Source organism: Pantherophis guttatus, chromosome 7 (assembly GCF_059756535.1).
Source record: "Pantherophis guttatus breed Tessera chromosome 7, ASM5975653v1, whole genome shotgun sequence".
NCBI classification, from domain to species: Eukaryota; Metazoa; Chordata; class Lepidosauria; order Squamata; family Colubridae; genus Pantherophis; species Pantherophis guttatus.
In genome coordinates, this window is record NC_142069.1 from 12,205,665 (window position 1) to 12,494,022 (window position 288,358).

Genomic DNA, 288,358 nt, shown 5'->3' on the forward strand with positions numbered 1-288,358 from the left:
CATTTATTAAAGGAGTAGAGAAATTTGTCCTCTGATTCTATCTTTTTACAACAGAAAAGAAGAGATTTAGAGGAACAGTTGCCAGTTCGAACAATGAAAATTGGGACAGTCCAGCAACTCTTACAGCAGATGATCCCGAAGTGTTCTTCATTCCTGAAGGATTTACAGTCACCTGAAAGTACTTTGATGCCTGAGTGCTCCCCTCCCCATTTCATTGAGACCCACTCTCATCATCAATTGCCCAAGTAGGCGAGTTTTTGAATAATTCATCACTTGTAATCTGTGGTGGAATTTCCAGGTGAAGTGGAAGATGGAGTTAAGAGACTGGCAACTTGGAGAGAGTGATGGAGTGATGGAGACCTGACCCCCTCTAAAATCCCTGAAGTCCTTATCTGGTTGTTCCCAAGAGAGTGAAGTTAGTCTGGTGAGATTCTTGTAAATAGGCAGGAAGCAATCAAGAAACTTCTCTGATCAGCTCACAGTGTTGTTCTGGTTCCTTGTGCTTCACAAATGACACAATATCCTCTATTGAAAATACTCTGAATCTCTCCAACAACTCATTGCACCCCACTCATTGCATTATGTATAGCTAATGGTAAAATGGCTCTAGGATCACATTCTTTGAATGGTTGAGATATCACCAAATAATTGCTGAAAGTAAGTGGAAAAGCAAAATCAGTAGCCAATGGATTGAACAGACCACAAGCAATAAAGCATTATTCTGAGAATCTGATTTAATGGCATCTGGTGAGGGTGATGAGACATTACAGCCCTTTGATCTAGAACCCCAAGAGCTAGAACCCTAGAAAAATGATACTTTAGATCCCTTGATCTAGAACCGGAACCTTCCCCCCTATCCCTAATCCTAACTCAAAAGAGCCTTTGCAACCGCATTAATGGGAATTCTTGGTGGAGCTCAAGTTGTTAAATAATTATCATATGATGTTACTATATTGAGATTAGTATATTATATTAAGATTAGTATATTATATTAAGTATATTAAGAGGTTAGGATTCTAATGAGCCCTGGAGCATATTATGATAAGCTTGCTTTGGAAGATATTATGCCTGTCATAACATTAATAATGTACATTCTGAAATATTGGGAAAAAATAAATGAGAAAAATATCATTCAAAATGTGCTGTGGTGTTTAGGCAGTTCTGTATAATAATCGTTGCAAAAATTAAAAATCTTCTGACCACAGGAAAGCTTACAGTGCAATTTTACACACATATTACCCCACATATATATCCTAAACACACACACACACACACACACACACACACACACACACACACACACATATTTCATATAGATTTTACTCAGTATGATTTTGGATCTAATTGCTGAAATGCAAAGAATGCACATAGAGAGAGTGATACATTAGCTGGATCAAATCATGGCCTTGTGATTATATCAAAGAAATACCTTTTGGTTGTATTCCGGTTAAGGTAGTATATTTTAAGCATTTATACTTTACAACGTGTCCCACATTTCTGCCTCAAACGTCAAGATTTTTAAAAAGAAATCTCAAACTGGCTCTATTGAGAGGAACAAGAACAGAATATAACTGGTATGTATTGAACCTTTTTATCATAGCAACATAGAGCTGGAAGACCTTAGAGGCCATCGGCTACACCTCCTGGCTCAGTGCAGGAGCCACTGAAGCATGAGTGGCAGATGACCAAGTAGCCACTGTTTTAATGGAGAACTCAACAGTTCATATGACAGCTTGTTCCACTGGCTGACAACTGATAACACTCAGGAAATTCCTCCTGACATCTAGCTTGAAGCTATTTCCTTGGAGCAAAAACCCACTGGAGCAGCAGAGAACAGGTTCTTCCGTGCAACAGATTTTCAGATATCTGAGCTTTAGATTTACTCAGCATGCCCAGGAATAGGTCTAATGATCCACAGTGAGAGCCGTTTCATCAAAACTTTAATGACTCCATTGACCTTTAGTCCACATTTGCTGCAGGAACATTTCTCTTTGCAGGATTTCCAAACCTCATCTGTCCCCACTGTTCTTCATTTCCTCTCATTTGTTTTGCTCTCGATCCATTCATTTCCCAAGAAGAAGAAGAGAAGAAAAATAAATTCAAGTCTTTGTTTTTCGCTTAATGCTCTTGGGAGCATCCGGTGAATAGTAAGATTATGCAAATCAGCCAAAGTCTATTCTGAATTCAGGATTCTATTCAATGGCCTAATTAATTTGATTCAAATTTGTGATTCTGCTAGAATTTGCTCTCTGACCTGAAATGGCTTTGCAGTTCGAATGGCAGATCAGCTGAATTCAAAACCTGGGATAGGTTGTAAAGATCTACACAAACTCAACTGAGCTTTTCCACTGACTTGAATACACCTGCCTCAGTGCAATAATTCCATTCAATTGCTCAGTTGGACGTAAGACATCAATTTGATTATTTGACTCAAAGAGTCAACGTGAAGGAGATATTTCAAACAAATCTCCTTGGAATCCAATTTATGAGTAGAATATTCACACAACTCTAATAAATAAGTAGTAACAGTGATTTGGGGCAGCAGCGAGGTCCTTTATGAAATATGACCTGAGGATTTTTTTTTTTTTTTTGGTTTATGCAATCCCTGGCACCAACAGATATTTCCATTTTTACAGGGGATGCAATTTTACTGATAGTATTGCAAAATACTCCGGTGCTATGATATTTCCATAGTGTATCAAAACTGATTGTTGCCAGAACCATGGAATACACTATTTTCCAACTTCATTCCCACAACACAAGTCATATCTCTGCTTCTAATGTACAGCATACTCCGACTTCTGCTACATTACATTTCTAATTTAAAACTGTGAATCACAGTTGGATTTTCACACTCATCACATGGATTGTTTTGCTGAAATTACTCCATAAATCAAAGGAATGTACCAAAATAGCTTGAATGGGTCTCCTGGTTTCTTAATGCTGGCATGTCAGGCATAACTGATTCATTCCTTAGGATGCCCTAGAGAACCGTAAAATCCGAAAGGAAAGAGAATGACTGTTTACAACTGCACAACATTATTTTTAAAAGGAAAAAAAAAAAAGATTGGCCGTAAGGAAGGGGTGAGCAACGAATAAAAAGCTCAATGAACATTCCTTCTTATATGATGTCTGACATATAATTAATATTTTCTCCCCAAGATAGCATTTACTGTAGGCGTACAGTACTCATTTAATAACCCCAAACAACTGTAGTTATAGTTTTGCTCTCTCTTTCTGTACTTTCTGTACATCAAAATAAGGGCATTCTTGTGTCCTTGCAACAATCATCACCTTAAACTGAGAATTATTTAAACTGAGAGTACTGCTTCTGCTTTACACCCATTTTTTAAATGCCTCTTTGCTCTTTCAGTTTAGCCTCAGTGTTAGTATACTGAATTTAATAGCTGGAACAGCAAAGTGTACAATAGGCCAGAACACACAGTTGTGGTTGACTAGTTAGGGAGTGCTGACTCATGCATGAGGCAATCTACGCTGTGATTGGTTGCTGCAAGTATAAAGGGGGAGTTTCCCTTTTTTCCCCGCCTTTTTCTTCTGTGTTCTGTATATTCTTTGATTTACCTCATGATGTTTCTCTGTTCTTGACTATCTTGTGTTCTTCCTTTTCTGGATGATGAGAGAGGCTGCTATAAATTTAAACATTAAATATATTGATATTTATATAAAGGACGATAAGTTTGGCTTCATCTGGACAGCTGCTGCGCAATTTCTTTAACACTCTGCAATAGCTCATTTTGCACAGGTTCAAAGCAGTAGTGGGATTCAAATCTTGGCGCTACCAATTTGCTATTGGGAGTGTGCGGGCGGGTGTGCTTGCTTGCTTTGCGAGTGCGCAGCACTTCTGCGCATGCGCAGCAGGTTCTGTGCATGTGCAGAGCATTTTTGATGACGTCTGGGTGGGTGGGCGGAGCCTCTCGCCGCTGCTAGCAGTTCGCCCAAACCGGGGTGAACCGGTAGCAACCCACCCCTGGTTCAAAGATAAAACCTTCTCTTTCTCTTCAGAAAGGAGCCATGTAGTCAAGCTTGAAGTGTATTTATTTATGCTTTTATGAATTAAATACAAAAAGAAGAAGAAGAAAATAGTGCATGAAGTTATAAAAGAAAATATCTATAGAAATAAGAAGAAAAAATATACAGGGCATATATATATATTTATATATATATATATATTTATTCGCAAATAAATATAGAGGCAGTGCTTGACATACTCCATTTATTTATCAACTGTTTGAAGTTACAACGGCACTGAAAAAAGAGATTTATGAGCAGTTCTCAAACTTATGACCGTTGCAGCATTCCCACAATCAAATGATCAAAATGTGGGCGCTTGGCAACTGACATGGATTTACAAAGGTTGCAGCATCCGGGATCATGTGATAGTCATTTGTGACCTTCCTATCAGCTTCCTACAAGCAAAATCAGTAGGGGAAGCTGGATTTGCTTAATGACCACATTATTCACTTAACAACAGGGATTTGCTTAACAGTTATGGCAAAAGGTCGTAAAATTGGGTGCGATTCATTTAAAAACTGCCTGTCAGACCTGCCTCAACTGAGCCTCTAAGTAAGAATGAAACAACAAAAATCTGGTCCCAATTGTGGTCATAAGTCAAGGATTACTTATACCAATAGCACCTGAAGGCCAGACAAGGAATAATGGATGGAAAGTGATCAAGGAGAGTGAGAACAATCAACCAAAGAAACAACTTGCCTTCAGAAGTTGTGAGAACTTCATCATTGGAAGCTTTCAAGAAGAGGTTGGAGTGCCATCTGTCAAAAATGGTGTAGGGTCTCCTGCTTGGGTGGGGGTTGGACTAGATGACCTACAAGGTCCCTTCCAACTCTGTTTATATATATAAGATCCAGGGGTGGGTTCTACTTACCTTTACTACCAGTTCGCATCGGGGCCGCGCGCATGCGCAGAAGCGTTTTGATGACGTTGTGGTCGGTGGGCGGAGCCTCCCGCCAGTTTACTTACCAATTCTATACAACCAGTGCGAACCGGGGGTAACCCACCACTGATAAGATCTGTATATAATGTATCTGTATAAGCATTTCAATGAATTGTGACCTTATTTCATTATTATTGCCCATTAGCTAATCTATGGTGATATGCAATTTATTTGTTAATTGCTAATTGTTAAAATCATTGTGTGGTTGGGGGTATGCATTTATTTTTCCAATGCTGAAGAGTAAGTATTTTAGCCATAAATAGGGCAGGAAGAATCTATTTTCTTTAGAAGTGAAGTTCCACAGAGTAGGAATATACTTCAAAAACAGGTGAACATCTGGGAATAATCAATCTTGTCTGAAATTTGGGTTAATACTTCTAGCTTCCTTTCAAAATGGAACAAGCACTGTATTATATTGTAGTGAATCTTAAATATAAAGAGCTGTTTCATTCTGAAATGCATTATGTCTTAGCCAGGGGTGGGTTCTACTTACTTTTACTAACCGGTTCGGAATGGGATTGTGTACACAGATTGCATGCGCAGATCGCCGATGATGACATCCGGGGCAGTGGGCGGGGCCTCCCGCCAGTTTTACTACTGGTAAAACTGTACCAGTTTTACTTGCGAACCGGTCCAAACTGGGGGCAACCCACCACTGCTCTTAGCACTGGGTGGATATCCTTCCCAATTTTTTAAAAATGCCCCAAATCTCATTACATCATTAATTTCCCCAAGATTTCAGTAAGATTACTAATAAAATTTTAGCCTCAGGAGATTTTCGCATTCTTGCTTGAGATCCTGGGAGAGATCAGGTAAGACAACATCCTGGGTGGACCACCTATCTTTTGAATGGTGAGTGGTGAATATCAACTATTACCAGTAGGAAAAAGCTGGGAGGTTTTCTTTATTAACTTGTTGTGCAAAAGAGCCTCAGATGATCAAGAGCCAATCATCCCAAAGGCATCTGATAGAATAAAATACCATCTGGGATTTACAGTCTATCATTTGCAGATAGTTGTTTTTCCCCATCCTCATCTGAGTCGATGGAGCCATGACTGGTTCTTGTAGACTTCTTTCAAGGACTGGTAGTCCTTGACTTATGATCGGTGGTTTAGTAACCATTTGAAGTTACAACAGACCTATTTTGGAGCTACTATGACTCAGATTTGAGGTTCTGATATTTGCACCTCACACCAATCACATGACCAAACTTTGGGTGCTCGGTAACATATCTGCATTTACGGCCGCTTGCAGCATCCTGCGGTCATGTGACTATGTTTTATGACAGTTTTGCTGAAAATTGGCATTTCCAGTTTTTGGCAAAACCATATACCTAGTGAACCAGTGATCCACATGTGTAGATTTCAAGCTAACTATTTTGTTGCATTCTGCCTATAATACAGGAATCTTCCCAGACAACCTTTCCTTGGGAACAAATAGATAACGTTTGATGGAGTTTAGGGGAAATCAGTCCTGGATTTCTTATGTCTGTCCAATGATTCAGGGCTAATTTTTGTGCTTGATTCCTCTTCGTTGCCTGGAAGAGCATTTCTCAGCCCATTGGTTTGCTTTAACAATGATGCAGGGGTGAAATGCTCCCGGTTCGGACCGGATTGCCCGATCTGGTAGTGATGGTGGTGGGTGGTTCGGAGAACCTGTAGCAAAAATCCCTCCCCACCCCCATGCCCAGCTGAGCCGTGCAATCATCAGAGGCTTTTTATTTTATTTTTAAAAGCATTTTTTCTACAACCTCTTCAGCCAAAAAAATGCTTTTAAAAGTAAAAAAAAAAGCCTCTGCCAATCAGGCAAGTCAGCTGGGATCATCAGAGGCTTTTTTTTTTAAAAAGAAAAGCCTCTGCCGATTAGACAAGTCAGCTGGGATCGTCAGAGTCTTTTTTTTTAAAAGCCTCTGCTGATCAGGCAAGTCAGCTGGGATCATCAGAGTCTTTTTTTAAAAAAAGAAAAGCCTCTGCCAATCAGGCAAGTCAGCTGGGATCATCAGAAGCTTTTAAAAAAAAGAAAAGCCTCTGCCGATCAGGCAAGTCAGCTGGGATCGTCAGAGGCTTTTAAAAGCATTTTTTTTACAACCGCTTTGGCTGAAGAAGTTGTAGAAAAAATGGTTTTAAAAGTAAAAAGTAAAAAAAAAAAAGTTGGCCACGCCCACTCAGTCATATTAACCCCCCCAAGCCACGCCCACAGAACTGGTAGTAACAAATTATACTTTTCACCACTGCAATGATGGTGTTCACTTAATGATTACCACAAAAAAGGTTGTATCACATAACTAACCTGTTTTATGACTGTCATGACTTATATCTATGATGGAAAAGCTCCATTATGGTCATAATTCAAGGACTATCTATCTGTTTGGCCACCTGAATTTATTTCTCTGAATATTTTTTCATTTTGACTCTGATTTTAAGATTGCTGTGATGATACATTTACGTTACAGTAGTAAGGTTTTGATCAGTGATCTTTTTAGAAAATTCCAAGCAATGCTAGGTCTACGTATTGCAGTGCAGGGCTCTAGCAAAGCTTTTTGTTGAGTTCAGTGCTGAGAAGGACGTCTCTGTCTGGTATTCAACACAGCTTTTATGATATTTCATTGCTTTTTAATAGCTGGGTATCAATTTCTGCTGAGTAAAGTGTCATCAGCATTCCCCTTAAGAGGTACTGCAGTCAGCATTCAGATAGCGCTTGGCATATATCTCTCCTATACACCTTCAGGGTGTCATTGTTTGCTTGCTTCAAATTAATATTTATTTATTCCTAAATGTTTCTAGCGAAAGCCACATTGTAAATCTGGACTATGAGAGAATGGAAGAACCAACCGCATCAATAACAAGGAATATATGACTACATATTATACCCCTTACAGTACTTTGTTTTGTGATTTTCTATAGGGGTAACTCTTTGGTTAAAATAATGCTTTCAGGAGAACGCTGGGCAAATGCCAGATTTGCTTAGTGAGAGTTGCTAGTTACTCCAACACTTTGTTCCTGCAGTTGCCAGCCAGACGTCTGAGAATTCACATCAGGACAGAAGCACAAAAGCACACTCGTTGGTATTCCTAGCAGACTGCCATTCAGAAACAGGTAGCCGAAGATCTTGGATGATAAAATATAGTCATGGTGACTAGTAATGACTGCCTAAACTATTGAAACCAATTAAATTAAATTGAATAAAATAAAATAAAATAAAATAAAATAAAGTCTTTAGCATCTTCTCAGACTGATAGGATGCTAGAACATATTGATGAGTAAGTTTATAGATGTGCAAATTTTCTCAGTCAAGGCTTTGGAAACCTATTAGAATTCCCAACTATCCCATGTTCTTCTTTGTTTGCAAAGAAAAATGACTTGTATATATTGTCAGATTGATGGTGCTTTTAGCAATGGTGAGAGGGGGAAAGGGAAGTCATCAGTTTGTCCAATGCCATTGGATCAGCTATTAAAGATGTGGGAAGTATGTTTGGAAGAATCCTACACATCATACGTCTACTAGATTAAATAAAAATCAAACTTAGATCCCTCATTCTGGAAGAGACTAATTTTCTAGATCCATAACAAGCAAGAAATCGGTTTGGTTGTTCTGATGGATGATCTGTTAAGGGGCTCTGGGGAGCAATTTGCTCCTGCTCATGATCCTCTACCCTGTTCTGTAAAGAAAAGAGCAACAAGTATTAGGGTGTTGGAGGCTAAAACATATGAAGAATAGTTGCAGGAAGTGGGTATATCTAGTTCACGGGTATTGAACTCGATCACATCTCGTGACGTATCGTGACATTTTTTTCCCTTTGTGGAGCCGGGGTGGACGTGGCCTGCGTGTGACGCATCCAGCCTGTGGGCCTCCAGTTTGACACTCCTGAGCCAGTTTAATGAAAAGAAGGACTAGAGGTGATATCAGTGGTGGGATTCAGCCAGTTCGCACCACTTCGGGAGAACCGGTTGTTAACTTTCTGAGCAGTTTGGCAAACTGGTTGTTGGAAGAAATCATTAGGGCAGAGATCCGGTTGTTAAATTACTTGAATCCCACTCCAGGAGAAGGATACCACAAAATCTCCATTCCCTTCCTTCCTCGGGGGAAAGATATTGCAAAATTTCCATTCCCACCCCACTTTGGGGCCAGCCAGAGGTGGTATTTGCCAGTTCTCTGAACTACTCAAAAGTTCCGCTACTGGTTCTCCAGAACCTGTTAGAACCTGCTGGATTTCACCCCTGGGTGACAGGTAGTTGAAGGGGAAGAAATGGCAGAACCTGGGGGCGGAATCAAAAGAGTGATCAGCCTAGAATCTCTACATAGCCACAAGCAAACGAAGTCCAACCTCCCTTGAATTCTGTTGGCCTTATCTTACTCCTAATAGGTCCCAACCATTAGTTAAGATTTCTGTGCATAGACATGAGTGGCAATAAATCAGTTTAACTGGATCTTCCTGTGTGGACCTGATCTTTCTCACCTGACGCTAGTTCTTTATCCTTTTCAACCCATGATTGGGAGACAGATAATAATAATTTTCTTTCTGAAGCTGTTATACTTTGTCTTTCCTGCAGTATAGAAAAAGAGGCCCATTTGTCATACCCCTACAAGGTTGGCAGCATTTGTTTATTGCATGGAGATTCATATTTTGATTTTTTGTTGGTGGATAAAATGGGAAATGTGCTTGAATCCATGTGCTGGATTGTACATCTGTAAAAAGTAAGAAGCTAATCCCTTGTGCATTCCTGGACACCTAGATGAAGTTTTCTTGGCAACAGTAAGGCTGTGGATTGCCCCTGCATTCTTCTGAGATGTTTGATTCTTTCCAATCTAGCAAATTACTCTCGAATTCACTGGCGATATTCCATCCAAATACTAATTAAACCTAACCGTGCTTAGCTTCTGAGCCCAGAAGAGGTTCCTGCCAAATCATAACACTTCATTTTTATTTTCCACCTTGTTTTTCACAGTGCTAATTCTAATTGTGGAGACTTTGCATTTGAATGTGTCAGAATGTGGGACTGCAGTTAATATCCCTGGAGATTGGGAATCAATTACACTTAGAAATGGAATTGTACTAAAACTGTATACACAGGAATGATCTTTTAAGAAAATTAAATAAAAACCTTAATTGCAAATCCATTCAAATGAGAAAAAAGAAAAGATTTAAAAAAAAAAAGTCATTCTCCACAATGGCAAAATAGCAATTTGGAACGGAATTGCATGAACTCAGGAGTTCATGTTTTTATTTGTTAAGAAAATGTACATGCCTGGCCAACTCAAGGTAACTCTGGGTGGCTTACAGAAATAAGACCTAAAATACAAAACCTAATAGCACCCCCGACCCCAAACCTCCCTAGTGACAACAATCAAAACCGTCCAGGCCTGCTAGCTAAACCATGTCTCCAGGGCCTTTTGAAAGAATGTCAAGATGCAGAGATGATGTTCCACAAGGAGGAAGCCATCATAGAGAAGGCCCTTCATTTTGTGGATCTTTTTGTAGTTCTATCTCTGATCTCTTATATTCTTCTTCTAATGTCCTCTGGTTTTGTTTCTTCTTTCTGTTTAGTTTTGCACTGTATGTTATAGCTAAACCTCTAATATACGCCTTGATTGTGTCCCATACAGTTTGTAGTGACGTTTCTTCTTTTCTATTCTCTTTAAAGCAAAAGTCTAGTTCTCTTTTCATGAATGGAATGCATTCTTTTCCTTTTAATATTTCTTGCTTCAATGTCCATCTCGGTATTCTCTTTTGTCCTTTCCATATAACTTTTATTGGGTTGTGATCCGCCCAGTTACCTATTTCTATACATATTTCTTGAACATTTGCTTTCAGTTCCGCTGTCATCCATATCATATCCATTCTTGACCAGGTCATGTGTCTATTTGAATAAAATGAATATTGATTTTCTTTGGGATGCATTTCTCGCCAAATGTCTTATTTATTTATTATTTATTATTTATATTTCTGTGCTGCTCAGTCTCCAAGAACTCTGGGTGGCTTACACCAAAGACAATATACTAAATAGCATATTGCCCCCAACAATCTGGGTCCTCATTTTACCCACCTCGGAAGGATGGAAGGCTGAGTCAACCTTGAGCCAGTGAGATTTGATCCGCTGATCTGCTGAACTAGCAGTCAGCTGAAGAAGCTGCAGTACTCCACTCTAACCACTGCGCCACCTCGGCGCAGTGTCTTGGGTGTCTTGTTCTTCTGCCATTCTAAAAAAGGTCTTAGGGAGTATTTTCCTTACTTTTTTGTTTACCTTTCTAGTTTTATAGTCCATTTCCGCATCCACGATTGCATTAAAATCTCCTAAGATGCATATATTATCATACTATTAGTTTTTGTCTATTAGTTTTTTGTGAAGTTTCCTGTAAAAATCCTCTTGATTAACATTTCGTGCATATATTGCTACCCAAAGTATCGGCTTTTTATTCATCATTATTTCCACCATCAAAATTCTCCCTTCCTCATCCATAAAGATTTCTTTAGCATTTATTGTCTCTTTTATATATAGAGCTATCCCCCTTTTCTTTTGCATTGATACAGAAGTGTATAACTCCCCAAGTTTGGTGTATTCCAATACTTTCAAATGTTGTTTTTTTATGTGAACTTCTTGCAGACAGATTATATCTAATTTTAATTTTTCTAGTCTATGAAAGGTCCGTTTTCTTTTTATTGCCGAATTCAGTCCATTTATGTTGATTGATATTAGTTTAGCTTCTTCCTCCATGATTATTTGTAGATGGGATTTACCGTTCTAGTCATTCTTATTTCTCTTGGTTCTTTTGCTCTTGCCCCCTCTCTTATTGCTATTTCCTCTCGATCTCTTTTATCTTCTTCTTGATGTGTATACCTCTCTTCCATCTCTTCTTCTTGTTGTTTTGTCTCTCCTTTGTCGCTTATACTCGTTTCCTCTGGCAGTCCAAAATATTGCTCATAAAATTGTTCTGCTTTTTCTATAGAACCCAGCCTGTGCCTTTGTTCCATCCAGGTCACCAATATTCCCTCCAGGATCAGCCATCTAAAATTTACTCCATGCTTCATTAACATACCCTGTCTCCCCACTATGGAGGGTTGGGTAGATGTAACTGTGATAAGACCATTTCATTGGCTAGATGATAGGAACAGTGCCATAGGCTTCATCAGTCAGTTACAGTGCAAAAGGTACTACAAACAATCCTTAGGGTTGTGAGTAGAGCTTGAGAAGGCTTGTGCTTAAAACTGTGGAATGATGATTCTGGCCCATCCAAGTAGAACATGAACTAAGTCCATGTTTTTCAAGCTTTGAGATATATGAACTTCAACTCTTCTGGGCCAGAAACCTGATCACTCCTTTCTGTGTCTCACAGGGCTTGGAGAATGCACGTTTTCTCCAAAATCCATATCTGGTTCTTCCAATGTTCAGCAGAGCCTAACATGTAGCTATCTCCAAGCTATGAATTTCTTTTTCTGTACACAGCCACAACAACTGGATGACACCGATTCATACTTTCTAGCATATATTTTGGGCTTTACCTTTTAAATGAATCCTACACTTTCATGCTTGTATTTATCAACTCCTCTCCTTGAGAACAGATGACTTTCATTCAGATTTATTAGATACTTCCCTTCGTATCCTTTACATTTAATATTGATCTCCACTGCCCTTCATATCAGTTGAGGCTTTCACATAACAAGAGTCCACTGGAGTTAGGAGGCAAATAAATTTAAATAATAATACTATTTAGCAAGATAAGGAAAATGTTAACTAGCTTATCAGCTACCTACAGCATCCTGCTTGGAAACAAGAATAGGATTGATTAGATCCCACACATTTTGGGTCTATATGTCACAAATGCTGCCCATGTCCAGACTGGAGAAATTACTTTGCAAGTCAATGTATTTAAATCCCACCAACATGGAGGTACAGACAGTATAATGATGGACTCTTTTTTTTTTTTACAACTAAACATGAGATTATTCATCGGCTAGCATTCACCTGCGGCTGGAATAGCATAAAGGGAAGACCAAAATGCCTAGAGTTGGTCAGGAGGAGGAGCATTCAAAACTGAAGTTCTCCTGTACTTCTGCCTTTGATGGCTATTTAATGATGTCTGTCTCATGAACTCTAATTATAATTTTAGGAGAAGGAGTGGCAGAACCTGGTGGTGAACTATGGTGGCTACATGGAGATTCTAGGCTAGCCCCTCTTTTAACTCCACCCCCTCTTAAAATTATGGAACTCAGGAAACCTTGAAAGAAAATTCCTGCGTGTCTGCTTTCAAACTTTGTGATTTCCCCATTGCAACTACACAAAGCTTTCCTTTAGATTTCCCCACCACCACCACATCAAACCCTCTTGGCTCTGGATCACGTTCCTTGCTACTGCTTTCAGCTGTGCTTCTAAATAACTAGCTGAAGCTTCAAAGAAACGGCATCTGTATTTAAAATCCAATTTTGTTAATTCATTTAGAGAGCACATTACAACACTCAAGAGTTTTTTTTGTTGGATGAGAAATCTACAGCTGAGAAAATACTGCCCATGATTTCCCCTCCTTTGAATACTTTTTGGGAGTTCTCAGATAGGTTTGATTCAGTGTATTCCCAACTCTAACTAGAGATTGCCTTGAGGAGAATAACGTTTCTGCATACAGATTTATGAAGGTATCTTTGGGTTGTACAGAGGCTGCTATGTATATATGAAAGGAAATGTGTCATTTTTTATTTAAAAAAAAACCCTCCTTATAATTATTTACTTATTAAATCTATGGCCTCCTTTAGGTCCCAAGAAAGTTTAGTATGGAAATCACATAATATTCCTATATAGAGCAATGCACTTAGACATTATGTTGCCTGACCTGGTTGGTTTTAATTTAGCCAAGAGCCTTCTCTGTGTTGGCCCCCTTTCTTATGTTCCAAACTGAGGCCTCCCTGGCTTATCTTTTATTCATTTGTATACAAAAAAGGGTCCAACAAAGAAAGCTCTGCGTTTGTTTTTAGCTAGGAACCTATTTATAGAATGGAATGGAATGGAATGGAATGGAATAGAATAGAATAGAATAGAATAGAATAGAATAGAATAGAATAGAATAGAATAGAATAGAATAGAACAGAATAGAATAGAATAGAATTTTTTATTGGCCAAGTGTGATTGGACACACAAGGAATTTGTCTTTGGTGCATACGCTCTCAGTGTACATAAGGAGAATAAAATACATTCACCAAGAATAAAAAGATTCAACACAGTGATAGTCAAGGTTACTAATAAGCTATCAAATCATACTAGGAAACAAATAAAAACAATATAAATTGAAAGATACAAACAACATGGTTATAGTAATAAGTGGGAAGAGATACTATAGATACTAGTACGGAAGAATAATAGTAATATAGACTTAGTAAATTATTTGACAGTGTTGTGGGAACTAGTTATTAAGCAGAGTGATGGCCCTCGGGAAAAAAACTGTCCTTGTGTCTAGTTGTTCTGGTGTGCAGTGCCCTATAGCGTCGTTTTGAGGGTAGAAGTTGAAACAATTTATGTCCAGGATATGAGGGGTCTGTAGATATTTTCATATTTTATGAGTTCCATATCATGTGATCAGGCTAGTTCATATATTGAATGCATTGCATAATCACATATAAGGTTGTTGAAATAACATTAACACTTTGACTAACATGTCTTTCCCTTATTCCGTACAATATATTGCAACATGTTGGTTCATTCTACTATATTGCAGCCATCTCCCAAATTAGAGTAAATTTAGAAAGGCCTGGTCACTAATTAATTTCCTACCGTGCCTTCAAACTAAATATTGTAGTTCTCCATTTATCTGGGGCAGAAAGCTGCCTATTGCTTTGATTGCAGCAGCTCGCCCAGTGGAAACTCACTTTTTTAAAATCATTTGATTGCTCTTGATGCTAGACTGTGAACATCTGCATTTATGAACTGGGGTGTCCCACGTGAGAAACATGGTGTTGGTGGCCATATTACATTTCTATTTCTGGTGGTCACTCTGTGATAGCTGAGTCAGCTCTTCCTGCAAATGATGAATAGGCATGCATAAACCAGATGTTTTGTTTTTAAATTCAGCAAGCATTTAGCCCTATGAATGGAACAGCTGCAACTCATTGCCGTCATGCTGAAGTCTCTGGATTTCAAAGGAAGCGAGTCTGCCTGACTTGCTTGGGCTGTTAGCAACATCAGAAGAGGGATGTGCCACATCTTTCTTGCGTATGTATTTTTGAATTCTGTGCTCACTTCTAATAGAAGTGGGTGGGCTAAATGCTAAATTTAACTTCATGTAAAGGTAAAGGTTCCCCTCACACATATGTGCGAGTCGTTCCCGACTCTAGGAGGCGGTGCTCATCTCCCTTTCAAAGCCGAAGAGCCAGCGCTGTCCAAAGACATCTCCGTAGTCATATGGCCGCCATGACTAAACGCCATAGGCGCACGGAATGCTGTTTCCTTCCCACCAAAGATGGTCCCTATTTTTCTACTTGCATTTTTTATGTGCTTTCAAACTGCTAGGCTGGCAGAAGCTGGGACAAGTATTTATTTATTTATTTATTAGTCATATTTCTATGCCGCCCACTCTCCAAGGACTCTGGGCAGCTTACACCAAAGACAGTATACTAAATAGCATATTGCCCCCTAACAATCTGGGTCCTCATTTTACCCACTTTGGAAGGATGGAAGGCTGAGTCAACCTGGAGCCGGTGAGTTTTGATCCGCTGATCTGCTGAACTAGCAGTCAGCTGAAGTAGCTGCAGTACTGCACTCTAATCACTGCGCCACCTCGGGAGCTCACCCCATTATCCAGCACTAGTTATTCGAACCGCTGAACTGCCAACCTTTCGTTTGACAAGCTCAGCGTCTTAGCCACTGAGCCACTGAGTCCCTTATGTATGTACTTCAGGTATGTAATTTCATATATGTATATTTAAACATTCACATCAATGTAATGCAATTCTTATGGTTTCATATAGTCATGAAAAGCTCTCACCGTTTGTGGCATTAAACATTACAATCTGATCGCCATTTTGTACATCCAGGTTTTCGGAGGCCATGTAGGTCCCAGGGACTTCAGCACTGGATGCATCATCCCCATCCCACCAAATTGTTTATTTCATAATGCATAATAGAGATGGGAACACCTGCTCTCCTATTTCCATCTCTATGCTGCTGCTTCTAGTTCTGTGATGAAATGGAGTCCCAGGAGGGAAAGGCTGCCTCTGAGAGGGCAAAGAGTAGGGGAGCAGGAAGACAGCTAAGACGGCCCCTCCCTACCTGTTCACAAAGTACATCTATGGTTATGCATATAGTTGCTTTAGTCTGGCAAGAATCTGTCTGTAGGTAAACAACAATAAAGAAACTACTCAGAAGTAACTCCTGGTGTCATTCTTGGTTCTTGGAGCCTGACAAGTCCTTGACTTATGATCACAGTTGGATCAGAACTTCCATTGCTAAGCAAGGTGGCTGTTAAGTGAGTCACACCCAATATTATGACTTTTGCCATGGTTCTTAAGCAAATCATTGTAATTCTCATGTGATAATTAAGCAAATTTGGCTTCCCCTCCCCCCTTGACTTTGTTTGTCAATAGCTGGCTGGGAAAGTTGTAAATGGCAGTCGCATGACCCAAGCATCCTAAATACATGCAGTTGCCGAAAGCCTAATTTTTTTTTTAAAAAAAGTTTTTAATTAAATATACAGTTAAAAACATTGGACGCCAAAAGCCTAAATTTTGATTACATGACTGTGGGGATGCAGTGACAGTTGTAAGTGCCAGGAGAAGTCATAAATCACTTTTTTCAAGGCTGTTGTAACTTCAAATCGTTTCCTAAACAAATGGTTGTAAATCAAGGTCTACCTGGACATAAAAAGTTTACAATTGGAACAGGGGTGGGTTCTACTTACCTTTACTACCGGTTTGCAATGGGGCCGCGCGCGCACACCCTCTTCTGTGCAAGCGCAGAAGCTTCTGAGCATGCGCAGACGCATTTCCATGACGTCAGGGTCAGTGGGCGGAGCCTCCCGCCAGTTTTACTACCGGTTCTATAGGCAACCCACCACTGAATTGGAATAACCAAAGGTCTCTCTCTTTCATAATAATTATCCACAGTATTGTTTTCAAAGGCTCTGAAAAGTTCTGTACCTTTAAGTATACAGATATTTAGAATGAAAATTGTTGTTAAGTCTTTTATTTCCTGCCTATGATTCATAGTTCTCTTTCCCTTTTATTCAACTGTTGTCCTTTTTGTGAACTGATTTTTAAAAACTCTTTTGAAGAGTTTTTAAATAAATAAATAAATATCATGCTATATTTTTGATAAATAAAGTGAGTGGCAGGTGGGCTTCCTCTGGTCTAGATTGAAGAATTGACTGGGAATGTGATGGGTGCTAACTAAATAGGAAACTATGGTAATATTGCACACCTCTACATCTGAAACACATACAGGCAATCCAAGTTATGCTTACTTACAAGCAAGTTATTTTGAAGTTAATAGTCTAGATACTTCAATAAGGGCTGCAATAATAAAACCCTAATAAATATTCAGTATTGCAGAACAACATTCAACTTCCGAAGAATTCTTTTCAAGATGGTATATTATAGAATCACCAGGTACATCAGCACATCCTAGAAATTGGACAGATGGGTGATACTTGGCTTTATTATGATTCGCCCATAATCATCCAGATGTTTAGATTGGATTGTAATTTTATCTATATATTGGTCCTGGGAAATGCAAATGTTTAATAAAAGTAACCTTGATAGAATCAAGATCACGTGAAGTTCGAGTACCACTTTACAAAGTCTTAGTAAAACCAGTGGCGGGTTGCTACCGGTTCGCCCCGAATCTGGCGAACCGGTAGTGGTGGTGGCGGGAGGCTCCGCCCACCTGCCCAGACATCTCTGCGCATGTGCAGAAGCTTCTGTACATGCGCAGAAGCGTTGCGCATATGCACGAGTGCACGCGCACCCACGAGTGAACCGGTAGCGACGGGATTTGAAACCCACTACTGAGTAAGACCACACTTGGTATACTGCATCCAGTTCTGGCTACCACAATATAAAAAAGATGTTGAGACTCTGGAAAGAAATGCAAAGAAGAGCAATCAGAATGATTAGGGGGCTGAAGGTTAAAACATCCAAAGAACAGTTACAGGAATTGGTTATGCCTAGTCTAGTGAAAAGAAGGACTAGGAGAGACATGATAGCAATGTTCCAATACTTGAAGGACTCCTACAAAGATGAGGGGGTCAAACTATTTTCCAAAGCTCCAGAAGGCAAGGCAAGAAACAATGGATGGAAACTAATTAAGAAGAGAAACAACCTAGAACTAAGGAGAAAATTCCTAATGGTAAAATAAGAGTAGTAAACTAAGAGAATAGCTTGCCTTTAGAAGTTGTGCCTCTTCGACCAGAAACTTATTTATTAGGAATATTGACAAAATTCTACAAAAAAGAAATACAATATTTAATAATACACATTCTTACAGCAGCCAGAATTACTTTCGCACAAATGTGGAAATGTGGCAACCAGAAGAGAGAACAATACAAAAAACATTGGAATGTGAGGAGATGGACAGACTTACCAAAGAAATTCAAGAAAAAGAAGACTCAGATTACTATTTGATTTGGCAAAAATGGTACGATTGGTTAGAGAAAAAGAAGACAAAATAAGGGAATACTACTCAAGGACACAAAAATGAGGAACCAAAATTAATATCATTACATAAATATCGTTATATAATGAAGTATATAGATAGATAGATAGATAGATAGATAGATAGATAGATAGATGGATGTAGGTCTTTGGTTATTCAGGTTTTCTCCCGCGTAAAATTGGAGGTGTCTTGGCAACGTTTCGAACGTTGCCAAGACACCTCCAATTTTACGCGGGAGAAAACCCAAATAACCAAAGACCTACATACAAACACCCGCGAAAACCTCAGAAAACAAATATAGATATATGGATATACAAATTACCAATGTAGCTCCATTCACAAAGTTCAAGTTGCATGACTTGATTTTAGTGTACAGTTTGTTTATGTACAGTTTGTTTTTATGTGTGTATGTTTGTATAGGTATGTTTGTTTATCGTTAATAAAATTAATAAAAAAAAGAAGAAGAAGTTGCTCCATCACTGGAGGCTTCCAAAACGAGACTGGACAGCCATTTGTCTGAAATGGTATAGGATCTCCTGTTTGAGCAAGGGACTGGACTAGCAGGCTTCCAAGGTCCCTTCCAACATTATTATTCTATGTTCTATGTTTTGTTGCAAATGAAGCTACCTTTTGCAATTAACTGATAATGATTTTGTCAATGCCAATGGGGTTTAAGTGGTGCTATTACATTATTATGATTTGTTGCACAGTCAGTCAGAAGTTTAGATTGGATTTGGCATCTTTTTCCACTTAATTGAGTCCTTCCCAAGGAGTTTGGATAGGCAGATATTGTTGTTTAAGGACATCAAAGGTTTTGTCCTAGGATGTAAGCTATACTAATTAAAGCTGCCTTTTGCAATTGACTGATGGTGATTTTGAAAATGCTGATGGTGTTCAAGTGATACTGCAGATGTTTTGGGATTGCACCCAAGGTGCCTATCACTATTTGTACTACCTTTGCTTTCTTTTGTCAATTACTATATTATTATTATGGTTGGTTGCACAGTCAGCCAAATGTTTAGACTGAATTTGGCATTTTTGTCAACCTATTATTATTATTTATATTTATTATCTTTACCTTATTCCCAAAGACTCTTTAGAGAAAATCAGCACTGATTAGAACCTACTTCTATAAAATCAAATGATTTCTATTAAAAATAAGTCCACAATCACCAGATTCCTCTAGCTTGGGTTTTATATTCCATAAATATAAAACAAGTCTTGTATCTTATTCTTAAACCAAGTTTATGGTTTGTTTTAAACACATACCCATTTTCTCCAATTAACTATGATTAACAAATTGCACAAAAAAGAAAAAAAAGAACAATTTTCTGCCTAATACAAAGAATGTTTAATGTCAATTTTCTCTCCAAATGAAAGTAGAATATATTTAGAGTTTTTTGGTTAGAGAAATGCACTTTCAAGGGAACCTATGTTGCAATTATTCCATAGTGGAGCATATTTTTATGGGACTCTTTTCAGAAGTAGGTAGTTGAAATTAACTGAGTCCTGCAAATTGCACTGTCCTGGTTAACAATTTGTAGCTTGAATTAATAAGGCCTTATCTTCTGTTATGTGAACAGTAAACTGTCAAATGGAGACACTTATGTGTAAAGTGATTTGGCTTAAAGAATCTATCTTTGCTTCTGCTTTGTCTCCATTTGGCAAAAGAAAAGTTATTTCCAGCTTGGGTTCCAGATTTATGAACAGGTTTGAGAGCACATATGGGATCTGGAACTGCCATTAATAAACTTTGGCTAGTATTGAATGTATTATGCAATTTGCCAAATTGTTTCCAAGATGCATTAATCTAGGGAAATTAAAAAATTAGCCAAGGTTTAGCTATCAAGCAGTACATCCTTCCCCAATTTAGCATCCTTTAATTGCAACTTGTTGGTGCTCTCTGAGCTTGGTTGTTTGTTTACCCAACTTGGTAACTTCACCAATGAGAGTAAGTGTGGGGTTTGCCGCCTGTTTATAAACAATAAGTTACTCTGCCAGTGTTGATAGGGGTTTGGTTTCCTTTTTGGTAGTTGCTTTTATCAGCATATTGTTTGTTGACTGATTGTCTGGTATTAATCCCTGCTTATCTGAATATTGGCTGCTGGAGGGGATGTGTTCTAATCTTTTTGTTTCCTTCCAGGGTATTTTATTGTCTCTTTTGAATTCTATGTAAATGGGGTCTATCTGTATGTATCTATTGATGGCTGATTTGTCTGAATGCCAAGTTTCAAGGAATACCCTAAAGTTTTTTATTTGCCTTGGTCTAAAATGCTAATAATGTCTCAGTTGAAATTGTGGTTGTCTTGTCTATGCATTATAAGATTAAGGAGTCTTTGTCATGTCTTCCAACTGCTAATTGGCATTTGTGGATGTGCTATGTTATTCTTTTGCCTGTCCACTCTACATGGCAGCTCTTACTAGTTGGCTCAGGTACCAAGGAATTCTGTTGAAACACACCTGGATGGTGCTAACTTAAGCAATGCTGAAGGGATGGTTTTGAACTTCTCTCTGTTGTGGGTTTGCTGCTATTTCTAGGAACATTGAGGAAAATCACAGAGACCAGAGTCGATGAAAGATCCTTTATCCCAAATTAAGGACATCCACAGAGGGCCAAGTTAGGGTAGTTAATGATACAAGCTCTAACCCAGTGTTTCTCAACCTTGGAAGCTTGAAGATGGGTGGACTTCAACTCCCAGAATCTTCGGCGAAGAGGCTGTAAAAAAAATGCTTTTAAAAGCCTCTGACGATCCCAGTTGAGCCACGTGATCATCAGAGGCCTTTTTTTTTTACTTTTAAAAGCATTTTTTCTGCCGAAGAGGTTGTAGAAAAAATGCTTTTAAAAATAATAAAAAAAAGCCTCTGATGATTGCACAGCTCAGCTGGGCAATGGGGGGAGGGGGGAGGGATTTTTGCTACCGGTTCTCCAAACCACCCGCCTCCATCGCTACCGGATCGGGTGATCCGGTTGGAACCAGGAGCATTTCACCCCTGGATGGCACCCTTTCTCTTGAGGTTCAAAAAAACCTCTTAAAACTTGGCTTTGATTCCAGGACTGGAGTTTACCTATTTGGGGGGGGAAGGGCTGTTGTGATGTTTTTTTAATGACTTTAAAATCTGGTGGTGGTGGGAAGTTGCCTATACTTTTAATTGAATTAATTCAGTATTAGATTTTATAAGGCACCCCAAGTCTGCTGGAGTGGGTGGCTATCCTAAATTGAATGGAATAAAATAAATGAGAAAGAAACACCGTTAATATAAAAAAGGGGAACTTAGTAAGTCCTACATCATTGTGTATTTATCGCTTGATTGGATTTCTGGTATATCCACACAGGGAAATGTATCTCTTGTGTATTTCCGCCATGGGGTAATATTCAACTGTGGAAGCTGCTCCTCATCTTCAGTTCCAAATGCTCAGTCAAGCAAAAAGCTTTATCAATCTTGGTTGTTTTTACTCTCCTCCTGATTTGGTTGGTGTTCACAGAAGTGTAGCAAATTACTAGGATAACATTCTTCCTTTGTTCGAGTGGCCTGCATGCTTTTGCTTCTGTTGTGCTCCACAGTCAAGACGCAAACAACCTCAGGATAAACAGTTTCTGATTGGCTTAAAGGTCAGGCACTGAGTGACAATAAAGAGGGACAAAGATGAAAGGAGATGAAAGGAGTTCTGTGCAAAAGGCATTTCATCTAAAGTCATCCAAATGTCCGTGCACGGACCTACACAACACATTTAAAAATACGTCATTGGGACAGTTATTTTCTTTAAAGCGCATCCTTGAGAGGTTGTTGAAACTCGTTTCCCAGCAACTAGACCTTTATAGGGATGCGGTGGCTCAGTGCCTAAGATGCTGAGCTTGTCAATCGAAAGGTCGGCAGTTCAACGGTTCGAATCCCTAGTGCTGCGTAACGGAGTGAGCTCCTGTTCCTTGTCCCAGCTTCTTCCAACCTAGCAGTTCAAAAGCACGTAAAAAAATGCAAGTAGAAAAATAGGGACCGCTGGTGGGAAGGTAACAGCGTTCCGTGCGCCTTTGGCGTTTAGTCATGCCGGCCACGTGACCACAGAGATGTCTTCGGACAGCGCTGTCTCTTCGACTTTGAAACAGAGATGAGCACTGCCCCGTAGAGTCGGGAATGACTAGCTCATATGTGCGAGGGGAAGCTTTACCTTTACCTTAGGCCCTTGAACACTCACTGAAGTCAATGGGGTTTATTTCTATAGTACAGAATTGCAAGTAACTAAAACAGTTGGTTTCTTAGGAATGAAACCCTACATTCTGCTTTGTCTCATTCCAGCACTTCTTTCTCTCCTGCTCCATCAATGAATGGAGTTTGTACTCCCCGCTGCCTTTCAAAAAGAGAGGAGGCACCAAGGGTTGCCATTAAGGAAAGGAAAGTGAATATTGCAGCAATCTGTGTCCTGAATTTTCCTCTGCTGGCTTCCAGCTGTCAGCTAATGGCTTGGCTTTATTCATTTTTTTTTTTTTTTTTTGGCAGCCTAAATGGATAGCAACTCTCAGGAAATATGTGAGGTGTTACAAGCTTTGGCTTTGGGAATCAGCTTCCAGTATAGCAAAAGAGCAGAAGCAACTTCCTATAATCAACTGTTTATGGCTCTGACGCTGAAGAAGTTCTAAAGACTCATTTATGACTGTGTGGAATGTGTATATGTGTGTATTTATTTATGGGGGAAAGGTTAGGAGTATTTTTCCCCAAGATTCATAGCAATTTGGACCAAACAGTGAAACAATATATTATTTTCTGTGCCTCTGAAAGCCCAGATCTGTGAAGAGAAACCTTCATACATATATGAATAGCAAAGAAAAAGAAAATCCTACTACGGATTATTACACATATGTCTGCTTTAATTTGGTTTTGACAGTCTTGATGGATGAATTTAGAATTTCCAGACACAGATTTTTTTTTTCAAATGTCTATTTATTTAGAGATTTTCACAAACAGCTACATAAAATCCCAAGAAATTGGCATGAGATTTTCTGATTTTGCTGAAAAAGCTGCTCCTGGATTAAGACGCTATGGTTCTATTATTAAAGGCAGGATTTAGAGTCAGAATTGCTGCTTTGGGAACTTAATGCTTGTTATGACAACTCAGTAGTAAGTGCCATTGAAAGTGCTTGTTTTCATATTGGAGAGCATAGATTTTGTTCCCAAGAACCCATCAAAAGAAATGCAGCAGGAACTAATGGCCTCAAAGAACTGGCCACCAGAACATCACTCAATCTTAGGGCTATTGTTGTGACTCAGGCCCAAGTAAGTAGTAGGAAAATCAGTCCATGAAAAAACAAACAAACTTTATTCGAACAGCTGAGAATTACTTCATTCCCAGCGTCTTTCAACTAAATTAAAGCAAATTCCTCCCAACACAAATTCCTCAGTCCTATCGCAAACCTTAGTCCAATTAGGCAAACTGCCAAAGGCCTTTCTTGGCAAACGTTCAGAAGTCCCAGATACAAAAATAAATACAAGACGTAGACGACGAAGAAGACAAAGCTACCAACGTTGTTTTCCGGCAAAGCCCAAAGACCATAGCTGGTCTGTTTTAAGCCTTATGGGAGGGGCCAATCATCTCATGGCCCTACTCCAGAGTTGCCCTCTTTGCTTGAGCTGCTCTTGCCTTCTGGCAGCTCTTCTCATGCGTGCATTAGGAACAGGCTCCTCCTGTTCCTCTGCCTCACTCCTATCAGTCTCTGGAGGCTCTGGAGTCTGCACCTCACTCCCCGATGGCCCTGGCCCCATCTCTGCCTCTGACGCAGAGCCCTCATCCGGGCGTTCCCCAGCCTCCAGGACTGGCCCATGTTCTTCCTCAGCCTCATCGCTATCCGACTCCGCTGCCAGCTCCGCAGGCTGCTGGCAGACCATAACAGCTATTATATCTAGGCTCAGGGGTGGGATTCAGCTTATTCAGACCAATTCGGGTGAACCGGTAGGTCCGATGATTAGCTGAGAGCGAACCGGTTCGCTCCAATGATCAGGTGGGCCTGCCTGCCTGCCCCTGTGCTATACTGACCTAGATTTCCTTTGTTTGAAGCCCAGCTGATAGGCGTGGCAGAGCGGATTGCCGCGCCTCAGCTGTTTTACTCACCAAGGCTGCAGTAGAAGGTAAGTTTTAGAGCTGTTTTCGAACACACCGCATGTGAGCTCAGTGAACCGGTTGTTACATCGGTTGAATCCCACCACTGTCTAGGCTGCAAAGATCCAAATGACCACTAGATGGTAGCCAAGAGGTCCAGAAAAGCCTATTAATTTGTTGCCCTCTAGTGGCCATTCGTATTTGAGCAGGCCAGATAATGATTTCAAGCCTTCAATATTACAAGAGCCGGGATCTGGATTGCAAGTGTTGAGATGGAGAAAATCTCTATGATATGCTCACCCCCCCCCCAACAATAATCTTTGGAGCAGAAAGGAAAGTTGGACCAGAAAGTTAAAGTTCTGGACTTCAGTGAGGCAGAATCAGTCCTCACTATTCTTGATATTGCTCCTGAAGTCATAGCCATGCTGCTCAAGCAAATGAAACAGGGGTTAACCACTGCCACCTTCAAGGCAGGTGAAACGATTCTCTCCCACAAAAGAAGGGATTACTAAACCCAACGACACACCCTTTCTCGAGAGATATTGATCAGCCAGGAGCGGCATGGATCCAGAATATAGATGCAGAACTCACCGCGTCAAACAACCGTCCACTTCCTCAGTACTTCTGGTCTTTGACCTTGTGAGTTTTGCACCTTTGTTCTGGAACTGGGCTGAAACTCGTTCCCAGATAACCAAGCAAGATCATGCTCTGGTCACTTGCATAGGACTTGCCCAGCCAGAATCAAACTCGGAATGAATCTGAACAACTTTGACAGATGCCTAGAATAGCAGCTCCCAAGGCCCTTCTTGCTAAGAAGGGATCTGTTCACTTAAAATAGGGTCACTGGCAAGTTTTCTGCAGAACCACTAAGAGCAGAGAAGTCCACTTGGTGCTCATATTGCCATAAATAAGACTTAATAGAGCCTTTCACTATGTCTGATCAGATTCACTCTTTATCTTCCTTCAGCAGCACTCAAGGTGTCTCTTTCATAGTTTCATCCAATTCTTTTGTAAACCAGGGATTCTTCCACAGGATCCACCTTCACTGAGTCTCCATAGCTGCAATCTGATCCAAGGTCCTTGTTTCATGCCCATTTTAATCCCTAAGGTAGGGGTGTCAAACTTGCGACCCATGGACCAGATGCATCACACCCTGGCCACGCCCAGTTTAGCAAAGGGGAAATGTGATGAAGCCATGATGACGCGAGTTTGACACACACCCCCTGCCCTAAAGTCAGGGGTGAAATTCAAAATTTTTCCCTACTGGTTCTGTGGGCGTGGCTTGGTGGGCATGGCAGGGGAAGGATATTGCAAAATCTCCATTCCCACTCCACTTTGGGGCCAGCCAGAGGTGGTATTTGCCGGTTCTCCGAACTACTCAAAATTTCGGCTACCGGTTCTCCAGAACCTGTTAGAACCTGCTGGATTTCACCCCTGGCTAAGGCCTTGGCCAAACTGTGCACCAGAACCTTGGGAAAGACCTCCTCAGTTGCCTGGGTTGTCTAATCAAATGGATCCTTACTCTTTGCAGCTGGAGATGGGGGAATTCCAGAGTGAGGAGGAAGTGATTTATCCATGACAAGAGTTAACATGACGTTAACATCCTCCCAACCCCAGAACATATCACCGCTGCTCCAAGAGAAAAAAACAGCTGTAGCATTGGACCTCTGCTGGGAGTTGGGCCTTCAATAAACTGGACCAGGTCCATGGTTGTTATTGTAACCATGAACTCCCAGATCAGGAACCTCTCTGACTCTGGGGCCCAGAAAAAGCAGGTTAAAGTCCCCCACTATCATCTTTCTTGGAAATTCCACAAACCTTGAGGGACTCAAGCAAGAGAAGTTGCTACACTGCAGGGAGTTAGGCAAACTAACAGTCTCAATTGATATTTATGGCCCAATTTCATAAACAAGGCCTCACATCTGGTTATATTTGGGGTAATGCCCCTGAAGCTCATCAGAGACTCCAAGGTGATGTCATCCACACACCTGTCCCTAATTGGGAGTTGTATCTCAGGCCACACTCAAAACCAGGAGAGAAGTATTTTCCCTTCTGTTTTTAACCAGATTTCAGTAATGCATACAGATAAGCCCTCTCCTCCAAGATTAAATTTGGACCTAGCAAGTATTTTGTGTTCCAAACTTTAAATCAGAGATGTTCACAGGTGGGAGTGTCAACTGTGTCAAAATGGTGACTGTGACTAGAGTGGTTGAAATCTTGTCCCCATATGTGTTGCAAGCAATGGATGTAAAAACAGGCAGGGCTTCCATCTTTCAATTGTATCCAGCATTTTGATGCTGTTGACTCTTCCATCTTCATGGACGCCACTTCTCTGAACCTTGAATTTGGATTGATAAATTGACAAATTTCATCTGGAAGAGCTTCTACCAGTTTAATGACCTTGGATTATTAAGATAAATAGATAGATAGAATTCTTTATTGGCCAAGTGTGATTGGACACACAAGAAATTTGTCTTTGGTGCATATGCGCTCAGTGTACATAAAAAGACAAAATACATTCATCAAGAATCATAAGATACAACACTTAATGATAGTCATAGGGTACAAATAAGCAATCGAATCATACTAGGAAACAATCAATATAAATCGTAAGGATGCAAGCAACAAAGTTATAGTCATACAGTCATAAGTGAGAGGAGATGGGTCATAGGAACAATGAGAAGATTAATAGTAGTGCGGCCTTAGTGAATAGTTTGACAGTGTTGAGGGAATTATTTGTTTAGCAGAATGATGGCATTTAGGGAAAAACTGTCCTTGTGTCTAGTTGTTCTGGAGTGCAGTGCTCTATAGTGTCATTTTGAGGGTAGGAGTTGAAACAGTTTATGTCCAGGATGCGAGGGGTCTGTAAATATTTTCGCAGCCCTCTTTTTGACTCATGTAGTATAGAGGTCCTCAATGGAAGGCAGGTTGGTAGCCATTGTTTTTTCTGCAGTTCTAATTATCCTCTGAAGTCTATGTCTGTCTTGTTGGGTTGCAGAACCAAACCAGACAGTTATAGAGGTGCAGATGACAGACTCAATAATTCCTCTGTAGAATTTATTAACAATTTATTAAAGCTTTGGGAACTGGTGCAAAACCTGAATCTTTTCATCTGTATCCTGAACATAAATCTATTGTTTTTAACTATCTTCTAATGGTCTTCAGAAGATCAGAAGCAAACTGAGAAGGAAGTTCTTAAGAAGCTCACCAGGAGATCTCAATCTCTTGGGAGAGACAACTTCTAGGACAGGAGAGAGCAAACTAAATATGGTAGTCCTTGACTTATGACCACATTTGAGAACCCAATTTTTTTTGTTCCTAAGCGAGACAGTGATTTTTGTCCCATTTTATGACCTTTCTTACAGTTAAGTGAATCACTGCAGTTTTTAAATTAATAACATGGTTGCTAAATGAATCCCCATTGATTTTGCTTATCAATGCGGGCTGCCAAAGGTGATTGCATGACCCCAGGATACTGCAAGCATCATAAATTTGAGTCAGCTGCCAAGCGTCTAAATTTTGATTATGTGACCGTGGGGTTGCTGCAACAGTCATAAGTATGAAAAACCCTCATCTTTTCCCCAGTGCCTTTGTAACTTCAAATGGTCACTGCTGTAAGTTGAGCAGAGGTGGTATTCAGCCGGTTCGGATCGGTTCGACCGAACCGGTAGCAGAAATCGTGGGCCCACCCCAGCTCTATGCCATCCTATTTAGGCATGTTTTGAGGCCAGGCGCATGCATGGAAGGCACGCATGTGAGCAAGGCACATGTGCGGAAGGCCGGGCGCATGTATGGAAGGCAGGCGCACGCATGAACCGTGTGTGCGCGCGATGAGCCAGTAGTAACAAAATTTGAAACCCACCGCTGAAGTTGAGGATTACCTGTACAGGGAAACTTGATGCTAGAAATTGTAGAGAATATTCGTTGTTCAGGTTTGTCCGCCAAGCTTGCTGCTTGGCTTCCAGATGTTTTGTTACCAAACTAGGTAACAAATTTGGTAATGAAATAATCCAGGAGCCAAGCAGCAAGCTTGGAGGACAAACCTCTGCCTAAAACTTGATGCTCTTGAACATCTTGGAGTCTTTTCAGAGCAACTGCTGGAAACCCTTTCCTGACATATCGTGACAGGGAGCAAATGAAATGAAAAGCATAGTTGATGGCTTAAAATAGGCTTTAATTGTTTGAAGAAAAAAAAAGGAAAGTCCTCCAAACTGCAGAAGCCCAAGGAAAACAACATTCTGGCTGTGCTTTTTACATGTGGCTTGGCTTCTCCCCCTCGTTTCCTTGGCCGCCATTCCCCTCCGAAAATAATAGCTATCCCAACCAAGTCAAAGACTAGACTCCATGAAACCTGGAATGTTCTAATATGTTTTGTTTGCTTTGGGCTTAACGCAGGGGTGAAATCCAGCAGCTTCTAACAGGTTCTGGGGAGCGGAAATTTTGAATAGTTCGGAGAACCGGCAAATACCACCTCTGGCAAGCCCCAGAGTGGGGTGGGAATGGAGATTTTGCAGTATCCTTCCCCTGCCACGCCCACCAAGCCATGCCCATAGAACCAGTAGGGAAATTTTTGGATTTCACCCCTGGCTTAACGTGTTGAGGGAAACCTGCTATTATGGTTTGCAAACTTAGTGTCACGGACAACGGCGGGATCATAGGTTTTAATCAGAGTTATGAAAGAAACACTGTGGTGTTACGATGCGTTTTCCAATCCTTTCATTCGCATGCGGAATACCACGGTGCACATATAAAAGGGGCAGAGACAGGGGTGAAATCCAGCAGGTTCTGACAGGTTCTGGAGAACCGGTAGTGGAAATTTTGAGTAGTTTGGAGAACCGGTAAATACCATCTCTGGCTGGTCCCAGAGTGGGGTGGAAATGGAGATTTTGCAGCATCCTTCCCTTGACACGCCCACCAAACCACACCACACCCACAAAGCCACGCCCACAGAACCAGTAGTAAAAAAATTTAAATTTCACCACTGGGCAGAGGTTGTGTTGTAACAAGATGATGCCCAGTGACACCCTTCTTTTCTTATAACAGAAGTATATTTTATGGATTCAGGCAATAGTGGTTGATTAAACAGTCACAATGAAACAAACCGTGGTTTAAGTGTGCTTGATAAACTCAACTTTTTGGTTTTCATCCAAGCTGACGCAGCCACATTTCCCTTGTCTGTTAAATTGTGCACCAGGCCGCCTCCAAAATTCCCTACACACTCTTCACTGCTTGCACAGCTGTGCTTAATTTATGTACATAATTTGGGTTGGGATCTCAAAAGGAAGAGGATATGGGAATAAAATATCAAAGTGACGGAGAATTTGTAAAAACTATTTTTTCTGTTGGTGGGACTAAAATGGCTCACAGACAGGTTCTGATGGTGTGTAATTGGCTCAGAGGAAGTCAGAGTGGTTTAATGGATGGAGAACTGGGAAAGATCATATATTTTAATGTGCAACAGATTTACGTTTCCAAATTTATATACATTTTGAGTCTTCGAAAGTGAAAAGATCTAGGGAAGAACGTTAGGATTGTAACATGTGGTGTTCCTTGGGAAAAACTGCGGTTACACTGAATATCTGGCTCTTAAAACGCTCTCAAATGGGTAGAAATGAAAGAGTAATATAGTTGAAACGGACGGTTTCTGGCAAAAAACGGTCATACGAATGCACCGATTTGCTTAACGACTGTGGTGTTCACTTAATAACCACCATTAAAAATGTCATAAAATTGGGTCAATCTTATGGATGTCTCAACTTACAACTGTCATGACTTACCACAGAAATTCTGGGCTACATTATGGTCATAAATTGAGGACTACCTGTAATTTTTGGAGACTATTCTTAGTAAAATGTCATGCACAAAGAGCAGTTGGCAATGTTGATATAATGAAGAGAGCAGCTGGAAAAAGTTCCATGTTCCATCTACTGAGGAGGAGATGAAATGGCAGATAATATCACGGTGTCCCTGGTAAACATGGATTATCTATCTATCTATCTATCTATCTATCTATCTATCTATCTATCTATTTTCCACCTTTATTATTTTTACAAATAACTCAAGGCAGCAAACCAGTTGAAATCCAGCAAATTCTGACAGGTTCCGGTAGCGGAAATTTTGAGCAGTTCGGAGAACCGGCAAATACCACCTCTCACTGGCCCCAGAGTGAGGTGGGAATGGAGATTTTACAGTATCCTTCCCTCTGGAATGGGGAGGGAATGGGGATTTTGCAATATTCTTCCCCTGCCACGCCCACCAAGCTGCACCCACCAAGCTCACCAAGCCATGCCAACAGAACCATAGTAAAAAAAATTGAATTTCACCACTGCGGCAAACATATCCAACACGTCTTCATTGTCCTATTATCCCTACAACACCAACCCTGTGAGGTGTGTTGGGCTGAGAGAGAGAGAGAGAGTGACTGGCTCAAAGTCACCCCAGGTGTTTTTTCATGGCTAAGGCAGAACTTGAACTCACAATCTTCTACTTCCTAGATTATGAATGTGGATCCTTGTCAACTGCCCCCCACTTGCTTTGAGATTATGAAGTATGAAGTCCCAAGAAGCCGCTGACTGGTGGAAAGGTGAAGGTGTTAACTCTGTAAATTCTGAAAGTTCTTAACCCTGGGAGAATAAGATCAAAAAAGAGGTTTATCATAAGAGGAAAACTGTTGAGAAATTGCAGACGAGATGTGGACTCGGTATTAATTAAAGAAGGCATCGCTATAAATTAGAGCAGGGGTGGGCTATGAAGTGCAGCCTCTTTAGGCCAATAGACATAGTTTAGTTTAGTTTAGTTTAGTTTAGTTTAGTTTAGTTTAGTTTAGTTTAGTTTAGTTTAGTTTAGTTTAGTTTAGTCAACAAATGAGGAAAAAATAATAAAAATTAAATCAAAGTGGCGTGCTGCAGATCTCATAGGTCAGGATATTACAGCGGGTGGGACAGCGGTGAAATCCAATTTTTTTTACTACTGGTTCTGTGGGCGTGGCTTGGTGGGCATGGCTTGGTGGGTGTGGCAGGGGAAGGATACTGCAAAATCTCCATTCCCACCCCACTCTGGGGCCAGCCAGAGGTGGTATTTGCTGGTTCTCCAAACTACTCAAAATTTCCGCTACCGGTTCTCCCGAACCTGTCAGAACCTGCTGGATTTCACCCCTGGGGTGGGGTCCAGGAAACAGCCTTCTCTGCCATTGCAACTGCCTTTTGGAATATCTTGCCTCCCCCCAGCCAAAAAAAGTGAGGTCAGCTCCCATCCTCCTGACCTTTCAGAAGAATTTAAAGACACTGTCATTTGACTTGGGGCGCCAACGGAGGGGATTCATGCTGTGCTAATGGAGGGGCTTCGTGATGGTTGATTGATTACCAATAGATCCGCGCCTCTCCTCCTCTCATCATACAGGTAGTCCTCAACTTATTGACCACAATTGAGCCCAACATTTCTGTTGCTAAGTGAGACATTTGTTAAGTCAGTTTTGTCCCTCTCTTGCCACAGTTGTTAAGTGACTCACCGCAGGTGTTAAGTTAGTAAGTTGGTTGTTCAGTGAATCACTGCAATTGTTAAGTAAGTAACATGGTTGTTAAGTGAATCTGGCTTCCCCCTTGACTTGGCTGGTCAGAAGGTCGCAAAAGGGGATCACATGACTTGGGACACGGTAACCATCATAAATAGGAGTCTGTTGCCAAGCGTCTGAATCAGTAGTGGTTTTCACTTACCTTCGCTATCGGTTCGGAACTGTGAGAGTCTGTGCACGCATGCTTGCTTCGCTCGCGGCCCTTCTGTGCATGTGGAGAGCGTCCGTGATGATGTCCAGACAGGTGGGTGGAGCGTCCCGCCGCCACCACTACTGGTTCGCCCGATCCGGGGCGAACCGGTATAAACCCACCACTGGTCTGAATTTTGATCACATGATGATGGGCATGCTGCAATGGTTGTAAGTGTGAAAAAGCCACTTTTTTCGGTGCCATAACTTCGAATGGTCACTAAATGAACTGTCGTAAATCGAGGACTACCATCCAGTATTCCCTTCCTCCATCTTTTTAGTTAGGTTGATTCTGTTGTATTTGTATTATTTTTGGATTAATCTATTGTATTTATATTATTATAAACTATACACGTTACCATGCGACAAAGTGGGCGGCTAATAAATTTTGTACAAATAAATAATAAGTAAATAAATAAATCCAATGGGAAAGGAGACAAAATGATCCTCCTTGAGTAAGAAGACCCCAAACTGGAAGAAAAAAAAGAAAAAAACCCTCATAAATTTTGTTCAGTCTATGCCTGACCGGATAACGCTGCCAAACAAATGGTGCAGGTTGACATATCATTTGCATTTGTACATTTTGAAGAAGCTCCTATGACTCAAATAAGTATATAATTAATTTCATCACAGTGGGCAGAACCATGATCGGTTAGCTTTGTGCTGGCTTAACCTGTCCTGGTGCCAAGTCTTTGAAGAGAATTTGAAGGCTCTTGCTCGTCTTTCTTATGTCATTTCTTTCCAAATTAGGCAGATCTTCGGAGAGAAGAGGCTATCAATGAGATCTTCAGAATGACAGCTGTCTTCCGTAAAGGGCGATCTGTGTCCAGTGTATCTTGTTTACTTGGTTGAAAAATATGCTGTCTTTATTGATGCTGACACTGACTTTGAATCCACATTGTGTACTAAATTGTGGGCCAATGTATCATTGTAAATTGTTTCACGTACAGCTATAATTCCTGTATGTGGAAGACAAAGCTCTGGTTAGAGAATGCTCTTTTGTGCAGGTGTGGGTATGTATCAGTGGTGGGTTTCAAATTTTTTTACTACCGGTTCTGTGGGCGTGGCGTGGCTTGGTGGGCGTGGCAGGGGAAGGATACTGTAAAATCTCCATTCCCTTCCCAATCCAGGGGAAGGTTACTGCAAAATCCCCATTTCCTCCCGATCAACGGGGACTTGGGAGGCAGAGAACAGATGGGGGCGGGGCCAGTCAGAATTTTTACTACCGGTTCTCCGAACTACTCAAAATTTCTGCTACTGGTTCTCCAGAACTGGTCAGAACCTGCTGAAACCCACCTCTGGTGTGTATGCATGGGTTTGTATGTGTGTGTGTTATTCTAAGACTCACAAAAGCATGACACCATCATGGTGGTGTCACTGGAGCTGAAAGGATTGACATTTTTGGACTCTTGACACGGGAGTTTGGTAAAGTTTGGGGAAAAAAGGGGGCAGGCAACAGATTGCCCGCCCCCAACAGAAACAAAGGAATGAATACACAGACAAACAGTCAACACAACAGACACAATAGCATTTTGCACTGAGACATATATCACTTCATAGTGCTTTACAGCCTTCTCTAAGTGGTTTACAGAGTCAGCATATTGCCCCCAACAATCTGGGTCCTCATTTTACCGACCTCGGAAGGATGGAAGGCTGAGTCAATCTTGAGCCCTGTCAGGATCGAACTGCTGGCAGTCGGCAAAATTAGCCTGCAGTACTGCATTCTAACCTCTGTGCCACCACGGCTCTTCCACACTTACATATATTTTTTCTGATTAATATACCTAAGAATGCCACATGGCATGTCTTGATCTATGAACTCATTCCAAACATAGAATCCTGACACTGTTAGGAGTTATGTTGATATATACTAAATATTTGAGCCATATTTTATTTTTGTGTGGGCTTTCATCTTTGAAATAGCTACGATTTGACTCGAGACACATCAATCCGATCATAGCTTTTTATGGGGTCAACCAAATCCCAATTCTCTCTTTTCCCCCAGTTTCATGCAACTCTATTTTCCCCTAGGTTTGGGCAGTGCCCCTCTTAAAAATGAGAATCTGCTGGGAAGAGGACTGAGTCCCGAAGAAAGTCCAAGTGAACTTTTGCAAAAGAAGAGAGTACAACTGTGCAAATTTTAATTTTCCTTCATAGGTTGCACATTTGAAAACAATAATTACATCTGCAAATTTGGCTTAGCCCAATCATTTGAAGGCAGCTGAGAAAATAGACATATAATTGACTTCCTCCTTCCTTTACAGGGATCCTGCCTTGTGCTTAGTAGCAGACAGATGTTGCTTAGGCAGGATTTGGGTAAACCTACCACTTCCATTCCTGGCAAATAGATGGGGAAGAAATGGAGGTAGTGACAGATTTTATTTTCCTGGGCTCCAAGATCACCTCAGATGGGGACTGCAGTCAAGAAATTAAAAGACGCTTGCTCCTGGGGAGGAAAGCTATGGCAAACATAGGCAGCATTCTAAAAAGCAGAGACATCACCCTGCCAACAAAAGTGCATATAGTCAAGGCTATGGTTTTCCCAGTTGCAATGTATGGCTGTGAAACCTGGACCATAAGGAAGGCTGAGTGCCAAAGAATTGAGGCCTTTGAACTCTGGTGCTGGAGAAGACTCCTGCGAGTCCCTTGGAATGCAAGGTGATCAAACCGGTCAGTCCTAGAGGAGATCAACCCTGACTGCTCTTTAAAAGGCCAGATCCTGAAGAGGAAACTCAAATACTTTGGCCACCTAATGAGAAGGAAGGACTCACTGGAGAAGAGCCTAATGCTGGGAACGATTGAGGGCAAAAGAAGGAGGGGACAACAGAGAACGAGGTGGCAGGATGGAGTCACTGAAGCAGTCGGCGTGAAATTAAATGGACTCCAGAGGATGGTAGAGGACAGGAAGGCCTGGAGGAACATTGTCCATGGGGTCGCGATGGGTCAGACATGACTTTGCAACTAACAACAGCCACCACTTCCATTTTTTTTTTAAATGAATGCCAGTGTTTACTTCTGTGGCTGCCTGAACAGGTCTTGGCAAAGTGTTCAGATGTGGTTTGTTTCCTCCTCCTCCTCCTTTTTCTTCTTTCTTTCTTCTTTCTTGACTGGCCAAGGTCACCCAGCTGCTTTCATGCCTAAAGTGGGTCTGGAACTCCTTGTGATTGGAGTCTCCTTGTTTCTAGCCTGAGGTTTTAACAACTACACTAAACTGGCTTTTCTTGTATAATTATAAATATTTATTGCAACCATCCCGAAGGTCCCTGAATAAGCAACTCTGAAAGTCTGACATCTTTCCCTAGCAAGATTTTATAAAAATGAAGAGAAGGGAAAGAAGCAAGGGTGTCATGAAAGAAGGCCGCCAGTTCCAGCTGGGAATTGGCAATGTCAAATCAAGATGGAGATTATAATTAAATACATTAATCAGTTGAATGCATAGGTAGTCCTCTACTTACAACAGTTCATTTAGTGGCTGAAGTTACAGCAGCACTGAAAAAGTGACTAATGACTGGTTTTTTCACACTTATGACTGTTGCAACATCTCCATGGTCACATGATCAAAATTTAGATGCTTGTCAACTGGCTCGTATTTTATGACGGGAAGCCAGATTCACTTAACAACCATGTCATAAAATGGGGGAAATTTCATTTAATAACTCTCTTGCTTAGCAATGGAAGTTTTGGGCTCCATTGTGATCATAAGTCAAGGACTACCTGTAACTAGGGAAGCTTCCTGGGCAACTACAGGGACTTAAGGATGTACCTCAAGTCAGGAGCAGTCGTGGGATTCAGCCGGTTCTGTCCAGTTTGGATGAACCGGTAGTAGCGACTGTGGGAGGCTCCGTCCACCCGCCCGGATGTAATGTGCGAGCAACTGCGCATGCACGGAATGCCGTGTGCATGCGCAAAGGTGGCGAGTGTGAATGAAGCGCACACACGCGTGCTCACATTTGCGAACCGGTAGGGAAGGTAAGTGAATCCCACCTCTGGTCAGGAGGACTGAAGAATCATCTCAGAGGCTGCCTTTGGGGACAAGTCAGTGAAGCCAATTTGGATAGTATTACCTAACAGTGGGAAATCATGTACTCAAACTATAGAGGGCACAGGTGGGAAGGCATTGGGCAGTATTCTCAAGACCTGCCTGTCATAGGTAATGGCAACAACCTTGGCTAATAAAAAAAAACTAAGCTAGGCAATCCCAAGGCTAATGAGCAAAACAATAACAACCACAACTAGCAAGCTACTCCTGCAATGTTGCCACAAACACAACATGGATATTTTAGGAAAATCAATCAGAATTGAAGTCAACTCGAGGGAGCCTTTCAGATCTTTTCTCTTAGCTACCGTATTTTTCGGAGTATAAGACGCACCTTTCCTCCCCCCAAAAGTGGGTGAAAATCTGGGTGCGTCTTATACTCTGAATGTAGCCCCGCCCAGCCTCATAAACAGAGATTTCAGAGGCTGAAAGAAGCCTCTGAAAGAAGCTTCAGAAAAAAGGCCTCAGAAACGAAGCTTCAGAAAAAAAAGCCTCCAAACAGAGCTTCAGAAAAAAAGCCTCTGAAAGGCTTTTATCTAAAATAATATGGCAAGCAACAAAAGAAGAATCAGTAAAGGTTCTAACCAAACTATGTTAACAAATCTGAAGAATGACACAATAACCAACAGAGCGGAAGAGGTACATACCAATACCAAAGAAAGGAGATTGAACAGAGTACAGATAGTCCTTCAGAATAAAAGCCTCTGAAAGAAGTTTCATAAAAAAGCCTTTTTTTCTAAAACTCTGTTTTGGAGGCTTTCAGAGGCAGAAAAAAAAGCAAGGCACAGAGCTCACAACCAATGAACCTGTTGCTAAAATTCACCTCTGGAAACAGCTGATTGGGGGTATTCAGGGAGGCGGATCGACCCACCAATCAGCTTTTTTCTTATTTTCCTCCCCCAAAACTAAGGTGCGTCTTATACTCCGAAAAGTACAGTAAATAATACTTGTGGAAGCCACCTTAAAGAGTAGCTTAGTGTTTCAATCGGTAGGCAAGTCTTGGTTGGCATTACAGATAACTGAACGACTCTGGCAATAACACAGAACTAGAAAACCAGCTGAAAACCATGGAGATAATGGACAGATTGGCTAGACAGGCCAATTGTTGGGGATGGAGGGTTGAAGAAAGATATGTGGGGGAAAAATATTTTGCTCCTCTAAAATACTAGTTAGGATGATTCTTTCTGAAATCAACTTTCCAGAAAGCAGATGAGAATTATTTAATTTCATGAGTTGCTCTCGAGTCAGTTGAGGGAAGTAGCTGAGTTTTATGTTTTGCTGTTGGAAATATTCTTTGAGGTGAAAGAAGGGAAAGTGGCAGGCCTGCTGTGTACCCTTAATTTTTAAAGAGACAGGCAATGTTGTAAGTGCAGCCTCTTTGTAGCAGATACTCTGTTTTCCAGCAGTTGTGAGACAGCGTTTAAATCAAGGAGAATATGTTTAAATGATGAGCCTTGGGAGGGGGGGAAAAACGGCAAAGAGAAACAGTTATCAGGGGGTTGCTTTGGATGCGATCAGTAGCACCAGCACAACTGCTGTGCATCTCTTTCATTTTTTTGCTGCAACAATATTATTTTTATCTGGGGTCTCTTTGACTGCCAAGTTGCAAAACACTCCATTAACGCAACAGCAGCCATTCGTACTTGATTTCAAAGAAAAGAAAGTCAACATTTCATTGTCAAAACGGAGAATCTTTTATTGCTAAACCCCAGGCAAAGACATTGGCAGATATAAAGTAAATATGAGAGGTCACCAGAAGTTCAGCCAAGATTTTGTTTAGCTCAGGGGTCAGCAACCTGCGGCTCTGGAGCCGCATGTGGCTCTTTCACCTCTCTGCTGTGGCTCCCTGTCACTCAAAATATGCATCACAACCGCCAATGTGCGACACCCGTCGGCACGCAATTTATTGAGCTTTTCAACCCCCGGTAGGCCAACCATGGATAAATCCAAGAAAAGAAAAGTTTCAGAAGAAAACAGAATGTTTAATTCAACTACATATGCTAATTTTGTGGCTGCTCAAGAAATAGTCAGGCACGGGAAGGGTTTTGTGGCTCCCGGTGTTTTCTTTTCTGTGGGAAATGGGTCCAAATGGCTCTTTGAGTGTTTAAGGTTACAGACCCCTGATTTAGCTTCATAAGCAAAAGATCACTTCTCATAATAAAAGTTGACCTGGGGCCTGCAGGTCACCCAGTGGCTCATAAATGATGGTGTCCACTTCCCGGCTTGCTTCTTTTCAGACTGACTTCTTTCCAAGTTTGCATGCAAAATGAAGATTCAGAATTTGTTATCATGTTCTGTCTGGGACAACTCGCCGCAGCCTAACTTGCTACAGCCAACTCGACATGGCCAACTCACTCTGGCCAACTCACCACATGACAACTTGCCATGGCCAGAACACCGTGGGACAAGAGTTATACTAATAGTGAAGAAATAACAACCGTAATAACACAAGGGCTATCAATAGATTCAAACTCAATAATTCGCTCTAATCTTGATTGTAGGAAATATGACTTCTGCAATAGAGTAGTAAATGTCTGGAACACTCTACCTGATTTGTTGTTAGTCTCGCTAACCCCTATAACTTTAACCTTAAACTGTCTATCGTGGACCTTTCACGTTTCTTAAGAGGTCCCTAAGGGGGCGTGCATAAGCGCACCAGCGTGCCTACCATCCCTGTCCTACTGTTCCCATGTATATGTACTCATTTAATGTGTTTATGGCTATGTTTTGCTTATTTACTGTATATCCTTTTATTTGTGCCAATTTTTTTTCATGTCTATGTCTGTACTGTTACTTGTTTCCTTGTACTTGTTGATGAATGAATGAATGAATGAATGAATGAATGAATGAATGAATGAATAAATAAATTGTGGGAAAGAATAATTAAAGAAAAGTTCCCAAAGTACTTGGAGACCGCTTCTAGACTTTATGGATTGAGGTGGAAACTTTGATTTTGGATTTTATTGATTAAAGTGATTTGTCATTATAGAAATGGCTAGTTTATCCTATTATGAAAAAGTAAAAAGCCGAGGTTCGATGTTAATGCTTTATTCTACTGCAACAGAGGGAGTCAGAAGTCAACACCTTTTTTCCCCTTTCCCCCCTCTCTTCCTCACTTCTCTTTTCCCCTTCCCTTCCACTGTGTCCTACTATTTGCTTTTGTATTTTATTCTTTAAACTACCGTATTTTTCAGAATATAAGACGCACCGGAGTATAAGATGCAGCTTAGTTTTTGGGGAGGAAAATAGAGGGGAAAAAAATCTGCCTACCAGGTATTCATCTGGCTAGCGTCCTTAGTCTGGTCAGCTTCAGCACATTAGTTTGCTGGTTTTTTATCCCCTGCTTGGGGATAAAAAAACAGCTTCTAAGGCACAGCTGAGAGGAAGCAGCAATGAGAAAAGCAGGCAAAGCACGGGGGGGGGGGAGAGATTGCTTCACTCGGCTAGCGCCTAGTTAGGACTGAAAAAAACCTTCTAAAGAACAGCTGAGAGTTGGAGCAAAGCATGGAGATCACTTCACTCGCTAGTGCCTTGTTAAAGCACAGAGGAGAGTTGAGGGAGCAGGCAAAGCTGGGAAGATCGCTCGCTAGCGCCTCGTTAGTGCCTCGTTAGGGCTGAAAAAAAAGCTTTGAAAAAGCTACATTTGGAGTATAAGACGCACCCAAATTTTCAGCCTCTTTTAGGAGGGGAAAAGGTGTGTCTTATACTCCGAAAAATATGGTAATAAAAATGCAAAAATGGAGAAAGAATGCCAAAGGAGGGGCAAAAAGAAATGTGAATGACAAAAATTAAAATTATTTTTGAAATTATTTTAAATAATTAAACTGAATTATTGAATTGTCCTGCAGCAAGTTGTCCCACGGCAAGTTGGTCCTTGGGAAATTGGCCGCCATGAATTCTCCCATTCTGACTGCAGGAGGAGGCAATCGAGAAGGATGCTTGGTACATTGGGAATGTTGAGAAGATTTCCCCGTGAATTTTCAAAAATATTTTGAAGCTGGTGAGATGTCTCCTTGGTATCTGATTTCACCTTCACCAATCTTGGATGTCCTCTATGTTTTCACCTTGCCTTTGCCAGAATGACATATTTTAAATCAAGCACTGGGTTGTAGCCCACCATAACTTTGACTAACATACCTATGCTGAGCCAGAGCAAGAGGACCAAGCCAGCTTCTATTAATAGCTATGTTTTCAGAATTAAAAAAAAAAATCTTAAAATAAGGGTGTGTTGCAGTAGAGACATTCAAATTTTTTCCCTACCGGTTCTGTGGGCGTAGCTTGGTGGGGGGCCTTGTGACTAAGTGGGCATGGCCAACTCAATGTCACTCATGGCCATGCCCACTCAGTCACATGACCCCCCCCCCACCAAGCCATGCCCACAGAACCCGGTAGGAAAAAAAATGTGTGTATGAACACAAGAAGGGCTCATAGCAGAGGTGGGTTTCAGCACGTTCTGACCAGTTCTGGAGAACCATAGCGGAAATTTTGAGTAGTTCGGCGAACTGGTAGTAAAAATTCTGACTGGCCCCGCCCCCATCTATTCTCTGCCTCCCAAGTTCCAGCTGATCGGGAGGAAATGGGGATTTTACAGTATTCTTCCCCTGGAGTGGGGAGGGAATGGAGATTTTACAGTATCCTTCCGCTGCTACACCCACCAAACCATGCCCACCAAGCATGCCACACCCACCAAGCCACACCCACAGAACCGGTAGTAAAAAATTTTGAAACCTACCACTGGCTCATAGTGAATGCTATGGCAGGGAGAATCCAAAGTTTTCTCTCTCCATTCACAGCGGAGCTGCTGCAGCCTGTCCCTTTAAGGTACTTCGACCCCCAGGAGGGAGGGGGCCAGAGGGGGACCATAAAGGGAGCAGCAGCTTCGCTGTGAATGGAGGGAGAAAAGTCTCACCCTATAGGGCAGGGGTGGATGGGCGGGTCGAGCTGCCGGAAGGGATGAGCGGTGACCGGGCAACAGCGGGGCCAATCGGGGAGGAGGGAGTTTACTGGTTCGGCGAACCGATTCAAATCGTCCCTACCGGTTCGCCCGAGCCAGTTCAAGCCAGTCAAAATTCACCCCTGGTGTTCTGATGGTAACAGGTGCCAAGGTAAGGGTCAATGGCATGCTAGTATTGACAGGCATCTTTTAGCCAGTCTCTGGTGTATTCGGTTATAATTGCTACTTTCATCCGTTCCTTCGTTAGTCCATCTCTGGATGCTACTTTTTCATTAAACAGGTGTCATGCAGGCTTCGTACATGCCTATCATCTTTTATCCTGAGATCCCCTGGGATAAAATTGGTGGTTCGGGTCATGTTTTGTATAAACATGGAAAGTAATTTGGTTCATGGATTGAAATAAGGGTTGCAATTTATTTCCAGGCAAGGAGAAGTCCATGCTTTCTTTCCGGAGATGGCATTGTAAGATTTTCTTCCTTTTTGTCTGTAGCTTTCAATGCCTCATCGTAAGGAACTTAAGAATGTGCTGCTACCTAATAGTGGTCATATAGAAGTAAAGGTAAAGGTAAAGGTTCCCCTCGCATAGTCGTTCCTGACTCTAGGGGGCGATGCTCATCTCTGTTTCAAAGCCGAAGAGCCAGTGCTGTCCAAAGACGTCTCCATGGTCATGTGGCTGGCATGACTCAATGCCAAAGGTGCATGGAACGCTGTTTCCTTCCCACCAAAGGCGGTCCCTATTTTTCTACTTGCATTTTTTACGTGCTTTCGAACTGCTAGGTTGGCAGAAGCTGGGACAATTAATGGGAGTTCACCCCGTTACGCGGCACTAGGGATTCGAACCGCTGAACTGCCAACCTTTCGATCAAGAAGCTCAGCATCTTAGCCACTGAGTCACTGCGTCCCTTTTCATATAGAAGTAGGCCCCTTCTATTTGGCAACAGTTCTCCAGAATCTCCAGTGTTACTACCTTATATCTTTGACTGGAGTTTAAACTTGAAACCTTCTGCATATATAACATGCATACTTCAGAGTTAATGACGGATAAACGTATGTCATCAAACACCCACTCCTATTACTCCCCCACCCAGGGCTCCAATAACACAGACAACCATTAGATGGCAGTCAAGAGATACAGAAATCTAAATTCTTTACTGTCCAAATGTCTTGTTTTTGTAAAAAATGACGGCTGTAGCCTTGTGCTGCTGTCATGCAAGCTCCGCCCCTTTGGGCATGGATGTGATGTCACTGTGCATGTACAAAGGACTTGCATCAGGATGGTGCAATGCTGCCCTTCAACTCTGTTTTTTTTAATTCTGGGAGGTGTTTATTCCTCACTTAAAGATTAACTAAAGAGAAAACGTTATTTGCCTTAGGACCCAATATCAATGGTTCTGAATAAATACCATTGATTACAGCAAGCAAATGACAGAGTTTATTGCTTGAAGAAATTCTAGTGGTAAGGGTCTAACCCTACAGTAGTGGCCAAAATTAACAGCTAACAGTAAGACTTGGAAGGGACCTTAGAGGTCATCTGGTCCAACCAACTGCTCACGCAGGAGACCTGTACTAGGGATTCGAACCGCCGAACTGCCAACCTTTCTGATCGACAAGGTCAGTGTCTTAGCCACTGAGCCACCTAGTCATATATATTGTGGAAACCTTTTGGGGAAAGTGTATTTTTGAGGTTTGATGGCTAATAACACCACTTTTTGGGGGGAGTTTTAAGATTATCATATTCCTCTGCTAGAATGGCCTGTGAATAGTCCAGACGTTAACCTAATTGAAAATCTATGGAGCTGACTAAAGAAACTTGCTAGTCAGAAGCGACCCAACAATAAAACCTAGTTAATAGAAGCAATCATTCAATCTTGGTTTCACAGGATAACAGCTGTAGAACTAAAAGACTTGGTTCACTCCATGGGAAGACATGGTAAGGCCATAATTCATGCTGAAGGTTACCCAACTAAGTATTAACTGACACGCTGATAATTTCTGTATATCTCGTTTTTTTCTACGTGTTTCACTTTTCTTCTTTATAATAGCAAATCCTTCATAAAAGTTATTGCATTATATTCTTAATTAAATAATCTTTCCATTGGAATATAATTTTATCTGGGAGTCCTCCTGGATATGCAGCTGTCCTTGGAGGAACATCTGACGGCTGTAGCCAGGGGGACCTTTTGTCAGGTTCGCCTGATTTGCCAGTTGCGACCCTTTCTTGATCAGGATTCCATGTGCACAGTCACTCATGCCCTCGTCACCTCTCGCCTGGACTACTGCAACGCTCTCTACATGGGGCTCCCCTTGAAGAGCACCCGGAGGCTCCAACTGGTCCAGAATGCGGCCACGTGGGTAATTACGGGAGCTGCATGGCGCTCCCACATAACACCGCTCCTGCGCGAGCTGCACTGGCTCCCAGTGGTCTGCCGGGTGCGCTTCAAGGTGTTGGTTACCACCTTTAAAGCGCTCCATGGCATAGGACCTAGTTATCTTCGAGACCGCCTGCTGCTACCGACGGCCTCCCATCGACCTGTGCGCTCCCACAGAGAGGGCCTCCTCGGGGTGCCATCAGCCAAACAATGTAGGCTGGTGACCCCCAGGGGGAGGGCCTTCTCTGTGGGGGCACCTACCCTATGGAACCAGCTGCCCCCAGAGATAAGGAGAATCCAAGACCTTGGTGCCTTCCGCCGTGCCCTTAAAACTTTCTTTTTTCATCAAGCCGAGCTGGCTTAACATATTTTTAAATTTTAAATTTTTAATTGGTTTGTCATTTTAAACTGGGGCCAAATTAATATATATTCTTTTAATTGTTCTTAATGTTTGTATTGTATGTTTTTATCTGGCTGTACACTGCCCTGAGTCCCTTGGGAGAAGGTGCGGTATATAAATTTGAAATAAAATAAAAATAAAAAATAAAATTTTTTATGGTACTATTCCAAAAAAAGTGGTGTTATTAGCTAGTTTTAGAAAATACACTTTTCCCAAAAGATTCCCACAATTTTGGCCACTACTGTATGGCTTACTAGAGAGTTCATTCTGCATTGGAGGTTGTGGTCATGTAAATTAGAGATTTTTAAGGTTCAAAGTATACCCAACATTCTTGCTACCACTCCTAAGTGCTGTCCCCTGTCTGATTGGCATGGAGTGAAGAAAAAGGGAGAAGGGTCATCATATCTAGCTTACAAAAGGTTCCACTGCTTCTACAATTCCTAAATTCATGATCTTGCTCACTACCCAAATCTTTAGTGGTTTACCATAAAAAACCTAAAAGCTCATTTCCTTTAAAACCTAAAAGCTCATTTTCTTTTAATCAATCAAATCAACAACAACTATAATAATAATATAATAAAATCTGTTTTAAAAGACATGCTTCTAAGGTCTTATTCGCAGAGGGTATATTCCAAAGAATTAAGTGGTTACAGCTCTCAATCATGAGAAACAAATTAATGTAATTTGAAGACAAGTCTTTCAGTGGTGGATTTCAATTTTTTTTACTACCAGTTCTGTGGGCGTGGCTTGGTGGGCGTGGCGTGGCTTGGTGGACGTGGCTTGGTGGGCGTGGCAGTGGAAGGGTACTGTAAAATCTCCATTCCCTCCCCACTCCAGGGGAAGGTTACTGCAAAATCCCCATTTCCTCCCGATCAACTGGAACTCGGGAGGCAGAGAATATATGGGGGCGGGGCCAGGCAGAGATGGTATTTACCAGTTTTCTGAACTACTCAAAATTTCCGCTACCGGTTCTCCAGAATTGGTCAGAACCTGCTGAAACCCACCTCTGAATTCTTCTCAGAGAGGCTCACTGGGAGGAGAGTGCATACAGGAATCTTCTGTCAAGTAGCTGGGACCTATTGCCTATTTTAAAGGTGATAGCCAGCCTTATATATTTCATGCAGAAGCAGGTGGCACCGGCCCTGTTAACAAGGTCCCCACAGACAGATTCAGAGCAAGTGATTTAATACAACAAAACTTAGAGTGGTGCCCATGTTCTTTTTTCTTTTGCCACTACCTTGAGAGCACACGCCTTCTCTTTCCAGTCCAATGATCTCATGTTTCTTCTTGCTGCTTGACATTAAGAGCTCTAGGTCTATAAAACAGCCACCATTTTTAAGGAGACCTTTGCATTTGGGACAGGTCACGTGAACTGAAAGATTGGGGGGGGGGTGAGTTGGAGGGGAGAACAATGGGGGAAGAGGATGCATTTTGCTTACTTATTTATTTCTTTTATTATTTCTGCTACGGAATGCAAGTAAATATATGTCAAGGTTATATTATGCCTACAGTATGTAAGAGGAAGGAGAGGGAGACTGAAGTTATGAGTGAGTGCCTAGGAATCAAGACTAGAATAGAATAGAATAACAGAGTTGGAAGGGACCTTAGAGGTCTTCTAGTCCAACCCCCTGCTTAGGCAGAAAACTCTACACCACTTCAGACAAATGTTTTTCCAACCTCTTCTTAAAAACTTCCAGTGTTGGAGCATTCACAACTTCTGGAGGCAAGTTGTTCCACTCATTAATTGTTCTGTCAGGAAATTTCTCCTTAGTTCTAGGTTTTTTTTTTTATTTATTTATATGCCGCCCTTCTCCGGAGACTCAGGGCGGCTTACAATGTGCTCAGCAATAGCCTTCATCCTTTTGTATATTTATACAAAGTCAGCTTATTGCCCCCACAACTGGGTCCTCAATTTACCTACCTTAGAAAGGATGGAAGGCTGAGTCAACCTTGAGCCTTAGTTAGTTTCCACTTATTGCTTCTTGTCCTGCCCTCAGGTGCTTTGGAGAATAAGTTGACTCCCTCTTCTTTGTGGCAGCCCCTGAGATATTGGAACACTGCTATTATGTCTCCTCTAGTCCTTTTTCTCATCAAACAAGACATACCCAGTTCAGGGGTGGGTTCTAAATTTTTTTACTACTGGTTCTGTGGGCGTGGCTTATTTTGTGGGTGTGGCTTGGAGGTGATGTGACTAGGTCGGCGTGGCTAGCTGATCAGAGTCATTTCTGGAAGGTCCTCACACTTACGACCAGTCCTCGCACTTACGACCCAACTCATTTGTTTGCTTTTAACACTGATCAGCTGTAGGACGGCCCTTTGAAGTCCCGTGGCAAGAGTTTAAACAGTTTTTTCCCTCTAGTCATCAGCTAGGACTCAGGAGGCAGCAATAGACTGGGGGTGGGACCAAATAAAAGGTAAGAATAACGTGGGTGGGTGGGCGGGGGGGGGAGAACCGGTTCGGTGACGTCATATCGTCACCGCTACCGGCTCAGCCAAACCGAACCGAACCGGGAGGAACCCACCACTGACCCAGTTCCTGCAACTGTTCTTCATATGTTTTAGCCTCCAGTCCCCTCATCATCTTGGTTGCTCTTCTCTGCACTCTTTCTAGGGTCTCCACATCTTTTTTACATCATGGCGACCAAAACTGAATGCAGCATCAAGAAGATCAAGTGTGATTCATAGATGAGCAGTTGGAGAAACTGTGTTTTCACCCTTGCCCTGTTGGAGAGACTGATCAGCCATCAAAGGATTGATACAGGTGCAACCCCTTTGGCAAGGTAGGATGTAAACAAGGAGGACCCTCTGGTGGAAAAATGCCTGGAGATACAAAGGGAGAGGCCAGTGTTTTAGGAACACGTTGCTCACATTTTGAGTTTCCTGAAGCTATTACAATTTAAAGAAAAAAGTGGCATAGAACTGACTGCTCAAAGGGCTTGAAGATGTCCCTGGTGAGACATATGAGAACAAAATGTTCTGCCTCTGGTATGATCCATTTTGTCCTTGCTCTTGTTTCTATTTCAAGAATACCTCTTGACTGCAAATGGGCTTCTCAAGCTTTTGTAGAAAATATTTTGTTTTTAAAAAATGGCAACAGCAACCTACAGCTACATAGGAAACTGTGGACACCTATCTGAGCAGGGATAGCAATGACTGTTGGGAAGGGAAAGAGAAAAGCAACTGTGTGAAGATAAATCCATGGATTTGGAATTGATTAGGGTGCTCCCTACAGCTACTTTGCAAGAACATCTGTTAACCCGTTCTCACAATGCCAAAATTCTATCCCTAAAAGTTTGAGAACGCGTAGGATGTTACTTCTAGGAAAGGAAAATTCTGGGCTTTTTTCTTTTCTAGCAGCCAGCAAGCTTTTCCTGCTAGGTGGGAGACCTATATAGATCTATTTCCAGCTCGTTTGCTTTCATCAGTAGGCCACACCCACATCTTATGTATCCTCCCTGTAAAGGTATAGTATCTATTTTCTTACTTCTTCGTAGGGTTTATGTGTGTTTTTCCTCTAGCCAGGTTTTCCCTACGTAACCAAGGTTTTTCTGCAGCCCCAGCTCAGTAGAATCACATCCACTCGATTCTGGGCTTTTTTCTTTTCTAGGCTGCTAGAAAAACCTTGGTTACGTAGGGAAAACCTGGCTAGAGGATATATATATATATATATATCCCTTGGCAAATGGCTGTCTGTATTTTGAGCGAAAATAGTATGTACCATATTTTTGGGAGTATAAGATGCACCTTTCCCCCCCAAAAAAGAGGGTGAAAATCTGGGTGCGTCTTATACTCCGAATGTAGCCCTGCCCAGCTTCTCAAACGGAGGTTTCAGAGGCTGAAAAAAGCATCAGAAATGAAGCTTCAGAAAAAAAAAAACCCAAACAGAGCTTCAGAGGCTTTTTTTCTGAAGCTGTTTCGGAGGCTTTCAGAGACAGGGGGAAAAAAAGCAAAAAAAAAAAAGCAAGGCACAGAGCTCACAACCAAGGAAACTGTTGCTAAAATTTACCTCTGGGGACAGCTGATTTGGAGTATTCCGGGAATTGGATCCACCTGCCAATCAGCTTTTTTCTTATTTTCCTCCCCAAAAACTAAGGTGTGTCTTATACTCCGATGCGTCTTATACTCCAAAAAATACAGTTAGTCCAGGGTTGGCTCTCTTATTGATCAGGCAAATTCCACATTATTTTCCTCAATTTTCCCCCATAAGCAAGTATTCCTGATCCTAAACCAATAGCTCTCCATCGCAGGAAGAAAAAAAAAACAAAACAACCCACCTCCCTCAACTAGGCAGATAATGTTCATTACTTCTAACAGAAATCTTAATTATACTGTCACCACTCGAGACTCCCTTGAAATAAGCTATTGCTTCACATCATTGGTGCCAAACTTGACCTAATTTGCATTGTGATTAGATTCTCTCTCCCTCCCCTTTTCCCCATTTTCAATCTTATATGGCACTTGCAGAAATGCGCGGAGATTCATAATGCCAGATTAGCTGAAAATTATGTCACTACCAAATAGGACAAAACGGGCTCTGGATAAGTCACGATGAGCTTCTGATCATCGAAGTAGGACGGCGGCTCGGAAGGTAAGATGAAGGGTATCCTTGCTCCCGGGCAGGACGACAATTCGGTAAGAAGACAGACAGTGTTAGGAAAAACCTTGGCAATGCGGCTGTCACCCATTGCAGGGAAAATGAAGTTGTCCTCGCTTGAACAAGCTGTCACTCTCTGCCTGAGGCATTGACAGGTACCTCTGTTAAGTTGCTTCACAGGGGCCGTTCTTCAGAGGGTGCCTGCATTGCTTGCACTGAGCAAAAGAAAAAAAAGTTGGCTGCTGGTATCGCAGGAAAAAGATCCGGGGGAAAAATCAATCTCTTCCAAGAAAAAAAAAATGACAGACAGGTTAGCAGCATTAAACGTAGCAATTAGTTGCTGCAAAAGAAGTACAGATAGTTCCAGGGGTGGGCTTCAAAAACTTTAGCAAGGGGTTCTTTGCCTGGTTGCTAGGTGGCTATGGTGGGCGTGATCTATTTGGCTTCCTGCATCATGGTAGCGGGGGGGGGGGCGTTTTTGCCCTCCCTGGGCTCCAGAGGCTTTCCTCAAGGGCAAAAACGGCCTCCCCAGGCTTCGGAGGCCCTCTGGAGGCCAGGAATGGGCCCGTTTCCAGCCTTCCTGAATTTCCGGTAGGCCCATTTTTCGCCCTCCCTCCCTGAGCCTCTGTGCATGCCCTGCATTTACCTGCATCCAAAACGGGCCGCGTGGGGACTCCTGGGAGGGGAGGGGAGGTGGTGAGAGGAGCCAGCCAGGAGTGGGATTTGGGGGTCCTCCGAACTGCACAGAATCTTAGCTAGAGGTTCTCACGAACCCCTGCGAACCCCCAGCAGACCACCCCTGGGTACTCCTCAATTTACAACAATTCATTCAGTGACCATTCAAAGCTACTAGGGCAGTGATGGCGAACCTTTTTGCTGTTGCGTGCCAAAAGTGGGGGGAGTGCGGGGGGCTTGTGTGCGTGCGTGCCCACACCCATAATTCAATGCACCCCGCCCCCCCTTGCATGCATGCACAACACCCTGCTTTTGGCACGTGATGGCCTGGTGGGCCCAGTAGGCCTGTTTTTTGCCCTCCCCAGGCTCCATAGCCTTTCTAAGAATCTGGGGAAGGCAAAAACGGCCTTCCCCACCCCCCTGGAGGCCCTCTGGAGGCCAGAAACAGCCTGTTTCCTGACTTCCGGTGGGCCCGGAAGGCCCGAAAATCAGCTGGTGCACACCGAAGCTGAACTAGGGCAACGCTCGTGTGCCCACTGATATGGCTCCGTGTGCCAACTGATATGGCTCCGTGTGCCACCTGTGGCACGCGTGCCATAGGTTCACCATCATGGTACTAGGGGATTGAAAAAAGTGACATAATTATTTTTTTACACTTACAACCATTCACGCATCTCCAGGGTCATGTGATCAAAATTCAGATGCTTGGCATCTGACTCCTATTTATGACGGTTGCAGTGTCTCTGGGTCATGCGATCCGCTTTTGCAACTTTCTGACAAGCCGAGTCAATGGGGAAGCCATTGGGGAAACCAATATTACTAACTTAACAATTGGAGCGATTCACTTAACAACCGTGGCAAGAAAGTTGTAAAATGGGGCAAAACTCACTTAACAAACATTTCGCTTAGGAACAAAAATTTGGGGTTCGATTGTGGTCATAAGTTGAGAAATACCGGCAAAGGAGTCATCAGACTAGGAAGGAGTTCTCCATTGTGAGGGGTCCTTGGTGCTCTCTGAGCTTGGTTGTTTCCTTGCAGATATTTCATTACCCAAAGCAGGTAATATCATCATGAAAATTGATGATGTTACCTACTTGGGGAAAGAAACGCCTGCAAGAAAACAACCAAGCTCAGAGAGCAGTAACGATCCCTCCTTTCAACCTTAGAGCTACAAATATTCTCCTTTATTGTTTCTCCATTATTCTCAGGCCAACATTGGAGATTTGCGATCAGCTGCTAGGTGCTCTTAACTCGAAGGGGCACTTGGCCTACTACAAAACATGAATAGGCAAACTGGTTAAAGAAGTTCACCACATTTCTCGAAATCCCTCAGGCTCCTTGACATCTTCAGGACTGTCCTCAGGGTGCAGTCTAAAAACTCAGAATTGTGGCTGCAACAGTGCAAACCAAGCTGTACCCATTTCTTAATGCATTTGTGCCAGTGGGGGGTTTCAATTTTTTTTACTATCAGTTCTGTGGGTGTGGCTTGGTGGGCGTGGCATGGCTTGGTGGGCGTGGCAGGGGAAGGATACTGCAAAATCTCCATTCTCTCCCCAATCCAGGGAAAGGTTACTGCAAAATCCCCATTTCCTCCCGATTAGCTGGGATTTGGGAGGCAGAGAATAGATGGGGGAGGGGCCAGTCAGAATTTTTACTACCGGTTCTCTGAACTACTCAAAATTTCTGCTATCGGTTCTCCAGAACTGGTCAGAACCTGCTGAAACCCACCTCTGATTTGTATGTAATCATCCACTCTTACAACTAATCTGGTTGTGATCACATCCTGAGGGAACTCCTATATCTCCAGATGGGAGACCACTGAGAAAAACTAGGGGCATAGATTAGATTGGGAATTTGAAAGAAATATCCCAGAATGGATATGGAAAACCTCTTTCATGTGTTTCCTAGAAAACTACAGGTCTGCTAGTCATTAGGAATGGAGGTTGATTCAAACTTTGCTTACAGAAATCCCAGGTTTAACCCTGGCTATCTCAGTCAACAGGAATTGTAAACTGATGCCTGTCAGAGCAGGCAATACTGACCTAGATAGCTAAAAAGTCATTTATATGTTAGTTTCTTCCCACACATGAATGAAGACAAGCAGTAAAATTGTGTGAAGATTAGGATTCTCTTCCGGATTCTTTCCAGTTGACTTGACCTTCTGTTGGCATATTTTTAGCCAGTATAGTCTAACATACTGGGGTGATAAAAGCTAATTTTGAGTACAGGATAATATGGAAATAATTTGGAACCTGATTTTCATTTTGCAGAGGACATGTTGAGAAGGAGCTAAGGGATACCGAGCCTCTCCCGACCCCATATTGTCTCATTAAGTCCCAGTTTCATGGTCCCTAGTCTCTCCATTCACATCATTTTTCATTTTAAGTGTTTTTATTAAATATACAGTTAAAAACGTTGGATATAGTGCGACTTTTCTGGTTCAAACATTTCCATCAAGTTTTACCGTGCAACAAATACAATTCATATTCGATATATAAATATGTACAATCTATCAAAATTCAGACACATAAATTTCTTTGTCTGTGAAAATTACTTTCAATATCAATACAATTCCCACCTTTACTTTACTTTTACTTTTATTTGATTTATATACCGCCCTACTCCCGAAGGACTCAGGGCGGTGAACAGCCAACAATAAAATTCATACATACAAAATTTAAAAAGCAGAATTAAAATCAAATTAAATAGTTTTGGCCCAGACAATTAAAACCCCAATCAATTTAAAATCAATTTTAAAATTTGAATATATAAAATACTAAAAAATATTAAAAATTAAAAATTATTTTATAAAAGAGGGAGAAAATTAGGCCAGGCCTGCCTGGTGAAATAAAAATGTCTTTAGAGCGCGGTGGAAGGTGCGCAGATCCGGGATCCTCCGTATCTCCGGGGGGAGCTCGTTGCAGATAGTAGGTGCTCCCACAGAGAAGGCTCTCCCCCTGGGGGCCGCCAGTCGGCATTGTTTGGCCGACGGCACCCGGAGGAGCCCCTCTCTATGGGAGGGTACTGGCTGGTGGGAGGCTATTGGTGGTAGTAGGCGGTCCCGTAAGTACCCAGGTCCTGAGCCATGGAGTGCTTTAAAGGTGGTAACCAAAACCTTGAAGCACACCCGGAAGACCACCAGGAGCCAGTGCAGCTCGCGCAGGAGGGGTGTTACATGGGAATGCCAAGTCGCTCCCATTACCACCCACGAGGCCGCACTCTGCACCAATTGGAGCCTCCGGGTGCTCCTCAAGGGGAGCCCCATGTAGAGAGCGTTACAATAGTCTAGGCGGGAGATGACGAGGGCATGAGTGACCGTGCGTAAGGATCACATAATACTAACATAATAATTTTCCAACTCTCAACTTATCAATATTTCTTTATCCCGACATTCCTCCTCTCTAACCATTGATACATTTTATTCCAGATTTCATGATATTCCGTTTCACCTTTGTCTTTGAGTTCTAGAGTCAGCCTGTCCTTTTCTGTGCAAGTCAGTATTTTGTTTATTATCTCTTCTTCAGGGGTGTGTGTGTCTCTTTACTTTTCCAATTTTGCGCGAAGACTAGTCTTGCTGCCGTTAGTATATGCAACATTAAATATATTGTCATTCACATCACTTTTCAATGTCCCAGAATTGGCTAGTGGCTTCTAGTTGCTAATAATCATTTCCAAAGGACACGAGATGATGGTTAGCAATTCTGATTCATAAAAGGGCATTAAATGGAGAGATCAGAGGTTTACTCTGATTTCCAACATATTTATAATTACATTTAAGGAAATCTTATTTCGCATTTTGAATAAAGAAATTATCTGCATTTTTTCTGTATTATGGTCTCTTGAGGGTTTACTGAGATTCTGAAATTTAAAAAGTATGCTATAAAACCAGTATTTATAAAGTGCATATAAAATTATTTGTTACTTAGATTTCTAAAGACACAAAGAGCGAGAGAGAGAAGGAGAGAGAGAGAGAAATTCTGTGGTGAGAATTCTAGGAACTACTGATTTAACTCATAAATAATAAAAAAAAGATCTTTTTATCCCTAAACTGAATAGAATTCATTCATAGAAATGTATCTGAATCTCTTGCCAATTATATTATAATATATTCCAACTTCCCTTACAGCCTGCTATACAATATTGAAACATTCTGCAGTGAACTGATTCTTAACTACTTTTTAAAAGACGTATTGTAGATCATCTTTAGGGATTTTTAAATTGCAAGAGACCTACATCTCGATCTTTTTAAGAAACCTATATTATTCAGACATCCAGAATAGCTTGGATTGTCTTGTCTCTGTGGTTGGGAGGCGTGAATTTAACTTTCCTCCCCCCTCATTTTTTATGTAAGCCATTTTCAACAAAGGTAAATTGAAAAATGATTTACTTAATCAAATGTACTTGATGTCAAGAATGCACTGGTGAAGATATATATATATATATATCAGTTCAGTGTGTATATATATATATATATACACACACATATATACACACTGAACTGGTATATCTCACATAGTTAAGCTTTATGTTCCTTTCACCTGCCGGAATAAAATTTTTGAAGAGCTAGATTTTAGATTTTTAGCTTGTTAGACTACATTGTACTCAATAAAGCATCCTACTAAATAATGTACATGAAATTAGAAAGAGAAGTTAACAGGATTCCTATCTACTGTACATCTCTGTATGTTTGTGTGGGTGTGTGAAGAAACAGGCTGTTGTTGTTTTAAAAATAACCTGATATAATCACAGTTTATGAAGTAATAACTCTTTGGCACTAAATACAAGGAAATCTGGAAAGCAGAGGAGAATCGCTGATTTGTTGCATAATCACTATCAAACTGAAAAGGATTTATGTTTCCATCTTTCTTTTCCCTGATCAAACTCCTGTTGTTATGTCTCCTATGGGCACCTGAATGATGCTCTCTTCTGCTGACATCACAGCAAATTTTGTGAAGCTTAGGGAGCCATTTAAGGAAGAAACTGAACCAGGGGTGGGCTCCTGGGGGTTCGGCAGGGTTCAGGCGATCCTCTAGCCAAGGATCGCCAGGGTTCGGCGAACCCCCAAATGCCACCCCTGGCTGGCCATGCTCACCCCACCCTGCCCCTCCCAGGAGTCTCCACGCGGCCCGTTCATCATTCCAGGTAAGTTCAGGGGCCATGCAGAGGGCAAAAAACGGGCCTACCAGAGGTTCCAGAAATCTGGAAATGGGACTGTTTCCGGCTTCTGGAGGGCCTCTGGACCCTGAGGGAAGCAGTTTTCGCCCTCCCGGAGCCTCAAGGAAAGCCTCCGGAGCCTGGGGAGGGAAAAAAACACCCACCCTCCTGCTATGGTGCAGGTGGCTGACTAGGCCATGCCCACCATGGCCATGCCCATCCAGCAACAGGGCAGCGAACCCATTGCTAAAGGATCTGAAGCCCACCCCTGAACTGATCCCCGTCTCAGGCAGAATATAACCAGGGACAAAGATCGGAAAGTAATGCCTTGCCTTCTGCAAGGAGAATCTGTAATCTCATAACTTTCCTGGGTTAACTAGGAAATGGCAAATTCAAAATGTTTGGAAAGGAAACAGATACCGGTAGAGGGTATCAGTTGGAGAGAAAACCGAAGGTTGGTGTTGCCTGAAATGAAGTATTTCACAGCTAGAAAAGACTTTCCCAAGACCGATTAGAATTCTAGATGTATTGGGACTACGGTCCTTTTGGTGAGCTGGCTGGAATTTATGAATGGATCAGGGGTGAAATGCTCCCGGTTTGGACCGGATCGCCCGATCCGGTAGCGATGGATGTGGGTGGTTCGGAGAACCGGTAGCAAAAATCCTTGCCCCCGCCCCCCATGCCCAGCTGAGCCGCACGATCATCAGAGGCTTTTTTTCTTTTAAATGCCTCTGACGATCCAAGGTCTGACGATCCCAGCTGAGTTGCCTGATCATCAGAGGGTTTTTAAAAAACCCTCTGACGATCAGGCAACTCAGCTGGGATCGTCAGAGCCTTTTGAAAGCATTTTTTTACAACCTGTTTGCCGAAGAGGTTGTAAAAAAAATGGTTTTAAAAGTAAAAAAAAAAAATGGCCATGCCCACCCAGCCACATTACCCCCCCACCCCCACCAAGCCACGTCCACAGAACCAGTAGTAACAAATTTTAGATTTCACCACTGGAATGGATCACCCATGTTGGAGAAGGTTGGGCTAGAAAAGAAACTTGACTAAGTGTTTAGAAGCTGAGCTTGGGAAAGGAGAGAAGAAAGTTTGATATCAGAGTGAATTCCCACCCCCACCCCCACTCTAATATCTACATGAGGCTTTGTACCACAGAGGCTATGATCCTGGCTCAGTTTTGTCTACGAAATGAACAAACTAACTGAAAGAATGCTAATTTAGTTGTAGATCGTATCGATCGCATAACATGGAGCCTTTGGTGATCTCTGCATTTGATTTGCTTGTAGACATTTTATTACCTGACTCGATAACACCATCAATGGCCCTGATGAGGTTACGTAGTTGGGTAATGAAATGTCTGCAGGCAAACCTCTGCAAACAGGGAAATGAGACAATGTAAAAGCCATATAAAAACCACCACAAACTACATAAAATTCACAATCAAGGTAATCCCGTTCATCAAAACAAATCAGTATAACGACTGCAGCAGCTCTGTCATATGACTGGGTCCTCATGTCCCTTGGGAAAGCTGTATCTTCAGGGTTGGCTTTGTGAAAAGCCAACAGAGACAGGGTCAACCTGACCTCTGGGGAAGGATGATGATTCACAGGGCAGGTACCAGAACAGAGAAACCTCTCTTCCTGCTTCCTGCATGGCGACACTCCCCAGCTGATGGGACTCAAAGTATTTGCCTCCTGCTGGACCTGATTGAATGGGTAAATGTAACCGGGGAGAGGTGATCCCACATTTCACAAAGAAGAGGGGATTAACCAGAGGTGGTATTCAGCCGGTTCTGAAGAACCGGTAGCGGAAATTATGAGTAGTTCAGAGAACCAGCAAATACCACCTCTGACTGGCCCCACCCCCATCTATTCGCTGCCTCCCAAGTCCCAGCTGATTGAGTCCCAGCTGATCGGCTGGGTCTTCTTTTGTTGCCCTGCACATGGAGCTGGACAACAAATTAGTGGGGTGGGGTGGAAATGGAGATTTTACAGTATCCTTCCCCTGGAGTGGGGTGGAAATGGAGATTTTACAGTATCCTTCCCCCTGGAGTGGAGTGGAAATGGAGATTTTACAGTATCCTTCCCCTGGAGCTGGGTGGAAATGGAGATTTTACAGTATCCTTCCCTTGGAGCGGAGTGGAAATGGAGATTTTACAGTATCCTTCCCCCTGGAGTGGGGTGGGAATGGAGATTTTACAGTATCCTTCCCCCTGGAGTGGGGTGGAAATGGAGATTTTGCAGTATCCTTCCTCTGCCACGCCCGCCACGCCCACCAAGCCATGCCCACAGAACTGGTAGTAAAAAAATTTGAATCCCACCACTGGGATTAATTTATTCTCCAAAGTACCAGAGGGCAGAACAAGAAGCAATGGGTGGAAGCTTGTTAAAAAGAGATTGCACCTAGAAGTAAGGAGAAATTTTGTGACAGTGAGATCAATTAACCAATCGAATAGTTTGTCTCCTGAGATTGCTCCATCACTGGAGGTTTTCAAAAACAGACCCGACAACAATTTGACCAGAATGGTATAAGGCTCCTGTGCTGAGCAAGAGGTTGGACTACAAGGCCTCCAAAGTCCCTTCCAACTCTTGATTCTATGCTTTTAAAAGGAATGGCTCTGTTTTGTCCTTAGTGTGACCCCTTTTAAATCTTTCAGGGGAATGAAAGTGAGAGAAAACAGCAGGGTGTATTTTTTTCTTTCAAAAGCATCCTTTGGAAGGAAGCTTGCTGCTTGAATAGCTCTTCAAATATCCCGAGGAACCTTACAGGACAGTTAAAGCTGAGTTTCCTGCCAAATATATTTTCCTGAGAGGTAAATTAAAACAGCATGCATGTCATTTCTTTGGTGGCAAGTCTTTTCTCTGCCAATACAATGCCTGGCATTATCGGACACACCATATCAAAACTAGAAAGGATTTAAAACTTGTTCATGAAGATTTTATGACTGATCTTCGCATATTTTGACCATTAATCAGTCCAGCATTTCTCTTGGGGGGGCCTTGGGACCTGCAAGCATGTGCAACTATGCAATACGGTGAGCTGGTCCAAGGATCTAGAAGAATAAAGGGTCCTGACTTAGGCCCCAAATTAATGCAGGCTTGGTTTTATGGTTAATGTATTTCTAAAATCCTTAATTGTCATTGGAAATTGGAAGTCCTTTTGCATGATTTTAAATAGATTTAAGGAAGACCTATACTTAACAATATATGGCAGGACCAATGTGGGCACCTGATTCAGCATTTACGATTTGAAGCTCTGGTTTTCCTGTCATTCATTCATTCATTCATTCATTCATTCATTCATTCATTCATTCATTCATTCATTTATTTATTTATTTATTTATTTATTTATTTATTTATTTATTTATTTAAATTTATATACCGCCCTTCTCCCGAAGGACTCAGGGCAGTGTACAGCCAAAAATAAAAACATAAAAATATAAAATTTAAAACAATTTAAAAGTATATTAAACAAATTTGGCCCATATTGATTAACCCCCCCCCCTTTTTTAAAAAAAACGAATTAAAAACAATTAAAAGAGCTACGCCAGCCCGGCTTGCTGGAATAGAAAAGTTTTGAGGGCACGGCGGAAGGTGCGTAGATCCGGGATCCTTCGTATCTCCGGGGGCAGTTCGTTCCAAAGGGCAGGTGCCCCCACAAAGAAGGCTCTCCCCCTGGGGGCCGCCAGTCGACATTGTTTGAATGCACATACTTTTTTTTTTTTTTTTGCAAGAGAAAGCAGCAGATGCGTTTATCAAACTCTGGCTATGCCATTTGGAGATGAATGAGTCAACGGCTATATCTGTAGCTCCCAGTTGTCAGCTGTGTTGAGAAAGAGGACCAGTTGCATGCACGAGGCATGTTAAATCATTTCTGGCATTTCAAGAGGGACTCTGAAGCTGAAAGCATTTACTCCTTACACCACAGGGGAGCATCAACCAATGAAGCAAACAAGGAAAAGAAGTATATATATATTTTTTAGCATCAAGGCACTGGAAAATCGCTACGAAGAGATACCTAACTCCATGTACATCCTTGGTACTTAATGTTTCACTCCAGATCTTGATTAATAACAGACGGGACTAGAACAACTTGTCCATAGCACTGGGGTTGTTAGACATGGAAAGGTACATTATGCAATTTCACTTGCGGTTAGGCTACCTTGACTCAAAAAGAAAACCCTGAAATGAGCTACTTATTTTTCAGACTATAAGACGCACCAGTGTATAAGAGACGCCAAGATTTCGAAGAGGTAAATAAGACAAAAAAAATTTGCCCTCCCCGGCCCCCAGGAGCACTCTGCAGGCCTCACAAACCTTCTGTGCACCCCATTTTTTGCCTGTTTTTGCAAAAAACGGAGCGCGCAGAGGGTTTGGGAGGCCTGCAGAGTGCTCCTGGGGGCTGGGGAGGGCAAAAATCCTGGGATGAGCGGGGCAGGGCTTGGGGAGGCCAAAAATGGCCGTATTCGGTGTATAAGACGCACCAACATTTCCACCCTCTTTTTAGGAGAGAAAAAAGTGCATTTTATATTCTGAAAAATACGGTATTTTGAAGGAAAATGTGTCATTAGCATTTTGTAGCATATTCTTGGATATACAGGCAGTCCTTGGCTTACAACCAATTTTTTTAGTGATCGTTCAAAGTTACAACAGCATTGAAAAAAAGTGACTTATGGCTGTTTTTCACACTTATGACCATTGCAGCATGGTCACGTGGTCAAAATTTGGACGCTTGACAACTGGTTCATGGTTAGGATAGTTGCAGTGTCCCCCGGGTCATGTGATCACTTTTTGCGACTTTCTGAGAAGCCAAGTCAACGGGGAAGCCATTGATTAACTTAGCAACTGTAGTGACTCGCTTAATGACTATGGCAAGGAAGGTCATAAAAATGGTCAAATTCTCACTTAACAACTGTCTTGCTTAGCGATGGAAATTTTGGGCTCAGTTGTGATTGTAAGTCGAGGACTATCTCTATTACAGGGAACCAGCTGAGATGTCAACCCTGAAGCTGACCTGACCGGAGCCATATTGGAGCTTCAGGGTTGCCACACTGGAGCTGAGGGATAGGGAGGGGGTGGGGATTAGAGATAGAGGAGTTTGTGTAGCCAAAATAATATACTTTCTCTTGAGAACTAAGGACATTCTCACACCTGGCTTGAGGAAGGAGGATGACTAGACAGCGTCTTGATTGGACCACTTGACTGATTGTTTGAGGTTTGAGGAAAAACGTTCTCTTTTAACTAGGTGAAAACTGCGGGAACCTTTAGAGTCGGTTTTCCCCAAATATGTGCCAATATGATTTTTTCCAATAAAGCTATCCTTTGAGGAATCTACCTGCCTCGGAGTTTTGCTTGCTATGGATGTATTACTTGGAACCCTGACATGAGATAGATTAAGTCTCAGGTTCTGCTGTGTCATGCCTTCAATGCCCATATTTGAGCAATTATGATTTTCTGTGGGGACTCTTAATGGAGTGGTATATTACAACTCCATGACTTGCGATAGGCTTGGATTTCAACTTCCATCACTTCAGTCCAGGGGTGGGTTCTACTTATCTTTACTACTGGTTTGTAATGGGGCTGCACGCATGCGCTTGCTTCACTCGCGCACATGAGCTTCTGAGCATGTGCATCTTGATGACGTCGGGGTCGGTGGGTGGAGCCTCCCACCAGTTTTACTACCAGTTCTATAGAACCGGTCCAAACTGGGGGCAATCCACTACTGCTTCAGTCCATGTGACTGGAGATGATGAATATTGAAGTACAAAATCTTTGGAGGAGTCTCATACTGAGAAAATCAGTATTAGAGCTTTTTCAGTCCAGGTTTTCCAAAAGGGAGAATGATTATTAAATCTAAACTTTCTGGGATAGCTCTTCCAGATATAATGGAAGTCTTCATAGCCCCTTCCAACAAAATTATTTAAAAAGGAGATCCGGTTTGGTTGGAAAGGAGTATAAATGCATTTTATTATGCAGCGGATGTTGCCAACTATATTTTTACAGCTTCAAGGGACTTGCATATTTATTCAAACTGTCTGCTGATGACCTTCAAAAATGAGCAAAGGTTTTTTGTTTTTTTTTAAGTCTTTAAAATAGGGCAATATGCATCAAGCCACTTATGAGATGGAAAAAAAAAACAGAAGTACTCTTTAGCTATTTCATTATTTCAGAAAAGTAATTGCAGGTTTTATATAACAAATTATAGCTTGCTTTGCCTGAGTTCTAAGCAAGTAGCATGTTATCTCGGTACCATCAACTCTAGAAAAATGGGCAGTATTATTGTTATTGTTGTTGTTGTTGTTGTTGTTGTTGTTGTTGTTATTATTATTATTATTATTATTATTATACATCTCACATTGATGCACCCAAAGGTCTTATATTGAGATCACTTGTAAATCTATTGCCTAAATTGCATTTGAGTTAGAAAAATTCATCTGTTATCTGTGGATTTGATAAGATCAGATTTGGAGTTCCAGGAATGACTCCATTTTCTGGATCAAAAGAAGAATTTGAAAAGGGGAATTCCACGTTCCCGTATTTTAGCATGCAAAAAATTAGTGATGGCTATTTGTGTATCTTTTTCACTTCCGCCACGTATTTGAGTTTGACCTATGTGCACCCCCTTTATATTTCCCTTCCATTAAATTAAGGCCACTGTTTTAAATATTATGCTTAAACGAATGCAGATTTTAGGTCTCTTCCATACCTTTCCTTTTGTACCAGTCCTTGTCCCTATACTGTCATCTCTCTTCTGCAGCTATTAATTTCTGGCTCAGCTAAAGTGCAGGAGAAAATGCCATGAATATAGTTTTAGAGCATTAATTAACTGTTTTTTTTATTGGTATGAACTTTTGCCTTACCTCAATTCACAGCTCTCCGTTCTCCCTGCTGAAGGATAGTAAGTAGATGCATTACTGCAGATGTGAAAAAAGAACACTTATATTTGTTATTTTCCGATTATGATATGCTAGTTTTTTTTAAAAAAAATGATTACTTTAATAACGGGACCTTGAGTTAAGCTGAGAATTTTGAAATTGGAATATTTGTTTGAATGATTGATAAATGCTAAGGAAAAGTGTGCATTCTAATATTCTCTTTTTCATTTGCCTCAAATGCAGATTAGAATAGGCTCAGGAAGGCAGCCTTTACTTGTATGGCTTAAATGGTTTGACAAAGTTCTTATGCAAAAAAAAAAAAAAGGTTTCTAGTGAAGTATTAAGTATTACCTCAGGTTTTTTTAACATTTGATTTAAAATAAATTTTTCATCTTCGTTTTGTTCCTTTACAGCCTGATGACTGCTCTTTAATGTGCTAGGAATATTTTGCTATAGTAGCAGTGAATTCAAATTAACTCTAATTATTTCCTAGTTCCCATGCATAGCTGCCAACATTGTATATGGATAATATTTATTGGTACTCAGCAACCCTAAACATTTTGAAACATTTTGTTCCTATGCTGGATTTCTTCTTAGTGATCAATACAGATAGTCCTTAAGTAATGATCATTCATCAGCGACTATTTAAAATTACAACGCACTGAACAAGTATATTTACTACTATTCCTCGAAGCTGTAGCTGTCACAGCAGCCCCTAGGTCGTGTGATTGCAATTCGGCACTTGGCAACTGGCTTGGATTTACGACAGTTGTAGCATCCTGTGGCCATTGGCATTTGTGATCTTCCCTGCTGGTTTACCACAAGCGGTCAATGGATAAGTGGCAGGAAAAGCCCCAAGTTGCTACCAAAACCAGCTTTTCTTTTCAAAAATAGTTTTTAAGAACATAAACTCGGGGATTTATAGTACTAGAAAGAACCACCAAATGTAATTACTGTTCAGGGTAGGAATCCAAATTAAAACATCCCAGATAGAGGGCTATATAGCCTTCGCTTGAACAAATATCCCCTTTTCAACCAAGCAATATAAAAAGCATAACAACAATAGAATAGAATAGAATAGAAAAGAAAAGAATAAAATAGAACAGAACAGAACAGAACAGAACAGAACAGAACAGAACAGAAGCAGCAAAACACAAAAATAATATAAACTTTACAATCAAAAATAATTCAGACTGGTATATACATATACAACTATCAAGAATCTTTGTTAGGACTGCAAGGAAAAAAACCTTTTAGTTGCATTTTTAAAAACATGTATGTTTTTAATATAATGTAGAACGCCTACCAGCTACTATGAAATACGTAGTTCATAATTTCAAAAGGTGAAGCCATTAATCTCTTCCAAAATGAGTAGAAGGTACATGAAAATATTCTTTAGGTTGCAGACATGTAATCTATCTTTGATATATATACAGTATATCAAAAATGTTTTCTGACAAGTGTCCAATTAATAAAACACTAAAGGATTAGATGGTTTCATAAGTATTTAAAGTAGCCACTTGCTTTCAGCTCCTGGGCAATTATTTGGCATTCAGAATGGAAAAATAAAAAACGAAAAAGAATTAGCTAGTGGTTGTAATTGAAACGTTTTGCTGATCAAAAGCAAACTTTGATTATAGAAGGGAAAAGTTCTGATAAAATCCAGAAGTATGTTATTTATTCCATTCTTATTCTTACAAGGATAGGTTGAGAAAAAAATTCACCCAGCCACAATTAAAAAGTGAAGGCACTAGGTTGTATTGTACATGCCAATGTTGCCTCTAGCAAGATTTAAACTGTCTCACTTTTTTCAGTCGTGCTGATTTCTTGCCAACATGTCTTCTCAAAGCCTCATTTACATGTCATGCAGAAACTTTCTAATGCCTTCTGCCTTTTCACTCGCAAACACACTGAATTGCCTGAGAATTGCCTTCCTAAAGTACCATCTACAGCTTGCACTTTGCCCAGTACAGCCAGAAGAGCTGTAATGGATCCATTGTTCCCAGTTGTGATGGACATTTTGCCAGGAAGCAGGGTGCCAATTGGGGTGGAAAGAAAGTTGGCATCTTGCAGATAGTTCCAGGAACCACACAAGCGTTTTGAAGTGCCTCAAAGGGAGACTAGTATAGATCTATTTCAAGCTTTTTAGCTTTCATCAGCTAGCCATACCCTTACTCGGATTCGAACTTGGGCTTCCTGCATGTTAGGCAGTTGAATTAACCTTCTGAGCCACAAGTTCTCCTCCCTTCATCAGCTTGAACCAGGGGAAAGATTAAGTGTTTTTCTATCGAGACATGTGGTCTATCCCAACATGTGGGAGGGGGCATTCTGCTTCCTTTCGCCTTTCAGCTCCAATCCAGGAGCCCTCAAGCAGTCGCATTCACGACAAACCATTTTATACCAAATTTATATTTTGCTGATAACGAAATAAAGGGAGACTAGTATAGATCTATCTCAAGCTTTTTAGCTTTCATCAGCTAGCCACAAGTTCGAACTTGGGCTTCCTGCATGTTAGGCAGTTGAATTAACCTTCTGAGCCACAAGTTCTGCCAAAATATAAATTTGGTATAAAATGGTTTGTCGTGAATGCGACTGCTTGAGGGCTCCTGGATTGGAGCTGAAAGGCGAAAGGGAACAGAATGCCCCCTCCCACATGTTGGGGTTGAGCTTTAGAAAGGGCAAAAACACATGGAGGCCCAGAAACAGATATAGTTTCATCTTGCACTTACCTATAGAGGAAACAAAGATCAGTATCAGAGGGAAAAAGAATTATAATCACTGATCATAGGAAATTGCGGTTTGTGTCTCTCTGTGTGAACTGGTGGAATGTCTGAGCTTCCTTACTAAATTATACTTCAAATAAACTTCTAAAGCTTCACTTCATCATACTAATAAGCAACAAGCTATTCTCTGATGACCCAGAGCTGAAAGCTCCCTGTGATCTCCTTTCTGCTTAGTATTCCCCATGTCTTCCAATTTGTTCTAATGATATAATTTGTTCGTAATTTGTATCCTGATATAAGAACATGAAAGAACAGAAATGTACGTTCTCACAGAATTTCCAGATCCCGTTGAGGCCCTTGTTGATCCTGGAATGGAGAAACTGACCAGCCATCTTATCTATCACTTGTTTGCTTTCTGACTTCCTTCCTGGGTCAGTAAAATGAGGACTCAGATTGCTGGGGGAAATATGCTGACTCTGTAAACTGCTTAGAGAGTGCTGTAAAGCACTAGGAAGCAGTGTATAAGTAAAAGTGCAGAGTGGGACTGTTCGCCTTGTACTCTTGGCTGCGCCTGCTTGGCCACCAGGCTTCCGCCTCCGGCCATTCACTCCTAATGTTTCTCCTCAGCTGACATGCCCCTAGCTGTTCGTCCCAATGGGCCCCAACCCCTCCGTCCCAGACGCTTCGGCGCAGCCCATTGGACAACATACTGTTTGACAACATACTGCTTTTAGCCCCCCAGGACACTTAGCTGCCAGCCAATCTGGCTGCCAATGCTGGCAGCCAGAAGCCGCCATGGCCGGGGCGAACAGCTAGAGGCGTGTCAGCCGAGGAGAAACATTAGGAGTGAATGGCCGGAGGTGGAATCCTGGTGGCCAAGCAGGTGTGGCCAAGGGTACAAGGCGAACAGTCTTAAACCTATTAAAGTGCTATTGCTACCTCATGAATTTTAAATTCCTTGGTAATGCCGTACCTGCATTGCAACAATCCAGGTGAGCATTGGATTACAATAAAGACAGACGGAATACATTGTCTTCACTGCCATTGAGCGATCATCTTGAGTGTTGTACATTATATGTCTAAAGTTTCTATAAAACCATCCATGAATAATGTAATCGTTTAAATATTCATTTTTAGATATTTCATTGATGTGAATGGTTTCTCTCTTTCTCTGCGACACCAGTCACCAGGGGTGGCATGCACAGAGTGTCAAAAATGGGATGTGATGACATTTGGGCGGGTGGGCAGAGCCTCCCACAGCTGCCACTACCGATTCACCCAAACCGGATTGAACTGGCTGAATACCACCACTGCCACTCACACATTTTACTTTGGCTTCTTTTAAGGATCTTTTTCTTGACCTTATTAGTCTCCCAGTTCCAAGCATTCTTCTAAATGCTTCCTTTCTTTCCTGGGCTAGTTGCAAATCAGCATTAATTGGCATTAATTGGAAGAAGGAGAAATGTAGCAATGAAACATTTGTCCTAATTATCAGAGGCCCACAGGAATACAATTATCTGTTTGAGATTTATTTCGGTTCCACTAATTACTTTTTTAAAAAAGGCACCATAAGAAACAAAGCTATTTTCACCAAGATTACCTGAACTGAAGCTCGTTTTACATGCTAGTGGTAAGACACTCCGGCTTCTATCCCTATTAACCTTCCCTGGAATTGCTATTCATTCTAGATTCGGTTTATATGAAAAATCCAGATTCTTTATTTTCTTTTTACAACCCTGTAATCCCTTAATTTGGGATAGAGTCGGAGCGACTGAATGGAGCTGAGCATTTGCTGGCCGGATGCTCATACTCCTACATGGAGTTTGCAGCAGATATTTTCTCTTTGCGCCCTGAGACAGAAACATCTGTCACTTCCTGGGATTGAACTCTCAACCTCCCGAGTGGGAGGTGTATGTCTTCACCACTAGGCCACCACGCTACTTGGAAGAATCCAGACTGTATCATTGTATAATGGTAGTATTTACTGATTTTCCTCCCAGATTAGATTGGTATTCTATTCTATTCTATTATTATTATTAATGCTATACATGCAGCACTGTCGCACCAGAAATTTTTTGAAGTTTTACACCTTTAAATGAAAATCTATGCAGAGATTCTGCCTATTTTTATTTCTTTCTGTTCAGCATGACTGGAGATTAGTGACAGATAAGCCTTTAGTTAATCATCCGTGGTCCTCTTATGTAGGGTGCTACAGTTATTAGAACCTTTGAATTATTATTTTTGCTTTTTCAAAAGAAAAAAGTCGTGGGAAATCAGTAATTAAAATGAACTCCAACCCTTAGAACAAAATGACTAATTAAAGACTACGCTTTAGTAATCCCCCAGACACACTCATCAGAAAGGATTTTTCTTTTCTTTCCTTTTTCCTTTTCTTTTTTAAAGCAGTACTGGTAAGAAGGAACTTACTTAATATTAGTGGGGAAAGTTTGCTGATCAAGAACATAGCTGAAAACATTATTAGAGAAAAGGTTTTGACAGCTGAAATAAAAGTTAGTCTTTTGGGTTACAAAGGATGTTCCCAGGTCAAATGTTCCATGAAGTAGGAATTTTGCGAACGGAACGGAACAAACAGAATAGTCTTTAGCAGGCTTGTTTATGTTTCTTAACCTACCTCCTCTTTACTAATTACCATAAAGAATTACCTGGAAACCCATTTAGGGTCTCATTTATTTGTCACTGTAAAATGAAGGATCGCTGGTGTCAAATGAAACAAATCATTTGAACTAGCTCCTTGCTTTTTATTCTCAGCAGTCCTTTTCCAATGTACTTAATTGTGTCTGTAAGGGAGAAGGGTATTGCAATACCAAAAGCAGTTTAATTGATAGAGTTGATTAATCCTCGGAAAGTTACATTTAATCCAGAACAATTATGTAAAATTATTTACTCCCCTGCCACCCCACCCAATGCCTCTGCAATGAGTCTTCTTCCTCAGCCCCTTCAAAATGCTAAATAGAAAGAGCAATTAATAATAATTTTAAACTATGGGCCAAATTTAATTATTTTAAATCTATTTTTAATCGTACTTTATGTATGAATGTTTTATTTTGGCTGTTCACCGCCCTGAGTCCGAAAGGAGAAGGGTGGTATAGAAATCTGAATAATAAATAAATAAATAAATAAATAAATAAATAAATAAATAAATAATAAAAAAAGCAAGCAAGTGTTCAGTTACAGAACATGGTGATTTGAGGATCTTTTAATGTTTTAGACAAATATCTCGTTTTGTTGAAGGATATTCTTGTTGTTTTCTGATGACTTAATATTATGAGACATCATCTACTCCTTGTCAAGGGGATGCTCAAAACTTTGCAGGGGGGGGGGGGCTAAGGATTTCTTCATGGTTTTTAATGATATTTTCACTGAAATTCAGTCTGACCTCAATATTGAGATTGGATAACCGTTCGAAGAGGGTTTCCTGTTTGATCAGGGGATGGACTATAAGACCTCCAAGGCCCTTTCCAACTCTGTTATTCTATCAGCTTGAATTGTCATAGCAGCCTGTTGTCTGGGCGACCCAAGTCCTTGTTCTTCTCTTTGTTTTGCATCCAAATTGTGCTATTTATATTTCTCTGAGTCGTATTTTTCTCCTACCTGTATTCTTGCCAATCATTACAGTGTCCTGGTATTCATGAAGGTTACCGGTATATATTGCTGGTGCTGACACATCATGCCCTGTACATGGACTCAATCATTTCAAAGACCTTTGAGTGGCTAATGTGTGTGATCTTTTTATCAGGTCAGGCATAACTGGTTTCTCAGCCTACTAGAATAGCCATGACATTTGAGAGCCTTTTCACCTGGCTCTGTTTCTTTGAAATCAGCTTCTACCATGGTTACACTTGGGAGTCAGATCTCTTTTAAAGGCACTAAAAATTCTTCCACCTCCCCTAGGTCCCTATGAATTTTTTAAAATTAGAATAGAATAGAATAGAATTTTTATTGGCCAAGTGTGATTGGACACACAAGGAATTTGTCTTGGTGCATACGCTCTCAGTGTACATAAAAGAAAAGATACGTTCATCAAGAATTCATCGAGCCTGGATAGCTCTGCAAACAAGGCACCGTAATTTAACACCAGCTGTCTGCAATTAAAATAAGTTCGAATCTTGCCAGGCTCAAGGTTGACTCAGCCTTCCATCCTTTCTAAGGTAGGTAAATTGAGGACCCAGTTTGTGGGGGCAATAAGCTGACTTTGTATAAAATATACAAAAGTATGAAGGCTATTGCTTAACGCACTGTAAGCCGCCTTGAGTCTCCGGAGAAGGGCGGCATATAAATCAAATTAAAAAAAAAAGAATCATAAGGTACAACACTTAATGATAGTCATAGGGAACAAATAAGCAATCAGGAAACAATATCAATATAAATCGTAAGGATACCAGCACAAGGTTACAGTCATACAGTCATAAATGGGAGGAGATGGGTGATAGTAACAATGAGAAGATTAATAGTAGTGCAGACTTAGTAAATAGTTTGACAGTGTTGAGGGAATTATTAGTTTAGCAGAGTGATGGCGTTGGGGAAAAAACTGTTCTTGTGTCTAGTTGTTCTGGTGTGCGGTGCTCTATAGCATCGTTTTGAGGGTAGGAATTGAAACAGTTTATGTTCAGGATGCGAGAGGTCTGTAAATATTTTCACAGCCCTCTTTTTGACTCGTACAATATACAGGTCCTCAATGGAAGGCAGGTTGGTAGCCATTGTTTTTTCTTCAGTTCTAATTATCCTCTGAAGTCTGTGTCTGTTTTGTTGGGTTGCAGAACCAAACCAGACAGTTATCGAGGTGCAGATGACAGACTCAATAATTCCTCTGTAGAACTGGATCAGCAGCTCCTTAATAAATTACATATTAATCTGAATGTATAAGTGTCGACAATATCATGTGCTACACGCCTTTTGTTTTAGAGATTCCTTATTTTGTATTATGAGGTCAGGACTGCTTATGTTAAATTATTAATTGTTTTATCCTAAGCTTATACTGCGCTTAGTTATAATCGCATGATCAATTGATAGTAGTATTCCTGACAAAGTTTATCAGGATAGTGCATGCTTTCCAAACTGTTGCGTGTCTGGCCAAGGAAGAAGGAATGATGTTGCAAGTGTTGTCTATGGAGATTCTCAATCATCCAGGTAGTGGTTGTCCCAAAAGTGCTTTTCCGAAATGCAACTGGGGTTTCTTGGGGTTGTTGTGGCTCTGTTGCCTGACCCTGGGCTATCGACAGATGCAGACTCTGAGAGTGAGGAAGAGGAGTTGGCAAGGCCTCCCTCTCCAGGACTCTCCTCTCTGGCAATGCCTCCGGAGGACACCGAAGGCCAAAAGATAGGCTCAGAGCCAAGCACGTCCCCGCAGCCACAGGTGGACAGTGACGAAGGAGATAAGTGCTGGCTGGACCCTCGGCAGAGGCGCAGGGAGAAGCGTGCGCAGCAGAGGAGAAGGCGTGCCAGAGATTAGCTGAGTCACTGGACCACACCCCACAGGGTATAAATGTGAGTGTGGTGGCCAGTTCAGTTTGTGATGAGCAAAAACTAGAAATAATCCATGATCTCTGCGTTACTGGACTTCTGCCTGCCTTGTTGGACTGCATTTGGACTAATCCTTGTATTGTTGAAACTCTGCCTGCTTTATCAGAATGCTTGCAGTCTAATCTTTGTTTTGTGTGAGTAAAGTCTGAATTGGCAGCTAGCCACTGGGTTGCTGCCAGCTTTATCTTCAAAGATTTTGTCGTGTAGCTTATTAACTCCGGGCCGTCCGTGGGGGTGCGTGTGTGGGACGGGGACAGAACAGGGGTTTTTTCTTTGAAATCTATTCGCTTCTCATTCAAGAAGCTTTTTCTTGCTCATTCTTTCCCAGTGCAAGACTAATGGTACACTAGGTACTTCCTGGAGAAAGCGAGCAAGGCTTGTTTATTCGAGGAACAATGTTTGACTCAGTTATTGTGGTGTGCTGCTAGAATGATCTGGGTGGAAGCTAACCTGGGTGATTATGGGAACAGGACTACTAGAAGTCTTTATTGCCATGCAGCAGTTCCTAAACAGACCTTTAACTTCAAGTTGATTTGATATTTACGTGCAGGATTGATTATAAAGCCCCAGACAAAATTATTGCAGAGCGTGTTTTGTTCCAGTTATGGTAAGGCAACAAGTAAATCCATTATGTGGATGATTAAAGGAGCAAAAGAAAAATATATAGTATACAGTATATATTTTAGAAAGCATTCATTTCACTGTGCCTCAGGAAAGACGCTGATAAGAGTTTCTGCTTCCACAGAGGGCAGGAGTTGGCTGAGAGTACAGTTGCAGGAGTGAGAGACAGAATAACAGAATTGGAAGGGACCTTAGAGCAGGGGTGAAATGTAAAATTTCTTACTACCGGTTCTGTGGGTGTGGCTTGGTGGTGGTGGGGGTAATGTGACTGGGTGGGCGTGACCAACTTTTTAAAAAAAAAACTTTTTAAGCATTTTTTTCTAATGCTTTGAAAAGCCTCTGCCGATCAGGCAACTCAGCTGGGATCGTCGGAGACGTTTCAAAACATTTTTTTTACCACCTCTTCGGCCAAGAGGTTGCAGAAAAAAATGCTTTGAAAAGCCTCTGATGATCCCAGCTGAGCCACGCGATCATCAGAGGGTTTTTTTTTTAACTTTTAAAAGCATTTTTTCATTGGAAGAGATTGTAGAAAAAATGCTTTTAAAAGTAAAAAAAAAAAAAGCCTCTGATGATTGTGTGGCTCAGCTGGGCATGGGGGGGGCGGGCGGTGCAGGGATTTTTGCTACCAGTTCTCCGAACCACCTGCTGCCATCACTACCGGATCAGGCGATCTGGTCCGAACTGGGAGCATTTCACCCCTGCCTTAGAGGTCTTCTAGTCCAAACTCTTGCCTAAGCAGGAAACTCTATACCAGTGATAGCTAACCTTTTTGTTGTCACATGCCAAAAGTGCCCCCGTGCTGCACCCATAATACAATGTGCATCCCCCCACACATGTGTGTGACCCCCCATGCTCCCCATGCTGTGTATGTGCACATGACCCCCCCACCCCATTTTGGGCCTAGCAGGCCTCCCTGCAGCCTCCTGGGACAAAAAACGGGCCACGCAGCCTGTTTTTGGTCCCAGGAGGCTGCAGGGAGGCCTGCTAGGCCCAAAATCGGCCGTGGGGGGCACACTGCACTGTCCACTGCTCCCCCTGTACATGCGCACATCACCCGCTGTCCCCCATGCATGCATACATGACCCCCCGGGTATTCACGCGCATCTCCTGCATGCGCCCCGCCCCCTGCACATGCATGGCAGAGACCTGAAAATCAGCTGGCTGGTGGGAGGCGCATGCGCGTGCAGGGTGGGCGATGGCTCACGTGCCCACAGAGAGGGCTCCACGTGCCACTTGTGGTACACGTGCCATAGGTTCGCCATCACAGCTCTATACCAGTTCAGACAGATGGTTGTCCAATCTCTTCTTAAAGGCCTCCAGTGATGGAGCACCCACAATTTCTAGAGGCAACACACAGGAAAGGGTTTCCTCTTTTTCTCAGATTAAGCATGGATCTTTCACCTTTCTGGCACCTTTCCTCCTTGTTCTCCCTCGCTTCCTTGCTTGTTGGATGACATTGCTGCTGGCCCAAGCAGCAGTAGCAGCAGCAGCAACAACAAGAATTTACTATCACATCTGGCTCTGTTCTGTCCCAGCTACGGATCCCAAAGAACACAGCACACACAAACTCTGAACAAAACTTAGTTTACTCAAATAATGCAGTTTTAGCAAATTCGCTTTAATACAGCTGAAGAAGAACTAGCAGAATAAAATGCAGAGAATTTCTCTGCCTGGCACTAGAATAAACACACCTAAGGAAGGAGTACTATGAACACACTGAAAATGATTACTTATTGTATTTGGCTAGGAATATCAAAGCATTTGTTGAAGACAGCTTTCAAGGGAAATTAAGTGATCTTTTAGGCAGCAATTCCATTTCTAACATATGCTCACATTTCAAAACATTGTAATCTTCAAGAAACAATTAATATGTCTGCTGCAAATCCAAGACAGCATTTTCAAGAGAATAAATGAAAGCCGCACACAGGAAAATAAATTTTGAATGAAAATTATTATACTCTCTTGGCTTCTTAATTCCTCCTTAACAAGATAGAAAATAAATGCCATACCCCCAGATTTATTCACATGCCTGAAAGGAGAGGATGGGAAATAATAAACTGTAATCATTTGGGATCTCAAGGAACAACACTTAGAAACATTTTGTAAAATGGTACTGAAGGCACACACTGAATTTAGAAAAGAATGTTTGAATTAAAGAAGAAAGGATGGAGTATTTTGATGCAAACAATAACTTTTGATTGATGATGTCCTCTGATTTTAGATAAAATACTCCTTCCCTAAAGATGTGGAAGACTGTTCCCTTCTAAAATAGTTGTGTAGCAAAATGCTACACAACTATTGGGCACCGTTATTTTATGAAAAAACTATTTGCGGACATGCCGACAATCAAATATCAGTAGATTGTCCTGGGAATAATTGCTGATCAGCAGATGAATCGTCATCTACCTCTTTTTTTAAACCCAAGAAATGGAATTCTGCAATTCAAGCCTTTTCTTTATAATACTTGGGGAACTGGAATATCATTAAGTAGTTTCAGAATCAGCTCCAGTGATTCTCATAGTTGGCTGGAATGTACTGTAATGTACTGGTCAAGGGGGCTTGATTTTCTCCTGGATCTGCTGAGCTGAACACCTACTTCTTCTCAATTGGGAGAAGAACCTTCATGAGTCTTCTGCCCAGTCCTTCCCCAGAGACCAGGGCTTTGCCACCAACAGTCTACCCCCTCCTTCCCCTCTTTGATCTTAGGTGAAGCTGCCATTTGCAATCAGCTGAGTTTCTCGTTCCTGTTCTTGGACCTTGAGTGGACCTCTTGTCCCTCTGGTCTTCATGTCACTTCTTCCAGAGAAGCCATCTGTGGACCTTTCTTCTCCTTTCCCAACCAGGAACCAACAACTGCTCCCCATGCTTAACTTCTTTCTCCAGTTTTTTCTCTCCAGCCACTTCAATCATTCCGGGCAGACTTTATCTCTCCTTTCCTTCTCTCATCAATTTTTACGCTAGACCAGTGGAATGTTGCCCAGCAACTGAGGAGGGTGGGTGTCATTTTAGGAGTATAGACCCTATATACAAGATTGGGCCAATAGGACTCAAAATCTTCCTACAGTAGTCCTGGATAGAAGTTAGGTCAGCTCATTACACTTTGTGACACTGCAGCTGCCCTTCAAGACCAGAACTGATCTTCTTTTCCCCTTTTATTCACTCCAATGGCTGGGTTATGCCAGCAGAACAGCGGTTGCTCAAGCCCATATGCTACAATCTATAATTTCTCTAATTTGAGACATTCATCCTGATATCATGTGCATGAAAGTTTTATCAACTCAGTTCTGGGACCCGGTGAAAGCTTTCAGTGCAAAATGATTCTTCATGGAGTCCAGCAGAAAAGGGAAAGAGGAAGAGGAAGACTGGTTAACTTCTTCATGCTATTGCTTATCTGCCTGCAAGGAAGGTAATGTAGTTGCTGTTTGAGGATTTGGTTTGGCTATGGGCCCATGTGTTTATTGCACTCTGTGCATTTTCTTGCCTTTGGCTGGGTGATATGAGGGATATATCTTGCTTTCTTTGCAAGAGGCCCATTCTACCTACAGTAGCTGCACCCTGAACATCATTCTTGGAAATGCCTTCTTTAGCGAAACCAATCTAGTCTTACTTCTGCATGATTTACAGGCTAATTTTTGATCAGGAATTTGTGTGGACTAAAGATTTCTTGGTAAATCTCTTTTTCTGTGTTGGGGGTCTTTCCCCAGTGTTTGATTCATTGTAGACCTAATATGATACTCATGAATAGTTTATTTTATGCTTGTTTTATTTTTTGTAATTGTTTTTTCGTTTATGTTTTCTACATTCTAAGCTACCAGTATTTGAGTTTTCTGAAGAATGGGAACAGAGATGCACTCAGAAGAATCATTTTAAATTATAATAACTAAATTCAGTAGATTTCTCTCTACTTTAGTTTTTTTATTAAATATAAATGTGGATTTTTAAGCCTTCCTGAAAATATTGGCCCTATTCCCCGACAACTGAAATATTACATAATCCACATCACTTGCTGTTAATGTCATTCTTTCAACATCTGCAGTGTGCCTAGTGATATAAACTGTGCAGTGCGCTTGAGACATCCATAAGTGCAAAGTTGAATGCCAGTTCATGCTGCAATAATCCTATGAGTGTGCATATCCTCGAGGTCAATCATGCCACTCAATAAAAGCAATATTAGATACAATTCAATATTAATAACATATTGGGTTGTATAAAGAATCTGCTTCTATGTAGTTTAGATAATTATCAGCTAGTGGCATAGCTTAGTCATCAAACAGTATTTTTTTTTTTTTTTTAATTTCAGAGCCTAAGGCAGATGGGGGAAAATGAAAGTCTATGAACTTGCAGACAGGGATCCAGATGACTGGGAACTAAGAAATTACTAAAAATGTGTGATGACATATTTGATTGGATCGACCTTTTTTCCAGTAGAGAAGTATGCTAGATTTTAAATTACATGCTTTGACAAATGATTCAGAAAATCCCTTGTTTACCCTTCTTGATGTATGAAAGAATGTCAAAGGTCCAGAAGCTTTCTTTCTTCTTAATAAAAATTAGTTACAACCTTCAAAAGACTGAAGACCTTCTAGTTATTAATTTATTTACCATAAGTACAGTATAAGCTGCCCCAGTATATTAGGAGTCTGAGTGGCAAATAGTACAGTGTACAGTTAAAATTATAGTAACTCCAATACATTATTCTACACATAGTAACAGCAGCAAGAATTGTCTATGCTCAATGTTGGAAATTAGAAAATATACCAGCCAATGAGATACAAGATACTGGAGTGTGCTGAGATGTATAGGCTCACGTTAGAAATGAAAGGCAAGGAAGAAGCAGAGTTTTATGAGGTGTGGGATAAGAGGTATAACTGGTTAAAACAGAGAAATAAAAATGTATAGGAATAAATGTAAATACCTGTAAGAGACACATGACACAGTACTGTTAAAAATGTTTATTGTTATGTAATTTGAAAATAAAAAATAAAATTGTAAAAATAAAATAAAATTATAGTAAGTCCAAGGAAAGACAAAAAAATAAACACACAAAAGACATAATGACAAACTGGGGGGTGGGCTGGGGGTGTCTGCTGGAATAACATGAATTGAATTTACCTCATGAATATCTTGAAGGAGATGACCACTCACCTCTAGGGGTAACGAAGAGAAGGACTACCACTGATAAAGCCTCTTGTCTGTTCTACTCCTCGTGGACCTTATGGAGGAGAGGTGGGTTGGCTCAACAGGCCCTCTCTAGATGTCTGTATTAGCCAGCCACATACTAACTTACCAAAACATTGTCCAATATAATCCAGTATAGGGCCATGAAGGACTTTAAAATGATTGTTAGCCCAAAATTTGGAGTCTAGTGGCATAAGGTATTTATTGCGGTTAGAGGAATAGAGGATTCTTCTCGTAAAATATCTCTGGACTCTCTCGATTGTATTTATGTCCGATATGCAGTGCAGGTTCCAGACAGATGAGCTGTATTCAAGAATTGGTCTAGCAAATGTTTTGTATGCTCTAGTTAGTAGTACAACATTACCAGAGAAGCTACACATGATCAAATGCTTTGGCTACCTCCATGTTCTGCAAGTCAATCAGACATGAGTCTGCCAAAATATTGGTTAAAACCTCAATCATTCTCTGGAAACCAAGTGAATCCATTCAGTGCTGGAGTGGATCAAAGTATTGGATCTGCTACCCTTGTAGAAATTCAGAATACTGTAGCTGTGGTCTTTAGTTTGACAAGGAAGTGATTTGACCACAGCAAAGATCAATTATCTACAGTATATCACAGAAGTGAGTACATTTAATTTTGTTGTACCATGTGCTATGACAATAAACTAAACTAAACTAAATTAAACCCCCTCACATTTTGTAAATATTTAAGTATATCTTTTCATGTGACAACACTGAAGAAATGACACTTGGCTACAATGTAAAGTAGTGAGTGTACAGTTTGTATAACAATGTAAATATGCTGTCCCCTCAAAATAACGCAACTGAGTAGGTCGCTCAGTAGGTCGCTGATGTTATTGATAAAATGGGATCACTGCAGCATGAATATCATGACACTATACAGGATGATCTAGTTAAAAGAAATAATGGCTTATGGTTACATCAAAATATTATGGTTCCATTTGCCATTTTCTACAAAAATTTTAGTAAACATTACATCCTTGCACAATGTAACAAAAACTGTTTGCTTTTCCATATAGTATATGCTCTAATTTAACACTTATGAAAAAAGTATGTTTGTTTCTTTCTAATATCAACCATCCAGTTTTATTTTTTCCCTTAAGACTACAGTGTAATTGTTCTTGCATTCAAATCAATATCACCTCCTGGATGACTGTTTATGGGATTAACTAAAATAAAGTGTATATTGGCAATGAAATCCTGAGCATGCTTACTTAGAAATAAGTCTTACTGAGGTTGAAGTCTTACATAAATACATTTACATAAAATTGAAGCCTAAAACTAGCATTTTGCATGAACACAGAAATAATAATCTAAATCTGCTGCAGCTAAACTACTAATCACCTGTTTTTCTGATAGTTTTGAATCTAATAAATGGATTTCATTCTACAAAAGTATAATATAAGAATTAGTTCTGCCATAACATTCTATGCATTTTAAATGCACAGCATTTTCACATGTTTAAAAATATCTACATACAAATCATAGCACCTGGCTACAAATACAAAGCAGAATGCCAGAAATTTTGAGTTTTAAACAAAAGATCTAATAAAGCTAAGGGATCATCCACCGCTAAATATGAAAGTGGTGGAAAGTAAGAATTATTCTTGGGTTCTTGCTGCTGAACAAAAACTATTATGGTAGTGGTAGGATTTCACTGAATTCTGACATCTTTTCTCACACAGGTAGTTCTTGTTTAACATAATTCGGATGGGCAACTGTTGCTGAGCAACAGTCATAAAGCACGAACTACGTGATGTGCCAATTTATGATGGGAGTTACAGCACTTCTGGTAGCCATACATAGTAACAGAATCATACAAGTCTGAACATGCTTTTTCCTTCCCTTCATCTTTGTGTGAATTAGGGAGGGTTTATCTGAGGCATTTTCTCAAGTTTTGATTTTTTAAAGGGGCCCTAGTCCCTCTTACCTGACCATACTCTTGGCAAAGGATCTTCCCTGTCCTTCAAGGCCATTCCCTGTGCCAATAAAGGAGAATATTTGTAGCTCATAATTAAAATGAAGGTCTCAGCTTGGCTGTTTTCTTGCAGATGTTTCATTACTCAAACTGGATAACCCTCTTGGGCACTGATGATGTTACAAGTTTGGGTAATGAAACGCCTGCAAGAAAACAACCAAGCTCAGAGAGCATCAAGGACCCCTCATTCCCTGGGTCATCTAACCAATTCCCCCGATAAAAAAAGAGCCTGGAGAGTGGTAACAAATACTTGGCAACACCACCCTTCCCCCCCACCCCCACCCCCGAGGTCTCTTGCTCTTGCTACTGTCCTCAGGTTTTCTTCTGGTTTTGTAAATTGCCTGAGGCCTGCCCTGGAATTACCGAAAATAAGAACATTTAGTCTATTTTGCATACTAGCTATTATGCAGATTGGAGAGACCGTACAGGAAGTTATTTCGCTGGGAGGTGGGGAGAGAGAGAGAGAGAGAGAGAGAGAGAGAGAGAAGCAAGGGCAGCCGATTCAGAGACTTCTCAACGGCTCCAGCAAGTGTAGAGACGGAAAACGTTTGAGGGGGGCGGTGTTGAAGCGCGGCAAGGATGAAGGCATTCTGAGGCATTCCGGCTTCTCAAATGAAGATTTGATACTGTAATATCCCTTAGACGGGATATACATTTAACACAACAGAGGAAACGGGACGTCTTGAAACGCCGGTCTAATCACTCCCAATCGCCAGCGGAGCAAATCCGCCAGCGCGTTTAAAAAAACAAAACAAAAACAACCACCACCTTTCCTCACCGCGCTTCCTTCGCCGCCGGGCACGAGAAGGCATTCTCCTTCCCGCCCTTTTCACGGGCTGGCCAATCACGCCGAAGGGCGCGCGGGAAAACCGTTGGGCGAAGAACGGCACCCCGTGACGCCACAAGCCCCGCCCCCTTCCCCCGCGCGCTCGCTTGGGTTTTTTTTTTTTTCCCCCGTTTGAGCCAGGGCGGCAGCCTGAGGCTTTGGGGTCTGCGGGGAAAAGATCCCGATTTCCCCTGGCTGGACCGGGCGGGGAGGGGGGAATATGCCGCACAAAGAGCCGCTGACCCCATTGCAAGAGAGGAGTGAGGAGAAAAGCTCCACGAGGAACTGCCGGACACCATGGAGACCAGATATCCTTGCTCTCTTTCTGTCTCCCTCGCGCTTCCCGCGCGTGGCTGCTGAAGTGCCTTGAACCCTGTGGGTTTTAGAGGCTTTGCGGTCTGTGGAGACAGACGCGGCTTGGGCAAAAGCTGTTCCTATGAATTAGGACAGCCATTAGCGACTGGGTGAGATTTCAGTGCCCAAATTTTCCTTGTAAACTCAGGGAGTTCATCCTTGAACGGGAAGAAAGGACCTCCGCGTCTTCCTTGGCATTGAAACAAATACCAGAATAGAATAGAATAGAATAGAATAGAATAGAATAGAATAGAATAGAATAGAATTTTTTATTAGCCAAGTGTGATTGGACACACAAGGAATTTGTCTTGGCGCATACGCTCAGTGTACATAAAGAAAAATAAAATACATTCATCAAGAATCATAAGATGCAACACTTGATAGACATAGGGTACAAATAATCAGGAAACAATATCAATATAGATCATAAGGATATAAGCAACAAGGTTACAATCATACAGTCATAAGTGGGAGGAGATGAGTGATGTGAACGATGAAAAGATTAATAGTAGTGCAGATTTAGTAAATAGTTTGACAGTGTTGAGGGAATTATTTGTTTAGCAGAGTGGTGGCGTTCGGAAAAAACTGTCCTTGTGTCTAGTTGTTCTGGTGTGCAGTGCTCTATAGCGTCGTTTTGAGGGTAGGAGTTGAAACAATTTATGTCCAGGATGTGAGGGCTCTAAATATTTTCACAGCCCTCTTTTTGACTCGTACAATATACAGGTCCTCAATGGAAGGCAGGTTGGTAGCCATTGTTTTTTCTGCAGTTCTAATTATCCTCTGAAGTCTGTGTCTGTCTTGTTGGGTTGCAGAACCAAACCAGACAGTGATAAAGGTACAGATGACAGACTCAATAATTCCTCTGTAGAACTGGATCAGCAGCTATTTCTTGTCCTTTGGGAGACATACAAATAGTCCACGATTTACAACAGTTCATTTAGTGACCATTGGAAGTTACACCATCACTTTAAAAAGTGACATATGGCCATTTTTCACACTTACGACCGTTGCAGCATCCACACCATCACGTGGTCAAAATTCATGCTTGGCAACTGACTCATATTTATGAGCTTTCAATGAGGAAGCCAGATTCACTTAACAACCGTGTTAACAACTGCAGTGATTCACTTAACAAGTGTGGCAAGGAAGATCATAAAATGGGACAAAACTCACATAACAAATGTCTCACTTAGCAACAGAAATGTTGAGCTCAATTGTCATAAGTCAAAGACTACCTGTATTTCTCCCCTGTGCCATTATCCCTCTTTAACAGGAACAAACAACCTGCCAATCTTCCCTTTTGAAGAAGGAGCATTGGGCAGCCTGTTAAGTGAGTAACATTATCATCATGGTTGGTCACAGAATTATCCAGATGTTTAGACTGGATTTGGCTTTTCCCCCCCAGCTAGACCTTTCCAAGGACCTGTATTATTACAGATAGTCCTTGACTCACAACAGTTCATTTAGTGACTGTTCAAAGTTACAACAGCATTGAAAAAAGTAACATGACCATTTTTCACACTTACAACCATTGTAAGTAGGTCATGGGATCAAGGTCATGGACACTTGGCAACTGATTCATATTTATGACAGTTGCAGTGTCCAGGGGTCATGTGATCAACTTTTGACAAGCAAAATCAATGGGGAAGTCAGATTCACTTAACAATTGTGTTACTAACTTAACAGTTGCAGGGATTCACTTAACTGGGGCAAGAAAGATCGTAAAGGGCAAAATTTGGTTAACAGAAATTTTGGGCTCACTTGTGGTCGTAAATTGATGACTACTTGTACTATTATTAGATTTTAATGCTGCATTTCTTATATATAATGTTAACGTATATAATACTCCTTCCTCTTCTATTTCCCTCAAAACAACAACAACCATGTAAGGTGGGTTGGACTGAAAGTGATTAATTCAAAGTCACCTTTCTGCCTTTCATGCCTAAGGAATCATTTATTGCTCTGATCACAGAGTTTTTTTTTAGAAACTTCCAATTGGGGTGGTGGTGGTGGTGATACTTACATTCCTTGTCGCCATACTCTAAAACAGAGACTTAAATTTAATAATCAAATAAAAATCCTTGCAGTCTGAAATGGGAGGAGAAAAAGGAATTACTGTCTTCTAGATTATTTATTTATTTTAATTTTTTCTTCTACTACCTTTATTATTTTTATAACTAACTCAATGTGGTGAACATACCTAATACTCCTTATTTTCTCCACAACCCTGTGAGATAGATTGGGTTGAGAGAGAGAGTGATTGGCTCCAAGTCACCCATTTGACTTTCGTGCATAAGGCAAGACTAGAACTCATAAGTCTCCTGGTATCTTTACCACTAGACCAAACTGTCACTCTTATATTATGTCCATAATACATGCTTCAGGAAAAATAATCACCAACAAGTTTAAGAGTGCACTCCTGACTATATTATTTAGAATGTGTTAATTCAAACCTGGATTTTGGAATGAATCATTTGAATGTCATAGATTAATCCTGTGTATAAAGATGTATTTTTATGTAAAATGCATGGGTTTTGCTTCCCCTTTTCCAATCTATACTAACCATTGGCTCTCTAACCTTAACCTTTTTTTAAAATTTGGTTATGATTTTTAAGGCTCAGAGGTATAATTTGGTATGTATATTTCAGTTTGGCACCAAAGAAAAATGAGAAGTATGACTTATATTGATTTGTGATTCCCTTAACCAGCTTTTCATTTACATGGTTTTTAAGCATTGTCCACGACAGATTTAGAAAGGGAAAGATTAATTTGGAAAGTACCCTGGAACTTCTTAATAACTTTGACATTCCTTTTGATTATATTCATGTGAAATACATTTTTAAGGTGAGAAAAATATTATTTAACCATTTTAGAAGTAATACCAACATGATTTTATTTTTAAAGATAAATTTATAATATGCTACATATTTGCCAATTATCATATCCGTCAATTATCATTTGGGGCAGTGGCAATTATTTTGTGGGATGTATGATAATTAAATATCAGAAAGATATCATACATGGCACACTATGACACACTAAATAGCCATGGTAAATTGGTGAAATATCATGCAAGCAGTGGCCACAATTTAAGGTTATTAAATTATATTAGTTAATTTAACACAATAGCCTTATATATCCAATCATATATCCTAATTAGGTATCCCCAATTCAATTTTTTGCAAAAACTATCATAGAAGTACCCTGTTTGTATCAGGGCCATAGTGCTGAGAGAGAGTTGAGCAGTATATATTCAGTGAATACACTGAGGGCTTTAGGGCTTTCTTTGCTAGCCAAAAAAAGACTGGTGTTGTATTTTCTCTGGAGGGAAGTCATAATCCACCTTTCAAGAAACAGATTAATTTGTGAACTTTGCCTTTTTAAGTGTGGTTAACAGTGATATCAGCAAGTGGTCACTAAAGTAACAGTCTGTTGGTCTTTTCCACTATACAAGCCTCACTGCTTTAAAAAGAGAAATGCCTACTGAGTTGTTCTGTCAAAAGAGTTTGGAGGTTTCAGTATTTATAGATTGCTTACACTTCTGAGTACAAGTAGTCCTTGACATACAACTAAAATTCAGATCAGAATTTTGGTTGTAAGCAAAGCAAAGAGAATTGCACCTGATTTTACAACCTTTTTTTGGCCACAGTTAGGTGAATCATTGCACCTAAGAGAATTACATGGTCATTAAGTGAATCTGGCTGCATCCATTGACTTTGTTGGAAGCCAGTTGGGAAGGTTACAAATAACAATCAGATAACCCCAGGATGCTGCAACTGTTATAAATTCAAACAGAATACCAAGTGCCTGGATTTTGATCGCATGATCATGGTGATGCTGTGAAGGATATAAGTGCAAGGACTAGTCACAAGTCACATTTATTTCAGTACCCGTGTAACTTCAAACAGACACTAAATGAATGGTTGTAAGTCAAGGGCTACCTGTAACCAAAATTCCTCTAAGCTTCCTTTAAAACTTTACATATCTGAAATGATGACATTGCTAAAATAACTGAAGGAAAATTAATTAACCTTAAACTATTAAATATATTACTACTTGATAAAATTAAATAATTTAAAAATAATTTGAATGTTCTAAATTCTAAAATTCTCCTACAATTTTATTTGTAATATGTTCTGAAATAAAATATTCTGTTATGATATTGTAGAGCCATACTTTAGCTTACCTTCTGAAGCACATAAAAATATACAGTACATATACTGTATGTCCTTTTAAGGTTGGTTTTTTTTAACAAATCAAGGCCATATTTCTAGATAATAATAGATAGGAGCCCTGGTGGAGCAATGATTAGAGTACATTATTGCAGGCTAACTGCCCACAGTCTGGAGTTCAAGGCTCAGGACTCAGTTGAGGTCAGTAAACAAAGGATCCAGATTGTTGGGGACAATATGCTGACATTGTAAACCACCCAGAGAGTGCTATAAAACACTATGGGGCGGTAGATAAGTCTAAATGCTATTGCTAGATAATATAAGGAGTGCATTGTAGATATATGATTCATTTGTTTAAATGGCTAAATATAATCAAAATAGTTTGGGATGAATTTCTTAAAAACTGCTTTAGATTTTACTTGTCAGAACCCTTAAAAGTTATGACCTGGATCCAACCTAGTTAGGCTGAAAACAACAGATAGCTGTATTAAAGTATAATCGTCCATTCCTTGAGTCAGCAGAAAGTTATTCTAGCTTGTTTGCTGAATCTAATTCTGCCACAATAATGAGGCCAGTTTTGTCACAGTAAGGGAGTAAGGGAGTTGATTTCCCCTGTCACTGAATATCACTTGCTAGTGTGATAAAAACCAGAAATTACTTCTTTTAATGGGAAAGGGGCTGAGGGAGGAGGTGAATTTGAATGTAACAAATGACTAGATTCATGGGTTTAGGTACTGTTCAGAGTAAGACAACTGATTTGTGGGGTGGATGGGGCTGTCCTATTTAACAAGGTAGCCTTCTACCTTGCGGATCAAACAACGGCCTTTCACCTGAATGGTAAAGGTTGCCTGGCTAAATAGGAGAAGCCATCCTGCTTCTTTTTGCAATCCTCCCTGCTCCCTTGGTCACCAGAATGGAAATAAAGCAGAGAAAGGTCTTTAGCTGTAATATTTTTGATCGCCCATATCAAAGAGCTGGTGAGTAGTAGACTCCCAGATTGTCCTGCCACTTGGCCCAACTCTGCTATTGGGAGGAGGTACATCAGGAACATTAATAAGTCAACTTGTGTGTCCTTTAGTGCTTGTCAACTCCTGACACTTCACAAATTTCTCTCCATACCGGTCAGCTGTTTTTCAAACTATTTTTAAATATAGGATTGGTTCAGGACTGGGTGGGTGGGGTAGCAGGACAATCTGGGAGACAGATCTTAACTGCCTCTGATCCTATCTCTCTATAGGATTAGAAATCTATTGGATAAAGGGCCATCTGCCACCTTCCTTCGACCATAGATTTAATAAAAGCAAAAGAGAGATGGCTATTTACCATCTAAGTCTCCAATTACAGGCGGAGCAGAGAGGGGGAGTCAACTTTATCTACATAGACTTCAATCCCATTAAGCAGACTTATGCAATTGTAGATCTGGCAGGGAAAGACCTGTCTAATTCAAATTACAGTAATTTGCATTTATAGGCATGACAGGTAAATATTAGTAAAGTTTAATAAAATTTAATTTGAATATTAACAACTGTGGAGAGAGATGTGTCTTGAAGTGACAAACTTTGTATTCTATTGCACTTTAGTATATAGGAACCTCTACCATATGACTAGCTGTTGTTTGGGTTGAGCCAGGTCTCTGAACCAGGATTGACTAAAAGATTTAGCAGATTAAAAAAGAGACAAAGAATTGAACTTGACACCTGAACAGAGCAGAATGCTCTTGGAAATCTGTTCCTTGGGATTGGAAGTGTGTGTTTGTGTGTGTGTGCGTGCGTGCATGTGTGTGCGTGCATGTATGCTCACAGCAGCCTAAAGTGCCAACAAAAGTAGAGATATGTAAATTCTAAAGTCTAAAGAGGAAATAGTTCTTAAGATTTGAAATGAGAGCATTTGCCAAATACAGCAAGATGCCCATGCTAGGACTGAGGCATCTTTCCCATTTCAAATTTGAATAATGTGAACCTCTAAAAAGATGTTTAATTTTGTACAGTGATATCCATGAGGACTAGCTGAAATGTATTCAGCTGAGAAAACTAAACATTGCCTGAAAAGGAGTGATGCTATAATTTCTGGGTAACTTATAGTAGGATATACAATATTAGCATGAATGTAAAATATAAGTTACTTCTAGCTACAAATGGATATTTCTTAGAGTACCATGTGGATAATGTTCATTAGGTGTATATGAAAGGGATATACTATAGTACATATATAGTATATTATAATACAAATATATCTGAAATATATAAACAAGCTAAATAAACTTGGCTCTTTTTCCTTTTTTGCTTGCCATTAGTGTTAAAATCTCATGTACCAACACTGGACATAATCAATTGATATGATATCCTTGTGATTACTGTGGGTAAATAAATTAGAGATAACTGTCAGCCAGTAATCTTAACCTATGTGATGGGGATGTAATTGACTAGTGCACAAAATCTACTGATAGGCAACTTGTTGATAAGCAAAAAATGAAAAAAGAACTGCAAAGTTTTGCTAAATGCTTATAAAATAAAATATAAATATAAATAATTTAATAAATTGAAACATAAAAGCCAAACATAAGTTGAAGTAAGTGTTGGTCATCTTAGATGCTCACAAGTCTGCTTTATAGCAGACTATACTATTATTACTATACTACTTTACATCAGTATACATTGAAATAAAGCTGTTCAATGGCATGGAATACAAAATATCCCCTCTGCAGAAGCCCATTCCATAAAGATTGAGAAATGTCTAAAAAATGACTTGCTTTCTACTCTGTTTCTGTTTTGAAAAAAAAAAAATCACTATTTGGTTATTTGGCTGGTTATTGTTGCTGAACTAGTATTAAGTTATTGCTAGAGGATTTTTCTTACTTTAATTTTTAAGTTTATATGAACCTGTTTTTAAAAGACAAGATTGGGGAACCGAATTTGATTGAATTATTAAATCTAGCCTTCTACCTGAGTCCTCTAATTCAGAGGAGTCTACTTCGTGTGTCAATCTTCTCCAAGCAGTGAAGATAACTTGTGTTTGGTGAACTGGCCAGCTAGAAATTTTCTACATGAGCTTGGGTGAAGTGGTCTCTACTAACAATCTTACAAGATAATTATAAGATTGGGTGACAATAGCAGTAGAAAGAGAGATTGGTCTGTTGGACCATAATGCCTTCTTGGTTCAAGAAGTATCTAAGATGAGTAGCTGAATGTTTTTCAGCATTTTTCTTTTTCTATTAATGATATGTGTTGTATATATCTTATTATTTTTGTCTTTTAAACCAGACAAGTGATTCATTCAAGGCTGGAAATATTACTATAGAGGATTTTAGAAGAATATATCGTGCTATAGCACATAGATGTGAAATTCATGAGCTCTTCACAATCCACTCTCCAAACCACAGAATATTATCGTTACCAAATCTTGTTGATTTTCTTAGAAATGAACAGTTTCAGGATAATGCTGATGAAACAATTGCATCTCAACTTGTTGCAAAATTTGAGCCCATTGAAGAAGGTATGTTGTATTTTTAATTTCTGAATATCACATTTTTTTACCAAATGGAATTCAGTAATACTATACATCCTTTTAATATTTTCAAATGTGCACAATAATTTAGAAATAAAACATATTCTCAGGAATCTAATTTTCAAATATAAAAATATGGACCACCTTTAACATTGAAATATGAATTTATTAATACAAATCATTTCAAAGAGGGAATTGTTTTTCAGTTGTCATGCTAAAAATAATTCTTTTATCTGCTGACATTTCCTAATGGAATTGGGTGGGCGGGTGAAGAGGTGAATAATAAATTGTGTGATAATTTGTACTGCTTTCCAAAGTAGCTTTGGACAAAGATATCCTGCTTATCTGGTCATTCTTAAAGAAAAGGTCAATATGTCCATATAGGGATTTTTTTTCATTTAGTTTAAGCCTGTTGCTGCTGGAGTATAGTGTCCTTTCCTTCACTTGGTGGTTGGATTGAGAAATGATTGCTGCTGAGATTTTTACAATTCACAAATCTCCAATTCCCAATGAAATGCAGGGAATTTATTTATTTTTATTTATTTGTTCAACTTGTATGCTGCCTTTCTCTGAAGACTCAAGGCGGCTTACAATGCATTTAAAAACCATATATAAAAAAAACATTAAAAATTAAAGCATTAAAAACAATTAAAACCCATTCACACCATTCATGGCCGGATCTCGCCAGATCGCAACAGTGAGATCAACAGCCCCAGGCCTCCCCGAAAAGCCAGGTCTTCACCGCTTTTCGGAAGGCCAATAGGATGGGGATGGTCCGGATCTCAGGAGGTAACTGGTTCCAGAGAGCTGGGGCAGTCACAGAGAAGGCCCTCCCACGCGGGCCCGCCAGCCGGCATTGTTTAGCTGACGGGACCCGGAGGAGACCAACTCTGTGGGATCTTACCGGTCTCTGGGAGCTATGCGGTAGAAGGCAGTCTCAAAGATAACCTGGCCCTGAGCCATGTAGGGCTTTAAAGGTAATAACACCTTGAATTGTGACCGGAGACCAATAGGGAGCCAGTGCAGCTCGCAGAGAACTGGTGTAATGTGGGTGTACCTAGGTGCACCCACGACAGCTCGCGCTGCTGCGTTCTGGACCAACTGTAGTCTCCGAACACTTTTCAAGGGTAGTCCCATGTAGAGCGCGTTGCAATAATCTAACCATGAGGTGACAAGGGCATGAGTGACTGTGAGGAGAGCCTCCTGTTCCAAGTAGGGTCGCAATTGATGCACCAGGCGAACCTGTGCAAAGGTCTCCCTAGCCACAGCTGACAGATGTTGTTCTAATCTTAGCTGTGAGTCTATGAGGATACTCAAATTGCGAGCCCGTTCTGAGGGGGACAATTTCTCCCCCCCCCCCGAACCAAGGATGGACAATCAGCGCGAATCAGCAGATGCAAAAATGCGAACATTTTGCTGCCCGTATTGCCACTAAATAAGTCCTAATAAAGGCTCTTAAGAGTGTTCGGTCAGATTTGGAGTTACTGGTCCTCCAGCGTCGCTGGAATGCAGAGAATGAGGCTCTAAAATAAAAACTTGCTGAAATTGAGTCTGGTGAGAATACCATTTTATACATATTGCACTGAAAACTACACTGATTAAGGGTGTAAAGGGTTAACATTTCCATCTTTGCAATATTTACATCCTGAAGATATAAATGAGAAAATACGTTCTGGGGAAAAAAGTCTCTGGGCAATTTGCAACTTTATTCCTAATTTATTCTTCACTATTTGACATCTGTTGATACAGATTTCTCCCATTAATGATTAATTCAATTAAAAATTATTTATCCCACAATTAAATAAACAGTTGCCAGGTCACATAGACCAATAATCAGTACTTCATAGCCAATGGTTTAAAAAACCAGTGATATATTTACTTAGTCTAATATGATAATTCTTCTCATCTGCCTCTGGCTAAGATTTAAGTCAATATAACTATGATATGCTCAGACTGTAAACTGTGTAGCATGGAAAAAAAGTGATGATATCCAGTCTGCAATTGTAATTGAAAGCAGACTGTGCAAAAAAGTCTGAAAGGCAATAGAGAGTAAAATGAGAGATATAATCAAATGCTGGTAAATCTGAAAAAATCTAATTTTCATTAAATTTACATAGATTCATTCCCAAAAAGATTTAGAATTGCTAATAGAATTTTTAAAATGACCATACATGAATTATGTATGTAAAATTGTAGTATGTTCAAAGCTTGAATGCATTGCAGACTTTTACATTTGTACTTATTTTGAATAGTAATAAAGTAATCTGTGATAAATTTATAACAATAATATGACTTTACAGAAATAGAGCAAAAATAGCATTATCAAATAAAATCAAGAGCTCCAAAAAGGTGCAGATGTTAAAATGCTAATTATGAATTCTGTTAAAGACTTGACAGAATAAGATTATTTTAGCTTGGTATTATAAGAGAAATTAAGGTCCTCTGTACTTCGTCTCAGATTTCCCTCCTAACAATCGGGACAGGAAAAGTTAATTGAAAGAAAAGTCTTTTATAACTTCGATTAATAATATTTATTAGAAGGAAGTTTAAAAATTCCAGTGAGTATTCTACTCTTAAATGAGGCAGTAATATATAATATATAAACAACAGGGTACCTGTAGCAATGGTCACAGGCTTCAAAATGATGGGAATAATTGAGAGACTAAAACCTCATCCTTTTATGTGCCTGCAATGTTTGTGACATGCTTTAAAATAGGGGCAGACCTAAAACCTCATAAAAGGATACAGAAATACAGAGCATCTGTCTTGAAATTATGATTGCCTTGTATGATACTAATGCTGATGCGGATCACAGTCTGGAAAGATTTTTGTCTAACTCTTAAGTGTTAGATAAGTGATAACTCCATCAACAGTTATTTGGTTATTCCAAAAATAATTTTCTTACCTATATATGAAAATGAAATTGTTTCTGATCCATTTTGCTATACATTTCATGTCACACTATTTAGTTGTGGATATTGCATTTTAAAAAACTCAGTTTTGAAGAAAATCAAGACACACCCCGATAGACCAATACTGCATGCATTTAGTGTACATATATACACATACAGAGAAAAGATAGAAGGAACATCTTCCTGAAACAGATAAAAAAAATTCTTACTGATGCATTTTGGGTATTGCATAGAAATGTTGCAAGGAGAATAGAGATGAATTATTCACACTAGTCAGAAAGAGAATTAATGGTTGTGTCCTCATTTCTGTACCTGACATACACTTCATAAAAATTCAAGATGCAGATAAGATAGTGATGGCTGATTGGGTGCCATTCACACATACAACAAAATTAAACCTTGGGTATTTCAGGCTGTCTGTCCAACGGTCAAAGCTTCAATATCAGTGTTTCTTTGACCACAAATTTCCTAACTCTGTAATAACTAATTAATAAAAACACATGGAGTATTTCTTTGACCTCTAATTGATATTAATCTCTGGGTTGATTTTTTTTTTTAAAAAAAACATTTTAAAGTCCAAAACATGTTTGAACACAATATGTTTGGATTTTTGTTTGCTTCTTTGTTTTCAACTTGTGTATGAATGGCATCTAATCCTTTGTTACCAGCTACCAAAGGAGCAGGTTTACTGTATTTTTTTGGTACTTCCCACAGTTTGGGTCAGTCCATCTCTCTCTCTCTCACAGAGAGAGGGGTGATTTTATGGGGATAGATAGGAGAAGGCAACATTATGTACGCTGCCCTGAGTGTCTATACAATAGGCATAAGGTAAATCTAATAAATTAAGGTTGGAGGATATACTAATATGTGAACAATTTCAAATCAAGGAGCCAGGAAAAGAAGGAAAGAAAGGAATCTTTAGCTGCACTTGGGCTGAGATTTATGCATATTGTTATACCTTTCATAACACATGTATTAATCTTATAATCTTACTGATTAATGATAATACAAGAGTGAGAAAGAGGAGGAATTAAATGGAATAAAATAAAATAAGATGGAATTGAATGGGGTAGTGTTCATCAAGAAACACTGAATAATCCTCTTATTGGCTCTGAAAGTATAAATGACAGCTGTAATTAGTTTACTATTCTGAATTGATACAGCACTTAGGGAAAACAGGACTAGTCTCACTTATATAAGCCTACTTACCTGGAGTATTACACTGTGTGTATGTCATGCCATGTAGAAAATGATATGAAACATTTAGCTATTAATGAATGTGGCCATTAACACTTAGAACTAATTGAACTATCTATCTCCCCCCCTCCCTTTTACAACTTTAGTTTGTAGTTTGAGGCCACCCTTCATCAATATTCCTGGGTGGTATAAAATAGTGATTCTGAGAAAATAGTGATTCTGGGTGCCAGGCTGATGTTTTATTTGGATTTTGCTTTGTGTGATATTTTTTTATTCCTTGATATTGTTCAGATTTGCCTATTAGTGTATATGTTTGATTTTGTTTTATTGAAGTTGGATGTTCTCCAGAGTCCTTTGAGATTGGGGCAAGGCAAACTGAGGTAGAGAATAGTGGCCAAGCCATGAGCGCAGACCTGCAGAATTTTTCTAGATGAGGTGAAGCCTTGTGATTGGCTCCTGTACTCCAGTAGGCAGTTCTTCATAAGTAAGGTGGACTCTCTGGACAGTTTGCAGATACAAAGCTGGAATCCAAGAAAGAAAGAACAGGCTCACAGCTTCAGGCAGATGCTGCTTAAAGTACATTGAATTCATTCATTCCTCTTTCTAAAGAACATTAGAGTGAGACAATTTTTTCAGTGATAGGGATTTTCAGACCAGCAGAACACCTAAACTACCTACTCAGTGTACCTTCAACTTGCAGTATTAATGTAAAAGTAAAGAAATAATGATATGGATATAAAAAAATAATTAAAACTTTGCCAAGAAAGGAAACCAAGAAAGTTTAAAATAGATTACAGGAACTGTTGAATTTGGAATATTGTTTATAGAAGTACTTTTGAACTAATTAAATATAATAATATATTCCTATAAATATTATTTAAACTTGTTATAAAGGAGGATTGGATGATTTCCATAATTAAAGAGACAAAGAAACGGAGCTGTAAAATACCACATATAGAAGTATACAATGCTAAAGGGATTAAAAAGTTTAAGACTTAAGGAAAAAAGCCTCTCTTTATTGTCTATTTCGCATTTCTGGATTGAGAATTAAAAGACAAATGGTTACTATTAAAAAAGTCAGCAAAATAACAGGAGGAGATCATGGTTATATGCAAATAACAGAAAAAGGAATCGAGGCAGAGGTTCTACAAAATATATTTATAAACATGGGGAAGAATTTCATTAGTTATAGTATTAGTGACTGAGGTAAATGCAGCTGACTGCATCAAATAAAAGTGATCTGATTTCACTAGAAAAGAGAATAGAAAGATTTGCAAATATGGAAGAAAAAATGAACAAAAATTGAAATAATCTTCAGATGAATGGAGAAGTTAAACAGTTTAAAGAAAAAAATTGAAATTTTGGAAAATAAGACAGAAATGGAAATGGTAAAAGATTTGGATAATTTGGCACTACTGGAATTCAAGAGAAAGACTTTTTGTTTAGACTGAGAATAGCTCCAGAGGAACCTGGTGAAGATATTAGAGGCTTGTTAAAGCCTTATTAAACATTTTTGGAAGGAGACAAAGATAGGATGCAGAAGTGGACAAAGTATACAGAATTAATACAAGATATTTATTTATTTATTTATTTATTTATTTATTTATTTATTTATTTATTTATTTATTTATTATTAATTATATACCGCCCTTCTCCCGAAGGACTCAGGGCAGTGAACAGCCAAGATCAAATACATAAATATAAAAGTTAAAAACAATTTAAAACCAGATTAAATACTTTGGCCCACAATTAAAAGCATCCTATTAAAATCCAATTTAAAATTTAAAACCGTTAAAATTAGGCTAGCCCGGCTTGCTGGAATAACAAAGTCTTCAGGGCACGGCAGAAGGTGCGCAAGTCTGAGATCCTCCGTACCTCCGGGGGCAGCTCGTTCCAGAGGGCAGGAGCCCCCACTGAGAAGGCTCTCCCCCGGGGGGTCGCCAGTCAACATTGTCTGACCGACGGCACCCCAAGGAGCCCCGCCCTGTGGGAGCGTACTGGCCGGTGGGAGGCTGTCGGTAGCAGAAGGCGGTCCCGTAAGTACCCAGATCCTAAGTCATGGAGCGCTTTAAAGATGTTAATCAACACCTTGAATTACACCCGGAAGACAACTGGGAGCCAATGCATGGCCATGGTGGGTGTGGCCATGGTGGGCGTGACATGGAACCGAACCTCCACAGACATGGTTTTATAAACTTATAAAAATAGGGAGGCATATATTGCTGTGATTTTGTTTTTTTAATATTTACTTGATCTAGTTGATCACCTTATGAGAGAGAGACCAGATCAAGAAACTGACTCCATAGGAAGACTAGAACTATAAATTATTGACATAGGCTAGTGGCAGAATCCTGCAAGCCTGAAAGGTAAAACATTTTACTTTTCCTCCCTTTTATAACTTTCTGAGTCAAGGATGGCCACCTGCAGTACTCCGGAGGCCCCGTTTTGGGCCTGGAAGGCCTCCTGGGCCACGCTGGAGGCCAAAAGCGGTTGTGGGGGGGAGTGTGTCCCCACACCCCATTTTTGCTAGAAGAGGCGCTGTGGGCCAGTCCTTTGCTATTTCCAGACCGGCACTGTGGGCCAGATCTAAGCACCCCACGGGCCGGATCCAGCCCGTGGTCCTTGAGTTTGACTCCCCTGGCCTAGAGTCTTCCCTTGGGTGGCATATACATTTCATAATAAAAAATGAAATAAATTAAGAGCATATTTGTTACTATTTTAGGTTTCTGGTATAATAGTGAATGGATTGTGGCCTAGTGGTGAAGATGCTTGCCTCCCGCTCAGAAGGTTGAGAGTTTTAGATAGAGGCAATGTTTCTCTCTTAGGAAGCAAAGAAAAAAAATATCTGCTGTGAACTCTACATGGCATCAGGAAGGGCATCCGGCCAGTAAACACTCAGCTCTATCCAGTCACCCCAACTGCACCCTGAATTAAGGGATTACTGGGTTGTAAACAAGGAAGCTAAGTATAATAGTGTGTGAGCGTGTTTGTATATGTAGATTCTGAGTTTAGCTTGATTCCTAATAACTTCATGGACATGTCCACATAGTTTTTTTAAGTGACTTTGTCATTGCTGTCTCCCATATATTCCAGAAAATACTGCTTGAAACTCCCCATATTCGCTGTTCTGTAGCTTAGAAAAACATGTCAAAATCACTGAAATGCACTACAGTGCAGAAAAGCTAACCTTCTATCACTGCATGGCACTTTTATGAGAAAAAAATGCCTCAGCAATTAATTTTGCTAAATTAAATGCTAAAATTGCTAAATTATTCTCATGGCTAAATAGCATGAAACTGCATGTCTAGTCCATTTGCCAGGAGTGACTTATTGTATAGTAGTTGTTTTGCCAAGGATTTCTCAAGTGGAGATTTTGGTTTTAAAGTGCTCTGTTCAGAAAGAATTTGTGAACAGAAATTTAATGTAAACTCAATAAAACTTACAAGTCATTTTAGGAAGAAAATATATTACCTTATAAGCCTACAAGCATACAAATACATTATTTGTTTATATATTTGTGACTGTATTTATAGACTCCAAAGATGGGGAGAGAAAAATATATATTTTGAATTTTTTGGTATTAGATAATAAAGGTTGTGCATTAGCAAAAAATAAATTGTTTCTTGATTTGCTTTTATTATTTTTCTATTCCTTTTTTGCATTAAAAATAGTGGAATATACAATTTTTGTACACAAGGGATGTAATTAAGATCTCAATACAAATAATCATATCTCTGTGGCTAGAGCAGATTCATGTCTGGGTCTTTCACTTCGCAGAATTTGGTGGGTCATTGAGTAAACTAGATAAAAGCGAGATTCTGCTTACATAGTGGCAGTTTAAGTACAGTATCCCATAATTGCACGTGACCACATATGAGTTGTCTTTTGCATCTGGATGAGTATGCAAAGAGAGCCAAAAATGGATTCTGAAAAGGAGCATACTTGTGAAAGATAATAAGCAAGCCAGTCTCCTCTGATCTGGTGGTTATAAGAATTAAACTGTCCTCTTGCCTTAACCAACTGAAACAGTCTTTAATTGCTGTTTGCCTTCTTAACCTTTGCATTTGAAAGTAGTATACTTAGTCCTGTTGTCTTCTTAGCTTCTTAGCACTTAGCAACAATAGCATCCAATTTGTATAGTAGAGATCTTCTGGAACAGTAGTAACAGCATGCTTGTGGAGTACGGCAGTATAAGATGCAGTAGATAAAAACAGATCATATGCTGCATATACATTCTGCTTGGAATAGAAGGGTGTGATATGGTATATTGTCTTCAGGAATGTAGCCTATGTTCTGTTTAACATTTTGAAGTATGTATAACAATGAATGCAGTCATTTAATTAGTTGCAGCTTACTTGTCCTAGGGCAGTGATGGCGAAGTTTTTTAGCACCGAGTGCCAAAAGGATTGCGTGGAAACATTGCACATGCACGTGTGTTCATCAGGGCTGCACTCCAGAAAAGCCTAACTTCCGGGTTCTAGCACACATGCGCACCCATCGATTAGCTGGCCAGTGCGGATGTACACACTGTTTTTCAGCACTGCTGCACATGCGAAAGACAGCTGATCATCGCACGTGCATGCGCGCCAGAAATCCAGAAGACAAACAGGCAAGGCCATGTGTGCCGGGTGACATGGCTTTACGTGCCACTTTGGGCACGTGTGCCATAGGTTTGACATCACGGTCCTAGGGCCTTAGATGTAGGAAAGTTCCCTCCTTGAAAAATACAGTTACTCTTTCCTAAAGAACTTGTAGCCTAAGAAAGTTAGCCTTGGAAATAATTGGGATCAAAAGGGAAGAATAAAAATAAAGTATGCTTTGGGTGGAAATAAAGCCAGTCATGCACTTCATACCCTTAAGCCCTCATTTTATTTGTCCTTTTGCATCTTTTTAAAGAGTCCATTTTTATATCCTGAACCTCGTAAGTCCCAAATGCAAGATTAAATATATGAAACATATAAATAGAAGCATGTTATACACCTTTTTTAAAAAAAAATCCAATAGATAAATCCATGATAATTTTTTCTTATAAACTAAAGAAAGGAAAATATTAATATGCTACCAAACATATTTATTTGGAAAATCAGTCCTATTAACAGCAAATGTTTTTTATTTGTCTGCTCTTTTGCAGTATTGCATGATATTAATGTGACTAGAATTCCTTTCTTATGTAGAATAAATCTTTTTCCTATGAAACCTCAAATTTAACCCTGATCCTGGGAGGCTCGGACTCTCATGATAAAAATCCCTTGAGGGTTTATAAAATGGGTGTACATGCATAGAGTTGGACCAGAGTCTCTCTGTCCAGAGTCACTTTGTAGAGTGAAATGGGCACAAAATAAATTTAATAAATAAATAGATACGGCATTTATATTGCATTGGTTTTATATTGCGTCAGTATGTGCAATATGTGATAGAAAGGAGACAAAACAATCACAATGGTGCTAAACTGATTTTGTTTTGAAGGAAGCCTTTGAACAAGTTTGAGATTTGCTATTTCCTGAGGAAAAAAATTAAAGAGATTTAGGTGTCAAAAACAGAATGGGTGTTAAAATATTCAGTGACTAGGAAATCAAATCCTTTAAGTAAAGAACAATAATTGGGGGAAATAAGAGCTGCAGCATTGCTTTAGAATCAGAGGACAGAAGTCAGTTAAGGATAGGGTTTTAAACAGTGGTGGGCTGCTGCCGGTTCGGACCGGTTCAAGTGAACTGGTAGTTCTGACCAGGGCTGGCCCCACCCACCCGCCCTGGCATTATCACGTCCTATATAATTGCCAGATTTTTCAATGCCGTGCACATGCGCGGAAGGCACATGTGTGCATTTTCAGTTCCGGGTGAGCCGGTTGTTACAAGAGCAGCAGCCTACCCCTGGTTTTAAGTTTCATTGTGTTTGTAAAAATTAAGTAAAATGGATGAAACTTAAGACTAAAATTCTTAGTTGAGTCCTACTGAACTATTTTCTAGGCAAAATATGAATAGACATGCTCTCTGACTTGGAGATTGGCAAAATTGTATCTCCAGACCACAGAATCAAGTGCAGCCACGGTGCATCCATTTCCTCACAACCTCACTAAATTAAAAGAGGTAGAAATCTCATATGATCATGGTATCTTTTGTCATTTTCACAGTTTCAGATGAGACCTTGCAAGATGATGGTGCTTTATTTTGTTGGGCATCTAACTTATTGTATGAACAGTCCATACAATAGTGCCCAGGTGAACATTCTGAAAGGCTCCCCAGCATAGTATTAAGTCTTACATGTGGAAATGATGACAGGATTTATTGGTTTACAGTATATACTAAATGCACACACAAGTATGCAGCATAGTATGTTAGCTAATATCAAATGTAGTTTCTGATCTGAAACTGATAATATTGTATCAATTTGAACAGCAAACACTATTCTGAGAGAAATTCATTTATAGCATAACCTGAATAACTGTGGCAAAACAAAGAAACTGAGGGTGCATCAGCCAAAGCTCATGAAAGATATCACTCAATTACTGAGTTGATTAAGTTATATGAGCATATAAAATACATATCATATGTGATTCATTTAGTTTCAATTTCTCATCACTGAGTGCAAGAACAGTTTAGATTTTCATATGTGATCTGACATTCTATGTTACACTAATATATTTAGTCTGGAATATTTTCAGTTTGTGCTTAATTCTGTTTGTGTCCATGCTGGAGATATATATGTGTTTGTAATGTTCTGGCTTTCAGCAAAGAGAAATAAAGAGATGACATTTGAAGGATTTATAAGATATGTGAGCTCTGAGGACTGCGCGATATTTAAAAGTGAGCACAGAACTGTTTACCAGGATATGTCCCGTCCGCTATGTGAATACTTTATTTCATCCTCACACAACACCTACCTCATATCTGATCAGCTAATAGGGTCAAGTCACCTGTGGGGCTATGCAAGGTATTTGTATCCATTTTGAATCATTAGTTTAATATAATAAGTAGTTCAGTAGAACAGCTTCTTCTGTTTTCCTGAATCTCATTTTCAAAAGCATAAATTAAAACATCGTCAAAAAACCCACTGAAAACCACAAAAAGAAAGCAAAGTAGCTAGACTACAATTCAATATGACAGATAAATATTTTAGTGTTGCTATCAGGTTTTGATTTAAAGAGAAGAATATACATTTTCAAAATATAAATGCACCAAGGAAATCCATATAGCCTGTGCCAAAGCATGCTAGGGTAAAATGTTTACTTTGTGTAAATAGTCCACTGCATGATTTACAAACTCATTTCCCCATATTTATGTATATATATATATAAAGCGTTCAGAGTTTCTAAGATTTGCTAGAGCTATTTTGAGGCAGATCATTAAACATAATGAACAATAAGCATCAGAGAATAAAGGAGTGTGAGAACTTATAGTACTCTAGGGTTTCTCATTAGAGAACTAGAATTGTACCATGTTTTGTGCTATGCTTTCTCAGTTCCAGGAGTTCTTTAATTTATGTGGATCAATCCTGTGCACAGAAGGAAGGACCGAGAAACAGATCACAGAAGATTAGCAGCAAGAGGAAAGAACAAGCACTTTGATCAGACATTGAAAACCTAGAATTTTTAGGAGCCAGTATAAGAAACATATGTTAATAATTGAGACAGACTCCCAAGCGTACTAATTTCTTGGGCCTGGGAACAATATGTACAGAACATTTTTTCACTTAAGAGGAAGAAAAAAAATTAATCGAGCCTAGCTGAACTAGTAGTACCTACATGGATGCATCCATCTCATTTTCTTGGCAAGAATATGGAAGTTGCTTGTCATCTATTCTCATGCTAGCCTAGAACTTTTGCATTGAGATTTTAGGACAGTTTCTTCTGCAAATATTGATCAGGTCTGACAATGCTTAATTTTCTAAGGTAAGATATTGTCCTTCTGAAGTGTCCACTTTGTATGATGAAATACATGCATACCATCAAAAGTTATAAATAACTAGCAACTAGCAGGAGCCGTGGTGGTACAGTGGTTAGAATGCATTACTGCAGGCTAATTCTGCTGGTTGCCAATAGTTTGGCAGTTTAAGTCTCACTGGCTGAAGATTGGCTCAGCCTTCCATCCTTCCGAGGTCAGTAAAATGAGGACCCAGATTGTTGGGGGCAATATGTTGTCTTGTAAATCACTTAGAGAGGGCTGTAAAGCTCTGGAGCAGTATATAAGTCTAGATGCTGTTGCTATTGCTAATATAAGGGGGTTAAAGGAGGACAGGAAAACAAAAGATACGAGTCAGATAACCAGTTGTATAAAACTTTAAACATTGTCAAAGATTCAGTAAGAGAGTAGGAATATATTTGTAGTAGCCTCAGATAAATCATTTTTGTTTCTGGATGGATCTTGGTGGAGTTTAAGAGGTTAGTTACAGGGAAGAAAAGCAAACTAAGGATAACTCGAGAACCTGTTTTGGAATCAATTGTGACTTCTAATAATCCTGCTGCTAATAAACTGTTTCTACTTTGTCTCCTCTGAGAAAAGCTAACATAATAAATGTTTGTGCCCTAGACCTGAGTGGTACTACCTTGATTGTGTAGGGCTTCCTGTTATGTCTAAAACAACTTTTGTTAAACCATGTACCTTATTTAATAGGGTTCTGTCAGACAAAATGAATGAACAAAGAATGCTAATAGTAGTTTGCCAGGAGAGTTCAATAGAGAGATAAAAAAGAAGAATGAACAGATTGAACTCCATTTTGAAGGATTATATACTAAATTGTGAGGGGTGAAAAGTTTATTTCCTGAATAGCTGCTGAGTGCAAGAGTTGTGCCTTGAGACCTATTGATTGCTCATTCTGAGTATCTGAGTGACTCCTTTTTCCCATTGGCTTTCCTACTTGAGAAGACTTAGCTGAGGGAGTAGGTGCAATAGGAACAGGAAATAGCCATTTAATGTTATTTTTGTTAATGTGAAGGGAAACTAAATTTTAATACAATTGATACATGTGTCTTGGACTTCAGAAAAGTGGATTTCAATAAATTCAGAGCAAGTTGAATGGATTCCATTTCAGAAGAAGCTAATGGAAAAAAATAGGTTCAAGATGGATGAGAATTCCAGGAGATACTAAAAACATAACTGCAAATAATTCCAATTAGAAAAAAAAGAGTGGACATAGAAGAAACTAATACAGGTATTCCTCAATTTACAAACACAATTGAGTCCAAAATTTCCATTGCTAAGCAAGACCGGTGTAAGTGAATTTTGCCCCATTCTACCACTTTTCTTGCCACAGTTATTAAGTGAATCACTGCAGTTGTTAAGTTAGCATCGTTGGTAAGTGAATCTGGCTTCCTCATTGATTTGTCAGAAAGTCACAAAAGGTGATGACGTGACCTCGGGACATTGAAACCATCATAAATATGAGCCAGTTACCAAGCATCCAAATTTTGATCATGTGGCCATGGGGATGCTGAGTGACAGTTGTAAGTGTGAAAAACAATTGTAAGTCATTTATTTTCAGGGCCTTTGTAACTTAAATAGTCACTAAACAAATGGTTGTAAGTCAAGGACTACCTGTATAACAAAACGCTAATCAGAATTCTGAAAACAAAAAAGATCATATGTAAGAGAGAGATGTTACTAAGGAAGAATAGATATTGATAGCCTGGAAGTATAGAGGGTGCTAGAAAAATAAATAGGCTCCTTTTAAAAAAAAAACAAACAAACTAAAATGTTTAGTAAAAATGACATTACTAAGACGTCTACTTTGAATGAGTAGAAGACCATGAATTACATTGTGAAATAATTTGCTGATGTGTGGTAGAAACTTTATGTATTCTCTTTGACAAATAATAGAAAACTGATGAAATGCCAGGCAATTAGAAAATGTAGTTATCTACTCTATGTACTGTATTATATACTGTATGTACTGTATTCGAAAAGTGAGAAAAGTAGATGTAATGAACTGAAGACTAGTTAGTCTGATAACAAATAGCAGATCATAAAAGAGTTGATCGTTTAATATCTTGAAATAATATGTATTTACCAGAAGACAAGATATATTTATCAAGAACAAATCTTGTCAGGCTAATGTTATCTCATTTTTAATTGCATGGCTTGTTCAGTAGACTGTGAGAATACCATAGATATAATATATATTTACTTCAGCAAGACATTTGATAAAGTACTTCATGTAGTAAACTGGACTGAATGGAATAATAATAAAATTTTGAAGCTGGTTCAAAAATTGTATTCAAGTGTTGTGCAAAGACTCTTATCAAATTAGAATAAAATATAATAACTCTTCCATACAAATTCATAAAATTGGGTGGGATAATTGATATCCTAGAAAACAAAAAATAATTTAAAATAGTATTGATTGGTTAGAGAAATGGGCTGAAAATAACAAAATGATATTAAACTTAGACAAATGCAAAGTAAAATCTATAGTTATAGGTATTAAATAATAATACTTGTGAATTTGATCTTGGAGTAATAATTAATTGTCAAGTGAATATTTATGTGTCATTCCAGGCACAACTGACTAAGCAGTGTGATATGTCTATAAAAAAGGCAACACACTTGAATGCTGTGTCAATTTCTGGGCAATTTGTTTTCAAGAGGATGCAGATAAACTGGAAAAGATTCACAGATTGATAGGGCTAGAAAGAACTGGGAATATTTAGCCTCTTGGAAATAGGAGGAATACAAGAGCACTCTACAAAAGCCGGAAAAGATTTTCTCAGAAAGTCAGAACCTATTTTCAAACATTTTAGAGTTCTGAAAATGGAATAATGGATTCGAGTTAACATAAGCAAATTCTACTTGAATGCTAGAAAAAAACTTAATACCAGTAAGAACAACTCAAGGGTGGACCAAAGTACCTGCAGAAGTGGTACACTTTTCTCTGGATATGTACAAATTGAGTGAAGATAATCCCTGTCTGGAATATTTTAATTGGGTTTCTGTACTATTCCGGGGATGGATTCACTAAAACTAGCAAAACCATTGTCTATTAGAATAATTATCTACAATTCTAAAGCTATATTTGATTAAATGAAAAATTAAAATTAAAGCCAAAATTGGCAAATATTCAACATTTGGAGTCCCCATTTGCCTTTTAAAGTATTCCAGGAAATGATGCGGTGTAATGAGTTTTGCTGTTGTTGGGATTTTAAAACCCATTGAAATTAATGGGACCAAGTTTTATGTCCTTTCTTTGGGGTACAAATCTTAATACTCTTGTCCTTCAGGGGCTCACAGTGCAATAGTCGTTTCCTAATGGCGATTCATAGTTTACTTTCCAGAAGCTATGGAAGCACAATTTGCATAGTATACTACAGCAGTTGTGCTACAACATTAACTTTTGGGAATACTGTTGGATAGCCCACTGTGCATTTTTTCAGATAAATACTTGCTTTAGAAACTCAACTTCTTTCCTGAGGATTTTTCTGAGCGAACTAGTCAAGTTAAAATAAACGATCTACAAATAACACGCTTTACATTTTTCTTATACATGCAGTTCTTAGTACTATTGTAGCCAGACAACTTTTTAATCATCTCTGGTGCTTTTGTTATAAGTGTTTTCTAAGAGTATTTTTCAACCACAACTTCCCATAGTAGTAGCCCTATAATGTGCCATTTCAAAATGACTGAAAACATGTATTGTAGCATGAGAATCTTAAAATATATTTTCTATGGAGCAACATCTCTGGCTATTACCAAAAATAGATTAACAAAATTTCATGAAACAAATTTAATTTGGGTTGTGTAACTGGACCAGGCACTGGGGGCTTTCCTTTGGACCAGATACTATTTCCTCACAACTGCAGCTAAAGAAAGCTGGCATTGTCATAACAAACTTTTAATGACAATGTTGAATGAGGAACTCCATTTATTTTAAATGACCTAAACCTACATATTATTCCTTGTGAGGGAAAAATGTCCATGTTTTGATAGAATTTGAAATGGAAGGTTTTTTACACTCCTTCCCCCAGTTGTGTTAGAGGACATCAATTCCATTAGCTTTGAACCAGACAAAGAATGCCAGCAAATTATTTTCATTTTTAGTGTCTCGGTAGCAAATATATGACTCCATTTCTATTTTTTTTTTTTAAAAAAGTGCTCTAATGAAAGGATGCCGGTGCCTGGAAATTGATTGCTGGGATGGACCCAATAACGATCCTGTCGTTTATCATGGATATACATTAACAAACAAAATTAGCTTTATGACCGTCATCCAAGTGATAGACAAGTATGCGTTTGTGGTAGGTACATGTGTGACATACCTACCAGATGTTTTAAGATACTCCTAATTAATTACCCACATGCCTTCAGAGTTTTGATGGATGATGAGAATTCAGTAGCATAAAACAAAAGGCACCTACTACATGGACCATGAAACAATCTGTTGGGCAGAAACTTTTCCTCTTAAAAATGAATAGAACCAAATAAAAGCTCTGTTCCAACCCATGTCTGCAACTGCAGATGAAAGGAATAGATGAAAGAGGAGGGAATGTATGCTCTCTTCAGCACCAAGATGGCTTTGTTCCTCTCACTAGTGCAGACAACTATATTGAAAGGAAAGTAAGCCATTTATAGAAGAAGAACTATGAGCTACTTACTTGGGACTACTTTAAGATGCCATAGTATTTTTTGTGTCTTAATGAAAATATCTGTAATTGCAATATTGCTTATTTTAGTTGTATGTATTTCCTATTTGTGCAATTAAGGAGGTTAATAACTTTGAAATTACATTTTCAGGTCTCTGATTATCCTCTGATATTGTCTCTGGAGAATCATTGTAGTCCTAAGCAGCAGGAAGTTATGGTGGATTATCTAAAAAATATTCTGTGTGACAAGCTGGTTACATTTATAATAGATGAGACCATACCAACTGAATTACCTTCTCCTGAGGTAACATTTTTTAAAAATATAATTGTTACCGTTACATATAGGGACTTTTCCATCTTTTATTCTGGATGGGGTTAGACTGCTGCAGGCAGACCAGGGGTGCAATTTGTGGGTCCTTCTAGACTCAAAACTCCTGCTTGAGGAACAGGTGGAAGTATTTTGAAGGGGAGCTGCATACCTTTGTACTATATATTTCAATAATGTTGTTGAAATTAAAAGTATATCCCACATGTTAATGGGGAGTCTTATTAACCTATAATAATATTGACTTATAGGCACTAAAATTCAAAATTATGATAAAAAATAAAAAAATTGGAACACTTGAAGAAACACTTGAAAGGAAAGATATGGACAGTCATGGTCAAACAGGAGAATTTGAAGAGGAGGAAACAAGTGAGGATGAGTCAAATAATGAGTTAAAATGCCCTAAACAATCTCTGGTTAAGAAAAGACAAGCACGTTGGAAAAGTGCAGCTCCTCCAAGAAAGAAACAAAAAGTATGTATGTGAAATTAAATTTTCAAAGAAAAATATATCTTTCTTAGTTCGAATTTGAAGATCTTTTTTGATCCTCAAATGTTAGGAAAGTTCTCAAAGGAAGATATTTGAACTTCAAAGTCGGTTTGTATGATGGATGTGCAGTTATAAACCACACATTAGTATTTATCTCAAGCAGGTTTGCTATTTTTCATTTACCAGAAATAATGCAATTTTGCTTTTCTTAGGGCTATGGACAGAAAAATGTATGAAAAAGAACTTGAAGTTCAAAAAATGTTAGAAAATGTCTGTGTTATTGCGTAAGTGATGAACTTTAAGGAATGTACTACTTTGGATTCCAGATTCAGAACTTACTCTCTTCTGCATGTCTGCCATCTTTTCAGTTCAAGCAGGGCTGCCTCTTACTAGATTTACATTTATAAGGATCCTTTTAGTCTATATCTAGTTTTGTATAAATACCTCAGTAAACATTAGTTATGATTAATTGTGCTTCTTAAATTATTTAACGTTACACCAAGATGATTATTGGGCTTTAAAGGATTCCAGATTTTTTTGTGCTGGAATGGATTGAGAGTGTGGTATGGAAAGTTGAATTCAGATAAATCCAATTTCACATTCTAATCTTCTGTAGTGTTCCAAGCTAAAGTCTATTATAGGGGGATGGTGCTATATGAATAGAAGTATTTTTTTTTCTCCTTAAGAATTGTCAACCAAAATTACCTGATATCCTTGTATAAATGTTGATATGATGGTGAAAAGATAATTAAATCATTCTTCACTTGTTATGTCATTACTTATAGATAAGGAAAATAAAGATTGCCTTGGCACTGTCAGAACTTGTGATATATACCAAATCTCAGAAATTTATAAGTTTTGAAGATTCAAGAAAAAATCAGCATTTTTATGAAAATAATTCAATTGGTGAGGCAAAAGCCCGAAAGCTGGCAAAACTGAAAGGTAATTTTTGGCATTTAGACTAATAATAATAATAATAATAATAATAATAATAATAATAATAATAACAACAACAACAACAACAACAACAACAACAACAACAACAACAATTTTATTTCTGTACCACCCTTCTCCTGGAGGACTCAGGGCGGTGTACAGCCTATTAAAAGCACAAAGACAAACATCAATTAAAAATAATTAAAATTATTAAATAGTTTTGGCTCAAATTTAAAACCCCCAAAATTTAAAACACCTAATTTAAAATCATTACATTGATAGCCCGGCCTGGCGGAACAGCAGGGTCTTGAGGGCACAGCGAAATACAAATAAAGGGAACATTAGGACAGGGATGGTAGGCATGCTGGTGCTCTTATACACGCTCCTTACAGGCCTCTTAGGAATGTGGTGAGGTCCACAATAGACAGTCTTAGGTTAAAGTTTTGGGGGTTTGGGGAAGAAACAGAAACAGAGTCAGGTAGTGCATTCCAGGCATTGACCACTCTGTTGCTGAAGTCATATTTTCTGCAATCGAGTTTGGAGCTGTTCACTTTAAGTTTGTATCTATTGTTTGCTTGTGTATTGTTGTGGTTGAAGCTGAAGTAGCCATTGACAGGTAGGACATTGTAACAGATGATTTTATGAGCTATGCTTAGGTCACACCGAAGGCGGCATAGTTCTAAGTTTTCTAAGCCCAGAATTTCAAGTATGGTGGCATAAGGTATTTTGTTGCGAGCAAAGGAGTGGAGGACTCTTCTTGTGAAATATTTCTGGACACACTCAATTGTATTAATGTCTGATATGCACTGGGGGTTCCAGACAGATGAGCTGTATTCGAGAATTTGAGCTTTCTACTGTTTCCATAATAGAATCTGCTGATACAGTATGTTGTGAGCAAATTGCCTCACATTTTTTACTTTAAAAAAAAGCATGTTAAATGGGGCTTTTTATTTTGAAGAAAAACCATTATAGGATTCCAAACCAGGATGTGCTCCTTACTGAGGTAGTATCGTCCCTGCCAAATTGTTTTCTGTTGTAAAGTTGCTTGCATGGTATAGCATTGAGGCAAATAACAGTGTCAGAAAGCTATAATAGGAGCTGTGAGACTATCCTCTGGACTGAAAGCAAGTTGTTAGTTGCTTCTTCTTTAAATAAACATAACTATACATAATTATATATACATACAATCTGAAGAATCCAGCATGAGGAATGTCTCTGATTGATTTGATGGCCCATATATTTTGGTTATGATAACCTCATAGAGGGATCATACTGTAATCAATTAGAAATATCTAATTAAACTGAAACATGTACTTGAGAGGAATAAAATGTTTTCTTTTTACTGATCATATATTTCTTCAGGCAATGTGTGTTTATGCACAGGTATAGAGGTAGATATGACTTTAAATTTATTATGTCACTTGATTATATTTTAGATTATTTTATTATTAATGTTTAATTTTGGAAAATGAAGGAACAATTATAAATATAAATAATACTTAACATACAAGGGCATGGATTGAAGGTTGCTAATCAAGTAGTAGTTTGGATTTACATCAATATTTTCAATATTCAAAATTTTCACACCAGTATTTCTGTTAAATCTGCTCTTAATAAGTATCAAAATGTTTTGAACATGTCCATGCATTTATTTTTTAGTTCTATATAACTGGCTATTTTTCATGCCTTTCTATAATGCAGTATTGGATCTATCTCTTTATAGCAAATGAATTTGTTCAACATACTCTCAGATTTCTCACAAGAATATATCCTAGAGGAATCCGAACCAACTCTTCTAATTATAATCCTCAAGAATTTTGGAATGTTGGGAGTCAGATGGGTATGTGTTTTAAGATTATTATTGTTACTTTTTGATTATATTTTTTCTTCATATTGCATAAAGTAAAATTGTTCTGCCCCAGCTCCGGATTTCCGAGGATATTGACACACACCAACGGTCCTTATCAAATTTATTAAGTAGCAAGAATAAACTGGCAAAGGTTGGCAACCAGCCCAGAAAACAAGATATGATAAACCAAAATACTCTGATAATAATACAAGTTGTTTCCAGCAAGAATGCACTAGCTGCGTGCAACTTAAATAGGCTAAGGGAGTGGCCAATTATCCTCAAGCCCTTCTCTTGAGTAGACCTCCTCCTCCTGAGTAGCCACTCCTGCCTTTTGGCAGCCCTACGTGCTCGAGCATTGAGGAGAGGCTCCTCCACTTCGCTCTCTCCACTTGAAGGAGCCTCTGGAGGTTCTGAAAGCCCTGGCTGAGTCTCTGCCTCTGGCACCACATTCTTTTCAGCCTCCTCGCTGTCCAACGCAAGCACCGGCTGCGCAGGCTGCTGGTGCAACCCCACATCAACCTCCTCGTCGTCGGGATCAGCCACGATCCGCGCAGGCCGCTGGTGGGCCACAACAAAAATATATTTAAATTACCTTTCAGTATTATGAAACAGTGCTAAGTATGAATCTTCTAGCATTCTTCTATAATTTAACACAAATTCAAAAAAGGAAGGGAGGAAAGAAATCTGCATGTGGAAGAGGCAGCTTTGGGTGTAGAACATAGAATAATGGATTTGGAAGGGACCTTGGACCTTGGAGGTCTTCTAGTCCAATCCCCTGTCTATACTATTCCTGACAAATGGCTGTCCAGTCTCTTCTTGTAAACCTCCAGTGATGAAGCACTCATAACTTCCAACTTGATTAACTGTTCTCACTGTCCAGAAATTTCTCCTTAGTTCTAGGTTGGATCTGTCTTTAAAGATCTTCCACCCATTACTTCTTATCCTTCCCTCAGGTGCCTTGGAAAATAAATTGACTTCCTCTTCTCAGTGACAGCCCCTCAAGTACTGGAAAACTGCTATCACATCACTCCTATGATAAAACTAGAGAATTTGCTAGCTTGTACCACCTAAAATGAAATATATGTGTTTAGAGTTTAGCTTTGCCTTTTAAGAAGTGGCATAATTCTGCTCCCAAAATTGGGTTTGTTTTAGGAGGCTGTGACAACTGTTGACAGACTTATAGTCAATTTGAATATGCTTTGCATACAAAATTCCCTGTTTGCACACCTGAACTTTCTAAATAGCTGGAATATTGGCAGCTCCTTTCTATGTGCTGTGATTTCCATGGTCCTATTGTGATATGAATGGAGTGATTGGTCTTCCAACAACTAGTGTTGAGCTTCCTCTCTTTCTTTAGAGATTATCAGAAGATTCCAGCACTAAAATCTAGCTTCATATAGCAGGTAATACCAGGAATTAGAATAGCTTTCTCATTTGTCTTTAGAGTCTTCAGACTATGCTTCTGAAAGAACATGACTAGTGCAGATATTTTGCCTAAAAGAAACTTCCAGGCAGCCATTAATCTTTACCTGTTTCATCCAAAGCTTTAAAGCATCCACTTCTTAGATTCTTATATGAAGTTGCAAGAGTTCTATATTTAAAGTAACTTTGCTGACCTTCCTCTGTGCAGATTTATTCTTTTCTTAGAAATGTATAGAGCAGAGAAAGGAATCTACCTTTGTTCTTACAGCTCTCCTCTTCTGTCTAGGCTCCATAGAGTTCACTTTTCACTTTACTTTGTAGCCTCTGCTGCCTTGCGGCAGAAGAAGATCTAAGTATAGCTTCATAATGCATTGACTGCATATATAATGTGGTTGAAACAAATTAGATGTGGAAGATCATACTTACTTTTATGAAAATTGTGGCACTGGGACTACCTTTCCCCCTCCCCCCACTGTCTCTCACACACACCCCACTTTGGCAGTAGCTATTATTTTTTGCATATATCATCAAACCACTATAAAGAAATGAAAAGGCACAGCTAAATTCTGGACAGCAGATGTGAATAACAGTGCAAGTAGTATTCTTCCAGCAGAGAAGTCTATAGCAGATTGCGAGAACCACTGTACTTGACTTATGTCCACAATTGAGCCCAAAATTTCTGTTGCTTAGCAAAACATTTGTTGAGTGAATGTTGTCTCACTTTATGACCTTTCTTGCCACCGTTGTTAAGTGAATCACTGCAGTTGTTAAGTTAAAAATATGGTTAAGTGAATCTGGCTTCCCCATTGACTTTGCTTGCACAAGGTGATTATGTGTTCTGCTCCAGCTACGGAACCCAAGAAATGTAGCACACACAAAACTCCAAGCAACTCCGTTTACTACAAACTCAGTCTTTTTCAAATGCAGGCTATTACTAAAAATGTCCTTAACAGCCTGCCAGAAATTCCAAAGATTAGATGAAGGCTTACAAGAGTTGGCAATTAGGCCAGAAACCAGGTTTGCAAGGAAAATTCACTCTCAAATGCTCAACGGACAACCGGATGAACACACATTTTTTCCTGCAACGTTTGCCAACTGTGTGCAAACTTAAATAGGCTAAGGGCGTGGCCAATTAGCCCCAAGCCTTACTGTCGAGGAGACCTCCTCCTGAGTAACCGCTTCTGCCTTTTGGCAGCTCTGTGTGCTTGTGCATTGAGAAGAGGCTCCTCCACTTCAATCTCTTCAGTTGAAGGAGCCTCTGGAGGATCTGAAGGCCCTGGCTGAATCTCTGCCTCTGGCACATCTTCTTCAGCCTTTTCGCTGTCCGACTTGAGCGCCAGCTGCACAGGCTGCTGGCGTGACACCACACCAGCCTCCTCATCGTCAGGATCAGCCACAATCCGCGCAGACCGCTGGTGGGCCACAACATTATGTGACCTCAGGACACTGCAACCGTCATAAATATGAGTTAGTTGCCAATTTTGATCACATGGCCATGGGGATACTACAATAGTCAAGTATGAAAAATGGTCATATTTTTTTTTTCAGTGCCATGGTAACTTTGAATGGTCACTAAATGAACTGTAGTAAGTTGAGGACTACCTATATTTTGACTGAAGATTTATTTCTGGATATAATTAACTGGTTAATTCTGCTGTTAGGTAAGGGGACGGAATAGTACAGCATATATTATGCATTAAAAAGTCTAGGACTTAATATTTAGCAATTTCATGAAGGTCTGGAAGACATTTCTGTTTTAGATTTCTGAAGAACAGTTATTAGTGTAATACTAATCTGAATGGACCAAGAAGTTATGATATAATGGTGCTGTTCATGAATGCAGGAAAATATGTCAATATACAGTATATTTTATGGGCATTTCATTTCTGAGCAGCAAGGCTGGGGCTACGGTGCTTATTTGGGGTTCAGTTTCCTTGAAACAAGGTAATTGAACATTGATGCCTTTTGGTGATAGTTACATATTTACACAGATGTGCAAGTAGCAATAGCCCTTAGACTTATATACCGCTTTCCAGTGCTTTCCAGAGTCAGCATATTGCCCCCAACAATCTGTGTCCTCATTTTTACTCACCTTGGAAGGATAGAGAGCATAAGAGCTTCATAATATTAGCATTCTGGTAGATTTTTGTTATATCCCGTTTGATTTCTAAGGAATCCTACAACATGCCATAAAGCTTAGTGCTCTTTCAATCTCTTTCCTTTAATCGTTGCCTAATGTATGTCATTTGACACTTGAATATTTGTGTAGAGAAATCATAATGAGAAAACACCTATTATTGTTCGAGGAATCTCTTATAAAGAACATAAGCAACCTTTTGGTCCATTGAAAGGCAGCTATCAGATTATTTATGGAAATGTCTGGTGGCGCATTCTCATAGGTAAAATTACTGGTAGAGGGACATAGAAAGCCTTCTCAAAAATTATAGAAAAAGAAACATTTTCTGAAAAAGTCATTAAATTCTTCTCTAAGTCACTTTACAGGCTGCCTGTTTGCTTGCTTATTCACTTATTCATTCAAATTAGCTACCTACTCATTCACCAAGCAATTCTGGACTCTTTAGACCAGGGGTCTCCAACCTTGGCAACTTTAAGACTGGCGGACTTCTGGCAGTTTAAGCCAGGCTTAAAGTTGCCAAGGTTGGAGACCCCTGCTTTAGACAATTACCTTAGAGCAGTTGCAGGCAATCTATATTTTGTGAGCCATGTAGAACCTAACTAACTTTTTTATTTGTTAATTTAGAGGTCCACCTCATTTTTCAGCAAAAAATAAACCGTCTTGTAAATTTAACGCACACCTTCTTTGTATAGCATCAGTGTGTGTTATGTATGCTATCATAAAGGCTCACAGTCCTTTAGGGGAATGTTACTGCTTCAGCATTGTAGATCATTGTTAACCTTGCCAGGTAGATCAGAACAACAAAAAAAAAAGGAATTCCACAGGAAGGCTGAGAATAGTTATAATAACAGAAGTCTATTAAATCTAATTGTGGTGTAATTCCTCCTACATATTACAGTAAGAGATTTAATTAGGTGTCTACCTGAGTGACTTCCAGATATTATGTCTGTTGCCTGCTTAAACTATGTTCCATTCCCTATTGTCTTAAAGATTTTAGCTATCTCTAAGTAATCTCTCTAAGATTACAACCACACATTGATAATTTAATTTTTGGATTATTGTTTGGTGCTTTATGTGGTGCTAATGTTATATTTGGTTCAGAAATTAACAACTGATGCAGAATGGTGTGCCAAGGGTGTTCAGAATCAGAATCTGTGCTAACCATTTACTAGGAGCTGCCAGTTTAGGATTTTGCTATTGGCATAACAGTCTTTTTCATTCTTTTCATTCTTTTAATTGAATAACCATTTTAAAATGCTTTGTTTTATTGTTCCTTTAATGTTTTAAGACTTGTTTTAATTATAGGTAACCCTGAACTATTAAGTGAGCAAGTAGTATGCAGCTATTCTAAAAATAAATTTAAAAGCCAAGACATTTTGTAACCAAATTGCCTGGTAGAATGTTTTTGTGTCTTAGACCCAGGTGGCCAATGATTACCTACTATTTGAATTGGGGTTTTATATGTGCTCTGTGGCAGAAATATGGTGCCTACTCTCTGAAATGTTTTCGGAAATGGCAAATCGGATGGAGTCTAGTTTAGACTCATATCTGCAGCCAGGCCTTCTTTGTGTGAGCATTAAGGATATCTATCTGTGGGGTGTGTGGGTGTGTGGGAGGGGATTTTATAAGAAAGATGTTGCTTTTCCCAGAATTTTTTTTCTATTACACCTTTTCATTTCCATGGGCAAAGATACCAGACAATAGCAAAAAAATTAATGTACCAAAGACGATTGGTTGCTAGCCTTCTTTTTTTTTTTAGATTTATCATATTTCAGGAAATCTGCTATAGACTTCTCTACTGAAAATGATTCTGGATACAATTTATACACATTGTTCTCTAAAAGCAAAACTGTGAGGACAAAATAATTAATTCTCCATTCAATTTCAGACTTTTCATTTTTGGAAGCAGCAAAACATACAAACACACAAACATACATTTTTTTTTCTTCTTCCTTTTAATTGTGTTTGATTCTCAGAAACTGCCGGAACAAGTCCCAGCAGTTTTCTTAGCAAGGTTTTTCAGAAGTGGTTTGCCATTGCCTCCTGTCTATGATTGAGAGAAAGTGACTGGCCCAAGGTCCTCCAGCTGGCTTTGTGCCCAAGGAAGAACTAGAACTCACAGTCTCCCAATTTCTAGCCTGAAGCGTTAACCACTACATCAAACTGAGTACAAAGAAATACTTAACTAATATAAAAGTACAGTATATCCTTCTATCCTACATGTCAACCCCTCTCTGTATATTGGAATAATTATGTAGAGAATTATTTTAAAAACTATGAAAATTATGATTTGTTTTTTATAGCGGAATTTTAATAAATGAAAATACTCTCCTAAATGCTCTTTTTTATTTTTTACAATGGTCATAATAACAGAATGGATTTAAGGGACAGAAAATCATTTTGCCTTTCAGTATTTCACCAATAGTACATTTTCATTAAATTTTGGAAATGCTGTAAATAATGTATCTTGATTTTTTTTAAAAATGACAGCATACCACATGATATGCAAATCAGCAAGTTTCTGAATATGGACTGAAGTGCAATTCTCTTGAAAATTATATTTAGATATTGTGTCTCACCAATTTCGTTGAGTAAAGTGAAATTTTTACTTTGGTGAATGACAAAGGCTGCTTTCAAAATGAAACACAGGTTTCAGGAATTAGACAAAGCAAGCATACTCATCTCTCTCCTTAAGAATATGATTTTAAATTTTACTGAGAGAGTGGAGAAGGTTACTTATTTCCAATGAAATTATTTTATTTTGTAAAATTGTACAATTATGTCATTTTTGTATTTGATAAATAGCTTAAGTTTAATTATTCAAAGTACTTATTTCTTGTCTAACCCTAAACCAATGAAATTATTAGCTTTATTTGAGAGGCAATTGCATAAATTCATTCCAGCATTTTAGGGATCATTATCTGAGAATCCCTTAGTTAAAAAAAATGGGCTGAAAATTGTTTATTTAATAAAACATAAATGTATTTATATATAAAGGAAATATAAAATGATTCCATTAATGGCAATAATACTTGTGAACAAAACCATAAAAATGTAGATTACAAATTGTATATGAATTAATAGTGATTAATAGTAATAAATGCAATTAGACTGCATTTATAGCTTCAATATCATAGCAGGCAATAATGCTATATTTTCCATTGGTCAGAACCAGAACGCATCCTTACTGCACACTCAGATTGAGACTACCCTGCTTTGTTGTCCATATAGAATACCTTGGAGGTTTCCTAGTCCAGCCCCCTGCTCTAGCAGGAGACTCTGTAACATTCTAGACAAATGGCTGTCCAGTCTCTTCTAGAAAACCTCCAGTAATGGAGCACCCACAACTTCTAGAGGCACGCTGTTCCACTGATTAATTATTCTTACTGATAGCTTTAATGGACAACATTTTGAGGGCCTTGATTTGTGGTTCCTTTGACAGATATGCCAGCTCCACCCAACATAATTCACTATGTGAAAATGTGGCATGCCTAATACTTTGGTCACTCCATGCAGTGCCTTTTTTAGTTTTTATTTCCCATCATATCATCAGCTAGCTGAACTTTTATTTTTTATACTTTGAACTTATGGCTTGGTTGGTTGACTGTTCAGCATATCAACCACTTGATAGCAAGCGAAAATTGAAGTGTTCCCTTGTCCCTCCATGTCTCTTGGCTGTCATCTTGTGACTATCCAAGATGAAGCTATTGAAGAACTGGAATTTGAGAAAGGATTTAGCAATGAAGACTGCTCTGAGAGCTGTAAACTATGCTGTGAACCTTAAGAATGTTACATGAGGAGAGGAAGCAGCAGACACCGGGAGAAAATCTCCCACTATGCAGTCACAAGTACAAGAGATGAATTCTTTCAATTACATTTTTGATTATATGGGTTAATCAAGGATAGGCTAGTTAATTTCAGGCTTTCGCCCACTAAAATAGAGATTTTCAAGCATTTTCTGACCATAGACTGTAGAACCTGTTAAAAAGCAGTTCCCAGAGCCCCTGATTAAAAGTCAAACCCTAGTGATAGAAACAAAACAAACAAAACTTGCATAAACATACATTATGCAAATGAATATACAGGAAACTTCCTTCACAAAAATAGATAGTGCAATTACAAGCAGTGGAATTGGTTTAACTTCTTCTATTTTCATTTTTTTGTCTGGACTGCTTACAGTTGTATTAGTTTGGAGCCAATGATGCATATCTGGAAAATATATATACATTACATAAGAATTTATATCCTCTCCCTCTCTCTCCCTCCCTCCCTCCCCCCCTCTCTCTTTCCCTTCCCTCTCTCCCCCCATTGGAGTCATAAATTTGTGTTTTCAATGTTGAAGAACAAGACAATATTTAAAACTGTATTTTCCAGTTTATAAATGTTCATCTTTATACAGTGGCCTTAAATTTCCAAACACCTGGAGTACAAATGGATCTTCAAATTGGGAAATTTTCAGATAATGGTGGCTGTGGCTATATATTGAAACCTGAATTCTTGAGAAATGAAAACACACAATTTAACCCATATAATATATCTGCAGACCATCAACCAATTACACTTACAATTAAAGTAAGTTCATTTAAATTATATTATTTTCTCTGATTTGCTTTTACAAATGCTTATTATTGCAGCTTTCTGAGTTGTCTGCCTGAATTCTTGATAAGCAATTTCGAGCTCAAAAATTTTCTGGTGTCGTCATTCCAGCATGATCCCCATATTATATATTTGCATATACTTACTATCTTCTTCAGAGAGTGTTATAATATACATGATGTCATGTTTATGAAGTAAACTATAAGCATGATTTCAGTGTTCACATTTAAAAATGAGCCATAAGGAGATAGGAACTGTTTCACATATAATAACAAATTTTAGAAGCTGATTAAAAATTTTACTGCTTGTTTAGAGACCCACTGGTGTTTGAGCTGACTATTTGCTCTGCTTTGTTATTTCTGTATACTGGCTGCTGGTTGTTACTTTATTTGTATACATATTTTTAATTTAATATGTGCTGTTCTTCCACAACCTGGCATTTTGAAAATCTTGAGTTCTAACTCTCAGAATTTGCAGCCAGTATGGCCAAAAGCTGCACTTGATTAGGAGTTCTGAGAATTCAGTTCTTAATATAATTGTCAAGTGGCAGATTGAGGAAGGCTGCATACAGATCTAAGATATAAATACAGTTGAAAAGAATAAGATTTAATGTTAAGCAGACACAAGTAGTACTATACAATTAATTGGATTGCTATGCTGTTGGCTGCTGGATAAGATGATTCTTGGCTAAGATAATGCAGCATGGAAATAAATATATGACCCAAGCAGATCATCAGTTTAGCTTGGTAGCATCTAAACTAGAGAGATTAAATGTGAGTTATAAAAATCTGGTTGACTTGAAAATAACAAAGAAATAGAATTTTTGATATCTTTTTGCTAGGAATAGTCTGGATTCATCTGCTCAGGTGCAGATTTTGTGGGCTAGGATTAGGATCAGAGATTGTACTTCATCACTTCCAGAACATAATAACATATGATATAATAAGGTATGATATACTCATAATAAGATATGAGTATAAATACTTTCAGGATGGTGTATGCCTAGAAACAATTTTAGTTTTTTAATTCATCCTGAGATTATTCCAACTAATAAAAAATGAATGGATGACCAGGCTTCTAAATTGGTGATGTGCTGTGTTTGATGCATAAGAATTCAGATGGAAGGACATGTTCCTCTTAGCACTGCCTCATTACCTGGTTAACTTTGCCTTTGCCTTTACAAAGTCCCACAGTGAAAATGTATGCTGATGACTAGAGCATTCAATTTGGATATGAAAAGTCTGGTTTAATGACCTTTAAAGCACACTCAGTTTATTTGTTGTAAGGTTAAATTGGTACTGTATATAGGTGTCTAGGAATCAATGCCCTGAAATGAGTACAATTCCTGTAATTAGTCTGGTTTGGAATAGTTCCAGAAATACTGGTTGAATGTGAAGGCTGTCAGTTAACAGTATGAATGTAGGATATCACAGCAGTCTCAATTCAGTATCATATTTTTTTCAGAGAACAGTGTGTTGTTGTTTTTCTTTGCCCTTTATTGTTTCCTTAAATTGGCTTATTTTTCTTTACAAATTCTGGCAGAGAGCAAGAGAGCGTGTCGCAGTTTGATCACAAATTAAGACACTGAACTGCAAGTTGAAAAGCTCAATTTTCAGCCCTGCCTTAGGCATTGAAGTCAGTTGGATGACTTTGGGCAGTCACTCTCACTCAGGCCTAGGAACAAGTCAATGGCAAACCATCTTTGAAAATGCAATGAAATGATGCAGATATAAATAGAAAACAACCTCCAGCATTGAGTTCTTACTGTAGCTCAAAAAGCTTTACTTTATTACAGACTCCTATTGAGGCACCCTCTGAAACAAGTGTGCAAGAAGAGGTTTTTGGGGAAAATTGGGAGAAATTTTTGGCAAAGCACATAAGTTGGTTTTCAGTGATGGAGCTATTTCCTGAGAATGACTTATTGGAGATTCATCTGTCTCCAACACTCTCAGTCTTGAAGGCAGAACTTTTTGGGAGGGCTTTTGAGGCCTGAGGCCATGCTCTCTTTTTAGGTTTTGTTCAATGTCTGTGTTTTATACTCTATTCTATAGTTTTACTTTGGGAACCACTGACATTTCTATGACTCTGGGAGGATACAATTTTGATTAAAATTAAACAAATTGCAGTTGAAAAATAAGCAAAGTACAGAATTTAATGCAATGATTTTTTTTTTTACTTTTATTCTGGAGGCTACAAACCCCATCCCTTCCCACAATACTTTATGATAGGCTTTGAAACTTTCATAGGAAAAATTTAATGCATGTAATATTATTAAATAATAATTTATAATATTAATAATAATTTTAAAAGTTAGCATCCTAGTTAATACTGGTATCTTTTCCTGCATCTATGCAGCTTATTAGTGGCCATCAGTTACCACCTAGCAACCTTTCAAGAACTAACAAAGCTGACCCTCTTGTTATACTAGAAATTTATGGCATTCCAGAAGACCAGGCAAAACAACAGAGTTGTGTTGTGAAGGGCAATGGTAAGTGGATCATACTGATTCTGTCAGGCAGTGTTCTGTAGCCTGATAGCTTCCAGATACTTTGAATCTACAATTTCCCAGAATTTAACTCATCTGAATGGCAGTATGGCATACTGTCTTTAATAATAATGGAATTTTACACATCTTAACATAATTCCCTGATCAAGAGGCAAAGAAATGAGTTTCCATCACCACAAACATCCTTGGTGTACTGGGGCTTCTCAATGTCATTTTGACAAGCCCTGCCTTTCTCTTGTACTTTAGAAAAGTTGTTATAGGTGCCCATGGCTGAATACTTCTCATTAAAGATATATGAGTGGACAATCCATAAGACCAGGGCTGTCAAACTCAATTTCATTGAGGGCCGCATCTGGGTTGTGTTTGATCTCAGGGAGCTGGGGTGGGCATGGCCAGGGCCAGGGAGGGCATGGGTAGCTCAATGGTATTCATGTTGGGGCGCCTGTAGCGTTCCAAGTGCTCTGCCAGCAAAACGGGCTCCCAAGCTCTGTTTTCAGCTGTGACAGCCTCCTGCAACCCTCTGCCAGCGAAAACAGAACTCGGGAGGGCTGCCCGCAGCCCTCCCAAGCTCTGTTTCCGCTGGTAGAGGCACCATGGGCCGCTCCTTCTCTGTTTACACTGTGGCCAGATCTAAGTACCCCGTGGGCCGGATCTGCCTGAGTTTGACACCCTTGCATAAGACAGAGTGGAGATCAGTAGAATTGTGGAAATTGTTATTATGTATTAAACACAGTTTGTTTTCCTATTAACAGAATGTGTGTTAGAACTGTGAGTGACATTAATTTGAGATCTTCATGTGAACATCACCATATACTTTAAAGAGAATAGATGAGATTGTATTAATCTTGATTTCATTATGACCAAAGGTGTAACCGTCATTAATGATATATTTCTTGTTCATTTTGTGAATCATTCAATTTTCTATTCTTGTAGTCACTTGGAATAACCAGAAAAAAGAATTGTGAAGAAATAATGACTAACTCTCAGAAGATAAAGTGTTTTAGATAAATTGTTCGTCTTATATTGCTTTTTTTATTTCAGCTTTGTGTCCTAGGTGGAATCAAACATTCACATTTGGTATCCGTGTTCCAGAGCTTGCCTTAGTTCGTTTTGTTGTAGAAGATCAGATTTCTCTTGTTTCCAATGATTTCCTTGGTCAATATACGTTGCCACTTTTAAGCATAAATAGAGGTATTACATTGATTGTTTTTGTGTACAAAAAGTGTTCCAAATCTACTTTTTTATTAAAACATTTCTTTTAATTAATATATAAGGCATAGCATACAAAACATTGTAATATTGTTTCTATTATTGCTGATTCCAGAATTGTTCAAATAACTATTCTTCCCTTACTTTATGACATTGTATGATTGAATGGTGGGTCAACTTATTATTTTAAAAATTTTCAAATATTAGAGTTATGGGCTGTACAGTTTTCTTTTTTATGTAAATCAACATGCTAGTGTTCACGTGTAATCTTTCTCAGTGTTTGGAACCTACAAACTTTATGTTAATAACAGGAATGTTAATGCACACTTCCAAATATTGCTTATTGTTTATATCTCTATCTATCTATCTATCTATCTATCTATCTATCTATCTATCTATCTGTCAGTCATCTATATCTATATATCTATATCTATCTGAATTATGGAGTCTCTAAGCTTGATTGTTTACTTACAGACATTTCATTACTCAGGTAATATCATCACTGAAATGGGTAATGAAATGTCTGCAAGCAAACTACCAAGCTTAGAGAATATTGAGAACTCCACTGTTTGGAGATTCTTTTTGAATGGCCAGCAGCTGATTATTTTCATTTTGATTCCCATGATATCAGTAGTGTCTCCAAAGGTTGCTCGGTTCTTTATAGGGGCAGTATGCTTACTGCTTTCCTTTTTCAGTATTGCTTTTACTTATGAACATTTTGAAGTGGGATAATCTCTGAAATTATGGATCAGGAGAAGGAACTTTCAGAACTACATGAACTTTCAGAACTACTTTGAACCAGATGTTCAAAGATCTCAATGAGAAACATGGGATGAAGACTTTTGCTTAACGGTGGAATTTGCCCTATATCAAGTCAGAGATTTCTCATAATGCCTAGAATGAATCCCGAAGGATCTTTTCTAATCCTGCATAAAGTTTTCATAGATTAAACTGAGGACCTTTCTTATGCAAAACACATTGAAACCATCAAATTTCTTTCCAAAGGTTGTCTATAATTGCTGCATTCTTGTAATAGTTTGTAGCTAGTGTACATGTTAAACTTTTCTACATGTACTGAATTTAACTATATTGCATTGCAAAATCCGTCACAAGACCTTTAGAGGTAAGAACAAAATTCCAGTCTTTATGCTTGTATTTGAAGTATTTCTATAATTAATAAAGAGTAGATTTTCACAGTTGCTATTTATGGGTGACATGACTTCTGAGCAGGACTGTGTGAAACATTCTTTGCCAAATGACCAAATTCTGTCAACAGAAATAATTGTGCAAATTTCTGTATTAACGTTGTTGAAATTGCACTGCTTTGTTTTGTCATTCTCTTACACTGAAGCAAATAAGTACTAAAATACAACTTTGATAGAACCAAGTTTTTGTACTCATTTTGATGTTTCCGATTCTTTGAGGAATGAATTTCAAACTAATACTTTACAAGATGCAACTGTTATATATGTGTTGTTGTGTATTTTTCACTGTATACAATACATTAATTGGCTGTTATCATATTGCAGGTTATCGTCACGTTCCACTTTTTTCCAAACTTGGTGTCAGTTTACGTCCTGCTTCACTCTTTGTACATGCTTGGTACTCAAGAAATAATGTATGTTAGGATTTCTGCCTATTCCACAATAAAGATTCAGTGGTTTAATTATATTAAGCATTCGGTGTTACAGTTTTTCTTCCTGAATTAATTTTATTCTGTATGTACTAAACCCACATAAAATATACCTTGTTGAGTAAGAATAAAATCCCTCTGTTGTATTTCTAACAGATGGATACTTTTCAGATGTACTAAAAAGAAGAAAAGTTTCCTTTAGTCTCTATAAATTGTTTGCATTAAATCAAAAGCAATGATCAAATTGTATATCTTATGTTTTAAATTCAGTCATTTAATAAAGTTTATTTTCTACCTATCTATCCCCAGATATATCTTGAATGTGTAACAGATCATTGTATATACCTCATAGATAATAGAATACAAGTGATAATATTTTGGCTTGTAAACTGGTCCCTGGATTACAGATCCTAATTTTGAAAAAATATCATGAACAGGCTTGATATATAACTAGGCTTTGGCTGTTTTTATTGTCCAAAATGTACCAAAACTGAACAGGAAAAGCTGCATATGGTATAGCTACAACTACAGTTTGCAATCTGCACTTTCTCTGTCTTACTCCAAAGTGTTACATGACAACCTTGATTATCCAAAGCCATGATAAGCAACAGAGATAAATGTAGGCCCATATGGCATGAGATTCTGCAACAGAATGGGAGAGGTGGCAAACTATGACATGTGTCTACATTCAGTACATAACTACGGTAATAAATTAAGGTACAAGGAAGGAGGTTCAGGTTAGACAATAGGAGGAACTTCCTATCTCTATGAGCTGCCAGCTGTCAACTGATGGAAGAGGCTACAATATGACATAATGAAATATCCTCTGCTAGAAGTTTTCACATTGAGGCTGGATGGTCGTCTATTGGAGATGTTCTAGTACTATAGATCCTGTACTCAACAGGATTTTGGGTTAGATAACTTTTGTGGTTACTTCCAACTCTGCTATACTGTCAAATGCTATGGTGTTGGTACACAAATCCAAAATAGCAGCATTTGTGTGTTGATGTTACTGTCCATGGTTTTGTTTTGTTTTTTCATTTTCTCATAATTTATTGCTAACATGACTGTCATCTAGTGACAATCATAGATATTTGAAAGATTGGGAATTTGAATGAAAGTGGAGTAAATGATAAGCACCATGAATCAAAGTAATTAAAAAATTTGATATGACAGGTATCTCAAATTTTGAGAAAGGTTAAGGATGTAAATAAATGTCAAATTTATGAATATCTGTTGGAAAATGAAGATGTAAGTTGAATTATAAATGAAAGGGCTAAAATGCATATAGTTATGGGATTGTATGAAAATAGGAATCCTTTGGTTAGTGATAGTTGCATGTTATATATGAGCCTTGGTGGTGCAGTGGTTAGAATGCAGTACTGCAGGCTACTTCTGCTGCCTGCTGGCTGCCTGCAATTTTGCCGATCGAATTTCACCAGGCTCAAGGTTGACTCAGCCTTCCATCCTTCCGAGGTGGGTAAAATGAGGACCCAAAATGTTGGAGGCAATATGCTGACTGTAAACTGCTTAGAGAGGGCTGTAAAACAGTATATAAGTCTAAGTGCTATTGCTATATTCCTGTGAATATAACAGAAGAATTGGATGTGATCTTTGGGGAAAATTGAGAAACATTCTTCATGAGATCCAGGGGAAAAATATTCTGTTAGATGGATGGGAAACAAGATGAAAGAATATAGAAAAAGTGAATAATTCAGAGGCTCAAAATGAATGAGAATGATGACTACTAGCAAGTACTTGCTTAGAAAGCTTCATTCCAGGCAGTTTACAATCAAAATGTTGGTCTCTTTGTGATATTTGCTTACAGCAAATGTGTTTTTTTCCCTATAGTAAATAGTTCGTGACTTCATCAGCTCTCTTGAGGCTTATTAATGCTCAACTAGCTTTTCTCGGGAAGACATTAATTAATTTCAAGAGTGAACTGGGGTGACAGCAACGTCTCTTCAGTTCTGTCATGACAAAATATATTCTTTTTTTAATCTTTATTTTTCTCTTCATTACAATTACCCTTCAGCTCCAATAGCCTTTTAAGTTGTGAGCTATTTAAGTCAGATTTGTTTGCTTTGAAACTATTGTGTTTTCCCGAAAAAAGCCATTTTCTGCACTGAGTCCCAGACATACTCAAGTGTTTTGCATCTTTTGAAGAAAATGCCATTTACAGAGTAACATCATAGTTATAATACTGCAATATAGCTACAATCCAAAGCTGCACAAAAAGTGCATAAGGAATTATGCTTCTCAACAGCTGCGGCTTGTAATATGGGAATCTTATCAGATTATAGTGGTAGGAACAAAACCCATCACAGGTAGTCCTCAATTAAAAATGGTAATTGGGACTATCTAAAGCTGTTGCATTGCCCTTCTAGCACAAATACATCCCTGTTCAAGCTGCTTGATGCTAAGCTCAATGTAAGTTTCATCTTTCTTTTATAAGAGTGGGTTTGGAGGCAGTTTTGCACTTGATGATTTCCATGACCTTGTCTCAAATTATCACAGGCCTGAAGCACAAGCAAGAGCACACTTTAGACCTGATGTAACTCTCATGCACATGGTAGTCTGCCAGCCTGTGTGGCTTAAAATTTCTTGGCAGCTTCCCTATGGATTTTGGTTGTGGAGAGCTGGTAGGATGTTTCTTCATCTAATGACCATACTATTTGGGTTAAAAACAGCAATCAGGGCTGCAGAGATTGTCATTGCTAAGTTCTGTCACAGTTTTTTACACCCTCATTGTTAGCAACAGAAACCCCAGCCCCAATTGCCTTCGTCAAGCAAGGACTAACCTATAACAGAAATAGTTTTCAGGCATAGCAAATCTATATTATTTACTGAGGAGTAAAGGAACATTGGTTCTGATCACACAAAATTACTCTATTTTAGAAGGGTTGTTGTTCCATACTACTGAGCATTTTCCTTGCCCCGATGCACTGGCTAGAGATGAACTGAGTTTTAGCCTAACTCCATCTATTCAGAAATAGTCCTCTCGAGAAACGTTGCTACCTTTGAAATTTCATGCTGCAAAATACATACAGATGGCTTTTTAATGTTGAAGCTAATGAGAACCATTTGCAAATAGAAGAGTAGTAATTCCATGAAGATAACTAAACGACAATGGGCCATGAAAAACTCGTTATAATATTTCTGCGATTAGTGGTCTCCTCTGTACTCAGTGGTGTTCCTCACATACATATTCTCCAAGGCAAACGATTAGCAAATGTAATATTGTTCATCCAACTATATTAATAAGTCTTTCAAATGTTCCACTACTATCTATGATAAATCATGAAATATTTTTAATATGTGTTACAATTTCTCAATTCTTACTGAAAATATAAGATGATAGATGTTCAAGTAGATGCTCCTATATGCAAAAAATAATATTTAATGCATAAAAATCTATTCTTAAAGAACTGGCAAGCTAGAACCTACTTATTTAATCTGGTACTGCTCTAAGCATCAGGGCTATATCATTCAATTAATCAATTGGGTAATCTTTGGACATTTCTGTTTTGATTAAACAACAAGTTATGGCAAAGAAGCCAATTTCAAAGATTCGATTTTGAAACCTTAGGATTTAAATTCTAAAATTTATGCCCTATCCTAAATGTCCATGAATTGTATTTACTTAACGCAATTTATTATTGAGCTTTCTGCCAATAGCCAGCACTGAATGTGGCAGACAAAAAAATTAATTTGCAGCTAAAAACAATTCTCATATAATTTTCAGCATTATATAAAAATAACTGAAACACCTAGCATGCCTTAAATGCAGTCAAGAATCAGGTACAATAAAGATGCTCTTGCTAGTCAGCAGGAAGATACCAGAAGATAACCTCCCTGACTAACTTTGGTACAGAATTCCAAAGTACTCTAAAGCATCCCACACCTTAATACAAAACATATACATCAAATATTCCCAGAAGATGTATTTTTAATGACCCCTGAGTCAGAAAGAAATTGTAATTTGAGGCTGTAGGTCAGGGGCGTCAAACTCAAGGCCGGTGGGCTGGATCCGGCCTGTGGGATGCTTAGACCGGGCTTGCAGGCCCGCCCTGGAAACAGCAAAGGACTGGCCTGTGGTGCCTCTGCCAGCAAAAACAGAGCCCTGGCGGGCTGCGTGTGGCCTCCCCGAACTCCATTTTCACTGGCAGAGGGCTGCAGGAGGCCGTTGTGGCTGAAAACGGAGCCTTGGTGAGTGACATCGAGCTGGCCATGCCCCAGATTTTTTCCCCATAGGAATTTGAGACTCATTAATATTTTAATTTGGGGTTGTTTAAATTTTACTGCCTATTTGAATTAGCTGTTTTTATCACATTTTACTGATTGGCATTCTCTATTTTCAAAATCCATTTAGAACATTAACATTATTAGGCCAATTCAAAGCTGACACCTCATCTGTGTTTAAGATTTAATAAAGCTATTATCAATATAGGGATTTTTTTTAAAAAAAATTACTCCTGTCCAATAGTTATCTTTGTTTTTCTTAAGAAATGAACGATGTTAATAGGGGTAGTTTTCTCTATTTTATTACGATATAAATATAGACTCACCTTTATAACAGCATGTTAAAGAAGCTCCTGTCTTCTGTAAACAATCTTGATATTTTATTGTATGTTCAAAGAAAGAAATGAAGTAGAAATACTAACCTAGACACCACTGACCTGGATACTGTTTATTGTGAAGGACTGTGTGTTTTCACGAACCATCAGGCAATAAATCAAAGAGATCACTTAGAATGTACTACACAACTGTTGTTTTATTTGGTCATTATTTCATTCACACAGGCATTGCAGCAACTATAATGATCCATCATTTCCAAAGGCCTTCACCGCTTTTCACTAAGTCATCATCAGTATATCCCAAGAGATTGAAGTGCGAGTAACTGGGAGCCTTCTCCGAAACTCTCTCCATGTTTCATTTGACAAATCGTAGAGGCTTTTCACCAGATCCATCTGAAATTTGTTATCTTCAGCTTCAATAAATTTCTCAAAATCCAAGGCAAATTGGTCCCGATGAATTAAATATATGGAACCTTCAGCAGTACTACTTGCTGTCCAGTGAAGATTACCTTTTTTGAAATAATGCAGCTGTACTTTTAAATCCCCTTTGATTTCTGAAACAGGTGGAGTTATTGCAATTATCCATTCTGATTTCCAGAGAAAGTTCCAGAATTTCTTATTCTGGTGGCTTTCCATGCAGATCACAAGAAATGGTTTGTTTCTAATTGTTTTTCTGTAGACCCGACAAACTCCTGAAATGAAATGCCTCTTCATGTATGCTTCCAAGGTCACATTAAGGGTTTCTCTCCATAACTCTGCCTTATCTCTCCTAATATTACAATAAAGCAGAATTTTGTCAGCTCTTCTATTCAGATGATCGAATGTGAAAGAAAGCTTGATCTGTGGATCAAAGAAGCGATCACCTTCCATGTCATTATGGCGAGTCACCAGCACATTGTCCCCTTTGATGTTTGCAGTGGTGAAATTTTTCTTGGAATGATTAGCGCACACCTGAGCAACCTCTTGCTTCATGAGTTTATCATCACAAAGCAGAAAGCGAAGGTCTTCAAAAACATTCTTGAATTCACCTGGAGGGCATTGTTTTAACAAATTGCATATTAATTTTATTTTCAGTGCCTTAGCTGCTTCTTCTTGGTCTATTTCAGTTTCCTCAGCGGGTTCTATATCTGGCAATGAGATTGCAAAATAAAACAAAGAGCTCTTTCAAATGTTTATGAATTAAACTCTACACTGCTTACTGACATTTCTTCCAAAAATAGAACAAAGTAGTTTTTCACTTTGAATCTTTCTTAATTGTCACTTCCAGAAATGAGTCTAGAACTTTCTAGGATTGAGCTAGATCTAGAATTGAATGTGAGTTTATTAAGAGTTTTAGTGGAAGCTGTAAGATCTTAAAATAGCAGTTCATTGTAAACTAAATTCAAGTCAGCAGTGATGTGTCCGAACCCCCCCTCCAATCCTAAGAATGAAATGCAATTTATGTTACATCAACTGAAATATTATTTATTTATCACATTTGTAAGGCTGCCTGACTCCATAGCAACTCTACATGGTGTACATATTAAAAATAAATTAGCAACAGATATACATACAATAGATTTCCAGAGAAAATAACTAACGTCTTCACAGTCATATTGCATTCCCTTAAAGGGAGTACTACTAAATCTGTTTACAAGGCCTGGGGGAAATGGCATAATTTAAGAGCCCATTTCAACAAGGCTATGATCGGGGCAATGCAACTCTCTGGACAGACGCAGTTCCAGAGGATAAATACCACAACAGAGAATGACACTGTTTTAATTGATGGGACGCAAAGCATACCAGCTTTGTCAGATTGAATATAATGGGCAGACCCTGAAGGAAACATAGAGTGTCTTAGTCAGACAGGCCTTATGGAAGTCTTTATAGATATAGAGGGCACAGAGAATGACTTTAAAAGGACAGGAAGAAGAGTCTCTAGCAAGGCAAGCATCAGATAAGTGGGAGGCTCACATTAAATTCTAGATCTAGCTTAATCCTAGAAAGTTCTAGACTCATTTGAAGCAACTAGTTTGAGTAAATGACTCTGACCATCCCTCGTTCACATAGAGATAAAGCGAGGGTGGAAGGGAGAACATTTGGACTCGCAAGTGGCTACAATGAAAGAAATCCTGAGTTACAAGAAGGGAATTTGTTAGGTCTACTTTAAAGGGATAACACCAGTGGTGGGTTGTTCCCGGTTCTGTCCGGTTCTGGCGAACTGGTAGTAAAAGCGGCGGGAAGCTCCGCCCACCTGCCCGGACATCATAATGGACGATCTGCGCATGCGCTCCCATTGCGAACCGATAGTAAAGGTTAAGTAGAACCCACCCCTGGATAATACCATTGTTGCTTGGGCATCGGCTGTTTGCTTTGCTGGTGCTCCTGGTGTAGTTGCTGAAGGTTGTGGTTCCGTTGGTTTTGGTGTTGGTTGAGTTGTTAAAGGGGCCGGGACCGGGCAAAGCTTTCCCCTACCGGGAGTAGCTGGGCGGCTGGCGCATCTTTTGGAAACTTGACACAAGAGACTTTTCAAAGCATTTTTTTTACCACCTCTTCAGCCAAGAGGTTGCAGAAAAAAATGCTTTGAAATGCCTCTGACGATCCCAGCTGAGCCGTGTGATCATCAGAGGCTTTTTTTTTTTTTTACTTTTAAAAGCATTTTTTCTTCGGAAGAGGCTGTAGGAAAAATGCTTTTAAAAGTAAAAAAAAAAAAAAAGCCTCTGATGATCGTGCGGCTCAGCTGGGCATGATGGGGGAGGAGGGGGCAAAGGGATTTTTGCTACCGGTTCTCTGAACCACCCGCCGCCATCGCTACCTACTCGCCCGAGCTGGTCTGAACCGGGAGCATTTCACCCCTGGGTGGGGGGGGGATACATGAGGAGGCGATAGCTTTCTCCTTGGTACCTCCTTGATTAGGGTATTGTTTTCTGCTCTTAATCTTTGCTTATTTGGGTGTTAGCTGCCGGAGAGAATGTTTTTCTGGTCTTTTTGTTTCCTTACTGCTTGTTTACTGCCTCTTTTGAATGGTGTGTAAATATGGCGTGTAAATATACGGCGTATATTTACATACTTTATTGTGTCTATTACTTTTTGTTTAGATTCAAAGCAGAGAACAGAGTTGGCTGCAGTTACATAATGGAGACGGGGGCTTAGACGTTTCTGCCAACCTGTTGTTGGGCTCAAACAGTCTGCACAAGTCTGAAAGATGCTTTTTCGAAAGGCGACTGGACTGTTTTTTTTCCCCTTGAGGAAGAAGAAGAAGAAGTTTCACTTCTCATCCAAGAAGCTTCATCAGTTATGGCAGGATGATGGGGGCGATGGAAGGATTAGTTCCGACAGGATGGGAGGGAGTTGGACCCTGAGGGCACAGATAAACCCCCAAGTGGCCTCAGGAGCTCTCAGGGAGAGTGCCAACGACCAGATGACTGCAAAGAAAGGTATTTATTTATTTATTATTTAAATTTTTATATCGCCCTTCTCCAGAAGGACTCAGGGCAGTGTACAGCCACAATAAAACAATGTATCTCCACAAAATTTAAAAAACAGTTTAAAACATATTAAATACTTTGGCCCTTGTATTAAAAAACTAAAAACACCCAATTAAAATTAGTTTTCTAAGCCAGCCCAGCCTATTGAAACAATAGAGTCTTAAGGGCACAGCGAAAGGTACGTAGGTCGGGGATCATACTTATCTCTGGGGGCAATTCATTCCAGAGGGCAGGTGCCCCCACAGAGAAGGCTCTCCCCCTGGGTGTCGCCAGTCGACATTGTTTGACCGATGGCACCCTGAGGAGTCCCTCTCTGTGGGAGCGTATTGGCCAGTGGGAGGCTATCGGCGGCAGAAGGCGATCTCGTACGTACCCATATGATATGGTAAATATGAGCCTTTCAACCCCACCCATCCTGTCAGAACTAATTTCTGATTTTTAACTAATTTCTCATTTGACACATTTCCCTGAGACGCTAGGAGTCACTGCTTAAGTCCCCTACAGATAGAAATAATTTCCTGCATGCCTTCTAAAAAATTTTAAGCACGGGTAGAAAGATGAGATCCAAACAATATATTGAGACATTCCTGAACCTATAGGCTAGGATGTCAGCCAAGATTTAAGTAAAAGGAGAAGAGTCAGTGCATGTTAAAGCATAGTCACAATTGTGACCCTGAAGAGCAACTTGAGTCTTATCTTGGTTTTACCAGGCGTTTCCGGTTTCTTTGCAGCTTGGGCATCGGCTGTTTGCTTTGCTGGTGCTCCTGGTGTAGTTGCTGAAGGTGGTGGTTCCGTTGGTTTTGGTGTTGGTTGAGTTGTTAAAGGGGCCGCCGCAGGAGGAACGGTGGGAGCTCCTTTTTAGATAGACGGATATATAGAGAGATAGTTAGATTAAATTTATAAAGAAAAATTACAACCCACAAAGACAAAACAAGGAAAGGCATTATCTTCAATTAAGTAACAAGGGATGACTTACCTGGTGCTGGCTTGGCTGCTGCTGCACCTGCTGGCGCTTGTGGTGCTGTTGTCGGTTTTGCCGCTGGCTCAGTCTTTAAAGGAGCCGCCGCAGGAGGAACGGCGGGACCTGCTGAATTATTTTTTTAAAAATATAGACATTAAAAACACAAAGAAAAACAACAATCCACAAGAAAACAAGGATAGATGTTATCTTGTATAAGTAATTGAGAAGGGATGATTTACCAGGAGCTGCAGGACTGGCTGCTGTTGTTGGTTGTGGAGCTGTTTGACGTTTTCATTTCCAAGGAGATTTGCCATAAGATATAATACAAGAAAAAAATATTAGGACTTGTATATTGAAGCTTGACAAAAGAACAAACAAGGAAAGCTGTTATCTTCATTTAAGTAACAAGGTGTCAGCACTTCAAGCTGCATTTACTCTAGTGCTGACATAAGAAGGAGAAGCGAAGGTGTCTGGAAAGGGACATTTGACTTTTCACCTACTTATTTTCCCTGGAGATAATATTTTCTCTGGAGATAATATCCCCTAGGAGATCGGAAGGGAGGGGGGAAATTCCTTTGAGCTGGAGCAGTAGATTAGGGGTAGAGTGACTTGGAAGATGGCCAATGAGTGCAGAGGAGTGGGGAAAGGAAAGGGAGGGTTTTGGGTCAGGAAGTCAGTGTTGGCTATGATGGAGTCGGAGTTAGAATGTTGTGCTTAATAAATGGGAGTTTTTCATCAAAGACTTTGTTTGAAATGCAATTTATTTGAGACGACCTCGAAACCTGACACAAGGGATGATTTACCTGCTGCTGGTGTTGTTGCTGGTGCAGCTGCTGGAGCTTGTGGTGCTGTTGTCGGTTTTGGTGTTGGTTGAGTTGTTGAAGGAGCTGCCGCAGGAGGAACGGTGGGGGCTGATAGATAGATAGATAGATAGATAGATAGATAGATAGATAGATAGATAGATAGATGGCGGACAGATAGATGCATGGATAGATAATAAATGATGAGATAGATACATGATAGATAGAAGATAAATAATGATTAGATAGGTAGGTAGATATAATTAGATTTTAAAAAATAAAAAGAACAACCCACAAAGAAAAAACTTACCCGGTGCTGGCGTTGTTGCTGGTGCAGCTGCTGGCGCTTCTGGTGCTGTTGTCGGTTTTGCTGCTGGCTCAGTCTTTAAAGGGGCCGCCGCAGGAGGAACGGTGGGGGCTGATAGATAGATAGACGATAGAGATAGATAGATAGATAGATAGATAGATAGATAGATAGATAGATAGATAGATAGATAATAAATGATGAGATAGATAGGTACTTGATAGATAGAAGATAAATAATGATTATATAGATATATTAGATATAGATAGATAGATATAATTAGATTAAGAAAAATAAAAATAACAACCCACAAAATAAAAAATAAAAACAAGGAAAGCTGTTATCTTCATTTAAGTAACAAGGGATGACTTACCCGGTGCTGGCGTTGTTGCTGGTGCAGCTGCTGGAACTTGTGGTTCTGTTGTCGGTTTTGGTGCTGGCTGAGTCGTTAAAGGGGCTGCCGCAGGAGGAACGGTGGGGGCTGCTGAATTGTTTTTTGTTTTTTTTAAATAGACATTAAAAACACACAGAAAAACAACAACCTCCAAGAAACAAAAAGGAAAGCTGTTTTCTGTAAGTAACTGATAAGAGATGACTTACCAGGAGCTTGGGGACTGACTGCTGCTGTTGGTTGTGGAGCTATTTAATTTTTCGTTTCCAAGGGCAGAAGAAATAATACAAGAAAAAAAAATATTAGGACTTGTATATTAAAACGTGACCAACCCCTCCCCCAAAGGAAGAGTCTTATCTTCAATTAGGTGACTTAGCAATAACACTTAGACTTATATACCGCTTTACAGTGCTTGACAGCCCTCTCTAAGCGGTTTACAGGGTCAGCATATGGCCCCCAACAATTTGGGTCCTCAATTTATCCACCCCGGAAGGACGGAAGGCTGAATCGACCTTGAGCCGATCAGGATCGAACTGTTGACAGTCGGCAGAATTAGCTTGCAATACTGCATTCTAACTACTGCGCCACCACGACTTACCCGGTACTTGCGTTGTTGCTGGAGCAACCCCTGGAACTTGTGGTTCTGTGGTTGGTTTTGGTGCTGGCTGAGTTGTTAAAGGGACAGCTGCAGGAGGAATGGTGGGACCTGCTGAATTGTTTTTTTAAAAGAAAGTATAGACATTAAAAAAAGGAGGAAATGCTAAAGTGGAGAGTTTTTAAAGAAGATGATGTTAAGTATTATTGAGAATAGAATAGAATAGAATAGAATAGAATAGAATAGAATAGAATAGAATTTTTTATTGGCCAAGTGTGATTGGACACACAAGGAATTTGTCTTGGTGCATAGAATAGAATAGAATAGAATAGAATAGAATAGAATAGAATAGAATAGAATAGAATAGAATAGAATAGAATAGAATAGAATAGAATAGAATAGAATTTTTTATTGGCCAAGTGTGATTGGACACGCAAGGAATTTGTCTTGGTGCATATGCTCTCAGTGTACATAAAAGAAAAGATATGTTCATCAAGAATCATAAAGTACAACACTTAATGACAGTCATAGGGTACAAATAATCAGGAAACAATATCAATATAAATCGTAAGGATACAAGCAAAAAAATTACAGTCATACAGTCATAAGTGGGAGGAGATGGGTGATGGGAACAATGAGAAGATTAATAGTAGTGCAGACTTAGTAACTAGTTTGACAGTGTTGAGGGAATTATTTGTTTAGCAGAGTGATGGCGTTGGGGAAAAAACTGTTCTTGTGTCTAGTTGTTCTGGTGTGCAGTGCTCTATAGCGTCGTTTTGAGGATAGGAGTTGAAACAGTTTATGTCCAGGATGTGAGGGGTCTGTAGATATTTTCACAGCCCTCTTTTTGACTCGATATATTATATTATCATATTATTCAATATTATTCAATATTACAATGATGAACACCACAACAAATATGTGTTTCATGATTGTTTAAAAATAACCGTACCCAGACCACACACTGTTTGATGAAAATTGAATGTTATATAAATAAAACATTGAAAAAAAACAAAACACAAAGGAAAACAACTCACAAAGAAACAAAAAGAAAAGATGTTATTATCTGATAGAGGTTTTTTTTTTTTTTTTTTACCAGGAGCTTGGGGACTGACTGCTGTTACTGGTTGTGGAGCTGTTTGAAGTTTTCATTTCCAAGGAGATTTGCCATAAGAAATAATACAAGAAAAAAATATTAGGACTGTATATTGAAGCTCGAAAAAGGGGGAGGGAAAGGAGGGGGAGCAGAAATAATGATACTGAGATTATATTTTGCTTTTCAATATTTCTGTATTAAGACTGAAAAATTCAGCCAATTTGGAGTGTGATAATCCCCATCCCACCTTGCAATTTAACTTCCTGTTGAGGCCATGATAGTTCTGGATCAGTGGTTCTCAACCTGTGGGTCGGGACCCCTTTGGGGGTCAAATCACCCTTTCACAGGGGTCGCCTAAGACCATCGGAAAACACATATTTTCAATAGTTTTAGGAATAATTTTATGGTTGGGGGTCACCACAACATGAGGAACTGTATTAAAGGGTCACGGCATTAGGAAGGTTGAGAACCACTGTTCTGGATGGACTTCTTGTCTGTAGGCTGATCACTTACAGATTGGGGAGGAACATTTTATTTATTTATTTATTTTTTAAATTTTTATACCGCCCCCTCTCCCGAAGGACTCGGGGCGGTGAACAGCCAAAATTAAAAACACACAATACAAACATTAAAATACTATAAAACGAAATTAAATTTATCTTTGGCTTCCCCAGTTTAAAACCCCTTACCCATAAAATTCCCCAATTAAAAGATTTTTAACCCAGCCTGGCTTGCTGAAATAAAAAAGTCTTCAGGGCCCGGCGGAAGGTACGGAAGTCCGGGATCAGTCCTATCCCTGGGGGTAGCTCATTCCAGAGGGCGGGTGCCCCCACAGAGAAGGCTCTTCCCCGGGGGGGTTGCCAGCCGACATTGCCTGACCGACAGCACCCTGAGGAGGCCCTCTCTGTGGGAGCATATTGGCCGGTGGGAGGTTATCGGTGGCAGATAACCTCTCACATTTGCATCACTCACAATAATTGCAGATGAGAAACTGCAAGTGGTTATAAATCATTTGTGTTACAAAACCTCAATAGCCCCATTTATTCATAAAACAGTATGTAAGGTATGATCCCCATCAGCCCCCATGCAATCCCATCCAGTACCACAAAGTCGTGCTCCCTGAAATGTGTTGGCAAATAGACAATTTAGTTGATACTATTTTTTTTTAAAAGAAATGTAATTCGGAACGGACATGGTAGAAAGAAATCAATTCCAGCCTATTTCATGGCATATTTTAGATACAGATTGAGGTTTATCAACTACTAGGATGCCTCTGGGAAAGAGCCTGTCTCTGTTTCATTTTTAAATCTCACAAAACTCTCTTAAAGGCCGCAAACTTGCCTGAAAGTGGTGTATTGGGAGCATTTGGAGTGAAGGTTGGTGGTGAAAGAAAGTAGGATTGGGAATGGTTTTCATTTCAGAAGTTTCTGCTTCTATTTCACTCTTAGCCTTCTCCACAAAATAAATGAAAATGTTCTACCATGTTTCTCCAAAAATAAGACCCTGTCTTATATTTTTCTGAACCCCGAAATAAACTCTTGGTCTTATTTTTGGGGAGGCTCCTCTTGCCATCTTACCTGATTTCCAAGTCTGCGTTTAAATATTTTTGGGGAGGGCTTATTTTAGTGCATGCGCTCAAAAGCCTGAAAATAAGACATCCCCTGATAATAAGCGATTGGGCTTATTATCAGGGGATGTCTTATTTTCCAGGAAACAGGGTAGTAGCATCATCACAATCATCAGATGGCTTATTGGGACCCAACAGAAGGTTGGCAGGCTGAACGGAGATCTACAAGTCAGCAAATGTTGCCCATCCAATCTTATGAGGCTGACATCCCTCAGGAGGTACCAACCATCATTGACTAGGTTCTCCCTAGAACAGGGGTATCAAAGTCGCATTGTCACAGTGGCATCACGTGATGTATCATGACATTTACTAAACCGGGTGGGGGTGTGGCCAGCACATGATGCAACTGGGCCGCGGGCCGCAAGTTTGACAGCCCTGCCTTAGAAATTCTGTTTTCAATGATGGTAATTATTTCCTGTGTCCCTTCTACATCTTCAGGGATGTGAAAGGATGAGACCAAAATACCCACACCAGAAGTTCTTCAACCTATCAGCTGGGGAGTCAGCCGACGTCTAAGAAACAGCAGAAAAACGAGTGTGTATTAAGGCATCTGTGTCATTAAGGGCAGCTAGAGTGCCCCATGAGGAGCGGTCTGCATTTTATCTTGGTTTTACCAGGGGTTTCTGGTTTCTTGTCTTTTTCACCTTGGGTATCCACTGCTTGCTTTGCTGGTGTTGCTGGTGCAGTCGCCGGAGGTTGTGGTGCTGTGGTCGGTTTTGGTGTTGGTTCAGTTGTTAAAGGGGCTGCCGCAGGAGCAGTGGTAGGAGCTGATAGATAGATAGATAGATAGATAGATAGATAGATAGATAGATAGATAGATAGATAGAAGATAAATAATGATTAGATAGATAGATAGAAGATAAATAATGATTAGATAGATAGATACATACATACATACGTACATCATAGATAGAAGATAAATAATGATTAGATAGATAGATAAATAGATAGATAGATAGAAGATAAATAATTAGATCGATAGATTGATCGATAGATAGAAGATAAATAATGATTAGATAGATAGATAGATAATTAGATAGATAGATAGATAGATAGATACATACATACATACATACATACATACATACATCATAGATAGAAGATAAATAATGATTAGATAGATAGATAGATAGAAGATAAATAATTAGACAGATAGATACATACATACACACATACATACATGATAGATAGAAGATAAATATTGATTAGATAGATAGATACATGATAGATAGAAGATAAATAATAATTAGATAGATAGTTAGATAGATAGAAGATAAATAATTAGATAGATAGATAGATAGATAGATAGATAGATAGATAGATAGATACATGATAGAAGATAAATAATGATTAGATAGATAGATACATGATAGAAGATAAATAATGATTAGATAGATAGTTAGATAGAAGATAAATAATTAGATAGATAGATAGATAGATAGATAGATAGATAGATAGATAGATGATAGAAGATAAATAATGATTAGATAGATAGATACATGATAGATAGAAGATAAATAATGATTAGATAGATAGATAGATAGATAGATATTTAGATGATAGATATAATTAGATTTAAAAAAAAATAAAAATAACAACCCACAAAGAAAAAACAAGGAAAGCAGTTATCTTCAATTAAATAACAAAGGGTGAATTACCCGGTGCTGGCGTTGTTGCTGGTGGAGCTGCTGGCGCTTGTGGTGCTGTTGTCGGTTTTGCTGCTGGCTCAGTCTTTAAAGGGGCCGCCGCAGGAGGAACGGTAGGACCAGCTGATTTTTTTAAAAAAAATATAGACATTAAAAATACAAAGGAAAACAGCAACCCACCAAGAAACAAAAAGGAAAGATGTTAACTCTAATTATCTGATAAGGGGTGATTTACCAGGAGCCTGGGGAGTGACTGCTGTTGCTGGTTGTGGAGCTGTTTGAGGTTTTCATTTCCAAGGGAATTTGCCAGAAGAAATAATATAAGAAAAAAAATATTAGAACTTGTATAGTGAAGCTTGAAAGGATATTTTGTTTTTTAATATTTTTGTAGTAAGATTGAAAAATTCAGCCAATTTGGAAGGCGAAAATCCTCATCTCAAACAATTTCCAAACAAGGAAATGTTATCGTCAATTAAGTAATAAGGGGTGATTTACTAGGAGTCTTGGGACTGTTGTTCAGCTGTTTCAGTGGGTTCCCAAGAAACTTTGCCAAATTTTACTGGTACAAGAAAAAATATTAAGCCATAAATATTGAAAGTTAATAGGAGAGAGAACAAAGCAATAGCAATGAAACTCAAATTGTATTCTACTTTTCAAGATTTCTGTAATAAGACTTAACAATTCTTGCTGAAAGAATTTGCTTTTCAAAACGAAATGGACAGCATATAAATTTAACAAATAAATAAATTCGGATCCTTTGGACCTTCCAAAAACTCATATCACCTTGAGCTTTACTCTCTGGTTGAGGCTGAGATGGGGCTGGAGTGGACTTCTGGTCTCCAGGCTTATCACTTACAGGTTGGGGAGGGGCTTTTGCATCACTCACAGTAGCTGAAGATGAGAAATTGCAAAGGGTTGGAAGATGCAAAATTTACAAATCATTTGCATTGCAAACCAGAAACAAACAATGGCCCAAATTATTCATAAAACAACATGTAAGCGTGGTCTCCATCACTTCATGTGCAATCCAACCCAACATCACAAAGTTATGCCCTGGAAATATGTTGGCAAATAGACAATTGTGTTGATATGATTTTTTTTTTTAAATAAAAAAGTGTAATTCAAAATAGGCATGCCAGAAGGAAACAAATTTCAGCCCATTTCATGGTATATTTTGGACAGGAACTGAGGAATACCAGCAATTAGGATATCTCTGGGAAAGAGCTTGCCTCCATTTCATACTTAATAGCGCTAGCAACAGCACTTATATACGATTCCATAGTATTTTATAGCACTCTCTGAGCAGTTTACAGAGTCAGCACATTGCCCCCAACAATCTGGGTCCTCATTTTACTGACTTCGAAAGGATGGAAGGCTGAGTCAACCTTGAGCTGATCAGGATTGAACTGTTGGCTATGGGCAGAGTTTGCCTGCACTACTGCATTCTAACTGCTGCGCCACCAGGGCTCCTTAACTGTCACAAAACTCTCTTAAAGGCCTTAGACCTGCCTGGAAGTGGTATTTTGAGAGCATTTGAAGTGGAGATTGTAGGACTGGTTTTCATACCAGGAGTCACCTGCGCCTATTTTCACTCTTAACCACCTCCACAAAATTATCGGAAATCTTCATTCCAACCTATCCTTGTGGTATCATCAGATGATTGGATGGTTTACTGGAACCATCCAGAAGACTTATAGATGGAACTGAGACCCGCAAACCCGCAAATGTTGCTTATACTGTTACATGGGTGTGAAATGTTTTCCTGAGATTATAGGCAACACTGTTTAAGTCTCCATATAAAAACTACTTCCGCTGTACTTCTACTTCTTTTTAAACAACTGTAGAGGGCTGACAGTCAAATACCCGCCTCAGATGTTTTTTGAGTTGTTGGCTAGGATGTCGGCCAAGATTAAAGCAAAAGCAGAAGAGTTAATCTATGTTAATACATGGTCATCCCAGTAGTGGGTTGCCCCTGGTTCACACCGGTTCTATAGAACCGGTAGTAAAACTGGCGGGAGGCTCCGCCCACCGACCCTGACATCACTAAAATGGTTCTGCGCATGTGCAGAAGCTTCTGCGCATGCGCAGAACAGCGTGCACATGGCCCCGCTGCAAACCAGTAGTAAAGGTAAGTAGAACCCACCCCTGGGTCATCCCAGGGGTGGGATTCAGCCAGTTCACACCTATTCAGGGGACCAGGTTGTTAACTTTCTAAGCAGTTCAGAGAACCGGTTGTTGGAAAAAAATATCTCCTTTTGTTTTTTTCCACTTTACAGGGCTAATCCTGTAAGGAAGACAAGAAGGAAACATTCTGGTGTTATTTCTAGCCTAATCTTTATTGCCCTGCTTACAGAAACTGCCTCTCTGGTTAACCCTTATTACATTGTAACAGCTAAGGCGAAGCGCCCATCGACGTGAGTGACGTTGAGTTGGCCATGCCCACACGGTCACATGACCACTGAGCCACACCTACCCAGCTGGTCATTAGGGCAGAGAACCGGTTGTTAAATTATTTGAATCCCACCACTGGATCATCCTTATGGGTATCCAGAATGCCCCTGGCATGCAATTTGAATTCTGTGTCATTAAGGGCAGCTAGAATGCCCCTGAAGAGCAATCTGAATTTTATCTTGGTTTTACCAGGAGTTTCTGGTTTCTTGTCCTTTGCAACTTGGGCATCTGTTCCTTGCTTTGCTGCGGGTGTAACCCCTGGAGTTTGTGGTTCTGTTGTTGGTTTTGGTACTGGCTCAGTCGTTAAAGGGACCACTGCAGGAGGAATGGTGGGACCTGCTTTTTTTTAAAAAAAAAAAAAACATTGACATTAAAAACACACAAAAATAAAACAATGCACAAAGAATAAAGAAAAGAAAAGATGTTATGTCTAATTAACCGATAAGAGGTTATTTACCAGGAGCCTGGGGACTGACTGCTGTTGCAGGTTGTGGAGCTGTTTGAGATTTTCATTTCCAAGGGAATTTACCAGAAGAAATAATAGAAGAAAACAAAATTAGGACTTGCGTGTTGAAACTTGCAAAGAGAGGTAAACATGAAAAATGTAATGATTCTGAAACGGCATTCTGCTTTTCAAGATTTCTATAGTAAGGCTGAAAATGCAGACAATTTGGAACATCAAGATTTCCCAACCCAGCTTGCATTTTTTTAAACTTCCTGTTGAGGCTGCGATGGTTCTGGAGTGGACTTCTTGCCTTCAGGTTGATCAATTATAAGTTTGGGAGGGACCAGGAGACTTTGGTGCTTTCTGAGCTTGATTGTTTTCTTGTAGATATTTCATTGCCAAACTAGGTAACTTCATCAGTGCTAGTAAGAAGTAGGGCCATGATGGTGAACCTATGGCACGCGTGCCACCTGTGGAGCCATATCAGTGGGCATGCGAGCTCAGCTCTGGTATGTATGTGTGCGCCGGCCAGCTGATTTTCAGGCCTTCTGTGCCCACCAGAAGTAGGGAAACAGACTGTTTCCTGCCTCCGAAGGGCCTGGGAGGATGAGGAAGGCCTATTCTTTGCTCTTCCTGGGCTCCAGGGCCTTTCTAGGAGCCTGAAAAGGGTGAAAACGGCCTCCCCACCCCCCAGGGAGGCCCTCCGGAGGCCAGAAATGGCCCATTTGCTGACTTCCAGTCTCACCGGAAGTTGGTAAATGGGCCATTTCCCAACTTCCGGTGGGACCGGAAATCAGCAAATGGGCCGTTTCCGGCCTCCAGAGGGCCTCTGGGGGTGGGGGGGGGTGGGGAAGGTCATTTTCACCTTCGCCAAGCTCCTAGAAAGCTCTGGAGCCTGGGGAGGGGGAAAATGGGCCTACTGGGGGGAGCACAGGGAGACACGCACGCATGCGCGGGGCACATAGAATTATGGGTGTGGGTATGCGTGATCCACCCCACACTCCTCCCGCTTTTGTCACGTGATGGCAAAAAGGTTAGCCATCACTGAGATAGGGTGTGCTCTCATTTTATGTCCTGGTGACTCTGCCTGTCAGTGTTGCTGGAAATGTTCTTGGAAGTTCTTTGGTTGGGCTGGTTACTGTTAACTGGTCTGGCAGTTCCTTGATTAGGGTTCTCCAAAAACCCCCCATTTTAACCCTGAGCTAGAAATATTCTCCTTTACGGGGAGGGGCTTTTTCACGTGAATATGCAATTCACATGAAATATGGGTTCCCTTTTATTTTGTATATCAAATGGTGAAATCAGAACAATAGACTTCCTCATTAATAAATACATTAGGGAAGGAGATTTCTACAGGTAATCCTTGATTTACCACAGTTCAAAGTTACAACATCACTGAAACAAGTGACTTATGACCATGTTTCACACTTATGACCATTTGCAGCAGCCCCATGGTCACATCATCAAAATTCAGACAGTTGACAACTGACTCATGAAAGTTGCAATGAGCCGGGATCATGTGATCACCTTTTGCGACCTTCTGACAAGCAAAGTCAAGGGGTAAACCAGATTCACTTACCAACTGTGGCAAGAAAGGTCGCAAAATGGGGCAAAACTCACTTAATGACATAAATTTGGGGCTCAATTGTGGTTGTAAATCAAGGATTACCTGTATTTCATCCATACTGAAAAGATCTTAAAGGTTCCCCTCGCACATATGTGCTAGTCCTTCCCAACTCTAGGGGGCAGTGCTCATCTCTGTTTCAAAGCCGAAGAACCAGCACTGTCCAAAGATGTCTCCATAGTCATGTGGCCGGCATGACTAAATGCCAAAGGCACATGGAACACTGTTATCTTCCCACCAAAGGTGGTCCTTATTTTTCTACTTGCATTTTTTACATGCTTTCGAACTGCTAGGTTGGCAGAAGCTGGGACAAGTAACGGGAACTCACCCCGTTATGCGGCACTAGGGATTCGAACCGCTGAATTGCCGACCTTTCAATCAACAAGCTCAAAGTCTTAGCCACTGAGCCACTGCGTCCCTGAAGAAAAAATCTTAGAGAGGTATAAAGGCTACTGTAGCTCTTCTCTCCTTTAGGAATTCTCTGACGTCAATTAGATCTCACGCTGGGTCTCCATTCCTGCTTCCAAATGCTTTTAATATTGAATTGTTTTCTTCTGAGATTGTGTCTCTCATTGGGTGTCTGGCATTTACACAACAGCTAATGAATGAAGTGTGTCTGCACATAGTCGAAGACTCACATGGTTCTACTTTTTTCTCCAGATCACTGGGCCAAAAAACTATTGACAATTTCCTTAAATCATGGGCTATATTTTGCTAAGATATTCGCCCACTTACAGTTCTAAAAATACTTTTTAGCAACAAAGAACTAATAGTAGTAAAAAATCTCTGATCATCTGTAGTGATTCTCAGTCATCCAGATCATGATTGTCCCAAGGTGCTTTTTCAGGAGGCAATTGGACTTTTTGGTTTTTTCTTTGAGGATGTTTCGCCTATCATCCAAGAAGCTTCTTCAGCTCTGATTGGATGGTGGGGAATGGAAGGATTTATATTCCTTGCATACAGCTGGTCATTTGCATCCTTTTAGAGGGTCACTGAAGCACTTGGAGGTTTATCATATACAGCACCCTTTGAATGGTGTGGGAGTACAAATGGATTTCCAGAGGGAAAAAAATTGCAGACTACAGGAACGAGGAACACTATTCAGAAGACCTTGACGACACAGATAAGCCTAAGTGCTTCAACAACCCTCTAAAACAGGGGTGTCAAACTTGTGGGCCGCCTGCCAGATGCGTCATGCACTGGCCACACCCATACACAGTTTAGCGAAGGGGAAAAAGTCAGGGGTGAAATGCTCCCAGTTCGGAACGGCTTGGGTGAGTAGGTAGCGATGGCGGCGGGCAGTTCGGAGAACCGGTAGCAAAAATCCCTGCCCCCACCCCCCATGCCCAGCTGAGCCGCGCAATCATCAGAGGCTTTTTTTCTTTTAAATGGCTCTGACGATCCAAGCTCTGACAATCCCAGCTGAGTTGCCTGATTGGCAGAGGGATTTTTAAAAACCCTCCGATGATCAGGCAACTCTGCTGGGATCGTCAGAGCATTTTGAAAGCATTTTTTACATGGTTTTACATGTAAAAAATGGTTTTAAAAGTAAAAAAAAAATTGGCCACGCCCACCCAGTCACATTACCCCCACCACCACCAAACCATGCTCACAGAACCAGTAGTAACAAATTTTAGATTTCACCACTGGAAAAAGTCCTGATATGTCACATTACGCCACCATGACAACGTGAGTTTGACATCCCTTTTCTTTTCCTTTTAGTATTTTTAGTTTCTCCAAATTCAGTTTTAAATCCAGTTATAACATTTCCTTTCTTGGGCTTTAATATTTTAACCTCGTCTTTGTTCTTCCTTCAAGCATCAAAACTGTCAAAAATATTTCAAATCCTCATAAAAAGTACTTTCCCTCGGGTTTCTTTTTCTTATATTAATTTTAATTTCTCCAAATCCAATTTTAAATCCAGTTATAAAGGTTTTTTTCTTGGGCTTTGGTACTTTAACCACCTCTTTATTCTTCTCCCGCCATTAAAATTCCCAAGTGCCAATTAGCTGCTCATTTCCACTCCGGGACACCTTTGAAGTTTTTTTTTTTTAAATTTCCTTTTTTACTTGTGAGTTGGCCAATCACTCACCCAGTACCAGCACTCCATTCAAATACCGCTCCTGCACAAAAATCTTACTCTGGTTGCCCCAGCTTCAGAGCAGTCATTTTTTAATGGCCACCACTCTTGCCACCGGTTCAAAGAGCAGCCTCTGACCTTTCAAGGAACTTGCCTATTCGTCTTGGTCATCCGAGGCACCTCTCCTTCTCACCATCCCTACAGGACAGTTCTGGTCCAAAGACCCACCGACAGCGGTTTGTCCGGCTGGATTTTCATGGAGCTCATCGGAGCCCGTTATTTTTCCACCCAATCTCGTCGCAATACTTCCGGTTTCTGACACCCCTTTTCTAAAAGGGTGCAAATGACCAGCTGGCTGCAAGGAATATAAATCCTTCCATTCCCCACTATCCTGCCAGAGATGAAGAAGCTTCTTGGATGAGAAGCAAAACGTCCTCAAAGAAAAAACCAAAAAGTCCAGTTGCCTCCTGAAAAAGCACCTTGGGACTCTGGTCATGTAGAATGCCTACATTGTGACAATTGACTATTCTTTTACTAGGTTTTTCGGGTTCCTTTGATGTTGTAAGTTCCATAGGCTGTTTTGTTTTGCTTTAGTATCTTGTGGTGGTTTACCTTTTGTTGCTGCTGGTTCGGTTTTGGGAGGGCCTGCCTCAAAAGTAACAGTCCGGACTGGGATTTTGGGGGGGAAAATAAACATTATTTAGATACACTCATATATCTTTATTTTCTGGGAAAGCTTGCTATAACTTTGTAACATACAATCTATTGAAAAATGTGTTTAAATTACAATTGAAACCAGAATACTATCTATTAAATATTAGGCCAGATAAGATAGGCACGAATATATGGTGTTTGATTACATATATCACAACCGCAGCAAGAATATGTTTTGCTCAACATTGGAAGGGGAAAGACCTACCAGCTGAAGATTTGATTCTGGGAAAAATTATTGAATATGCGGAAGCTGACAGGTTAACAAAAATTTTGAGAGATCAAAAGGACTCTGTATATTTTCAATGCTTGGACCAATGGTATACTTGGTTGAATAATAAAATAAAAAAAGGATAAGGTTAGTGTAGATTTTATTTTTTATTTGTATATCTTGACTGAAGTTAATATATTCTGTAAAGCTCCCGTCGCGATCTGTGTGTGAATAAATATTTTGTTGTAAAGAAATAAATAAAATTTAAAAAAGAAAAAGAAAAATGTGTTTAAAAACTCTGAAAGGAAACCCATAGAAAGAAAAGCTAACATGCATATATATAAATCTTAAGGAAAATTAATAAGGAGTAATCTTCCCTAGGAACACACTGTTTTTACCTTTAACAGTGGATAATTCTGGAGTGGAGGATCTGGTGTTCTAGTTATCCTTTTTTTTTTCTTTTAAAACGTTCAATAGAAGTTACATCTGAGCAAGTACACTGCACAAAAGGTTCATCTGCAAATTAGCTGACATTTATTACTTTGCATTGGGATGGACAAGGTTTTGGGGACAAAGGATGCAGCTTGCTTTCGGATAATATGCTGAACGTTATGCTTTCAGGCTGAGATAATAACAGTAAGAGAGTTGGAAGGGACCTTGGAGGTCATCTAGTCCCATGATGGCGAACCTATGGCACGTGTGGCACGCGGAGCCATATCAGTGGGCACACAAGCTCAGCTCCGGCACACTGATTTTCAGGCCTTCTGGGCCCACCAGTCGGCAAACAGGCCATTTCCAGCCTCCGGAGGACCTCCCGGGGGAGGGGTGGGGAAGGTTGTTTTTGCCCTCCCCAGGCTCCTAGAAAGTTTCTGGAGCTGGGGGGGAGTGAAAAACGGGTCTACTGTGCCAACTGTGCCATCATGTGCCAAAAGCAGGGGGAGCATGGGGGGGGTCACACGCACATGCGTGGGGGGGCGGGGCACATAAAATTATGGGTGTTGGCACGCGCACGCGTGACCCCCCCACGCTCCCCCTGCTTTTGGCATGCAACGGCAAAAAGGTTAGCCATCACTGATCTAGTCCAACCCCCTCCTCACGCAGGAGACCTATACTAGGGATTTGAACCGCTGAACTGCTGACCTTTCTCATCGACAAGCTCAGCATCTTAGCCACTGAGCCACCTAGCCAGGCTAGGACAACTGGTTTTTTAAAAGTTGGCTGATATTTCAATGCAATTAGATGAGGAGACTTCCTGATAGAGGTAATGCTTGACTTACAACCACAATTCAAACCAGAAGTTCCATTACTCACTGAGCAAGAGAGTTCTTAAGCGAGTCACGCCTGACTTTATGATCTTTTTTGCCACAGTCATTAAACAAACCACTGCAGTTGTTAAGTGAATCATATAGTTGTAAACAAATCCAGCTTGGAAACTGGCTGGGAAGGTTACAAACGGTGATCACATGTTCACATGACAGATTACATACAAATATATACCCATTGCCGGTGCCAGAATTTTGATCACATGACTATGGGGAGGTTGCAATGGTTGTAAGTGCAAGGACTTTTTTTTCAGCGCCGTGGGAACTTCAAATGGAACTAAACTAATGGTTGCATGTCAAAGGACTACCTGTCACAATTTGCCTTGGGATACAACATTTTATAATCTGGCACCTGATGTTGGACGGGGCGTGGAAGCAGTAAGACTGCGTCTGGGAGTCCTATGTGGCTCAGGAGCTACAAATTATATTCTGTATAACCTTATGTCATAAGCTTATCTACAGTGAGGCTGAAGGGTAACTTGAATTTTATCTTGGTTTTACCAGAGGCTTCGCGCTTGGCAGCTTGGGCATCTGCTGTTTGCTTTGCTGGTGTTGCTGGTGCAGAAGGTTGTGGTTCTGTTGTTGGTTTGGGCGTTGGTTCAGTTGGGGCTGCTTTTTAGACAGAGATAGAGATAGATAGATAGAAAGACAGACAGACAGACAGATATAGATGAGAGAGAGAATGTTATAGATAGATAGATAGATAGATAGATAGATAGATAGATAGATAGATATAGATGAGAGAATGTTATAGATAGATAGATAAATAGATAGATAGATATAGATGAGAGAGAGAATGTGATTAGATAGATAGATAGATAGATAGATAGATAGATAGATAGATAGATAGATAGATAGACAGATAGATATAGATGAGAGACAGAGAATGTTTAGATAGATAGATAGATAGATAGATAGATAGATAGATAGATAGATAGATAGATAGATGATAGATATAGATGAGAGAATATTATAGATAGAGAGATAGAGAGATAGATATAGATGAGAGAGATAGATAGATAGATAGATATAGATGAGAGAATATTATAGATAGAGAGATAGATAGATATAGATGAGAGAGAGAGAGATATAGATGAGAGAATGTTATAGATAGATAGATAGATAGATAGATAGATAGATAGATAAATAGATATAGATGAGAGAGAGAGAATGTGATTAGATAGATAGACAGACAAACAGACAGATAGATAGATATAGATGAGAGAGAGAGAATGTGATTAGATAGATAGACAGACAGACAGATAGATAGATATAGATGAGAGAGAGAGAATGTGATTAGATAGATAGACAGACAGACAGACAGACAGATAGATAGATATAGATGAGAGAATGTTATAGATAGATAGATAGAGAGAGATGAGAGAATATTATAGATAGAGAGATAGAGAGATAGAGAGATAGAAAGATAGATATAGATGAGAGAGAGAGAGATAAATAGAGAGATAGAGAGATAGATAGATATAGATGAGAGAATATTATAGAGAGAGAGAGAGAGAGAGATAGAAAGATAGATATAGATGAGAGAGAGAGAGATAAATAGAGAGATAGAGAGATAGAAAGATAGATATAGATGAGAGAGAGAGAGATAAATAGAGAGATAGAGAGATAGATAGATATAGATGAGAGAATATTATAGAGAGAGATAGAGAGATAGATAGATAGAAAGATAGATATAGATGAGAGATAGAGAGAGAGAGAGAGATGAGAGAATATTATAGAGATAGAGAGATAGAGAGATAGAGAGATAGATAGATATAGATGAGAGAGAGAGAGAGAGAGAGAGAGAGATGGGTGGGTGGGTGGGGAGAGGGAGGGAGGAGAGGGATATATATATATATGTGTGTGTGTGTGTGTGTATGTATATGTATATATATGTTAGTGATAGAGATAAATAAGAGAGACAGAGAGATGATAGAGAAAGTGATAGAGATAGTTAGATAGGAGAGAGAGAAAGACAGACAGACAGACAGACAGACATGATAGAGAGAGTGATAGAGATAGATAAATAGGAGAGAGAGAAAGATAGTTAGATTAAACGTATAAAGAAAAATTACAACCCACAAAGACAAAACAAGGAAAGCCATTATCTTCAATTAAGTAACAAAGGGTGACTTACCCGGTGCTGGTGTTGTTGCTGGTGCAGCTGCTGGCGCTTGTGGTGCTGTTGTCGGTTTTGCTGCTGGCTCAGTCTTTAAAGGGGCCGCCGCAGGAGGAACGGTAGGACCTGCTGAATTATTTTTTTAAAAGTATAGACTTTAAAAACACAAAGAAAAAACAACAATCCACAAGGAAACAATAAGGATAGATGTTATCTCTAATCATTTGATAAGGGATCATTTACCAGGAGCTGCGGGACTGGTTGCTATTACTGGTTGTGGAGCTGTTTGACGTTTTCATTTCCAAGGAGATTTGCCAGAAGATATAATACAAGAAAAAATATTAGGACTTGTATATAGAAACTTGACATAAAGAACAAACAAGGAAAGGTATTATCTTCAATTAAGTGAGAAAAGGTGATTTACCTGTTGCAGCTGCTGGAGCTTGTGGTTCTGTTGTCGGTTTTGATGCTGGCTGAGTCGTTAAAGGGGCCGCCGCAGGAGGACTGGTGGGACCCGCTGAATTTTAAAAAATATATATACATTAAACACACACACACACACACACAACCAACAACCCACAAAGAAAAAAAGAAGAAAAAATGACATCTCTGAATGATAAGGAGATATTTACCAGGAGCCTGGGGACTGCTGGTTGTTGCTGGTGGTTGAACTGAGTGAAGTTTTCATTTCCAAGGCAAATTTTCCAGAAGAAATAATGGAAGAAGAAAAATATATTAGGATGATAGAGATAAATAGATAAATGAAAAAAAAAATGGAGAGACAGTTTGGTCTAGTGGTTAGGGCACCAGACTAGAAAGTGGAGATGGTGAGTTCGCTAGCCTTCAAAGCTATCTGGCTGACTTTTGGCCAGTCACACTCTCTCAGCCCAACCCACCTCACAGGACTGTTGTTGTAGGGAAAAATAGGAGGAAGAAGGTTTTTTGGATATGTTCCCCATCTTGAATTATTTGTATAAATAATATAGGTTGGATAGAAATAAATAAAATACATGTAAATATAGATACAGAGAGAGAGAGAGAGAGAGAGAGAGAAAATACTAGCTGGACACCCATCCTTTGCTACGAAACTATGTGAGCGGGCTTGATAAATTGACACATAAAGCCTGAAACTTAATGTAGAATGTGTAACTCCGTAGTATCAGAGTGTCGTAATATATGGCAACTGGCAGTTGGAACAGAGGGGGAGGGGGAGTAGAATGTCCCACGCCCACGCCCGGTTTAGCGAAGAGGTAGCATCAGAGCGTGTTAATATAAGACAACTGGCAGTTGGGACAGAGTTCCTTTCAGATGGGGAGGGGGAGTAGAACATCTAATTCCTTAGCATCAGAGCGTGTGAATATAATACTGTATATGAAATACTAATGATCTGATGGTCATTTTGAAAAATCCTTTCTTAGCAAGCACCTAGAAGCCAAGAGGAATGTACGTGCCAAATTTCAAGTTTGTAGGCTTTACCATTCTGGAGATTTCGTGATGAGTGAATGGTATTTGGCTTATCTATCTCTATCTCTATCTCTATCTCTATCTCTATCTCTATCTCTATCTCTATCTCTATCTCTATCTCTACCTCTACCTCTACCTCTCTATCTATCTATCTATCTATCTATCTATCTATCTATCTATCTATCTATCTATCTATCTATCTATCATCTATCTAAAATTTAATTTCAGTTCCTTTGTTTTCCTTTCTTTTTAAGTTTATATACTTGAAAAGAAAGGAAAACAAAGGAAACATAATGAAACTGAAATTATACTCTGCCTTTCAAAATTTGTGTAGTAAAACCAAGAATTCAGATAATTTGGAATGTCAAAATTCTCATCCCACCTTGTACTTTAACTTCCGGTTGAGGCTGAGATGGTTCTGGAGTGGACTTCTTGTCTACAGGCTGAACACTTCCTGGCTGAGGAGGGACTTTTGCATCACTCACAATATCTGTAGATGAGAAATTCCAAGCAGTGTGAGTAAACAGGGCTTATGAAGTGATTTATATTACAAGCAGGAACAATGAGACCATGTCCCAATGTATTTATTTTTCAGTAAAGCAATTTATGTGAAACTAACTTCCTCTTTTATTGTATATATCAACTCGATTGCAGAAAATATGACTTCAGCAACAGAGTGGTCAATGCCTGGAATGCACTACCTGACTCTGTAGTTTCATCCCAAAACCTCACCCCATTCCTAAGAGGTCTGTAAGGGGCGTGCATAAGAGCACCAGCGTGCCTACCGTCACTGTCCTAATGTTCCCTTTAATTGTATTCATTTTATGTATTCAATTTATGCTTATATATATTATCTAATACGTACTCGACAAATAAATAAATGTAAAAAAATTAGTTATAATGGTACAATTCCTTATTAACAGATTTCACATGAATGAATTTTTTTGTTTTACATATCCCCAAAAGTTCTCAGGTTGGGTTAACATGTCCTCCTTGTTCTCTTCATGATCTCCATCTGGAAAGCATAGCCTTAAAATCAAACCTTGTCCAGCTTTTTATGTATCTCTTTCTGAGCTGCTTTTCTCCATGGCGCACTGCCTCCTAAAGAAGTACTAATGGAACCTCAAGTTAACAAGCTGTACTATGATCTTGATTAGTACTCTCTCACCAGCTTGCACTGATGCCTGAAATTGACGACCGTAATCAGTTACAAGGTTGAAGGCTTTTGCCCCTTAAATGATTCTGACACCTTCTTGTAATTGAAAAACCAATCTTTCTCATGCTGGAAAAAGTAATTTCATATAAGCCCATTCATGTAGACCCAAGTCATTATTGTCCTGTTCTTCCTCTTCTCCTCCTCCTCCTCCTCCTCCTCCTCCTCCTCCTCCTCCTCCTCCTCCTCCTCCTCCTCCTCCTCCCAGTTTTACATTGTAATTTTTATTGCAGGTTCCAAGAAAATCAAATAATTAGTGTGTCCTCCTCCTCCTGCCCCCATTTGTGCTGTTTTCAAAATGTCCATGTCCTCCTTTGTCTGTTCCGAAACCTGATAACTCAATTCTCAAAATGAGGGATCTCCAAACTTGGCCATTTTAAGACTTGTGAATTTCAACTCCCGGAATTCCCCAGCCAGCTGTTTTATATAGATTTCAGTACAGATCAGAGATGGGTTTCAGCAGGTTCTGACCAGTTCTGAAGAACCAGTAGCGGAAATTTTGAGTAGTTTGGAGAACCGGTAGTAAAAATTCTGACTGGCCCCGCCCCATCTATTGTCTGCCTCCCAAGTCCCAGATGATCGAGAGGAAATGGGGATTTTGCAGTAACCTTCCTCTGGATTGGGGAGGGAATCGAGATTTTACAGTATCCTTCCACTGCCATACCCACAAAGCCACACTCACAGAACCGGTAGTAAAAAATTTTGAAACCCATCACTGGTACAGATAGTCCTTGAGCTACAACTGAGCCCAAAATTTCTGTTGCTAAGTGAGGCATTTGCAGGGGTGAAATGTAAAATGTGCTATTACCGGTTCTGTGGGCATGACTTGGGGGGGTGGGGGGGTTATGGTGACTGGGTGGGCGTGGCCAACTTCTTTTTTTTTTTTAACTTTTCAAAGCATTTTTTCTAATGCTTTGAAAAGCCTCTGGTGATCAAGCAACTCAGCTGGGATCGTCAGAAGGCTTTTTTAAAAATGCTTTGAAAAGCCTCTCTGACGATCAGGCAACTCAGCTGGGATCGTCAGAGACTTTTCAAAGCATTTTTTTAACCACCTCTTCGGCCAAGAGGTTGCAGAAAAAAATGCTTTGAAAAGCCTCTGAGGATCCCAGCGATCCTCAGAGGCTTTTTTTTTTTTTACTTTTAAAAGCATTTTTTCGTCGGAAGAGGTTGTAGAAAAAATGCTTTTAAAAGTAAAAAAAAAAAGCCTCTGATGATTGTGCGACTCAGCTGAGCATGGGGGGGGCACAGGGATTTTTCCTACCAGTTCTCCGAACCACCCGCCTCCATCGCTCCTGGATTGGGCGATCCGGTCCGAACCGGGAGCATTTCACCCCTGGGCATTTGTTAAGTGAATCTTACCCCATTTTACTACCTTTCTTGTCACACTTGTTAAGTGAATCACTGCAGTTAAGTTAATAACACGGTTATTACGTGAATCTTGCTTCCCCATTGACTTTGCTTGTCAGAAGGTCGCAGAAGGGGATCCCATGACCTTGGGACACTGCAATTGTCATAAATAGGAGTCCATTGCGAAGCATCTGAATTTTGATCCCATGACCATGGGGATGCCGCAACAGTCGTAAGTGTCAAAAATGGTCGTAAGTCACCTTTTTCAGGGCAGTTGTAACCTCGAAAGGTCACTAAATGAACTGTTGTACTTCGAGGACTACCTGTAGTGATGCATTTCTTTTTTAGTTCCTTGTTTTGCAGGTATACACATCTAGCTTGGTGGGGATGTTGGAGACCTTGTCTGGACTTGCCTGGCACTGCTTCATTGCTTAAGTCATTTGGATTTCCAGATGTGCTTCTCCTCTAACATCTGGACCATTTGCTGTGTGGCAGGCCCAAAAGACTAGTTACAACTTCCTTTACGGATGGTATTTTGCTAATGCGTTAGCCCATGTACATTTTTTAAAAAGATTTTTTACTAACAAAAGATTGGAAGTAAAAAAAAAAATCTCTGGCCAACTAGAATAGAATAGAATAGAATAGAATAGAATAGAATAGAATAGAATAGAATAGAATAGAATAGAATAGAATAGAATAGAATAGAATAGAATAACAGAGTTGGAAGGGACCTTGGAGGTCTTCTAGTCCAACCCCCTGCTCAGGCAGGAAACCCTACACCACTTTAGACCAATGGGTATCCAACATCTTCTTTAAAACTTCCACTGTTGGAGTCTTCACAACTTCTGGAGGCAAGTTGTTCCACTGATTAATTGTTCTGCCAGGAAATTTCTCCTTAGTTCTAAGTTGCTTCTCTCCTTGATAAGTTTTTACCCATTGCTTCGTGTCCTGCCCTCAGGTGCTTTGGAGAATAGCTTCGCTCCCTCTTCTTTGTGGCAACCCCTGAGATTGGAACACTGCTATCATGTCTCCCCTAGTCCTTCTTTTCATTAAACTAAACATATCCAATTCCAACAAGCGTTCTTCATATGTTTTATCCTCCAGTCCCCTAATCATCTTTGTTGCTCTTCTCTGCACTCTTTCTAGAGTCTCAACATCTTTTTTACATCGTGGTGACCAAAACTGAATGCAGTATTCCAAGTGTGGCCTGACCAAGGCATTATAAAGTGGTATTAACACTTCACGTGACCTTGATTCTGTTCCTCAGTTTATGCAGCCTAGAACGGTGTTGGCTTTTTTGGCAGCTGCTGCACATGGCTGGCTCATATCTAAATGGTTGTCCACTAGGACTTCAAGATCCCTCTCCAGTTACTACTATTGAGCAAGGTATCACATATGCTGTACCTGTGCATTTTGTTTTTCTTGCCTAAATGTAGAACCTTACTTTTTTCCACCATTGAATTTCATTTTGTTAGATAGAATGTCCACATTGTGACAATTTACCATTCTTCTAGTTTTACCTGGTTTTTCGGGTTCCTTTGTCTTTGATGTTGGAAGGTCCACAGGTTGTTTTGTGGTTGTTTTAGCATCCGAAGATGGTGGCGGGCCTGGGACTTAGAAAAAATAAAACCCATATATTTTACATAAGCCAGTTTGGTTCAGTGGTTAAGGCATCAGGCTAGAAACCAGGAGACTGTGGGTTTACTTATTTATTTAAAATATTTACATAGCTACCCATCTTATACCAAACCCTGAGTGGGTCCCAATCAAGAATTAAAACAATATAAAAATCATATAAAAACTACCCTATATTCTATGTCAGGGCATTGATTAATCCCATTCTGGCTATGAGATAATCGCGCCTGATTAGAGGAGTGGATCGAGACCTTTTTCCTTGTTGCATACTATCAAGAGCCTTGATAGTACAGTGGTTTAGTGCACCCTGTTATTAACACAGCTGCCTGCAATTTCTGCTGGTTCGAATCTCTCCAAGGCTCAAGGTTGACTCAGCCTTCCATCCTTTCTAAGGTAGGTGAAATGAGGACCCAGTTTGTGGGGGCAATAAGCTGACTTTGTATAAAATATACAAAAGAATGAAGGCTATTGCTTAACGCATTGTAAGCCGCCCTGAGTCTCTGGAGAAGGGCGGCATATAAATCAAATTAAAAAAAAGAAAAAGAAAAAAGAAAACAAACCCCGAAGAAAATATCTTCTAAGAAAACTCATTTATTTGTTATAAAGAAAATAAAACATCTCACTAACTAAGAAAAGTAATTGTTACATTTTTGCAAAAGTTCGTGCCGGCTATTTCTCAACCGGACCTTTCTGGCAAGAGAACAAAGGAAAAAATGAGTGTGAAGGAATGTGGGTGGACATGCGCAGTTTAGCTTACTGATAACAATTCTTGGCAAGGTATGGAAAGTCTGATAGTCCAGAAAAGATAAGCTCAGCTGGTAAATAAAAGAACGCAGTGACATTCTAGTTGTGCCTTAGGTATGAAAGCTGGCCGGGTGACTTTGGGTGAATCAGTCTTTCTCAGCCAACTACATCAGCTTGGACAAAAAACTGGTCAGTTGATTCCTATTGCAACCCACAGATTGATACTTGATTGACCTCAAAAAGAAGAGTAGACTCTACACTTGTGGGAAAACGCTAGGAAGAAAAAAAAACACACCATATATCTATTTTCTAGAAAGTTTCTAGAACGCTGTAACAAGGCCAATTGGGAACAAAAATACTTAACAAATCTAGAAGAAACCCAAAGAAAACAATATCATTAATTGACTGTGTATATTGTATATTGGTCTTAAGGAAACTTTAATCTTTTCAAGACTGCTAATACTGAAGGATTCTGGAGCAGGGTCTACTGTATCGGTTCCACTTTTTTTCTTTAAAAAAAATCAATAGAGCTTACAGGATATCTGACTAAGTATATAAAAGTTTGGTCTGGAATTTAGCCAATATTTATTACTCGTCAACTTTAGTTTGTGATAGATCCGGACAAATGATTTTTTAAAGAATTAATTCACTTTTTTTTTAAAAAAATTGATTTATATGCCGCCCTTCTCCGGAGACTCAGGGCGGCTTACAATGCGTTAAGCAATAGCCTTCATACTTTTGTATATTTATACAAAGTCAGCTTATTGCCCCCACAAACTGGGTCCTCATTTAACCTACCTTAGAAAGGATGGAAGGCTGAGTCAACCTTGAGCCTGGTAAGATTCGAACCTGCAGTAATTGCAGGCAGCTGTGTTAATAACAGGGTGCTTTAGACCACTGTACTACCAAGGCCCTTTCAGCGTAATTAGCCAGCATTATTACTCATTTCATAATTTGCCCTGCCGTATTTGAAATTATAATTTGGCACTTAGTGTTGCAGAAGGTGAGGTTTTGATCATTGACCATTTCTTTGGTTTTACCATGTTTTTCAGGTTCCTTTGTCTCCAAAGTTGGAGCGGCCGCCGGTTGTTTTGCTGTTGTTTTAGCATCTGTAGGTGGTGGAGCTGCACCCTCTTTTGGTGCTGGCTCAGTTTTTGATGGGCCTGTTTCAACGGTAGCAGTGGGATCTGAAATTTTGGAAAAAAAATAAATACGAAACGCCTCTTGCAGAAATTCATGCATTTTTGTTTGTTTATTTCTGTGAAAGCTCGTAATAGCAGTAGCAATAGCACTTAACACTTACATACCGCTTCACAGTGCTTTTACAGCCCTGTCTAAGCGGTTTACAGAGTCGGCATTTTGCCCCCAACAATCTGGGTCCTCATTTTATCTTCCTTGGGGAGTGGTGCGATGGCCTAGAGCAGTGAGGGCTAACCTTTTTGACGTCGTGTGCCAAAAGCGGGGGGAGGGCAGAGGGGTCGTGCGCGTGTGTGCCCACACCCATATTTCAATGCTCCCTGTGCCCCACTCCCCCACGCATGCACACACAACCCCCCCGCACCGCATTTTGAGCCTAGCAGACCTCCCTGAAGCCTCCAGAGGCTGGAAACGGCCCATTTCCAGACTTCTGGTAGGCCTGGTAGGCCCATTTTTCGCCCTCCCCAGGCTCCAGAAGCTTTTTTGGAGCCTGGGGAGGATGAAAACCACCTTCCCCACACCCCTGGAGGCCCTCCAGAGGCCAAAAATGCCCTCCCAGAGCCTTCACACGAGCCCTGTACTTATCTGGCATCCAAAACAAGCTGCCTGGAGACCCTGGGAGGGCAGGGACGGTGTGGGCCAGGCCAGCTGGGGATCTGAGCTAGGGCAACAGCTCGCGTGCCTGCAGATATGGCTCCATGTGCCACCTGTGGCATGTGTGCCATAGGTTCGCCATCACAGGCCTAGAGGTAGAGGTTTCACCTCACAATCAGGAGGCTGTGAGTTTGATCCTAGGTAGAGGCAGATATTTCTCTCTCTGGGCAAAATGAGAATATATATGCTGAACAAAACTCTGCATTGGTGACAGGAAGGGCATGTGGCCAGCAAACACTCTGCTAGCTCGATTCAGTTGCCCAGACTCCACCCTGCAAGGGATTATGTGGTAAGAAGGAGAAGGAGAAGGAGAAGATTTTATCTTCCTTGGAATGATGGAAGGATGAGTCAACCTTGAGCCGGTGAATTATTGAACTGTTGGCAGTCGGCAGAATTAGCCTGCAAATCTGCATTCTAGCCACTGCACCGCCATGGCTCATGGCAATCTCAATCTCACAAACAAACCAAACTTGTTAAATCCCTTAATCCCACTGAAAAGATTGTTTAACAAATTCTGAGGCTAAAACAGAACTCTAAAATACTGACTGTGTGTTTATGCATGTGAGTCTTGAAGGACAGATACTAAACATTTATATTATTAGGAAAAATCAACTACATCCAAAAAAATGGGATATATTACCCTTCTTTTTAGCATCGGAGGACCCTGGAGTCGAAGTCTGCTTTACTGATTCCCCTGTAGTCTGTTTTGAAAACATTTACAGTGACTGCAAATAAATATAGATGAGAAAACTGTTATGTTCTGCACACAAAAATGATATCAATTCCTAGGATCTGTGGAGACTGTCATGCACTGTGACCTGGAGAAATGCCAGAGAAAACAATTGTTTTGTCACTCCATGACATCAAGAGGAATAGAACCATCACATTTCCTTGGTGGTTACATCTGGATTCAAGAGTTTCTGAGTTTTCTACACTGCAGAGCAAGAATTATGGAAAGTGCTGAAGAGGAGTGACTGTAACTTGGATGTGCTACTGTCATTTGCAACCTTTTCAAAGATTGGTGCCTCTTCAAAAATTTTGCATGACTTATATGCATTTAATTCAATAAATTGAGAAGAATATACATCTAATTAATGTTTTTAAATGTCAGGCTACAAATTAGTTATATGATAGACAGACAGACAGACAGACCAATGGATGGATGGATGGATGGATGGATGGATGGATGGATAGATAGAAGATAGAAAGAATAGAATAGAATAGAATAGAATAGAATAGAATAGAATAGAATAGAATAGAATAGAATAGAAGTGTGATTGGACACACTAGGAATTTGTCTTCGTGCATACGCTCTCAGTGTACATAAAAGAAAAGATACATTTGTCGAGAATCATAAGGTACAACACTTAATGATAGTCATAGGGTACAAATAAGCAATCAAATTATATTAGGAAACAGTCAATATAAATCATAAGGATACAAGCAACAAGGTTACAGTCATGCAGTCATAAGTGGGAGGAGATGGGTGATAGGAACGATGAGAAGATTAATAGTAGTGCAGACTTAGTAAATAGATTATCTATCTATCTATCTATCTATCTATCTATCTATCTATCTATCTATCTATCTATCTATCAATCTATCAGATAGATAGATAGATAGATAGATAGATAGATAGATAGATAGATAGATAGATAGATATAGATACTGTGTTTCCCCCAAAATAAGACCCTGTCTTATATTTTTTTGAACCCTGAAATAAACGCTTGGCCCTATTTGTGGGGAGGTCTTATTATTTTGGGGTGTGTGGAGCAAGATGGGGATCCTCTTGCCATCGTACCTGATTTCCAGCTCTGTCTCCCTAACCCTAACCAGAGGAAATGGTGGGGACCGGCTGTGCATGCGGTTAAATATTTTGGGGGAGGACTTATTTTCAGGGGAGGGCTTTTTTTTCAGGGAAACACAGTAGATAGATAGAATTTTGTACCTGGATAGGGAACTTTTTCACACTGAAAAGAGGCATTTGGACTTCAAACAATACTCTGGACATCATGCTTCAATGTATTGGATTAGAACAACTTGTTTTTTTTTTAATGGATTCACATCCAAATTTAGTTAGGTAAGGACAGTTAAGTAATTTCATAATTTGTAACTTCGTATTGCTAGGGCTGTGACAGTCACCGGGATGCTTGTGACTTTGGGGCCGCAGACTGTATCATTCTATTGTGTATTAAAATAATCTAATACATTTTTTTATTAATCATACATGTGAGACATCAGTGATGCTGTAGACCTAATCACAAAACCTCTTGAGGAACTTTTGGATATCATTCATGTTCCCTCTATAGCTCTTGATAGGGTAGCATGTCTCCTGTCATAAATGACTGAATACAATGCAATGCAATACAATACAAATTACAATCTTAATTTTAATTTTTCATTTTGAAAAAAAGATTGCCGAAAAGGTTGGCATTTCTGGCAAGTGCATCTCTTAAAATATTTGGGGAAACCAAATACAATAACACTGCTCCCATTGTTTCCGCTCCAAATTATAAGAATGTGGTATTTGTTTTGTCATATAGCAAGGCCTTTATACCTTCCCTTATTTTCTTAATTATGCTCAGTCAGAGTACAATGGAAACAATCCTACGTGATAAAGGTGAGAAAATAAATTATCTGTTTCGTTAAATAACGTTTCTTGGTTTTGAAAGAAGAAAAAACATTTCTCACCGTCAGTGGGAATTCAGGGAGAGTCCCTGGAATCAGCAATTTGATTTAAGCCAGGGAAAAAAGGAATCCATTTCTTTTTAGAATAGAATAAAAGAGTTGGAAGGGACCTTGGAGGTCTTCTAGTCTAACCCCCTGCTTAGGCAGGAAACCCTACACCACTTCGGACAAATGGTTACCCAATCTCTTCTTAAAAACTTCCAGTGTTGGAGCATTCAGTATTATTCTGTGTAGGGGTCTCCAACCTTGGCCTTTAAGACTTGTGGACTTCAAAGTTGCCAAAGTTGAAGACCCCTGCTCTATTCTGTCTCTAATGTTTCAGGGACATCCACCAGATTGATTAATTTATGATAACACATAGTCCTTACAGATTCCCATGGTTGTAGGTGTGGAAATGTGGGAAAACAGCAGGGAAAAACTCTGCAACAATGTAAACTGGAGAGGCAGATGAAAAAAAAAATTATTAAAACTGCTTACTGGTGATGAAGATTGGGAGTGTCTATGGAGATTCTCAGTCATCCAAGTCATGGTTGTCCCAGAGGTGCTTTTTCAAAAGGCAATTGGACTTTGTTTTTCTTAAGTTTTCTTAAGTTTTTCTTAAGGAGCCTGAGTGGCGTAGGAGGCTAATGCCTCCTACTAAGGCAGCATTTAACATCCAGCTGCCTGCAATTACTGCGAGTTCAATTCTCACCAGGCTCAAGGTCGACTCAGCCTTCCATCCTTTCTAAGGTGGGTAAAATGAGGACCCGGTTTGTGGGGGCAATAAGCTGACTTTGTATAAATATACAAAAGTATGAAGGCTATTGCTTAACGCATTGCAAGCCGCCCTGAGTCTCCGGAAAAGGGCGGCATATAAAAAACAAACAAACAAACAAACAAACAAACAAACAAACAAATAAATAAATAAATAAGTTGCCTTTTGAAAAAACACCTCTGGGACATGAGGATTGTGGGGGTCATTTATATATTCTTCTAGTACATTCTTTTTTTTTTTTTCACATTTTCTCTATTTTTCCCTTTTGCACCATTTTCTCTATTTTTCTTTCTTTTACTTTGTATTAGTTTTTACTAGTGCAATTATAATCGTCAGCAAAATAGTTTGGGAGGGGAAAAAAAAATTAAAACCAGAAAAGCCACACCGAGAAGAACAGCCCAGCCGAGACACTTCAGTGTACATGAATTTTATGTTGCACTTCATATCTCTCTTTTTCTTCTAGACTTTCTTCATATTTTCAGATCATTTGTTTCCTATGATGATGATGATGATGATGATGATGGCCCGTGGCACAAGTCAGCCAGATGTTCAGACTGGATTTGTCATTTTTATTAACTTGAGTCCTTCTAAGAACCTGGAATAGGCAGAAGTGAATCTTGGATGGGTGTTGGAGACAACATTGCAGGATGGAAGCCACCTTTTGCAATGGACTGATGGTGACGTTGCCAACGCTTCAAGCGCTCCAGATGTTTTGGATTGCACTCAAGGCACCTGTGCCTTTGGCACTTAAGGCACCTGCTATCTTTGCCTTCCCCATCGCAGGATGGAAGCCACCTTTTGCAACTGACTGAGAGTGACGTTGCCAATGCTTCAAACATTCTTCAAGCGGCGCTCCAGATGTTTTGGATCACACTCAAGGCACCAATGGGTGCTATCTTTGCCTTCACCATTGCAGGATGGAAGCCACCTTTTGTAATTGACTGACAGTGACGTTGCCAAACGCTTCAAGCATTCTTCAAGCGGCACTCCAGATGTTTTGGATCGCACTCAAGGCACCAATGGGTGCTGTCTTTGCCTTGCCCATCGCAGGATGGAAGCCACCTTTTGCAACTGACTGATAGTGATGTTGCCAAATGCTTCAAGCATTCTTCAAGCGGCACTCCAGATGTTTTGTATTGCACTCAAGGCACCAATGGGTGCTGTCTTTGCTTTCACCATTGCAGGATGGAAGCCACCTTTTGCAACTGACTAATAGTGACGTTGCCAACGCTTCAAGCATTCTTCAAGCGGTGCTCCAGATGTTTTGGATTGCACTCAATGCACCTACGGGTGCTGTCTTTGCCTTCACCATCACAGGATGGAAGCCACCTTTTGCACTATCACTGATAGTGCCGTTGCCAACACTTCAAGCATTCTTTAAGTGGCGCTCCAGATGTTTTGGATCACACTCAAGGCACCTATGGGTGCTGTCTTTGCCTTCCCCATCGCAGCTTGGAAGCCACTTTTGCAACTGACTGAGGGTGACATTGCCAACGCTTCAAACATTCTTCAAGCGGCGCTCCAGATGTTTTGGATCGCACTCAAGGCACCAATGGGTGCTATCTTTGCCTTCCCCATCGCAGCTTGGAAGCCACCTTTTGCAACTGACTGATAGTGTCGTTGCCAATGCTTCAAGCATTCTTCAAGCGGCGCTCCAGATGTTTTGGATCGCACTCAAGGCACCAATGGGTGCTATCTTTGCCTTCACCATCGCAGGATGGAAGCCACCTTTTGCAACTGACTGATAGTGACGTTGCCAAACGCTGACATTCTTCAAGCAGCAATCCAGATGTTTTGGATCGCACTTAGTAGGTGCTATCGCCACTCCTTCCGTTGGCGGGCCTTCCTATCTTCTCATTTAATTATCAATCTTGCCTGATGATGATGATGATGATGATGATGAAGATGATGTGTAGGCATCCTTTAAAGATTTATTCTGGCCAGAAAGCGAGAGCCCAGCGGAAGAGAAGAGAAGAGAAGAGAGGCGTGGGGGGGGGAAAAAAAGGCGCACGGGATGCCCACCTGTAGCCCCGCGGGCGCTGGAGCGGGATGGGGCGGGGGGCAACACGGCCGTTGGGGGGGGGGGAGAAACCAGCAAGGGAGGCAGCCCCTGGCCCGCCCGTTGTGACGTGGGCTGCCCCGCTGGCGCCATAGAGGGTCGCCTCTCTCCGGGCTTTCGACTGGCCGCATCCAGGCGGGCAGCAGGGAGGAAGAGCCGCGGGGTAGAGCCGCGAGGCGGGCGAGGCGGGCGGCGCGCTGGGAGCTGCTGAGACCATCGCAGTAAGGAACAGGCGCTCGGGCCATGCGGAGGAGGCAACGGCGGCACCATGGAGAATAAATATCCTTGGCTTGGAAGGAGCGAGAGGGAAGGAGGGAGGGAGGGAGGGCGCTTCCCCAACGCGTCGCCCTCCAGCTGAGCGTATGGCCCACAGCTCCCCAGATTTCCCCCAACTGGTTGACGCGGGGTCGGATGACGGCGAGGAATTCCTGGGTGGGGAGGCTCCCAGGTTATCCGTGGGCATCACGTTGAGCGAGGAGGCGCCAAGAAAGAGGTTTTAAGGTTTTAATAGATGGGTTTTAATGCATTGTAAGCCGCCTTGAGTCCTCGGAGAAAGGCGGCAGACAAGTTGAATAAATAAATAAATAAATAAATAAATAAATAAATAAATAAATAAATAAATAAATAAATAAACGGAAGGAAGGAAGGAAGGAAGGAAGGAAGGAAGGAAGGAAGGAAGAAAGAAAGAAAGAAAGAAAGAAAGAAAGAAAGAAAGAAAGAAAGAAAGAAAGAAAGAAAGAAAGAAAGAAAGAAAGAAAGAAAGAAAGAAAGAAAGAAAGAAAGAAAGAAAGAAAGAAAAGATGGACCGGACTTGCGCCAAGGTGAACCAGACTTGCCATCTGTCAGAAATGATATAAGGCAGAGGTCTTCAGACTTGGCTGCTTTAAGACTTGTGGACTTCAACTCCCAGCATAGCTGGCTGGAGAATTCTGGGAGTTGAAGTCCACAAGTCTTAAAGCAGCCAAGTTTGAGGACCTCTGATATAGAGTCTCCTGCTTGAGCAGCAAAGGGGGTTGGACTAGATGACCTCCGAGGTCCCTCCTAACTCTGTTATTCTGTTCTTTGGTTAAACTGTGGCATTCCCAAGAGGGAAAATGATGGCTTTCAATAAGTTTAGCTTTAAAAAGGCAAATACTAAGTATGCACTAGTATTAATCTTCTCATCGTTCCCACCACCCGTCTCCTTCCACTTATGACTGTGTGACTGTAATTTTGTTGCTTGTATCCTTACGATTTATATTGATAATGTTTCCCGGTTGCTTATTTGTACCCTATGACTATCATTAAGTGTTGTACCGTATGATTCTTGATGAACATATCTTTTCTTTTATGTACACTGAGAGTGTATGCACCAAAGACAAATTCCTTGTGTGTCCAATCACGCTTGGCCAATAAAGAATTCTATTCTATTCTATTCTATTCTATTCTATTCTATTCTATTCTATTCTATTCTATTCTATTCTATTCTATTCTATTCTATTCTATTCTATTCTATTCTATGCACCAAGACAAATTCCTTGTGTGTCCAATCACACTTGGCCAATAAAAAAAAATCTATTTTATTCTATTCTACATAGAAAATGGTTAAACCTGGATGATTCCAAGTCTGTTATTCTATTCTAAGTAGTCTTGGAAAGTCAGCTTCCTCTATCATGATAGTTATTGGTAGCAGTAGTGTTACGAGTAGTAGAGTTTTCTCTTACTTGCTAACTGTCATGGATGGGAGGATCTGTTGAAATCTATAAGTGACTTTGTGCAATGATTACGAAGAAAAATGAGCGGGAATAAAATAGTGTAGTTTATATAGCAACACGTGCCCAGAATAAGTAAACATATATCTATCCGGTCTGGTGTTTCTCAGCCTTAGCAACTTTAAGAGGGGTGGACTTCACCTCCCAGAATTACCCAGCCAATGCTGGCTGGGGAATTCTGGGAGTTGAAGTCCACCCTTCTTAAAGTTGCTAAACTGGAGAAACGATGAATTTAGTCCAATGTTTCTCAACCTTGGGTAAATTTTATAATTCTCAGCAAAAGGCATGGGGAATAGGGAATTCCGGGAATTAAAGGCTACGCATCTGACATTGCGAAGGTTGGGAAACACTGATCTAGTCACTAGAAGACGAACCTGAATAACGGAAGGGACCTTGGAGGTCTTCTAGTCTTGGACTAGAAGACTATGGGTAGGAAACTCTATGGGTTTCCTACCCATAGAGTAGGAAACCCTATGTACCATTTCAGACAAATGGTTGTCCAATCTCTTCTTTAAAACTTCCAGTGTTGGAGCATTCACAACTTTTGGAGGCCAGTTGTTCCACTGGTTAATTGTTCTAACTTGTCAAGAAGAAAGAGCCTGGAACAAGATCTATTTGTAACTAAGCTTTTCTAACCTTTTCTCCAAAAACCTACAGCTAAGAATATCTTTGTTCTTTGGTTCCTTCACCCAAAGGGTCTTTTTTTGTTTTTTTTTAATTTGATTTATATGCCGCCCTTCTCCGGAGACTCAGGGCGGCTTACAATGTGCTAAGCAATAGCCTTCATCCTTTTGTATATTTATACAAAGTCAGCTTATTGCCCCCACAAACTGGGTCCTCAATTTACCTACCTTAGAAAGGACGGAAGGCTGAGTCAACCTTGAGCCTGGCAAGATTCGAACCTGCAGTAATTGCAGACAGCTGGTCTTAATAACAGGGTGCTTTAGACCACTGTACTACCAAGGGTCTCCTTCCGAAATTCATAAGGTACTCATTCCCAAGCGAACTTGAGTGCCTTATGGATGGAAAAGTTGATGGTTACATCAGTCATAGAGAAACATTCAGTTCACATTCAGGTACATACAGATAGTTCTCGACTTACAACCATTTGTTTAGTGACCGTTTGAAGTTACAACGGCAAAGAAAATAGTGACGTATCACTATTTTTCACCTACGGTCACGTCATCAAAATTTAGAGTCTTGGCAACTGGCATGTATTTATGATGGTCGCAGTGTCCCGTGGTCATGTGAAATTCCCTTTTGCGACCTTCTGACAAGCAAAGTCAATGGGGAACGATTCACTGAACAACCATGTTCCTAAATTTAACACCTGCAGCAACTCACTTAACAACTGTAGCAGGAAAGGCCACTTAACAAATGTCTCACTTAGCCATTTGGGGCTCAGTTGTGGTTGTAAGTCAAGGACTACCTGTATCCCTGTGAAAAGGAAGAAGCACAAATAAGAATATTTGGATGCAAGTATCTCCCGGATTCACACGGTGAATCCAAGGGACGCGGTGGCTCAGTGTCTAAGATACTGAGCTTGTCGATCGAAAGGTCAGTAGTTCAGCGGTTCGAATCCCTAGTGCTGCGTAATGGGGTGAGCTCCCGTTACTTGTCCCAGCTTCTGCCAACCTAGCAGTTCGAAAGCACGTAAAAAATGCAAGTAGAAGAATAGGGACCACCTTGGTGGGAAGGTAACAGCGTTCTGTGCACCTTTGGTGTTTAGTCGTGCCGGCCACATGACCACGGAGACGTCGTCAGACAGTGATGGCTCTTCAGCTTTGAAACGGAGATGAGCACCGCCCCCTAGAGTCGGGAACGACTAGCAAATATGTGCGAGGGGAACCTTTACCTTTACCTATCTCCCAGATTCATGTATCTCTGTATATTGGAAGCTCTTAATCTTTCCTGTGTTTCTAGGGGAGCAATTTAATATTGCATGGACTTTGAAATCCTCATTCAGATAAACATAATATTCCAGTTGACCTAATTAGGAAGTTAAAGGAATCCAGGTCAGCAATGGCCCTCTGGAATAATCTTTTAATAGAGATCAGCCTGGCCCTTTTCCTCAAAGGGCATTTTGGAGGATGCTTAGAGCATCTCCCAAAGTACTCCAACTAGTTAGTTTTGGTTATCTTCTTATCTTTTATTTATCTTATTTCTGCCCATTTACAATTTTTATGTGTTTTTAATTGTTTTTACTCTGACTTTTAATATTTACTGTGGGTGTTTTAATGTTTTTCATAACTTATAAACTTAGATCCCAGCACGATGCAAAAGGAATAAATGAATGAATAAGCATAAATTTGGTGTTGGAGGGCTTTTTTAAATGGATGGTATATTAAGAAGGGCAAAGCAGGGTCCTGCACTATAGAGAAACGCCATTTTCTCTGTACAAATATGCATTTAATCCTTTTGTTGAGGATTCTCGTTTTTTGTTTATTGTGTGAGCTCTTCCAACGTTACCCCATTCCTTTGCAACAAGCATCTGAATTTCATGGCAGTTTATGGATATCCTATGTATATATTTAGTGCATATGCCTAAACTGGGAGTCATTAGGAGTTGGGCAACATATAAATTATCATATTACTTACTATTTATTTATTAGAATTTTATCCTGCCTTTAATACTTTATAAGTAATTCAAGGTGTCGAACATACCTAAAACTCCTTCTTCCTCCTATTTTCCCCACAATAACCTTGTGAGGTAGGTTGGGCTGAGAGAGAGTGATTGACTCAAAGTCATCCAGTTGATTTTCATGTCTAAGCTAAGACTAGAACTCACAGTTTCCTGGTTTCTAGGCAAGCACTTAAACACTTGACTGGCTCTTATTACAATTAATACATGGGATTTATTATTCCACCCCCCCATAAATGTCTTCAAAGAGGATGGGGAAGTTGTTTTTCCATAGGGAGGGGGAACCCTCTTCTATTTTAATAATATTTCACTTAGAACATTGCCTTACAAACTTATTTCAGTCTTCTAAAGTTGAGTCTAAATAACAGATTAACAAAGTTGGAAGGGACCTTGTAGGTCATCTAGTCCAACCCCCCACCCAAGCAGGAAACCCTACACCATTTCTGACAGATGGCAGTCCAGTCTCTTCTTGAAAGCTTCCAGGGATGAAGCTCCCACAACCTCTGAAGGCAACTTCTGTTCCATGGGTTGATGGCTCTCACTGTCAGAAAATTTCTCCTTATTTCCAGGTTGAATCTCTCCTTGATCAGTTTCCATCCATTGTTCCTTGTCTGGCCTTCAGGTGCTTTGGAAAATAGCTTGACCCCTTCCTCTCTGTGGCAGCCCCTCAAATATTGGAAGACTGCTATCATGTCTCCCCTGGTCCTTCTCTTCACTAGACTAGCCAGGCCCAGTTCCTGCAAATGTTCATCGTATATTTTAGCCTCCAGTCCCCTAATCATCCTGGTTGCTCTTATCTGCACTCTTTCTAGAGTCTTCGGAGTTTTGGTCACCCCGCTATAAAAAAGATGTGGAGACTCTATTATTAGTTCAATTTAAATGCCGCCCTGAGTCTTCGGAGAAAGGCGGCATATAAATCGAACTAATAATAGAGTCTCCACATCTTTTTTATAGCATGTGACCAAAACTGGATGCAGTATTTGAGGTGCGGTCTTACTAGGGCTTTATAGAGTGGTATTAGTACCTCACTTGATCTTGACTAAATGAAATAGATCTGGTGTGTCAGACTCAAGGCCCGCGGGGTGCTTAAATCTGGCCCATGGGGTCAGCCTGGAAATAGCAAAGGACTGGCCCACGGTGCCTCTGGCAGCCAAAACAGGGTGCGGGGGGCTGCGTGAGGGACCCCCGCGCCCTGTTTTGGCTGGCAGGGTGATGCAGGAGGCTGTCCAGGCCAAAGACGGGATGCACGGGGGCTCGCACGCTCCCCCCCATGCCCTGTTTTGGACAGAAGGGTGCTGCAGGAGGTGTCCATCCCATCTCCCTCCAGCTGGCCCATGGAGGAGAACTACAATGCTGATCCAACCCTCGAAGAGATCCAGTTTGACACTCCTGAAATAGATGAACGTAAGTAATTTAAGTGCATTTGGTCATAGAAATCTTAATATTAAATGTCACGGGATTGTCTCTTATATGCTTTCTGAATGAAGATTGTCAATGTTGTTGATATTTTCTGAATGAAGATACTGTCAATGTTGTTGAGAGTTCCCTTAACTCACTTTTCTATACATGGTTCATGGACATGATTTATGATGAATTTAGAGAGGGCAAGATCAACGTAGATAAGACCTTAAAGCTGCTCAATAAGTTTGAAGTCTCTTACGATTATGTTCATGTGAAAAAAGTTTTTAAGGTGAGAAAACAATAATTGGTTTTTTTTTAATGTATTGTAAAAATATGATCAAAGCCATTTTCTCAGGTGTTGAATGGACAAATTTCTAGGTTAAAGTTTTCTTTTAATGTGGAAATGCATGTTTTTAGACCTTTTTTTATCCCACCTTTATTATTTTTACAAATAAATTAAAACAGGGAACATACCTAGTACTCCTTCCTGCTCCTATTTTCCCCAAAACAACAACCCTACGAGATGAGTTGGGCTGACAGAGAATGACTGGCCCAAAGTCACCCACCTGGCGTTTATGACTAAGGTAGGACTACAACTCACAGTCTCCCTGTTTCTAACCTGATCCCTTAACCAGAAGACCAAAGTGATTCTGATTATTGATAGGTAATGTTCTTTTTTACTATTTAGAAAAAAGAAATGCACACGAAACCTTGTTGCATTCATCCAGAGGAGCATTTGTTATGTTCAAGTTGAAATATTGCTCAATGCAATTGTATTGTGTCAATTTCTTTTCATTGTGTCAATCAATCAATCTTTTATTACTGACATAGATAGAATTATACTGTAATTCCCCCCCTCCCCGTTATATCTCTCCTTCTCTTCCTGTCCTCCACCCCTTGAAAAATTGATTCATTGAATGTATTCTTAATCATGGCAAGTCCTGATTCAAGAATTTCTTACCTGGGTCTGGGGAAATTATATAGATTAAAAGATAGACGTGAGCAAGTTCTCTATTTTTTGTTGGTATTAAGCCAGCATAGCATGGGAGAAAAGAAAGGGGAAATAGTATGAATGGCTGTCTTTAATAGGTTTCAGATAAAATCAAATCAAATCTTTATTACAGGTAGTCCTTCAGTTACAACTACAATTGAGACCAGAGCTTCTGTTTTCCAAGCAAGGCAGCTGTTAAATGAGTTATGTCCAATTTACAATGTTGTTTGCCAAAGTTGTTAAGTGAATCAATGCAATTGTTAAGTGGGTCACGCACGAATTAAGCAAACTCAGCTTCTCCTATTGATTGCTGGAAAGTAGCTAACTGGGAAGGTCACAGATGGTGATCACATGACCCCAGGATGCTGCAACTGTCATAAAGACAGGCCAGTTGCCAAGTGCCTGAATTTGGATCATGTGACCATGAGGATGCTATGATGGTTGTAAGTTCAAAGATGGTCATATGTCCCTTTTTAAAATGCCTTTGTAACTTTGAATGGTTGCTAAAGTAATTTGTAAGTCGAGGACTACCTGTAGAGTAGCATAATTCTGTGTGCTTTTCGCCTGTATGAAGGTAAGTCGTAACGTGTTTCTCCCAAAATAAGACCTAACTGGAAAATAAGACTTAGCATAATTTTTCAGGATGCTCATAATATAAGCCTTACACCTAAAATAAGCCCCAGTTAAGATTGTCAGCCAGAGGGATTCATTTAGTACCGTATTTTCCTGAAAATAAGACCTAACCAGAAAATAAGCCCTTAATGCATCTTTTGGAGTAAAAATTAATATAAGGGGTGGCAGGGGAAGAATACTGCAAAACCTTCATTGCCACCCCACTCCAGGGGAAGGATACTTCAAAATCCCCATTCCCTCCCCACTCCTGGGGGAAGGATATTGCAAAATCTCTATTCCTACCCCACTCTGGGGCCAGCCAGAGGTGGTATTTGCCGGTTCTCCGAACTACTCAAAATTTCCGCTACCGGTTCTCTGAACTGCTCAAAATTTCCGCTACCGGTTCTCTGAACTGCTCAAAATTTCCGCTACCGGTTCTCCAGAACCTGTCAGAACCTGCTGGATTTCACCCCTGCTCCTAGTCCTTCTTTTGTCTAGACTAGCCAAACCCAAATCCTGCAACCATTCTTCATATATTTTAGTCTCCAGACCTTTAATCATCTTAGTTGCTCTTCTCTGCACTTTTTCCAAAGTCTCCACATCTTTTTTCTAATGTGGTGACCCAAACTGGATGCAGTATTCCAGGTTTGGCCTTACTAAGGCTTTATAAAGCGGTACTAATACTTCACGTGATTTTGATTCTATGCCTCTGGTTATTCAACCAAGGATTGTATTAGCTTTATTGGCTGCTGCCTCACATACTGGCTCCTGTTTAAGTGATCGTCTACTAAGACTCCAAGGTCCCTCTCACAGTTACTGTTTTGGTAGCCAGGTTTTGCCTAATCTTTCTTTTTTTCTTTTCTTTCGGTAGAAAAATGACAAACAGAAGTCTGGACTTATTACCATGGAAGATTTCAGAGCAATCTATCGAATGCTTCTGCACAGACCAGAACTGGTTGAACTTTTCACCAGCTACTCGGCAAACAAAAAAGTTCTATCATCGGCAAATCTAGCTGAATTTCTCAGAAAGGAGCAATTTGAGCTTAATGCGAATGAGGGAAGGGCTGTTTCGCTCATTAATCGATACGAACCCATTCCTGAAGGTACCCCATAGTTCTAAAGTTATGGTTCAATTAGTGGAACTTCCTTTTCTAAGGAAAGAATGAAGGTTGAAAAGAGAAGTAATGCGAAGAATTGTCATACTTCTTTAAAAACATACCGTATTTTTCAGAGTATAAGACGCAATGGACTATAAGACGCACCTACCTTTTTGGGTGAGGAAAACAAGAAAAAGAAATCTGCCTCTGCCTCCCAGCAATTTTGCCTCGTTGCAGCAAACAGCAAACAGCCTGCTTTACTTTAATTTTCATTTTCACCATAGCTTGATTAGCACAAGGGAGAGAAAAAAAATCTGCTCCCAGCAATTTACCTCCTTGCAGCAAGCAGCAGAGGCCCAAGCAAAACAGCTGAGAGCAAAACAGCTGAGAGTCGGGAGGCCGATCCAATCAACTTGTGCTAATTAGGCTGTGCTGAAGCTGAAAGGAGCTGTTTCTTCTTGCTGCTTGCTGCAAGGAGGTAACTGCTGGGAGGCAGAGGCCAAAGGGTGGGGGCCAGTAGGTGGGCGGGGCTACATTCAGTGTATAAGACACACCTAAATTTTCACCCCCTTTTAGGGGGGAAAAAAGTGCGTATTATACTCTGAAAAATATGGTACTTTTTGGTTGGAAGAAATAATTAGTCATGGACTGCTGTCACAGTTGTGTCTTATGTACCATATGTGTATTTAATAGGAGATCAGAATTGTCGTTTTTGTGTAGCCACCACCTTTTAAATGAAGTGTAACCATTTAAATTATGTACAACCTTTAAAGCAATATGTATGCTTTTATGAATTTGCATTGTATTAATGTATTATGCAATATATAATATGATGTATTAATTTATTAAATTGCTTCTATGTTAATTAATCATGTCCTGAGAAGATGAACAGTGAGCTCAGCTTCTAAATACGCTTTATAAATTCTCTGTTGAAAAACGATTCTTCTGTGTATACAACGAGGAAAAGCATTGCAACTAATTTTATCTTTTTTTTGCATTTCTTTTGTATCAATTTGTCCACTTTAAAGCAAAACACTGGTTTATATACATTGTACTGTGCTGCATGCATGCTTTATCTTAGTAAATGTTTCATTCAGATATTAAATGTGACCACAGGAATATTAGTTCAAGTTATAGTAATTTATGAGGTAAATATTTTGAAATATTTTTTTCTGCAGTATCCTAGACCGATAATTTTACAGTTCAGATTGCAATAGAGGCAACTGATAAAATGTTGGAAGAAACAAAAATAAATTAAAAGTTATATAATCCTTGAATTTTTAAAAATGTTCTATTTTTAAACATTGGGTTGGCCTAATAATACAGCTAATCTTCGATTTACGACCACAACTGAGCCCAAAATTTCTGCTGTTATGTGAAAGAGTTAAGTGAATTTTGCCTCATTTTACAACCTTTCTTGCCACAGTTGTTAAGTGAATCACTGCAGTTGTTAAGTTTGTCACACGGTTGTTAATTGAATCTGGCTTCCCCATTGACTTTGCTTCTCAGAAGGTCACAAAACAGGATCACGTTACCCCACAAAAAACAGCAACGGTCATAAGTAGGAACCAGTTGCCAAGCATTTGAATTTTGATCATGTGACCACGGGGACGTTGCAACGGTCGTAAGTGTGAAAAATGGTCATAAGTCACTTTTTTCCCAGTGTCCTAACTTCTAAAGACCACTCAATGAACTGTTCTAAGTTGAAAACTACCCGTACAATTTATTTTATTGTTTTTTTTAATAGTGTTTAAAAAAGGCTTGGATTTTCATATTATACGATGATTATTTTTAGAAATATATTTCTACACAAAATATTCACAGTGCTGTTTTCTTCACAGTTTTTACAAAACTGTATGCAATCTTATGGAATTGTATTTGTGTAATTGCATGAATTAACTGACTCCTCTCTTGGGGAATTTGTATGTTTACATCAATAATGTATACAAGTGCTAATAATGAAATAAAAATATGAACTGGCCTACAGTTAACTCCTCTTTTACCGCTAATTCTTGTTACTGTATTTTTCTTCGGATTTTTTACACTTTGTAAGTGAGTACATTTCTCTTGCTCATTTACATGACAATAAACAACATACTACTATATTGGGTAGAAGCTTTATATTTCTGTTATCATAAACTTCTGCCTGCGCAATTAGCTTGTTGCACTAAGTGTCATGTTCCTATCCTTTACCATGGCTTAATTAAAAAAAAAGTAGTCGATACTTGAGCATTAGTGCCCTGATTACCATAATTGTTCTTGATATAAAGATCTATTACAATATTAGCCTATGACATCCAGATTGGTCCATTGCACAACTTTATCACAGAAACATACCATAATAATTTCATTGCTAGTTCTGGCTTTGGTTTAATGACCATCATCCTGAAAAGAACTCACACATCATAAAATAAATTGTTAGATAGGTTACCATCAATCTGTGAAATTAGGCATTTTATAGAATGCCTAGGACAGTGATGGCTAACCTTTTTGCCATCGTGTGCCAAAACCGGGGGAGCGCGAGGGGGTGTCATACGCACACATGCCCACACCCATAATTCTATGCAACCTGATCCCTTTCACATGCGCATGCCACCCCCCAATTTTGGCTGCGATGGCACGGTGGGCTCATTTTTCGCCCTCCCCTGGCTCCAGAGCCTTTCTAGGAGCCTGGGGAGGGTGAAAACGGCCTTCCCCATCCCCCCTGGAGGGCCTCCAGAGGCCGGAAACATCCCGTTAGCTGATTTCTGGCAGGACTGGTAGGCCGTTTTCGCCCTCCCCAGGCTCCTAGAAAGGCTCTGGAGCCTGGGGAGAGCGAAAAATAGGCCTTCCCCCCACCCCCGAGGTCCTCCGGAGGCAGTAAACAGCCTGTTTCCCTACTTCTGGTGGGCCCAGAAGGCCCGAAAATCAGCTGAGCTGGCATGCCCACTGATATGGCTCTGCGTGTCACCTGTGGCACGCGTGCCATAGGTTCGCCATCACGGGCCTAGGAAATCTATAGAATGCCAAAAACGGGACATCAATGTACGAAATGCTTAATATTTCACATACTTCCTAGACATTCTATGCAATGCCAAAAGGCAAACTGGCAAAGTATAAGGTATTTTTACTAAAATGCCATTCTAGCCTTCCTTGTTGGAACAAATAGGTTAGTACTAGTCTTCTTCCCTTGTTCAGTAAGAAAGTCCTGTACTTTATTTTGCATTTCTTCTTTCATTTTCATATAGGTCTTTCAATAAAGCAGGGGTATCAAACTCAAGGCCCACGAGCCAGATCTGGCCTGTGGAGTGTTTAGATGTGGCTTCAAGCGAACCAGCGAAGCGCAGCAAAGGCGCGCACGGGGTGGGTGGCTGCTCGCTTGAGGAGGGTCTCCCCGCACATGTGCACACTCCCGGCTCTGCCACAGTTGGCCAGAGGGTCGCGAGAGAACAAGGAGAAGGAGGGTCGCCTGAAGGGAAGCCTCTGCTGAAAAGCCCTAAGGAGAGTTCGCCAGCTTGGCCCAGCCTCGGCTTTCCTGAACCCCGAGGTGGGCGTGTGAGGTTTGGTGTGGCCAGCCCCCTTTTCCCACTGCTCTGAACTTCTTAAAGCTGTGGCTGGACGATGCGGGCCCATCCCCCTTTCCGTCATCCCTCCTCCTGGATCCCATTCCCACCCTACCAGCCCTCATGTTAATGAGGCCAGCATTGGTCACAGCCGGGTTGGGCCCAACAAGGGCCGGAAGAAGCTCCAGCAAGAGTGAGGTGCCAGAGAATCAGCCCTGGCCACTTCTCCACCCCCCCGCTGTCACCCTTACCTTCTCAGGTCAGGTGAGGAGTGACTGGGAGAGGAGGGTGAGGGGCAGGGCCAGTCAGTGATGGGACAGGGAGCCGCAGCAGGGAGCCCAAAGATCCGCAAGCAGCTCCAGAGCCGTGGGTTGCTGACACCTGGCTTAGTCTTAGTCTTGGTCTTGGGTTTGGATTTAGCCTTGGGGCTAACCCTAACCCTAACCCTTTTCATGACTCTCTTTTCATACTTTGCTTAAATAGTTCCTGTCATTCTGCATAATGTCTCTGTATTATACACAATACCTAATATATAACATATTATTTATTTATTTATTTATTTATTTATTTATTTATTTATTTATTTATTTATTTATTTATTTATTGGTTCGATTTATATGCCGCCCTTCTCCAGAGACTCAGGGCGGCTTACAATGCGTTAAGCAATAGCCTTCATACTTTTGTATATACCTGCTTAGTAGGGCTTTTGGCCCTCCTTAAGTGGTGTTCTTTTTTATACAAAGTCAGCTTATTGCCCCCACAAACCGGATCCTCATTCTACCTACCTCGAAAGGATGGAAGGAACAACCTTGAGCCTAGTGAGATTTGAACTTGCAGTAATTGCAGGCAGCTGGTGCTACTTAACAGCGCTTTAGTCCGCTGCGCCACCAAGGCTCTTAGCACACCAAGGCTCTTAGCACACATTTAAAAGCATACATTTCATAATTAGCTTAAAAAAGAGCCTTGGTAGTACAGTGGTCTAAGGCACCCTGTTATTAAGCTGTTATTAAGACCAGCTGCCTGCAATTACTGCAGGTTTCGAATCTCGCCAGGCTCAAGGTCGACTCAGCCTTCCATCCTTTCAAAGGTAGGTGAAATGAGGACCCAGATTGTGGGGGCAATAAGCTGACTTTGTATAAATATACAAAAGGATGAAGGCTATTGCTGAGCACATTGTAAGCCGCCCTGAGTCTCCGGAGAAGGGCGGCATATAAATCTAAATAAAATAAAAAATAAAAAATAAATAAAAAGTCACACATTCTATAGATTTCCTATGAGTTCTATACAATGCCAGCTTTTCACACATTGCCGGTAACAGATACATTAAAAAAACAACAACAACAAGAAGGATTAGGCAGTGCATTGTTTCATCCATACATTTCACATTTAAAATTAAGTTCTGCTAGAGTCCCACTGAGAAGTAGCATTCCTGGTCATTCTCATATTCCTGATTTAGCAGCTATATTATGATTTTTTTTAAAAAATGTGCCTGCTACAGGAAACAGGCAGCAACCAGTTAGCTCCACTATATGTAATGATTTATACCTGCTGAATAAAATACGATTCAACTGATTATGAGGTATATCACAATTACACTCTGAGTGTGTTCCTGAAAAATTGTTACTTGGCCATAATGTTTTTCAATGGGAATGAAAGTAGGTCAGAAAAATCAACTGTTGCAATGGGAAATGTTGAGTTTTTCATCAATAGGATTGTTTTATACAAAGGCCCATGTGAAAATACAGCAGAATTAGAGAGCTTAGGTAAATAAAAAAAATATAGAGCTGTTTCCAATTCAATTCATAATTGGGAGCTTAGACACCGATTGGATTTCTTACCTTCATTGATTTTAGCGGGAAGACGTGCTTAGCACTCCGCCTGAAATCTCTATGACCTTTAAGGCTTGAAAGTGGCTCTGCTTAACTCCAGCTTTATTGAGCTTTTTCTGCTAATGATAAACAATGAAAAACGTGCATTCTGTCCATTTGAAAAAAAATAAAAATAAGTAGCTTACCGGGAAAGCGATGGCCTCCAATCTGCCGGTTTCCCTAGTTATTCTCTCCAACCTCACAGAATATTGGAAGGAAATTAGGTAAAGATTATGTGGGGTTTTGGGTGTCTGGGATAATTCCAAAAACAGAATGGGAACAGATTTGTTGATGGAGGAAGCTAAAAGGGAGAAGACTGAGTTTGAACATGGTCCAGATCAGTGGTGGGATTCAATTTTTTTTACTACCGGTTCTGTGGGCGTGGCATGGCTTGGTGGGTGTGGCTTGGTGGGCGTGGCAGGGGAAGGATACTATAAAATCTCCATTCCCTCCCCACTCCAGGGGAAGGATACTGTAAAATCTCCATTCCCTCCCCACTCCAGGGGAAGGATACTGTAAAATCTCCATTCCCTCCCCACTCCAGGGGAAGGATACTGTAAAATCTCCATTCCCTCCTGATCAGCTGGGACTCAGGAAGCAGAGAATAGATGGGGGCGGGGCCAGTCACATGTGGTATTTACCGCTACTGGTTCTCCAGAACTGGTCAGAATCTGCTGAATACCGCCCCTGGTCCAGATGTGTCTGTGGAAAATAACATCCTAGAAAAAACAATTCCCCAATCCAGGAACTTGGAATGCTGGTCTGTTTTAAGCTTTCTGCCCAGCACATCCTAATGCACAATAAGCACACAAAAACAACACGTTGTTTCATTAAAAGAATATACAGACACTTCCTATAGCCACTGTTAGTAAAAGGGTTGGAACAGGGCAGAAGTACAGAAGGTGTGTCTGTCATTGTTTCCCTACTTTGTTAAATTTCTCAAGAGTACTTTCAGACATGGTAGTAATTGTGGGGAAATGAACCTGGAATGCTATCCTGGATTTCTATCAAAATATTTAACTATAGAAAGATATGGCAACCCTACTCTAGGACCAATAAGACAAGTCTTTCTCACCTAATTCTCAGATCAAACTATAACATATAGAGTTTAAGAATGTCTCCTCAGGAAATTTCAAGGCACCTGAGATGATCTCACCGCAGCCAAACCAGAAAGAATAACATAGAATAACAGAGTTGGAAGCAGTGGTGGGATTCAAATAATTTAACAACCGGTTCTCTGCCCTAATGACCGGTTGGGAGGACGTGGCCATGGTGGGTGTGGCCAGGGGGTATGACAGGCAGCATAAAACGGGCGCAAAAACAGGCCGCAGGGGGAGTGCCTCACCCCCCATGCCCTGTTTTGAGCCTAGTAGGCCTCCCTGCAGCCTCCTGGGAGCAAAAACGGGCCGTGTGAGTGTGGCTGGAGCCGCACCCCCCCTCCGTGTCCCATTTTGGGCCTAGTAGGCCTTCCTGCACTTATTTGGGAGCCAAAACAGGACACGTGGGGACTCCTGGAAGGGGTGGGGCAGGGAGGGGCGGAGCCAGCCAGAAATTAAACAACCAGTTTGCCCAAACTGGCCCAAACTGGCTGAATCACACCACTGGTTGGAAGGGACCTTGGAAGTCTTCTAGTCCAACCCCCTGTCTGAGCAGGAGACCCTATACATTCCAGACAAGTGGTTGTCTGGTCTCTTTTTGAAAGCCTCCAGTGATGGAGCACTCACAACTTCTGGAGGCAAGCTGTTCCACTGATTAATTGTTCTAACTGTCAGGTTAGTTCTAGGTTAGATATCTCTGATTAGTTTCCACCCATGGCTTCTTGTCCTGCCCTCAGGTGCTTTGGAGAATAGGTTGTCCCCCTCTTCTTTGTGGCAACCTCTGAGATATTGGAAGACTGCTATCAGGTCACCCCTAGTCCTTTTCATTAAACTAGATCTAGTTTATCATCATAGTTCATCATCATGTATATTTTCAGTCCAAAAAGATAAGTCTAACTCCAAAAAGGAGTTAGATGACTAGCTTCCTTAGATAGCAAACTATAACATGTATCCCACTGTGATTCTATGGTGCTTTTTTATGGCGCTTTTATTATGGCTTTATCTTAATTTAATATATTATCTTGTATATTGTATTGTCTGTCTATATCTATCTATCTATCTATCTATCTATCTATCTATCTATCTATCTATCCGCGCGCGCACACACACACACACATGTATTAAAAGGTAAAGGTTTTCCTACCAGTTTTGTCTGATTAGGGCACGGTGCTCATCTCCATTTCTTGGCCAAAGGAGCTAATGTTTCTGTGGTCATGTGGCTCAGATGACTATACATCAAAGCACAGGAAACTCTGTTGCCTTCCCACTGAAGTGGTACCTATTTATCTACTTGCATTTGCATGCATTTGAACTGCTAGGTGGGCAGGAGCTGGGGCAAGTAATGGGAGCTCACGCCATTGCGCAGAGCTCGGGTCTCGAACCCGAGCTGTCAACTTTCCAGCTGACAAGCTCATCGTCTTTAATCACAGAGCCACTGCACCAGGGGTGAGTTCTACTTACCTTTACTACTAATTCGCAATGGGGCCGTGCGAGCGTGCTCGCTTCGCTCATGCCCGCTTCTGGGCATGCACAGAAGCTTCCTGATGATGTCGGGGTTTGGTGGGCAAAGCCTCCCGCCGGTTTTACTACCGGTTCTTGCGAACCGGTCCGAACCGGGGGCAACCCACCACTGCATTGCACCCCTACATATGTAAACGTTTACGTATACATATATGTATATTTATTTGATGATGCTTTATTTAAACTTATATTTGTGTATCAGTGATTGCATGACCTCTGTAGATTCTTCTTCTTGTGCCATATCTGTCATCGGACGTCGGCAATCATGTTGGCGATCCTATTTTTATCAGCAGCTGCACGAAAAAGTGCTGCTGAGTTTTGTAATGCCACACACTAAATAAATAAATAAATAAATAAATAAATAAATAAATAAATAAACAAACAAACAAACAAACAAACAAACAAACAAACAAACAAACAAACAAACGCCCTGCCTTCTTCCCTTTCCCTGGAGCAAGGCCAAATGGATGGTTTTAGGTAGACACGGGCTTCCTTCTTGGGTGGTGATTCCCAGTCAGCCTTCTCACTATGGATAGGCATCAATTGGCACCTGTTTCTTTTATTGCTGATTTCCTATTGTGGGACTTTGCAACTTGGAAAAAAAAAAGGACTGTGGGAATTTTTGTTTTGTTTTGTTTCAAAAGTAACGAATTCAATTGCCTGAAAAACTTTGAAAATCCCTGACCTAGATAACAACAACACACAAAAGAGAAATCCTCGTAAAAGGCATAAATTGCTGACTCCAGATGTGCAAAAATCCTAAATGAGATTAATTTCAACACTCCCCACCCCCTTTAGAACAGTGTTTGGCATAATTTACCATTTGCTTTAGCACACTCAGGTTTTCGAGTTTTATCAGCTCTGAAAGTCCTTATAACTGCTGCTGCTCATGCTAGCAGTTGCAAGCGCTCCTATAAAGTAAGTAATGTTGTGCAGCCTTTCCCAACTGAATACATTTCAAATATGTGGAGTTATACCCCAGGGGTGAAATCCAGCAGGTTCTGACAGGTTCTGGAGAACCGGTAGCAGAAATTTTGGACAGTTCGGATAACCGGTAGTGGAAATTTGAGTAGTTCGAAGAACTGGTAGTGGAAATTTTGGGCAGTTTGGAGAACTGGTAGCGGAAATTTTGAGTAGTTCAGAGAACCGGCAAATGCCACCTCTGGCTGGCCCCAGAGTGGAGTGGGAATGGAGATTTTGCAATATCCTTCCCCCTGGAGTAGGGAGGGAATGGGGATTTTGCAGTATCCTTCCCTTGCCACGCCCACCAAGCCACACCCACAGAACCGGTAGAATGAATTTATCAGATTTGGTACCCATAATTGAAAATATATTCCCCTCGCACATATGTGCTAGTCGTTCCCGATTCTAGGGGGCGGTGCTCATCTCCATTTCAAAGCCGAAGAGCCAACGCTGTCCGAAGACGTCACCATGATCATGTGGCCGGCATGACTAAACGCCAAAGGCGCACGGAGCACTGTTACCTTCTCACCAAAGGTTGTCCCTATTTTTCTACTTGCATTTTTTACGTGCTTTCAAACTGCTAGTTTGGCAGAAGCTGGGACAAGTAACGGGAACTCATCCCGTTTCACGGCACTAGGGATTCGAACCGCTGAACTGCTGACCTTACGATCGACAGGCTCAGCGCCTTAGCCACTGAGCCACCGCATCCCCATTATTATGAAAATAACTGTTGTTATTATTATTTACCAAAATACTTCGCCTGACTTTCTTTTTAAGGGATATATTATCAAGAGCGGAAAATCAAGTTAAGAGGTTTAAAGTTTGCCCACAGACCAATCTCACCACTTCGGCTTTCAGGTTTGAACGGAAGGTAGAGAAACGTTGCCTCACTTCAACTTTTCTTTTAAAGGACTTTCTTCCTTAGAAATCAATGGCAGGAACTCCATTAGGTTTAAATGAAGTGAGGTTTCTTTATCAGTGCAGGAATGGATGGGAGGCTATGGAATGCAGCTGGTTTGGGGATTTTTAACAGATATTAAACTATTAAGGGAAAAAAGGACCTAGGGTAAAACATACCTATTTTTGAGGCTGGCAGGTTGCTGAGATTAAATTGGGTGCCTATCATGTGTCAAATCATGGGCGCTTCTCCTTTTGTCTTATTGCTATAGGAATCTAATCATTGTGATTTATGATCTTGTTTAAACCCAAGCAACTATATTTTCTTCGGGGATCCATGCTTATTCAAATATTGGCTTAGAGCAATGCGTGAATCTAGTTTCTGAAGTCTAACACCTTAATTGACAATTGTATTGATGTTTCCAGAGTTTGCTGAGCTGAGCTGAGATCAAAAGATGTCTGGTAGCATCTTTTCAGAGTAACTATTTTTAGGAAGAGATATAAGCTTTGGGGGAGCAGGGAGAGCTGCTGTGATGTTGTGGTTGAAACTGATATAGGATTTACAGTAGTGGCCAAAATTGTGGAAACCTTTTGGGAAAAGTGTATTTTTGAGGATTGATGGCTAATAACACCACTTCTTTTTTTGGAGTTTCTAGATAATCATATTCCACTGCTGGAATGGCCTGGGAATAGCCCAGACCTTAACCCAATTGAAAATCTACGGAGCCGTCTAAAGAAACTTGTTAGTCAGAAGCGACCCAGCAATAAAACCCAGTTAATAGAAGCAATCATTCAATCTTGGTTTCACATGATAACAGCTGCAGAACTAAAAGACTTGGTTCACTCCATGGGAAGATGCTGTAAGGCCGTAATTCATGCTAAAGGTTACTCAACTAAGTATTAACTGACATGATAATTTTTGTATATCTCATTTTTTCTATGGTGATAATTTTTGTATATCTTGTTTTTTCTACGTATTTCACTTTTCTTCTTTATATTGTAACTGCTATTCTAATAGCAAATCCCTCATAAAAGTTATTGCATTACATTCTTGATTAAATTATCTTTCCATTGATATATAATTTTATGGTATTACTCCAAAAGAAAAGTGGTGTTATTAGCTAGTTTTAGAAAATACACCATTCCTAAAATGGCTATTAAAATAAACACTTTTCTGGGTTCACATGTTAGAATTAAACTAATTCAAACATAGCAAATTCATACCATCCTGGGAGGATAATATTTCCCAGAGATTTGTATTTGTATTTTTTTACTTTCAGCAAATTGCTAAAGTCCTGTTTGTCCTTTCAGGCTTAGGGCTAGGAGGGTGGTGGAGTCCCTTTGAAGTGATTTTTGCGGTTTGTGTTTTTGATTCTGTCTTCTAGTCACTTTCTTTTTTTTCTTTTCCTTGATATGCTTTATTTTAATTGTTTTATCTGTAAGCCACCAGGGTTGCTATGGAATTGGATAGCCTTGAAATTGAAATAAATTTTTTAAAAAGCATGCTAGGCTACCTAAAAAGGAAATCGGTATTAGATAAATCAAACTTTATATGTTGTGCGAATGGAAGGGCGACTGTGTGACAGAGATAGCACAATCTCTTTGTCTGTAGAAGCTTTCTGCCCTCACAGGGCCAAAGGCAAGAGAGAGGTTGTGGCATGAGTCTTTATCAGTTGTCCTTCTGGCTGTTTTTCATCTGTCCTATTGTTCGGTGAATCGTTGTGTTTAAGAAACAGCAGAAAACACCCTACCTCTTTCTCTCTCTCTCTCGTTTGTGCTTTCCTCTGTACAAGATGTAGTTTGCGTGGAAGGACTCTTCCATTGTCTTTTATTTTTAACGCAATGAATGAATGCCTTCTAGCATTCAGAATAACAAGGTTGGAAGGCATCTTGGAGGTCTTATAGTCCAACCCCCTGCTCAAGCAGGAAACCCAATACCATTTCAGACAAATGGTTGCTTGTTTCCTTGTTCAGTTTCCATCCATTGCTTCTTGTCCTGCCTTTGGGTTCTTTGGAGAATAGGTTGACTCCCTCTTCCTTGTGGCAGCCCCTGAGATATTGGAACACTGCTATCATGTCTCCCCTAGTCCTTCTTTTCATTAAATTAGACATACCCAGTTCCTGCAACCGTTCTTCATATGTTTTAGCCTCCGGTCCCCTAATCATCTTTGTTGCTCTTCTCTGCACTCTTTCTAGAGTCTCCGCCAGAGGTGGGTTTCAGTAGGTTCTGACTAGTTCTGGAGAACCGGTAGCGGAAATTTTGAGTGGTTCGGAGAACCAGTAGTAAAAATTCTGACTGGCGCCGCCCCCATCTATTCTCTGCCTCCCAAGTCCCAGCTGATCGGGAGGAAATGGGGATTTTGCAATAACCTTCCCTTGGATTGAGGAGGAATGGAGATTTTACAGTATCCTTCCCCTGGAGTGGGGTGGGAATGGAGATTTTACAGTATCCTTCCCCTGGAGTGCGGCGGGAACGGAGATTTTACAATATCCTTCCCCTGCCATGCCCACCAAACTATGCCATGCCCATCAAGCCACACCCACAGAACCGGTAGTAAAAGACCACTGGTCTCCACATCTTTCTTTTGTGTTGTGGTACCAAAACTGGATGCAATATTCATCCAGTTTTACCAAGGCATTATAAATACATGATCTTGATTCTACCCCTCTGTAATTGCAGCCTAGAACTGTGTTGGCTTTTTTGGCAGCTGCAGCACAGTGCTGGTGCCTATTTAAGTGATTGACCTATAGGATTCCAAGATCCTTCTCACCGTTATTATTATTGTGCCAGGTATCACCTATTCTATACCTGTGCATTTGGCTTTTCTTGCCAAATGTAGAACCTTACTTTTCTCACCACTGAATTTCATTTTGTTAGATAAGGTCCAGTGTTCAAGTCTATCAAGATCCTCCTGAATCTTGAGTCTATCTTCTGGAGTGTTGGCTATTCCTGCTAGCTTGGTATCATCTTCAGATTTGATGAGTTCCCCTTCTATTCCCTCATCTAAATCATTTATGAAGATATTGAAGAGTTCTGGGTCTAAGACAGATTCAGCGATAGTTGGGATGAGGCATCTTCTGCATCCAAGACAACTGGATTATAAATATTTCCTTTTTAAGTGGGTAAATAGTAAAGAGATGCACTTCAAGGTTGGACTGTTGGATCCTGAGTGTTCTTTGTGCGGTGTTGTTTTCTTGCAGATGTTTCAACATTTGGCTAGGTAACAGTATCAGGGCAGAGGACAGTGTCCCTGTCTATCTTGGTTGGCGTATGGTTTCTTCTCTGATAGTTCCTTGTTTATCGGCTTGGTTGTTTCTTCTGCTTAATGGGACTTTGACTACTAGGAATGTTCTGCTTCCACATAAGCATGAAACAGCACCAGCTAAACAATATTGCCTAAGCTAGAAATGAACTATCTGCAGGAAAACAAGCAAGTTCGGAGAACTGAAACAGTGCTGCTTAATTACTTGATCATCTTTTACCATTCAGCATTTGCTCAGGGGCACATTTTTAATAAGAACTCCTGCTGAATTCAATTCTCCAATGCTGATCTTTAACTGCCCAGGTTATTCAAGTTCTTACAAGTGCAATGGATGAAATTGGACTCTAGGCAGCTTTGTCTTTTAGGGCTCCCATTCCCCTTGATCCCTGCACACATGATTGGTAGGAGACCTCTTCAAGAATTCAGCCAGTTCTAAGATGGCTTTGCAAGGAAGATGGAAACGGGATATTACTGCAGAAGCAGAGGGAGATAAGCGTTAGAACTGTGTAATGCTCCAGATTAGCGGTACGAATGAAGCACTATACATAGGGGTGAAATCCAGCAGGTTCTGACAGGTTCTGGAGAACCGGTAGCGGAAATTCTGACAGGTTCTGGAGAACCGGTAGCGGAAATTCTGAGCAGTTCGGAGAACCGGTAGCGGAAATTTTGAGTAGTTTGGAGAACCGGCAAATACCACCTCTGGCTGGCCCCAGAATGGGGTGGGAATGGGGATTTTGCAGTATCCTTTCCCTGGAGTGGGGTGGAAATGGAGATTTTGCAGTATCCTTCCTCTGCCATAGCCACACCATGCCCACCAAGCCACACCCACAGAACCGGTAGTAAAAAAAAAAAAAGGATTTCACCACTGACTATACATACATATTTACATTATACTGCCCTGCAGGAAAAGACAAAGCTGCTTTAAAGAGCTACAGACAAATGTTATATTTGCATTTCCGGCAGATTCTGAAACAGCGTTTGAACTTGTGGCAAATTCCTGAAGCATTGCACAGCCCTAATAACCTAGATATAAAAGATATGTTTCTTGAGCAGTGCTTTTCTTTGCTGTCTTATTCTGTTAAAATATAGCAGGGAAGGTTAGTTTTTGTATCGAAGTACACGCTCCGAGCTCTCAGCTACATCCAGCCTAATTCTGAACCTTGGGCTCTGCGTGACTTGCAAACTGAGACACTTCTTTTCCTGCTGAGTAATGAGGTTTGTAGTGATTCTGCTTTCCTCAGTGTCTTAACTTTATTTATAGATAAAATAAATCTCTGCAATTGGGGTAATGAGTGGAACCCTGGATCGTAGCCCTGAATAAGTCAATATTCCATGTGACATACACTTTTATTATTACAAACTTAATCTAGCATCCAGAATATTCTAAGCCAGAGGTGGGCAACTATGGCCCTTTTATGACTTGTGGACTTCCATTCCCAGAATTCCTGAGCTAACATGGCTGGCTCAGGAATTCTGGGAGTTGAAGTCCACAAGTCATAAAAGGGCCATAGTTGCCCACCCCTCTTCTAAGCCTTTTGCAAAAATATTGGCTCAACGGTCCACGGCCAAGGAAGCTTCAAGAGACATGAATCAAAAGGAACTGGAGGCAATAAGGGTCATGAAAGTAAAAGGGCACTTGGGTTTAAAAGACAATTCTGGCTTCCAATATCATTTTGTAGCACAACTGTGTAACAGATGGAATCAATAAAAAAAAAGTTTTAAAAAGCAGGGGGAGGGACAGAGATAGAGAAGAGAAGTTTTCCCGTAATGGATGTAGCCCATGGTATTGAGACTATGTCTTTTGGTGTTACAAGCCAATTCATCACTTGCAGGCACAATTTATTTTCAAAGAGAGAAGAATAAAAAGGGGATGCATTTCAAAATGTATCTCAGTGAGAGAGAGAACACATACTAAGCTGGTTCAAGGAGCTGGAAGTGAAAAGCATAGAGATAAACAAACATTTTTTTTTTATTTATATGCCGTCCTTCTCCGGAGACTCAGGGCGGCTTACAAGGCATTAAGCAATAGCCTTCATACTTTTGTATATTTTATACAAAGTCAGCTTATTGCCCCCACAAACCAGGTCCTCATTTTACCTACCTTAGAAAGGATGGAAGGCTGAGTCAACCTTGAGCCTGGGTGAGATTTGAACTTGCAGTAATTGCAGGCAGCTGGAAGCTAAATACTACCTTTAACTGTAGCATTAGTCTGCTGCGCCACTCAGGCTTGAGCACAAGAAACAGATAAAAAATAATAATCTAGGTTGGAATATGGAAAGAAATTGCTTGAAGAAAAGGATAAAAAGTACCAAGATCAGTAAAACTATACATTAAAAAAAATATGAATCTGTGAATGCTTTGAAAATGGTTTTGAGGAGATGCTTCAGTACATATAGGAAGGCAAGAACAGCATCTCTTTAAAGCAGCAAACTTTGGGTGATGAATTCTAGAAAACCTAAAAAAGGTACTAGCTTTAAGAAATGTAAGAAATGTTTACTGATGCGAAATTGTTGAAAAGAAGACAATTGTAAAAATTTCTTTTAAAAAAAACCTTAATAATAATAATAATAATAATAATAATAATAATAATAATAAGTTGACTCTCTTAAATAAGTATGTCTTTGATGCAACTCATTAAATTCATTGATTTTTTCATTAAATGAATTTTAATCCTTAAAACAACCGCATCTTTCATGGGGCTCATTAAAGCAGCTGCCTGTTTATAGGTTTACCTGTCTTAAAGAGATGCTGTGTTTTTGCTCCCACGCATTTGGAACTGCTCCTTCTGAATAATTTTTGAAACACGTACAATCCTAAAAAAAAGAAAAAAGAAGAATAGAATAGAATAGAATAGAATAGAATAGAATAGAATAGAATAGAATAGAATAGAATAGAATTCTTTATTGGCCAAGTGTGATTGGACACACAAGGAATTTGTCTTGGTGCATAGAATAGAATAGAATAGAATAGAATAGAATAGAATAGAATAGAATAGAATAGAATGTTTTTTTATTGGCCAAATGTGATTGGACACACCAGGAATTTGTCTTTGGTGCATATGCTCTCAGTGTACATAAAAGAAAAGACACGCTCATCAAGAATCATAAGGTACAACCCTTAATAAAGAATGAGCTACTGTGTTTTCCCAAAAATAATGCCTTATATTTTTTTGAACCCCGAAATAAGTGCTTGACCTTATTTTTGGGGATGTCTTATTACTTTGGGGTGTGTGGAGCAAGATGGGGCTCCTCTTGCTGTCTTACCTGATTTCCAGCTCTGTCACCCTAACCCTAACCAGAGGAAATGGCGGGGACCGGCTGCACATGTGTTTAAATATTTTCGGGGAGGGCTTAATTTTGGAAAGGGCTTATTTTTTGGGGGGGGCTTATTTTAGCGCATGCGCTCAAAAGCCTGATTGGGCTTCTTATCAGGGGATGTCTTATTTTAGGGGAAACAGGGTAATTTTAGATTTGGCAGAAAGAGCTTTAGACAGAAGCAATGCAATTTTATCCAATTAAAACATATATATCATAGAAACTAAACACTTCCTATCTGGAAAGCTAGCTCAATTAATAATTTATTAGCCATTTATTAACTGTTAAAAATAATTATAAAGTTATTGCACTGTTGGCACACAGCATTCAGATTTAAAGGGGAGGAAAAAAAAGAAACTAAGAAACTACTCAGCCATGGACATCACTGAAAAAAAAAAGGCAAAAAAATCACATGGACCGAAGGGATGGCCCATGTCTCTTTTGGTCCTCCACTTCCCTGTGGGAACTACTCTTTGTTAAGCCCCATGTAGCCAGTCAAGAAGCAAGAAACACACAGACTTCAGAAAAGTCTCTTTAATGCTATTCAAGGGTAAATGGAAAACTGCATAAAGAAATCCCAGCATCATTTATCTTAATTAAGGCAGAATCTCTGAATGATTTGGAGCACTTCTCCTCATGTTTCTTCCCACTTGGTTTAAGTTCCATCTGACTCACCTTTAATCAGTTGATTATTTACCCACTACTCTCCTGTCCACTCTTTCCCAGCCTCAATACACTTTCTTACACTTAGAAGTGTAACACAGCAGAACAGAAGTAGTGAGGATGCCACATTAATCATCATTAGAAGAACTATTTTCACACTCTCTGCTCTGGGGCGGCTCCATTCTTGCCAACAACCTTTGCTTGTCCTAGAGCGGTGCCCAACTTGCGGCATCACGTTGTTGTCATGTGACATATCACGACTTTCCCCCCTTTCGCTAAACTGGGGGTGGGCATGGCCGGCACATGATGCATCCGGCCCACAGGCGGCGAGTTTGACACCCCTGTCCTAGAGCACTATCTCTAACCTACTTCCTATCTGGATGAACTCAGCTAACATTTCAGCATTCAGATCATCCCCATGTCTCTAAGTTGGGGAAAGTTATCTTGGTGCTGCAAAGAATTGCATGGCATGGGCCCGGGGTACTTGCAGGACCACCTTCTACCGGCCTCCCACCGACTAGTGCGCTCACATAGGGCTGCCCTCCTCTGGGTGCCGTCGGCCAGACAATGTCGGCTGGCGACCCCCAGGATGAGGGCGTTCTCTGTGGCCGCACCGACCCTCTGGAATGGGTTACCTACCGGGCTCCGGATGGCCCCTAACCTCCACACTTTCCGCACCGAGCTGAAGACATGGCTTTTTCAGCAAATTCCCTGATCTGTTGCGAGACTTTTTAATCGTTTGGGGATTTTTAAATTGATTAATTTTAGTATTGCATTGTTGTATTGTTTTTATCTTGTGAGCCGCCCCGAGTCCTATGGGAGAAGGGTGGCATATAAATTTTGAAAAATAAATAAATAAATAAATAAATAAATAAATAAATAAATAAATAAATAGAAAGATCACATTCTAGGTGTGCAGGAGATTCACACATTGCAAGGAAAAACTGCCCCTTATGTGACTGTCAGCATGTTGCATAAGTACAAGGGTGTCATCAAGGTACCGTCTATGAGCACCATCTTGATTTTTTTTTTACCACACCTTGTGGACACCTTTGTGAGGGTATCTTGTGGAACAAACCTGAGTGAAATAGTCAGTCAACTACCGCACCTTTTGCAATAGGGATGTTCTTTGATAACCTAGATCTATAATTCAAAGATATATCTGAGTCAGAAGACTATCTGAGCAGGGGCGGGTTTCAAAACCCATCGCTACTGGTTCACTTGTGGGCAGGTGTGCGCTTGTGCGCACGTGCAATGCTTCTGTGCATGTGCAGAAGTATCCGGGCGGGTGGGCGGAGCTTCCCATCTCTGCTGCTACCTGTTTTCCCAATCCGGGGTGAACTGGAGGCAACCCACCACTGTATCTGAGTCAGATGAAGAAGGATAAATGGTCCCATTACAAAAGTAAGAAAATAAGAGAGTGAAAAACTTTTTGACGTTGGCCCTGATAAGCTATGTCCACTAGTCTGAAAATGCTGTACCATTCAATCTCATTTTAGGGCCAACAACATTTCTATTCTTCTGTGTTGCAAGAGACAGTTATTAATGGTGGAACAACTCAGCTGGTTCACCCAACAAGCTAAACGACAACTTCAAATTATCAAACTCAAACTGCTGTGTTCACCAGCAATAACTGTAAGGGGGGACAATGATGGGAGAAGGATCATACCATTGCAATGTAACACTCGATTATGAACAAGCCAGAGTTATGTCACAACAGTGAGATGCTCTTTTCCTTGTTGGAACTAAAGCTTTGAATCCTCTGGGCATCTCTATTGTTTGGGTCACCTGCTATGCTGAAATAATCATGGTTCAATGTGATGGCTTGCTTCAGACAAGATATTAATGAAGTAACTGAGTTTCCCATAATAGGGAGAATCAAAACTACCCAGGATCAATTTAGATTTAGAGAAATATATTGAGAGAACCCAGGCACTACAGAGAAGAGTTACGTATTAATTTGGTGTTTCTCAACCTTAGCTACTTTAAGATGTGTGGACTTCAACTCCCAGAATTCCACAACCAGCATAACTGGGAGTTGAAGCCGAGATATCTTAAAGTTGCTAAATGTCAACTCGCAAAGCATCCCTAGTCTGTTCTCAAGCTGCCATAGGCAAGGGGGATGGGAAAACTGGTGAAGCAGCACAGCAGCCAAACACAAAAGCACATTCCAGACATATTTCTCTCAAGGCTGTCTCCCAGGGTTACCCACAGCGGCCGGAGGGGCGTGATCTCTACAACATGCGAAATTGCTCTGTTGACGAATGTGACTGATGACACACCCTGGGTGAGGGGGAAAACGGGGTCATGCCTGGGTCATAAATTATGTGGGGTCAGAGTTGGCTTCACTTGGAATGTGCCGACATGAAGCTCCTAATAAATAACTTTGAGAAACACCGTATAACTAATAGAGAACTTCCCTCAAAGTTTCAAAAAAATTATTGTGGTTGCCCCAAATGAGGAGCTTTGCTTTATACCACTACGACAAGCCTATGAAAGAACCATGCCTGTTTCCATGTCCATATTTGGTGAAACTAACTAGAATTTCTGCAGGTCTCCTGATTGGAGAAGACTTACCTAGGGTCTAATGACATAAAATAAAGCAAGTCTCAATGTGCAGTTTTAAGATCTGATGAAGGATATGTGGACTATTTCTAGTCTGTTTAGTTTTATTTATAACACGAATCTGAAAAAAAACCTGAGCTTGTTTCTTTTAATTTCCACCACGACCTTTAGCGAGAAGCCAGAAGGAGATGACAATCGAAGGCTTTATACGATACATGCTGTCAGAAGAGTGCGGTTTATTCAAAATGGAGAACAAAACGATTTACCAAGATATGAATTTCCCGCTCTGTGATTACTTCATATCGTCTTCACACAACACTTACCTTATCCAGGATCAGCTTATAGGGCCGAGTCATCTGTGGGGCTATGCCAAGTATGTACTTCTTTTGGGAGAGGCAGAAAGAAGGGATGGTGGATGGACGTGTAAAAGGAAGCTACTTAAAAAGGATTGCTACAGAAAAACTCCAGTTCCAAATCAGAACACTGAAAAGGATGATCTGATTTATTCAACTATTCCTTTTCTCTGTTCTGATCTTTGCTTGCACTCATGTGAACTCATGGATTGAAAGGAGTAGCTGGTGACATCACCACTGAGTGGGGGACACCCAATTGAGGGATCCTTTCATGAGCCCGACAGGAGCTGGAGCGAAGGACGGGATCTCAACCCCGCCCCACCACAGCACTTGGATCTCAAACGTGGGCTCACTAACCTCCATCCCAGCGACCTAACCACGCGAGCTACCATGCTCCTTTTCTATTCTAACCAAGACAGAACCTTGATTTATGTAGTTATGCAAACATTTATGTAATATGCCACAATATCCAATGCTATTATGTGAAATAATGGACTTAATTGAATACCTAAGACTTTCTTAACTATTCTTGTAATTAATTAAGTTGAAGCTAGACTAATTAGTCATTTTTCCCCACTGAAATCAATGTGATAAATGCAGTAAGTCATACTTAATAAGTAGATCAATTTTAATCAATTTTAATTTGATTTATTTCTGACCTATCTAAATATTTCATGTATTGGGTAGTTATATTATTGGTTAATATTATCTCCCTTTCACTGATTGTTGGTTTTAGAATACTGTTCAGATCTAGTAACTGTAAATTTCTTTGTTTTGGGATGATTTTTGTTACAGATATGTTTAATTATATTTTGAAAGATTATCTAATATATTGTTACTATTTTTCAAGATGAACGCATCACTGATTTATTACTGTTAATATATATGCAAGTATCCCTTGACTTACAACCACAGTTGAGCCCAAAATGTCTATTGCTAAGCGAGACAATTAAGTTTTGCTCCATTTTATGACCCTTTTTTGCCACAATTGTTAAGTGAATCACTGCAGTTGTTAAGGTGCTAACATAGTTGTTAAGTGAATCTGGCTTCCCCATTGCCTTTGATAGTTAAAAAGGTAAAAGTTTCCCTTGTACATATGTGCTAGTCGTTCCCGACTCTAGGGGGCAGTGCTCATCTCTGTTTCAAAGCCGAAGAGCCAGTGCTGTCCGAAGACGTACCTGTGGTCATGTCACCGGCATGACTCAACGCCAAAGGCACACAGAGCGTTTTTAACTTCCCACCAAAGGTGGTCCCTATTTTTCTACTTGCATTTTTTACATGCTTTTGAACTGCTAGGTTGGCAGAAGCTGGGACAAGTAACGGGAGCTCACCCCGTTACGCGGCACTAGGGATTTGAACCGCTGAACTGCCGACTTTTCGATTGACAAGCTCAGTGTCTTAGCTGCTGAGCCACTGCATCCCTTCTTTGCTAGTTAGTTCACCCAAAAATGATCACATGACCCTGGGACACTGCAATCGTCATAAATATGAACCAGTTGCTAAGAGTTCATAATTTGATCACATGACCATGGGGATGCTGCAATGGTCATAAGTGTGAAAAATGGTCATGTCACTTTTTCAGTGCTGTTGTAAATTTGAAAGATCACTAAACAAATGGTTGTAAGTCAAGGCTTACCTGTAATCTGTATTATTATATAATAACACATGAATGTTACTGGGGGTTGATTCCTTTTACTGGCCTTATGATTTTTTTGGTTAGTTATTACATAAATATGTTCGAATATGATTTATCTGTAAATGTATATACATAAATAAAATTGATATTGAACAACTCTTCCAGCATCAGATAAACTGCAATGTTGTGATTCACTTTGACATTTTAAAGTTTAGTTTAAAATAAATTAATTTATTTCTAAATATTTATTGATCTGTAAAGTTTACCTGAAATGAGCTCTATTTTACGCTGCTTCCAGAATTTAACAATGGAAATATAGTAGGATACAATTCCGGAAAATCACTCTAGCCAAACAGGAGACTAAAGGAATATTCACCTTGCTGAAGTGACTTTTGTTTCAATAATTTTCCTGCTGTAAATCGATTCTGACAAACTGCTTGATTTTGATTTTATGAATGTATATGACAGAGGTCTTCAAACTTGGCAGCTTTAAGATTCTGGGAGTTGAAGTGCACAAGTCTTAAAGCTGCCAAGTTTGAAGACCTCTGGTATATGACATCAACATATCATAAGATGATGCTTGACAACTTCATTGGATTTGCCGCAGTTAATCGATTAATGCAATTTAATTGATATGTGCACGTATTCCCGAGTCCTATTGTATGGCTTTCTCTTTGCAAGAAACAAGGGTTAAACGAATGTTGTCAGCTTGCAGGGGGAAGGATCTGTTCTTCCTTTAGCAAGATAAAACAATTCAGGTTGGATCTACTGATCAAGAAAGGTAATCCGAACTAAAAGAGAGAATGTCAAACAAACTATCCCAAATCGTGGTTTTCCATCATTAAAAGAGACTGAATGTGATGAAGAAATGCAAGCGTGGGTTTGAGAGACAATGGATCTCTAGTAAGCAGACTTCAGCCCATGCTTTCTGAGAGTTATAGTTAGTCAATTATTGTGGACATGATTCGTGGGTAGCCTTGGGCTTCTAGGCAATGAGATTTGAAGATGCCAAGGGAAGATGCTCAGATTTTTCTGATCCTAGGCATAATTTATTTCTTCATAGTTTGGAGAATGGACTAAATCAGGGGTCCTCAAACTACGGTCCACGGGCTGGATATGCCCCGCCGAAGCCATTAATCCGGCCAGGGCAGGACCACGAGGCTGCCCCACCCACATCACCCCGCCTACCCATTGGCCCCCATCCACCTTCTGGAGGCCAGGAAGGTCAAAAATGGGATGTGCGGAGGCCTCTGGGGGCTAAAAATGGGCCAGTTTTTGGGTGGCAGAGAGGTATTGGATGGTCTCTGTCCGGCCAAAAGTGGGCCAGTTTTTTGCCTCTCTGGTCTCCAGAGAGTGAGAGGGAGACACACACACACAAGTCCCTCATACACACCCCAAGGCAGCCACATCCCTTCACTAACCTGCTTTCCACCCTCAGGAGCATAACAAAGTTTAATTTGTGTGTATTGTTTGGACTGCTAAATTGGCCACACCCACACAGTCACATGACCACCTAGCCACACCCACCCAGCTGGTCTGGGCCCTGAACAGTCTGAGGGACCGTGAATTGGCCCCCTGTTTAAAAAGATCCATGGACTAAACAAATGGGTAGACCTATATGGAAAAGTCTAAAGTACTTTTTTTTTTATGAAAGATAATAACACTTAAAGATATTACCTCCAAGAGCTTTGGGTCCAAAGGACATGGGAGAAAACAAGTGAAAGATTTTAGCATACTCATATTTTGAAATCTGATTTTTTTTTATCCTGAAGCTTACACTTTTTATAGATTTAGGAAGGATTCTGGAATGGTTTTAAATGGTCATAAAACAGATTATAGCAGTGTTCTAGTAGTATTCTATGTCTTTTGAGTACATTGAAAAAGATGGCATACCGATTGGAGTTCTATGAGTTGTAGAAGGTGCAAATTTACTTATCGTCTTGCATTTTAGTCATTAGTCATCTGCACAAAATTCACAAAGGACACTGGAATGTCATGCAGCTGAATTAAGTTATCTCTGGGAGTCAGTCAGATTTGCAGTCTTTCATTCCCAGAATTTAGTGTTCAGTACTGCCGTTATTGAAAATTCAGGGAGTTAAAATCTGTATATATGAAAGGTAGCAGCTTGGCGAAGATTGGATCCTCCTTTCAGATCTTTTCTGGGCCATGAAACTCACTGAATTACTTTGGGCTAGTCAGTGTTGTGACTTTTATCTTCTGATGTGAAGATAAAATTGTTTAATACAGTCTTCAATAACTTTGAGGAAAGGCTACATATGATGGGTGCATCAAAGTCGTATCATGCTTCATAGCTCATAAATAGGGGCAATCCTGCACCAGGAGAAATTGTTAAATGCATCATGATTTGAATATAAAGATGTAGAAGCCCAGCAACATACTGATCAGTATGTACAAATGGTTGTGATGAGTTTTGTGTTCTATGTAAAGACAAGCTCTCATCCAATAAAGAGCTATGGAAAAATAACCCTGGAAATGATAAAGCAACTTCTGATTTAATGACCCAATGTTTGTAAATCATCAAGTCACCTTCAAGTTTCTGAACAAGTATAGACAGCATCAAAATAAAAGCAACAACACAGACAACTCCACAATGAGTTCTACTGAATCCGATGCTAAAATGGGATGTTTTGTTTTGTTGTGTTGCTGAAAACCCACCAAACACATTTTTCTTTTAAAAGTTCCCTTAGAAGGGGATGCCGTTGTGTGGAGATTGACTGCTGGGATGGACCAAATGGTGAGCCGGTGGTTTATCATGGACATACCCTGACGAGCAAAATTACCTTCAAGAATGTCATCAACGTTATAGAGAAACATGCCTTTGAGGTAGGTGGTGCCTATAGTTGATCAAAGCAGAAGCAACTGTCCATAATTCATAAAGAGGGATAAGTGCGGATGGCTTCCTATCCTATAGATCAAGGGTCTCCAACCTTGACAACTTTAAGACTTGTAGACTTCAACTTCCAGAGTTTTGCTGGCTGAGGAACTCTGGGAGTTGAAGTCCACAAGTCTTAAAGTTGCCAAGGTTGGAGACCCCTGCTATAGATGACAATTTCCCAACCTTTGCAGACTGGCAGGAAGGGGGAGAGGGGATGGTTCCGCGCGAGTGGCTGGCAAGCGTGCAAACGCAGCTCCGTTTGTGCCAGTGGCATGCACACGTGCTCACCGCTCATACAAATGGAGCATGCATCCACATGCACATCCGCTGATTGCATAAGGGGATGCACATGCGCACGCTCTCCTGCCATTTCTGTGGCCTGGTTGCAAATAGCTCATGACCCACTAGTGGGCCATGGCTCAGTGGTTGGGGACCTCTGCTACAGACATAACCGTACCCCTTGAGTGTGACTGTCAGATGGTAGAGACAAGACTTAAGAGAATCATCTCTAAAGAAGATTTAGACACATCTTATAGACACATTTATAGAAGACTTTAGAGGTGGTTCTAAGTACTGGTTGCAAAGGATGTGCTCTGTGCATCTTATTGAAGGCAACATCACTGAAAAACATCCCTGGCATTTTATTGCTTGATTTATTAATAATATTTATATGGTGCCCCATAAAAGCTCTGAGAACCTAGCACATCTTAAACTCACCACCATTCAAAGTCACTGTTTTAAATAATATATAAAGTACATAAGTAGGACGTAACATCAGATATTTAACAGAACAACAAGTTAAAATAAGAAGAACATTTAATGTGTATGGAGATTCTCAGTCATCCAGGGCATGGTTGTCCCAAAGGTACTTTTTCAAGAGGCAACTGGACTTTCTGGTTTTTCTTTGAAGATGTTTCGCTTCTCATCCAAGAAGCTTCTTTAGCTTCTTGGATGAGAAGCAGAACGTCTTCAAAGAAAAACCAGAAAGTCCAGTTGCCTCTTGAAAAAGTACCTTTGGAAGAACATTTAATTTTGCTTCATTGGTAACAACAAGACCTTTGACTATATAAATAATGCTAGAATTGCAACATATGAAGACTAATGGGTGTGCCAGAACAACTGATTACACTTGTGAGGAATCTTCATAGAGATCAAGAAACTTGTGTAAAAATAGAGTCTGGAAAAACAGAATAATTCAAAATAGGGAAAATGTCCCTCTGTTTATTTGTTAAAAGCAATAAATGCTGGCATCAGATATACAGACAATGGCAAGGTAAAGATGACTAAGACAAACTCTTTCAGAAAGTAAAAAATGAAAAATGAAACAACCGAGTCAATGTTAAATATAAGATATCTACAAGACCATCTGTATCTTTTGTGAAGTTAGGAGTGACCGCGAAAAGACAGGAAGGCGGTAGATACTTTTATTTCTTTATCTTTATAGATAAAGAAGGGCAGTGTGTTAAAGTAGTAAAGAGATTAATCCTTGGGAGGGAAGCCATGATAGATGTGGACCAGGTGATGAAGGATAAGGACACTGTTATGACAAGTGAGTTCGCCATAAATAAAGCAAGGGTCTTTTCAGCGGTGAGGCATGGCAGTGAAATATTTAGAAAGTGCAGGAGAAAGAAGATGGATGCTTTCAATTTATGGATTTGGAGATGAGTACCACGGAAAACAGGAAGAATCAGTCAATTGACCCTGGAGTAAGGAAAAGCTGTTTTCTTGAGATGATGGTGAGTTAACAGAAATTCACATGTTTCAGACCTGCGAGGGATGGGCTAAAACAACTCTACATGGCTAAACTGCAATAAGTAAAGAAGATAGAAATGGATAGACAAAATTAGGAATTTCCTTGTACGAACTACTGATAGTTGTCAGCATCAAGTCAACATGCTTGTGAAGAAGGCACAGAAGAGGCTGTACTTCCTGAGAACGCTCAGGAAGATAAATCTATCTCAGCATCTACTTCTGTCCTACTATCGCAGCACCATTGAGAGTGTCCTGACATACGGCATTCTTACATGGTATGGGAACAGCTCTGTAGCGGACAAAAAAGCTCTACAGAGAATCATTAAAACTGCCCAGAATATCACCAGCTACCAGCCCTGGATGACATCTTCGAATCTCACTGTTTGAGGAAGTTGCACAACATTCTCAGAGACTCTTCCCATCCTGCTTACAATCTTTTTGGACTGCTGCCTTCTGGCAGAAGATACAGAACAATTAAAACTCGGACCACACGGTCTTCTGTATAGTTTTTATCCCAGAGCTATAATTGCACTCAACAATGAACTAAAGGGCCACTATCAGTGAGCTGTTGGACAGCATTACTTGGTCTGTTGTGTGGATTTGTGGTGGGTGGGGGTGTGTTTGGGGATTATTATGTGTGTTGGACCTGGTCTTTGGGTGTTAAATGAATTTCGTTGTATGGGTATACTGTGTATATACATACAATGACAATAAAGTAGTAGTAGTAGTAGTAGTAGTAGTAGTAGTAGTAGTTGTTGTTATTATTATTATTATTATTATTATTATTATTATTATTATTATTATTAAACATGGCAGGCGTTTGTATGGACAATTGCTGCCAGTTGGACTCGATTTAGGAGTACCTAACTAACTTGTGCCATTCTCATATCAATAATCTTGATGAGTTTTTATATTCCAACCCACAATGAAATATGAAATCCTAGATTGTCTGTTCAATCCTGAATGGAGATTCTCTGTCATCCAAGTCATCATGGTTGTCCCAAAGATGTTTCTTCAAGAGGACTTTCTTTGTTTTTCCTTGAAGACATTTCACTTCTCATCCATGAAAGAAAACTGAAGAAGCTTCTTAAATGAGAAGCAAAACATCTTCAAGGAAAAACAAAGAAAATCCAGTTGCCTCTTGAAAAAGCACTTTTGGGACAATCTTGTAGTACTTTTAGTAGCAAAATATCCAGCTGCATCTGACCCTATCTTGACTAATGCTAGATAAAATTCCACAAAGGGACAGCCTCATGGAACATTTTAAAGCTGTTTGAGGGATAGGATCAGTGGTGGGTTGCCCCCGGTTTGGACCGGTTCACAAGAACCGGTAGTAAAATCGGCAGGAGGCTCCACCCACTGACCCGGACATCATCATAAGTGATCTGCGCATGCGCAGAAGTGTGTGGGCACGCGCACGATGCGAACTGGTAGTAAAGGTAAGTAGAACGCACCCCTGGATAGGATCAACTTATTTTTTAAAATATAATTTAATTATTATTATTTTTTAAAAGGAAGATAAAGATCAATATGAGCTAAGGAAAAATCAAAAGAAATTTAAAAAGTTAAAATGCAAGAAAGTGGAGGGAAAAGTAGAAGAAAAATAGAAAAGAAAGAAAAAAAAATCCAAAGACGTTCCTTTCAATCTATTTGAATCTATTTCATACCCTCAATATGACAGCATGAACTTCCTTATTTTTAGAAATAAACCAGTGTAAAACCTCGTATATGTATTAGTAGCTATACCTTTATTTTGGTCATTGACTTACAAAACATTCACAGATAAAGTTACAGCTGTCCCATTGTAATAATCTAATCTACATCAGAAATGCCCAAGATTTAAATCACAAACTATAAAATTTTGATACCGATACCATTAAGACGTTAAGATTAAGGTTATGAAGACAAGAGTGAGTATAGCAGAGATATATACAGTCTGGATAAAACAGATGTAGAGCTACTCTGGGCAGAGGCCAGTTAAAATACAGAAACATAGAAATGTGTTATGTAAACATAAACCATCTCAACTATTTGAAATATGATTTAAAATAGCTGATACGAAGCATAAAACCATTACATCACTTACATCTGTATTGTAAATGTGAGACTAGAATAGTATGGTGCCAAATGAAAAAGCTCCATAAAGAGAAATGACAATAACAATGGAAGGCTAAAGAGCTAAAACTAGGAAGTGTATGCAAATTTATGGGCATAGTCTTTGTTGGTCCCTAAATATTGTGATTACGCAGCATGTCCTATAATCTCTTCGATTTATTTTCAGGCTTCAGATTACCCCATCATTTTGTCACTGGAGAATCACTGCAGCCCTCCACAGCAGGAAAGGATGGCAGCCCATCTCCTTGACATCCTCCGTGATAGCTTGTGTACTACAACCATTGACAATGCCGTGCCAACAGAATTACCCTCCCCAGAGGTAAAATCATGTGTTCCTCCTTCCTTAGGGGAAAAAAACACAAAAGTTAAGGATGAAAGATGGATAGATCTGCTACGGTTTGTTTTTCCATCATAAAAAATGTTTTTAACCATAAAACTAATAAAGTATACCTAATTTAAAAAATGAATTTGGGACAAATTTTGCTGGGAAGAGATGGTAATACTCATTTTGCTTCCAGTCAATGCAAACCTTAATATATGAGTAGAGTAGAATAGAGTAGAGTAGAGTAGAGTAGAGTAGAGTAGAGTAGAGTAGAGTAGAGTAGAATAGAATAGAATAGAATAGAATAGAATAGAATAGAATAGAATAGAATAGAATAATAGAGTTGGAAGGGTCTTCTAACCCAACTCCCTGCTCAAGCAGGAAATCTATACCCTTTCAGACAAATGCTGTCCAGTCTCTTTTTAAAAACCACCATGAAAAAAGATTCCTTCAGATTAAGGATAATACTAAGACTATGGCAGTCCTTGATTTATGACCACAATTGGGACCAAAATTCCCATTGCTAAGCAAGATGTTTGTTAATTGAGTCACACCTGATTTTACAACTTTTTTTGTGATAGTTGTGAAGCAAATCATTGCAATTATTAAGCGAATCATGTGGTTATTAAGAGAATGTGGTTTTCCCCTGTAACTTTACTTGTTGGAAGTCAGCTGGAAAATTGACCCCAGGATGCCGCAATTTTGCAAATACATGACGATTGCCAAGAACTCAAATTTTGATCCCGTCACTGTGGGGATGGTCAAAAGTCACTTTTTCCAGGGCATTGTAACTTCAAATGCTCGCTTAAACGGATGCTTGTAAATGGAAGAGTCTCCGTAAATGGACAAATATTTATTGTTTTGAGACAACCCTTTTGAAGTAGCTTGTTATTGTTTCCTCCCAGGATCTTTTGTCAATTTCCCAATCTGGTTCACAGCCCTTGAATGTCCTGGTGATCTCCTCTATAAACACCAAGTTCAATTCTACTTAGCTTTTCTGTGATCTAAGCTGGCTAATTGTCACCATTTGCTGAGGGATGGATGTCTGCAGGCTTTTGTGATACGTGGCTTGATAGCTAAGGGAGTGAGATGCATTGTGCCAGTGATCATATGACAGTTGTGATTATTGCTGTTGCAACAGCATTATTTATGTTTATTGACATGTGAATCCCATGTCAGGCATGTATGGATTGGTGCAGAGCCAAGATTCTACATTTGCTTGGCTGCCTTGGGACAGATTCAATTGAGATATCAGAGTCATTGCTGACTTGAATGCTGGTATTTGAATGGCTATTGAAGTTTGAAAAATGTGTCTGGAGGATGTACAATCCCTATCATGGTGCCAATTTACACAGACCAAATTCACACGCTGCACTAAGCCACAGTATGGTTTTATTTGCTACTTAACGTGATGTGTGAGTGAACCCCTTCTATATTTGCTTATCAAATATTTTCCTAGGCTGGAAGATAAGAATAACAGAATTGGAAGGGACCTTAGAGCAGGGGTCACCAACCTTTTGGACCTCAGGGACCACTAAATTAATAATTTAAAATCCCGCGGACCACTAATATGATCTGCCTAATGACCGGCTGGGTGGGCGTGGCTAGGTGGTCATGTGACTGGGTGGGCATGGTCAACTCGATGTCACTCACTTTGAGTGGCGCCTCGCTGGCCTCTAATCGCCCCTCCCCTCCCAGCCCCTCCTCGCCTGCATGCCCAGGCTCCTTAGGGCCCCAACAGGAAGTAGTTGCTGGAGCTAAACAGCCACCATGAAAAAAGAGTTGGCAAAAGAGCTCAGTTCAAATTGGATCTGAGCGAGAAGGAGGCTCAGCCGAAGCACCTCACTGAGGACTAGGAGCATATGCTTTCCGAGCAGAGGGAAGACCTGCGGGAGTGCAAGGCCAGGTACTGGCACCTGGAGGCTCAGCGGGCTGAGATGGTCAGCCAGTTCCAGGCAGTCCCACTGGAACAAGGCCCTCTGGCTCTTAGCCACCAGTGGCACTTCCCTCCAGCCTTCGCCCAAAGCCCCACACCAGGAGGCTGAAGCAGATCCAAAGTTGGAATTTCTGCCCTCCTCTGACCCACACAAAAAGACTGCAAAGGGGGAGACTTTCTGCAGCAACACAATTGTTCCTTGCATGTATCTGGCCGAGAGGCCTTAGTTTGAGGACCCCTGATTTAGTGCAATATAAAAAATGCAAATAATTTTTCTGTGGACCACCCAAATTTTCTCATGGACCACCAATGGTCCACGGACCACCAGTTGGAAACGGCTGCCTTAGAGGTCTTCTAGTGCTCAGGCAGGAAATCCTATAACCATTTCAGACAAATGGTTGTCCAATCTCTTTTTAAAAAAAAACTTCCAGTGTTGGAGCACCCATAACCTCTGGAGGCAAGTCGTTCCACTGATTAATTGTTCTCACTGTCAGGAAATTTCTCCTCACTTCTAGGTTGCTTCTCTCCTTGATCAGGTTCCATCCATTGCTTCATCTCCTGCCCGCAGGTGCTTTGGAGAATAGCTTGACTCCCTCTTCTTTGTGGCAGCCCCTGAGATATTGGAAAACTGCCCTCATATCACCCCTGGTCCTTCTTTTCAATTAAATTAGAAACTTATCTTAATTGTCCTTGCCGTTTAGTTTTGTAGCTTACCATACTGAATGAGTGCACCTTTTCCCCTTCATAGCAATTGAAATTAAAGATCCTGATCAAAAATAAGAAAGCTGGATCACTCCAAGACACCCTTCAACGGAGGGGTCAGAAATACCAGGGCCTTACAGAAGAAACTGAGGATACCTTGGAGTCAGACGATGAAGATGATGAAAGTACTGGACGAATGCTCAAGAAAGCGCTCATTCGGAAACAAAGTAAAAAAGATAAGGACAAGGTAAGCCAAGGGCCAGTCATCCGCAGCAGAGGTCTTCAAACTTGGCAGCTTTAAGACTTGTGGACTTCAACTCCCATAATTTGGATTCTGGGAGTTGATGTCCACAAGTCTTAAAGCTGCCAAGTTTGGGGACCCCTGGTCCACCGCAATGTTGCCCTGATTCTTTCAAAATAAGAAAACAGAAGTAAGGCTTTTCTCGAACACTTGCAGGTCCGACTAGCTGGGTACGAAACTGCAAGAACTGGTTTCCAAAACATTAAAGTCTCAATGTGTTAAAAAAAAACAAAAAAACCCTAATGAAGCCATTATGAAAGAATTCCAAGCTGGGGAATTCTGGGAGTTGAAGTCCACGCATTTTCAAGTTGCCAAGGTTGGGGAACACTTCCCTTGAGGTATCCTTGTTCTTGCTCTGTCACAACCTGTCTTGTGTGCTCTTGTTCATTCACTCTAATTCTCTCAATTGTTGACTCTGTCTCGCTCACAGCTTCTCTTTTTCTCTGAAAACAGCTAATGGGGGCAATTGGCAGGTGCTGATAAGTAAACTCTCTAATCCTTTTGCCATCCTGTTAGCCTTGTGTGGAGAGTCCAGGCAGGAAGCACAACAAAGAGTACTAGCTCTGTCTTTATTGTAAGTAAGGTGACCAATTGTCCTCCTTTAGGGAGGACAGTCCTTCTTTTGTAAGCTCTGTCCTCTCTCGAAAAGTGTCCTCCTACATGTCCTCCTTTTTGATATTTGAAGACTAATCTGTAAATCTCCGTATTCAATCGATGCCGATCCGATCTGTTGCGTGTGATGTGACGTATTTGTATTTGACATGACGATTCGTCAAGGCTCGATACAGTGCGGCGAGAAGCAATTATGAGACGCTTGTGATCCGCACAGGAGAATTGTTTTGAGAGAGTGCACCGCACGCAAGTGGCTTTGTTTACTTCTTACCAAAACACAACACGGCACATACACATGCATTAGACTCACTTCTTCTTTTTTCTTCAATTTATTTGTGTCCTCCTTCACATTGTAAAAAAGTTGGTCACCTTATTGTAAGGTTACATTAACAGAATCTTGCAAGTCTAAAAGTACTCCTCCATCCCTCACTTTTACTTACCCCAAAAACTAGGGAACATCCCTTCTGAGATGCTTACATCACCCTTCCTCAAATTTTATTTATTAGCCTATTGTCTAAGCCGGGTGTATGTGTGCGTATCTGCGAATTTGGCAACTTTAAGAGTTGTGGACTTCAACTCCCAGAATTGCTCAGCTAGCCATGCTGGTATAGGCTGCAGCTCTTCTTTCTGTCTTGCAAAGGACATTCCCACATACTTTATACTACAGCCTGGCACTGTAGGTCACCCAACTCTGATGTTCCCTCTGCCAGAAAATATTGTTGTGCTGGTCTCTTTCAAACAGAACCAACTCAGGAAGTTTTGCATGGTTTCAGGTTCACATATATAGCTCATAAATAGAAAACTACTCATTAAAGAAAAAAATAGGAAGAGAATGTTTACACAGGCAGTCCTCTTTCTCTTGAGAAGATAAAGCAGCACAATTGCCAGGTATGAAAAGGGCCAGAAAGCATCCAATAGATATTGTGCAGTTACCAGTCCAGGTTCACATCATCACCATGTTAGCTGTCAAATGCACCACCAAAGCAGCTATGTTGGAAATTCCACCACTTTTGGTATGTGCATGAAATTGACATCACAATGCACATACGCATGGGGTGAAACTTCTATCCAGGGCAGTGGTGAAATCTAAAATTTGTTACTACTGGTTCTGTGGGCGTGGCTTGGTGGGGGGGGGGTAATGTGACTGGGTGGGTGTGGCCATTTTTTTTTTTACTTTTAAAAGCATTTTTTCTACAACCTCTTCAGCGAAGAGGTTGTAAAAATTGCTTTCAAAAGGCTCTGACGATCCCAGCTGAGTTGCCTGATCGGCAGAGGCTTTTTTTCTTTTAAATGCCTCTGACGATCCAAGCTGAGTGGCCTGATCATCAGAGGCATTTAAAAGAAAAAAAAGCCTTTGGCGATCAGGCAACTCAGCTGGGATCATCAGAGCCTTTTGAAGGCATTTTTTAACAACCTCTTCGCTCTGAAGAGGTTGTAGAAAAAATGCTTTTAAAAGTAAAAAAAAAAAAAGCCTCTGATGATTGTGCAGCTCAGCTGGACATGGAGGGGGGGTGGATGGGCAGGGATTTTTGCTACCAGTTCTCCGAACCACCTGCCTCCATCGCTACAGGATCGGGTGATCTGGTCCGAACCGGGAGCATTTCACCCCTGATTCAGGGGTGCTGTTCAGCAGGTTCTGACAGGTTCTGGAGAACCGGTAGCGGAAATTTCGAGTAGTTTGGAGAACTGGCAAATACCACCTCTGACTGGCTCCAGAGTGGGGTGGGAATGGAGATTTTGCAGTATCCTTCCCCTGGAGTGGGGAGGGAATGGGGATTTTGCAGTATCCTTACCCTGCCATGCCCACCAAGCCACGCCCAGCAAGCCACACCATGCCCACCAAGCCACGCCCACAGAACTGGTAGTAAAAAAATTTGAATTCTACCACTGCTTCTATCACAATAGCACAAAGCTGCTTTTGTCTTTAGCACCCCACCTAATTCCCGGTCTCAGACATGTCTGCCAGAATTCATCCTGGACAATTCTATCAAAACGTTCTTTGTAGGAAAAAAATGTCAGAGGCACAAGGCTGCAGTCCAGAACATTTTAGGTGCAATGATCCCATTATCCTGAGACCATCTTAATCTAAAGATGGATTTTTACACACACTCTTTTGTTCAGACTGAACGGGAGGAGACTGAAGAATGTGTCTACCTAGAACTACACAGCCTTCCCAATCTTATCACCCCTCATGTACTTAAACTTGAGGCCACACATTACTTTCACTTCTGAGAGTCATAACATTTGTCAATCTCTGTTCTTAGGGCCATAAAGTCAAAGTGGCTTTGCTCCTTTCTGAACTCGTGATTTATACTGCTTCACGGAAGTTTGTCAGCTTTGAGGATTCCAAGGAGAAGCAGAAATGCTACCAAAATAATTCCATCGGAGAGGTGAAAGGTCAGAAGCTCATCAGCCGGAGAGGTAATGTAGAAGTTTCAACCGTCAACTCAATATTTAAGTGAGCTGTGTATTTCTCTATTTGTTTTGGAGCCAGCGTAGTTTTCAAAATGTCCTTGAGAATAAAAATGCTTTGTGGTAATTTAGGAAGCTTTTCGGTGTATTACAGGGATATATATCAAGATTCTTTTGTGTCAAATTTAACTCTGGGATTCATGGACACTTCCGCGTGATTGTTGTGGGCAGGGGTGGGCTTCAAAAATTTTAGCAAGGGGTTCTTTGCCTGGTTGCTGGGTGGGCGTGGCCTAGTCGGCCTCCTGCACCACAGGGGGGGAGGACATTTTTGCCCTCCCCGGGCTCCGGAAGTTTTCCTCGAGCCTCCGGGAGGGTGAAAATGGCCTCCCCAGGCTCCGGAGGCCCTCTGGAGGCCGGAAACAGGCCCATTTCCTGCCTTCCTGAACTTCCGGTAGGCCTGTTTTTCTCCCTACCTGAGCCTCCATATGTGCCCTGCACTTACCTGCATCCAAAATGGTCCACGTGGGGACTCCTGGGAGGGGCAGGGCAGGGTGGGCGGGGCCAGCCAGGAGTGGAATTTGGGGGTTCTCTGAACTGCACAGAATCTTAGCTAGAGGTTCTCCCGAACCCCTGCGAACCCTCAGCATCCCACCCCTGGTTGTGGGTAACAAAACTGTTGTGGGTTTTCAATGTCACCTCCTTTTTTTATTTGTCTACCTCCCAAACTAGCATCCAGTCTTTAGATTTTCCACTGGTTTCCATATAAAAGCTAACCATTTAGCATTTAGCATTAGTAGGGTCAGCCCTACGTGCCATTTTTTTAAAAAGATCAACCAAGGCAGTTAGACATTGCCATCTAATCCAGCAAGACAGAAATATACTCTACTGCCTGATATTTACAGTTAGGTGTAACCTCAAGGCTTCTCAATTTATCTACCTTCCACCCTCCCACCTACTACCTAAACTGGAATAAATCTTGCAAACAGAACATCCAACAGTTGGCTTAATCATGTTCATTTTTCTTCTTCTGAAATGGATGTTCACACAGAATGTGGTCCATAACGCTTGTACAAAGATACGGATCAAAGCAAAAATATTTGGGAGTGTCGGCTGCCAAGATAGTCGGCCTTTTTGAAATTATCCAGTAAATGTAAAGATAGAGAAACTGGGTGGACAATTGATCTGAATTTCTTCAGGAAATAGGAGACATTCTCCATCAATTTAAGACCCCCTCCTTTCTGAGGATAGCCTTACTAGAAAAAACCCTTCAAAACAATAAGCAATAGGAAGAGTTTCCTCTTGATGTCTTCTTCTCTTGGGCTTTAATGAAGTTTACATTTACCCTTGATCACCTCAGAGATAAGGAAGTGCAGGGAGACTCATGACAATTCTCCTGAAATTCTCTTAACTCAATTGTTGCTAAATCAATTAAGCTTCTTTGTGGCTAAATTACTTTCAGGTATAGTGTGCCTCTGAGTCATTGTCGACGATTCCTCTTAATGACTGGACTAGTCCCTGCAATTTACTTGGCCAGATTTTTGAAGTGATTTGCCTTTCCGAGAGCTGACAGAGAGTGACTGGCCCAAGGCCACACAGCTGAGTTTTATGCCTCATGCCTAAGGCAGGATTAGAATTCACAGTCTCCTGGTGATTGACCCAAAGTCACCAAAATGGCTTTCGGGCCTAAAACAGGATTAGAACTAATGATTGGCCCAAAGTCATCCAGATCAGGGGATGATATTTACTTACCTTTGCTACCGGTTCACGCCTTCCGCACATGTGCAGAGCGTCAAAAACATGGATAAATGGGGCATGATAACATCCGGGCAGGTGGGTGGAGCCTCCCGCAGCCACTGCTACCAGTTTGCCCGAACCGGATAGAACCAGCTGAATACCATCACCGATCCAGATGTTTTTCATACTTAAGGCAGAACTATAATTCACAGTGCCCAGGTTCCTAGACCAGGGGTGGGTTCTACTTACCTTTACCAGCGGTTCGCAACGGGGCCGTGCGCGCACGCGAGCAAAGCGAGCGCATATGTGCACTCTTCTGCACATGCACAGAAGCATTTTGATGACATCAGGGTCGGTGGGTGGAGCCTCCCATCAGTTTTACTACCGGTTCTATAGAACCGGTACGAACCGGGGTCAACCCACCACTGTTCTAGACTAGTGCCTTAACTACTACTCCAAACTAGCTCTGGCGTTCTCTCCCTCCCAAAAGGCATACAGCATAAATATATATTGTGAATTTGTTGTCAGCCTACATAATCTCCCGTTTAAAACATTATCAGCTTGTTATATTTGCTATTTTAAAATCGTCTGCAGCCTTTTCCACACTTCTTTATTTTATTTAAAATATTTACATATTGCTTCTCATTGCAAAAAAAAAAAAAACCCTTTGCAATAATCAGAAAGTAGGTCAAAACGGTTGAGAGAAGCATTCTTTGAAACAATGCAAAAATATACATAATAAAAGAAGCAATAAAAGAAGCGGTGAACCAATAACATAGAATAACAGCAGCAGTAACCAAAAAAAAAAAAAGTTAGGCATATTTCTTTGCAATAACATTTTGAACATGTCTTTTTTTTTTTTTTTTTGCAGCTCCTGACTTTGTCTCGCACACAGTCCGCTTCCTTACAAGAATCTACCCCAAGGGAACCAGAACAGACTCTTCAAATTACGATCCTCAAGAATTTTGGAATGTCGGAAGCCAGCTGGGTAGGTCCCTTAGAATTCTAACCAAATCTGCTACGCTGTGTGAATGAAACAAAACTAGATTTACATTGGGAAAATTATCATTGGGGGCCAATGGTAGCGTAGCAGACTAAAGCACTGTTATTAACATCAGATGCCTGCAATTACTGCAAGTTCAAATCTCACCAGGCTCAAGGTTGACTCAGCCTTCCATCCTTTCTAAGGTAGGTAAAATGAGGACTCAGATTGTGGGGGCAATAAGATGACTTTGTATAAAATATACAAAAGTATGAAGGCTATTGCTTAATGCATTGTAAACTGCCCTGAGTCTTCGGAGAAGGGCGGCATATAAATCAAAAAAAAAAAAAAGATTGGTATTCAAGTCTTCCAGAAAGAACCTTAGGGCTAAGAACCGGGGTCAGCAACCTGCAGCTCTGGAGCCGCATGTGGCTCTTTCACCCTTCTGCTGCGGCTCCCTGTCACTCAAAATATGCGTCACAACTGCCAATGTGCGACACACGTCAGCACACGATTTATTGAGCTTTTCAACCCACCGGTAGCCCAACTATGGATAAATCCAAGAAAAGAAAAGTTTCAGAAGAAAACAAAGTTTAATTCAACTACATATGCTAGTTTTGTGGCCGCTCAAGAAATAGTCAGGCACGGGAAGGGTTTTGTGGCTCCCGGTGTTTTCTTTTCTCTGGAAAACGGGTCCAAATGGCTCTTTGAGTGTTTAAGGTTGCAGACCCCTGGGCTAAGAGAAGAAGAGAGCAAGCATGGCGGGCTCCAGTTGTGGAATTCAATTTGTTTTACTACTGGTTCTGTGGGCGTGGCTTGATGGGTGTGATGTGGCTTGGTGGGTGTGGCAGGGGAAGGATACTGCGAAATCTCCATTCCCACCCCACTCCAGGGGAAGGATACTACAAAATCTCCAATCCCTCCCCATTCCTGGGGGGAAGATATTGCAAAATCTCCATTTACACCCCACTCCAGAGGAAGGATACTGCAAAATCTCCATTCCCACCTCACTCCAGGAGAAGGATACTGCAAAATCCCTATTCTCTCCCCACTCCTGGGGGTGGGGGAAGGATACTGCAAAATCCCCATTCCCTCTCCACTCCTGGGGGAAGGATATTTCAAAATCTCCATTCCCACCCCACTCTGGGGCCAGCCAGAGATGGTATTTGCCGGTTCTCTGAACTACTCAGAGTTTCCCTTATCGGTTCTCCAGAACTGTCAGAACCTGCTGAATAGCACCCCTGGTCGGCTCCATTTGTTGACCAACAAGGATCACCAATGCTATTTTCCACCATTATTCTTTGATAGGAAATGGAATATAAATCTAATAAATCACAGCTAGTAAAGGAAACTTGTCTGTAGTGGATATAAAATTTATCTGCTTCATTTCAAAGTTGATAGTACTAGCAACAGCACTTAGACTTATATACCACTTCACAGAGCTTTAAAGCCGTCTCTAAGCGGTTTACAGAATCCACATATTTCCCCCAACAATCTGGGTCCTCATTTTACCCACCTCGGAAGGATGGAAGGATGGCTGGTGAGACTTGAACTGCCAAACTGCTGGCAGCCAGCAGTTAGCAGAAGTAGCCTGGAGTGCTGCATTCTAACCACTGCACCACCACGACTCTCTATGATAAGGACAAGGATTGTGTGCCATTAAAGTGATGTTGACTTGTATCAAGCATACCATTTTCCCACCATGGTGAAGTTCATTCTAAATCCTGAATTTAAAGAACCAAATTTCCCTCTTAGAGCTCCCCTTTACACCCCATTCCTTTTTCCTCCTGGCTTTCTATTTTGTAAACAAGATGGCAATTTTGGAAGTCCAATTCCTGTGGGACTTTCTCCTCAGTACCGCATAATCTAGTGGCTAAAAGGTGGAAATAGAATGAAAGATTTATCCTGTTTTCCCCTTTTTACTTATCATTCCTGTTCTTTGTCTACGATAACATTTCCCAACCTGGACAACTTTATGATGAGTGGACTTCAACTCCCAAAATTCTTAGCAATGGCTCTGTTGGCTGGGGAAGTCAACACATTGTGAACCTACCCAGTTATGAAATTGTGGTCTGGGACAGAGGTCACCAACCTTTTGGACCTCAGGGACCACTAAATTCATAATTCTAAATCCCACGGACTACTAATATGATCTGCCTAATGACCGGCTGGGTGGGCGTGGCTAGATGGTCACGTGACTGGGTGGGCGTGGCCAACTCCTTGCCTCCTGACCTGGGCTCCTTAGGGTCCCAACTGGAACCAGTTGCTGGAGCTAAGCAGCCACCGTGAGAAAGAGTTGGCAAAACAGCTCAGTTCAAATTAGATCTGACCGAGAAGGAGGCTCAACAGAAGCACCTCACTGAGGACTACAAGCATAGGCTTTCCAAGCAGACAGATGACCCGCAGGAATGGAAAGCCAGGTACCGGCACCTGGAAGCTCAGTGGGCTGAAATGGTCAGCCAGTTCCAGGCCATGAGGCAGTCCCACTGGAACAAGGCCCTTTGGCTCTTCACCACCAGCGGTGCTTCCCTCCAGCCTTCACCCAAAGCCCCACACCAGGAGGCTGAAGTAGACCCCAAGTCGGAATTTATGCCCCCCTCCAACTCACACAAAAAGACCCCGAAGGGGGAGACTCTCTACAGTAACACAAACGTTCATTGCACGTATCCATCCCGGGGGCCGTAGTTTGAGGACCCCTGATTTAGTGCAATATTAAAAATGCAAATAATTTTTCTACTGACCACCAAAATTTTCTTGCGAACCACCAGTGGTCCACGGACTACCAGTTGGTGATCGCTGGTCTGAGAGATTGCTAATGTGAGGTTACTTCCTTCCGCTTTAATTCTCAAATCAAATGCATGAACCCTATGTTGTTTGGCTCTCCTCCTGGCAGGAGGCAGTTAATAAGGCTTTGCTTAGGTCAATAATTAATTTCCAGTGAGTAAACTTTTGTGGTTTTGTTATCAACTATACTTCACTAATGATTGTTCAAGTGAGATTTCTGCTCTTAGGAATATGATTCTCTCACTTTCACTCTCTCACTGTCATTGAAAAGTGGGCAAAAATACTGAACAATCTTTAGCTACAACTGTGGGTTACTGCTAAGGGGACCGGAAAGTTCACAGGGATAATGGAGCTGGGACATCTTAGTTCACACATCCCATTAAGCTGTGATTTGTTTATTCAGTTAATTACAGTTGGCTGAGTTCACATGAAATATGTATTCTGTTATGATAAGACTGGATCTAGAGCAGCAGGCAAGAGATGAGACCAATCTCATTATTTGAACAACTTAATATTGAAACTGATGCTGAGGTGAAATTTTTAGGTGCATTTCTAACTGTGAAAAGCTATCTTTGAAGACAAGGATATAAGTACACTGGACTCAGAGGAGTCTCCGAGGAAGCCAGGAGGGGGAAATTAAGAAATAGGCATGACAACCATCATCGCACAAATTCTGCAATCTACATACTTGCCTTGACCATTGAAATGCAAATAAATATTGCATGACGACATCTCTGCAAATCAACCCTGACTGTCCTTTGGAAAGACAGATGCTGAAGCTCAAATAATTTGGCCACCAAATGAGAAGAGATGACTCATTGGAAAAGACCCTGATGTTGGGAAAGACTGAAGGCAAAAGCAGAAGGACAGCAAAGGAGGAGATGGTTAGGTAGTCATCAATGCAGTGGACATGAGTTTGAACCTGGGGTGAAATTCAGCAGGTTCTGACAAGTTCTGGAGAACCGGTAGCGGAAATTTTGAGTAGTTCGGAGAACTGGCAAATACCACCTCTGGCTGGTCCCAGAGTGGGATGGGAATGGAGTTTTTGCAGTATCCTTCCCCTGCCACGCCCACCAAGCCATGCTTACCAAGCCACACCATGCCCACAGAACCGGTAGTAAAAAAATTTGGATTTCACCGCTGGTTTGAACAGACTCCGGGAGATAATGGAGGATAAGGGGCCTTGCATTCTATAGTCCATGGGTCATGAAGAGTTGGATATGGATTAGCAACTGAACAACAACAATAAAATCATTGCACATATTCCATTTTTGGGGTTGACTGCGGATGCCACTGATGAGAATCAGTTTTTTTATAGGTCAGATTACCATATGGCATTCTTGTAAACAGGATGTGTGTATATGTGATTGCCCCCTCCTATTCACAGTATCGGAGAAAGCAGTTGGAAGTAGCCGCTTTCAACTTTCCTGTTTTGCAAGTCAACCTAGAATTCTGGGAAATGAAGTCCACTATCCCAGAAGTGCATCATGGTAGAAAAACATGATTGTTCTGATTATAGCAAAGATACTCCTGTGAGAAAATTAAAATCTCTTGATGTCCACCTTCTGCAACAGTAGTTCTGAGGTAGTAATTCTAGAGTACAGGTCTTCTAAACAACTGTATTTGTTCTAAACAACTGTATTTGAAAGAGAGCCAGTCTGATACAGTGATTATGATACCAAACTAGAAACTAGGAGATTGTGAATTCTAGTCCCAACTTATGCATGAAGCTATCAAGGCAGTGGTGAAATGTAAAAAATCTTACTACCGGTTCTGTGGGCGTGGCTTGGTGGTGGTGGGATAATGTGATTGGGTGGGCATGGCCAACTTTTTTTTTTAACTTTTAAAAGCATTTTTTCTACAACCTCTTCGGTTGTAAAAAAAAAAAGCTTTTAAAAGGCTCTGACGATCCCAGCTGAGTTGCCTGATCGTCAGAGGCTTTTGTTTTCTTTTAAAAGCATTTTTTTTTGCTTTTAAAAGAAAAAAAAAAGCCTCTGACAATCAGGCAACTCAGCTGGGATCGTCAGAGCCTTTGAAAAGCATTTTTTTTACAACCTCTTCGGCCCAAGAAGTTGTAGAAAAAATACTTTTAAAAGGCTCTGATGATCCCAGCTGAGCCCTGTGATCATCGGAGGCTTTTTTTTTAACTTTTAAAAGCATTTTTTCGGCCGAAGAGGTTGTGCGGCTCAATTGGGCATGTGGGGGGGGGGGGGGGCAGGGATTTTTGCTATCAGTTCTCCGAACCACCTGCCTCCATCGCTACCGGATCAGACGATCCGGTCTGAGCCAGGAGCATTTCACCCCTGTATCAGATAGGTGACCTTAGGCAGGTCATTCTCTTTAAGCCATAGGAAGTAAACAAGGACAAGGCACTTCCAAAATGTTGCCAAGGGATCTGTTCAGACAATTTCAGTGGTGGTATTTACATGGTTCTATCCAGTTCGTGTGAACCGGTAACAGTGGCTGCGGGAGGCTCCGCCCACCCACCCACCCGGATGTCATCACGTCCCGTTTTTGACACTCTGCGCATGCGCGCACGCTCACGTTTGTGACCCGGTAGCAAAGGTAAGTAAATACCACCCCTGGACAGTTCCCAGGAGTCAACACTGACTTAAGGCACACATGCACACAAGAGCAATAAACTTATTGTGTGGATTCAGATCCCTGCTTTTTTATCTACAGCAGCTGGTGGGGAGTCTTGCCTGAGAAGAGGGTAACAGGTAAATGTCACCGTTTCCTGTTGCATTCAACGATCATTGCTTTGTTTTCTTTATTATTATTATTATTATTATTATTATTATTATTATTATTATTATAAATTTTATTTATTTCTTTACAACAAAATATTTACTCACGCACAGATTGTGACGGGAGCTTTACAGAATATATTAACTTCAGTCAAGATATACAAATAAAAAATAAAATCTACACTAACCTTATCCTTTTTTTATTCTATTATTCAACCAAGTATACAATTGGTCCCAGCATTGAAAATATACGGTGTCCTTTTGATCTCTCACAATTTTTGTTAACCTGTCAGCTTCCGCATATTCGATAATTTTTCCCAGAATCAAATCATTGCTTTGTTTTCACTCTTAAGGTCTTGCCGTAGTGTATAACAAAAGATAAATTATTCTATTTTATGATGTGAACTCCGCGACACCAGAAAAGCTTTGATGAAATGCACTGTACATACTCGTGCACATTTTCCTAGCATGAAAAGAACATTAATTGCATGTTGCTCAGGATTAGGGAAAACTGTCTTGCAGAAAATTGGATGTTTGGGAAATACCAACAGAGGCACCAGAATAAAATATTGATACCTAAGAGAAGGAGTGACTTCAGTTCTTTTATGAACTGAAACGAAGGATCTGAATCAGAGAGTGGTTTCCTTTGGAGGTAGGATGATTTGATAGTAACCTATTATTTTGATAGTAATCAATTATTGTCAGGCATTCCTCGCCTTGCCTGATTCAATATGAAGTCTAACCCTTCCAATCCATAATTTATACTCAAGGCCAAAAATAAAGGGGACAAAATGAATCTTGAAAGAGTACTCCAAAATAAACAAGTACCGTATTTTTCGGAATTTAAGACACTCCGGACTGTAAGACGCAACTACCATTTTTGGGGAGGAAAACAAGAAAAACTGCCTGGGCCTCCCAGCAATTTGCCGCATTGCAGCAAACAGCCTGCTTTAGTTTCATGTTCATTTTCAGCATAGCCTGATTAGCACAAGAAAAAAAATCTGCCTCCTTGCAGCAAACAGTGGAGGTCCACATGGCAATAGGCAATGGCAATCCCTGCAGCCTGAAACAGCTGAGGATCGGGAGGCCGATCCAACTGACAATCAACTGCTTGTGCTAATCAGGCTGTGCTGAAGCTGAAACGGGCTGTTTGTTGTTTGCTGCAAGGAGGTAAATTGCTGGGTGGGGCTACATTTGGTGTATAAGATGAATTGCACCCAAATTTTCACCCTCTTTTAGGTGGGGAGGGAAAGTGTGTCTTATACTCTGAAAAATACGGTAATTGCAAGCCCAATCATAGGAAGGACACTTGATTCTACATCCCCATAGAGGATGTAAATTGCTGGGATGAGAATTCACCAGAATAACAGAATTACAGAGTTGGAAGGGACTTTGAAGGTCTTCTAGTGCAACCCTCTGGTCAAGCAGGAGACCCTATACCATTACAGACAAATGGTTGTCCAATCTCTTCTTTAAAAGTTCCAGTGATGGAGCACCCACAACTTCTGAAGGCACTGATTAATTGTTCTCACTGCCAGGAAATTTCTCCTTATTTCTAGGTTGGCTCTCTTCTTGATTAGTTTCCATCCATTGCTTCTTGTTCTTCCTTCAGGTGCTTTGGAGAATAGGTTGATTCCCCCTCTTCTTTTATTGGTGCCTGGTGCACCAATTGCGACCCTACTTGGATCAGGAGGCTCTCCTCACAGTCACTCATGCCCTTGTCACCTCACGGTTAGATTATTGCAACGCGCTCTACATGGAGCTACCCTTGAAAAGTGTTCGGAGACTACAGTTGGTCCAGAACGCAGCCGCGCGAGCTGTCGTGGGTGCACCTAGGTACACCCACATTACACCAATTCTCTGCGAGCTGCACTGGCTCCCTATTGGTCTCCGGTCGCAATTCAAGGTGTTGGTTATTACCTTTAAAGCCCTACATGGCTCAGGGCCAGGGTATCTTCAAGACCGCCTTCTACCACATAGCTCCCAGCAACCGGTAAGATCCCACAGAGTCGGTCTCCTCCAGGTTCCGTCAGCTAAACAATGCCGGCTGGCGGGCCCGTGGGGAAGGGCCTTCTCTGTGGCTGCCCCAGCTATCTGGAACCAGTTACCTTCTGAGGTCCGGACCATCCCCACCCTTCCGAAAAGCGGTGAAGACCTGGCGAGATCTGGCCATGAATGGTGTGAATGGGTTTTAATGTTTTTAATTTTTAAGTGTTTTTATAGTGATTTTTTGAGTGTATTGTGAGCTGCCCTGGGTCTTCGAAGAGGGGTGGCATATAAATTGAATAAATAAATAAATAATAAATAAATAAATAAATTGCTGCTGATTTTTCTTTGGCACCAGCAGCCCCTATAACTAGTGGTGGTATTCAGCCGGTATTTTATCCGGTACGGGCGAACCGGTAGCAGCAGCTGTGGGTGACTCCGCCCACCCGCCCGGATGTATTCACATCCCATTTATTCACGTTTTTGATGCACTGTGCATGCGCGGAAGGCCCTGCGCATGCGCGGAGGTGGACACATGCACGCTCACATTTGAGAACCGGTAGTGAAGGTAAGTGAATACCAACCCTGCCTGTAACCCTTAAGGGAGGGCATCAGTTTTACTGACTTCATTCCTGGTGTGTTTCAAAATGATATACTTTCCTCCCCTCTCAACAACCAAAACAAGGCCTGTTGACAAGGCCACGTAGGTGAGCCCAGTTTGAGGACATGTTTAGCATTACTAGTTTTAAAACAGTGCTTTCTATCCTGTTCTGGCCTTGTCTAAGGGTGGCCTCAAGGTATGCAAAATCTGTTGAGCATGGGTGAAATCCAGCAGGTTCTGACAGGTTCTGGAAAACCGGTAGCGGAAATTTAGAGTAGTTCGGAGAACCGGTAGCGGAAATTTAGAGTAGTTCGGAGAACCGGTAGCGGAAATTTAGAGTAGTTCAGAGAACCGGCAAATATCACCTCTGGCTGGCCCCAGAGTGGGGTGGGAATGGAAATTTTGCAATATCCTTCCCCCAGGAGTGGGAAGGGAATGGGGATTTTGCAGTATCCTTCCCCAGGAGTGGGGAGGGAATGGAGATTTTGCAGTATCCTTCCACTGAAGTGGGAAGGGAATGGGGATTTTGCAATATCCTTCTCCCAGGAGTGGGAAGGGAATGGGGATTTTGCAATATCCTTCTCCCAGGAGTGGTGAGGGAATGGGGATTTTGCAGTATCCTTCCCCTGGAATGGGGTGGGAATGGAGATTTTGCAGTATCTTTTCCCTGGAGTGGGGAGGGAATGGGGATTTTGCAATATCATTCCCTCAGGAGTGGGGAGGGAATGGAGATTTTGCAGTATTCTTCTCCTGGAATGGGGTGAGAATGGGGATTTTGCAGTACCCTTCCCCTGCCATGCCCACCAAGCCACGCCCACCAAGTCACACCACGCCCACCAAGCCACGCCCACAGAACCGGTAGTAAAATAATTTGTATTTCCCCAACTGAGGCTTGTTCAGGGGACTGGCAGTGACTGGGAATAATGACTGGACATGAATTGGAAGTGGGGATAGCAAATTTCATGCCAGTATACTGTGTTTCTCTGCCAATTCAAAAAAGGTTGTAGCAAACTGTTAGGATAAAAGTAAAAACAACAACTCTGTAACTGTTCTCCCAAGCATGGAGTTAACTTCGCAGCTTTGAATAAAATATTGTGATGCTTGCAATTAGAAATATGTTTTGCAGAGTCCTGGTTGAATAACTACTGTAGTTGTTGCATAGACATAGTCATACATTCTAACAATTAATTCCAACACATAATTAAAGGAGAAGGAGCTTTGTTTGAGAATTGCAGGCTCGTTGGAGAAGGCGGAAAGGGGCATGAATTTAAAAGGCTTTAGAGATGGCAGTATGGATCAGTGATGAACTGGACTTTCTTAAGAAAAAGTGATGGAGATTGTGAAATAGACTTATATCCATTAGAAGACAACTGTTAAGACATGTTGTGGTTCAACAAACCTGTACAAAAACTTTCTGAACAAGTGCTGTATAGATATTCACAGCAGAGTTCTACGACTTTGGGGAGATTTCAATTATAATTTGAAGGAAAAAAATTATTATTAAGAATCAGTTGAAGATATTTGATCCTGGACAGATCAGATACTGTAGAATGACTGCAGGGATTTATGGTAGATTAGAAACTCTTGTGGACTTTCTGCATGTCAAATACAATAATAGATTGGGGAATGTTTCTCTCTCTCTCTCTCTCTCTCTCTCTCTCTCTCTCTCTCTCTCTCTCTCTCTCTCTCTCTCTCTCTCTTATATATATAATTATAATTATATATATATAATTTTTTTAAGTGATCTGAGCATCATTCCTATTGATCCAATTTACCACAATATTAGTGTTCTTTTTCATATTCATCGAATTTAAATAATTCTCTCTGTATTATTTAAAGATACATAAAAAAGCCTAACATCTACCCTGTATTATCCCGGGATAATAAGCCCAATTAGCTCTTGAGTGCATGCACTAAAATAAGCCCTCCCTGAAAATAAATCCTCCCTGAAAATATTTAAACACATGTGCAGCCGGTCCCTGCCATTTCCTCTGGTTAGGGTTAGGGAGACAGAGCTGGAAATCAGGTAAGATGGCAAGAGGATCCCCGTCTCAACGTGCCCCAAAATAATAAGACCTCGAAAATAAGGCCAAGCACTTATTTCGGGGTTCAAAAAAATATAAGACAGGGTCTTATTTTCGGGGAAATACGTTAAAAGCCTTTAATCTTTCTATCTATTATTCTTTAATTTTTATAGAAAAACAAATTCCCCCTATCTAATTTATTTCTGCTTCTCCAACTTACAATCAAGCTAAATTAATATTTTGAAAACCATTATTTCTAACCATCATCTCTTGCCCACATTAGTGTTTCTATTCTTATCCGTTTTTTTACTCATTTCCCACACTTCTCCTCTTTATCTCTAACTTCATCTCTATCTTTCTTATCTAATCCAAACATTTGTCCCAATACATTCTTATATTGCCACTTCTCCCACATGTCTGCTATAACAATCTATTATATATATACATTAATAGATTGTTAATGTGGCTTTTAAGTTTAGGTCTTTTGTTGAGTACCTATTAACTTTTTTTCCCCAGGAGATAGATGGTAAGCCAAATTACTTGGATAAATAGAGCTGTAGAAGTTTATAAATTGTAGACCTGTTTTGCAAGGAAGGGGGGAACTATTGCTGTTGAAATATATTTTTCAGTATTCAACTAAAGGAGATAATTTATGTGTATTTTTTGGTTTTTATGCACAATTAATTTTGTCTTAGTTTTGATTTTTTTTTGTTTCCTTTTTTTTCTGTCAAAGGTTGTATTTTAACTTTGGAAATAAAATTTAAAAAATTATTTAAAAAAGAGAAATATGTTTCGCTTTAATTTTAATTTTTTTCTTACAGTGGCCTTAAATTTCCAAACACCGTGTGAGCAGATGGATTTACTCATTGGAAAATTTTTGGACAATGGAGGCACTGGTTACATTTTGAAACCAGAATTCTTGAGAAGAAGAGATTCTGCTTTTGATCCATTTAATGTTACTGATAGGTATAATCCCATTACGCTAACAATAAAGGTAAGGCAGTTTCATGGAAACTTCAACCTATCTAAGGAACAATTCCTTGATATGAACTGAGCTACAGTAGTGGCCAAAATTGTGGAAACCTTTTGGGAAAAGTGTATTTTCTAAAACTAGCTAATAACACCACTTTTTTTTTTTTTTTGGAGTAGTACCATAAAACTATATATCAATGGAAAGATAATTTAATCAAGAATGTAATGCAATAACTTTTATGAAGGATTTGCTATTAGAATAGCAGTTACAGTATAAAGGAGAAAAGTGAAACACGTAGAAAAACCGAGATATAAAAAAATGATCAGCCTGTCAGTTAATACTTAGTTGGGTAACCTTTAGTATGAATTATGGCTTTACAATGTCTTCCCATGGAGTGAACCAAGTTTTTTTTAGTTCTGCAGCTGTTCTGATGTGAAACCAAGATTGAATGATTGCTTCTATTAACTGAGTTTTATTGCTGGGTCCCTTCTTCTTTAGTTGGCTCCATAGATTTTCCCAGGCCATTCCAGCAGTGGAATATGATTATCTTGAAACTCCCCCCCCCCCAAAAAAAGTATTGGGCAGGTATTTTGGGAATGGACAACTTCTCCCACAGTATTTTATGTTAGAGACAATTTGAAGGTATGGAGGACTTTTTAAAGTGGCCTGATCAGAGGTGGGTTTCAGCAGGTTCTGACCAGTTCTGGAGAACCGGTAGTAGAAATTTTGAATAGTTCGGCGAACCGGTAAATATCACCTCTGACTGGTCCCGCCCCCATCTATTCTCCCAGCTGATCGGGAGGGAATGGGGATTTTGCAGTATCCTTCCCCTGGAGTGTGGGGGGGGAAATGGAGATTTTACAGTATCCTTCCCCTGCCACACCCACCAAGCCACACCCACCAAGATATGCCACACCCACCAAGCCACACCCACCAAGATATGCCACACCCACCAAGCCACACCAACCTAACTGGTAGTAAAAAAATTTGAATCCCACCACTGGGTCTGATCCAAGGTCCTTGTAGATCTGTATATTTTCTTGAAAACAAACATTCTGTTTTAGTGATTCGTTCATCAGGTTAGGAGTATCCTGTAGCCAAGCTTGCATAAAATGTTGCTTCAATCTTTTATTAAATGCCATTCTAGAACTCTGAAAACTTTTTATCCGCCACGCATAATCCTAACTTGATTAAATTGATAGGCAATCCATTCAAGATAGTTTTTAAAAAAAGAAGTGTTCTTTCGCTGAATGCATTGTTAATTCTGGAATTCATCACCATCAAGACTCGTAAAGGACACCAGTGTAGGAGATTAAATGAAGTCTAAGAGAATTGGTTTCACAATAGGTATTATTAAGAAAAAGTTTCACATTAAAAGGCAGTATATTCCTGATATAGAAGACCGAGAATAGAGGATATCTTCCTCATTCATGTAACTGATGGGCTTTCCAGAAACATCTGGCTAATAGATGTTGGGAGTTCCAAGTAGATGGCCTTTCTACACTTGCCCCTAACTGTACCACAAAACTGTCTAAAGGTAAAGGTTCCCCTCGCACATATGTGCTAGTCATTCCCGACTCTAGGGGTGGTGCTCATCTCCGTTTCAAAGCTGAAGAGCCAGAACTGTCCAAAGACATCTCCGTGGTTATGTGGCCAGCATGACTAAATGCCAAAGGTGCATGGAACGCTGTTACCTTCCCACCATAGGTGGTCCCTATTTTTCTACTTGCATTTTTTTTACATGCTTTCGAACTGCTAGGTTGGCAGAAACTGGGACAAGTAGCGGGAACTCACCCTGTTATGCGGCACTAGGGATTTGAACCGCTGAACTGCCGACCTTTCGATTGACAAGCTCAGTGTCCTAGTCCCTGAGCCACTGTGTCCCTAAAAACTGCCTAGCACCCTCCTAACTCTAATGTCAAGGTTCCAAGTAACAGCCCAGATGAAATCAAAACTCCAAGACCAGAGGATTCCTCAAAGTATAGATTTATTAGGCATGTCATATTGGCACGGCTGGTGAAAAACCGACTCTGAAGCTCCCCGGGTTTTTCCCACCCAATTCAAAATCCAAAGTTCTCCCCCCCACTACATACACACATCACATGCCCCAATCAGGTCACGGCCCAAGACCAGGATGGCTCCCCTCCAAGCAGGGGTGGGCTTCAGATTCTTTAGCAATGGGTTTGCTGCCCCGTTGCTGGGTGGGCGTGGGCATGGTGGGCATGGCCTAGTCAGCCGCCTGCACCATGGTGATGGTGGGCATTTTTCACCCTCCCCAGGCTCTGGAGGCTTTCCTTGAGCCTACAGGAGGGTGAAAGCTGCTTCCCCCGGGGTATGGAGGCCCTCTGGAGGCAGGAAACAGGCCTGTTTCCAGATTTCTAGAGCCTCTGGTAGGCCCGCTTTTTGCCCTCCCAGACCCACCACGCGGCCCCTGCACTTACCTGGAATGATGAACAGGCCGCGTGGAGACTCCTGGGAGGAGTGGGGAGGGCGTGGCCAGCCAGGGGTGGCATTTGAAGGTTCGCTGAACCCCAGCGGTCCTTGGCTAGAGGATCGCCCGAACCCTGCTGAACCCCCAGGAGCTGGCGAGAGTGTCCTTGGCTCCCAGAAGAAAGAATGTTATTTGGGCTACATATTTCCCCAGCTATCTCTATTCCCCCCTCCCTTTCCCACAGCTCTATCCAGCCTTGTTGTGGCAACCCTGAAGACATTCCAAGATGGCCCCAGGATTGACTCCTGCTTTTGTCTCACCCTGGCCACCAATAAGATTAAGTCATCTTTATTAATACTGGTCCATATTCTTCTATCTTATTCCATCCATATCTAAGGACAATCTTTCATGTGTACAAAATCTGTTTGGCTTTTGTGACCTTTGAAGGGTATCTGATGACTGTCAGTGACTGGGAATTGAGGCAATAGAGGTCAGATAGGAACTGGCAATGGTAGCAACTCCTTTCATGCCGGTACTTATTTATTTACTCAAGGATGGGCACATAGCTTTTCATCTCTGCAGTAGGCAAAAGAACCTTAGGGTATTTTCTCCCAAGATAATTCCTCTGCTTTGGCTGATCTCCTTCTTAAGAAGCTTATGATCAACTTCTGAAGAATTTTATGCTTTGTACTGCACTGGTGAGACCACCCTTGGAATATTGCATCCAGTTCTGGTGACCACAACACAAAAAGATGTTGAGACTATTGAAAGAATGTAGAGAAGAGCAAGAAAGACTATTAGAAGGATGGATGCTAAACCATATGATGAACAATTGAGGGAAATAGATACAGTAGAACCTCTGGTCATGACCATAATTCATTCTATAACTTTGGTCCCAACCCAATTTGGCCGTGACCTGAACCTAATTTTGGAAATTTGGTGCTTACAAAAAAATGGCGTGGAAGGGGAAATCGACCGCAAAAAAGGGGGGAAAATGTGATTTTTTGGTTGGAACCTGATTTGGTCGTGGTCAGAAGCATTCGTGACCAGAGGTTCTACTCTATGTCTAATGTAGAGAAGGACTAGTGATCATATGATAGCAGTCTTCCACTACTTGAGGGGCTCTAAGAGCGAAGAGGGTGTTGACCTATTCTCCAAAGCATCTGAGACTAGAAGTAACGGGTGGAAGATCATTAAAGAGAGATCAAACTAAGGAGAAATTTTCTGATAGTGAGAACAATTAACCAGTGGAATGCATTACCTCCAGAATTTCTGAGTGCTCCATCACTCAAAGTATCCAACAAGAAACTGGACAGCTAGTCATCTGGAATGATACAGAGTCTCCTGCTCAGGCAGGGAATTATATGAGAAGACTCCAAGGTCCCTTTTAACCCTATTTTTCTACATTGTACATTGTACATATGTACAATTCCAAAAATCCACTGAAGAGTATTTTGAAAAATCACATTAAAAAAATAAATCCTATTGAGTTATTTCTAGCAGAATAGCCAACAGGTAGTGTGTACCATTGAACTGCTTCATTGTCATATAGTTATCTATTTTATGGAACAGACTTTTGGTCCAGGATGTTCCTGCGTTGGATTCATTTTGTATTATTTTTATGTTTCAACTTTTGTTTGAAACAATTAAATCACATATCATGAACATTTTCTCCTTTCCACATCGTTTAATGAAGCCCTCTTGAGAGTCAATGAGTTTTTCTATAACATTGATTCCAGGGTACAACCTTCTTAGAATATATTAAGCTAATTGTTAAAACTCAGGAGATTTGAAGATTATAATATCACTGAGGACTACATTATATGCAACATTAAATCACCTCAGCCCAAACAAAAATAGAGTATCCACTTAAAAGTATCCTCCTTTAAAAACTACCTCGTTTAGCAATTGCTTTATTTAGTGTCCATTTGTGGACAGTGATGAACAATTTTATGACCACTCCTGACATTAACAACTTCACAGGTCTAAAAACCAAAGAAAAGCTGAAGTAAGTTTGTAAGCTTTCACTTAGCAATCATTTTGCTTATTGAATTAGTTATCCTTCCCAATTGTTGTCACTAAATGAGAACCACCTTGAAATACGATTTGAAACTTGATTAAAAAAAATGTGTAGAAGGCCCATTATTTGGTATGGTATTAACTTTCAACAATAAAACAGTATAAAGTATAAAAAACAGACTGCAAGATAAATCAACCTTAACCTACCATTTAAGTTTAAAAACTCACTGGAGAAGAGCCTAATGCTGGGAAAGATTGAGGGCAAAAGAAGAAGGGAATGACAGAGAACGAGGTGGCTGGATGGAGTCACTGAAGCAGTTGGCATGAGCTTAAATGGACTCCAGAAGATGGTAGAGGACAGGAAGGCCTGGAGGAATGTTGTCCATTAGGTCGCAATGGGTTGCGATGGGTCAGACACGACTTCGCAACTAACAACAAAACCATTTAAATAAACCATTAAAAATAGTTTACATGATATGGATTGTGGGATCAATGAAATCTACAACCTAATCCCTCACTGCATCCAGTTTTATGTGGACCAATCTTCTCTCCCAGCCTTGGAAAACGGTAGCTAAGGGGGTGGTGATGGGGATGAACTGCCCCCTAAATTAGAAATGTGGGTGGGGCAAGATTTCAGAGGAGACTTGCAAGACTGATGTCAGCCTTATGACGTAGAACAGACAGGAAACATAATATCAGTTGAACAATCTTTATTGTAAGGTTACATTAACTGAATCTTTCAAGTCTGAAAGTGCTTCTCCCCTCCTATTGTCTTTACAGCCCACGAAACTAGGGAGGGTTTCTTCTGAGCCTCTTGTCCTCCCCACATTCCTGCTGTGGGATCAGCTGCCTTTTATCTGACTGTTCCCTTGGTTATGTCTTTTTGCCCTGTCTCCCAAGGTCATTCCCAGATACTATGATATCCACCAAACTCTTACTTGCAAAAAACAGAGGAAGTAAGGAATTATTGATTAGGTGAATTCTGGATTCACTTTTATCTTCACATGGCTGGTGAGAGGGGATGTCTATCCATGTCTATCCTACCCTCAAAACGACACTATAAAGCACTGCACACCAGAACAACTAGACACAAGAACAGTTTTTCCCCGCACGCCATCACTCTGCTAAACTATTAATTCCCTCAACCCTGTCAAACTAGTTACTAAATCTGCATTATTCTTAATCTTCTCATCATTCCTATCATCCATCTCCTCCCATTTATGACTGTAAGCTTGTTGTTAGTATCCTTAAGATTTATATTTACTGTTTCCTAATATGATTTGATTGCTTATTTGTTCCCTATGACTATCATTAAGTGTTGTACCTTATGATTCTTGACGAATGTATCTTTTCTTTTATGTACACTGAAAGCGTATGCACCATAAAAATTCCTTGTGTGTCCAATCACACTTGGCCAATAAAGAATACTATTCTATTCTATGTATGAAAATACCCAGGATTGTGCAATTGTAGGAGATGGCCAATCTGAGCTCAAGGGTAGGGTAAATGCATAATCAATTTGGAGTCTTGAATCAAGTTTCATGTTTCAAATCATGTTTCAAAGCTAAATATTATTATACAGGTGGTCCTCATTTAGCGACTACAGTTGGGAATGATAACTACGTTCCCATAGGAGACCTAAATTCATCCCCCTCCCTTGAAGTCCATTGACTCGTATCTGGTGCCATTTTTCTTTGACCATTAGTAGATCAGATTCTTGAATATAGATAGCATGAAATAAACTCATCGTTCTTTTGAACTGTATCCTGGCTCCTGATTTCTTTTGCCTGGCAACAATTGGATAATTAATTGTGCATTGATATAATCCAGCATTACTATAAGGATGCATACCAACATAAATGTCTTTTCTCCAGATTATTAGTGGCTGTCAGCTGCCTCCAAGTAACCTCTCCAAAAGTAACAAGGCTGATCCTCTAGTCAAAATAGAAATTCATGGTGTTCCAGCGGATATGACAAAACGGCAGACTTCTGCCATAAAGAATAATGGTAAGTTGAATGAAATAGAAAGGTTTAAGAGTCAATTCAATAATCTGTAAAGCCTATGTATTAGAGTTAAGAATGCATGGAACTGTCTAACTTCTGTCGGTTACAATATTGTGTATATAACAGAGGAGGGTTTCAGCAGGTTCTGACCAGTTCTGGAGAACCAGTAGTGGAAAGTTTGAGTAGTTCGGAGAACCGGTAGTAAAAATTCTGAGTGGGCCCGCCCCCATCTATTCTCTGCCTCCCGAGTCCCAGCTGATTGGGAGGAAATGGGGATTTTGTAGTATCCTTCCCCTGGAGTGGGCTGGGAATGTAGATTTTACGGTATCCTTCCCCTGCCACACCCACCAAGCCATGCCATGCCCACTAAGCCACATCCACAGAACCGGTAGTAAAAATTTTTGAAACCCACCACTGGTATATAATCTTATTTTTCTATTATATCAAATGTTCTTCAGATTATTATTTTTTATTAATAGGGGCTTTCAAATGCATAATTTGTTTTGTAAATGGTTTACACAGAACCTTCTGTAATACATGCCATTTACAATACATACATTTACATACTAACAACAATACACGGTTGTTACAAAAAATATTTATAATTATTATTTATTCATTAAATTTCTAATGAATTCTATATGTATAATGCATGGCTATTATTAATACTCATTTTTGTATGCAACTTTCAGCAACAGGATTGATTTTAACCCAATGACAATTATTTTGTGTTGTAATACATGATATTGCGATACAAAGTTTGTAACATTATACAAACATAATGTTCACAAATGGAAAAAGTTTTTGTGTGTAACATTTCCAAAGATATCCCCAGTTTTAAAAAATTTGGATGATGAGCAGAGGAGAAGAGATACAAAATTTATGAATTTATAGGTGTTTGGTTATTTTAGTAGATCATACTTTTGGAATAGGAGGGATTGGTGGTTTGGTTTTTTTTTTTAAAATCCCTGATCAAAGTTGATATTTGTTGATGTGCCAAACAATTGAAGAGTCTTAAAGTGTAACAGAATAATGAGTCATAAATACAAATTATTTTATATTACCATAGATTACGCCTTTAAGCTATGCACACAATTATTTTATTTTATTTTATTTTATTTTATTTTATTTTATTTTATTTTATTTTATTTTATTTTATTTTATTTTATTTTATTTTATTTTATTTATATACCGCCCTCCTCCCGAAGGACTCAGGGCAGGGAACAGTCAAAAAATAAAACACATAGATTACAAAATTTAAAAGAACAATATAAAACCATATTAAATAAATTTGGCCCGGAACAAATTAAAACACCCCCAATACTTAAGACAGATTTAAAATGAAAGTAGTTTAATACTGACACCTGCAATTTTTAAAAATATGTAGTGCAGTTTGTACCTCAGTCAGACCTAAATTAGGGGGAAAAAAACCCCAATTCATTAAGGTGAAGCCCGTACAAAAAAAAAAGGATATGCTGGAATCAAGAAATGTGCATTAGGGAATAATTGTATACAATTGTGCAGCTTCAGGAAAGAAAAACTACAATACAGGTAGCCCTTAACTTACAACCTTAATGGGACCAAAACCTCCATGCTAACCAAGGCGGTTGTTAAGTGAATCATGCTCAATTTTACAACCTTCTTTTTTATGTGGTCGTTAAGCAAATCTGACTCCCTCACTGACTTCATTTGTCAGAAATCAACTGGGAAAGTTGTAATTGGTGAATACATCACCCCAGGATGCTGAAACCATTAAAAATTCATGCTGATTACCAAGTTCCTGAATTTTGATTATGTGACCATGGTTATGTTGCCATGCTCATAAGTGTAAGGATCAGGTTATAAGTCACTTTTTTTCAGAGCTATTGTCTTCGAATGGTCACTAAATGAATGGTTGTAAATTGAGGACTATCTGTATCCATATTTTAGGAAAATATCATGCATTGAGAAGATGTCGGAAAAAGAACAGGAGTACACACATATAATTTTTTGCTTGCTTTCTTGGAAAATTAAATTAGCACAGAATGGGGGAAGTATGAACATTCAGTTTCTTTTGCATATGGCTGATCATGACGTTGCTGAATATCTATTGGCTGTAAACTGCCCAAAGTTGTTTTAAAATGGGTGGCTTTAAAAATGTTTTAAATAAATAAATGAAATATTATTGATGTGATTAGACAAGAAGTATCCCAACAGAACCAGCTATGGGGTGTTCTATATACATCGTTATATTATATACTTCTGTAAGGGACCTGGTGGCTCAGTGGTTAAGACGCTGAGCTTGTCGATCGAAAGGTTGGCAGTTCAGCGGTTCGAATCTCTAGCGCCGCGTAACAGGGTGAGCTCCTGTTACTTCTCCCAGCTTCTGCCAACCTAGCAGTTCAAAAGCATGTAAAAAATGCAAGTAGAAAAATAGGGGCCACCTTTGGTGGGAAGGTAACAGCATTCCGTGTGCCTTTGGTGTTGAGTTATGCCAGCCACATGACCACGGAGACATCTTCGGACAGCGCTGGCTCTTCGGCTTTGAAACGGAGATGACCACCACCCCCTAGAGTCAGGAACGACTAGCACATACGTGCGAGGGGAACCTTTACCTTTACCTTATTATATTTTGCTTCCTTATGGCATTCAATTGCTTTTGAGTCAATACATTCATGCAAAATTTTGCATTAAAAAAAATAAAACAATGCAGGTATTATAATGTATTATTTCTCCTTGGAGACAAGACCATGTAAACATCTACAGAAGTCCCAATATTTTAAAAAAATCTCCTGGGTTTTAATTTAACTCTTTTGTTTTTGGTTTTTTTAGATATCAGGTTTAACAAAAATCTATTGAGGACCTGCGTAGGTTCTGAAATAGTGACTAAGGGGGAAAAAGGGGTGCCTTGGTGTTTTTTCAAAACTCAGAGCACTTCTCGTGATTAAGGTTGAAGCTATTAACAAGAGTTTTCTTCCTTGGTTATTTCAGCTTTGAACCCTAGATGGAATGAGACATTCACCTTTACTGTCCAAGTTCCAGATCTTGCCTTAATACGCTTTGTAGTAGAAGATCAGATGGCGGTTCTTGCCAATGACTTCCTTGGCCAATTTACTTTGCCACTTTTGAGCATGAATAAAGGTAAGGATATTATTTTCTGGCTAACGAGAGATAACAAGCAGTTGCCTGTCCTTTAAAAAAAACAACAAGAACCCAAGGTACAATGTAAGGTGAGGAGAATTACCGTCTGTAGCATAAAACCTGGCAGTACAATATTTGATTTTAAAGTCCTACCATTAATGTCTGTGGAGCACTGGCTGGGGGATTCTGGGAGTTGAAGTCCACCCATCTTCAAGCTACCAAGGTTGAGAAACACTGACTTAAGTGATCATGTATTATATCTAGTTATTATCTGTTATAATCCCAAAGGTTCTTTTTTCAGGAGGCCGAAGAAGCTTCTTGGATGAGAAGCGAAACATCTTCAAAGAAAAAACTAGAAACTCCAGTTGCCTCCTGAAAAAGCACCTTTGGGACAACCATGACCTGAATGGCTGAGAATTTCTACAGACATCTGTTGCAATATTTACAGATTTACTGGTGTTTGATCTTCTAGAATTAGCAGTACAGCAAACACCAGAAAACGTTATTCCTGTCTTTATTTTATTTTATTTTATTGTCATTGTACGTGTATACGCAGTATACCCATACAACGAAATTCGCTTAACACCCAAAGACCAGGTCCAACACACATAACAATCCCCAAACACACCTCCACCCACCACAAATTCCCCACCCCTGAACCTGTTCTGTCTCTGTACCACGCACACACCCCCACAGACGGCCCGGAGTTAATAAGCCATACGACAAAACTCTTTGATGATAAAGCTGGCAGCAACCGAGTGGCTAGCTGCCAATTCAGACTTTACTCACACAAAACAAAGATTAATCCAAATGCAGTCCAATAAAGCAGGCAAAGTCCAGTAAAGCAGAGATCATGGAGTATTTCCAGTTTTTGCTCGTCACAAACTGAACCGGCCACCACACCCACATTTATACCCTGTGGGGTGTGGTCCAGTGACTCAGCTAATCTCTGGCATGCCTTCCCCTCTGCTGTGCACACTTCTCCCTGCGCCTCTGTCGAGGGTCCAGCCAGCACTTATCTTCCTCGTCGCTGTCCACCTGTGGCTGCGGGGACGTGCTTGGCTCTGAGCCTATCGTTTGGCCTTCGGTGTCCTCTGGAGGCATTGCCAGAGAGGAGGGTCCTGGAGAGGGAGGCCTTGCCAACTCCTCCCCCTCACTCTCAGAGTCTGTATCTGTCGATAGCCCAGGCTCAGGCAACGGAGCCACAACAGAACCACCCAAACATCCACACAACAGACCAAGTATTGCTGTCCAACAGCTCACTGATGGTGGCCCTTTAGTTCATTGTTGAGTGCAATTATAGCTCTGGGATAAAAACTATTCAGAAAACGTGTGGTCCAGGTTTAGCTTATCGGTAGACGAGATATAATACATATCACAACCAAGGGAAGAAACTATACTCTGAATTTAGAGAATAGGAAAACGTCAAACCATATTTAACACACAGACATTGTTCTAATGTGGAGCCTTCTGAAGTCAAACTAGTTTTCAGTTTCCAGCCATCAACTCATCTAGAAATGATCCCTCCAGGAGCTGCAGAAAACCCGTACGGCTCCCTTTTCCAAATGCAGGTTATAAAATATTACTTTGAATTTAACATTACATACACAGCCCAATAAAATAGCCATTGAAATGCTCAGTTATATTTCATGCTAGCTTTTGAGGCCCTTAACCATAATAAAAAAATAGAAGTTGACAGCGCATCGAACAAAGATAAGTCATCGGTAAAAAGGACTGAGCATGATTTGAATATTTTTAAATTTACAAAAGGAGGAGATTAAACTCAGATTGCCTTTGTTATCTTTTGCTGCTTTTCTTGATTGTACTGGAACTTCGGTTATATAGTGAGAGTCAGTTTGGTCTAGTGGTCAATGCATCAGACTAGAAAGTGGGAGGTCTTGAGTTCTAGTCCAGCCTCAGCCAGGAAAGCCATCTGGGTGACTTTGGACCAATCACCCTCTCTCAGTCCAATCTACCTCACAGGGTTGTTGTGGGCAAAAATAGGAGAAAGGTGTGTTGGATAGTTTTACCACATGGACTTATTTGTAAATATAATAAGGTGGGATACAAACGAACAAATAAATAAATAACAAATGCCTTCATGTCTATTAAAATCACAGTGCACACTTATTCATTTGCACATTTAAGCCTCTGCCTAATTCTGAATTGGACTGATTACTTTACAAATACTCTGACTTGTTCGGAGGATTTAAATTAACCAAAATCAGATTTAGAGAATAAGAGAAGGTATTTTATCTAAGAAGTGTTAGAAATGAATTTAAGTTTGTGCGATGGAAATCAGTCATGTTCTCTAGTTCATTTCTTCTGTCATTACAAACTTGCAAAAAGCATAACATTCCATTTGTAAAATATTTTCCTGGGTGTAATGTTGCACGCACGTCATCATAAAATATCCAAAGAAATATTAAGCTATATTTCACACTGCATGAAGCATCATGAAATATTTAGACTCTAATGAGATGACAAACTTGGTGTGCTGTCAGAGAATATCTATAAGTGTTATTATGAAAGGAGAAAACATCTATTTCTCAATAACAGAGCACCTAAAATCAATGATAAAATACATACTTGTGTATGTCTGCAAGAAGTTAGTCAGAGAAAATAGAAAGAGGAGGATTTTTCTGGAAAATCTATGTTAAATTGATCTCTGTTCTTGTTGAAACCACACAAAGAGGGACAATTGGTTAAAATTTTGTAAAAATACATGGTCCTTTTGAGGAAATGTCTTTCTGCATATTCCACAGTGTGCATGTAAACCATACTCCAGATAACATTAGAATAGAATAGAATAGAATAGAATAGAATAGAATAGAATAGAATAGAATAGAATAGAATAGAATGGCCATCTTTTATATTTGGGCCTTCAGACCTGCCACATTTTTTATTGTGGGAAAATGGGAGGGGGGATTGCACAGAGTATGGGTGATATGTAGTCAAAATAACATTCCTTTCTCAGAGAGTCAAGGACGCCTGGCCGTGGCACCTGGAGTTGGATGACTGGGACAGGGTTGGGTTCTACTTACCTTTACTACCGGTTCACATCCCATCCGCATGTGCGCGCTCACTTTGCTCGTGCATCAGTGGTGGGTTCCTCCTGGTTTGGCCCAGTTCGGCCGAGCCGGTAGCGGTGATGATATGATGTCACCGAACCGGTTCTCTTTGTTCAGGAGCTGGGCCCTCCTGCCCCCCTGCATTATTCTTACCTTTTACTTGGCCCCACCCCCAATCTATTCGGTGCCTCCCGAGTCCCAGCTGATTGGCTAGAAGTAAAAAAACTGTTTAAACTCTTTTCCCGGGGCTTCAAAGGGCCGTCCTACAGCTGATCAGTGTTAAAAGGCAGTGTGATGGTAGACGAGTGCGCTCCAAAAACAAATGGGTAGACCGGTGCCTCCAAAAACAAATGGGTAGACCGGAACGGTCCAAGAACAAATGGGTAGACCAGTACAGCTCTGCAAGCAGTTAAAAGCCTGGTAGACCAGTACCTTTGCTAAATCCTAAAGAATTGTCACATAACCATCAAACCACACCCATGAAATAAGCCACGCCCACAGAACCGGTAGTAAAAAAAATTAGAACCCACCCCTGTCATGCATGCACTCTTCTGCACATGCGCAGAAGCTTCTGTGCATGCACAGATCACCTATGATGATGTCCAGGTCAGTGGGTGGAGCCTCCCGCCGGTTTTACTACCGGTTCTTGCAAACCGGTCTGAACCAGGGGCAACCCACCGCTGGACAGGGAGGTATCTCCAGTTTCGAAGGTGGATGATTGGACCATGTGATGGACATGTGGATGCTGGGCAGGCACTTGGACTTTCACTTGGGTGGGGAAAACCTGGAAACTTTCAGATTTGGGTTTGCCCAGATGTGCCAATATGACATCTCTAATAAATGTAGCTTTGAAGAAACTCGAGCCTCGGAATTTTCTTTCGTTAGGGGTGTTACTTGGAACCCTGACATAGGATAGGATAGGATAGGATAGGATAGGATAGGATAGGATAGGATAGGATTCTTTATTTGGCCAACTCCCTTCTAGCACTGATGATGTTAACCTAGTTGGATAATGAAACATCTGCAAGAAAACAATCAAGCTCAGAGAGCACCAAGGAACCCATAAGACATTTTCTGTTCATCTTTCCTGGTTGGATAATTATTCATATTTAGTGTGAGAGACTGAACCTGCGTGGATACTGTAATAATAAGTTTATCAATCCAGAAGCTATACACAGACGATTAGGAAGTTAGTTGCTAGAGTCAGGCTGTTGGTCCATCTAATTCACTAAGTCAATGTGGATGGTGAATTTTTTTCTACCGTTGCTTCTCGCTTGACATGCTTGCATTGTTGTCATCTTGGTTTTCTTTCAGGTTATCGCCACGTTCCATTGGTCTCCAAACTTGGAGTTACTCTCAAGCCTGCCTCTCTGTTTGTCTACGTATGGTACTTTCAACAGTAATGTCATCGCCCGCTCTTCCATCTGTGTGTTTTAATAAAGGAACCATGGTCCAAGCAGGTGATTCCTTCTACTTTCTAATAGAAAAGCTAAGTGTTTATAGTACTTGAAATATTAGGTCTATCCACATATTGATTCACACATCGTTTTTTTTTTCTGATTTAAACTTCTCTATTCTACCTCTTTTTGAAGTTCTCAGTAACTCTATTCAACCAGATTTATGAATCCTCCCCCTCTTCCTTTTTCCTTCATGCTTTTTTTTTAAATTCAATCCTTACTTATTCTCTTTGTATTAAAATTAGATTGAATATTCTCTCATATGGTCAAACTGCATCAAGGTCATTTTTGTGTCCAGTCCAAAATAATTCAGAATTTATTCATTTTTAATTCCTTCCCTCGTTTGATCACACATGCTTCTTAAATAAGCTACTCCCATTACACACACATATGCACGTGTGTGTGCACACACACCCAAAGGTACACACAAATACACATCCTGTTTACAAGAATGCCATATGGTAATCTGACCTATAAAAAACACAGCTAAAATAATGAAAGGACTGGAGGATTTTTAGAAGCAAGTGTTGAGTGGCAGGAGTGATTTTAACTTAGAAAAATGATGAGTTGGGATAACTCACTTCCAAGGCCCCTAGTTACAAGAAGGACATAGGTTTAAATTTGTTGATAGTTGGACTCCTACCAATGGTTGCACTTCATTTCATTGATAATGTTACTTAGTTGGGTAATGAAATGTCTGCAAGAAAACAGCCAGGTTCAGAGACCACCAAGGACCTGTTCTGCCCCAGCTACAAACCCCAAAGAATGCAGCACACACAAAGTCTGTACAAACCTTAGTTTACTAAATTAAATCAGTCTTTTTCAAACAAAGGCTGTTAATTAACTTTATTAACAGCCTACAAGAATCCAAAGAATAAATAATTGTAATCTTACTAGGATTGGCAGAAAGCCCAGAAGCAATTTGCAGGAAACTGATAAGAGAACTAAGATCCAGATGTGAAGGAGAGTGAACGAAGTTGTTCCCTGCAAATTGCCTCAGTAGTCGTCCTTCCTTAAGACTCCCTTAGACTAAGGGAGTGGCCAATTAGTCCCAAGCCTTACTCTCGAGGAGACCTCCTCCTGAGAAGTCACTCCTGCCTTTTGGCAGCTCTGCGCACCCGTAATTGAGAAGAGGCTCCTCCTCTTCTTCCTCTTCATTTATGGGAGCTTTTGGAGGTTCTGAAGGCTCTGGCTGAATCCCCGCCTCTGGCACTACATCTTCTCCAGCCTCCTCATTGTCCAACTCAAGTGCCAGCTGCACAGGCTGCTGGCACAGCACCACACCAGCCTCCTCACTGTCGGAATCAGCTACTAGCTGCACAGGCCGCTGACAGGCCACAACAGGAGCCCACAGTTCAGCTCTCTTGAACAGACAAAACCCAATGATTTAACTCATCTACAAGATATATAGACAGACAGACAGACAAATAAATTTAAGAAAATCAATATTGAGCAAAGACATTCATTATTTTTCTAAATCATACAATTTACCAAATGGCTGAAGAGCCAACACCTTAAATCACTATAAGAGGCTCAACTTCAAAAGACGCACTCCTCATTTAAAACTCACTTCATAACTCTTGCTTAGTAACAAAAATTTCACACTCACTTGTGATCTTAAATTGAAGACTACCATACCTGTAAAGAGTCATAGAATCAGAGTTAGAATTGGATGTTTAGCCCACGTTGCTTAGCACAAGAATCTAAATGAATTTAACCCTGAAAGAGTCTCTCTGGTTTCTAAAAAATTCCAGCAAAGAGGAAGTCCATCATTTCTCCATCTCATTGGTTCCATTAGCAAAGGGTTCTTAACTTTAGGATGTTTTCCTTTAAATTTTGCTCGAATCTGATTAGCCAAAACGGATTTCGTGCCCTGAACTTCAGATGTTCTCTGCCATCCTATTAGGGCAGGGGTCTGCAACCTTAAACACTCAAAGAGCCATTTAGACCCGTTTCCCACAGAAAAGAAAACACCGGGAGCCACAAAACCCTTCCCGTGCCTGACTATTTCTTGAGCGGCCACAAAACTAGCATATGTAGTTGAATTAAATGTTCTGTTTTCTTCTCTTGGATTTATCCCTGGTTGGCCTACCAGGGGTTGAAAAGCTCAATAAATCGCGTGCCAGCAGGTGTCGCACATTGGCGGTTGTGACGCATATTTTGAGTGACAGGGAGCCGCAGCAGAAGGGTGAAAGAGCCACATGTGGCTCCAGAGCCACAGGTTGCTGACCCCTGTATTAGGGGACCAAAAAAAATATTCAAATGGCAATGGCAAGATTGACAAAACCAGGAAGCTGTTAAGCACACCTCTGCTACATGTCCATCCTAAATTGCCTCTTGCTGAAGATGTTTCAGTGATTAAAAAGCCAGGACTGGAACAGCGTTAAGCACATTAGCCTGTAATGTGTACTTAGCCCTTTTACCTCTGCAGCAATTGCACGCTGCAAAATAAATAGATCGGCCTTTTATGCCCCCTTGCTAATGGGGACATTTGCACATAGAGGATACTCCTTGCATGTAGATAACTAAATGACAATGGACCATGAAAAAGCCATTATGATTTCCCCACGATTAGCAACTTGTTATGTGCCGTTAGCAACCTCCCGGATGCACCTATTCTCCAAGGCAAATACTTCAGTTTAATGTGGTAAAAGAGCTCGCTCCGGGAAATAAGGGGGAGGGGAAGCACATCCTAATGAAGAAATAATTCAATTGCCTTTGACAACGTTCAAAATTACATCCTTCTCCAGTGGGGAAGCACTTTCCTGCATTCAGCTGGATGTTGTTTTGTTGAGCAATCAGCATCGTCACAACTCTGCGAAAAATTGACCTGCTGATGTTCATAGTCAGAGGCAGAGAAGATTCTTGGCGTTATGGACTGCAGCGTATATAGCTTACTAAACCTCCATTTCAACAAATGCAGAAAGAAAGAAAGAAATAATACTGTTAACAGAAGGTTTAATGATGGATGAAGAAAATCAATTTATGTGGTGAGGTTTCCAGCTGTTTTTAATTCCTATAAAGAATTGCACACAGGTTAAGGTGCCAAAAAAACAATGGCTACCAACCTGCCTTCCATTGAGGACCTATATACTGCACGAGTCAAAAAGAGGGCTGTGAAAATATTTATAGACCCCACACATCCTGGACATAAATTGTTTCAACTCCTACCCTCAAAATGACGCTATAGAGCACTGCACACCAGAACAACTAGACACAAGAACAGTTTTCTTCCAAACGCCATCACTCTGCTAAACAAATAATTCTCTCAACACTGTCAAACTATTTACTAAGTCTGCATTACTATTACTATTTTTTTTAATTAAAAAGTTTTTCTCTTCTTCTTTTCTGAAATGTATGGATAAAGGGGGATTTATAATACTTTTAGTAAGTAAAGGTCAGTATTTTGAGGAGGGAGTAAGTAATCTGTTATGAATTAGGGTTTTTTTTTGTTACGAAGAAGTCACAGGGGGGGAAGGGTGGGGAGGGGGGGTTAGGGAGGGGGGGGAGGGGGGGGGAAAAGGGGGAAAAATTTGTATTTGAAAACCTTTTCAATAAAAAAAAAAAAAAGTTTTACAAAGACTATTACTATTAATCTTCTCATCATTCCCATCACTCATCTCCTCCCACTTATGACTGTATGACTGTAACTTGTTGCTGTATCCTTACCATTTATATTGATTGTTTCCTAGTATGATTCGATTGCTTATTTGTACCCTATGATTATCATTAAGTGTTGTACCTTATGATTCTTGACGAATGTATCTTTTCTTTTATGTACACTGAGAGTATTTGCACCAAAGACAAATTCCTTGCGTGTCCAATCACACTTGGCCAATAAAGAATTCTAATCTGATCTAATATTTCATCACTTTCATGGAGCACAGAAGATGCAAACTGTTGTGTGAACCAAAGCTCAGAATCACCTTTATGCCTTTGGCTGTGGACCACAAAGTCTGATTTGCCTTAATGAACAAAATAGTACTGATGCAGGTGCCAACGTTAGTGCAGTGCTTTTTGCTATGTGTCATTGTTCTGTTTAGAGCCATAATTGCTATCAATCATAGCATTGATCTGGGTGACAATGGGAGACAAAATCCACATTCTGTTCTGAAAGGACCACTTGTTTGAAAAAGGGGTTAAAGAGATAATCTACATTAAGGTTGGACAATCCTCTTTCAGCAGAGGAGGAGGGATAAGACACCACCCTATCTCCTGTTTCAACATAGTCCTTTCAGCAGTTCCAAAAAAGTTCCACACTCATTTGCACTATTTAGGTGACCCTGAGGGCACAGATAAACCTCCAAGTGGCCTCAACGATTCTCACAAAAAGTGCTAATGACCAGATGACTGCAAGGAATAGAAATCCTTCCATCCTCCACCATCCTTCCATCCATCCATCCATCCTCAATCAGAACTATAGAAGCTTCTTGAATGAGAAGCAAAACATCTTCAAGGAAAAGTTCAATTGTCTTTTGAAAAAGCATCTGTGGGACAATCATGACCTGGATGACTGAGAAACTCCATAGACAATGGGAGAAACCCCAAATAATAATTAACAAGTTTCTGGAATAGCCATTGAGCAGACAGTACTGGATAGATAACCAAACCATTTTCCACACTGTACAAACCTGGCCAAAACTGTCCAATGATGATCTGGAAAAAAAAAAGAGGTTCTCATCAACAATAGAGTTCATAACTGTGCATCTCATGCTGGACTTGTAACTCTTACAATGCCTAGCTAACGGCAGAACTCAAAGTTGAGATAAAGTTGATGAAAATAAATGGGATGGTATCCAAGACTAGCAAAATATGAGACTTGTTTTGTGGAATTATGTACTGAATTATTATAAATGAATTCAGCTAAAAATTATATAATAAAATTGATACAGACCAGATATTTTTTTCTAGTCCATTTCATCCACCAATCTGTTCTGCCCCAGCTATGGACCCCAAAGAACGCAGCACACACAAAGTCTGTACAAATCTTAGTTTACTAAAATAAAATCAGTTTTTTTTTCAAACAAAGGCTGTTAATTAACTTTCTTAACAGCCTGCAAGAATCCAAAGAATAAATAATCTTAATCTTACTATGGTTGGCAGAAAGCCCAGAAGCAATTTGCGAGAACTAAGATCAAGGCACGAAGGAGAGTGAACGGTTGTTCCCTGCAAATTGCTTCAGTCGGCGTTCCTCCTTAAATAGGCTAAGGGAGTGGCCAATTAGCCCCAAGCCTTACTCTTGAGGAGACCTCCTCCTGAGGAGCCACTCCTGCCTTTTGGCAGTTCTGCGCACCTGTGCATCGAGAAGAGGCTCCTCCTCTTCGTCCTCTTCACTTAAGGGAGCTTCTGGAGATTCTGAAGGCTCTGGCTGAATCCCTTCCTCTGGCACCACATCTTCTCCAGCCTCATTGCCTGACTCAAGTGCCAGCTGCACAGGCTGCTAGCGCAGCACCACACCAGCCTCCTTGCTGTCTGAATCAGCCACCAGCCGCACAGGCCGCGTACGGGCCACAACACAATCCCACTGCTTGATCAGATATTGAGGCTATGTGAAACTGTTCATCTAAGAATAAGAGCCGGACAAAAGTGTCCTATAAATTATGAGCCACGATCAAAGAGCAACTATTCAGGCAGTCCATAAAAGTGGCGATCTTATGCTATGAACAACTAAGTCTGTTCGCTGACAAGTCCAATAAAAGAAAGAAACACCACTGCGACATTTCTTCTCACAGAGATAAATCACTACCAAGTCCAGTGAAGCTGATCATCAAGGACCAGGAAACTTTGTAAAGGAAAACAGTGATTTTTAACAGTGGGTTGTAGCTTCCCTATTGTTCTAGAGCAGGGGTGTCAAGGCCTGGGGGCCGGATCTGGGCCACCGGGTGTTTAGATCTGGCCTGCCCTGGAAACAGGGAAGGATTGGCGCGCGACAGCTCTGCCAGTAAAAACGGAGCTTGGGAGGGTCATGCGCGGCCCTCCCTGGCTCCATTTTTGGCTGCAACGGCCTCCTGCAGCCCTCTGCCAAAAACAATGGAGCTCAGGGAGGCCGCATGTGACACACCCGGGCTCTGTTTTCAGCCACGACAGCCTCCTGCAGCTCTCTGCCAGTGAAATTGGAGCTTTGATGAGTGACATCGAGCTGGCCATGCCACCCTGGCCACACCCTTCAGTCACACACGCACACACCCCCTAACCAATTTAGATTAACCCCCTGGCCCCCCAAGATCAAACGCAACCCTGATGGGGCCCTCAATGAAATTGAGTTTGACACCCCTGTTCTAGAGTCTTGCTGTGTCCACCACCCCCGAGGTGGCCCTTTGGCCAAGTGTGGCGGGCCAGGAGTGGATTTCCCTCCCCCGCCATTAGCCTTACCTTCCAGTTCCAGCCCACGGGGCTTGCACCACTCTGCTCACTGTGGCTGCTCGTGAAGGTAAAGCCCACACTGAGCTGAAGAGCGGGGGCCAGCGGGGGACGGCAGGTGGATGGGGTGATGTGGCAGGCCATATCCAGCCTGGGGGATGTAGTTTGAGGACTCCTGTTCTAGACATAGGTACACATTGGCATGGACTTGTTGCTGCCAGAATTCCTGGAAAATAGATGCATGGATTTTGCATGGTCCCAATACTTTACTGATGGAACAAAGAAGAACATAGGTTGATAATAATAATTATAACAAAAGCAAAATCCCTGGGGCCAAAGTATAAGAAGTGATTTCTTCATCAGAAGATGTTTGGAATTGCCCACAGTGGGCTTCAACATATGGATCCAATTAAAAGTGAAATCTTGTCCAATAAGAATACAGACCAGGGGTGAAATCCAGCAGGTTCTGACAGGTTCTGGAGAACCAGTAGCGGAAATTTGGAGTAGTTCAGAGAACCAGCCAATGCCACCTCTGGCTGGCCCCAGAGTGGGGTGGGAATGGAGATTTTGCAATATCCTTCCCCCAGGAGTGGGGAGGGAATGGGGATTTTGCAGTATCCTTCCCCTGCCACGTCCACCAAGCCACGCCCACCAAGCCACGCCCACCAAGCCATGCCACGCCCACCAAGCCATGCCCACAGAATCAGTAGTAAAAAAAAAATTGGATTTCACCACTGATACAGAGACTGTTTGGTAGTTGTGGAGTTTTCTGATAAAAATTGAAGGGGAGCTTCATTCCAATCCTTGCTTTTGAAAAAGGCCATCTCCCTGTTTAGGGAAGAAAGAAGAGATTGTAAAATGGAACTTAATTGAATTTAGAAACAAAAAGGGGTCTGGTTATATCTCCATGCAACTTGTAAATACTATGGGCGTGATTATCGTACCCAGGGATGATTGTGTATATCTGAAAAAGAAACGAGCGCCTTTCAGTAGAAGATGTCAGGTCTCAAGACCGATTAAACGACCAGAGGTTTTCCTTCACTTGCTGTAAATTTATATATATGTATATGTATATGTATATGTATATGTATATGTATATGTATATGTATATGTATATGTATATGTATATGTATATGTATATGTATATATATATGTATACGTATATGTATATATATAATATTTCTGAGTTTCCTGGAGTGAAAAACGTAAAGGGGGTACGTTTTATTTTTTTTTTTATTGAAAAAGTTATAAAACAAACACAATTTCCCCACAACCCTCCCTCCCAACCCCCCCTCCCCCTCCCCGACTTCCCAGAGCAGAACACAAGGTATTTCTATTGACCTTTAACAATAAACTAAATTGCATAACCAATCATCAAACTAACACCCCCTAAAAAAAAAAAATTCTTAACCCCCCATATATAAAATCCTATTTCTTAAACATAATACTTCTAATATCACTTATATAGAGCTTATACAAATAAAAGAAGGGGGTACGTTTTAGATGACTGTCTGAACCCCTTGCCAATTGCATAGGCAGGGAGATCTGCATTCATCACAGAGATCTTTTCTGGATCCTGGTAACATAGAATTGGCTAAGAGAGAAAGGTTTGTTCCAGATGGTGAAATAGTTGGAGAGCCTCTGTGGCATGGAACTGAAATTTTGTTTATCGCGAAAGAGGTATCTTCTTCTTGGGGAAGTTGGAAATGACGCACTTGTAATAATTGGCAAAGGCTAAAATGTTCTGTATATCCTTTACACACCTTTTTGTATTTCGTTTCTACAAAAGCATCACCTCTTTTGAAGAATTTCTTTTTCCTGGAAGCCAACTGCCAATATGGCAATAGTCCAATCTGTTGTGGTCTGAGTTTTCTACCTTGGCACACAGATGATGAATCTGAAGGTGGTAAAATGTGACTCAGTTATACTGCTAATGATCAAATGAACCAGTGGAATTTATAAGCAGTTGATACAGGTATTCAATTAAGGAACAATCTAGAGCAGTGTTTCTTGTCTTTGGAAACTTGAAGATATATGGATTTTAATTTGAGGGGCCGCCATAGAGAGGAAGTGGTCAAGCTATTTTTCCAAAGCACCTGAAGGCCAGAAAAGAGCTAATGGATGGAAATTGAAGAAGCAGAGATTCAACCTGGAAATAAGGAGAAATTTTCTGACAGAGGGACCAATGGAACAGAAGTTGCCTTCGGAACTTGTGGGAGCTTCATCACTGGAGGCTTTCAAGAAGAGATTGGACTGCCATTTGTCAGAAATGATGTAGGGTCTCCTGTTTGGGTGGGGGAGGGGGGTTGGACTAGATCACCTACAAGGTCCCTTCCAATTCATAATCTAATCTAATTTCCAGGGAGTTGACGTCCATGCATCTCAAAATTGCTAAGGTTGAGAAACACTGATTTAGAGCATTCCAGGAAACATCATTAAGGAGATTCTTCTAAGGCATGGGTCACAATCTTAGGAATGATTTAGTCATCAGTTTCTTGTTTCCATACATTTCATAGCAATGAACATCTCTTTCATCCTTCCAATCATTCATTGAGTACAGCATAAGACTTGTTAAGTGAAAATTGGACCCTTACAAATTCACTGAAATCTCAACATGCAATCTGTTTTGAACTTGATTTGTAAGGGCACATTTATCCCAAGCTAAACTCTGTCTGTTATAAATTATATATATATATATTATAAATATCCATCTATTATAAGGGACATGGTGGCTCAGTGGCTAAGATGCTGAGCTTGTCGATCGAAAGGTCAGCAGTTCAGCGGTTCGAATCCCAGTGCCGCGTAACGGGGTGAGCTCCTGTTACTTGTCCCAGCTTCTGCCAACCTAGCAGTTCGAAAGCATGTAAAAAATGCAAATAGAAAAATAGGGACCATCTTTGGTTGGAAGGTAACAGTGTTCCATGCACCTTTGGCACTTAGTCATGCTGGCCATATGACCAAGGAGACGTCTTTGGACAGCGCTGGCTTTGAAACGGAGATGAGCACCGCCACCTAGAGTCGGGAACGACTAGAATATATGTGCGAGGGGAACCTTTACCTAAACTCCATCTAGAAGCTAAAAAGTCATGGATTTATCCCTTCTACAAGGTGGTTTCTCTGTCTCAGATAGTTTATCTTCCAATTTGCTGAAGCTGCTTCCAAAGCATGTTCATACCTCCACTTTAGTTGGGCTATAAAATTCAGCGTGTTGTTCAGAACTAGACTTCGCCAAAGTCAGTCATTCTGCAAATGAGTGACCATAAAAATCGAATGAATAAATAAGGAGAACTTACTTAGCATTAACCACTGCCATCCAGCTGATAAGATATATGGCTCCTGTTGGGATAGGATGGAAGGGAAGCCTCTTCATACACAACATATTTTGATTCAGAAAAGCAGAGCAATCAATGTCTTTGCTCAGTTATGATTTTGTTTTGTTGATGAACAGTTTGAAATCTTCCAATGAGTAAAGGAACCTGCGGAAAGCTGTATTTGCCCAGCGACTACAGATGTCAAGTCATCTGTACTCGTAGCATCTCCTTTGCTTATCATAATATTTTCTATTTTATTGCCAAAAGTGATTAGAACGTTGCTTGCAATCTGTCCTATTTGAAAGCCATAATTGCTATCAATCACTCTTAAGTAATAAGCAGCGCTGGTCTAATGCAGAGGAAAAACAACAAAGCAAAACAAAAGATCCGGAGTAGAAAGCTTGAGGGTAGTAGGTTCTGCTGTCTGTAGATAGTTTTTTCTTACTTTGATGGTCAAAAAGAAGAGAAAAAATAGGTCCTGATCAGTGGGGGGATTCAGACAATTTAACAACCGGTTCTCTGCTCTAATGACCGGCTGGGCAGGCATGGCTGACTGGTCATATAACTGGGTGGGCATGGCCAACTCGACATCACTCATATCATGGGGCGCCTCACCTCGCCCAGCCTCTCCTCACCATGCCTGGTCCCACCTCATCCCTCCCCTCCCAGCCACTCTCGATCATCTAGCAAAAGATGAACTTCCTAGTTTAATGAAGGAACATCTATCTACGAAGACCAGAGGTCTCAAACTCGATTTCATTGAGGGCTGCATCGGGGTTTTGTTTGACCTCAAGGGGGGGCGGAGTGTACGTGGCTGGGGAAAGCATGGCCAGGGTGGGTGTGGCCAACTCAACATCACTCATGTGGAGGGCACCTGTGGTGGCCTAGTGCTAAGTCAGGACTTCCCTCAGACCCTCCTTCACTCTCACTATAAACTCCTTCCTTCCTTCCTTCCTTCCTTCCTTCCTTCCTTCCTTCCTTCCTTCCTTCCTTCCTTCCTTCTTTCCTTCTCTTCGATTTCCTTCCCTCTTCATTCTCCTTTCTTCTTCCTTCCCCTCTTTCCTACTTTTTCCTTCCTTGCTCACATCCCATTTTTCCTTCTTTTTCTTTGTTTCCCTTTCTCCTTTCCTGTTCCTTCCTGGATGCTCAAATACAAAAGGGAAATCATTTCTCAATTTTTTTTTGTTTTTAGTTTGTTTTGCTAGCAAAAATGCCAGCAAAAATGGAGCTTGCACGCCCCTAGAGCTCCGTTTTTGCTGGCAGAGGCACTGCAGGCTGGTTCCTTTGCTGTTTCCAGGGAGGCCCTGCAGCCCCTGGTCTACAACATCCCCAAATTTAATTGTTTCATCAGACTCCAAAAAATCACTAGGCTATCATGAAATTAGGTTTACGAACTCATAAAATCTGACAAATTTTGGGCAATTTTATTATTTATGTTTTTTTTTAAAGGATCGCCGCACCATTGAGTCAAGAACATGCTAATTTCTTTAATGTTTACTCACAGAAGTTATGTTCTCTAGAAATATTCCCAAGAAGAATCCGGCAATCTACATGTTTACTTTTACACATGGGAAAATAACAGGAAAAATCAATTTCCTAACATTATTTTTTTTATAACGATGTCCTTCGTGGAAATATTTGGGAAAAGTCAGCCCAAGATGGCAAGATTTGTACAGAACGAGTAATTAGAATGCCAATAAATAGATAGTTTAGAATAAGTTTTTAAACATCTAAAGTACAAATAAAAAGATAAAATAAGTGGATTTCCCAGCTATTTCTAATGGAAATTAGCATTTAAGAACTGCTCTATTTTTTGAAGACGCTAGGAATTCATGATACCAATTTTATATAGCATCTTTTCAGTTTGCTGAATTTCTACAACTCAAATCTTGGTTCAATCTATGCCACCTCCTCCATGAAAATGATGCAGTTGTAAATTTGGATTTAAGCTGTATATAAAAGAATTATATTTACATTCATTTCTTTAAATCAAATGTGTGAATATTAGCTTTTAGTATGCATTCTTTGTGGTATATTTGCAGATTTTATAAAAATACAAAAAAAAAAAAGAAAAAAAAAAGAAAGATGCCAGACATCTTTGTGTCTCATATGTCTTTAATATATTAAAATGAACTATGAATTTAGAACCTAAGACTGTGAAACATGTGATTAGACGATTAATGACCCATTCTGATTGTGTTTCCTTCTTAACAAATGTGACGAAAAGCAGGAGATATTACAACTCTATTCCTTCCCTAATCACGTTGTGGTGATCTTAATTTTCTATAGATTTTAACATTTGAGTATATCGACCAATCGTTTTAGAATTCCTCAACTTATGGCCAGTTGCTTAGTAACTGTTTAAAGTTATGACGGTCAGCTCCAGGGCTACTTACAACTCAGATTAAAAGTGTTAATGGCCACCACCTAGGTCACATGATCACATTTTGGGCACTCAGCAATCAGCCTCGATTTATGTTTGCCATGTCCTGCAGTCACGTGACTGTGATTTATGATATTTTCGCTGGAAAAAAGCATTTAAGGAACATGGTGGCGCAGTGGTTAGAATGCAGTATTGCAGGCTAATTCTGCCTATTGCCAAGAGTTCAATTCTGACCAGCTCAAGGTTGACTCAGCCTTTCATTCCATGCACTTTCTGACTGCTTCATTCGCTTAATGAACATTGCAAAAAAAGTTGTAAAATCGGGCATGATCCCATGGTGACTTACTTAATGACCGGCATGACTTACAACCGGGTTCATTTATATCTGTAAATCAAGGACTAATCTGTAATTCTAGTTATGATGCTTAAGCGTACTTTTTTTTCCCAAAAGGAAGCAAAGAACTGACATCCAACAAATTTTATTATTGTATTGGTTTAAAAGCCTTCTCTAGCATTCTGCGTTGTAATTGCAAAAGATTTAAGTTACACTCTTTTGTGTTATTTATTTGATTTCTATCCTAGCCCTCATGCAAGTGTTTGGGTTAGGGTTATATGCCTTCCTTCACTTTTTCCACCTTGCAACGATCCTGCAAATAAAAACCCCTTAAAATGAATAGAATAGAATAGAATAGAATAGAACAGAACAGAACAGAACAGAATACAATACAATACAATACAATACAATACAATACAATACAATACAATACAATACAATACAATACAATACAATACAATCTATAGGGCATAACACAATACATGTACATTTAGAATAGAATAGAATAGAATAGAATAGAGTAGAGTAGAGTAGAGTAGAGTAGAGTAGAGTAGAGTAGAGTAGAGTAGAATAGAATAGAATAGAATAGAATCTATAGGGCATAACACAATACATGTACATTTAGAATAGAATAGAATAGAATAGAATAGAGTAGAGTAGAGTAGAGTAGAGTAGAGTAGAGTAGAATAGAATAGAATAGAATAGAATAGAATAGAATCTATAGGGCATAACACAATACATGTACATTTAGAATAGAATAGAATAGAATAGAATAGAATAGAATAGAGTAGAGTAGAGTAGAGTAGAGTAGAGTAGAGTAGAGTAGAGTAGAGTAGAGTAGAGTAGAATAGAATAGAATCTATAGGGCATAACACAATACATGTACATTTAGAATAGAATAGAATAGAGTAGAGTAGAGTAGAGTAGAGTAGAACAGAACAGAACAGAACAGAACAGAACAGAACAGAACAGAATAGAACAGAATAGAATTCTTTATTTGGCCAACTCCCCTCTAGCACTGATGATGTTACCTAGTTGGATAATGAAACATCTGCAAGAAAACAACCAAGTTCAGAGAGCACCAAGGAACCCATAAGACATTTTCTGTTCATCTTGCCTGGTTGGATAATTATTCTTATTTAGTGTGAGAGACACAACCTGCATGGATACTGTAATAACAAGTTTATCAATCCAGAAGCTAAACACAGACGATTAGGAAGTTAGTTGTTAGAGTCAGGCTGTTGATCCATCCAATTTCACTATGTCAATGTGGATGGTCAAGTTTTATCCACTATAGAATAGAATAGAGCTGGAAGGGACCTTGGAGGTCTTCTAGTCCAGCCCCTTGCTCAAGCAGAGGAACCTGTATTATTTCAGATAAGTGGCTGCCTAGTCTCTTCTTAAAAACCTGATGAAGCGCCCACGATTTCTGGAGGCAAGCCGTTCCATTGGTTAATTGTCCTCACTGTTAGGAAGTTTCTCCTTAATTCCAGGTTGCTTCTCTCTTTGATCAGTTTCCAACCATTTTTTTTCTTGTCCTGCCCGCTGGTGCTTCTTGAGTGCAAGATTAAATCTGAAATGCAAAAAAACCCCCATCTCTCATCATTTGTATGACACAGGACACAATATTGTAAGATCGTTTCACATTGTTTTGAAATTGCAAGCATAAAAATAGTTCCTAGATTGCTGTGCCTTCAGCTATCATTGAATACGCATCTCTTAAAATGGGAATGGTTGTTTTCTTGGTAGGAACATTCAGTGATTATTTTGATGGCAGCCTTGAGTTTTCCTAGTGGTGAAGGGTGTTTGCGCCCATGTCAAACAGGAAGCTCATTTGCACAGCTATCTTTTCAACGTATATTCTCTTTGTAGAAAACGCGGACAGATTGTGCATTTGACAACGTACAGAAATAATTCATTTCCCAGACAGGCCCTTTTTAGTCAAAGTTGTTGTTTTTTGCATTCAAGCAAGAAATGAAAAAAGAGAGTTTCAAAAGGACAAATTGCTACAGGCTGTTTGGGTTGGGATTTGGTGACCCAGAAATTATAGATAGTCTAAATCAGGGGTGTCAAACTCATGTTGTCACGGCGGCTTCACGTACCGTATCCAGACTTTCCCCCCCTTTTCTAAACCGGCGAGGGGAGGGGCTAGCACGTGACGCATTTGGCCCACGGGCTGTGAGTTTGACACCCCTGGTCTGCCTCAATGGTGAAATCCAATTTTTTTTTACTACTACCGGTTCTCTGGGCGTGGCTTGGTGGGCATGGCAGGGGAAGGATGCTACAAAATCTCCATTCCCTCCCCACTCCAGGGGAAGGATACTGCAAAATCTCCATTCCCACCCCACTCCAGGGGAAGGATACTGCAAAATCTCCATTCCCACCCCACTCCAGGGGAAGGATACTGCAAAATCTCCATTCCCTCTCCACTTTAGGAGAAGGATACTGCAAAATTTCCATTCCCTCTCCACTCCAGGGGAAGGATACTGCAAAGTCTCCATTCCCTCCCCACTCCAGGAGAAGGATACTGCAAAATCTCCATTTCCACTCCACTCCAGGGGAAGGATACTGCAAAATCTCCATTCCCTCCCCACTCCACGGGAAGGATACTGCAAAATCTCCATTCCCGCCCCACTCCAGGGGAAGGATGCTGCAAAATCTCCATTCCCTCCCCACTCCTGGGAAGGATATTACAAAATCTCCATTCCCACCCCACTCTGGGGCCAGCCAGAGGTGGTATTTGCCGGTTCTCCGAACTGCTCAAAATTTCCGCTACCAGGTCTCCAGAACCTGTCAGAACCTGCTGGATTTCACCCCTGGTCTGCATATTATAGAAATAGTCCTCAGCTTCATTATTCAGTGACTGTTCAAACTTATGACAGCATTGAATGAGGGAGATTTATGACTGGTCATCAGAGTTCATGAAATCATCCTTTCTGATGTTCTCTGACTGCTTCCCTCAAGCAAAGTCAATGGAGAAGCTGGCAGGAAGTCAGAAGCTGCATTTGCGTGAGATCCTCATGCAGTGATCCATGTGGTCCTTGCTTAATGATGGCAACTAGGATTATTGGAGCTTCAATTGCTGAGTAGCATAGTCACATGACATTGCACTTTACAAATAGTGATTCTGGTTCCAATTGCTATTAACTGAGGTCTATCTGTGTAGCTTCTCCTTTAGCTAGCTAATTGATATATTGATTTTAAAGTTGGTATACTGCTCTTCAAAAATGGACTTTCCCTAGGAAACTGTTCAGCACATTCAGAGAAAATGCTCCATACCAGACTATTATGAGCTGTTATTCTTCAGAACAGACAACACTGTTCTAAAACAAGAATGATTAGGTGCTGAAGGGATACAAAACATACGAAGAACGGTTACAGGAATTGGGTATGTATAGTCCAGGGGTCGGCAACCTTAAACACTCAAAGAGCTACAGCGGTCCTAACCGGAAGCCCCCCATTCAATTCTGGAGCCGAGCGGAAGTCCAGTTCCCCCACCATAGAGACTCCTCCTAGTGTGGCGTTCTTTTTCCTCTGCTGAGCGGAAGTCCAGTTCCCCCACCATAGAGACTCCTCCTAGTGTGGCGTTCTTTTTCCTCTGCTGAGCGGAAGTCCAGTTCCCCCACCATAGAGACTCCTCCTAGTGTGGCGTTCTTTTTCCTCTGCTGAGCGGAAGTCCAGTTCCCCCACCATAGAGACTCCTCCTAGTGTGGCATTCTTTTTTCTCTGCTGAGTGGAAGTCCAGTTCCCCCACCATAGAGACTCCTCCTAGTGTGGCATTCTTTTTTCTCTGCTGAGCGGAAATCCAGTTCCCCCCACCATAGAGACTCCTCCTAGTGTGGCGTTCTTTTTCCTCTGCCGAGTGGAAGTCCAGTTCCCCCACCATAGAGACTCCTCCTAGTGTGGCGTTCTTTTTCCTCTGCCAAGCGGAAGTCCAGTTCCCCCACCATAGAGACTCCTCCTAGTGTGGCGTTCTTTTTCCTCTGCCAAGCGGAAGTCCAGTTCCCCCACCATAGAGACTCCTCTTAGTGTGGCGTTCTTTTTTCTCTGCTGAGCGGAAGTCCAGTTCCCCCACCATACAGACTTCTCCTAGTGTGGTATTCTTTTTTCTCTGCTGAGTGGAAGTCCAGTTCCCCCACCATAGAGACTCCTCCTAGTGTGGCATTCTTTTTTCTCTGCTGAGTGGAAGTCCAGTTCCCCCACCATACAGACTCCTCCTAGTGTGGCGTTCTTTTTCCTCTGCCGAGCGGAAGTCCAGTTCCCCCACCATAGAGACTCCTCCTAGTGTGGCGTTCTTTTTCCTCTGCCGAGCGGAAGTCCAGTTCCCCCACCATAGAGACTCCTCCTAGTGTGGCATTCTTTTTTCTCTGCTGAGCGGAAGTCCAGTTCCCCCACCATACAGACTCCTCCTAGTGTGGCATTCTTTTTTCTCTGCTGAGTGGAAGTCCAGTTCCCCCACCATAGAGACTCCTCCTAGTGTGGCATTCTTTTTTCTCTGCTGAGCGGAAATCCAGTTCCCCCCACCATAGAGACTCCTCCTAGTGTGGCGTTCTTTTTCCTCTGCCAAGCGGAAGTCCAGTTCCCCCACCATAGAGACTCCTCCTAGTGTGGCGTTCTTTTTCCTCTGCCAAGCGGAAGTCCAGTTCCCCCACCATAGAGACTCCTCTTAGTGTGGCGTTCTTTTTTCTCTGCTGAGCGGAAGTCCAGTTCCCCCACCATACAGACTCCTCCTAGTGTGGTATTCTTTTTTCTCTGCTGAGTGGAAGTCCAGTTCCCCCACCATAGAGACTCCTCCTAGTGTGGCATTCTTTTTTCTCTGCTGAGTGGAAGTCCAGTTCCCCCACCATACAGACTCCTCCTAGTGTGGCGTTCTTTTTCCTCTGCTGAGCGGAAGTCCAGTTCCCCCACCATAGAGACTCCTCCTAGTGTGGCGTTCTTTTTCCTCTGCTGAGCGGAAGTCTAGTTCCCCCACCATTGAGTCTCCTCCTAGCGCAGCATCCTTTTTCCTGCCCTACCTGCCCTAACCAAAAGCCCTATCTATTGTGGAGCCGACCAGCGACAGGGAGCCACAGCAGAGGGATGAAAGAGCCACATGTGGCTCCAGAGCCACAGGTTGCTGACCCCTGGTCTAGTCTAATGAAAAGAAGGATTAGGTGTGACATGATAGCAGTGTTTCAATATCTCAGGGGCTGCCACAAAGAAGAAGGGGGGGGGTCAACCTATTTTCCCAAGCACCAAAAGGCAAAACAAGAAAAAAATGGATGGAAGCTAGCCAAGGAGAGAAGCAACCTAAAACTAAGGAGAAATTTCCTAATGGTGAGAGCAATCAACCATTGGAATGGGTTGCCTTTAGAAGTTGTGGGTGCTCCATCACTGGAAGGTTTCAAAAAGAGACTAAACAACCAGTTCTCTGAAACGGTATAGGGCAGGGGTGTCAAACTTAAGGCCCGCAGGCCAGATCTGACCCATGGGAAACAGCGAAGGACCAGCCCATGGTGCCTCTGCCAGCATCTCTCACGAGCTCCATTTTTTCTGGCAGAGGGTTGTAGGAGGCCGTTGAAGCTGGAAATGGAGCTCGGGAGCCCGTTTTTGCTGGCAGAGCACAGGTGCCCTCCACACGAGTGACATCGAGCTGGCTACACCCCCTGGCCGTGCCCCTCCATCCTCCCAAGGTCAAACACAATCCTGATGTGTCCTCAATGAAATTGAGTTTGACATCCCTGGTCTAGAGTCTTCTGCTCGAACAGGGGGTTCAATGGTGGGTTTCAAAAAATTTTTACTACTGGTTCTGTGGATGTGGCTTGGTGGGCATGGCTTGGTGGGCATGGCAGGGGAAGGATACTGTAAAATCTGCATTCCCACCCCACTCCAGGGAAGGTTACTGCAAAATCCCCATTTCCTCCCAATCAGCTGGGACTTGGGAGGCAGAGAGATGGGAGCGTGGCCAGTCAGAATTTTTACTACCGGTTCTCTGAACTACCAAAATTTCCGCTACTGGTTCTCCAGAACCGGTCAGAACCTGCTGAAACCCACCTCTGAGGGGGTTGGACTAGAAGACCTCCAAGGTCTCTTCCAACTCTATTATTCTATGTTCCATATTCCCTGACTATATAGACAAATAATCCAAACAGATATAGGGCATAAGCCTTTCTCCAAGCAAATTGGAATAGATAGGCTATAAAATGAAGATTAAGGATTCCTAATTAGAGAAAATTGCAAGACAGTGAATGCCTAATTCTGGATCAGGCATCACTTCTGGGCTCACCGTTTTCTCCATAGACATGAGGATTAAGATCTTACATCCCCTACTTTTCCATGATGCTTGTTCCATAGTGATTTATTTGTGTTTACATAATGTACTTAAACACGGTTTCTGAACCACTGGGCTTTTCAATGCATTAAGTAAAAATGCACTAAAGTAAAAAATAAATCAACATGCAGGTTTGCATAAGGTTGCAAACCACAGAAACACCAACCAAGTTCAATGTAGCATTAACCAGATGATTTACTAACTGCAGTGTACGAAACATAGCTATGATAAATAATTCAGCCACATGTGGATTCTTCACATGGATTCACGTGGATTCACCTCCCTGTATTAAAATCTCTGCACAAGAACTGGAGGTCGTCCATGACTTTGTGTACCTCGGCTCAACTATCTCTGACACTTTCTCTTTAGATATTGAGCTGAATAAACGTATTGGTAAAGCGGCCACCACATTTTCCAGACTTACAAAGAGAGTATGGCTTAATAAGAAGCTGACGGAACATACAAAGATCCAGGCAGGGGTGAAATGCTCCCGGTTCGGACCGGCTTGGGCGAGTAGGTAGCGATGGCGGGGGGGAGTTCGGAGAACCGGTAGCAAAAATCCCTGCCCCCACCCCCGATGCCCAGCTGAGCCATGCGGTCATCAGAGGCTTTTTTTCTTTTAAATGGCTCTGACGATCCAAGCTCTGATGATCCCAGCTGAGTTGCCTGATCATCAGAGGGTTTTTTAAAAACCTTCTGACGATCAGGCAACTCAGCTGGGATCATCAGAGCCTTTTGAAAGCATTTTTTACATACATAAAAATTGGCCATGCCCACCCAGTCACATTACCCCCCCCCCATCAAGCCACGCCCACAGAACCGGTAGTAACAAATTTTAGATTTCACCACTGGATCCAGGTCTATAGAGCCTGCGTCCTGAGCACACTCTTGTACTGAAGTGAGTCTTGGACCCTCTACGCATGGCAGGAGAGAAAGTTGAACACCTTTCATATACGCTGTCTCCGACGAATTCTTGGCATCACCTGGCAGGACAAAGTTCCAAATAGCGCAGTCTTGGAACGTGCTGGAATTTCTAGCATGTATACACTATTGAATTAGCAACGTCTACGCTGGCTGGGGCATGTCGTGAGAATGGCTGATGGTCGGATTCCGAAAGATCTCCTGTATGGAGAATTAGTGCAGGGAAAGCGCCTCAGAGGGAGACCACAGCTGCGATATAAGGATATCTGCAAGAGGGACCTAAAGGCCCTGGGAATGGACATTAACAACTGGGAAACCTTGACCTCCGATCATTCAGCTTGGAGGCTAAAGACGCAGCATGGCCTTCTCCAATTTTTTTTTTTTAAATTTGATTTATATGCCGCCCTTCTCTGGAGACTCAGGGCGGCTTACAATGTGCTCAGCAATAGCCTTCATCCTTTTGTATATTTATACAAAGTCAGCTTATTGCCCCCACAACTGGGTCCTCAATTTACCTACCTTAGAAAGGATGGAAGGCTGAGTCAACCTTGAGCCTTGGCGAGATTCGAACCTGCAGTAATTGCAGGCAGCTGGTCTTAATAACCAGCTTAATAACAGGGTGCCTTAGACCACTGTACTACCAAGGCTCTTTGAAGAGACACTTGTTCGGCAGGCTGAGGCAAAGAGGCGGTCCCGGAACCAGCAAAATCTGGGGGCTGGGTAGGGGACAGAATGTATCTGCCCTCAGTGTGGAAGGGATTGCCACTCTCGAATTGGCCTTTTTAGTCACACTAGATGCTGTTTTAGGACCTCTTTCCAAAGCATGATACCATAGTCTCTTGAGACTGAAGGATGCCAATGATGTGGATTCTATGATTGCCGAGTTAGAGAGTAGCAATAATAGTTTACGGATCACAAGGATCCTTATACTACATCTTCTACTAGCATAAGGATCATCATCATTTCTTACAGGGGCTATCCAGATTTCCCAAAGGAGCTATATCAGCCAATGGATCCACAACATATGGCTCCAAGTCATGCTACCAAATTTGGGGGACATAATTGCTAAAAATATCTGGTTTCTTATCTGGAGTGGTGGCCTAGAGGTGGAGCTCTCGCCTCACAATCAGGAGGCTGTGAGTTCAATCCTAGGTAGTGGCAAATATTTCTCTCTCTGGATGCAAAGAGATAATATCTGCTGTGAACTTTGCATAGGCATCAGGAAGGGCATCCAGCCAGTAAATGCTCAGTTCCATTCAGTTGCCCCGACTCAACCCTGATGCAAGGGATTACAGGGTCATTAAAAAGAAAAAAAATGTGGTTTCAGGAAAAAAGGGTAAACAAACAGGTCTTTATTATCTAAAGTTCCTACTTTCTGATTCCAATGCTAGCTTTACTAATACTGTGGTGAATTTTGGTGTTCCTGTAATTAAAATGCATCATAAAATATTATATCCTGGATTGTTAAATTTTTGGTTTTATGTTTTTATCTGGGTTATTGATTTTAATAACAATTAAGTAAAGGGAAAGAATGTTGGAAACTCAATTTTATTACTCAACTTAATGTCAGGCATCTGTATGAATTAAACCACAGTGTGCATTTTCAAGCTGCGTCCAAAACAACATTTCAGTTTCAGTAGAAGCTATTTACTGTAGCAGCTTAAGTCATTAGAAGCAATCCTCTGTTATTTTTGGCATCCAAAGCCAGCTTACTATAGTCTTCTTAGCAATTAAAATGATTGCAAAATTAGAGGAACCACAATTTCCATTTTGAGATGTGCATGTTAATAATAAAAAGGGCAAAGCTACATGGAATATAGCATGCAGATTTGATTTTAGGATGTTATATCTTCCCAGATTCCATAAATTCATTTTTCTATGCTCCTTTTTTTTGGGGAGGAGGTGGACTAGACTGCGGGATAAAGGTTTCTCCTTTGAATTCACACCCAAGAAAATGAACCAGGTTGCACATCATCATTAATCATTTTTGTCTCTCCCATAATCCTCCCACTCCTAACCCCCACTAAATTGGTGGGATTTGCTTCAATTGAACTAAACACGGAATAAACTCTGAAATATAGAATTATATGTTAGTGCTAACATAAATGATAAGCACCTTATAAATAATTCTGATATAAAAGGAATAGAATAAGAATCGACTAGAATAGAATAGAATAAGAATAGAGTTAGAATTAGAATTAGGAATAGGAATAGGAATAGGAATAGGAATAGGAATAGGAATAGGAATAGGAATAGGAATAGGAATAGGAATAGAACAGAACAGAACAGAACAGAACAGAACAGAACAAGAATGAGAATAGAGTTAGGATTAGGATCAGGATCAGGATCAGGATCAGGATCAGAATCAGAAATAGAAATAGAACAGAACAGAATAAGAATGAGAATAGAGTTAGAATCAGAATTAGAATCAGAATCAGAATCAGAATCAGAATCAGAATTAGAATTAGGAATAGAATAGAGCAGAGCAGAATAGAATAGAATATAATTCTTTATTGGCCTTTAAATTCTTTAAGTGTGATTGGACACACAAGGAATTTGTCTCCAGTGCATAAACTGTCAGTGTACGTACATACAGCAATGAAGTGATAGGTCATAGATAAAAAAAATCATAATTACAATCATTAATCATAAGATACAAACAACAAGCGATAAATCATAAGATACCAATGGGAGAAGACAGCTGGAAAGATGGGAAGAGGAGAAAAGAGGAGGAATGAAGGAGGAGCCTGGATAGCTCAACAGACTAAAAGCCTGTTATTAACATTCAGCTGTCTGCAATTATTGCAAGTTCGAATCTCGCCAGGCTCAAGGTTGACTCAGCCTTCCATCCTTTCTAAGGTAGGTAAATTGAGGACCCAGTTTGTGGGGGCAATAAACTGACTTTGTATAAAATATACAAAAAGATGAAGGCTATTGCTTAACGCATTGTAAGCTGCCCTGAGTCTCCGGAGAAGGGCGGCATATAAATCTAATTTAAAAAAAAAAAATGAGAAGATGAGAAAGATTATAATAGTAATACAGCCCTAGTACACGGGTAAATTCCTTAGGCCTAAGACAGCATTGTGGGAATTAAGTGTTCAGCAGAGTGATGACACGGGGCGGCGGGCGGGGGAGAGGAACTGTCTTTCAGTCTAGCTGTTTTGGCATTCAATGCCCTATAGTGGCATCCTGAGGGAAGCAGTTGAAACAGTTTAGGTCCAAGGTGTGAGGGGTCTGCCAAATACTTTCTCAGCCCTCTTTCCTGGTTCATGCAATATACAGGTCCTCAATGGAAGGCAGGCTGGTTGCAGTTATTTATTTATGCAGTCCTAACTATCCGTTGAGGTCTGTACCAGTGGTGGGATTCAGCTGGTTCTGTCCGGATCACGCAAACCGGTAGCAGCGGCTGCAGGAGGCTCCGCCCACCGACCCAGACAGAATGTGTAACTACTGCGCATGCACAGCACACTCACGTTTGCGAACCTGTAGGGAAGGTAAGTGAATCCCACCTCTGGTCTGTACCTATCCTGTTTGGCTGCTGTGCCAAACCAGGCAGTTATTGAGGTGCAAATGACAGACTCAACAATTCCTCTGTAGAACTGTATGAGCAGATCCTTGGGCAAGAGAGCATTTTACCGAGGCTGCCGTTGGCAGCGCTGATTTTAACGGAATATGGAACAACATGGAGTATAAAATTGTTAGGCAGAAGAAGTGCTATAATTCTGCACTTACTTTGTATGTGCACTTACTTCATTTTATTTTCATTTTGACTTCTGTCAGGTTCAAGAAGTCAGGAACTAGGAGAGACCCAAAGGTGATTTTTTTCAAGAGGCATGGTCAAGGTGAATTGGTTCCTGATAAGGGTCAATGGACTTCCAAGGGGGCTGGACTTGGGTCTCATACAGGGGTGTAGAGACTCAACACTGATGTGTTTGGCTCTGCCTTTAGGCTTAGCCTGGTCATCTCCTACAACCGTGATGGTGAACCTATGGCACACGTGCCGGAACTGGCATGCAGAGCCATCTCTCCGGGGATGCCAGCCATCGCCTATTGCTCTTCCGGGTTCCGGCATGCACATAGCCACCGGCCAGCTGGTCTTTGCACACATAGGAGCACTGGAAACTGAAAGAACAGCTCCCTGGTGGTGTTCTACCCCAGCTCTGGATTTCCGGTCCTTATCAAATTTATTAAGTAACAAGAATAACCAAGACCGGCAAAGGTTGGCAACCAGCCCAGAAAACAAGATATGATAAACCAAAATACTCTGATAATAAAACAAGTTGTTTCCAGCAAGCATGCACTAGCTGCGTGCGACTTAAATAGGCTAAGGGAGTGGCCAATTATCCTCAAGCCCTACTCTTGAGTAGACCTCCTCCTCCTGAGTAGCCACTCCTGCCTTTTGACAGCCCTGCATGCCCGAGCATTGAGTAGAAGCTCCTCCACTTCGCTCTCTCCATTTGAAGGAGCCTCTGGAGGTTCTAAAGGCCCTGGCTGAGTCTCTGCCTCTGGCACCACATCCTCTTCAGCCTCCTCGCTGTCCGACGTGAGCTCTGGCTGTGCAGGCTGCTGATGCAACACCACACCAGCCTCCTCTTCACCGGGATCATCCATGATCCGTGCAGGCCGCTGGCGGGCCACAACAGGTGGGCACTGCTCTTCTGGTTTTCAGCATTCCCGCACGTGTGCGCCGGGAAGCTGCTTTTCTGGTTTCTGGCACTTCCCCACACATGCACGCACACTCCTGTTTCAACACTCGATGCTGAAAAGGTTTGCCAACACTGTCTTACAACTTCTCCCATAGCAGAAACTAAATTCAGTATTCATGGTTTGTGCTTTCTGTCTGGACTGACAGGGTGACATCCAGCCAGCAAGTTCTCTGTGCATTTTAGTTGATGTTTTTGACTAGTTTTCTAGCCAAGAGCCCAGCAAATGAAAGACCCAGATAGTGTGTCAAATAAGGCATGGCTGGCTGGCTGCCAGAGGCACTGCAGGCCAGCCCTTTGCTATTTCTAGGCCAGCCCTGCGGGCCAGATTTAAGCACCCCTGGGCTATGCATGCATTATTTTAAAGGGTTATTTTATTTTAGATTATTGGGCAAACTATTTAATAATTTTAAAATTGTTTTTAACTTTTATATTGTTGGTTTTTTATCTTGGCTGTACAGCGCCCTGAGTCCTTCGGGAGAAAAATTTAATAAATAAATAAATAAATAAATAAATAAATAAATAAATAAATAAATAAATAAATGTTTTAGCAGCATGTATCTACTGTATGTGTAAAAGCACACGTTTTATTTTTTTGACTGTCATAGCTTTGTCTCAGTTTTATAGAAATAATGCTTGAACACACCCAGCCACCTACACACACACACACATTCTTATATCATGGTTACAGATGTGTAACATTAGGAATGCAGTTTTCTTGGTTGGCTGCTATTCTCCTCCAGATATTGAAAATCACAGCACTAACCTTTGCTGCTAGTTTAGTCCTAAGAGAGGGCTATCCAGAGGCCAGTCCAATATTTGTTTTACCCAACTCTAGCATTTGCTTTACAATCAATGAAATGAAGTTCTGATTAGAGTTCCATCAGGCAAGAGATCACTGGCTTGTACAAATATTAATTCATGAACCCAAAGCTACATTTCCCGCTTATTTTCCTTCCTAGAAGGTCATCAAGGGAGTTAGAACTATAAGTGGATTTCAACTAGATTGAATAAAGAATGTTTCCTTTGCATCAGTCCACTTGCAAATTGAAAACTCTTGTTTAAGTGCTCAGTTTGGTAAATATAATTGTGTTGAACCTTTTTGGAGAAAAAGAAAACAATATTTATAAAATCATCTCTTCAGTAGGTCCAAAAGAACAGGACATTTAGACTATTAAGCTAAACTTCCAGCTGTCTTCAGCGTTGTAACATACTACTGTATTTGTTGCCATTTTAATGTTACTCTGGAGATAAATGGGTACCTATTAGGAATTTAAGTCTAGATGTTGTCATTTAATTTAGAATGTACAAGTCAAATAGCGAAGGTGGTTTACACAGCATAAGATACCAAGATAATTACACTTAACAAAAGAGTTTATTAATGAAAATCCTGTACTTACCATCAATGGTGGGATTCAAATTTTTTTTACTACCGGTTCTGTGGGCGTGGCTTGGTGGGCATGGCAGAGGAAGGATACTGTAAAATCTCCATTCCTTCCCCACTCCAGGGGAAGGTTACTGCAAAATCCCCATTTCCTCCCAATCAGCTGGGACTCGGGAGGCAGAGAATAGATGGGGGCGGGGCCAGTCAGAGGTGGTATTTACCGGTTCTCCAAACTACTCAAAATTTCCGCTACCGGTTCTCCAGAACTGGTCAGAACCTGCTGAATACCATCTCTGCTTACCATGTGGAGAAATGCCTTTCACAACAGAGAGATGGGGCAGAGAAGGCATGTTGTAGGTACCATGTGCTAGGGATCTACATTTGGTGGGTCCCAGGAGGTGGGCCTTCTGTGCTGTGGCACCCAACCTATGGAGTCTTCTCTGCCCCACACTGAAGTGAGATCAGCACCATTAGTGTTATCAGTCTGAAGTCTCTCAAGACCTTGGTATCTCTCCATGCCTGGTGGCCCTGGGGAGCGGGAAACGTTCTTAGATGGCTCCATTGTAGTTGTCCTTCTATTCTCTCTGTGTGCTTTATATCTTTTAAATTTTCATGGTGTTTTAATAATGACGTTTAATATTTTTATAATGATTGATTTTTATAGTTGTTGTTTTATTGATTATTATTATTATTGATTTTATTGATTATTGTCAATTATTATTCATTGTGTTGAATTATTACTTGTGACATGAGCTTGACTCCCTCTTCTTTAGGGCAGCCCCTCAAATATTGGAACACTGCTATCAGTCCTTCTTTTCATTAAACTAGACATACCCAGTTCCTGCAACCATTCTTCACATGTTCTTTGTTGTTGTTGTTAGTCAGGAAGTTGTGTCTGACCCATCGCAACCCCATGGACAACGTTCCTCCAGGCCTTCCTGTCCTCTGCCATCCTCCGGAGTCCACTTAATCTCATGCCGACTGCTTCAGTGACTCCATCCAGCCACCTCGTTCTCTGCCGTCCCATTCTTCTTTTGCCTTCAATTGTTCCCGGCATTAGGCTCTTCTCCAGTGAGTCCTTCCTTCTCATTAGGTGGCCAAAGTATTTGAGTTTCATCTTCAGGATCTGGCCCTCTAAAGAACAGTCAGGGTTGATCTCCTCTAGGACTGACCAGTTTGATCGCCTTGCAGTCCAAGGGACTCACAGGAGTCTTCTCCAGCACCAGAGTTCAAAGGCCTCAATTCTTTGGCACTCAGCCTTCCTTATGGTCCAGGTTTCACAGCCATACATTTCAACTGGGAAAACCATAGCCTTGACTATACGCACTTTTGTTGGCAGGGTGATGTCTCTGCTTTTTAGTATGCTGCCTAGGTTTGCCATAGCTTTCCTCCCCAGGAGCAACCGACTTTTAATTTCTTGGCTGTAGTCCCCATCTGTGGTGAGTTTGAAGCCCAGGAAAATAAAATCTGTCACTACCTCCACTTTTTCCCCATTTATTTGCCAGGAATTGAGAGGGCCGGATGCCATGATCTTAGTTTTCTTAATGTTGAGTTGCAAGCTAACTTTTGCACTCTCCTCCTTCAACCACATCAAGAGGCTCTTTAGATCCTCTTCACTTTCTACCATTAGAGTGGTATCATCTGCATATCTGAGGTTGTTGATATTTCTCCCACGAATCTTAATTCCTACTTGTGATTCATCTTGTTCTTTATATGATACTATATTTTAATTAAACTTCTTGACCCCCAAAAAAGATTTTTTTAAAAAACTTTTTTTTTTTTTAAACCAAGCAAACATTTAATACATCAGTCATTCCTTCCATGTGACATCTCGGTGTGGTCTCCAATCATTCTTCTTTTTGTTATTTCTTCTGTCTTCATTCTCATCGAATCAATTACAACAATTCATCACTAACAAAATATTCTGATTATGGCATTTTTATATATAACTATTAATTTACTTATTTGTATCTCTTTTCTAACCAATAGTAAAATTGATTCCATATCTTAAAGTATTCTGAATCTTCTCTTTCTTTAATCATCGAAGTCAATCTATTCATTTCTGCACAATTTAAATTGTTTTTAATTACTTCTCCTTCCAAAGGTATTCTCCGGTGTTGTGCATAAAGAATCCTTGCAGCCGTTATTACATGTATAATCAAATAGATATTTTCTTTGCTAATTTTTTTCTGGCAGGATACCCAATAGGAACAGTTCTGGTTTTAAATCAGTAAGTTGTTGTATCATTTCTTCCAGCCATATCTTAATTGTATTCCAATAATTTTTTGCTTCTGGACATGTCCACCACATATGGTAATAAGAACCTGGTAACTGGTGACATTTCCAACATTTAGTTGACTTATCTTTAAACATTTTTGCCAGTTTCTCAGGGGGCATATGCCATCTATAAAACATTTTATATTGATTTTCCATATATGCAGTAGACATTGTTAATTTATAATTCCTTTCCCATAGCTGTTGTCATTTATCTAGATCTATTGAATGTCCAAAATTTTTTGCCCAGGCTGTCATTGTTTCCTTTACTTGCTCCTCCTCCAGTTCAATGCCTAGTAAAAAATTATAGATCTTTTTAATTAATTTATCCACTATTCCCATGAGTATCCCATCCAACTTTGTTTTTTCTAAGTGAAAACCATATAATTTAGCATCTTTTTCATATCTTGTTTGTATCTGCATGTAGATATACCAATCCATCTCAATCCCCTGTTCTTCCAGCTCTCGTTTCCCTTTCAAATCCCCCTTATCTGTTAGTAAGTCCTTATATCTAACAGTATTTCCAAAATTAAAAACATTTGGGTGTATCAAAGCTTCCATTGTTGATAACCATATTGGTATTTTCAGATAATATTTATCTCTGACCTTCTCCCATACCAATAGCAATGCATTCCTTATATAATGTCTATGAAAGTACGTATGTATCTTATTTCTACCATACCATAAAAATGCATGCCATCTCAATTGTAGATCATGACCTTCCAGTGTTAATAATCTTGTATTTCTTAATTCATTCTTAATAATAGAAATATTAGGCGAAATGAAGAGATAAAAGGGATGAAAATCAAAAAAGAAGAGTATAAATTGCAAGCTTTTGTGGATGACTTAGTATTCATCTTAGAGGAACTACAAACAACAGGTTCCAAATTACTAGAACAAATAGAGAATTATGGAAAGGTGTCTGGTCTAAAAATAAATAAAGATAAAATGAAAATTCTGGTGAAAAATATTACAGAAAAACACAAAAGAGAGATAGAAGAGAATTTAGATATACAAGTGGTGAAACAAGTTAAATATCTAGGAGTAGATCTAACTTCAAGATGTGTAACGATAAAAGAGGATAATTATTATAGATTAAAACAACAAATTGAGAAAGACTTGGAGAAGTGGAAGAACCTCCAATTATCACTAATGGGAAGGATTGCAATAATAAAGATGAATATATTACCAAGATTATTATTTATATTTCAGACAGTTACCGATAAAAATTGAAAAGACTTATTTTCAACAGCTTAATAAGATAATAAGGAAATTTATATGGCAAAGGAAAAAAGCAAGAATAAGCATAAAAATGCTTCAGGACACGAGACTATGTGGAGAATTTGGGTTACCGAACTGGGAATTGTATTACCAGGCAGCAGCATTGACTTGGATGAAAGAATAGGACCCCCCAAAAAAAGATGATGCGTGAACTTCCACTCCCAGAATTCACCAGCCAGCATTCTGGACAAAATTAAATGTTTATGGAAAATACTGTTGTTCTGCCAGGACAATTAGACATGTTATTTCACTACAGTCCTATTAATTCCAGACTTTTTCCCAGACATGTATCCAAGATCCGTAATTCTGTTTTATATTTCTCTGACCCAAGAGTCCAAGGTCACTTTCTAAGGCTTCATTTTCTACCCCAACCTCCCCCCCCCCACATTATAGTTTATAGTTTCTCTACTTTATATGTCTGGCCCTACTTAGGCATCATCGCCTTAAAAATGTCACTTTTTCTTTCGTTCTGGACTCGGCTCTTTATTGTCCATTTTCCTGAGGCAAAAGTAGGACAATGGCATGAGGTAAATGAAGGATGATGGGCATCCTGCCAGCTGCCTTGCCAAATCACAAATGAGAAAATACTTTTGCTGCTGTGGGAGCCTAAACAGGGAAAGGAAGGAAAAGGAAAAGAGGCGCTTGCTTTGCAGAGTAAAAATAATGGAAAACATTAATTCAGCAATTTTGCAGCCTCAAGTATTGTTTGGCTGACTGGACAGACGTAATGGCTTCTGAGTGGACAGAGGTAATGGCATATGTTATGGCAAATAGGGTGAACTGCTGGCAGAGTTAGAATGAAAAGGATAAATGTGTTGTATTGCTTGAAAAGGAATAAATTGCCAGCAATTTACTCTTTCCCCTGTGGGCCACATTACCAGAGACAAAAGCTGTTAGGCTTCATATGCCAGTGTAAGAGGCTAGAAATCCCCCCCCACCTTTTCCAAACACACAAACACACACACACCAATCATCTCTCTGTCCTCCTTTCTTTTAATCAATTTATATAATGGCTTTACTTAGACACCGACGATAATAAGTTGACTTTAACGACGAACCCCTGGTGTGATTCTTATGCTGAAGGGCTGGTGTTGTTGTCTGCTCTAAAGTGAAGTATGAAACTCTCAAATTTGTTTCACAGAGGGGATTGAAACCTTTTAATGCGGAATCCAGGAAGGCAATAGAGTCTGTTCAAACATAAAATTAGCAGCTGGGTTTTGGCATTGTATCACATTCGTATACAAATGCCAAAATTGAAGACAATAGATTCTGGATACAAAATTGCATTGCAACTGGATAGTAGAAAGCCATGTAATTCTGTGTTTTTTAAATACTTTGGCATTCAATTTTCTATCAAGAAAAGATACTGAGGTAGATATAGCTTGAGATGGTCACCAACCTTAATGCTTTAACTGCTAGACCAAACTTCAGGGCAACAAACAATGATTTATTTCATTTCATTTCATTTCATTTCATTTCATTTCATTTATTTTATTATTTTGTTTTGTTTTGTTTTATTATTTTATTTTATTTTATTTTATTTTATTTTATTTTATTTTATTATTTTATTTTATTTTATTTTATTTTATTTTATTATTTTATTTTATTTTATTTTATTTTATTTTATTTTATTTTATTTTATTTATTTATTTTATTTTATTTTAATTTTTGTTTGTTTATTTATTTATTTTGTCAAGCATATATAAGATAACAGAAATAAGTATAAACATGATTATGAATACATGAAATGGATACAAATAAAAAGGGACAGTAGGACAGGGATGGTAGGCACGTTGGTGTGCTTAGGCACGCCCCATACAGACCTCTTAGGAATGGGGTGAGGTCAATAGTAGACAGCCTAAGGTTAAAGTTTTGGGGGGTTGGGGAAGAAACCACAGAGTCAGGTAGTGCATTCCAGGCATTGACCACTCTGTTGCTGAAGTCGTATTTTCTGCAATTGAGTTTGGAGCGGTTTACCTTAAGTTTGTATCTATTGTGTGCTCGTGTATTGTTGTGGTTGAAGCTGAAGTAGTCATTGACAGGTAGGATGTTATAGCAGATAATTTTATGTACTACGCTTAGGTCAGACCAAAAGCGGTGTAGTTCTAAGTTGTCTAAACCCAAAATTTAATGATAGTTGCATTAAATTTGGGGCAGTGGTTAAGGCACCAGGCTAGAAACTAGAGACCATGAGTTCTAGTCCTGTCCTAGGCATGAAAGTGGGAAGGGTGACTTTGGGCCAGTTACTCAATCCAACTCACCTCACACGGTTGTTGTTGTTGTTGTGAGGAAAATAAGAGAAGGAAAGAGTGAGGAGTCCTTGGTGCTCTCTGAGCTTGCTTGTTTTCTTGCAGACGTTTCATTACCCTAGCTACGTAACATTATCAGTGCTAGTAGAGTGCTGTTTTCGGCTGAAGAGATTGTAGAAAAAATGCTTTTAAAAGTTAAAAAAAAAAGCCTCTGATGAGGTGGGTGGGGTAAGTGAGCAGCGACCGGGCTGAGGACCAGTTCGGGAGCGTGGCCAGCCAATGTTATTACCGGTTCTCCGAACTACTACAAATTTTTACTACCGGTTCTTGCAAACTGGTGCGAACCGGGAGCAACCCACCACTGTCTCCATCCAACTTCTTCAGAGTCCAACTTTCACTTCCATAAAGAGTCACAGGCAGTGGTGGTATTCATCTGGTTTGGATTGGTTCAAGCGAACTGGCAGTGGCGGTCTGCGGGTGGGAACTGGCAGTGGCGGTCTGCAGGTGGGCCCGCCCCTGCCCCTGCCCCTGCCCCTGCCCCGGTGTTATGCCATTCGATTTAGCCACATTTTCTAAGCCGCACACATATGTGCAAGTCGCATGTGTGAGCAAAGCACATACACAGAAGTCCGGGCACATGCGTGGAAGGCACGCACACGCTCACATTTTCAGTGTGCGGCGAACCTGTGGTAAAATTATGTGAAATCCACCTCTGGTCAAAGGGAATATCATCCCTTGCAGTGGAGGCACTTCATGGCATTTGAATATGGAGGCACAGACACTTCATGGCATTTGAATATCTTTTTCCAAGACCTTCATGGCAGCCCCGCCAAGTTTCAGTCTGTGGTATATGTCTTTATTACGTTAAATTGACTGAAAATGCAATCCATGGACCATTTTAGGTTTCCCTAATTATATTTAAAAGAACTGGCCTCTTGTGACTTTCCTTGTAATAATTCTTACTTGGCTAAGATCCACATATTTAAAGAAAGGTGAGTTTTCAGAGAAATGACTTGGAGGAAAGCCAGGGGTGAAATCCAGCAGGTTCTGACAGGTTTTGGAGAACCGGTAGCGGAAATTTTGAGTAGTTCAGAGAACTGGCAAATACCATCTCTGGCTGGCCCCAGGAGTGGGGTGAGAATGGGGATTTTGCAATATCCTTCCCCCCAGCAGTGGGGAGGGAATGGGGATTTTGTAGTATCCTTCCCCTGCCACGCCCACCAAGCCATGTCCACAGAACCGGTAGCAACACAAAAACTATGGATTTTACCACTGAGCAAAGCTATCCTCCTACTTCTGAAAAATTCAAAGGCTTTTAGATTCTAAGATTCAACAGCAAGTCAAGGATATCTTCTTGGTGGAGATTCCTTTGAATCATGTTTTAAAGCAGGTAAATTATTTCTTTGAATAGAGTTCCGACAGCTTAAGCAGAACATAGACTTAACTCAGTTTCCTGCTGAGGAAGTTTGTGAAAGAGCCTGCATCTTTTTTCTTTTTTTAAAAAAAGTTACTTCACTAGCTTAAAGTCATTGTACACTATCATAAGATGTTTATGACGCATATGAACATTTATGGATTAAGAAAAACACTGTTAACTTCAACCCTTAAATAAAAGTGCTTTGAAGACAGTGGTTCCATCAGTTCCTCAAAAATATCTCATGTTTTATTTATTTATTATTTTTTAAAGTGCTGATTTATGTTAAATTCTATACTAAATACTAGTTTGTTGAAATGGGAGTGAATGATGAATGAGTGCAGATATTTTTAAATTATGACTTTTTCAAAAGATCAGTGATAATCTCATTAAGTCTAGTATGTTCCATTTTGATAATGTTGGCATTTACAGTGTTGAGATACATTGGAAGTAATCCTATAGGAGAACCATATTACAAAAATGATTATCTGCAAATTATGAAAAAAAAAATGAGATGGAAAGTAATTTCTGCAGGAATAGATTTCTCCCTTGACTTGCAATATCATAATTAAGATATCCTGATAGTAATAAATCTGAATTGCCTGCAACATGCCACGAATAAGAGATAGTGCTTAATCCATTCTCATTTTTTTTTAAAAAAGTAAATCCCCCGCAGAGGTGGTATTCAGCCAGTTCAGATTGGTTCAGATGAACCGGTAGCGGAAATCGTGGGTGGGCCAGCCCACCCGCCACGCCTCTATACCGTCCTATTTAGGCATGTTTTTGAGGCTGGGTGCATGCATGAAAGACACGTGTGCAAGCAAAGTGCATGCATGGAAGGCCGGGCACATGTGCAGATGGCAGGCGTGCGAGTGAACCGGGCGCACGCGGCAAACCAGTAGTAACAAAGTGTGAAAACCCACCACTGATTTTCCCCTCCCCCAAAAAACATGAAAGTTTCTCGTTCTTTTACAGAATGGAGAATATTCTGTAGGTTAGTGTTACCAAATATAGAGTGAATAAAAATGAATAAGAAGAAATGTCACCTGAATGTGAAAATCCATTGACATGATTACTAATCAGTTGAGAAGTGCTGAAATGAATAATTTTTGTCACTGAAGTATATCTGTAAGTTCTTCATTTAGATAATTCATTTCCATCATACATAGAAAGGATTAACACCTGAACTTTTAATATAAGAAAGTACAAATGAACTCTCCTCAGATTGATAATGAAGATATCAGAAGGATGGTTAGTTTCTTCCTTTTAGGATCAATCATTAAGAGCCTTGGTGGTGCAGCGGACTAAGTGCTGTTATGTAGCACTTAGCTGCCAGCTGCCTGCAGTTAGTGAGAGTTCAAATCTCACCAGGCTCAAGGTTGACTCAGCCTTCCATCCTTCCGAGGTAGGTAAATTGAGGACCCGGATTGTGGGGGCAATAAGATGACTTTGTAGAAACACTGCTTATGGGGGCCAAAAGCCCTAATAAGCAGGTATATACAAAAGAATGAAGGCTATTGCTATAAGTGCATTGTAAGCAGCCCTGAGTCTTCGGAGAAGGGCGGCATATAAATTGAACTAATAAATAATAAATTAATTAATAAATTAAAAGGGAAAAAAAGCTATCAAGAAATGCACACTGACTAATAGAGCAGCAATGAAGACCTTGGAAAAGATGGCAGGAAGTCTCCTACCATACCTACAAAGATGAAAATCATGCAGGCAAATAGTATTCCCTGTGCCATTCTGTGGATACAAAAGTTGGGTTTTGAAAAAAAAGCAGGATAAGAAAGAGTATTCAAGCTTTTGAACTTCGGTATTCAAGAAGATTTGGGAGAATAGAATGGATATTCAAGAAAACAAATGGATCATTAATTTTGTTGTTGTTGTTGTTTTTGAGGCAGAACAGAGGTTAGCTAAGAATGTGTGCCAGCCTGTTTGTGCCACCATGTCAATTTGAAAAACATGTTAACTTGGCCAAGGTAGAGTGCCAATGCAATGATAGATTGGAAGCGGTCTTGAAGTATGCGGAGGATGGAGATGAACCCGCACTGCATATCGGACATTAATACAATCGAGAGAGTCCAGAGATATTTCACGAGACGAGTCCTCCATTCCTCTACCCGCAATAAAATACCTTATGCCACCAAACTTGAAATTTTGGGCTTAGACAACTTAGAACTATGCCTCCTTTGTTCTGACCTAAGCGTAGTATATAAAATTATCTGCTACAACGTCCTACCTGTCAATGACTACTTCAGCGTCAACCACAACAAACACGAGCACACAATAGATACAAACTTAAAGGGAACCACTCCAGGCTCAATTGCAGAAAATACGACTTTAGCAACAGAATGGTCAATGCCTGGAATGTACTACCTGACTCTGTGGTTTCATCCCAAAACCCCCATAATTTTAACCTTAAATTGTCTACTGTTGACCTCACCCCATTCCTAAGAGGTCTGTAAGGGGTGTGCATAAGCACACCGACATGCCTACCATCCCTGTCCTACTGTCCCCATTTATTTGTATCCATTTCATATATTCATAATCATGTTTAAACTTATATCTGTTATCTTACCTTGTTATCTAACCTTGTTGCTGGTATCCTTAAGATTTATATTGACTGTTTCCTAATATGATTCAATTGCTTATTTGTACCCTATGACTATCATTAAGTGTTGTCCCTTATTATTCTTGATGAATGTATCTTTTTTTTAATGTACACTGAGAGCATATGCACCAAGACAAATTCCTTGTGTGTCCAATCACACTTGGACAATAAAGAATTCTATTCTATTCTATTCTATTCTATTCTATTCTATTCTATTCTATTCTATTCTATTCTATTCTATTCTATTCTATTATTATACATGCTTGACAAAATGAATGAATGGATGGATGGATGAATGAATGAATGAATGAGTAAGTAAGTAAGTAAGTAGATAAGGTAGCTGTCTATGCCTCTAAGACAGAGGAGGGGAATTATGGCCCCTTTATGACTTGTGGACTTCAACTCCCAGAATTCCTGAGCCAGCCATGCTCTTTTTTTTTTTTAATGTGATCTTTTCTCTTGGGCCCATTTAGTAAAGAACTCCTCCCAGTGTGAGGCTCAGAATTGCAGCCAATGACTTCAGCAGGCAAAAGTGATTTGTGTTAGCTTTCCTTTGAGGAAAGACATGTCAGGAATGCTGAGAGAATCAAATCCTTAAAAAAAAAAAAAAAAAAAAAACCAAACCAAGCCACTCTATTCAGGAGAGATGTATTTATCAACTGTATGCAAAAAGCCAGAAGGGTAACCCCGGAACACGATAGAGTTCAAAAAGATTTTGTTCATTTCAAACAGTCATGCATGAGAAAAGACCCATGGAAACCGCAAAGCAGATATTCAAAATCAATCTCGCGCCCGAGGGAGATTGTGTGTGAGAGAAAAATTTGAAACATAAAAACAACAGGAAGCTCCGACGGTCTTCATTTATTATTTTTTGAAAGCATCATTCAGGCATCTGTTCTTCTGAAGGTTGAAGACTGTTAGAACAAGAGCTGCAAAAGACGACTGAGGATGATATATGAGGCCCATTAGGAGAGCTAGTTTGGTACAGTAGTTAAGGCCTCAAAAAATGGGAGACTGTGAGTTCTAACAGTGTTCCGTGCACCTTTGGTGTTTAGTCATGCCGGCCACATGACCACGGAGATGTCCTCGGACAGCACTGGCTCTTTGGCTTTGAAACGGAGATGAGCACCACCCTCTAGAGTCTAGGACATATGTGCGAGGGGAATCTTTAACTTTTTAAGATATGAAGCCAGCTGGATGACCTTGGGCCTGTCACTCTCTCCCAGCCCTAGGAAGAAGTAGGAAATGGAAAATTGCTTTCAAATCCTGCCAAGAAAGCTCCATGGATTACTCCAGGCAGTTACCAGCAATCAAGATTGACTTGAAAGTTTCCCAAAACCTTCTAGATCAGGGATTTCCAGCCTTCGCAACTTTGTGACTTGTGGGCTTCAACTCCTAGAATTCCTCAGCCAGCTATCATAAAATTGCCAAGGTTGGAGATCCCTGATCTAGATCATAAAGAATAACATTATAAACCTTGATCTTCACTTCCACACACAACCTCCACCTCAAACCTTGAAGGAGCATTGGATCCTGGCTTCTCTCACTTAAGAGTCCAATGTGGGAGAATTGAGATTGATCTTCTATGTTTCTGCTTTCTTTGAGACGCCAAGACCCAGCAGAGAAGAAACGACTGGAATATCCCCAAAGAGACCTAGAACTCTGCTAGGCCAGTCTCCTATTTTGAATACACTTGAGGCCTTGCAGTCCCTTTCATGTTGCAGAAGGTGGCTTTTCATTCTTTCACCCCACATTAAAAAGCTTTCCTTCTGCCTAAGGTTTAAATTTTCATTCTTTATCTGGCTCAATGACAACAAGAAAGTTATGATTAAGTTGTCAGCAGACTAAATACAGCTTGTGTTACAGTAGAATTTGCCATTGCTAATAAGGACTTAACAGTGGCTGTCAAAATTCATTGTTCGGGGACTTCAGAGGTTGTCAGGCGCGATTACAGCATCCCAGCAACAGAGATTCCTGGAGCAAGGCCACACGTGACAGGATTTCTTTGCACCTTATTATCAGGGTCAGACTTAATTGAAACCCATTTCTGGCATACGGCAGGACCAACAGGCATTTGACAGACCAGTATTTTCATTTTCTTCTCATTGCAGAGCAATACAATGATCTGGGGATTGTGAGAAGCTGAGAAACCAGTAACTTTGATCGATTCAAGTCAGTGGTGAAATCCAGCAGGTTCTGACAGGTTCTGCAGAACTGGTAGCGGAAATTCTGAGTAGTTCGGAGAACCGGCAAATACCACCTCTGGCTGGCCCCAGAGTGGGGTGAGAATGGAGGTTTTGCAATATCCTTCCCTTGGAGTGGGGTGGGAATGGAGATTTTGCAGTATCCTTCCCCTGCCACACCCACAGAACCGGTAGGGAAAAATTTTGGATTTCACCCCTGATTCCAGGGTGTTTTTTATCCACACAGAATACATTTCTTCCAATAGTGACATCTTAGATTAAACTAGACAATGGTTTACTACCTCCTGAATCATAGGATGTAGGATTAGTGGAGATTCCCCCCCCCCGATTCTTAGTTTATAGCTGTGACAACCTTCCACCTTGAAGGTCTGTTGGCTTATTAGTTCATTAATAAATAATTAGAGGCTTTTTGTAAGCAATGAATTAACTTTGGCCAGAGCAATTAACTCATTTGTGCCTTTGCCTGCTCAAAGTAACATTTCTTTTACACCTATTGGCAAAGGCCAGAGAGGTCACCCCAAAAAAACTTCATAGGTTGACCACAAATATCTCCTATATAGACCACCTGACAGGTTGTGGCTCTGACCTTCAGCTAAGCTATCTTGCAAGCAAAGCTGTATTGGAGTCAAGGAATGATGTGATATCTAACTTAAGCTGTAGTTGGGAGACTCCGAACAAAGGTCCGGAGGCAGTGGTGGGATTCAAATAATTTAACAACTGGTTCTCTGCCCTAATGACCAGCTGGGTAGGCGTGGCTCGATGGTCATGTGACCGTGTGAGTGTGTGGCCAACTCTACATCACTCATATTGATGGGCGCTTCACCTTAGCTGTTACAATGTAATAAGGGTTAACCAGAGAGGCAGTTTCTGTAAGCAGGGCAATAAAGATTAGGCTAGAAACAACACCAGGATGTTTCCTTGCTGCCTTCCTTACAGGATTATCCCTGTAAAGTGGGAAAAAACAAAATAAGATTTCTTCCAACTACCAGTTCTCCAAACTGCTTAGAAAGTTAACAAATGGTTCTCCCAAATAGGTGCAAAACGGCTGAATCCGGAGGTAAGCAAAGTTTATGATTAGTATAGTAAAAAAAAAACACAGCCAGAGCTAGTCAACCAATGAGATAATGAAGTAGAATTAAATAATTGATGGAGTGTTATTGGATGCCTTGGCTTTGTGCGCATATGCGACTGACCTGTAACTTTGTGGCCCATCAGCAGGTCTCTCACTTTTGCTTCCTGTAAGTAAATTTGGTCTTGTTAAGGCACCAAGCTAGAAAGTGGGAGACCATGAGTTCAAATCCGGCCTTAGCCGTGACAGCTAGTTAGGTGACTTTGGGCCATTCACACTCTTTCAGTCCAACCCACCTCACAGGTTTGTTATTGTGTGGAGAATAGAATAGAATAGAATAGAATAGAATAGAATAGAATAGAATAGAATAGAATAGAATAGAGTAGAGTAGAGTAGAGTAGAGTAGAGTAGAGTAGAGTAGAGTAGAGTAGAGTAGAGTAGAGTAGAATTGAATTGAAGAGAATAGAATTGAAGAGAATAGAATAGAATAGAATTGAAGGGAATCAGAGTTGGAAGGGACCTTGGAGGTCTTCTAGTCCAACCCCCTGCTTAGGCAGGAAACTCTATACCACTTCAGACAAATGGTTATCCAGCATCTTCTTAAAAACTTCCAGTGTTGGAGCATCCACAACTTCTGGAGGCAAGTTGTTTCATTGATTAATTGTTCTAGCTCTCAGGAAATTTCTCCTTAGTTCTAGATTGGTTCTCTCTTTGATTAGGTCCCATCCATTGTCCTGCCTTCAGGTGCTTTGGAGAATAGCTCTGGAGCCTGGGGAGGGTGAAAAATGAACCTACTGGGCCCACCGTACCATCGTGTGCCAAAAGCGGGGGTTATGCAGGGGGGGTCGCATGCACATGTGCGGGGCACATTGAATTATGGGTGTGGGCGCAAGCGAGCGTAACCCCCCTGCGCTCCCCCGGCTTTTGGCACGCGACGGCAAAAAGGTTAGCCATCATTGCACTAGGTTCTCCTACCTAGTTAGCCAAAAAGAAGGAGGACCATTAATGCTGTCTGCTAGGTTAGTGACAATAGAAGTGCTTCTTGCTCTCTGGGCCCAACTTGGAGTTTGGGAACTATATCAATTGTCCACTGGGAGACACAGAATGTTAGGTAGATAGACAGGTGAGCTACCTATCAGGCCTTTCCCTATAGCCTTTTGTCCTTGTTAGATGAAAACATAAATTCCTTCAAGAATACCCACACTGTTTTCTGTGCAGAGAACCTACACACAGAATTAATTACAAGTTAAAGCTTCAATATTCTGAGGAGCCCAAATAGGCCAAGATTAGAAATGGAAAGAAAGCTTTTTACAGCTTGCTTAGCAGATGGATTTTCTTACTGTTTCAGTTTTGAGACATGCCATTCCCAACTTTTCTCCATGTGTTATAATCCTACTTCAAAATTCACACTTCAGAACTTTCCGAGCAATAGCATTCCATGATTACAGAGCAGCTACGATTAATATCTTGTCAGAGGTGTTTGATTTACAGGCAGATTAATCAAGAACGTAATAGCAATCAATATTAAAAAGAGTTATAGGTTTTGGGATATGTCAGGGACTGCTTTCAACAATGCTAAAATGCATTTATTTATTTATTACACAAATTTATATGGCCGCCCAGCTCACACAGAGGTGACTCTGCGTGGCTTGCAACATTCAAAAATCCACAGCATAAAAACCCATAAATAAATAAAACAAGGGTAAAGTTAAATTTTGGGTAACTTTTTCACCGTTGTCAAATTGGCTAACAGCCAGATGACATCAGATGAAAACCCCTATAATCTACGCATGTAAGGCTACTTTGGAATTTTTCTAAAGATATCTGTTCCATCAATGGTTCATCGGATCCTCATATTTTCCCATATTTGTGACAGCACTAGGCAGCTTGGGAAAAAAAAAATCTAAATTCCAAAATAATCTTACATGAATAGATAGATTGCTTGCTTTTCAACTGATGTCATTTGGCTGCTAGTCAACCTGACGACAGGAAAAACGTTATCCAAAATATAGCTTTACTTTTGTTTATATCACCTGAACGGGTTTCCTACTTTCACCCTTCGAAATAAGTATGTATAGGATTGTACTGTAAGCCAATGGTTCTCAACCATGGCCACTTGAAGAGGTGTGGACTTCAACTCCCAGAATTCCCCAGCCAGCCTGCTGTAAGGTATATAACATCTAGTGTATTTAGGATTCCATAGGCCAAACGAGTACTTTCTCTTTTTATCTGGAAAAAAAACAAATCCTCAAAAGAGAAAATAAAATAAGTGCAGGATTTATTTTTAATTAGCCATTCTATAATAACTGTTTCTTTCCTTTAATTTGCACAGACATCTTGAATGTTTTTTTGCATCAGCATTTTTAAAAAGAGAAATTGCGCACTGTTATGCCATGCACAGGAAGAATTTGAGCAAACATGGCTCCTTATTTTGAGAAAACAAATCAAACCTAGAGGGAAGCTATGTCCATTTAACATGTTCTTTTGCATTTATGTAATACATTTCAATAGAGAAAATGCTGTGCAAATATTAACGAAGAGGCAGGTAAAGGTTATTCTGCCTATTTTTTCCCCCTTTTCTCTTTTGCCAGTTAGCTTAGGTTTTTATTTTCTCCTCAAAATGCTGACTAGATCAGGGGTCTCCAACTTTGGCAACTTTAAGACTTGTGGACTTCAACTCAGCTTTGCTTTGCTGGCTGAGGCATTCTGGGAGTTGAAGTCCACAAGTCTTAAAGCTGCCAAGGTTGGAGACCCCTGAACTAGATGGATAGGTTTCAAAATACCCAGGCTGGAATGCCGTGATATGAAGGTAAGATTGGGTTACCCCTGTAGTATTGCACAAATGAGACCACATTTGGAATACTGTGTCCAGTTCTGTTCACTATGGTACAAAAAAGATGTTGTAGAAAGAATGCAGAGACGAGCAACAAAGATGATGAGGAGACTGGAGGATAAAATATAAAACGAATGGTTGTGGGGAGATGGGTATGTCCAGTCTAATGAAGAGAAGGATGAATGGGGACATGATAACTCTCTTCCAGTATTTTGGGTGTGTGTCAGTGGTGGGTTTCAAATTTTTTTACTACCGGTTCTGTGGGCGTGGCTTGGTGAGCATGGCAGGGGAAGGATACTTTAAAATCTCCATTCCCACCTCACTCCAGGGGAAAGATACTGTAAAAGCTCCATTTCCTCCCAATCCAGGGGAAAGATACTGCAAAATCCCAATTTCCTCCCAATCAGCTGGGACTTGGGAGGCAGAGAATAGATGGGGGCGGGGCCAGTCAGAATTTTTACTACCGGTTCTTCGAACTACTCAAAATTTCTGCTACTGGTTCTCCAGAACTGGCCAGAACCTGCTGAAACCCACTTCTGGTGTGTGTGTGTCACAGAGATGAGGGGTTTGACCTATTTTCTAAAGCATTTAGAAGTAATGGGTACAAGAAGAGAGATTCAACGTAGAAGTAAGGAGAAATTTCCTGACAGTGAGAACAGTTAATTGATGGAATGACTATGGGGATTCTCGTCATCCAGGTCATGGTTTTCCCAAAGATGCCTTTTCAGGAGACAACGGGACTTTCTTGTTTTTTCTTTGAAGATGTTTCGCTTCTCATCCAAGAAGCTTCTTCAGCTCTGACTGGATGGTGGGGAATGGAAGGATTTATATTCCTTGCAGACAGCTGGTCATTTGCATTCTTTTAGAGCACGGGTGTCAAACTCGCCGGGTCATGTTGTCATCATGTGACATTTTGTAACGTTCTTATCTTTCACAGAACTGGGGTGGGTATGGTCTGTGCATGATGTATCTGGCCCGCGGGCTGCCAGTTTGACACCCTTGCTTTAGAGAGTCACCTGGAGATTCATCTGTGTCCTCAGGGTCTGTAGTGCCAATGGATTTGGAGCCTTCTTGGATACAGGATGTTTTCTGTCCCTTGGAACACAGTCCAGTCAGAGCTGAAGAAGCTTCTTGGATGAGAAGCCAAACGTCTTCAAAGAAAAAAACAAGGAAGTCCAGTTGCCTCCTGAAAAAATACCTTTGGGACAATCAATGGAATGGATTACCTCCAGAAGTTGTGGGTGCTCCATCACTGGAAGTTTTCAAGAAGAGACTGGGACAGCCATTTTTCTGGAATAGTATTGAGCAAGGAGTTGGACTAGAAGACTTCCAAGATCCCTTCCAATCCTATTATTCTACGCATGTTCAATGTTCTAAATAGTCTACAGCTTGAAATCTCCTTTCTAACAACATATTTCTTTATTTGCTACAATTTCTATGCTCCTCACTTCCAAAAGAAATTCGCTGACACCTTTTTCATCTCTACGTTAAGAAAGTATCTTGTTATTTATTTATTTAGTGTGTGGGCTAACATACATGGACTTACAACGGACATGAATATTTCACCTAAATTAAAATCACAGAAAACATGAATATTAAAAAGATCTATATTCAGTCCAAGCCATCTAACCATCTAACCATTGAAGTGCAGCATTGTTTATCTGAAAGAAATCAGAAACTGGACTGTTATATGCCCTCAATTTACAGCCAATCATGATTTGATGTAGCCGGTTTGATGTAGGACCCCACAGTCACATTGAGGAGAGGATACTATGCCTCATTTATACAATGAATCCCAGCAGACACCATATGACCGTGATGGCGAACCTATGGCACCAGTGGTGGGTTGCCCCCGGTTCAGACTGGTTTGCAAAAACCAGTAGTAAAACCGGTGGGAGGCTCCGCCCACCACCCCGGATGTCATCATCGGCAATCTGCGCATGCGCAGAAGCAATCCCATTGTGAACCGGTAGTAAAGGTAAGTAGAATCCACCCCTGTATGGCACGCTGTCACAGGTGGCACACAAAGCCTTCTCTGCAGGCACGTGAACTGCTGCCCCAGCTCAGCTTCACCACGCATGCGTGTGTACCTCCCGCTGGCCAGCTGATTTTTGGGTCTCTGCCGCACATGCATGGGGGGCAGGGTGCATGCAGGAGACACGTGTGCATACATGGGGGATAGGGGAGCGTGAGGGGGTCATGTGTGCATGCATGGGGGTGCAGGGTGCACACTGGGTGCATGCACGCATTGCATTATGGGTTATAAGTGCAGGGAGGCCTACTAGGCCCAAAATGGGGTGCACGGGATTGCGGCGTGGCCCCCCACAACCCGATTTTGCTCCCAGGAGGCTGCGGAGAGGCCTACTAGGCCCAAAACGGGGCATGGGGGGGTGTCACACATGGAGGGGTGCACAGGGTGCATTGCATTATGGGTGCGTGTCGCAGGCGCACCTGCACACTTTCAGCACGCGACAACAAAAAGGTTAGCCAGCACTGCCATATGAGATGTGAATCCTATTCAAGATTGTCCAGTGCCAGCAAGGTAGTTCGGAGCTTGGCACCAATTGCATAGAGTTATCTATACGTCTTTCTATGTCTGGGTGTTCAGCAACTCATTTCGCTTTTCATCGGGAATCATTGTTAAAGTTGTTGTGCAGATGTTGTGCAAGTGCCAGTCCAAGGCTTCCTGATTTGAGCCTTCCAATTGATAAATGTCAGAATTGTCTTGTAACAAAAGGCCTTGGACTTTGAAGGACATGCCAAGGGCCATTTTTCTTTCTCCCACAAAAAAAAAGTCAGTTACAAAATTAGTGTAATGCAATTTCATTTACATTTAATTGCTATTACATACCGTCAACTGATTACTCTGTATCTCTGGTAAAGGTTCACTGCACCCAAATTTGATTTATGATGACTTCATAGATAGGTCCATGGAATTTTTTTGAGCTACAGTACCCAAAGGAATAAGGCTGATAATAATGATTATACAGCAGGAAGAACTAAAATCAACTTGTTTTGCTTTCAAAGGCCTGTTGAAGTACCAAATTCTTTATGCACTCTCCTAACCTCCAAAATAGGGCTAACTGAGTCATTGAGGATCTGATAAAATAATTTAGCATCTGTCTAAACAACCCTGGGCAAGTGCAAAGACCTCTACTTGTGTGTTAAACTATTTGCTCCTGGTTTCATATTAACATTTAATCATAAACTTTGGGAATCCCAGCTCGCAGGCAGCACATAGTTTCAAGATCCCAGATATGTTTGTTATATAGACATAAAGCAAAAGACACAGAAAAGAGTATGCAGAAAGAACCCTTAAGAAGTGACACAATGAAATAAATCATCACATACTTGGCCATCTATATTTCTGTTCCAATTGTCCTACAGTAGCTCCTTCTTACATATTGTTGTGACCTAGGCTTCCTGAGTCATTAAAACACATGAGTAGTCCCAAAAACCTCTTTTATTGCAACACCTGTGAATTACGTTCATTCACAGCTGAGTCCCAATTAGTTGCAAAAAGTCCTTCGGGAGAAGTCCTTCGGGATAATCACCAACCTTTATCTCCCTTGACACGCTGCCAAAGACCTACTTGGCAAAGCCACATGGAGTCCAGAATCAAACAGAGAAGCCGACTGGGAACAGAATTAACAACGTTGCTTTCCTGCAAAGGGACCATGTGCCTTTGCTCCTCTTTTAAGCCTTATGGGAGGGGCCAATCATCTCCAGGCCTTACTCCCGAGTCGTCCCTTTTGTTTTAACTGTTCTTGCCTTCTGGTAGCTCTGCGAATGCATGCACTAGGAACAGGCTCCTCCTGTTCCTCTGCCTCTCTGATGGCCGACTCTGGAGGCTCTGGAGTCCGCGCATAACTCTCAGATGGCCCTGGCCCCATCTCTGCCTCCGATGCAGAGCCCTTGTCCGGGCCTTCCCCAGACTCCAGGACTGGCCCATGTTCCTCCCCAGCCTCCTTACAGTCCGACTCTGCTGCCAGGTCCGCAGGCTGCTGGCGGACCACAACACATATCATCTTTCACTCACAGTCTTCAAAGCATGCAGGAGTTCTCCAGTCCCTTGACTTTGGAAAGCTATATGAACTCTGCTCCTTTTCTATTGACTCTTTCTTGTAAGCCATCATGAAACATTTGTGATGAAGCTGAGAAGGTCTCAGGTGACCCAAGTGGAAAAAAAAGAAAGAAAAGAAAATCAATGTGCTTGGCTGCTTGAATAACTGAAGTAACCAACTTCATATGATTGATTGACTGACTGAGAAGTACACTTGGGGAATTGTGGTCTTTGACTGATTATGTCTTGCACTCCATCTGGTTTGTCTTCCGTAAGGCAAATGTTGCAAATTTAATGAACTTAATAACATCAGTATAATTCAAGAAAGAGGAAATGCCTAAATTGTAAGACTTTGTAGGTCTATTGGTTAGGACGTATCTTTTGTTCTATTCTCATTATGTAATTTAATTTAACAAAGTTGGAAGGGACCTTGGAGGTCTTCTAGTCCAATCCCCTGCTTAGGCAGGAAACCTTATACTCTACATGCGATTCAATAAAAATAATGGCAGCAGTCGAAATAATAGCAGCAATTACAGCTCCTGTGCAATAGGGACACAGTGGCTCAGTGGCTAAGACACTGAGCTTGTCGATCGAAAGGTCGGCAGTTTAGCGGTTCGAATCCCTAGTGCCGCGTAACGTGTGAGCTCCCGTTATTTGTCCCAGCTTCTGCCAACCTAGCAGTTCAAAAGCAGGTAAAAAATGCAAGTAGAAAAATAGGGTCCACCTTCGGTGGGAAGGTAACAGCGTTCCGTGTGCCTTTGGCATTTAGTCATGCTGGCCACATGACCATGGAAACGTCTTCGGACACTGCTGGCTCTTCGGCTCTGAAACAGAGATGAGCACCACCCCCTAGAGTCGGGAACGACTAGCACATATGTTCGAGGGGAACATTTACCTTTTACCTTTATACCTCCTGTGCACCGTATTCCATGTCTTTTCTGCACAGATTCAGCCCAACCTGACTGGTCAACTTGAAAGACAATGTTTCTCCACCCCAGGTGCAAGGCTTTAGATTTTAGATTTAGATTTTATTACATTTCTATACCGCCCTTCTCCCAAAGGACTCAGGGCGGTGTACAGCCATCTTAAAACACATGAACACTTACAAAATTTAAAAACAATTTAAAAACAAATATATAAATTTGGCCCACAAAATTAAAAGCTAACAGACACCCAATTTAAAATTCCTATTAGGCCAGTCTGGCTTGTTGGAATAAAAGAGTCTTCAGGGCGCGGCGAAAGGTACGCAGGTTGGGGGTAATACGAACCTCTAGGGGCAGCTCATTCCAGAGGGCTGGTGCCCCCACAGAGAAGGCTCTCCCCCTGGATGTCGCCAGTCAAGGAGTGTGCTCTGGTGGCATGTCTCTTCAAGGTTCCTCATATTTTGGAACCCATAAAGTCCAGCCTGCTACCATTATCCTATACCCATTTCATAAAAAGTTACGTTCTGATATTCCTTGATGGTGGACCTGGAATAATCTTGCATTGGTATTGTTGGAGTGTCTATGATTGTAGGAGAAGAAATGGCAAAGTCGAGAGTGGTAGTGGTGGAGTTAAGAGAGTTATCAATCTGCAGTCCTTATGTTGCCACAGGTGATCCAAATCCAGCCTCTGCTGAAATCCATTGAATGTTATCTAGCATCAATTTAGTGCTGACCATTAGTTGACTAGATTCTTGTGTGAGCAATAAATCTACTGAACTAGAACTTAAGGTGTGATCTAAATTCTTTGCATCTTGCAATGATTTTTGTTATTTAGTATGATTGGTTTTAGTTTCACTGCCCTGTTGTGACCCCGGCCCCGGAGGCTGATTTATCTTCACATGCTGAGTCGGAGGATGATATGGAGGAGGAGGAAGCTGTCACGAGCTATGTGCCGGAGGGGCCGTCTTCACTTGTGAGTCAGCAAGAACTGACAGTTGTGATGTGCCTCTGGACCCCAGCCAAATTAAGGAGGAAACAGAGGTCGGTAACGCCGAGGGGGAGCCCCTATTGGATGCAAGAGAGAGACGTAGGAGACATCATAGAGAACAGCTATTGCCACGTCCCAAGAGGTGTGGTCAGGAGACGTAGGGCCACACCCTACAAAGTATAAAAGGGGTTGACTGGGCTGGAAAGGCGTGGTGATCAATTTGTTGGTGTTTTGGATGCAGTGGATTTACAACTGCTGGTTTGAAGTTTTCTGATAAGAGACTGAATTCCTGCATTAGCCTGCTGTCTGTCTGCCAAGACCTTTGGAACATTGCCCAGTAACTATTAGACTGATACACACTTTGGAAGAGAACTCTTTATTAAAGGTTTTATTAAACTATTCATTCTCTCTAGCCTGCGTTTGTTACTGCCGGGCTATTTGAGCCTCTGCAAGGCCACCCGTGGGAGGGGACAGAACGTGTCCTGTCAACTTTGTAGTTTTTCAAGACAGGACAGTCTACAATCAATTACCGTATTTTTCAGAGTATAAGACGCTCTGGACTATAAGATGCACCTTTTGTTGAGGAAAACAAGAAAAAGAAATCTGCTTCTGCCTCCCAGCAATTTTGCCTCTTTGCAGCAAAGAGTTAATAGCCTGCTTTACTTTCATTTTTGTTTACAGCATAGCTTGATTAGCACAAGAAAAAAAAAATCTGCTCCCAGCAATTTACCTCCTTGCAGCCAGCAGCAGAGGCCCAAGCAGCAATAGGCAATGGCAATCCCTGCAGCCTGAAACAGCTGAGAGTCGGGAGGCCGATCCAATGGACAATCAATTTGTGCTAATTAGGCTGTGTTGAAGCTGAAATGGGCTGTTTCTTCTTGCTGCTTGCTGCAAGGAGGTAAATTGCTGGGAGTCAGAGGCCAAAGGGTGGGGGCCAGTGGGTGGGTGGGGCTACATTCGGTGTATAAGATGCACCCAAATTTTCACCTCTTTTTAGGGGTGAAAAAAATGTGTCTTATACTCCGAAAAATACGGTATATGAATAAATAAAAAAGAATAACTTTCTCTCAAGTCCTGAGAGTTGTTGCTCAGTTTCATAGAACATCAACCAATATTGCAAGGTCCTGACAACCATCTACATATTTTACAAAGCAGCCTGATGGGAATACAAGATTGCTATTCATGTTGAAATAAATCTGGCATGGAGGCACCCATTTCCATAGCCAAAACACACATTTTAATTTTACTCACTAATAAGTGTAATTACCTGCAATATTGGAAAATTAAAACCGACACTAATTAGCAGATGCTGTCTTAATCAACACCCATGGGCCACTTCCTATTCGCTTCTTGTATCCCTCTATGTTCACTCTGCCACAAAGCCAGATGTTTACCTTTGCACGAAGGCTAAAGGAGAAATTGAAATTCTTTAAAGACACATAGGGCATTGCCTGAATGTAGAACAATTTGGGCACCTAGGAAGCAAGCTGTTATCCTCTAACTCAAGAGTCTCTCAACCTTGGCAACTTTAAACCCAGTGGATTTCAACTCTAAGAATTCCCCAACATGCTGGCTGGGGGAATTCTGGGAACTGAAGTCCATACAGCTTAAAATTGCTAAGGCTCAGACACACTGCTCTAACTATTAATTCATCTAGCCAAGTTTTGTCATTCCAGACTGGCAGCAAATTCCCGTTGCAAAATCCCAGGCGGAGATTTGTTTACAAACTTTCCTATTTGATCTTTGTACAGTAGAGAATCGCTGGGAATGAGGCTGAGACCTTCTTGTACAAAGAACATGTTTTCCGCTAAGCTACAGTTCCTTCCATATGTTGCTGGGCACAAATGCCCTTTCTAAATTCTTCCCCAAACTGTCAACACTGTCAAACTAGTTACTAAGTCTGCACTACTATTAATCTTCTCATCGTTCCCACCACCCATCTCCTCCCACTTATGACTGTATGACTGTAACCTTGTTGCTGGTATCCTTAAGATTTATATTGACTGTTTCCTAATATGATTCAATTGCTTATTTGTTCCCTATGACTATCATTAAGTGTTGTACCTTATGATTCTTGACGAATGTATCTTTTCTTTTATGTACACTGAGAGCATATGCACCAAGACAAATTCCTTGTGCGTCCAATCACACTTGGCCAATAAAGAATCTTATTCTATTCTATTCTATTCTATTCCATTCCATTCCATTCCATTCCATTCCATTCCATTCCATTCCATTCCATTCCATTCCATTCCATTCTATTCTATTCTATTCTATTCTATTCTATTCTATTCTATTCTATTCTATTCTATTCAAACTTGTGAGCCAAGAAATGGCAAGATGGGGAAAAACACTCTGATTTTCTCCAGGGATTAGTGGCAATACTATCTAAGTGTCCAAGGAAGGAATTCCTTTCCGATATCTTCTGGGGTAGTGAGATGTGGTCACTGAAAAAGAGTGTAAGTAATACTGGTTCAGAGCCTATATAGATTAGACACAACCTCCTTGTGATGGAACTTTGATATAAACCTAACCAGGAGGGTACTGCATAATTTCTGCTTTTGAACAGATCCGCTGACCACCATATCTTTGGGGGATTCCTTATTGGAGGAAAGATAAGTCCTTCCTTCCTTCCTTCCTTCCTTCCTTCCTTCCTTCCTTCCTTCCTTCCTTCCTTCCTTCCTCATTGCTTCTGAATCCAAAAGAACCTGTGACCCAATCCTGATGAGCTGGGGATAGTATAATACATAAGTGACATTTATTAAAGAATTTTGAGTTTAGGAATTAGTTTTCAGTAGCAAATTGAATTGTTGATAGAAAGATCCACTACAGAGTTTCTTGAACTTTCTTCATTAAATGACATTTTAGGGTTAGATCCAAAGTCAAACCCACTGGTTTGAATAAACCAGAGTAAGAATGCCTCACTGATCTACGGTCGTTCAAAGAACTGGAACTCTTTGTTGGCTGTACCACAGTAAAATATTCTTTTAGAAAGATACTAGCTGGATACCCGTGCTTCGTTATGAAACTATGTGATTGGGCATGATAAATTGAACTAACCAGTTCTGAATTACCGTATTTTTCAGAGTATAAGATGCACCGGAGTATAAGACGCACCTTAGTTTTTGTGGAAGAAAATAAGAAAAAAGCTGATTGGCAGGTGGATCTGCCTCCCGGAATACCCCTAATCAGCTGTTCCAAGAGGTGAATTTTAGCAACAGGTTCCTTGGTTGTGAGCACTGTGCCTTGCTTTTTTTCTTTGCTTTTTTTGCTGCCTCTGAAAGCCTCTGAAATAGAGCTTCAGAAAAAAAAGCCTCTGAAGCTCTGTTTGGGGGCTTCTTTTCTGAAGCTTCATTTCTGATGCTTTTTTTAGCCTCTGAAACCTCCGTTTGAGAAGCTGGGCAAGGCTACATTTGGAGTATAAGACACACCCAGATTTCCACCCTCTTTTTTGGGGGGAAAAAGGTGCGTCTTATACTCTGAAAAATACAGTAACGCCCGGGTAGATTCCACAATTGATGTCCCTCTCATTGTCATCATCACCAACAAAGTATATCTGGAGAACTGAAGGCTGCTGCTGAGGCCCTGCCATGATATTCCCTATCCTGTGGTAGACTACCCCTACACTTTGAATGTTGGCATAAAATTTCCCTCCTTCACCTCTCTGGCTCCAAAAGACGTCATTTGGAAGCATCCGCTGTACTTCCGGGCAGCAAAAAGAAAGTGCTCTGCCATTGGATGCTTGTGGGTGAGAAGGCTGTGTAACGGTTCAGGGTACAGCTCAAGGGGCGGGAGCTGGACTTTACTGCCACTGTAGCACATCCCGGGAGTCTCATTCTGCCATTTCAGGGCACGGCACCAGGCACAGGGTAATCGAGGTCCGAGATCAACAACCTTTCCCCTGGAATAATCAATCTGAGGTTCATATTTAAAACCAGACAAATACTTATTAGTCCAAGGCATTGATCTGATTTGTGATATCTATTCATTGTATTTAGCTGTAGCTGTCTGATTAGCGTAGGGGTTGTTAGATGCATAGTTTTTTACGGCCTCTCTATTGACTTTGGGATGATTTTGATGATACTTTTTTGCAGTTTCCCTTACTTGTGTTTTCCTAAAGCATCTGTAAATCTTTTTCTGCATTTCCCCCCTTTTCCTTTTAACTGGTGTTACAGTAGAAGGAACAGATTCGTCTGAACTGAGGAGGTCAGTGTAAGAAGTGAGTTGGGGCTGGGACACTATGCAGGAGAAATTCAGTTCACAATCCATTGGCTCAGTGGTGGTCAGTGATTGAAACTCATAAGGGAATATCTCTCCCGCTGCCTTGAGTTTGGAAGCAGTTCTATAGGTGGAAGGCACAGACATTTTGGTGAGGTAGCAATGTTTAGTACTGTAAGGAGCCCCAGACCGCTCCTGAGTGAAGGAGTGGAACATCTGCCAGTTTGAACTGAGGTAACGGAATGTGAGGCAACTGGCATTTGGAACAGAGTTCTTTTCAGGTGGGGAGTGGAGGTAGAATGTCTAAATCCTTAGCATCAGAGCGTGTTAGTACAAGGCAACTGGCAGTTGGAACAGAGTTCTTTTCAGGTGGGGAGGGGGGTAGTCTAATTCCTTAGCATCAGAGTGTGTGATACTGTATATAAAATACTAATGATTTGATGGCCATTTCGAAAAATCCTTTCTTAGCGTGCACCTAGAAGCCAAGAGGAACATACGTGCCAAAAATCAAGTTTGTAGGCTTTACCATTCTGGAGATTTCGTGATGAGTGAGTGGTATTTGGCTTTTATACTAGTTCATCAGGTCTCTGTCCACTGGCATGACCTTTAAACTATTCAAACTGGTTTATCTAGGTGTCTTGTGAAATGTTTTCGAAGGTTGTTTAAAATATTTATCTTCTATGTTTTTTTACAAGCCTCCTTGGCAGAATAATACAAATGTTGTAAATTAATATGTTAATATTTTTATTGTAAGTTTTAAGAAAGATGCCTACATCATTGCCAATCTATGATTGTGTCAAGAGGTATAGGGACACTTAGGTAGAAATAAAGTATATCATCTCTCCAACCTTCCATTTATCCTTCTACTCACTCATCCCTCCTTCTCTCCATCCAGATGTTGTTAGTTGAATGCCATCATGACTGAAATGAATTACTAGGTCTTTTGTCTCACTAAGCTACATAACAGTCTTCCTTATCCCCCCCCCCAATTTTTTATTTTATTTTATATATATGTATCGATGCGTGAACAAGATGGCACCTGGGTGTCATACATTTTAATACAAATAAAACTAGTAATTAATCATAATTATTACATTCAACCAACTTATATATTTCTAATAATAATATACATTTATATTAAGTTGTAATCTGTCATTATTCAATTATTCCATGTTTTATTATATAAAATATCATTATATACAATATATATATATATATATATAATTATATAAAATATACACTAATATTTCCCCTTTCTCTTATTTCTATCTCTTATTCTAGCTTTTAATCAGGTCATCCCTTATTAAAAAGCGTATTCTTTCTATCCCACCTAACTTCTACTCATGTCACCTACGTAGAAAAGAAGAGAGAGAGAAAAAGCAAAGCAAATCAGAACAACAACAACAAAAACCCAAATCATCTATCCATCGTCTCTTGCCCGCTTCAATACTTTAATTGCTATGCTTTTTTTGACTTGCCTCCCATATTCCATACTACATAGCAGTCTTCCAATATGCCAGAAAGTCAGGTCCAGAAGCCAGACATCCTTTGCTCTAATTTATTTTTTAAAAAAATATCTTGCAAGTGATTATTTCAAGCCTCTACCAAGAACCGATGAAGCTTGTTGGATGAGAAGCAAAATGTTTTCTTCTTCTTCCTCAAGGGAAAAAAAAAACAGTCCAGTTGCTTTTTGAAAAAGCACCTTTGAGACAACTATGACCTGGTTTTCTGCCTCAACTAGGGACCCCAAAGAACGCAGCACACACAAAGTCTGTACAAACCTTAATTTACTAAATTAAATCAGTCTTTTTCAAACAAAGGCTATTAATTAACTTTCTTAACAGCCTACAAGAATCCAAAGAATAAATAATTGTAATCTTACTATGGTTGGCAGAAAGCAATTTGCCAGAAGTAATTTGCAGGAAACTGATAAGAGAACTAAGATCAAGACGTGAAGGGGAGTGAACGAAGTTGTTCCCTGCAAATTGCCTCAGTAGTCGTCCTTCCTTAAATAGGCTAAGGGAGTGGCCAATTAGCCCCAAGCCTTACTCTCGAGGAGACCTCCTCCTGAAGAGCCACTCCTGCCTTTTGGCAGCTCTGCGCTCCCGTGCATCGAGAAGAGGCTCCTCCTCTTCTTCCTCTTCACTTATGGGAGCTTCTGGAGGTTCTGAAGGCCCTGGCTGAATCCCCGCCTCTGGCACCACATCTTCTCCAGCCTCCTCATTGTCTGACTTGAGTGTCAGCTGCACAGGCTGCTGGCGCAGCACCACACCAGCCTCCTCGCTGTCGGAATCAGCTACCTAGCTGCACAGGTCGCTGATTGGCCACAACACCTGGATGACTGAGAATCTTTACAGACATTTTGCCTCTAACAAGAGTGAATTATTTCTTGTCAGAGAGAAGGAGCAGAAAAGGATGTTACTATTGGAAGTTGTTCAACAAAGAGCGTTTCAGCTCACATTTACCTCTATTCCAGTTAATGGAGTCCTAAACGCATTTTCCTTAAGAAATGCAAAAAAAAAAAAAAAAAAAGGACACTTCACAATTCTGTTGTAGAAGAAGTGGCTAGAGGGATAAGTGTTAGGCAGTATTAATAAGGAGGGAGGGAGAGAATGCACGAATAGATTTTGAAACCTCTGAATTGCTTCTGAAATTGTCTCCAGCTTGTATTTCGTTCTGCTTTGCTTGTTGAGTGTATCAGAGACACAAATAGACTCAAGAAAATGGCACCCGATTGGAATCTTCACCCTGGCACCAACTTAATCTTGTTTTTATAAGATTGGCTCCGGCTCCTGAAAAGATTTCTTCGGCACATCTTTATAGAAGATAGAGAAATAGATTTGTTTCGCCACAGGTAGAGTAGCTGCCTGTTTCCAGATCAGCAGTGAAAAGGTTCATTACAGGCTTTGAATCCTGACAACAAGAAAGATAGGATAGGATGAATGATAAGACTTCTTTTGACTTTGGTCAATGCCTTTAGCGCTCTTTCGTTTTGCTTGCTCTGCACTTAAGCAAATTTAACTTTTGCTTCGGCCAAAAAAAAAAAATGCTTTTAAAAGTAAAAAAAGAAAAAGGCTCTGATGATCGCGTGGCTCAGCTGGGATCATCAGAGGCTTTTAAAAGCATTTTTTTTACAACCTCTTCAGCCAAAGAGGTTGTAGAAAAAATGCTTTTAAAAGAAAAAAAAGCCTCTGACGATCAGGCAGCTCAGCTGGGATCATCAAAGGCTTTTAAAAGCATTTTTTTTACAATCTCTTCAGCCGAAGAGGTTGTAGAAAAAATGGTTTTAAAAGTTAAAAAAAAAAGTTGGCCACGCCCACCCAGTCACATTACCCCCCACCAAGGCACGCCCACATAACCAGTAGTAACAAATTTTACATTTCACCACTGATATAGTGGTTCATAAAGTGACTGGCCCAATTTTATTAGGCAGCCATTGACCACCATTGTTCTCTTTGTTTCCCCCAGAAACCGGAAGTAAATACCAGTTTCTAGGACACATATTGTAAATTATAGTCACGTGACACATGGGTACTACAAATGGCTGTAAAAGCAGACCAGTTGCTAAGCACCCAAAATAGAGACATGTGACCATAGTGGATGTCAGAATTTGGAACCAGGCTGTAAGTAGCTTTTGGGGGGCCTGTTGTAACTTTAAATGTTCACTAAGTGACCCATCATAAGTCAAGGACTACTCATAAACAAAACCTTACCAGACCAAAGCTATAACCTTCTAACTTAAGCGAGATACTCTGAGAGATTCTAAGGTGTGTCTATTCCTAAACCTTTTCCTCCTTCCCCCATGGAGTTCAAAACTATCATAATCTTTTAGTAATCCCTTGCGCAACTGAATGGAGCTAGCAGAATGTTTTCATGGCCGGATGCCCTTCCTGTTGCTAATGAGGAATTACATTAAGCAGATATATTCTCATCATGCCCAGAGAGAGAAATATCTGCCTCTACCTAGGATCGAACTCACAGCCTCCTGATTGTGAGGCGAGAGCTCCACCTCTAGGCCACCGCACCACTCATGGAATTCAAAACTATGCAAAACTTGGGCCCTTCTCTGAAATATGCTGCCTGATCCCTAGGAAACTGTGGTCCTGCCAACATTTTCCCTCCCTCTCCTTCAGCTGCATATTTCATCACACTCCTATAAGGTGAGAGAAAAATCAATAAGGGGTAGCGGGATAGTTCATTAATAATAATTCTTATTAAAGGCTTCCTAATTTATTATGCATTGCATGCCAGAGACCTAGTCATGGGCAGCAGAAGGAAATAACTATTTCAATCTAAGGAAATAAGGGACCTATGCAAAAGAATGAAGAACATACTTGTGCTAGAAAGTATTACCCTCCTGTTCTGTTCTGTTCTGTTCTAGTCTAGTCTAGTCTAGTCTAGTCTAGTCTAGTCTAGTCTAGTCTAGTCTAGTCTATAGTCTAGTCTAGTTATAATACATCACAGGGTTTCCTATCTTTCTACCATTTCTCCACTAGTACTTCAAAACCCCTTCATAAATTTACTGCATTCTCTTTGAAATAATAAAGCAATTGTCTCTTACCATTATGCTGGTACCCTGATGGTTGAATACATCTAGAATTAGGGGAGACACTAGAGGAGACATAATAGCAGTGTTCGGATATCTCAGGGGCTGCCACAAAGAAGAGGGAGTCAAGCTATTCTCCAAGAAGGCAGGACAAGAAGCAATGAGTGGAAACTCATCAAAGAGAGAAGCAACCTAGAACTAAGGAGAAATTTCCTAACAGTTAGAACAATTCATCAGTGGAACAACTTGCCTCCAGAAGTTGTGAATGCTCCAACACTGGAGGTTTTTAAGAAGATGTTGGATAACCATTTGTCTGAAGTGGTGTAGGGTTTCCTGTCTAAGCAGGGGGTTGGACTAGAAGACCGTCAAGGTCCCTTCCAACTCTGTTATTCTATTCTATTCTATTCTATTCTGTTCTATTCTATTCTATTCTATT

The 288,358-nt window shown here is 40.5% G+C and overlaps 3 protein-coding genes and 1 long non-coding RNA gene across 5 annotated transcripts; 2 read left to right on the top strand and 2 right to left on the bottom strand.

Annotated features, from left to right (window-relative positions):
• The first annotated feature begins 78,439 nt into the window (after positions 1-78,439).
• PLCZ1 (phospholipase C zeta 1) lies at positions 78,440-120,240 on the top strand. Of its 2 annotated transcripts, none has more exons than XM_087873054.1 (13): positions 78,440-78,702; positions 81,469-81,592; positions 86,181-86,412; positions 97,262-97,463; positions 102,612-102,756; positions 103,253-103,405; positions 103,678-103,899; positions 104,700-104,856; positions 106,574-106,690; positions 114,658-114,830; positions 117,210-117,342; positions 118,402-118,551; positions 120,099-120,240. In XM_087873054.1, the coding sequence occupies exons 1-13, from the start codon at positions 78,692-78,694 to the stop codon at positions 120,194-120,196; spliced, it is 1,917 nt and encodes a 638-aa protein (XP_087729180.1). In that variant the 5' UTR covers positions 78,440-78,691; the 3' UTR covers positions 120,197-120,240. The 2 variants fall into 2 exon arrangements, with proteins under 2 accessions (XP_087729180.1, XP_034298531.3); XM_034442640.3 differs by lacking the exon at positions 120,099-120,240 and adding an exon at positions 119,575-119,721.
• Positions 120,241-124,958: 4,718 nt separating this feature from the next.
• On the bottom strand, positions 124,959-146,868 carry CAPZA3 (capping actin protein of muscle Z-line subunit alpha 3). Its single transcript, XM_087873502.1, has 20 exons — positions 146,811-146,868; positions 146,648-146,755; positions 145,012-145,119; positions 142,879-142,935; positions 138,575-138,613; positions 138,307-138,453; positions 136,450-136,557; positions 135,902-135,940; positions 135,679-135,789; positions 134,598-134,787; positions 134,187-134,266; positions 131,301-131,411; positions 130,912-130,950; positions 130,685-130,795; positions 130,318-130,425; positions 130,011-130,118; positions 129,447-129,485; positions 129,223-129,333; positions 128,954-129,100; positions 124,959-125,906 (listed from the first exon to the last, which is right to left on the bottom strand). Exons 1-20 carry the CDS (start codon positions 146,866-146,868, stop codon positions 125,059-125,061), a joined length of 2,667 nt encoding a protein of 888 aa, XP_087729628.1. The 3' UTR covers positions 124,959-125,058.
• Positions 146,869-148,433: 1,565 nt separating this feature from the next.
• LOC132709263 (uncharacterized) lies at positions 148,434-155,715 on the bottom strand. The gene is made up of 4 exons (XR_015728711.1): positions 155,524-155,715; positions 154,073-154,219; positions 152,174-152,266; positions 148,434-148,583 (listed from the first exon to the last, which is right to left on the bottom strand). It is a non-coding gene; the product is annotated as an uncharacterized LOC132709263 (long non-coding RNA).
• Positions 155,716-160,526: 4,811 nt separating this feature from the next.
• On the top strand, positions 160,527-231,539 carry LOC132710926 (1-phosphatidylinositol 4,5-bisphosphate phosphodiesterase zeta-1-like). The gene is made up of 13 exons (XM_060688536.2): positions 160,527-160,663; positions 166,343-166,466; positions 168,652-168,883; positions 188,742-188,943; positions 193,259-193,403; positions 197,489-197,641; positions 200,329-200,529; positions 203,460-203,616; positions 206,213-206,329; positions 217,287-217,459; positions 223,763-223,895; positions 226,863-227,012; positions 231,398-231,539. The coding sequence occupies exons 1-13, from the start codon at positions 160,653-160,655 to the stop codon at positions 231,484-231,486; spliced, it is 1,887 nt and encodes a 628-aa protein (XP_060544519.2). The 5' UTR covers positions 160,527-160,652; the 3' UTR covers positions 231,487-231,539.
• The last annotated feature ends 56,819 nt before the right edge of the window (positions 231,540-288,358 follow it).

Excerpts from the sequence above, each read along its gene's own strand:
- PLCZ1 (XM_087873054.1), top strand. Across the intron at positions 97,464-102,611 it reads CACCTGTGGGGCTATGCAAG|TGCTCTAATGAAAGGATGCC; the intron begins GTATTTGTATCC and ends TTTTTAAAAAAG. Across the intron at positions 104,857-106,573 it reads AAAGCTGGCAAAACTGAAAG|CAAATGAATTTGTTCAACAT; the intron begins GTAATTTTTGGC and ends ATCTCTTTATAG.
- CAPZA3 (XM_087873502.1), bottom strand. The coding sequence starts at position 146,868 with ATGATCCCTTATCAAATGATTAGAGATAACATCTATCCTTATTGTTTC. Across the intron at positions 129,486-130,010 it reads AGCAACAACACCAGCAGCAG|CTCCACAACCAACAACAGCA; the intron begins GTAAATCATCCC and ends AACGTCAAACAG. Across the intron at positions 129,101-129,222 it reads AGCAGCCAAGCCAGCACCAG|GAGCTCCCACCGTTCCTCCT; the intron begins GTAAGTCATCCC and ends CTATCTAAAAAG.
- LOC132710926 (XM_060688536.2), top strand. Across the intron at positions 206,330-217,286 it reads GAATGTCGGAAGCCAGCTGG|TGGCCTTAAATTTCCAAACA; the intron begins GTAGGTCCCTTA and ends TTTTTCTTACAG. Across the intron at positions 227,013-231,397 it reads ACTTTTGAGCATGAATAAAG|GTTATCGCCACGTTCCATTG; the intron begins GTAAGGATATTA and ends GTTTTCTTTCAG.